Genomic DNA, 288,358 nt, shown 5'->3' with positions numbered 1-288,358 from the left:
CCCCTCTTCAGGAACCACACATTTGTCTGGCCTCTCAACAGGTACCCCTCCGTTGTGGTTGCACCTACAGTACGGCCATCTGTATCGCTGAGGCACGCAAGCCTCCCCACCAACGGCAAGGTCCATGGTTCATATATGTGTGTGTGTGTGCACTATTTGCATGAAGGCCTGCTGAAAGCAAATTGTGTACATCTAGTTACAAAATAAATAAACTTCTCTTCAGAGTACATAAAAACAAGGGCCTACTTAAGGTCCTCTTTAACAAATCAGACTGCCTGCTTGCAAAATCTTGCCCATGTCCTTGAGTTATAGCAAATATAATGTTTCAAACAAAGGAGTCGACAGCCTCCAGATCAGACTACAGGATTTTGATCTAAGTTGATGCCGTGTTAGGCTCAGTTCATAAGAAAGACATGAAGTTGTTTCTTATAGGGATTTAAACATAAACTTTCTGGCTGATTCTCCAGAGAAAAGAATGCTAATGAATTTACTTGAATCTGACAGCCTGATCTGGGTAGAATTCAGGGAAACAGCAGAACAATTGTAGACAATGTCTCCGCAGATTATTCTCTAGCTGAGGCAACAGCATGAAAAAAAATAGTAACCACTTTATTTGCTACCTCTTTCCCATTAAAGAATTGCAGGCAGATATATAGATCTAAGATGTAATCAATCAGTACACCCAATGGAATTAATATATCATGTAGAAGGAAATACGAGCTGTATCATAACATAAAGGGCAGTCAGATCCCTGTTACAGAATTTTACCGCATAGAGTGCTGTAAGCTACTGAGGAACTTCATCAAGCAAGCTAGAAAAATGCGTTACATCTAAAGAATAGAAAGTTCTCAGAACAAAATTAAAACTACACACATCAAAAAACGTTTTGCATCACCTTGGATCAGAGAGTCCGGAACCTATACAGAAAACTGGGATAGAGATCAACATAAACATCATTTCCGCCCTTTTTATTGCTCATGAAAACCACACATTGCATGTTGCACCACCACACAGCAACACCTTCAGAGGTGGTGGTTCAGACTGCTGTACACACTGGTACCTCTCATACGCAGTAGAACGTCCGCTTACATTGATGCATTCCTGTATTTGTTGTGGCATACTATCCACAAGATCATCAAGGCACTGTTGGTCCAGATTGTCCCACACCTCAATGGCGATTCGGCGTAGATCCCTCCGAGTGGTTGGTGGGTCACGTCGTCCATAAACAGTCCTTTTCAATCTAACCCAGGCATGTGCGATAGGGTTCACGTCTGGAGAACATGCTGGCCACTCTAGTCGAGCGATGTCGTTATCCTGAAGGAAGTCATTCACTAGATGTGCAAGATGGGGGCGCGAATTGTCGTCCATGAAGACGAATGCCTTGCCAATATGCTGTCGATATGGTTGCACTGTCGGTCGGAGGTTGGCATTAACGTATCGTACAGCCTTCCATGACTACCAGCGGCGTATGTCGGTCCCACATAATGCCACCCCAAAACAGCAGGGAACCCCCACCTTGCTGCACTCGCTGGACACTGTGTCTAAGGCGTTCAGCCTGGCCGGGTTGCCTCCAAACACGCTCCGACAGTTGTCTGGTTGAAGGGATATGTGACACTCATTGGTGAAGATAACGTGATGCCAATCCTGAGTGGTCCATTTGGCATGTTGTTGGGCCCACATGTACCGTGATGCGTGGTGTTGTGGTTGCAAAGATGGACCTCGCAATGGACGTCGGAAGTGAAGTTGCATATCATGCAGCCTATTGCGCACAGTTTGAGTCGTAACGCGACGTCCTGTGGCTGCACGAAAAGCATTATTCAACATGGTGGCGTTGCTGTCAGGGTTCCTCCGAGCCATAATGCGTATGTAGCTGTCACCCAATGCACTAGTAGCCCTTGGGGGCCTGGGCGAGGCATGTTATCGACGGTTCCTGTCTCTCTGTATCTCCTCCATGTCTGAACAACATCGCTTTGGTTCACTCCAAGACGCCTGGACACTTCCCCTGTTGAGATCCTGCCACAAAGTAACAACGCGGACTCGATCGAAACACGGTATTGACTGTCTAGGCATGGTTGAACTACAGACACACGAGTCGTGTACCTACTTCCTGGTGGAATGACTGGAACTGATCGGCTGTCAGACCCCCTCCGTCTAATAGGCGCTGCTCATGCATGGTTGTTTACATCATTGGGCGGGTTTAGTGACATCTCTGAACAGTCGAAGGGACTGTGTCTGTGATACAATGTCTATAAATGTTGATCGTGTTAGGACAGCAACCAGCCACAAATTTACTTTGAGTTCCTTTATTCAAAGGAAACCGTTACCGGTTTCGAATCGTTGCGATTCATCATCAGACGGTTTACACGCTTTCTTTATACATTTGGTGTGTTTTTTACAGATTAATTGTCGTGAAACGTCGGTTTCGAGTGATTGTTTCACGACAATTAATCTGTAAAAAACACACCAAATGTATAAAGAAAGCGTGTAAACCGTCTGATGATGAATCGCAACGATTCGAAACCGGTAACGGTTTCCTTTGAATAAAGGAACTCAAAGTAAATTTGTGGCTGGTTGCTGTCCTAACACGATCAACATTTGTCTTCAAAAACAGCCACGGTCTCCAACATGTCATGATATGACAAAATTACAATGTCTATAGTCAACGTCTGTCTTCAGGAGTTCTGGGAACCGGGATGATGCAAAACTTTTTTTGATATGTATATATGATGAATTGTGAGAGAGATATTTGGACAGAATGTGGGTGAGAATGAGACTAGCAGTGATCCACCAGAATTATGCAAAATGTTTAATAATCACTTCTTGTCAACAGTTAGCATGTGAAATCAGAATTTTATTGGTACAGGTATCACATGCAGCTACAGGAAACAAGCAAGGATGATACTGAATAAGTTATTACAGCGTTAAAGAGTAAAGATGCCCTTAGTTATGATGACATTTCATGTAGGATTATGAAGATTAGTGCAGCATGTGTTAGTTCTGTACTTAGTGACCTGTGCAGTGCGTATTTAAAGTGCGAGCAGTTTCGTGACAGATTTAAATACTTGTTAATGAAACCACTGTATTAAACGGATTAAAGAGTTAATGTGAACAATTATAACTAATTTCTTTGCTAGCAGGGCTTACAAACGTTTTCGAGAAAGCAATGTATAGGAGACTAATGACACATCTCAGTACACGTAATTTGCTGGCACCTCACAATTTTGTTTCAGGAAAAGCTTGTGAATCGCTACTAGATATGGAAATAACAGTTTACCTCAGACGAGATACATCAGTTTCGATGCTACATCTGGTCGTATGAATAATATTATTAATCCTCTGTCGAGATCAGTCAGCTGCTACAAAATTAAATGAAGGTATGTGCTCGACTTTAAATATCACAACGGGTCGGTTAATCAAATGGGGTCACATACATAAGAAAGAAGAGTACACCCAAAACTGAATCCTGTGATTTGTGATTAATCTTCAGTCACTAAAATTTTCTAACCTTCCAACATTGTCTGAATTATTCGACACAATCGTTTGCATTCTGTTTGTTAGCTATGTCGCTTTGAGTAAAGATATCAGTCTCAAACAGCTTGAGTTTTTCTAAGAGAGTAACATGATCTACAATCTACAGAATCAAACGCTTGGAAAGACCACGATAAATACCAACTGGTGATATTTTATTATTAAAGGCTTGTACTCCCTGAGTGAATATATGAATAGCATTCTCAGACGAGCAACCCTTCTGGAATCGAGACTGTAATATAGTAACTAAATTGTTGCCACTTAAGCGTGACACGTCTTTTGACTACATTACTTTTTCGAGTATTTTGGAAAAAGATCTCAGTAGGGATACTGAACAATAATTGTTGAAATTGCTTTGCCATCTTTCTTACTAAGAAATTTAACTGTTGCACATTTTAATCTGTCTGGAAAAATTCCCTGCCCCAGTGATGCATTGTACGTATCAATAAGGACATTACTTATTAAGCTGTAACATCTTGTCAGAACTGTAGATTCCTAATGCAATTAGAGCATTCACAGAAACTAGTAAGTGCGGAATAAGTGCTTGGAGCCTTGCAACTATATCACAAAATCCTATAACCAAAATCACAAAGTTCTACAGCTTGGAGTCTCGTTAGCATTCAACGAGAAATACAATCTTCATCTTTGTATACACAACTAAAAACCACTCAAGTTTATTCCACTAATGAAATTAAGCAGTGCAACAAATCTTTACCGACCTCCCGACTCAGCAGCATTAGTGGCAGAACAACTGAGAGATAAATTGGAATACATTTCACATAAATTTTCTCAGCATGTTATAGTCTTAGGTGGAGATTTCAATTTACCAGATATAGACTGGGACACTCAGATGTTTAGGACGGATGGTAGGGACAGAGCATCGAGTGACATTATACAGAGTGCACTATGCGAAAATTACCTCGAGCAATTAAACAGGGAACCGACTCGTGAAGATAACATCTTGGACCTACTGATAACAAAGAGACCCGAACTTTTCGACTCTGTAAGTGCAGAACAGGGAATCAGTGATCATAAGGCCGTCGCAACATCCCTGAATATGGAAGTTAATAGGAATATAAAAAAAGGGAGGAAGGTTTATCTGTTTAGCAAGAGTAATAGAAGGCAGATTTCAGACTACCTAACAGATCAAAACGAAAATTTCTGTTCCGACACTGACAATGTTGAGTGATTATGGAAAAAGTTCAAGGCAATCGTAAAATGCGTTTTAGACAGGTACGTGCCGAGTAAAACTGTGAGGGACGGGAAAAACCCACCGTGGTTCAACAACAAAATTAGGAAACTACTGCGAAAGCAAAGAGAGCTTCACTGCAAGTTTAAACGCAGCCAAAACCTCTCAGACAAACAGAAGCTAAACGATGTCAAAGTTAGCGTAAGGAGGGCTGTGCGTGAAGCGTTCAGTGAATTCGAAAGTAAAATTCTATGTACAAACTTGACAGAAAATCCTAGGACGTTCTGGTCTTACGTTAAATCAGTAAGTGGCTCGAAACAGCATATCCAGACACTCAGGAATGATGATGGCATTGAAACAGAGGATGACAAGCGTAAAGCTGAAATACTAAACACCTTTTCCCAAAGATGTTTCACAGAGGAAGACCGCACTGCAGTTCCTTTTGTAAATCCTCGCACAAACGAAAAAATGGCTGACATCGAAATAAGTGTCCAAGGAATAGAAAGGCAACTGGAATCACTCAACAGAGGAAAGTCCACTGGACCTGAAGGGGTACAAATTCGATTCTATACAGAGTACGCGAAAGAACTTGCCCCCCTTCTAACAGACGTGTACCGCAAGTCTCTAGAGGAACGGAGGGTTCCAAATGATTGGAAAAGATCACAGGTAGTCCCAGTCTTCAAGAAGGGTCGTCGAGCAGATGCGCAAAACTATAGACCTATATCTCTGACGTCGATCTGTTGTAGAATTTTAGAACATTTTTTTGCTCGAGTATCATGTCGTTTTTGGAAACCCAGAATCTACTCTGTAGGAGTCAACATGGATTTCGGAAACAGTGATCGTGTGAGACCCAACTCGCTTTATTTGTTCATGAAACCCAGAAAATATTAGATACAGGCTCCCAGGTAGATGCTATTTTCCTTGACTTCCGGAAGGCGTTCGATACAGTTCCGCACTGTCGCCTGATAAACAAAGTCAGAGCTTACGGAATATCACACCAGCTGTGTGGCTGGATTGAAGAGTTTTAAGCAAACAGAACACAGCATGTTGTTATCAATGGAGAGACGTCTACAGATGTTAAAGTAACCTCTGGCGTGCCACAGGGGAGTGTTATGGGACCATTGCTTTTCACAATATATATAAATGACCTAGTAGATAGTATCGGAAGTTCCATGCGGCTTTTCGTGGATGATGCTGTAGTATACAGAGAAGTTGCAGCATTACAAAATTGTAGCGAAATGCAGGAAGATCTGCAGCGGATAGGCACTTGGTGCAGGGAGTGGCAACTGACCCTTAACACAGACAAATGTAATGTATTGCGAATACATAGAAAGAGGATCCTTTATTGTATGATTATATGATAGCGGAACAAACACTGGTAGCACTTACTTCTGTAAAATATCTGGGAGTATGCGTGCGGAACGATTTGAAGTGGAATGATCATATAAAATTAATTGTTGGTAAGGCGGATACCAGGTTGAGATTCATTGGGAGAGTCCTTAGAAAATGTAGTCCATCAACAAAGGAGGTGACGTACAAAACACTCAGTCGACCTATACTTGAGTGTTGCTCATCAGTGTGGGAACCGTACCAGATCGGGTTGACGGAGGAGATAGAGAAGATCCAAAGAAGAGCGGCACGTTTCGTTACAGGGCTATTTGGTAACCATGATAGCGTTACGGAGATGTTTAGCAAACTCAAGTGGCAGACTCTGCAAGAGAGGTGCTCTGCATCGCGGTGTAGCTTGCTCGCCAGGTTTCGAGAGGGTGCGTTTTTGGATGAGGTATCGAATATATTGCTTCCTCCTACTTATACCTCCCGAGGAGATCACGAATGTAAAATTAGAGAGATTCGAGCGCGCACGGAGGCTTTCAGACAGTCGTTCTTCCCGCGAATCATACGCGACTGGAACAGAAATTGGAGGTAACGACAGTGGCACGTAAAGTGCCCTCCGCCACACACCGTTGGGTGGCTTGCGGAGTATTAATGTAGATGTAGATCTTCTATAGTTCACAACATCCTAATAGTATTCAAACAACAACAAATTACGCACTGTTGTAAAATATTCAGTCACTGAAACCTGCTTTGGGGCTTTAAGTCCAGCAGCATTTGAGTTCAGAAAATATTCTATTTCCTCAACTCGTGGTCACCGAAATATTCCAAGTCCGAAATAACAACTAAAGCCCAAGTGACTCTCTCGCCTCACAGTGTCTTCGAAACAGCTTAGCAGACTAATCACATACCGACAAAAGATCCTAAGCGTTGTCTTGCTTGCTTATTTAAAACCTTGGTCAGATGACCGCTGCGTTAGTCAGTACATTGTTTTCAATCTGACCAACATTCGTGAAAATTGGAAATAATGGGACATTTATTCGTTTCATAATATACGTTAAATATGCTTGGCTTATTTGCAATCTCACTTTAGAATATTTACCCTAAATTTAGCAGGAACAATTAGCTTCATTGACTGTATTCGCAACATCCGAAGCTGCAGTTACAGTAGTCAAAATAACATCTTTACACACCTCGGCGCTGCAGGTTTGGGCTAGCAAATGATGGTTTCACATACATTAAGTTATATAAATATTACCAAATAGACATGGAAATTGATGGAGCTGGGATTCCCATGCCGCGTTAATAAATTGTGTTCTTGTGAAGAAATCTTTTTTTTTTTGGCACCGTTGTTTATGTTATCTAAAATCTTTTGTAACTATTTACTCATTTGTTAAACAACAATAGTGACTTCTATATCTACATCTACACGACTACTCTGCAACTCACACTTACATGGCTGTCAGAGGGTTCTTCAAACCACATTCAGACTATTTCTCCACCCTTCCACTCTCTAACAGCACGTGGGAAAAATGAACAATTAAACCTTTCTATATGAGCTCTGATTTCTCTTATTTTATTATGATCATCATTTCTCCACACGTAGTTTGGCAACAAAAAAATATTTTCACATTCAGAGGAGAAAGTTGGTGACTGAAATTTCATGAAAAAATTTGTCACAATGAGAAACGCCTTTGTTTTAACGACTGCCATCCCAACTTGCTTATCATATCCATGATACTCTCTCCCCTGTTTAGCGATAATACAAACCGAGCTGCCCTTCTTTGAACTTTTTCGAGGCCCTCCGTCATTCCTATTTGGTAAGGATTCTGTACCGCATAGCAATAGTCTAGAGTCTAGCACAGGAAGGACAAGTGTAGTGTAGGCAGTCCCTTTAATAGACCTGTTGCATCTTCTAAGCAGTCTGTCACAAAAAAAATGCACTCTTTGGTTCGCCTTCCCCATAGCATTATCTATGTGGTCATTTCAGTTTACGTTGTTCGTAATTGTAATCCAGAGATATTTAGCTGAGTTGACAGCCTTTAGATTTGTACGACTGGTACTGTAACCGAAATGTAACGCATTCCCTTAAGTACTCAGGTGAATAATGTCACACTTTTCGTTAGTTAGGGTCAATTGCCACTTTTCGAAAGTCGTGCACTGCATCGTCTATCGATAATACCTTAAACGTATGGAAATGTTACAGTAATGATACGATACATTTCTGCAAAAGCTGGAGATAGAAATCGTTGGTTGTCTACGAAACTGATGGATGAATCTGATACGTCACAACTGCTCAACCCAGTTTTCGACTCATGAACGTTGACATCTTACTTCATTATGACCTCTTCAAAACTGGATAACTAGAACATAGACGTTAGCTTCATTATCGAAGGAGGTAGTGCCGTGGTTACCATATTGGACTCGCATTAGGGAGGATTCTATTTCAAAGCCGCGCCCGACCATCCAGACTTAGGTTTGCCTTTATTATTTTCAGCCATAATGGCTATGTTTGTGGACCGTGACTGTGTGGGATAATTATTTATTTCAAGTTTCTGCTACCAGTCACTTTTTATTTTATTTTATGCTTAATCTAACATAATGCAACGCGTTTCGAACATGTTCTGTTCATCTTCAAGCGTTAATACATACATACATACATACATAGAGAAGGTTTGCCTCGATTTCCCTAAACTGCTCCAGGCAAATACCGGAACGGTTCCTTTGAGAGAGCACGGCCAGTTTCCTGCTCCATCCTTAAAACAATCCACGGTTGTGCTCCGTCTCTAATGACCTCGATGTCGACGGGACGTTAAACCCTGATCTTATTTCTTGCTTGTTAGCTTTATCGCTCGAAAATTCTGTCACGTGCTTGAAACGATCATGTAACAGTGATAAGATCGCTAATGGAGGCAATATCGGTTGATATCTATCTGTGATGGTTATCGTTATGAAAAAGTGACGTGAGCCTGTGTTGTAGAGGCTTAAGACACCATGCCGCAGACAGCGTTGCTTCTGTTGCTCCTAGCAGCGTCCGTGCGCTGCGCCCCAGGTGAGAACTGGATCTGTTTACATATTGTTTACCTACACTCTGCGACCAACCCTTCATGTGTCTGAATGTAACTCCATCTTCTGTCTGGAGTATGAGACTATGGCTGGTCAATATCCAATAAAACAGTACCACCGCCGTTACTTAGGTTTTATTTTTGGGTTACCAGTTTCGGCGATACGTTACGTCATCTTCAGGCTTGCTTGAATCGAGTAACCTTCGTGTTACAAAACACTGCAGCTCTTTTAAGTGATCTCGTAACGATTATCACGGGCATGCGTGCTCCTTGGACAACTGTCAGAAACTGTTTGGGGGCTGTTTTGACAGTTGCTGCAAGGTTCGCAGGAGAGCTTCTGTAAAGTTTGGAAGGTAGGAGACGAGGTACTGGCAGATGTAAAGCTGTGAGGACGGGCCGTGAGTCGTGCTTGGGTAGCTCAGTTGGTAGAGCACTTGCCCGCGAAAGGCAAAGGTCCCGAGTTCGAGTCTCGGTCCGGCACACAGTTTTAATCTGCCAGGAAGTTTCAATCCTCTCTTTATTTTGCCACTAGCAGGTCGAATTCTCTGGCATAGTGTTAATAAATTGTGTATATTGACCGTCCAAGAAGTCCCGAGACTGATTTTATTCCTGGCGTGTCAGAGATGTCGGTGCAGTAAGTACGGTGGCAGATGAACTAACAGCAAATGTGCATTGGACTAGTCAGGTACGAGCAGGCAGTGTTAAGTAGTGGGCGTGCGGACGTACTGTGTCACAAACTGGAATAGGGCAACATCTCTAAATCAAGTGTTCAACACATTTTCCAGTATGTTTTGAAGACGCAAAAATATCTACAGAGTGTGTCCCGTACACCTTAACTCCAGTAGAAAAACAACAACGTGCGGGCACGTGCCACGGCAATATTGGGCAAATCTTTTCTGGAAAAAATGATCGTGGTTGACGAGGCTTGTTGTTCTAAATACTAACTTAACACAAAGTGCAGAAATTCACACGAAGGGGCAACTCTGTGGACATATCATGCATTCCAACCGTTGTGATGTGAGAGTTGAATAACGTCCCAAATGAGGACTCTGACAGCTTCACATGGTTGTATTAACGGGGTTAGGGTGAGACTATGTAGAACACTTGAAGCATTAAAACCACAATCTTAACGTTCATTTCTTTCATAAATATTAACTCGAAACTTTTTGGACTGATGAGGTACACAAACCTTCTTTGTGATGCGTCTATCTATTAGTAAAACCCTATAAAATCCCTACAGCAGTTGTTGAGATTAGCATTCATATATAGACGGAAAAACCCGGTGAGGTTTTTTAATCTGTGATATGTATAGATGTAGAGATTCTGCTCAACATTCGCTGCCGTCCGGAGTTAGTTCGTTACTTGTTCTCACGGGTAAAGGTTATGAAGTGGAAAACATAAACAGAACAAATGTATAACAATTACATACAACTAAATAAAAATAGTATTTATATGGCAGCGCGCTGGCTATTTATAGTAATTTATATCTCTACCCAAGAATTCCTCTATGGCATAAAAGAAGTTATTATGGAAAAGCCTCTGTAATCTACTTTTGAAAACGCTTCTGCAATTTTTCAGACACTTTATTTCGGTGGAAAGATTGTCAAATAATTTTACAGCTTGCTATTTCATTCCTTTCTGTGCCGAAGTTAGATTCATTAAAGGATACTGCAAATTATTTTTCGTCTAGTATTGTACTTGTGAATATATTTGTTATTCTCCAACTTACATGGATTATTGATAGCAAATTTCGATTATACTTGACTGTGTGGTTTTATCATTGTTTTATGTCCGACTTTATGTAATCGTTTTATAAAGAATGTGTAGTCTTTTAATTTTAGAGTTTCTTATATTGCCATATCGTACTAAATCGTCTATAAAAATTTGTCAGTGGATCTATTCATTGGTGTTCTGAAAATTTGTTTTCGTACTAGTGTCGGCGAGCCGTTCAGAATGTGTGTCATCGATTTGCTGAGCATGGCACCGGCATGATGATATATAGACACCTATTTGCTTCCGTTGCAAATTGTAACTCAAATATCTTCTGATAGAGATTTTTGTTTGAATTTGAAATATGTATCTTGTAAGGTTTGTTACCACATATGGGGTTAATCACTTTGCAGAAAACTGAAAGAAGAGAAAAATACGAGGGTTATTCCAAAAGTAAGGTCCGATCGGTCGCGAAATGGAAACGACTATGAAAATCCGATAAAGCTTTGCACAGATGTGTTGGGTAGTGTCTCTAGTATAACCCCAGTTAGCATCACGTCGCTCTTCTCATTTCTGAGCTCGCAGTGAGTGCGTAAAGATGTCTAGAAAATAGTGTCTGCCGCCAAGTACGAGGGCCTGGTGAGAAATTTCGCCTGAAGCTATGCAGCCAACATTACATAAGTGTCGTGCTGTTTCGTCTTCACGACAATTCTCAGCCGCATTCTGCAGGGGCAATGAAGATGCTCCTGCATCGTTTTCAAATGGAAATGTTAGATTACCCACAATACAGTCCGCAATTGTCTCCCCCTGCCTGAGTTTCATCTCTGGTCACATGAACCGCTGTCTTTGAAGACAACATTTTGACACAGACAACGAGGTGTAGGCCAGCGTGGAGAATTGGCGGAAAGCACTGGCGGCTGCCTTCTATGATGAGGCTATTGAAAAGTTGGTACAACGCTATGACAAAAGTCTAAGTCAGAACGGCGACTACGTAGAGAAGTAGCTGAAAGGTGTAGCTAATTGTTACAAGTAAAACATTTCTGATGTTCACTGTGGTTTCAATTTGGCAATCAATCGGACCTTACTTTTGGAATAACCCTCGTATATTTGAAAAAAAGTTGCTGCTAGACGATAAGTGCCCTCTGTCCTAGTCTCCGTAAAACCTCCCACACCTCTGTGTCTCACTCAGGTGAATGAAGTTCAGGTCTGCACTGCATTACAAGATGTGTTCAAATAGAATGAACAGCCATGTGGTTGTCGTAATATACACTTATGTTACTGCATAGCTTGATTGTATGTACCAATTGTCATTAGTTATCTTTGTACTGTGGCACTGTTTTGTAATGTACAAAGTACTTACTGTATGGTTTCTGATTTTTGGGATGATTTGGTAATGCTCTAAGGCTCGAAACTAGTCACCAAGTAATAAAGAAAATTATTATTGCTACTTCGATGGTTCTCTGTAATTTATTGCACAATTTGGTAAACCATAAAGTTTCTGAGATCATGCCTTCAAGAATGCTGGAAATCAGCAACATATATTAACTTACTGACTTCAGTATCCCCAACTCTGGCACTCATTAGTAGGGTAAAAGTAGCCGAACCTATACTTCGCCTGAAGATGATGGATACGCAGTCCATTGAAACGTTGCGACTAGAAGATGACGCAACTCGGCTGATAACCCGTGAAGATTTCATAGCTGAAATACGCCGAGAAAATCTGCAGTCTCATAGAACCTGTACGTTTTAGTAAGTGTACAATACAGGTCTTCCAGTCCAATCTTTTTATCAATATGCACATCTAAGAACTTACAGTTTTCTACCTCGTTTATAATATCTTGGTGACATACTACGTTAATTGGAGATGGGATATTTTTGACTGCACAAAACAGTGTGAACTGCGTTTTTTTCAAAGTTTAAGCCTAGTCCATTCAGTAACTTTCACAAAAAAAAATAAAGTTAAGTACTCGTTTGTTCCTGTCTATCTTAACTCTACTGCATTTGTCTTGTAGTCCACAACTTAACCATAACTAAAAACCACAATTGATGATAATGTCATAAAATTATGAACCAAAAGAACTGCTTATTGTAGATGTCTCCTGTTGGTAACTTTCCTACTATAGGGTGGAGCCCCTCCACGCCCACGCCGGCAAGATGACCAACACAAAAGGTCTACTGCCATCTCTGCATAAAGGGTTAGTTATCACTAAGTGAGGTCTCGCAGGGTGTGGGTACTGAGATGTTTGCGTAAGTCTGTCTCGAGTTCCTGTATAGTCGTGTGACGAACGTTTTGAATACTTCCTTGACGGTTTCAAGGCGGTATTCCTTGTGAAGATCCACGGTGCGAGTCTAACGTAGAGCGTAGCTAATGGTGTGTAGCACTTTGTTCTGTATGATCTGCAGGTGCCACAGACGTCTAGGAGCTGCAGATCCTCAGACGGGAGCTGCGTACGTCATCAGAGGTGTAATCAGTGTCGTGTATATGGACCTCGACACCCTCCTATTCAGTGTGCTTTCCCTGTTGAGCATTGGGTAGAGCTGTTTGAGCCTCGCGTGCGCTCTGTTGGCAACGTACTTGATGTGGTCCCCCCATGTAAGTTTCCGGTCCAGCCAGACACCAAGGTATCTGACTTTCTCTCGGAAACGTATTGGGCATGTATGTAGCGTTATCTGTCTACTGTGTTGATGTTTGCGCAGTAGTTTCGGTCTGCGTGTAAACAGAACTGCTTCGCACTTGACGACGTTTACTTTAATACGCCATCATTCCAGCCAAGGCTCGGAAGTTCTGAGTGCCGTCTGTATTCGTGAATTAATGTTCTAGGCGCTACAGTCTGGAGCCGAGCGACCGCTCCGGTCGCAGGTTCGAATCCTGCCTCGGCCATGGATGTCTATGATGTCCTTAAGTTAGTTAGGTTTAATTAGTTCTTAGTTCTAGGCGACTGATGACCTCAGAAGTTAAGTCGCATAGTGCTCAAAGCCATTTGAACCAATTAATGTTCGACGGTTTCCAATCTTGCGCAAGGATGGCTGTGTCATCCGCGTAGATGGCTAACGTCGTGTTTTGTGTTACTGGAAGATCATTAATGTAGAGGTTGAACACGATGAGCCCCAGAATGCTTCCCTGGGGTACTCCAGCTTGGATACCATGTTATGTCGATTGTTTGCCCTGCACGTCAGTGTTGACACATCCGTTCGTGAGGTATGAGGGTATGAGACATACGAGTCCTTCGTGGAAACCAGCATCGCTTAGTTTGTATGACTTTATGCAATAATTTTCTTGATGCAATAATTTACCAACAGCCGTATGTATTGTAGAAATTTATTTTATGAACTTCTTATGTGCTACCAGTTTCGGCATTACATTGATGCCATCTTCAGGCCCCACACGTCATAATCGTAAAATCGCTATACACGGAAGGAGCCATATAACTGGATCCGTGAATCAAATCGTTCTGCAACAGCTCTTGGTGGCCAGGCTGTTGCATAAGGATTTGATTCACGGATCCAGTTATATGGCTCCTACCGTGTATAGCGATTTTACGACTATGACGTGTGGGGCCTGAAGATGGCATCAATGTAATGCCGAAACTGGTAGCACACAAGAAGTTCATAAAATAAATTTCTACAATACATACGGCTGTTGGTAAATTATTGCATCAAGAAATACATGCCAGCCGTTGTCCCATGGTCCACAATGGATCAACGAAGATTAGTTTGTATGAGGCTGTTATGCCAGAGGCGACCGAAAGCTTTGCCGATGTCCAGGAACTCGGACCCTGTGCCTTTGTTCGTGTTGTGGACGCGTTTTATATGTTCAACTAGCGGAGGAGTTGTTGTGTTGTTGAGTGGTGATTCCTAAAGCCGAACTGCTCCGGTCTTAGGGTGTCACTGGCGATGCAGTGCCTATTGATGCGTTTTAGTATTACCTTCTCAACAATCTTTCTGAGCGAGCTCAGCAGACTGTTGGGTCGGTAATTTTGCGGGTGGGGGTGGTCTTTCCCTGGCTTCCTAAACATCAGAACTTCGGCCACCTTCCAAAAGTCAGGGAAGTGCTGGTGTTGTAAGATGGCATTCGTTATTTGTGCAAGGTATTCTACGGCTCTGTCCATGAACTCCTGGAGGACACGGTTTCGAATGCCATCGGGACCAGCGGCTTTCCTAGCATTGGTATGCTTGATAGCCCAAGTAATCTCATTTGTGCCAGAACATCTGATTTCGTCGTGCGTGGGCTGAGCTACAAGTTGTGTAACCTTCTGGTCCGTTTTAAGCGTGAATACTGGGTCTGAAGGGGCCAGATTCGACATGAAGGATGCTGCAAGTTTTGTGACCATAAGCTCTGCCTCCTCCTTCGCGGAGTACGAAGGACTGTCTGGTGTTTGTAGAGTAGGAATGTAATGGCGAAATGTCTGGCTAGCTTCCATACGCCAGCACGTGTGGGATCTAGCCCTGCGAGTTTCTGCCCCCATTTCTCGTTTCTAAATGTTTGTATTTTCTCCTGAATTAGTCCCTGGAGTCTGCAGACGTGTAGTTTATAGAACAGGCACCTGGTACGGTGCCAGTATCTCCTGAGGCAGTTCCTCATTAAGATAAGGCCTAGGACTTCCTGGGGAAGGGCCGTTGAGTGTTGTTGTGGTGTTGTATGTGGAATGGCGTCAGACATTGCATCTTGGACTGCAGTAGTGAGACCTTCCACCTCCTCATCAATTTGTTGCATGTGAGCGTCCGGAATACGACTATCAAGCGTTTCCTTGAACAGGGTCCAATTCGTGCACTTGTAGTTCAGTACCCTGCATGCTTCTGTGTCCCGTAGTGTTTCTTACATGTGAAGTATTACAGGCATGTGGTCCGAGTCCAGATAGTTTTCAACCGTAAGCTTGAGTGTGCATGTGATGCCCTTGATGAAGGCTACGTCTAACACGTCTGGCTTGAGTCAGGCCTGTGCAGGTATGTTCGTAGGGACGTTCGGCCCAAGTATAATAGATTCGCCCTAGTGCAGGTTCCTGTTGCTGGATCAATTGTAGTAATGCAAAGTAATTAGTTGTATGTTGATGAGACAGCACATGGCGCTATGTGACACGACGGTCAAGGACGCAGCCGGGGTCAGACTCGCATGGCACCCATGTGAAGACGGAATGGACAGGAAGACAGCTAGTAACACTGGCGGTGAGGTAGACACGTCAAAGGGTTGAAGCCAGGGCCCTCAGGTTGACCAGCTGCAGGCGGGCCGCAAGGCTGCAGGTTACAACGTGGCAGTAAACCCAGGGCAAGGGCTGTATGATACTAGTCAGCAGATGGGTCGCGCACCTGATCGGCAGCAAACAGCATGGCTCAGGGGCAGGCAGTACGGCAGTGAGCCTCTCAGTGGTGGTGTACCATGTCGACCGTGCACGGCTTGCCTGTACATTTGGACAATGTCGGCAATGTGTACTCAGTGCTTGGCATTGGTATCTGGGGACAAGACGCCTCCCGGTGGTGCTAGCTCACACACACATACACACACATCATTGTGTGGCTAGACTTTTGTGCCAGTCTGGCAGAGAAGCCGCAGAGTGGCTCCACGAACACTCTCCTGAGTTTAAACACTTCCGATGAGCAGCAAACTCCCCAAACATGAACATTAATCAGCATATCTGGGATGCCTTGCAATGTTTTATACTACTGCACTGTTTTATACTACTGACACATATTCAATAATAGTACGAAATTTGAATATACTGCTATGAACATATACTGTGAAAACTTCTAATATGTACTTAATGGCAATTCCTCCAAGTACTCAGAGTGATAGGGATGCTTGGCTCTACCACCGGTTCTGCTTTGTTTTCTGCTGCTGCTGAGCGCTTCACCTCCATTCAACTAGAGATAGGGCTGATGCACTAACAACAAATGTGACTGCAGATTAGAGCAGAATGAGGGAGAGTGTGTGGGGATTAGGGTTTATGTATACTCAAGCTCCACCTACTAATTCAGTGAGAACCAATAGGAAAGCTGTACTCTGGCAAAAACACAGGTCTGGAAATACATCTTTAGGAGTCCTTCCAGGAATCCCTTCATGCTTCGTTGGAGTCTTTCATGGGACCAGGTGTTCCAGGAATCACTTCATACTTTGTCAGTGTCTTCCAAGTGTGCAGGTGGTCACCATCTTTCTAGAAATCCCTTCGCCCTTTGTCAGTGTCTTTCAAGTGTATAGGTGTTCGAGGAATCACTTTGCCGTTTGTCAGTGTCTTTCGAGTGTGCAAGTGTTCCAGGAATATCTTCACACTTTGTCGGTGCCTTTCACGTGTGCAGATGTCCCAGTAATCCCTTCGCTCTTTGTCAGTGTTTCAGGCGGCACTTAAGAGGGCATTATGAGCAGCCAGACAACAAAGCAAGCTGCTGACAAAGCCAGACCTGAGGAAAAGACTTACGTTGCGCACCTACAAATTGCACCTCTTACATGAAATAAAACCTACTGATAAAATCGGAAGGTATGAGTTTGCTGATGACTCTGCACAAAACTGATGATAATGTCAATTTTTTAAAACAGATTCTCTTTTCTGATGAGGCTACATTTCATGTCAATAGAGCAGTTAATCGTCATAACTGCACCATTTTGGGGGCAGAGAATCCACATGAAGTTATTCAGTATCAACGTGACTCTCCCAGAGTTAACGTCTGGTGCGGTTTGATGGAAGATCGTGTGATTGGCCCTTCCATTTTTGTAGAAAAAACAATAAACGGGAGCGTTTACTGTGACATGTTGACGAGTACTTCTTTACCCAAATGGACGATATTGAGGCGGAAATAGGGCTTGTCTTTCTCCAATAAGATGGCGCCCCACCTCTTTACAGTACCCATGTATGTGTGGCTCTTGACACTCGCTTTCCAGGAAGGTGGATAGGCAGGGCTGGCACAATACCTTGGCCACCACGAAGTCCAGACTTAAGCCCACTGGACTTTTTCTTTTGGGCAACATAAAAAATATTCTGTACAGTGAAAAGATCAGAGACATCAATCATTTACAGGAAAGAATTGTCATGGCAGTTGGGACAGCTACACCTGAAATGTTGGTGAATACGTGGCGAGAAGTGGAATATCGTCTCGACGTGTGCAGGGTAACAAATTAATCCCACGTGGAAGTCTACTAACATTAAACAAAACTTGAAGGAATTCTCTTTCATGATATGTACTTATTAATGTAATTCTTCATTAATTTCCCCATTAAATTTATACTTAAAACTAGAGAGTTCTTTTTCAAATACCCTGTATCATACAAAACTTGTACTGCAGATGTTGACCAGCCCCAGTGCGAACGACCATTGTGTTTGCTGTGCTTGTTGTATTTCTTCTTTCCAATCTGCTGCTATGTTGGAAGTTTCCTTCTTCTTTTCATGAGCCATTTTATCCTCCAACGGCTATACTACGCATGCTTTACTCACTCGAGGAAAACCGTTTGTTGCTTTCCATTACACAGTATTTGCATCACATGTTAATCACGCCTTAAGGCTCTGTATGGTCTGGCACCCCTGGTCTAGATGTAGCGTCTTTGACTGGTCTGCTGGTTTGAACCCCATCATTGCTTAAATATTTAACAAAATTCATCAGAAATGCCAGCCAAAGACTTCTAGCATGAGACTTCACTCTCGTTCTGCCAACGATCTTGTCCAAGAGGGCGGGGGAGCGATAGATATTAAGGGCGATCTCTTGCCCTTGGGGTGGGAAACTGCCTCTAAAACGCTAAAAGATGGAGGAATCAGCAATGATCAGTGGAATGAGGATGAAAACTGTAAGGCAAACGACTGCATTAAATACACATAATGTGTATCTACATGATATGTCCATGTAATTGAAAGTAAAGGTTGTGTAATTGAAGACATATCATAATCGTATCTCCATTCGTAAAAGATTCTGGACTAGTCCCCCATTTGGATCTTTGGAAGAGGACTGCCAACAGGGAGGTTACCATGAGAAACATTAAATAACCAATGAAAGGGTGTGGAATGTCTGAAGTTTGAATGTGGTAGGGAAGCTAGAAAATCTGGAATAGGAAATGCTAAGGCTCAATCTAGATATAGTAGAGGCAGTGAAACGAAATAGAAGGAAGACAAAATTTCTGGTCAGGTGAGTATAGTTTGATATGGTATGATGGGAGTAGAATGTGTTACGAATAGGATGATTGAGCAGAGAACGAGATATTGTGACCAGTTCAGTGATAGGGTTATTCTTACCAAAATCAACAGCAAACCAGCATCGACAACAACAGTTCAAGTATGTATGCAGATGTCACAAGCGGAATATGAAAACGTTGAGAAAGTATATGGGGTACTGAATCGGTAACTCAGTACATAAGGGAGACGAAAATCTATTAGTCACAGGGGATTGGAATGCGATTGTAGAGGAAAGTGTAGAAGAATGCGTTCCGAGAGAATATGGACTTGATATTAGCTATGAGAGAGGAGAAAGACTAATTGAGTTCCACACTAAATTTCAGTTAGTAATAGCAAATACTCTATTCAAGAATCACAAGAGGAGGTATACCTGGAAAAAGGAAACGCGAGAAAATTCTGGTTAGATTATATAATATCAGGCAGAGATTATTAACTTAGATATTGGACTGTAAGGCATAACCAGAAGTAGATACAGACACAAGAAGTGAGGCAAAGTGCCTACTGGCGCAGTCTGTAGTTTATTCACGATGATGGCTCTAAGATGGCGTCAGTAGATGTGGCAACTGATTATGTCTCCGTATGATGGCATGGTTTTTCCTCCTCTCCTCCCCCTTCCTCACCCCACCCCTCCGCCTTCCCATCCCCACCCCTCCCCCTTCCTGTCCCCTTCCCTTAGTGGTGGGAAATTCAACTGCTGGCAGGAAATTCAAATTTTCATGGTAAATTCGAATTTTCCCAGTAAATTCAAATATCAGTTATATTGAAGGGATAATAATAATATATTTATTTATAAAAAATCAGTCTGCATATTTGTTGAATGAAGGATATCTCTTTATTTCATCATTTTTGGAAGGTGCATGTATTACCCTGCTTGAGGATCAACAACTACATGATACCCTAATTATATAATTACATTGTGCAGATCATCAATAATAACCCATTTAAAAAATCATAAACATCAGTATGCACGGTTCAGATACAATACAAAGTGCTAAACATATTGCAAAAAACGGTACCCTAACACAGCTATCGAACGATCGAACGTAAAAAACAGCACAAAGACACTCCTGTTTATCGCAAATGGATTCTAAAGATCACACTTAAGAATAATTGCACCTTATGTGGGAGATGGCCCTTCCATCCGCATTTGTTGCAACAGCGAGTGGCTGGATGTAGCCACAGTGTTATGCAGGGCGTGTGCATGCACTGAGCACATCACACACCTTTCTCTCTCTGCAGTAGCCACCTGAGACCTGCGTGGCAGTTGTTGGCCGCCCCACCAGCCCACTGAGAGCCATAAAAAGCTAATGGGGACTCACACTGACTATCTGCAGAGGTGCGCAGTGCATTGTTTGCTTTTACCACCCCAACTTCCTGTTGTGGGCTGCATAAACCGCAGGAGATGCGTGCTGGTGGCAATTTGCTTTGTATCCATTGGTGATCTCCAGAACTGGTGGGGAACACTGTAGTTCTTCCTGCCAAATCGTTAAGCGTTCTGTGTGTGTGATCCGGAAGATGTGAACAATAGCAAAATACCTGCCTGCAGACCTGCCCATCCCAAACTTGTCTAAGATTATAGACCTAGGTTTTCCCCAGATCTGGCTTTGTCAGGCACTCCTAATTGTAGACTATGTCTGGCCAATGACTTCTCCGCGCTCCAAACACACAAACACGGATCTGTTCGACAAAATCTTCAGAAGTTCTCAGTCTACCTGGTGATTTTGCTTTTAAAACACTACCAGTTTCCTTGAAAGACTGTACCCAATGACAGACAGTTTTTGCTGTAGGCGGTTCACCACTGTACTGACGTCTAAAATTAAATTGCATTGTTATAACTGACTCAGTTTTCACAAACCAGATAACACACTGCACTTTCTGTTGCAGAGTACACATTGTTACTGAATTGCTCTGCACTGCAGAGCACACATGCCTGGACTGAACTGAGGGAACAGAGGAAAAAAAATAGCACTGGTGCCATCTCAAGGTCAAGCAGACATGCCAATTGCATGGGACCCAAACTTGGAGTGTTTATGAATCGAACACCACAAACTAGAATAGTGTACATAACTTTGTACAGATTCTAGGACACATTAAAACTAGGGAATTCTTTTTCAAACACACTGTATAGTATCTTATTGATCCAAGAAATCAGTGTATTGTATAATTTGTACAAGTCAAGTACACATTTTTACAAATAATTTTTACAATTTATTTGTTAGAATTTTAATTTGTTAGATGAAAGTCGGTACTGAGAGATGAAGAAGTTTGCACAGGATAGAGTAGCAAGGAGAGCTGCATCAAACCAGTCTCAGGACTGAAGACCACAACAACAAACAGATGAAAGTCTGGGCAGTATTACAAGAAGGTATCAGGTTATTTGTTAGGTGAGATGTAACTTCTTTTTACAATATAATGAAATGCCATGGAACATGTTGAGGCCAAAACAGGAAGAAATACAGATCAGTATATTACATACTTTAAGGAAACATACCCAATACATAATTATCAGGCATAAGAGATCTTTTATTAAGAAATTAGTTAATGCTTACAACCTTTTCAGACTGTGTAAAAGTTTTCCTCCAAGAGTTTTTTTTTTTTAATTTACATGTGAAAGCTCGTGGCATTTCTGTTCTTTTAATTTCATCTGGTAAATTATAATGCAACCATATTCCAACATGTAGGTCTCTTTTCTGGTAACCAGTTGGTCTGGACTGAATCATATGTAGGTCAGACTGCTATCTTGTTTCATAGTTACGAATATGTTCATTTAATGTTAGTTCTTTTTACAGATGACATTAGTATTGTAATCAATGCAAACATACATAAAGAATCGGAAGAAATGGTAAACAAAGTTCTTAAATGTACCACTGACTGATTTTTAGCAAAAATACTCTCCCTGAGTTTTAAAAAGTCACAACATATTCAGATCTGCACGTCTATGACTACAACACCAATGATAAGTGTAACACATAGTGGGAAAATAATAAATATTGTGAGAACTTCAAAATTCTTAGGTGTACGTATTGATGAGAGTTTAAATTGAAAAAAGCACATTTTGTAACACCTAAAACAGCTTAGTTCAGCCACATTTGCACTTAAAATAATTGCAAATCTTGGGGAAACACAAATGATTAAGTTGAGATATTTTGCATATTTTATTCAGTAATGTCACATGGAGGAATGCTCCTAGGTAATTCTTCTTTAAAAAAGAATGTCTTCATTGTGACAAAGCTTGCTATAATAACATGTGGTGCTCATCCACGATCATCTCGTAGACATCTATTTAAGGAGTGGGATATCCTTACTACTGCTTCACTACATACTTATTCCCTTGTGAAGTTTGTTTTAAATAATCCACTACAGTTCAAAAGGAACAATGATGTACATAATTACAATATGAGCAAGGAAAATGAGATTAAGTACTCCAAATATAGATTGTCTTTAGCACACAAAAAAGTGCATAATGTTGAAAAAAAATTGTTCACTTACCTAGTGATATAAAATGTCTGACAGATAGCAACTTAAAATTTAAAAAAATCTGAGATGAATTTGCCCAGACAAATCTTTCTATTGCACAGAAGAATTTCTTTTACCATAACGTGTAAAAGGCAATGGGTGTGTTGGAATTACTAACTCACATCCACATATACTTTTTCTTTTCATAAAAAAAATTCAAAAACAGCTCTACATCAGATTTTCATAAACGCAGACAAACTACACCACTCAATTGAAGTCATCAGAACAGGTTACAGTGACCATGAAGCCCAAGTACTAATGGCGAGTTTAAATTACATAGGACAATACCCCACAATAACAAAAATGCAAAGGCAATTTAATGATGATAATATAAGGCTTTTTACTATCTGTTAAGGGCTGAAAACTGGGCAGAGGTATATAAAGAAAATAATGTAAACTACATATTTAATTCCTTCCATGAAACATTTCTCCACCACTTCAATACTGCATTTCTACTGACATCCAGGAAAATCGGAAACAAACACACAAACTCATGGGTAACAAAAGGGATAAGGATTTCCAGCCAAAAAAAGTGTGACTTAAAAAATCGCATGAAACACCATGAAGTCGATGATCGGTTTAGGTCGTATTGTAAGACCTATTTTGCAATCTACAGAAAAGTAATCCAACAAGCAAAAAAATTATACAATGATAAATTTATAAAGGAATCTAACAATAAAATGAAAGGCTTGTGGACAGTTGTAAATAATGAAACAGACAGTAAGCAGCATTTTATAAACAAAATATTAAAACTAAACCTAAATGATGAAGTCACATCAGATCCCCAAAAAATAGTAAATGGTTTTAATGACTATTTTAGCAAAATTGCAGAAAACCTGGTAAAGAAAAACTGCTACAGACCAAATACTCAACACCAAACACTAATGGACACCATACCAGTACAGGCATCAATGTTTCTTCACAAAGTCTCCAATACTGAAGTACTTACAGCTATAAAAGAACTAAAGAATAAGTACTCCAGTGGCAGTGACAACATTCCTGATTTAATTGTAAAGAAATGTGGAGAATCCATTGTAGAACCCCTAACCCTCATAATAAATGCATCCTTTACAAATGGAGTTTTCCCTGGCCTACTAAAGACTTCTAAAATTACCTCACTTCACAAAAAGGGCCCTAAAAATGATGTAGCCAATTACAGGCCCATAGCACAACTCAGCTCATTCTCAAAAATATTTGAAAAATTATTTTACACCAGACTGGAAGACTTTACTAATAACCTATCCTTATTAACAAAACACCAGCATGGTTTTAGAAAGCAAAAGACAACAACCACAGCTATTTATGAGTACCTCAACAAAACCTTAAAAGCATTGGATAATAAGGAAATCACTACTGGTATCTTTTTAGATTTATCCAAAGCCTTTGATGTAATTGACCATACCACACTCCTTAAGAAGTTAGCAAATAAAGGTATAAGAGGAATTGCAAACAAATGGTTAGAATCTTACCTGTCAAACAGATTTCAAAAAGTTGAAATTAATTTTGAAAAAAAGAATACAACCACCCATCAATCTACTGTCCACTCCTCTGACACAATGCGTATTAGACATGGTGTGCTACAAGGCTCAATCCTCGGACCCATACTATTTCTGCTATACATTGATGACATAAGCACGAAGCTTGCTACAGGACATACCACACTATTTGCCAATGACACAAGTGTACTAATAACAGGTACTGATACAGAGGACCACAACCAAAAAATTAAACTGCTTATGTCGTCACTCAGCAAATGGTTCAACGAAAACAAACTGATTATAAATATACAGAAACAACATACATCAACTTCAGACTCTCATCCCAAAATCAAGAAATGCCCGATGTGATTCTAAATAAGCAAGAGCTTATGTGTGTGGACTCTGTCAAGTTTCTTGGCATATGGCTCGAAGAAAATCTTAAGTGGGAGACTCACACAAATTATATCTCAAAAAAGCTATCAACTGTGTGTTACATTTTAAGGATACTCAAAAAATCAGTCACAAAATCTGTTCTCATACATGTATATTATGCTTACTTCCACTCTACATTACAGTATGGAATCATAACTTGTGGGAACTACCTGGAGGTAGATATATTTTCAAAATGCAAGAAAAGTCAATACACATAATATGTAACCTAAGACATAATGAATCATGCAGACAACATTTCAAAACAAATGGCATTATGACACTGCCCTCTGCTTACATTTATAATATCGTCTCATTTGTGAAGTTATACCTGTTAAACAATGACTGCACATTAAAATTCAGTGGAGATATTCATAACTATGCAACGAGGCAGCAATCTGACCTACATATGATCAGTCCAGAACAACCTGCTACCAAAAAAGTGTTTTAAATGTTGGGATACAAATGTATAATAATTTACCAAGTGAAATCAAAGCAACAAAGAAACCAAGAGCCTTTACACAGAAGTTTAAAAAAATATCTCTTGGACCATTGCTTTTATGCAGTTGATCACTTTTTGAAAGAGGTTAAAATTGTAAACAATTTTATGATAAATGTTCAATTAGGTCTGAAAATTACACTCCTGGAAATTGAAATAAGAACACCGTGAATTCATTGTCCCAGGAAGGGGAAACTTTATTGACACATTCCTGGGGTCAGATACATCACATGATCACGCTGACAGAACCACAGGCACATAGACACAGGCAACAGAGCATGCACAATGTCGGCACTAGTACAGTGTACATCCACCTTTCGCAGCAATGCAGGCTGCTATTCTCCCATGGAGACGATCGTAGAGATGCTGGATGTAGTCCTGTGGAACGGCTTGCCATGCCATTTCCACCTGGCGCCTCAGTTGGACCAGCGTTCGTGCTGGACGTGCAGACCGCGTGAGACGACGCTTCATCCAGTCCCAAACATGCTCAGTGGGGGACAGATCCGGAGATCTTGCTGGCCAGGGTAGTTGACTTACACATTCTAGAGCACGTTGGGTGGCACGGGATACATGCGGACGTGCATTGTCCTGTTGGAACAGCAAGTTCCCTTGGCGGTCTAGGAATGGTAGAACGATGGGTTCGATGACGGTTTGGATGTACCGTGCACTATTTAGTGTCCCCTCGACGATCACCAGTGGTGTACGGCCAGTGTAGGAGATCGCTCCCCACACCATGATGCCGGGTGTTGGCCCTGTGTGCCTCAGTCGTATGCAGTCCTGATTGTGGCGCTCACCTGCACGGCGCCAAACACGCATACGACCATCATTGGCACCAAGGCAGAAGCGACTCTCATCGCTGAAGACGACACGCCTCCATTCGTCCCTCCATTCACGCCTGTCGCGACACCACTGGAGGCGGGCTGCACGATGTTGGGGCGTGAGCGGAAGACGGCCTAACGGTGTGCGGGACCGTAGCCCAGCTTCATGGAGACGGTTGCGAATGGTCCTCGCCGATACCCCAGGAGCAACAGTGTCCCTAATTTGCTGGGAAGTGGCGGTGCGGTCCCCTACGGCACTGCGTAGGATCCTACGGTCTTGGCGTGCATCCGTGCGTCGCTGCGGTCCGGTCCCAGGTCGACGGGCACGTGCACCTTCCGCCGACCACTGGCGACAACATCGATGTACTGTGGAGACCTCACGCCCCACGTGTTGAGCAATTCGGCGGTACGTCCACCCGGCCTCCCGCATGCCCACTATATGCCCTCGCTCAAAGTCCGTCAACTGCACATACGGTTCACGTCCACGCTGTCGCGGCATGCTACCAGTGTTAAAGACTGCGATGGAGCTCCGTATGCCACGGGAAACTGGCTGACACTGACGGCGGCGGTGCACTAATGCTGCGCAGCTAGCGCCATTCGACGGCCAACACCGCGGTTCCTGGTGTGTCTGCTGTGCCGTGCGTGTGATCATTGCTTGTACAGCCCTCTCGCAGTGTCCGGAGCAAGTATGGTGGGTCTGACACACCGGTGTCAATGTGTTCTTTTTTCCATTTCCAGGAGTGTATATACTGTGCATATCTATGAAATATACTGGATTATTATGTACTGTGCATGTCCATGAAATATACTGGACTATTTTACTATTACAATTGTATTGGCTGTTTGTATTTTACTATACAACATTTGTATTTACTGTTTTGTTAAACATAGCTAACTTCCTGATTACAAAATAATGTAAAATCAATTTATTAAAAATTACTTGCAAATATGTTCTCTTGACCTGTTCAATATCATATGTACAACTGTACAGTTCCATGATTTGTATTAATTGTTTTGTTTAAGATAGATAATTTCCTTGCTACAAAATAATGTAAAAATCAATTTGTAATAATTACTTGTAAATAGCCTCTTGACCCGTCCAATATCATATGTACAGCTGTACAATACTATGATTGCATGGATCAATAAAAATACAACACAATACAATACAAAAGAAAAAGGAAAGAAAAGAAAAAGCTTAGAAATATTCAGAATGTTACCATGTGTACATATTAATTTGCAATGTGAATGTAAAATTATATGTTCTACATCATTACGACCTATTGTGCAGAATGATCCATGGAACATGTAACTAACTAATTAACATTTTATATAATAAGTAGGTCTTAACAAATGATATACTATAAATGTAAACACTAACCAGTTTTGTAGTGCCAAGTCTCTTGAAATGTTGTCTGCATGACTCATTGTATCTTGAACTATATATTATACATATTGCCTTTGTTGGCATTTTGAAGATATCTCTAGTGTAGTATGTATTCCCCAAAATATGATTCCAAAATGTAATATGGACTCAAAGTATGAATAAATACTTGTGTAAGAAGTAATTTGGTGACTGATTTGCTGAGTATCCTTGGAAAATAGCACAGTTGGTAGCTTATTTGAGACATAATTGACATGAGTGTTACATGTAAGATCTTCAAGTCATATACCAAGAAACTCAGCAGAGCACATACTGGATAGCACTTGCTTGTTTAGGAGTATGCTGGGTGTTTCTCGCTTATGGGATGAGAGGTTCAAACTAATGTGAATTGTTTTTTGAACATTTATAATGAGATTGTTCTCACTGAACTATTCGCTCAGTAATGGCATATGTGGTTTAATCTTTTGGTTATGGCCAGCATTGTCTGCACCTGTTACCGAAATACTTGTGCATTAGCAAATAGTGTAGTATGTAGCTCCCAAAGCTCTGCTCTTTTCACAAGATGGGGAGGGGCGGCTGTGAGAGGGGATCGCCACTGGCAGTGTTGACTGCGCAATGTACTTTTGTGTTCCTTGGAACAGACTCAGTTGGCACTCCATTTACTCTTTTGAGTTATAGATTTCTCTTTGTACTTTTGTTGTTTGACAGTTTTGGTAAGTTCATAAGTTGCATGTTGATAAAATTCATTGTAGCACCCAAAAGTGTCTTTTAGTTTGCTCACTAAGATGATCAACATGTAGGATAGCTACAAATTATTACAAATACAAGCAAAAATAAAACAATGAAATTCCAAGATTGCAATAAAGAAGTCGTGATCAGGAACTCACATTGAGTGGATATATCTCTTCTACAGGGACACAATCGGATAAAACCAGATTTAATGACTTGTCATGTCAGATGATTTTTAAGTTTTGACTTATGCTAACGCGCAATTATTTCTATTTGGTAATGCTCACTTGATCGAAATTGAAACATTGGCATTTACAAATAAATACCCTTACAGTCAAAACATTTTACATGACTGCGAACCCCAGCTATGAGAAGTTAATCTTAGTTTTTTACTCAGATTTTTGGTATATATTACTTCGCAAAGTTTCCAGGCACATTACTAGGCTACAAGATCTACCGTAAAGTATAAATAAAATATTGTCATCCAAATAGCGTATTTCCAAATAGAAATACGTATTTTCGCGCCATTTTTCTCGTATTCAGTGTTCATTGGCAGGCTACTAGGAGCGCTGCTGTTGTTCTCTGTGTTTTGTGCCGGCTGGAGTGGGCGTGCGGTTCTAGGCGCTACAGTCTGGAGCCGAGCGACGGCTATGGTCGCAGGTTCGAATCCTGCCTCGGGCATGGATATGTGTGATGTCCTTAGGTTAGTTATGTTTAATTAGTTCTAAGTTCTAGGTGACTCATGACCTCAGAATTTAAGTCGCATAGTGCTCAGAGCCATTTGAACCAGTTTTGTTTTGTAGCACGGTTCTGGCACTACTTAAGCTGGGTTTGCACTCGCAACAAAAGTGTCTCCACAGCTGGTGGTATATTGTAGTTGCAATGTAGTTGTGTGTGCGAACTCCCAGTTTTTAGTGGCCCAACTCAAGAGATGCAACATTTGTCATGCCACAAAAAGTTTATTTATTTATTTACATTTTCTTTGCGTGGAGCCATCGTAATGATGGCTTTTGCAAACGTCAGACTTAATACTATGGTTATATTTATACTTATAAAATACACTATATTCTGTACTGATATGCTAATGCCACATGTTACAATCACTATCTTAAAATTCATTGAAAAAATATAAACCTTTTTCTATTAGAAAAGATTTTAATTTTGTTTTAAAAACATTTCCCATGTATGTTCTTAGAGAGTTTGGTAGCCTGTTATACCAAATCAGACCACTGATATTTGTTGTTGTTGTTGTGGTCTTCAGTCCTGAGACTGGTTTGATGCAGCTCTCCGTGCTACTCTATCCTGTGCAAGCTTTTTCATCTCCCAGTACCTACTGCAACCTACATCCTTCTGAATCTGCTTAGTGTATTCATCTCTTGGTCTCCCTCTACGATTTTTACCCTCCACGCTGCCCTCCAATACTAAATTGGTGATCCCTTGATGCCTCAGAACATGTCCTACCAACCGATCCCTTCTTCTGGTCAAGTTGTGCCACAAACTTCTCTTCTCCCCAATCCTATTCAATACTTCCTCATTAGTTATGTGATCTACCCATCTAATCTTCAGCATTCTTCTGTAGCACCACATTTCGAAAGCTTCTATTCTCTTCTGGACCAAACTATTTATCGTCCATGTTTCACTTCCATACATGGCTACACTCCATACAAATACTTTCAGAAATGACTTCCTGACACTTAAATCAATACTGGATGTTAACAAATTTCTCTTCTTCAGAAACGCTTTCCTTGCCATTGGCAGCCTACATTTTATATCCTCTCTACTTCGACCATCATCAGTTATTTTGCTCCCCAAATAGCAAAACTCCTTTACTACTTTAAGTGCCTCATTTCCTAATCTAATTCCCTCAGCATCACCCGACTTAACTAGACTACATTCCATTATCCTTGTTTTGCTTTTGTTGATGTTCATCTTATATCCTCCTTTCAAGACACTGTCCATTCCATTCAACTGCTCTTCCAAGTCCTTTGCTGTCTCTGACAGAATTACAATGTCATCGGCGAACCTCAAAGTTTTTATTTCTTCTCCATGAATTTTAATACCTACTCCGAATTTTTCTTTTGTTTCCTTTACTGCTTGCTCAATATACAGATTGAACAACATCGGGGAGAGGCTACAACCCTGTCTTACTCCCTTCCCAAGCACTGCTTCCCTTTCATGTCCCTCGACTCTTATAACTGCCATCTGGTTTCTGTACAAATTGTAAATAGCCTTTCGCTCCCTGTATTTTGCCCCTGCCACCTTTAGAATTTGAAAGAGAGTATTCCAGTCTACATTGTCAAAAGCTTTCTCTAAGTCTACAAATGCTAGAAACGTAGGTTTGCCTTTCCTTAATCTTTCTTCTAAGATAAGTCGTAAGGTCAGTATTGCCTCACATGTTCCAGTGTTTCTACGGAATCCAAACTGATCTTCCCCGAGGTTGGCTTCTACTAGTTTTTCCATTCGTCTGTAAAGAATTCGTGTTAGTATTTTGCAGCTGTGACTTATTAAGCTGATAGTTCGGTAATTTTCACATCTGTCAACACCTGCTTTCTTTGGGATTGGAATTATTATATTCTTCTTGAAGTCTGAGGGTATTTCGCCTGTTTCATACATCTTGCTCACCAGATGGTAGAGTTTTGTCAGGACTGGCTCTCCCACGGCCGTCAGTAGTTCCAATGGAATACTGTCTACTCCGGGGGCCTTATTTTGACTCAGGTCTTTCAGTGCTCTGTCAAACTCTTCACGCAGTATCATATCTCCCATTTCATCTTCATCTACATCCTCTTCCATTTCCATAATATTGTCCTGAAGTACATCGCCTTTGTATAGACCCTCTATATACTCCTTCCACCTTTCTGCTTTCCCTTCTTTGTTTAGAACTGGGTTTCCATCTGAGCTCTTGATATTCAAACAAGTCGTTCTCTTATCTCCAAAGGTCTCTTTAATTTTCCTGTAGGCAGTATCTATCTTACCCCTAGTGAGATAGGCCTCTACATCCTTACATTTGTCCTCTAGCCATCCCTGCTTAGCCATTTTGCACTTCCTGTCGATCTCATTTTTGAGACGTTTGTATTCCTTTTTGCCTGTTTCACTTACTGCATTTTTATATTTTCTCCTTTCATCAATTAAATTCAATATTTCTTCTGTTACCCAAGTATTTCTACTAGCCCTCATCTTTTTACCTACTTGATCCTCTGCTGTCTTCACTACTTCATCCCTCAAAGCTACCCATTCTTCTTCTACTGTATTTATTTCCCCCATTCCTGTCAATTGCTCCCTTATGCTCTCCCTGAATCTCTGTACAACCTCTGGTTCTTTTAGTTTATCCAAATCCCATCTCCTTAAATTCCCACCTTTTTGCAGTTTCTTCAGTTTTAATCTACAGGTCATAACCAATAGATTGTGGTCAGAGTCCACATCTGCCCCTGGAAATGTCTTACAATTTAAAACCTGGTTCCTAAATCTCTGTCTTACCATTATATAATCTATCTGATACCTTTTAGTATCTCCAGGGTTCTTCCATGTATACAACCTTCTTTCATGATACTTAAACCAAGTGTTAGTTATGATTATGTTGTGTTCTGTGCAAAATTCTACCAGGCGGCTTCCTCTTTCATTTCTGTCCCCCAATCCATATTCACCTACTATGTTTCCTTCTCTCCCTTTTCCTACACTCGAATTCCAGTCACCCATGACTATTAAATTTTCGTCTCCCTTCACAATCTGAATAATTTCTTTTATTTCATCATACATTTCTTCAATTTCTTCGTCATCTGCAGAGCTAGTTGGCATATAAACTTGTACTACTGTAGTAGTTGTGGGCTTCGTATCTATCTTGGCCACAATAATGCGTTCACTATGCTGATATATGGACTTCTATCAGTCATTTTTAACATTGTTCTGTTACGGAAATAGTTACACTTTGTTCTAGTGTTGTGATCATGTACATCACTGTCCTTGATTGCTTCTGTTGGTTGACTTATAAAAAATACAACTATTTTGAAGATGTACAGAGAACATATTGTCAGATATTCATGCTGCACAAACACTTCACGACATGAATCTCTACGTCCCATCCCATGTATAAGTGTTATTGCTCTTTTCTGTAGTAGTAGTATTCTTTTTAAATGTACTTCAGCTGCACAACCCCATAGTTCAACTCTGTACTTGAGAAAGGGGTAAAGTGTTCCATAATATACTAATTTCAGTGCTTGGCTAGGAACTATCTTTGTGAGCTAGCTGAGGAGATATATGGCACTACTGACTTTTCCTCATACGAAATTAATGTGGTATGTCTACCACAAATTTTTATCAACATATACACCCAGGAATTTACAGTTACCATTTTCTGTCGCAGAGATATTACACACACTATTCATATTGTTGTGATGAGAACTGCCTGTTTTAAATGTCAGTAGTTGAGATTTGGTGACATTCACCTTGAGTCCATGATCATTGATGTATTTTGTTACTTCTGTTACACCACTAGTAGCAAGAGATTCTAGCTCTTTAGATTCACTCCCATAGAATAAGATTGACGTGTCATCTGCATAGCTTACAATATGGGAGTTAATGGGTTGCGCAATGTCGTTAATATATATAAGGAAGAGAAAAGGTCCAAGGATTGAGCCCTGTGGTACACCTTGTAATACAGGTTCACTGGTGGACTGGGAGTTCATGATTTTATTATCTAGTTTGTATGACAATTTAGTGCTTTGCTTACAATTCAACAGGTATGTGGTTAAAAGATTCATGGCTTGATCCCCAATACTATAAGATTTTAGCTTTTTAAGAAGTACCCTATGGTTTACCGTATCAAATGCTCTTGTCCAGTCCAAAAATATACCTGCAGTCTGCATCTTCTGGTCCAACAGACAGTAAACTTCATGGATGAACTGTGTAACTGCTGTGGTTGTACTTAGCTCTTTTCTGAAACCATGCTGCGAATCTACAAGCAGTTTATGTTTTGTGAAAAAGGCACTTAGCTGAGAAAGGATAATGCTTTCGAATATCTTGCTAAAAGTGGGAATTAATGATATTGGTCTATAGTTGGAGACTTCTTCCTTAATTCCCTTTTTATACACTGGTTTCACTACACTCATTTTTAGAACCGTTGGATACATGTTTTCTCTAATGCTGCAATCAATCAGGTGAGTAAGACGTTTCGAAATTTCTTTTAAGCATGCTTTAGTAATAGCACTGGATATGCCATCCCATCCAGATGAAAATTTTTTCTTTAGCATGTATATTGCCCTGCGAACCTCCTGCTCATTCACTTCCACAAATTCAAATTCGGTACACTGGGTGAGATGGCACCGGATCTCTATCTGTGAATCTGTAATATGCATTGATTGTTCACCGGAAATGTAGTAGTTATTAAAAATATTACATATATTATCTGGGTTTTTTATGATGTTACCATCATGTCTTATGCTGAGTGGTTCCATGTTCATCTTGTTGGTACCTTTTTGGTATTTGTCAATCAGCTTCCAAGATGCTTTGCTTATGTTGTCAGACTGTTCTATTGTTTTGCTGTTAATCTACTTCCTTAGATTGGCAATTTCAGTTTTAAAAGTTTGCTTGGCCCTATTGTATTTTTCCTTGAAAACCTGCACAGTAGTAGCTTTATAAAGCTGGTTTAGATCATGTACTTGTTGCCTGAGCCTAATCAACTTGGTTGTATTTTGTTGCACAACTTTCCTTCCACCACTGCTCCCTGGTGCCTTATTTCGAAACATGAGTATTCTGTCACAGTTATTGTGGACTGATTGATGCTGTAATCCATTCGACTTTAGTGTGTTTCCATCTTATTACTGAAAAAATTGAAAACAGTGGTCGGTAGGTACACTTTCTCAGCTTCTGGAACAACAAGGACAGCAATCTATGCTCAATCTTCTGCAGCAGCGTGTCTGTGTGTGTGTGTGTATGTGTATCTGTCTCTCTCTCTCTGAGTGAGTGTGTGTGTGTGTGTGTGTGTGTGTGTGTGTGTGTGAAAGAGAGAGAGAGAGAGAGAGAGAGAGAGAGAGAGAGAGAGAGAGAGAGAGAGAGAGAGAGAGCAACATTGCAAATCAATGACATACCCCACAATCTCAAAAGATTTATGAATAAATAAATTAATAAAGTTAATATACCTAATCAAAAAAGCGAGTCCTTTTGCGAGACCAAGCATTGTATAAATTGTGGACTGTGTGCAGGAAATAGCTCCCTAGTGTGATGTGGCAGCTGTTAAACTAAAAGTTAGGTATCGAAATGCCCATATCAATGAATACAACAACATTCTAAAATTTTGGAAGAGTGACATGTCTGCAGGCGATATCGAAATGGTAGCCATTAGTTATTGCCAATGCAGAGAACATTTCCATCTCTGAGTGTTATTTCTTTTATAAACATGTTTGTGCCCTCTGAGTTATCCCTGTGCGAAACCTATCTCCAGATCCAACATTTGGGTTTTGGCTTCCTTGGATTTAACTCGTGCACAGCTCTAATGACATAATCTGCACTCATACCCACCCATATGATATTTCAGTTGACGCCAAATTGAAAGCTGTGCAACTACTGTTTGTCCACGACAAGTTGACGATTGTCGAGGTGGCTGTAGGGAACGACCATGTCCACGCATTATGGCTGCCGTGGGGAGAGGAGTGGTGCGGGGAGGCAGCATCGGCTGCTTGCTGCAGTACTGGCACCACTACCCATGTTCTGTGCTTAACACAAAATCGAGGCGGCAATCATGGAAACTTTGCCTGCTAAAGTGGCAAATCTGTCGGATCGTAAATCACCTAATTTGCTTGACATATTCATGCTCAACGGTTTACTCATTCATCGAAAAACATGAAGAATGAAAGTAGATAAATGTACAACTTCCGAAAGCCAAAAACTGATCTTTGGAATCTGTTTGAGTATTACATTTATTAGACACATCACAGCAGTAATGTTGTGTAATTAATTGTGCCTGGAAGAACTGTCAAAATGATGTTCATTAAAGATCGTGGTCATTTGTGTCTGATTCGAAATCATCGTCATCACCTCTTGAGAGCGTGATATTGATGATAACTTCACCAATGGAAATTTCCATTATTCCGTCTCATATCCAATACTATTGCTCCAGGTGCTGAACATTCCTGAAGTAAGGTCTAGTGCCGTAACTGAAAGGAAAGCAACAGTAAGAAAATTCTGCAATTTTTCCTTCGACATGTTACCAGTAACATCGGTCTCCCTGAAATTGTGTTTTATTTTTGGCTATACCAATTCCATAGGATTTAGATCGCAGTTGTAGGGCAGTAAATGCACTACTTTGTGGCCTGTGCTCTCAGCCATTTTATCCACAACACACACTTCTACAGCTGGTTTGTTTTCCTATATTATAGTAACAGTTCAGCCTTCCTCGATCGGCCCACAGTTTTGTCAGAAAATTTGCAATCAGAGCTCACTCCGGTAAAGAGTGAAAATTTGTTCTAGTTTCTTGCATCTTGGCGACTTTGTCTTTTCGTGGAAGTTCTCAAATTTACAGAAGTTGTGCGTTCAGTACTGGTGTGAAATATCATCGTCAAAAAGGAAATGGCACAAAGACAGATGGGCCGAAACAAATGTACCGCTGGAACCCCTAAAAACACATAATTGGCACTAGCAATCAACAAACTACGAAATGAGTTTACCAACGAAATAAGTTTCACCTAAAGGGAAAGTAGAATGGTGATATAGACGTCTTTAAACTTTAGCTGATTTTTTAAATATTAGTGTAAACATAAATGCATTACATTTGTGATGAAGGTAGTAAATACTACTTGCAAAAATCGAAGAGTACTTAAAATGCAGTCTCTTGGTGAGATACTGCTACTCATTTTTGTTTCCTGTTATCGAATACTTGATTATGCAACAGACAAGAGATGTTCAGTATTTGCATACAACATCCTCAAAGTTTTTAATCTAACTGAAAGGCTTTAATTTTAGTTAACTGAATAGTATCATCGATATGCACCCTCTAACTTTTTTGCATTTCATGAGGATTTATATTCATTAACAACAATGCAGCAACAGTGGCGATTGCTTTTCTTTTACTTTATTGAGTTTCGATTCCCCCTGAAGAGGGCGGGCTGCCAGCAGCTTAGTACGCCGCTCTTCAGCCTACAGAATTTGTTTTAAACAGATGAAGATAATAAATAATAAAAGCAGGCGATAAAATCGGTGACTTAAATGGGAAAATGGCGGAAAATGGTGGAACTTAAAACATAAAACAAAGTGTTGATGATGCTAATAAAATACACAGGAAGCAGAAAGGTAAAATAATAGACAGACAATTAAAAAACATGGCGACAGTCTGGTGTCTGTTCCCAAGAGATATAAAATTTACACCCAGCGACAGCATGATTTCTGTTTGCAACACTTTGAAAAGATGCACAACACTGAACACTCACTTGAACACTGCCCTAAAAAGTTGGCACAAATATGACATACCACAGCCGAGGGCAGATGGAGGCAACCTGGACAGGTGATGGGAAATGGGGGGAGGGGAAAGGAGCCAATGGAGGACACGGAGGGGAGGGCTGGGCAGATGTGACAGGGAGTGGGGAATGACAGAGGAGGGGAATGCAAAAGGACTCGGGGGGGGGGGGAGGAAGCGAGGCAGAGAGAGGTTAGGCAGGGAAAAACAGGATGGAAGGGGGGGGGGAAGTGGGAGCCTGGAAAAAGAACAAAGAAAAGGAGGGGGAGATGAGAATCAGAGTTGATAGGAGGGATAAATGGAGGGAAAGAGGGCATCATCCGGGAGGTGGAGTTGACAGAAGCCACCTTGGGAAAGGAGATGAAGGATGTAGAGATGGAGGGTAGGGGGGACACGACAGTAAAGGTGCGGCAGAGGGTGGGGGTTGGGGAGGAGAGGAGAAACCAGGGAATGAGGGGGATCAAGGCAGCAGGAGGTGTAGAGTATGCGGTTATGTTCGAGGAATAGGAGCACATGGGGGAAAGGAATCAGGTCATAGAGGATCCGTGTGGGCGACGGGAGGTATATACGGAAGGCATGGCGGAGTGCATGGCGCTCAAGGATCTGGAGGGACTTATAGAATTTTGGGGAGGAGGCAAATATCCAGGTGGGACTGGCATAACAGAGGATGGGATGGATTAAGGATTTGTAGGTCCATGTCCAGCCAGAGAGGAGTTTGAGGAGTTGGAGGTGGTTGTGGGCTTTGGATTGGATGGAGCAGAGATGAGGAATCCAGGTGAGGTAACAGTCAATGGTGAGGCCAAGGTAGGTGAGGGTGGGGGAAAGGTGGACAGGACGGACACAGATGGTAAGGGGGAAATCCAGGAGCTGGAAGGAGCAAGTGGTATGACCTACGATGATTGCCTGGGTCTTGGAAGGATTTATTTTCAGGAGCCACTGGTTACACAACAAAGCAAAAAGGTCAATGTGATTCTAAAGAAGGTGTTGGGACCGTTGGAGGGAATGAGCGAGGGAAAGGAATGCGGAGTCATCGGCACACTGCAGGAGGTGTACTGGAGGGCGGGTTGGGGCATATCTGCCGTGTACAAGAGGTAGAGAAGAGGGAGAGGACAGAGCCCTGGGGCACACCTGCGGTGCTGGAATCGGCGTTATGGATGGTAACGTAGGAGGGGCGGTGGGAGAAGAAGGAGGCAATCAGATGGATGTAATTGACAGGAAGGTTTAGAGTTTAAACAGGAGGCCGGGGTGCCAGACATGGTCGTAGGCCTTTTCGAGGTCGAGGGAGACAAAAATGATGGAGCGACAGGAGTTAAGCTGGAGGGAGAGGAGATGAGTGAGGCGTAGGATTTGGTCATCGGCAGAGAAGGAAGGTCGAAAGCCACATTGGGTGTTGAGAAGGAGGTGGTTTCGGTGGAGTTGATGATGGATGCACTGGGTAAGGGTGGATTCCAAGAGCTTGCTGAACACTGAGGTGAGACATATAGGACGATAGGAAGAGGCATCAGATGGAGGCTTGTTGGATTTGAACATCAGGATACGGGAGGTTTCCCACACGTCGGGGTAGAAGCCGGTGGCAAGGATGATGTTGTAGAGGGTGGCAAAGACTGGAAGGAAGCAGGGAGGGCAGTGTTTGAGGTGGTGGCAGGTAATGTGGTCATGGCAGGGAGCAGTGTTGCGTTTAGTGCGGAGTGTGAGGCTGATGTCCTGTGTAGTGATGGGAGTGTCAAGTTCAGATGGTGGTGAGTGGCCAAAGTACTGGAAGATAGGAGCAAGGGGAGGAGCAGAGGTATTCGTACAGTCAATGACGTCAGGGAAGAGGGAAAAAACATCGAATAGGTGAGGGGCAAAGTGGTTGGCATTACTGAGATTGTCAGGAAAGGGATGGTCATCAAGGAGGAGGGGGTACTAGGGGGTGTGGCAGTTCCCAGTAAGGCGGTGGAAATAAGACAAATACTTGGAAGAGTTTATTGGGAGTGTGGTGTTGAGTTGTGTACATGTCTGGTGCCATGTGCGGCGTTTCTTTTCAGTAAGCAGGTTGCGGATGTGTCCTTGTAATTGCCGGTGGCAGGTAAGTGTGTCCCAGTCATGAGTGCAGAGAAAAGAGTAGTAGAGGCGGCGGGATTCTCGAAGGAGAAGGACGGCCTGTGGCGGCAGGGCTGGGTGGTGAGGGTGGATGGTTTTGGTGGGGCTATGGATGGCGACAGCGTCAGACAAGGTCTGGTGCAGGAAGGCAGCATTGTGGGAGATGTCATCAGGAGTTTGGAGGTGAAGGTCGTGGCCTTCGACCTGGGTGTGAATGGAGTCCCGGTAGGCATCCCAGTTAGCACGGGAGTAATCATGGACAAGTATAGGAGGGATGTCAGGGTGAGGAGCGGGCCGGGGATGGCAACCATTAGAGATAGTGAGGAGAACGGGAGCATGGTCACTGCCATTGAGGTCAAGGACATCTGCAGTGATGCGCCCAAGAAGGTTGGGAGAGGCAAGAATCAGCAGCGAGCACCGGGCAGCAGCTCTGGCAGACAGGCGGACGGACAGACAGGCAGACAGCAACACCAACAAGCTTCGAAGACTGAGATTCCACCCTGAGGGTAGCCCAGGCTCTGCAATCTGTCGTTTTCGAAGGAGGGGATCTAGTTTGTAAGAATAAGTACACTTCGGTAACAAGTATCTGCAGGGAGTTCCTGGAAAAAAGTTGCTCCAGTAACTCTAAGAAGTGAACACGAGTATGTTTTTGTTCTGTTGTAAACATGTCAGCAAGTTCTACAGAAGATACTTGGTAGTGGACACAAGCATTTTGTAGTACTTAGCCTCCAGCGGCAGCTTGACGTTGGCAGCACTCAGATGCAAATGAATATCCTTCAAGCAGTGCCGATTTCCTCCATTTCCGGCAGCACTATCGAAATCGTGACCAAACAGTACGTAGAATTTGTGGTGTCCTGTGTGAACGGTGCCACTACAGAAAGCAACGAGCTGTGGTGCCATATTAGTTGCGTGTGTGAACCCTATCAAAGTGTTTGACTCATTTTGCTGTCGGCAGACGCTTGTACTAGCAGGACAGGTACTAGAACTGTTGGTATTTTTAAATATATCGGAATTCGATATATCAATATTTAAAAAAAAATCATTATCGCCCATCGATATATCGAAAAAAGTATCGAAATATCGGATGCACATTGCAAATATACTGCCAGTTATAGAGCTGTATATTCAAGTATTGATTTATTATTAGATATTCTATACATAACAAGCTGACAGTCAACTCATCTCCCTTAGAGCAAGAACTTGCTGCTTATGGTAACTGCATGTAAGTGGCTCACTAAAAGGTGTCCGATGAGTCCATCATTCTGTTTCGTCATATATCATATTTGACCAGAACACTTCATGTCGGCTTCCCTGTTTCTTCATTTCAGCAAACGCTAGCGACCTATTAGTTGTAGTGTCGAAATTCCATGGTAAAGTAAAACGTTACAGTTTCTGTTTGCAGCGCGCACTAAGTCAGCATTTCCTCTCACATGTCTCCACCCAATGTAAAAACCAGTCTTGTCATTTAGATTTTTGTTCATCATTTTCAGCAAAAATGCAACTGGTATGCAATTTCTTCAAATCGGAAATCTTCTTATTCCATTCACACCCAGATGCAACTGGACTTCTATTTTGTGCCACCTATACCAAGACCACCTGCAATACATCAGACCACAACACAGAAACCAAGATGGCGGCCGTCTTAGGCCAAGTATTTCAGCGCTACCCTAATACGAATAATTTACAAACTTCATAAATGGAAAGTAGATTCTAAATTGCGGAAGAAATGTATTGTTATGTATTTTTCTATCTTCAAACTTAAACAAAAAGTTGTCACTAAAGCCACAAATTACGTAATAAGTCCTACAACGAAGTAAAATTATGAGATGCAACTCAAAATCAAATCAAAAAAACTACTACACAACACTTGTAAATGGCATATTTGGACTCTAATAATAATTTGCAAAATAGAAGATACATAACAATAATAAATGGTGTAACTAAAGCTCAAAATTGTATTAAACAATATGCAGTTAATTCTAGTCACTGTCATTACGTAATGTGTTAGAAGTGGTTTGATTTTGAGTACCTGTTGGATTTATTTGCTGCTCAGCTTGGCCACTTTGTATTTTGTTATTTTTGCTGCAATGTCTTCATGAGTTCCTCTTTTTTGTTTGACTAGTGTTCGAGCAATTTCCTTTGAAACACACTTTTCATTCAACAGCCTTGCGTAATTATGAATAAAAATATTTGAAAGCACTTTAATACTTTTCTTGATTATTGTCTTTAAAGGAATGCCACATTTGCACACATAACTGAGGTTACTAATGGCATTTTCACACAATTCAGTACCTAAGGCAAGTACTGCATCTCTCTGATTTTCAAGTTTGAGAAATTCTGGTTCATATGTGCTGCTAATCAAAACTTGAAAAAGTTTATATAGCTATATTACAACACAAGGAAATCATTATAGAAGAAGGACACTTCAATCCCCCATGATTCAGTTGGTTGAAATAGGAAAGGAGTTCTTTGGTTTCAAACTGCAACAAAATTTCATCCGGTGTCTGCAACATTTCTTCACAGCCTAAACATTTTCCACCTTTTTGCAGCTTCTCAAGCACTGTTTTGCTGGTGTAGCTAGCAATACAAACCAAGACTTTCAAGTCTTCATCCACCATGAGAATGTTTGCTAGTTCCTCTAGAGCAGATTCTAATTTATCTAAATTTTCATACGTTTGGTGTTGTATGCTGTAATTCACTTTTGCTGCAAAATCATTTATGTAAATTCACCATGTTTAATAGATCTGAGCTTTAGTAGACTTATTCCTTTCAGTTTCCTCTCAGATTCCAAGATTTGCTCAACTGAAACATTATATATGCAGCTGCTTAGCCTTCAATAAGCTCCAAAGCTTGCTTCCAAAGCATCATTGTGCAATTTGGCTGTAAGAATATAGGACCAGTTGTAAGTGTTAAAAATGTATCTGCAAAACTGAACTGTTGTTGCAAGTGTGTGAGAGAAAGCAGTATATGTTTCATTGGTTAATTTTCCATGAATAGGCAATGCATGGCAGATATCAAGAAATGTTTTCAATTTTTCAAGAAACACAAGTTTGAAGTCAGTAGGTCCAGTGATTGGGCTAGAATTATCAACTGATGTGTATTTGCCTTTCATGGGATGCTATACATTAGAAACTGTCCACCATTTAATGATTAATTTAAAAAACTGAATAGTGTGATCAGAAATCTCAATCCCCTGACTTTTCAAAATTTCTAGTGCTGCCACATTTTTAGAATCAAAAATGCTGAAAGCAAGGTTAACATTCTGTCTCTCAATAGAAGTTGGATATACTGCCTTTCTCACTAGCTTTGGGGCTAGTTTCAACAATTTATTTTTCTCAGAATGAAACAGGTTCCCTAAATCTGAAAACTTTGCTTCACTGACAGTATATTCACATGCAGCATTCCCTTCATCACTGTGTAGAAAAGTATTGATGAAAGCAAATGTATCCTCAATATTTGGCATTATGAACGATTCATTTTTTCCATTCAACCAATTATTTCTGATACATTGAAGCAAGTGCACATTGTCAAACAGAAGAGAAATTTGGATGGAGCAACTGGATTTGTAATACATGGATGTAAAGTGCACCCACACATAAGCTGATACATTTTTCTATTAGTGCTACGGTTATCTGTTACCAGGCATATAACATCATACTGAAGCTCATGCATTAACTTTAATACAGCAATTGTCATTTTCTGTAGAGTATCAGAATTAACATTTTTTACAGGAAAGAGAGCTATTACTTCTTTATAATCAGAATGTAAAGATGATGCCATGAAAACCTGCATTGTACCTGCTGTTGTGGTATCTGAGGTATTCTCAGCTACACCAAGTATCTTTCCTGCCTTATAAGAGAATTTTGAATTAACATAAACTTCATCTAGCATCACTGAAATTACCTTGTCACTTCCCTGAAGAAATTTATTTTTTTCCCTCAAAAAAGCAGCCTGTGATGGACCAATACAAGATTTATTTGGACCCATTTTGCGTAGAAACTGCCATAAATAGACAGGATGAGGTAATGTTAACACATTTGTTTTTCTCAAGTGATGGTAGGCACCAGGAAATGAAAAGCAAATGGTTGCTGCCCACGTCAAAAGCTCAGGAGAATATCTACTTTGCTTCGTTATTTCAAGTTGTAATTGCTCCAAAAGAAATTCTATTTTAGGTGCTATTTCAGCGTCAAAATCACTACCAGCTTTCAGTGCTTGTTTGAGAACATTGTCTAAAACTATAATCTTCTTAATGGTGCCAGTAGAGTTATCTGTGGAACCATTTAGGTGACTCACCAGATTATCAAATTTCGTCCACTTGTCACATTTCAAGTTCTCTTCCTCCCCAGACTGTAGTATCCATTTAAAGGTTTCTGTAGGCAAACATACATTTTTGTGAAACACTTTTACTTCCAAGGAATTTGATATCTTGAAGCACACTGAAACTAATGGCACATCACTGACTGAATCATCCTTTAATTATATGAAAGATACGTAGTCATCCTTAAGTAAAATTGTAAATGGACAAACATTCCTTTTCTGCACTTCGTTTTTAAAATGCTGAAAGTCAGGTATATCGTCATTTTCGACCACTTACTGAAACTACATTCATCGCGTTCCAGTAGCTGTTGAACACGATCTTCAGGATTCTTCCTTTCCTTAGGAACTGGTACTTTGTGATAAGAAGGTTGATTATGAAAGATGGTTGGAATTGCATCATTTGTTAGTTTTGGTATTTTTCGTGGCACACTTATTGGTTCACTATTTTCCACAGGAAAAATGCCTTCCCTAACCACAAACTTAGGTTCAAAACGCTTAATGCATACCACAGCTGTATCGTTCACTTCAAAATTATCTCTATGAATTAGTTTAATCCATTTGTTCCTCAATGCTGTTTCCTTGGGAAACGTAAATGTTGAGGTATCGTATGTTTTGCCGTAATTGGATGTACATCCTGGAACACAACAGCTACGACCCACCGCAAGAACAGTTTACACTTTAAATTATGCCGAACTTACTACAGAATCTAGAAAATAAATACTAGCGTAGCACTTGTGACGACATTCACAGCATATAGCATAAATAACAGCTAGTAATAAATGCTTTCGCTTCTCTTGAACATCACGTATACAATGTTACACACACACACACACACACACACGTGTTATGGAAACGTAGTGGTGGGCAGGAAATCGCGTATCTGTTAGAAATCACAGTGACTGAGAAGTCACAGATATCACAGTAGCAACTTTACAGAATCTAACTGCGATTTCAGTCACAGTTAGCAGTCGCAAGTAGTATTTCACATTGAAAGATGTGAGCCATTTATTGGTCGAATTTAGCACTGCTTTCTGAGATTTCAGTGACAAGTCGCAACTAAGAGTCGCAAGTAGCAACTAAAAAGCGCGGTTAACAGTGGCATCTGTTGGCCGAAGTTCGTACTACGTCCATCTCTGCGGTACGCTATGGAGTCTAACTGCGATTTCCGTGACAAGTCGCAACTAAGAGTCGCAAGTAGCAACTAGAAAGCGCGGTTAACAGTGCCATCTGTGGGTCAAAGTTCGTACTACGTCCATCTCTGCGCTACGCTATGGAGTCTAACTGCGATTTCCGTGACAAGTCGCAACTAAGAGTCGCAAGTAGCAACTAAAAAGCGCAGTTAGCACTGCCATCTGTTTAGCAAAGTTCATACTACGCTATTCGCTACCGAGTCAAACTGCGATTTCTGTGACAAATCGCAACTAAGAGTCGCAAGTAGCAACTAAAAAGCGCAGTTAACATACTTTTCCTAGTGTCATCTGTTGACCGACGTATGTACTTCGTTATGAGAGCCTTGTGCCTCACGAGATCGATGTGCTGTGTGTGCATATGAAGGGCTTATTTCAATAGTGGTACAAGTCCATTTTTGTTAATTTTGAGATATAGAGTCGTAAAGTTAAATGAATGCTGAAAAATCTGCAGTTGAGATACCAGAAATATTCAAGCATATGGCTTCTTGCTAGAGATGAACCTTTATTTATGTTTTTTTGGATCACTAATTTCAGAAGCATTATAGACAGAAAAGTGTAGGTAATGGACTTGTACCACTATTGAAATAAGCCCTTCATATTATATGACGACATGCACATTCAGCATCAGTTATGGTTGGTCAAATACTGCTGTGACTCTGAATGTATTATATTAATAAGAAGCAACATTGCCTTTTTCTCCTGAAAATATCAAGTAACGTAACAAATGTGTTTGATTCTGCTTCCAATATGACAGTTTTGGTTAATACTCCACATGCCTGCAGGACTTTGCAATGTTAACACAGCAGAACTCAGACATCTGTATAAGTGTAGAGAAATGAAAACAGTCATATGAATGCCTCACTTTTGTTCCGACACAGTTCAAGACTCGGGAGAAAAGTTTTACACCTGGTGTTCTACATGGCAACTTCACACTCAAGAACTTTTTGCCGACACTACTACCACCTACATAAGTAAGCTTTTCCTGTGTCACTTTCAAGTAATGCACTTAAGCTATTCCTGATTTAACTGGAAGATCTGTAGTTCCCACTTTCATATCAACAGCCTCAAAATGCATATTGTAGACTTCGGGATATGTTACAGGTCAGTGTCACACTAAGATTGGGGAGAAAGGGGGGGGGGGGCGGCATGTCACTCTCCAACAAGTGTTTACCAATAAATAAGTGGCGGAAAATTACGGGTATAGGATGGCTTAACATGTGGAAAATGAGATTTTTATTATTCACTCAATGTATTTAACATTCATTATTCCTTTAAAATCGCACAACAACTTCAATAAAACACTTTAATCAGTCACACACTTATTTCATAATTATTTCACTTTTAAACTGCAAATCCTCTAAGAGCTGTCTTGAATCTTCACGAGTCTCTCTCAACAGCCTTGATGTGGATAGATATGTACAGCAACCTGTAATCAGTCAGAACTGCGTCTGCAAAAACACAAGGATTATTAAACAATTTTTGCTGTCACTAATTACTAGCAATATAATTGACAGAGTAGATTGCTAATATTTGTATATATCACATTTGCTTATATTTGCTATATCACATTCGCAAGAACGATCTTACTGAAGTAATTAAGTCCATCAAAACGCTTAGAAACTAACCTGTCGTCTGACGAAAACGGTCTAAAGACTGGCAATTTCTTCAGATCTGTTGACAATGATATTTTGAATTATCACTTTACTGAGTGACTGAAATGTAGTTCAGGTACCTATGAACATAACAATATGTTAGAATTCATTTTCTAAACACGAACTATTACGGTACTGTGCGGCTACTTACATATTAATTATACTATTAATATTTTCACAGTTGTTTCTTTAATACAAAATTAAAGCCAACGGAAGAATAAACGTAAAACATACTTACCAATGACAGGTTTGTTGAGATGCAATTTTCTGTGTGGACAGATGTAACTTTTTCATACGGTGGTACGTCGCAGAAATCGCAGGAGTCACAGAAATCGCAGAAGTAGCAGAAATCGCAGAAGTAGCAGAAGTAGCAGTGGCGGAGGGATACGCGACTTAGGTTCCTTAACTGCGACTCTTAACTGCGACAAATCACAGTTAAGAATAACAGATACTGAAAAGTAGCATTCACAGAAATCACTGATATCGGAAAATCGCAGTTTAACCCATCACTACGGAAACGCAAGCACGCTGATTTGTTTCCCCACGATTGCCTCCACATTGTCAACTATCGATATCTGCCTTATGGTCTGATTTATTTTAGGTGGTCTCGCCTATACTTGGTTCACAGTGTCAAATAGAAAGACTGGGCGTGATAGAAGCTCTAAAAGTAGAATACTCTTTCACACAGTGAAAGTAAAATTATGTTCTATTACTACACAAGAGAACAGTTTCAAATATTTACTGAAAATTGCGAAAACAATATAACATGAAATAAAGATATCGGCACTCGATATTGTCGTTTCGATATCGATAGGTCGGGGACGAAAGCGTATCCTATAAGTATCGATATTTCCAGCGAAAACATCGATATTTTATCAACAGCCCTAACTTACTTATATTTGGTGTTGTATTGTTGACCACACTGATTGTTGTCAAAAGCAAGATTGTAAACAGTGTAATCAAGCGCGATGTGATATAATTCGAAAGTTGAGTGAACAAATGGAACGCTTAGGATTCGTTGCAGTCATTTTGTTGTTGCAGTTTAAATGTTTATACTGCGTAGAGGACTGTGACGTACATGCGACCATCACAAGACGAATTGAAAACGACGGCTTTCATCGGTTAGTGGAATAATGATTACCACTAATACATGATTGACAGTTGTATGCATAAGCGTCATATGTCGTATTCACATGTTTTGAAAAAATTGGGGTTGTTATTATTGTTATTATTACTAATAGTAGTATTACTGTTGTTGTTGTGTTGTTGTGGTCTTCAGTCCTGAGACTGGTTTGATGCAGCTCTCCATGCTACTCTATCCTGTGCAAGCTTTTTCATCTCCCAGTACCTACTGCAACCTACATCCTTCTGAATCTGCTTAGTGTATTCATCTCTTGGTCTCCCTCTACGATTTTTACCCTCCACGCTGCACTCCAATACAAAATCGGTGATCCCTTGATGCCTCAGAACATGTCCTACCAACCGATCCCTTCTTCTGGTCAAATTGTGCCACAAACTTCTCTTCTCCCCAATCCTATTCAATACTTCCTCATTAGTTATGTGATCTACCCATCTAATCTTCAGCATTCTTCTGTAGCACCACATTTCAAAAGCTTCTATTCTCTTCTTGTCCAAACTATTTATCGTCCATGTTTCACTTCCATACATGGCTACACTCCATACAAATACTTTCAGAAAAGACTTCCTGACACTTAAATCAATACTGGATGTTAACAAATTTCTCTTCTTCAGAAACGCTTTCCTTGCCATTGCCAGTCTACATTTTATATCCTCTCTACTTCGACCATCATCAGTTATTTTGCTCCCCAAATAGCAAAACTCCTTTACTACTTTAAGTGCCTCATTTCCTAATGTAATTCCCTCAGCATCACCCGACTTAATTAGACTACATTCCATTATCCTCGTTTTGCTTTTGTTGATGTTCATCTTATATCCTCCTTTCAAGACACTGTCCATTCCATTCAACTGCTCTTCCAAGTCCTTTGCTGTCTCTGACAGAATTACAATGTCATCGGCGAACCTCAAAGTTTTTATTTCTTCTCCATGAATTTTAATACCTACTCCGAATTTTTCTTTTGTTTCCTTTACTGCTTGCTCAATATACAGATTGAACAACATCAGGGAGAGGCTACAACCCTGTCTTACTCCCTTCCCAAGCACTGCTTCCCTTTCATGTCCCTCGACTCTTATAACTGCCATCTGGTTTCTGTACAAATTGTAAATAGCCTTTCGCTCCCTGTATTTTACCCCTGCCACCTTTAGAGTTTGAAAGAGAGTATTCCAGTCTACATTGTCAAAAGCTTTCTCTAAGTCTACAAATGCTAGAAACGTAGGTTTGCCTTTCCTTAATCTTTCTTCTAAGATAAGTCGTAAGGTCAGTATTGCCTCACGTGTTCCAGTGTTTCTACGGAATCCAAACTGATCTTCCCCGAGGTTGGCTTCTACTAGTTTTTCCATTCGTCTGTAAAGAATTCGTGTTAGTATTTTGCAGCTGTGACTTATTAAACTGATAGTTCGGTAATTTTCACATCTGTCAACACCTGCTTTCTTTGGGATTGGAATTATTATATTCTTCTTGAAGTCTGAGGGTATTTCGCCTGTTTCATACATCTTGCTCACCAGATGGTAGAGTTTTGTCAGGACTGGCTCTCCCACGGCCGTCAGTAGTTCCAATGGAATATTGTCTACTCCGGGGGCCTTGTTTCGACTCAGGTCTTTCAGTGCTCTGTCAAACTCTTCACGCAGTATCATATCTCCCATTTCATCTTCATCTACATCCTCTTCCATTTCCATAATATTGTCCTGAAGTACATCGCCTTTGTATAGACCCTCTATATACTCCTTCCACCTTTCTGCTTTCCCTTCTTTGTTTAGAACCGGGTTTCCATCTGAGCTCTTGATATTCGTACAAGTGGTTCTCTTATCTCCAAAGGTCTCTTTAATTTTCCTGTAGGCGGTATCTATCTTACCTCTAGTGAGATAGGCCTCTACATCCTTACATTTGTCCTCTAGCCATCCCTGCTTAGCCATTTTGCACTTCCTGTCGATCTCATTTTTGAGACGTTTGTATTCCTTTTTGCCTGTTTCACTTACTGCATTTTTATATTTTCTCCTTTCATCAATTAAATTCAATATTTCTTCTGTTACCCAAGGATTTCTACTAGCCCTCGTCTTTTTACCTACTTGATCCTCTGCTGCCTTCACTACTTCATCCCTCAAAGCTACCCATTCTTCTTCTACTGTATTTATTTCCCCCATTCCTGTCAATTGCTCCCTTATGCTCTCCCTGAATCTCTGTACAACCTCTGGTTCTTTTAGTTTGTCCAGGTCCCATCTCCTTAAATTCCCACCGTTTTGCAGTTTCTTCAGTTTTAATCTACAGGTCATAACCAATAGATTGTGGTCAGAGTCCACATCTGCCCCTGGAAATGTCTTACAATTTAAAACCTGGTTCCTAAATCTCTGTCTTACCATTATATAATCTATCTGATACCTTTTAGTATCTCCAGGGTTCTTCCATGTATACAACCTTCTTTCATGATTCTTAAACCAAGTGTTAGTTATGATTATGTTGTGCTCTGTGCAAAATTCTACCAGGCGGCTTCCTCTTTCATTTCTGTCCCCCAATCCATATTCACCTACTATGTTTCCTTCTCTCCCTTTTCCTACACTCGAATTCCAGTCACCCATGACTATTAAATTTTCGTCTCCCTTCACAATCTGAATAATTTCTTTTATTTCATCATACATTTCTTCAATTTCTTCGTCATCTGCAGAGCTAGTTGGCATATAAACTTGTACTACTGTAGTAAGTGTGGGCTTCGTATCCATCTTGGCCACAATAATGCGTTCACTATGCTGTTTGTAGTAGCTTACCCGCATTCCTATTTTCCTATTCATTATTAAACCTACTCCTGCATTACCCCTATTTGATTTTGTGTTTATAACCCTGTATTCACCTGACCAGAAGTCTTGTTCCTCCTGCCACCGAACTTCACTAATTCCCACTATATCTAACTTCAACCTATCCATTTCCCTTTTTAAGTTTTCTAACCTACCTGCCCGATTAAGGGATCTGACATTCCACGCTCCGATCCGTAGAACACCAGTTTTCTTTCTCCTGATAACGACATCCTCTTGAGTAGTCCCCGCCCGGAGATCCGAATGGGGGACTATTTTACCTCCGGAATATTTTACCCAAGAGGACGCCATCATCATGTAATCGTACAGTAAAGCTGCATGCCCTCGGGAAAAATTACGGCTGTAGTTTCCCCTTGCTTTCAGCCGTTCGCAGTACCAGCACAGCAAGGCCGTTTTGGTTATTGTTACAAGGCCAGATCAGTCAATCATCCAGACTGTTGCCCTTGCAACTACTGAAAAGGCTGCTGCCCCTCTTCAGGAACCACACGTTTGTCTGGCCTCTCAACAGATACCCCTCCGTTGTGGTTGCACCTACGGTACGGCTATCTGTATCGCTGAGGCACGCAAGCCTCCCCACCAACGACAAGGTCCATGGTTCATGGAGGGGGGGGGGGGGGTATTACTATTATTCTTAATTAGCGGTAAACGAGTGTACGCTTTACGGGACGTTTTTGAATGGTTGTCAGGCAGGAAGCCAATTAATCAGTTTTTCTTCCGTCAAGGGTGACGAAATAGAACGATGACGGTCTTGTAAACGTTTCGGCGGTGCATCCATAAACAAAAGCGTAGTATAGTCTCCTGACTGGATATTTGGCATATCCTGGACTCTTGTGTTACACTTAGGAAAACCGTGCAGCATTAGCTTCCAGCTCTGAGTATGAAAATTTATTATTATTATCATCATCATCATCATCTTTAATTCATCTAACGATCACCATTCAATGGTATAGGAATTGCCAAGTTACTACCATACAAATTAATACCTCAAAATAACTTCTCACAGAATATGCGAAGTGATACATGACTAAAGGACAAGTGGTCAGCCATGGCCTTGTTGGAGGAACAAGCTTGGCATTGGCCTTAGTGATTTAGGAAAACCCAAATCAGGATGGCTGGACAAAGCAACTCCATCCTCCCGAATATTCAGCCAGCTGCACTACCTCATTCATTTGGACCATATTGTACCATGTTCCTCGATTTAAACACAGTTTATTTCAGATAACTGGTAATATAAAACAAAAGTTTTGTTCTTTATCGCCAAACACACTAAAGATACCCATTGTAAACTCATGGACTTGACTCCTACTGTATAAAAATATGGCTCCTTAAAAATGTCTATTAGGGCTTATACCAAACAATTTTAGAAAGAATTAAAATTTGTAGAAGCACAAAAGTCATTGAGACTGAAACCCTCGCTCTCCTATACTTTTATTTCTTTGTTTTAATTTTTATTGAGAAGGGGAGTCTTCACTGATATAAAAAATTGGAAAGTTAGTGCTAGGGATATGTGTGCATGTGAAAACGTCACTTTTTATTTTCTGACTAAGATTATTGTGATCAAGCTGCATATTGAGCTATCATAAAATTATGACAAACCATAAATGTTATCATTTCTTAACTTTGTAACCTGGTAGGGATTATTTTAGTAGTGGTATTTGAACTACTTTTGTTTTTACAAGAAAGAATAACTGAGCATGAAGTATTCTTAAGTTGTTTTCATTACCGAGTTAGAAGGACAGAGTGGAATTGGGTAACTTTTGCAACCCCAGGAATGTAATAATGATAAAAACTATTTTAATGTTGAAAAGTGCTGCTTTGCACATTGCTCTGGTTAGAGAAGTAGTTCAGAGGGATAAACCTGTGCTTTCTTTATGCACTGCAGCTGCAATATATACTTTGTGATTTGTATTGAATGGCTGTGGGGTAAATTGGATACATGGAGGAAACTGCCTTGTTGGATTAGGAACTGCTGTGTCACTCATCGTAGTGCAAAACATGCTGGTCACAGCAGTGTTATATGGAATGCAAGTCATCAGTGCATATTGCAGTTGTACTGCTCTGCAGTGTGGTTTGGTCACTGATGTTAGCAGTGATTGGAGAAGAAACACTAGGGACACTTAACCTCCTAACTTTTGATTTCTGATTTAAGGAGAAGAAATATCAAGAAAAGCTGTCGCTATTTGTCAGAAAATGAAGTAGGCTACAGTAATCCAACCAAAAGTATCAGGTTGTCAAAATAGGAGATAGTACTGATAATGACGGATAAAAGTATTTTATTATGCAGTTGTATTATAAAATGTTGCCTTATTTTCCGGTACTGTGAACTATAAATGTGTATTTGTTGTCTTGTTTATGTTGCGTTAGAGACCTGCATTCACTTGTGGAGATAGTTGTGGATCATGCTGACCTTTGGATCAATTGCTCAGTGATACTGGAGGAGAAGATCCCAGCAGCATTGTATGTGAATCCAGACCAACTGCAGGAATTACAGCGGTTCAAACAGGTATGTTATACACTCTGCAGTTACCTCCAAAAGTTGCTGAGTGATACTGGTGGCACTTGTGTGATGGGAATGCATCTTCAGCTGGTTCCAAATACATCACCCCCTTCCCATAATTCCCAACATGTAACAGTTTGTAGAAGAAAGAAAGAAAAAAAATAGAACAGTCATAGTATCATTGCTTCACAGTATAATCTTCATAACAACAAAAATAGTTTTGTTAATGTGATATAAAAATAAAATCACAATTCATACTAGTGTGTGGGCCATGCATAGTCTCTGATCACAGGCTGTTTTTTTTTAATTACTGCTTGAACTGGTCAGTAACAATAGCATCCCCTCATGATATTAGATTTGCTGGCTTCATCAAGTCACAACCTAACCAAACCTCAACTACTATACCAATCAATCTCTTATGATAACCTTCATTACTTGGACTAGTTTTTTTTTATTATGTTGCCATATTCACTGACTTCTGCAATTAAAACCAAGTAGGCCTAGCATCTTCCAGTTTAACTCAGACCTGAGGCTGCACTACAGATCAGTCAATAAACAGAAGCTTCATCTCCAAGAAATAGTAAATAAATATGAAAGCTGACGTGGTGGCAATTTAAGGCAACCTTTCTTGACTTGATGTAACAACATGTAATATCTGATGTTTTGGTTTTGGCTCTCAAAATGTTAAAATATAGAGAAGAGACATTTGGCTTACATTGTCATTTTTTTGTGTGTGTGCAGTTGTCATCTTGTGCAGAAGTAATGGGAGCGGTGAACATCGAGTTGCCAGAAGCCATAGCAACAGAACACACCGTCATTGCTTATAGTCCATTGCAATGTACTCAGAACCTCCTTTCAGCAAAGCTTTCGTTACCTGTGCATGCACGGTACCGGGCACCAATTTCAGGTGGTGGCTATGTTGAGGGACACTTGAATTCTCCACGCCTGTTTCTCCACTGCTTAGAAGATACCTGCCTAAGAGCAAATGCGCAGGCAACTGCCAACTTCTCTTGTCAACCTTGTGTGGAGTTTACTGGCAAAAACTGTTCTTGGTTTTCTCTACCTTATGAGACAGTAAGTATATAGATGTGATTTTATTTTAGTTTAACCTCATTAACCATCTTGTTTGTCAAAGCTATAAGATGTGAAAAAGTGATGTGGGAAGTTTCTTATTTATGGTATTCTTTTCTGTGGATCGAAGGCACAAAACATGAACACAGTTTTTAAGCTGCAGAAGAGGGCCATGAGAATAATAATTAGAAATAGTAGTTGGGCTCATTGTACAGGACTGTTTAAGAAAGCGGGTATCCTTACTGCACCAAGTGAGAACATCTGTCGATTGGTGTACACATCAGGTAAAACCTAACTGAGTACTTAACTAATATTTCTATCCAGAATCGTGGAACAAGAGTCAATTTGGACATAAATTTAGCAAGAGAACAAGCAAAAAGTTCAAAACTCTATTTTCTACTAGAGATTAAAATTGTGTAATTAATTGTCCAAGGAAATGAAAAAGTTTAATATTGGGTTGGTGCACAAGTTCATAGCATTTTTACATATATTTAATAAACAAAGCAGATACACATAACAGAGACTTAAGCCATCAGTAATATATTTTCCTTTGCTATTTGCAACAGTCTGTCAATGTTGGGATAACTTTTTGACTCCACAACTGTAGAATCCCGAAAGAAAGTTCCTTGAGGATCATTTGGTAGAGAGCAGAAGAAATGAAAATCCGAGGGTGCAAGATCAAGTGAATAGGGTGAGTGTAGAATGATTTCTCAGCTATCTCCTTGAAGTTTTTTGTCAATCTGGCAGAATGCAGGTGGGCATTATTGTAGGGTGGCATCACTTCATGCAATCTTCCTGGTCATTGTTTTTGTATTGTGTCCACAAGACGTCTCAGTTGTTGACAATAAATGTCAGCAGTGATGATTACAAGTTGGGGAAGCAATTTGTAGTACACCAGACCATCAATGTTCCACCAGGCACATTACAACCATTCCTTACTTTACCTTATATTAGCACAATTTATTGTCACCAGTAGTGATGTAGGATAGGAATGGTCAGTGTTGTTCAGCGGGCCAGTTGATGACTAGTAAGCAGGGATGCACATATGGTCACCTTCTGATTTTTGTGGTATTGGCTTAGAGTTTGTGGTACGCATAGACCCGATTTTTGAAACTTCCACATTGCATGCAAATGTCACACGATGGAATGATCACAGTTCATCACATTTGCCACTGACGTAGATCGTTGTAGATTAATGTGTTAAACAATCTACATCAAACCGCAAAGGTCGTCCCAAACATGAGAAGTCCCTAATGTCAAAACTATCATCCTTAAAATGAGAAAACCATTTTCTTTCATGCACTGTCCAGTGATATTATCCCCATACAAGGCTCAAATGTTTCTGGATGCCTTCACTGCTGTCACACCTCTACTGAACACAAACAAAAGAATATGTTGGAAATGTTCCTATTTCTCCACTTTGCATTCCATTTTCTAGCATCCACAGCTCCACATACTATCTCCACATGATAGAATGACAGTATGCAAACCCATATAGCAGTGATGAAATACATAAAAAATAATTGATAAATAAACCCATAGCAACTGGAATACCAACATGTGAAACAAGAACACTACGAACTTATTCACCAACCTCATAAAATATACTTGTTTAAAAAGGCCGATAAAACATTCTTCATTAGTAATGCAAGCAACACAGTTAAAGATTGCTTAGAGGACTCAGCATATTGGTTTGTAAGGAAAGGGGTAACTGCAGTATCCTGTCGCATTATACTGCGAGATCGTGAAGACGTGCCTGGGGCATAGTTGACTGTTTTTGGGAAAGTAGATAGTGTTCCGAACAGAATGGAGAGAGTGCAAGGAAATAGTAGCATGTTCGTGGTCCAGGAGTCACCTGCAGGCATCCTTACTGTGTGTGGCAATGAAAAGTATTTATTATTGTTATTATTATTATTATTATTATTATTACAAGTTGTCTGGAGCAAACTGTGTACAAATCAAAGAACACTGTGCAATAGAGAGTAACCGAATAAGGTAGTGCATTTGTTAGGACACTGACTTCATGTTTAGGAGAACCGAGTTTGCTCTGTCCGGCCAATCTGATGTAGATTTTCCATGGTTTTTGTAAATTATTTCAGGCAAATGCCATGATGGTTGTTTTATCAAGGCCACAGTCAACCACATGCCCTATCTTCATAAAATCATGTTATATATTTTGTGTCTGTATATTTTGAGCTTTTTATTTTCATTGTATTACCTTATTCAAACACTGTTTTCCCCCAAAACTTACCAAGGTTAGAGCAAAGTCTACAAAAAAGCCATGGATTACTCGAGGAATAGGGGTATCTTGTAAAACAAAAAGAAAACTGTATCTGTCAATCTGAAACAGTTCCGATGTTGATGCTATAGCACATTACAAGAAATACTGCAAAATATTAAAGACTGTAATATGGATGTCAAAGCAAATATATTACAAGGAAAAGATAGTCATATCAGATAACAAAATAGAGACAATATGGGATATAGTGAAGGAGGAGACCGGTAGAACCAGACATGAAGAGGAACAAATAGCATTAAGAGTAAATGATACATTGGTGACAGATGTGTATAGTGTTGCAGAACTTTTTAATGAACATTTTATAACTGTCACCGAAAAGATGGGGTTGTCAGGTTCGGTAGATGCTGCTATGGAATACCTCAGATCAGAAATTTCAAGCAACTTCCATAATATGAATTTGACCCTCACTACCGCAGCAGAAATATCCATCATAAAATCTTTAAAATCAAAAACATCTAGTGGGTATGATGAAATATCAACAAAGTTAATTAAAGAATGTGATTCTGAGCTAAGTAACATATTAAGCTATCTGTGTAACCAGTCATTTATCAATGGAATATTTCCTGAATGGCTGAAATATGCTGAAGTTAAGCCACTGTTTAAGAAGGGAGATAAAGAAATAGCATCAAATTTCCTTCCAATTTCACTGTTGCCAACATTCTCAAAAATTTTCGAAAAAGTAATGTACAGTCGGCTTTATAACCATCTTATCTCAAATAACATACTGTCAAGTCACAGTTTGGATTTATAAAAGGTTCTGATATAGAGAAGGCTATCTACACTTACAGTGAATATGTGCTTAATTCATTAGACAAAAAATTGCAGGCAACTGGTATATTTTGTGATCTGTCAAAGGCATTTGACTGTGTAAATCACAATATCCTTTTAAGTAAATTAGAGTATTATAGTGTAACAGGAAATGCTGCAAAATGGTTCAAATCTTATATCTCTGGCAGGAAACAAAGGGTGTTATTAGGAAAGAGACATATATCAAGCTATCAGGCATCATCCAACTGGGAACTAATTACATGTGGGGTCACACAAGGTTCCATTTTGGGACCCTTACTTTTTCTTGTGTATATCAATGACCTTTCATCAGTAACATTACCAGATGCCAAGTTTGTTTTGTTTGCCGATGATACAAACAATGCAATAAATAGCAAATCAAGTGTAGTCTTAGAAAGATCAGCTAATAAAATATTTGTGGACATTAATCACTGGTTCCTAGCCAATTCTTTGTCACTAAACTTTGAAAAAACACACTACATGCAGTTCAGAACTTGTAAGGGGTGTTCCACGAGTATATGTCTAACATACGGTGACAAGAAGATTGAAGAAGTGGACAGTGTTAAATTATTGGGATTACAGCTTGATAATAAATTCAACTGGGAGGAGCACACCACAGAACTGCTGAAGCGTCTTAACAAATCTCTGTTTGCAGTGCGAATTTTCTCAGACATAGGGGATATAAAAATGAAAAAGCTGGCATACTATGCTTACTTTCATTCCATAATGTCATATGGGATTATTTTTTGGGGTAATTCATGAAGCCAAGCTAAAGTTTTCCGGGCACAAAAACGTCAGTAAGAGTTATATGTGGTGTGAACTCAAGAACATCCTGCAGAAGCCTGTTTAGGGAACTAGGGATACTAACTACTGCTTCCCAATATATTTATTCCTTAATAAAATTTGTCATTAAAAATATATCACTTTTTCAAACCAACAGCTCAATTCATGGAAACAATACTAGAAATAAGAATAATCTTCACAAGGATTTAAAGTCACTTAGTCTTGTACAAAAAAGTGTGCATTATTCAGGAACACACATTTTCAATAACTTGCCAGCAGCCATAAAAAGCTTAACAACCAATGAAATTCAGTTTAAGAGAAGCCTAAAGGATTTATTGGTGGCCAACTCCTTCTACTCCATTGATGAATTTCTCAGTAAAACCAACTGATTTGTGTATATATTTAAGTACAATATAACTTCTGCACAATTTCAGTGCAGTAATGTGTTCATTGTAAATGTGCGCGCGCGCGCGCGCGCGCGTGTGTGTGTGTGTGTGTGTGTGTGTGTGTGTGTGTGTGTGTAAGTACAATGTAACGTCTGCACCATTTCAGTGCAGTAATGTGTTCATTGTAAATAAGTATTATAGTAGTTGTATTACACATTTATTACCTTATAAATAAATAAAAAACTTTTTTATTTTAAATTCAGTGCATTAGTAGTTGTAAAATGACTTTCATATAGTGTTCATTAAAAAATGACGATCATTTCACTTGGGACCTGTGGAATGGTACATTAGCTTATTTGTTTTAGTTGTAAATATTTGTCATGTATTGTTGTTTTTCTGACATGTTCCACATCCTGGAGGACCTCCTCACTATGGATCAATTGGAATGAAAGTTAATCTAATCTAAAAAACCGTGACAAATCCTGTATCATTGTGAAATGATCTGTGGATGAATAAACAAAATAAAAGTGTACAGTTGTATCCCTAATGCCCATGAAGTTAATAATGTGTGATACCTGTTTTCTTTGCCGCATGCAATGAGCAGTGCAAGGCCGATGTAATAGAATGGCAAGAGTAGGTTCTTGCCTTTTGAGGTACACATTCTAAAGGAAGTGGCTGATGTTGTAGGTGTAGGCCTATACCATTTACAGTGCTACAGTTTATATGGCAGTGGTAAAATTTTTACAGCAAAATATCAATGCTTGTTCTTGTCAACCATTCCTGAAAGATGTTGTGAAACCTGGAACATTTGCATATCAAGACAACACTGAACACTCTTGCCCTTGGAGCTGCCTCGTTACAGTGTTGAGATACACCAGCAGTTGACCGTGGAGGGCCATGGATAGTTCGTTTGATCAGATGTGTTTGTTGGTATGTGAAAGACAACCGGAGTCTTACTCATTTTTTACTACAGGAAATCGTGCCCAAAGGGATTTAACTGTTATGTTCCAGTGCTGATGTAAGTAGGCCTATGTGCAAAGGATAGTTGCTACCCACCATATAGCGGAGATGCTGAGTCAGAGATAGGCACAACAAAAAGACTGTCACAAAATGAGCTTTCAGCCACAAGACCTTTGTCAAAAATAGACAAAACACACACACACACACCACACACATGATTACAGTCTCTGGCGCTGAAGCCAGACTACGAGCAGCAGCACATGATGGAGCAGTAAAATGTTGCTAGAGAGTGTGCAAGGATGAGGTGGAGAGAGGGTAGGGCAGCTAGGTGAAGTTGGGAAGCAAGACTGGGCGAGGGAGAGGGGGGGCGGGGGGTTAGCGGAAAAGGAGAGAATTGAAAAGACTGGGTGCATTGGTGGAAAAGAGGGCTGTGTAGTGCTGGAATGGGAACAGGGAAAGGGCTAGGACAGCGACATTGCAGAGAGAGTTCCCACCTGCACATTTCAGAAGCCGGCCGGGGTGGCCAAGCGGTTGAAGGCGCTACAGTCTGGAGCCGCGTGACCGCTACGGTCGCAGGTTCGAATCCTGCCTCGGGCATGGATGTGTGTGATGTCCTTAGGTTAGTTAGGTTTAAGTAGTTCTAAATTCTAGGGGACTGATGACCTTAGAAGTTAAGTCCCATAGTGCTCAGAGCCATTTGAACATTTCAGAAAAGCTGGTGTTGGGCGGAAGGATCCATATGGCACAGGCTGTGAAGCAGTCATTGAAATGAAGAACATCATTTTTGGTGGTTGTTTAGCAACAGGGCGGTCCAGTTGTATCTTGGCCACAGTTTTTCAGTGTATATTCATGTGGACAGACAGCTTTTTGGTTGTTATGCCCACGTAGAATGCAGCACAGTGGTTGCAGCTTAGCTTGCAGGTCCCTGGTTTCACAGGTAGCCCTGCCTTTGACCAAAGTTTGCTTTAGAGTCCCCTATACAGAAAGACACATGGAACTTATTAATGAACCCGTTATGATGGCCTGTGAATCATGTTTTTAATTTTGCTCTTACGTATACCCACTGCTTTGATTCCAACCAGACTGTGAACTACTGTTGCTCTTGTGCCACTATTTATTCCTGAGTTCAATTCCCAGTGCCCACTATGCCCATGTTCAGAGCCCACTTTAGTATCCTGTGAAATGCACATTCTCTTAGGCTTTCCCTGCTATGGTGGATGTGATGCTGAGCAAGCTCTTACTCAACTCTGCATCGAACCCCAAGCCTTGTTTAAAATGAATCTTTTGCCCTTGTGTAGTAGGTTTTCTGATGTTTTTATTTCAATATACACTATAAATATGCTGTTATGGAAACTTGGTAATTGTACTGCAATAATGGTCTCATCGTATTTCATTTCATGATTATATTTTGATGCAGTAATTGGCAACAGATGATTTGCTTGGTTGCTTTAGTCACGTGTATTGCTGACTTGCTGACCTACCTGTGTGTGTGTGTGTGTCGGTCTCATGGGAGGAGGGAGGAAATTAAGTAGCTTCAGTAAAGGACATTCCGTCATGTTAATGTGTCTGCTGCCTACACAGCATCTCATGTATACAGGGAGTGGTTACCTTTACCCCTGTTTGGAAGTCAATGGTTCAGTTTTGAAATGATGAATATGAATAATAAATCTTGCTAATATAGCCTAAGTCTACATTAGGGTAGAAGATGATAGCATTAGGGTTTCTGTCTATTTGACCCAGAAAATGGCTTTTTTTCCTCTGAAAATATAATTTGCCTGCTCTTAGGGCTGATGATGATGATGACGATGAGTCCCATACTCCTTGACAGAGCGTAGGGGAGTGATGCGGGAGACCCGAGCCGCCTTACTAGGCAAGGTCCTTGTGGAAGTGGTTTGCCATTGCCTTCCTCTGACCGTAATGGGGATGAATGATGATGATGATGAAGACGACACAACAACACCCAGTCATCTCGAGGCAGGAAAAAATCCCTGAACCCGCCGGGAATCGAACCCGGGACCCCGTGCTCGGGAAGCGAGAACGCTACCACGAGACCACGAGCTGTGGACGCTCTTAGGGCTACAAGTAGAAAATGATCTTATTATTGCATCATTGGCTACTCAAAACCAGCTGCTATTTTACCATCTTAATTTCTGTGATCTTCAGCAATGGATAATACCAACAAACACATTGATCACTGTATCTTTGAACAACTTCTTGTAATATTGTACCAGAGATTTTACTCTGCTCCAGTGATCTTGCCATCATTAGGACATTAAGCTATAAACCTCCTTTGTTCCACAAAACATTGAAAATATTTGGTAGCATTACTGACTTGTGACCACACAACATCTGCCCATAATTCATACATTGGCGAGAGTGAAGTCCAAGGTATGCATGCCATCTCCACATTTTTATTTATTTATATAATGGAGGGAAACATTCCACGTGGGAAAAATAAACCCACATCCTTTCGTCTTTCCCTCTCCTTCCCTCTTTCCTGATGAAGCAGCCGTTGGTTGCAAAAGCTAGAATTTCGTGTGTATGTTTGTGTGTCTATCAACCTGGCAGCGCTTTCGTTTGGTTTGCTCAACAGGATTAAGGCCAATGACTTAATTAGCAAATAATTCATTTACATCCATACTGTGCAAAACATTGTGAAGCGCATGGCAGAGGATACTTGTGATTGTACCATGAGTTAGGGTTTCTTCTCATTCCATTCATGTATGGAGCATAGGAAGAATGACAACTTAAATGACTTTTGTAAACAGTAATCAGTCTAATTTGTTTTCACAGTCCCTATACTGCGAGATTCCTCACTTAATATGTGTTCTTGAAACTTTGTGACGTAAGCTTTCACAGAGTATTGGCTTCTGTCATCAAGCATCTGCCAGTTGAGCATTTCTGAGAACTGTCCCGTGAGTCAAACAGACCTGTCATCATTCGTGTAGCGCTTCTTTGCAAATGTTCACAACCCGTTTTTATTAAAAGTTTAGGATGTTAATATTTTAGGACACCATCACTTACTAAGTATCACACAATGTATATGACACCGTGTTACATATCGTATATGACAGCTAAATTACCATACCATACTTTCCAAATAACTTTCCACATGTTCTTCATTCTTGGCTAAGCAAAACATAGTCTCATTTTTATTTATTTTTTGTTACAGAATTCAATAACAATGAATATACGCATACCAGTTGGAAACTCTGATCTGCGAGCCATTGTGGTAATTGTTACATTAACTGTTACTTGGACAGCCACTGCGTATGTCCTGTCAACGATCTTCCTCAAGCACAGTAAAGGAAAAAGCATTTCATAGGTAAAAGCATGTGAGCTCGTCTTTAAAATGTGGCATCTAGAGCACCACTGAATTTGTTGGATATTGAAAGACAGACTTTAAGAACTGTGTGATTTAACTATTGTATACATTCCCAATTGCATTTTATGATTAAATAGAAGTGTTTGAAAATTTGAATTAATGTAAGTGTGAGTGTGAGCAAGTGTGCATGAGACAGGCAAGCCAAACTTGCTACAACATTTGGAATGTCTTGTATTTAACCAAAGAACACAAGAATGATTGTAAAGTATTTATACATAAAGAGGAAAAATAGACAAAACTGCTTTTGTTGTAAAATTCAGTTTAATCCTGTTTGCTAGTCCTTCATCATATCCCCAGGGTATTCAGTGCAACATGAATTTTTATGAAACGTTTCTTATCATCTCTGATGTGCGTGGCAGAAGTTTTATTTAAATTTAATGAGATTGTATCAAGTATTGTAATGTAGATTTGTAAAAAATATAGATACTGTTTGTAATGCTGAATTGCTCTTCTGGTGCCATAAAATGGAAGATACTCATGTGATTCAGACTAAAGCCGACTTTTGAGAAGACCTTGATTCAAATAGTGAATATAGAGTAGACTGCTGTCAGCCAGCAGTCATATAGGAGTAGTCTAACAAATGATGAACTATAACCACAACTAGACATGATTGGATCTGAAAATTATTGCAGTGAGCTTCAGTGACCTTACTGCAGAAGATGCCAAAAGCACTGGAGTTCATTGGTTTTCCTCTTACATATAAACACCAAGTAAGGCTGTGCACAGGACTTTTGTTCAGAGGAGTCGGATTCTAGCTCTTGGGCACACCCTCTTGGATGCCAGGCGTGTACTAGGAAGAACATACGTGAAAGTTTCCATACACAATTCTAATAAAAGCTAATTGTGTTAATGTATTTTTTGTTACCTTTCGTCAGGTGAATAACATGTATAAGTTGTGCCCTTGCATTATCTTGTATTCCGCAAGTAAGTGCAGATTGAACTGCTGTTACAAGGATGACAGACTCACAGCTATAGGAACCTGGGGTTCATGCATCCAGAAAATGGGAGAGTGCAAAATATTAACAGAAGTAAGACTTTTATGTTGATTACACAGGAAAATCACCTGGAACCACGGTTAAGAATAATCATTGGGATGGAGTAGTGTAAAATTGAGATTGTCTTCCTTGATTTGTTTTGTTTGATTCTGAACGCTTCTTTTCTTTACCAACCATATAACAAAAGCTGCAACAATACAGCATAGTTGTACGAGAACAAATCATCATCTTCAGTGAACCTGCAATTCTCTTTACCCAGTATTAAACAATGAGAGCATTGCTCCGTATTTTGTTTACATAGGGTCGTGGATGGTTTTCTGTCTCTTCGAAAGTCCTGTTTTATTTCATTCATCTTGCCTGCAAATATGATCAAGGAGAAAAACATTCAGGGAGATGAAACAGTTAACATGTGCATTAATTAAGGGGAAGTAGGTGTTACCAGTTAAATCTTTCCTCTGTCTTAGTAACAGACTATCACAAGGGGCTAAAAAAAAGTCTTATTTCATCATTTTCAATACCATTTCTCACAGTTCTACGACATTTTTGCCAGTTTCGTTGTTATTTTCTAACAGCATTTGTTTGATTTAGTCTTTATGCTTCTCTTATTTTATTACTTTTTTGGTGTTACATCCAGTAGTTCTCCTTTCTTATTATGATTTGATCTAAATCTACAACTGTAATCTGTGAACCACTGTGAAGTGTGTGGCAGAGAGTGCATCCCATTGTACCTATTTGGTGACGGTCTCACATGCTTGAGCAATATTCCAGAATGGGTTGCATGAGTGATTTGTAAGCAGCCTCTATTGTAGACTGATTGCATTTCTCTAGCATTCTACCAACAAACTGAAGTCTGTTACCTGCTTTACCCATGACTGAGCCTACATGATCGTTCCATTTCATGTCCCTACAAAATGTTACACCTAGGTATTTAAATAAGTTTACTGATACAAGTGATGACTCATTGATATTATATTCATAAGATGCTTTGTTTTTTTCATTTTTTGAAGGGCACAGTGTTGCACTTCTGAACAATTAAAGGAAGTTGCCAATCTTTTGGACCTGAAATCTTATCAAGGTCTGTCTGATTATTTGTGTAGCTTTGTTCAGGCTGTGCTTCATTGTAGATAAGTGCATTATCTGCGAAAATTCTGAGATTAATATTAATATCATCTGAAAGATCTTTAATGTACAACATAAACAGCAAGGGACCCAACACATGTCCCTAGGGTACACCCAAAGTTACTTCTACACCTGTTGATGACTATCCATCCAAGATAGCATGCTGCATCCTCCCTACCAAGAAATCCTCAATTAAGTCATAAATTTCACCTGATACTCTGTACAGTCATACTTTTGATAATAAGCATCAAATACTTTTTGGAAACAGAAATACAGTATCTTCCTGACTAACTTAATCCATGATTTTCAGGATGCCCTGTGAGAGAGTTATGAGTTGAGTTTCACATGTTCTGTTTTCGAAATCCATATTGATTGGCATGGAAGAGGTGATTCTGTCAGAGGTACTTAATTATGTTTGAGCTCAGAACGTCTTCTAAGATTCTACAACAGATGGATGTCAAGGATATTGGATGGTAGTTTTGTGGATCACTTCTGTCAGTTCCCCATTGTTTTTAAGGAGAATGTAAAGATAGTAATAGAAATAATTGTTTAATCATTGATTCAGTTATCTCTGAAAACTGATCACGGAAGACTAATTTTCTCTGCAACCAACTACTGTTACCTAGCTGTCATGAAACACAAGTGACAAGAAGCAATAATAAGGAATGAAATAACATCTAACAACAATAAAAAGAAGTGGTGAAGTTAAGCTCCATTAAATTACATCCTAACAACAATATATACAGGGTGATTCTAAAGTCACTATACATTTTGTACGTAAACAAATTTTATTAACCAATATATAAAGGCACTGCAACTTATGTGTCAATAGGACATAATTTCAGTATATTTCTATGTGACCATCTTGCATGTCTAGGCACACCCCCCCAGTGCTCCACTGTAGACCGAAAAACCTGCCCTAGCATACCTGGTGCAATCTCAGCAGCTGTGGCTCAAATCCGCTGTGTTAAGTGTTCAGTGCTGTGGATCTTCACCTGGTATACCTTAGACTTGATAAACCCCCATGCAAAAAAGTCTAAGGGTTCAAATCAGGAGAGCAGGGTGCCCACATCTGTGGAGAGGCACAACCAACCCATCTGCCAGGAAATGGTTGATTCAGATAGTCCCGAACAACGAGGGCAAAATGGGGTGGTGCACCACCCTCTTGAAAAACAACAGTATCCATAATCCCATCAGATATCAACTGGGGCTCCAAAAACTGTTTCAACATATCTAGGTATGTGGTTCCAGTAACGGTTTGTTCTGTGAAGAAGAAGGGCCCGTACACTGTTGACCTCGTTATTCCTAACCACACATTCACTTTGGCTTTGTCCTGTTGCCACTCCTGCAGCACACTTGGTTGTTCGTCTGTCCAGATCCTACAGTTGTGTCTGTTCACATGTCCACAGGTATGAAATGTAGCTTCATCACTGAACAAGACATTTTGCATCAAATTATCATTTTCCACAGCTTGTAGTAGGTCATGACACATAGCTTGTCTGACTGCGTAGTCCTCCACTTCAAGCTTACGTATGACCTGGATATAGTACGCACTTTTGTGCAGCTTGTAACGAAGAACTCTCCATACAGTGGTTTGAGGAATACCAAGCTCCCTACTAAGTCTCCTGGTAGATGTGGAAGGGCTACGTGTGATCACATCCTGCGCACTTTGCACGGTGTCTGGCATTATGACCGGCCTCCCTGGACCTTTATCATCTGCAACACTACCAGTACGCTGGAATTTATTGACTAGGGTCTTCATAGCAAGCCTGGTGGGGCCTGTTTTCCGGAATCGACGGGTAAAGTCTGTCCGCACCTGTTCATACGTCATTCCATGAAGACGAGCAGAAACAACAGTGAGATTCGTTCTTCTTTGGTTAGCATTCTGTTGTAGTACCTGCAAGAAAAAAATATTCCATTACTATATCACTGAAATGTACAGTGACTTACTATATCACTGAAATGTATAGTGACTTTAGAATCATCCTATATAACGAAACATATGTAGTTATTGTGACTGAAAGTAAATCTAGAGTGAGCAGGAAGGTTAGGCAAGCGCTAGTATCAGTGCCCACATATGTCAAAAATGAGTTCGGATGCCACTATCAAAACTACCGGGGAAAGTGTTTGACACTGAGGGTTTGTCCGATTCGCATATGTCGAGTGTAAATTTACCTTAATGCTTCATACTGATCAAATAACTGCAAGCAGAATGCCATAACATTCCATCGTTGGTCAAATGGGTGTATTTTGTAAATGAAATCTTTTGGCCCAGAACTGACAATGCCAAACTATTTTCCATTTGCACACTCAGTGTGGTTAGGTTTAATGTTTCTTATGGTGCTTGCTCTGTACTGTCTGCAATAAATTATGAGAGACAATGATTGTTATATTACTTGAAGCATAAAGCCAATATTAGGCAACATAATCACAATGAATTTATTTACAAAATATACAAAAAATTACTTTTTTTACATTGTATTTTAATTAAATTTTCATGCCCCTGCCATATGCAATTCATGCTTAACCTGAAGCTTGGTGTACTTACACAAATGAAATTTTTCCAGTCTTTCCTCTTTATCTTGACAGACAATAAGACCCGTACATATAGAAACTGCAAAACACAGATACCATAAAATTACCAAGAGAACTTTCATTTTTATGTAACTATCACTTGGGATGTAACAGAAAGTTTGCTCTGAATGGAAGCATTAACAGTGAGGACAGAATACATAATGAAACTTTAAAGTGTGAAGTTGTGGGAGACATAAGTAAATAACTATCTGTTGTGTGTATATTCTGAATTGCTAGAGTTGATGACATGAATGTACGTTATGATTTTACAACAGTGTTTACTTACCTGTTATTGGCCCAGAGACAGTGAAGACAAGATTAATACAAAAAATCATGGATCAGTGTCATCTGAAAAGAGCAATTCATTCCCCAGCAGAAAAAATAATGCAGAATTTAGGAAAAGATGTACACAGAGTGGGGTGAGGTAATTAGACTGCCTCCACTGTCTAATTTTCATTATTGTGCCTTGATGACACATTAAGTCCCATGGTTGTTTCCTAGTAATAACACTGTTTTGTGGTGAAAAAGTCCTAGTATGGTACTCAGTACATCTGGCCTAATAAACCCAACTGCAGAACTGTTTTATTGAAGGTGTGTTGATGTCAAGTGTCTATAAGCTATATAGGGTGATTCTGTGATGGTGTTACAAACTTACATGGGTAATGGAGAAGGGTAAATTTATCAGTTTGAGGTAAGGGAGTCTGGTCCGGAAATGAGCAAGTTGAAAATTATGAGGGAAAATCCTTCTGATACCTCCGACGTAGACCTTTTCTACTGTGAGCTCTTTGCTTCCCGTATTTTGAGAGATGTTATTAAGGATCGAAACAAAAAAGTGCACACCTCAAGAGCTATGAGCATTTGTTCATCTTTGATTCTGTGAAACAGAATCCTTCTACTGAACAAGTGTTCATAGCTCATAAGATATGCATTTTAGAGCCCATGTTTACCAGGCAACTTTTTCTTTTTTTGTCTATACTACTTCCTCTTAAAATATGGAAAGCAAAGAGCTTTTCTGTTTCTGGTCCAGGGTCCCTTGATATTTTTATCTTCTCCATCAGCCCTGAAATTTTATAACATCATCACGAAATCACCCTCGACATGTACATATGCACTATGTGTCACACATCATAACATACAGAATGTACATTTGCTAATGATTATTTCCAGCGAAAAGAGGTGCTGATGGAAATGTTTACAGTTATTTTCTTCGAAATGAGCCTGAACTCAAACTAGACCATATGTTTCTAATTAACATCATATTTACCATCAACTGCACTATGTATTACAATTTATGTAATTGCAATTTCGGCAGTAGGTCTTTTCAATTGTTTACAGATGTTGAAAACACAACAGTTGTTAACATTAATAAAACAAGTAAGTACTTTTGTGTTTTTAGCACATGCAACCACTTGAAAATGACCTAAACTTGAAACTTGAATTGTGGAAATTGTAATAAACAGTACAGTGAATATGAAGTCATTTAAAAAGCACACACACACACACTTGAACATCAAAGAACCCTCAAGTGCACTGAGAGATTGTGCCGTAGAACATTGCTAGTAGTGCAAAATGTGCTGCTGTGGTTTACTTTGACACTATATTTGGTCTTCTTTAAACACAAGCACAGGCATTTTTAACACCCACTACACGATCACTGCATGTATTATTTTTTTGAATGTCCTAACAGTTTTCAAACTTCGCAAATGACAGAAGCATATGTTACATTCTGCCGCGTGGTGTGACCACGCAGTCTGAGGTGCCATGTTACGGATTGCATGGCCCCTCCCGCCGGCATGGATGTGTTGTTCTTAGCATAAGTTACTTTAAGTTTGTTTAAGTATTGTGTAAATATAGGGACCAATGACCTCAGCAGTTTGGTCCCCTAAGAATTCACACATTTGATCATATTGTTACATTCTGCTCTTGTGGACTAATTGTCACCATTTTGAATATGGAAAGTGCACTGCTGACTAAACACTGTTACAATTACCTTGTGAGCTGGACCATGCTGACCCCTTGTTCACACATAAGCAAATGGTGCCCTTATTCTTGAAGCTCAAGCACATGTTTCTTTCTCCAACTAGTCAGCCTCAGAAACAATTTGGAAGCTCTAAGAGCGTGAATGTACCTTGTAAAGACAAAAGAGGTAGAAAAGTCAAAGTCATAATTTAAGGCTGTTTCGGTACCTCACAATCCTCCTTGTAGGAGACAGTAATCAAGAAAATGAATTTAACTAAGTGCATACAACTTCCGAAGACAAAAAAGTCATATACAAGTAAAACATTTTTTGCAACAGCACTCACGAAGAAGTGCAATGGAAAATGAAGCATATTCAGACACTGTCATGGGATTTAAACACAAACAAATGCTTTTGCAAATGGATCTTAAAAAACAGAGTTGCAAATGAGGCAGCTCCACCAATCAGAATCATTCTATCAGCAGAGGTTGAACATTTGAAGTAGAAAAACTGTGAAAAAGAACACAGAAAAAAAATCTCATACAACCTAAGTCAGTGCCTTAAAATTAAAAGAGATAACTGCATGAAAGCAAATACAAAATCTTACAATTTTAAATGTGGCTGTGAGATAGCAACCATACAATAATATGAGGTGTATAATACAGCCAACCAGTTGCAACAAGATTTTACTTTAACCTGGTTTCGACACCAATTGTAGGTGTCGTCATCAGAAAATTCAAACAATAACTGCAAAGATTACAAATCAATTAACAATGAGAAAAACCAAGAATAGATGGTTATTATACCAAGCAGATTCATGAGGAGACTGTACTCACATGTAGTAACAGATTTAAGAGCAAAATGCTCTCGTCATATAAAACCACATTTGAACGATATAAAATTACAGACTTTTGGAACTGACATAAAACTGTTAAGTGTCAGTAAAATTATAACTACACGATGTAGTGCACCGTACACCACTAAGGGCTGTAAGAGGAAAGAGTCACTGGAGGTGGCATCAGACTAAGAGGCTACTAGGCCGAAGTTGCCACAATTTGGACACAACAAGTCTCGCCATCTATTAGAAACCAAAATAATCAGCTGCTTAAACTATGAAAGTATTTCAAATGGTCTGTAAGTATTCATCTCACTAATCAATAGTCAGTGTTACGCAAACTGAACTTTTTACAGGACAGTGCAATAGCAATTATTCTGTACATTTTGTATGAAATGATTATAGTGTAATAAATAAAAAGGAGGGAGGGAAATGGTTTATTAGGGTCTACTCTGAGGAAAAAGATGAATGCTATCGGCCAACAAGGCCTTTGTCAAAATAGACGAATGACACACACACACACACACACACACACACACACACACATACATGCAACTCACACCCACCTGACCACAGTCTCTGGCAGCTGAAGCCACACTAGGAGCAGGAGCAGCACAGCAGTGCAGGATGGGGGTGGCAACTGGTTAGAGGCTAGGTGGAGACTGGGCCAGGTGAGGGAGGGATAGCAAGGTAGGAGTGGCGGATGCTGGAGTGCTGCTGGGCAGTGTGCAGGGATGAGGTGGAGAGAGGAGATAGGGCAGTTAGTTGCAGTCATGACATTAGCAGGAGAGGGGCCGGAGGGTAGCAGAAAAGGAGAGAAGTAAAAAGACTGGGTGCGTTGGTGGAATAGAGGGCTGTGTAGTACTGGAACAGGAACAGGGAAGGTGCTATATGGGTGAGGACAATGACTAATAAAGGTTGAGGCCAGGAGAATTATTGGAATGTGCAGTTCAGAAAAGTTGGTGTTGGCGGGAAGGATCCATATGGCACAGGCTGTGATGCAATCATTGAAATGAAGAATGTCGTGTTTGATGGCATGCTCAGCAACAGGATGGTCAAGTTGTTTTTTGGCTGCAGTTTGTCAGTGGCCCTTCATGTGGACAGACAGCTTGTTGGTTGTCATGCCTACATAGAATGCAGCACAGTGGTTGCAGCCTAGCTCGTAGATCACATGACTGGTTTCACAGGTAGCCCTGCCTTTGCTGGGTTAGGTGATGTTTGTGACCGGACTGGAGTAGATGGTGGTGAGACGATGTATGGGACAGGTCTTGCATCTAGGTCTATTACAAGGATATGAACCAAGAGGTAAGGGGTTGGGAGCAGGGGTTGTGTAGGGATGGATGAGTATATTGTGTAGGTTTAGTGGATGGTGGAATATCACTGTGGGAGAGCTGCGAAGGATGATGGGCAGGACATTTCTCATTTCAGGGCATAATGAGAGGTGGTCGAAACTGCAGCGGAGAATGTAATTCATTTGCTCCAGTCCTGGGAGGTACTGATTTATGAGGGAATGCTCCTCTGTGACAGGATGGTAAGATTTTGGGAGGTGGTGGGTGACAGGAAAGATAAGGCATGGGAGATTTGTTTTTGTACAAGGTCGGTACAATAATTATGGTCTGTAAAGACCTCAGGGACACTTTCAGTGTATTTAGAGAGGGATTACCGTATTTACTCGAATCTAAGCCGCACTTTTTTCCGGTTTTTTGTAATCCAAAAAACCGCCTGCGGCTTAGAATCGAGTGCAAAGTAAGCGGAAGTTCTGAAAAATGTTGGTAGGTGCCGCCACAACTAACTTCTGCCGTCGAATATATGTAGTGCTACACAGGCATGCTTTGCAGGCACAAAGATAAATACTGGCGCCAAAACCTCTGCGTCAGTAAATAAATTTAAAAAAAAAGGTGGAAGACGAGCTTTTTACTCCGCCCCGAGTTTCGATCATTGCATTTTTATACATTATCCAAGGAAGTGAATACGAATTCCGTATTGTTCATCTTCGAATGTAGCAGCATTTCAATGTACTACAAAAATCCGACTGACAAGACTGTTTGGGATGTTTGTCAATATGGCCGACTCTACGTTCTGAATTTTTTCCTACCTGTGAGAAGAGATGGTTGCTAATAGGAACTTTTATGAACTGTGAATCACATGCAGTATTCTCTTCACCATAAGAATAATATGAATATAAACATTTTGCCATGTATTGTTTCATGTTTGCTGGTATCTCATTTAAATCCTGTCTGCCTAATACACTACAAAACTAGAGTGAGACAACAGCAAATGTGGAAGAATATACATTTGTCATGTTTATATTCGTATTATTCTTATGCCTAATAGTGATACAGTCAAAAATGAAGCACAGCAATTGACTAGATTTTTAAATCTAAAATGACTCTAATTTCTGTGCAGAATGTTATCTACCAAAGAGGCGTCTGCAAAGATTTTCAAACGGAGAAAATTTTTCGCTAAACTCTCGGTCAGAACTTCTGTCATACGCAGTATATTATTTGATTCTTGTTGATCATTATCAAAGAAAGCAGCAGTGTAAGTAACAACAAATAGCAGTCTCTTGCCATTGTTTAGCCAATGAGACGATTCCTCTCTCTCTTTTTTTATTTATTTTTTTCTCCCAATTGTAAGCGGCGGTAGCGAATGCATTTTCAGCTTAGAGTGACGTAAACACCTATAACAAAGAGAACGGCGCTTATCAGATCAAAGAAAAATAAACAATCAATTCAAACCAGACGCACGTGAAAAAGGAAGGGTACCCGTATAAATACGGATGGAGCGCCTGACGCATAGCAATGGCTACCTGGTAAAGCTTAACAGCTAAGCTTACGACTCGAAGCATACTACTGTAGCTGTATCGTCATTCATTCTACCTAAATTGTGTCTCATATTACAATGGACCAACTTCGTTTCGATTTGGAGGTGCGGCCTAAAACTTTTCTCTCCCCTTGAATTTCGAGTCTCAAATTTCAGGTGCGGCTTAGATTCGGGAAAATTTTTTTTCCTTGATTTCAAGTCTCATTTTTTAGGTGCGGCTTAGATTCGAGTGTGGCTTAGATTCGAGTAAATACGGTACTTGTCACTGCAGATGCAACAACCATGCGTGACTAGGGTACATGGAAGCGATTTCTTGGTATGGAACGGGTGGCAGCTGTGAAAGTGGAAGTTTGCTAGTGGTTAGTAGGTTTGATGTGGACAAATGTACTGATGTAGTCATCTTTGAGGTGGAGGTCAACATCTACAAAGGTGGCTTGTTGGTTTGAGTAGCACCAGGTGAACCGAATGGGGGAGAAGCTGTTGAAGTTCCAGAGGAATGTGGATAGGTTGTCCTCACCCTCGATTCAGATCGTAAAGATGTCATCAATGAATCTGAACCAGGTGAAGGGTTTAGGATTCAGAGTATTTAGGAAGGATTCCTCTAGATGGCCCATGAATAGGTTGGCATAGGATGGTGCCAAGCAGGTGCCCATAGCCATACCCCAGATTTGCTTGTAGGTATCACCTTCAAAGGAGAAGTAATCACGGGTGAGGATATAGTTAGTCTTGGCAACTAGGAAGGTGTTTGTTGGTTTGGAATCTGTCAGATGTCAGGAAAGGTAGTGTTAATAGCAGTAAGGCCATGGGCATTAGGGATGTTAGTGTAAAGGAAGTGGTATCAATAGTGACGAACAGGGCACTGTGTGGTAAAGGGACTGGCACTGTGGAGAGTCTGTGGAGGAAATGGTTGGTGTCTTTCATGTAGGAAGGTAGGTTCAGGGTAATAGGCTGAAAGTGTTCTGGGATGGGCCTAAGGATTTGAGGATAGACTGGAGATCCTTTTGGATTACTGGAATGGGGTCACTGTGGCGAGGTTTGTAGGTGAATGTATCTGACAGCTGGCGGAGTCCTGCCAGGTAATCTTGGTGGTTAAAAACAACAGTGGTGGAGCCTTTGTCCACAAGCACGACTATACGAGGGTGAGTCAAATGAAAACCTTAAATCTGTAATAACAAATCGAAATTTCACGCCGTTATCCTGTAAGTTTGTAAGCGTGCAGAATGGCCTGTAGGTGGCAGAATAGTGCAGATGCACACCTACTGTCGCAGTATCAGTATAAAGATGGCTGCCCCACTTGCGACTTGCACCAGGGAAGAACAGCGTTCTGTTATTCGGTTTCTGCATAGTGAAGGTGTGAAACCTATTGAAATTCATCGACGAATGAAGGTTCAGTACAGTGATGCATGTTTGTCACAGCAGCAACTGTACGAATGGACTAGGAGGTTTGCAAATGGTGTGACTTCAGTGGAAGATGCTCCTCGTCCAGGTCAGGCACAACGAGTTGCGATTCCACAGAACAGTGCAGCAGTTGAAGCCATAGTGAAGAAAAACTGCCGAGTGACGCTAAATGACATTGCAGCATGTTTACAGATTAGTCATGGGTCGGCACACCACATTGTGCATGATGTGCTCCAGTTTCACAAAGTTCTTGCAAGATGGGTGCCATGGCAGCTGACTCCTGAAATGAGAGAACAATGTGTTGATGCATGTGAAGAACTTGTTCGGCACTTTGAACGAGAAGGTGATGGCTTCCTTGCAGGAATCGTTACTGGGGACGAAACCTGGGATCACTTCCACCAACCGGAAACGAAGAGAGCGAGCAAGGAATGGCGCCATTCTTCATCACCAAAACCAAAGAAGTTTCTAACAGAACCATCAGCAAGGAAGGTTATGCTGACTCTCTTTTGGGATGAAAAATGCGTCATTTTGGAGCATTACATGCCTAGAGGGACCACTGTCACCAGTGCATCATACACAGATCTCCTAAAAAATCATCTGTGACCTGCAATCAAATCAAAGCGATGTGGATTGCTGTCAGCAAGTGTCCTTTTGCAACATGACAATGCAAGGCCCTACACTGCCTGTACAACAGTTGCAACAATCACAGACCTGTATTTTGAGTGTCTTCCTCATCCACCATACTCACCAGACCTTGCCCCAAGTGATTTCCGTGTGTTTGGACCACTCAAAGACGCAATGGAAGAAAAGAAGTTCCATTCAGATGAAGAGGTACGCCACACGGTGCATGAGTGGTTGCGCAGACTACCAAAAGAATTTTTTTCTAAAGGAATTTATGCACTTTGTAAGCACTGGAGGACTTGCGTTGAGCTTGGGGGAGATTATGTTCAAAAGTGATACAGCTTTGTACCACTTCTGCACAATAAATAATATTTAAAAAAATATTTAAGGTTTTCATTTGACTCACCCTCGTAAGTTTGGGATCAGTTTTTAGTTGATGGACTGCAGTTCTTTCAGCACATGTAAGGTTAGTTCGCATGTTCAGGAATTTGGGAAATGATGGAGAGGCATGGTTTGAGGTTAAGAAATTCTGGAAGGATAACAAGGGGTGATCTGGGGACAATGGGGGTGGATCATGGTTGAATGGAGGGGTGAACTGATTCTGGCAGGATTCAACATTGGCCTTTGGGTGAGTCCGATTGACAGGGTTGGTGGCGAAAAAGTTTTTCACTATAGGGACTGGGAGAAGGAGAGAAGGTCTTTAGCAAGTCCTGCATGATTAAATTTGGAAGTGGGGCAAATCGTGAGTCCTTTGGAAAGGAATAATATTTCTGTAGGGCTAAGGCTTTTGCAGGAGAGGTTCATGAATGTGTTTCAAGTCTGTTAAGTTATGTTCTGGATTCTGTGTTTTGGTGGGAGTGCATTTTGGAGGGTGGGGTAAATGTAGTAGGTCTGTGAGACAGGAATTGTCGGCTGTGTGGGGATGTGGGGGAATACCACTAGGGAATGCCCTTTACCACCACCTCTGCAACAACCTTCAAACCTCTCTCATGGATACATCAGTACCCCTGTCCATAACAAACCTAATAAGCACCAGCAATACCTCCATTTTGACAGCTGCCAGCCATTCCATTCCAAGAAATCCCTTCTATACAACCCAGCCACTCGTGCTGGTCACATCAGCAGTGGTGAGCAGTCCCTCTCTAAATATGCCGAGGGTCTCACTGAGGCCTTTACAGACCATAATTATCCTAACAACCTTGCACAAAAACAAATCTCCCATGCCTTATCTTTCCTGTCACCCACCACCTCCCAAAATCTAACCATCAGGCTACAGAGGAGCATTCCCCTCATAATTCAGTACCACACAGGACTGGAGCAACTGAATGACATTCTCTGCCATGGTTTCGACTACCTCTCATCGTGCCCTGAAATGAGAAATGTCCTGTCCACCATCCTTCCCAGCCTTCGCACAGTGGTATTCCACCGTCCACCAAACCTACACAATATATTCGTCCGTCCCACACAACCCCTGCTCCCAACCCCCTACCTCTTGGCTCATATCCCTGTAATAGACCTAGATGTAAGACCTGTCCCATACATCATCTCACCACCATTTACTCCAGTCTGATTGCAAACACCACCTATTCAACAAAGGCAGGGCCACTTATGAAACCAGTCTTCCGATCTACAAGCTAAGCTGCAACCACTGTGCTGCACTGTATGTGGACATGACAATTAACAATCTGTCTGTCCGCATGATTGGCCACCGACAAACTGCAGCCAAGAAACAACTGAACCACCCTGTTGCTGAGCACGCCGTCTAACACGAGATTCTTCATTTCAGTGGCTGCTTCACAGCCTGTGCCATATGGATCCTTCCCACCAACACCAACTTTTCTGAATTTCGCAGATGGCAACTCCCCTGCAATATATCCTGGGTTCCTGTAATCCTCCTGTCCTCAAACTTTGTTAGTCATTGTCCTCAACCTTCGTTAGGCATTGTCCTCACCCATCTAGTGCTTTCTCTGTTCCCATTCCAGCACTACACAGCACTCAACATGGCGGAGAGATAGGCAAGTTGCTCTAAATGTTCAGAAATGTAGAATTTTGAACTTTACAAAACGAAAAAATGTGGTATCCTATTGTTGTGGTCTACAGTCCAAAGACTGGTTTGATGCAGCTGTGCATGCTACTCAATCCTGTACAAGCCTCTTCATCTCCGAGTAACTACTGCAATCTACATCCTTCTGAATTTGCTTAGTCTATTCATCTCTTGGTCTCCTTCTACGATTTTTAACCCCCCCCCCCCACTCCCTCATGCTTCTCTCCAGTACTAAATCGGTGATCCTATGATCCTTCAAAATGTGCCCTACCAACCGATCCCTTCTAGTCAGGTTGTACCACAAATTTCTCTCCTCCCCAATTCTATTCAGTACCTCCTCATTAGTTATGTGATGTACCCATCTAATCTTCGGCATTCTTCTGTAGCACCACATTTCAAAAGCTTCTATTCTTTTCTTGTCTAAACTGATTATCGTCCATGTTCACTTCCATCCATGGCTACATTCCATACAAATACTTTCAGAAAGGACATCCTGACACTTAAATCTATACTTGATGTTAACAAGTTTCGCTTCTCCAGAAACGCTTTTCTTTCCATTGCCAGTCTACGTTTTATATTCTCCCTACGTTGACCATCATCAGTTATTTTGCTTCCCAAACAGCAAAACTCATCTACTGACTTAATTCAACTATGTTCCATTATCCTTGTTTTGTTTTTGTTGATGTTCATCTTATATTCTCTTTCCAAGATGCTGTCCATTCTGCTCAACTGCTCCTTTGCTGTCTCTGACAGAATTAAAATGTCATTGGCAAACCTCAAAGTTTTTATTTCATTCCCCCTGAACTTTAATTCCTACTACATGTTTTTGTTTGGTTTTCTTTACTGCTTGATCACTGTGCAAATTGAATAAACTGATGATAGGCTGCAACCCTGTCTCACTCTCTTCTCAACCACAGCTTCCCTTCCATGCTCTGTAGCTGCTGTCTGATTATTGTACAAGTTGTAAATAACCTTTTGCTCCCTGTATTGTACCACCACCAGCTTTAGAATTTGAAAGAGAATATTATTCCCATCTACAATGTCAAAATCTTTATCTAAATCTACAAATGCTATAAACATAGGTTTACCTTTTCTTAACCTATGTTGTGTGAGAAGTCAAAGGGTCAGTATTGCCTTGCGTGTAGCTACATTTGTCTGGAATTCAAACTGATCTTCCCTGAGGTCGGCTTCTACCAGTTTTTCCGTTCTTCTATACAGGATTCATGTTAGTATTTTGCAACCGTGACTTATTAAACTGATAGTTTGTAATATTCACACCTATCAGCACCTGCTTTATTCACATAGGATCAATGAGACACTGTTGGAATCAGCCAACTCATATAAATACCTGGGTGCAACACTGTATGGATATGAAAGGGAATGATCACTTAGGTCAGTTGTGGGTAAACCAGGTGGTAGACTTTAGTTAATTGGTAAAATGCTGGGGAAGTGCATTCAGTCTACGTAAGAGACTGCTTACATATCACTTGTGTGACCTATTCTAGAATATTGCTCAAGTATGTGGGACCCACACCAAATAGGACTGTTGTTGTTGTGGTGGTGGTCTTCAGTCCTGAGACTGGTTTGATGCAACTCTCCATGCTACTATCTCCTGTGCAAGCTTCATCATCTCCCAGTACCTACTGCAACCTACATCCTTCTGAATCTGCTTAGTGTATTCATATGTTGATCTCCCTCTACGATTTTTACCCTCCACACTGCCCTCCGATACAAAATTTGTGATCCCTTGACGCCTCAGAACATGTCCTACCAACCAGTCCCTTCTTCTAGTCAAGTTGTGCCACAAACTCCTCTTCTCCCCCATTCTGTTCAATACCTCCTCATTAGTTATGTGGTCTACCCATCTAATCTTCAGCATTCTTCTGTAGCACCACATTTCAAAAGCTTCTATTCTGTTCTTGTCCAAACTATTCATCATCCATGTTTCACGTCCATACATGGCTACTCCATACAAATACTTTCAGAAACGACTTCCTGACACTTAAATCTATACTCGATGTCAACAAATTTCTCTTCTTCAGAAACACTTTCCTTGCCATTGCCAGTCTACATTTTATATCCTCTCTACTTCAACCATCATCAGTTATTTTGCTCCCCAAATAGCAAAACTCCTTTACTACTTTAAGTGTCTCATTTCCTAATCTAATTCCCTCAGCATCACCAGACTTAATTCAACTACATTCCATTATCCTCGTTTTGCTTTTGTTGATGTTCATCTTATATCCTCCTTTCAAGACACTGTCCATGCCATTCAACTGCTCTTCCAAGTCCTTTGCCCTGTCTCTGACAGAATTACAATGTCATCTGTGAACCTCAAAGTTTTTATTTCTTCTCCATGGATTTTAATACCTACTCTGAATTTTCCTTTTGTTTCTTTTACTGCTTGCTCAATATACAGATTGAATAACATCGGGGAGAGGCTACAGCCCTGTCTCACTCCCTTCCCAATCACTGCTTCCCTTCCATGTCCCTTGACTCTTATACCTGCCATCTCATTTCTGTGCAAATTGCAAATAGCCTTTCGCTCCCTGTATTTTACCACTGCCACCTTCAGAATTTGAATGAGAGTATTCCAGTCAACATTGTCAAAAGCTTTCTCTAAGTCTACAAACCCTAGAAACGTAGGTTTGCCTTTCCTTAATCTCTCTATAAGTCGTAGGGTCAGTATTGCCTCACTTGTTCCAGTATTTCTACGGAATCCAAACTGATCTTCCCAGAGGTCAGCTTCTACCAGTTTTTCCATTTGTCTGTACAGAATTCGCGTTAATATTTTGCAGCTGTGACTTATTAGACTGATAGTTCGGTAACTTTCACATCTGTCAACACCTGCTTTCTTTGGGATTGGAATTATTATCTTCTTGAAGTCTGAGGGTATTTCGCCCGTCTCACACATTTTGCTCACCAGATGCTAGAGTTTTGTCAGGACTGGCTCTTCCAAGGCTGCCAGTAGTTGTGACGGAACGTAGTCCACTCCCGGAGCCTTGTTTCGACTTAGATCTTCCAGTGCTCTGTCAAACTCTACACACAGTATCATATTTCCCATTTCATCTTCATCTACATCATCTTCTGTTTCCATAATATTGTCCTCACGTACATCGCCCTTGTATAGACCCTCTATATACTCCTTCCACCTTTCTGCTTTCCCTTCTTTGCTTAGAGCTGGGTTTCCATATGAGCTCTTGATATTCATACAAGTGGTTCTCTTTTCTCCAAAGGTCTCTTTAATTTTCCCCTAGGCAGTATCCATCTTACCCCTAGTGAGACATGCCTCTACATCCTTACATTTGTCCTCTAGCCATCGCTGCTTAGCCATTTTTCACTTCCTGTCGATCTCATTTTTGAGACGTTTGTATTCCTTTTTGCCTGCTTCATTTACTGCATTTTTATATTTTCTCCTTTCATCAATTAAATTCAATATTTCTTCTGTTACCCAAGGATTTCTACTAGCCCTCGTCTTTTTACCTACTTGATCGTCTGCTGCCTTCACTACTTCATCCCTCAAAGCTACCCATTCTTCTTCTACTGTATTTCTTTCCCTCATTCCTGTCAATCAGTCCCTAATGCTCTCCCTGAAACTCTGTACAACCTCTGGTTTAGTTAGTTTATCCAGGTCCCATCTCCTTAAATTCCCACCTTTTTGCAGTTTCTTCAGTTTTAATCTACAGTTCATAACCAATAGATTGTGGTCAGAGTCCACATCTGCCCCTGGAAATGTCTTACAATTTAAAACCTGATTTCTAAATCTCTGTCTGAAACCTTCCAGTATCTCCGACATCTTCCATGTACACAACCTTCTTTCATGATTCTTTACCCAACTGTTAGCTATGATTAAGTTATGCTCTGTGCAGAATTCTACCAGGCAGCTTCCTCTTTCATTTCTTACCCCCCAATCCATATTCACCTACTACGTTTCCTTCTCCCACTTTTCGTACTATCTAATTCCAGTCACCCATGACTATTAAATTTTTGTCTCCCTTCACTATCTGAATAATTTCTTTTATCTCATCATACATTTCATCAATAACTTCTTCATCTGCACAGCTAGTTGGCATTTAAACTTGTACCAATGTAGTAGGCATCTATCTTGGCCACAATAATGCGTTCACTATACTGGTTGTAGTAGCTTACCCACACTCCTATTTTTTTTTTTTTTATTCATTATTAAACCTACTCCTGCTTTACCCCTATTTGATTGTGTATTTATAACCCTGTATTCACCTGACCAAAAGTCTTGTTCGTCCTGCCACTGAACTTCACAAATTCCCACCATATTTAACTTTAACCCATCCATTTCCCTTTTTAAATTTTCTAACCTACCTGCCCGATTAAGGGATCTGACATTCCACGCTCCGATCCGTAGAACACCAGTTTTCTTTCTCCCGATACCCAAGAGGACGCCTTCATCATTTAACCATACCGTAAAGCTGCATGCCATCAGAAAAAATTACACTGTAGTTTTCCCTTGCTTTCAGCCGTTCGCATTACCAGCACAGCAAGGCTGGTTAGTGTTACAAGGCCAGATCAGTCAATCATCCAGACTGTTACCCATGCAACTACTGAAAAACTGCTGCCCCCCTTCAGGAACCACACATTGGTCTGGCCTCTCAACAGATACCCCTCAGGTATGGCTAGCTGTATCACTGAGGCACATAAGTCTCCTCACCAACGGCAAGGTCTATGGTTCATGGGGGGCAAATAGGACTAACAGAGAATTTTGAATGTATTCAGAGAAGGGCAGCATGAATGGTCATAGGTTTGTTTGATCTGTGAAAGAGTGGCACAGAGATAGTAAAGGAACTGAACCGGCAGACCTCTTGAAGACTGACTTAAACTATCTCGAGAAAGTTTCAGGAACTGGCTTTAAATGATTATTCTAGGGAGTATACTATAACCCCCTATGTATCACTCACATAGGAATCGTGAGGATAAGATTAAGATAATTATTGCATGCATAGAGGCATTCAATTAATCATTCTTCCCACACTCCATACATGAATGGAACAGGAAGAAACTCTAAAATTGGTACAATGGGACGTACCCTCTGCCATGCACCTCACAATGGTGTGGGGAGTATAAATGTAGATGCAGAATAGGATGGACATGTGTCACAGCTAATTTTGTAGATGTTTGAATTTTTTTAAAGGGAAAATGCACCAGTTTCAAATTATGAGTAAGATTATTTTTTTAACCTATTGTTTGGTGGAAAATGCTGCTTTACAGTAATATTGTTTTGGAGGAGATGCTGACTCCTGTGAGATACATGTCCGAAAAATGGTACAGAATTTTTTTTTTTTTTTTTTTTTTTTTTTTTTTTTTTTTTTTTCCATGGTGGAGTATGAAAGAAATTCCTGAGAAGAATTCACCTTTCAGCCACTATTTTAGGTGTTCTTTCATCCTCCAGCTTTGTAGACAACATTTTGATTATTTACAGAGGGTCTAATAATGGCATTGATCGCCATTTCAAAACCTTTAATGAACTTCACGAAAAAATTACTTTCGCATGTGAGCTTGAAAACAAGTTCCGTCAGTTAAATTATTTGGATCTGACATTAACAATAATTTATAACAAAATTTCTTCCAACATTTTTTTGCAAAGTAGCCGTCCTGTTCAACACACCATCAGTTTCTTTTTTGCAAAGTAGCCTGTACTGATCATACTGTGCCGTCCTGTTCAACACACCATCAGTTTCACAAAAAAAGCCTCTTTTCACTCTTCCATACATAAAGCTGTTCTACTTCTTTATCTGATGAAAATCTTGATATTGAAATTAATTTGATTAAAGTCATTGCAGTGAGTAATGGATGCAAACCAACCACAATGGATAATATTTTCAAAAACAAAATCAATAATAGAATCTCCACTCTCCTAATAACGAACATCATGAAAACGAAAATTTTTAGGACCTCTATCTTACAGGATTCAACATTTCCTCCAAAACAATATTACTGTAAAGTATATTTTCTGTCTAATAATAGCTTAAAAATAATCTTATTCATAATTCGAAACCAGTGCATTTTCCCTTACAAAACTCGAGAATCTATAAAATTAGCTGTGACACATGTCCAGCCTATTATATATGACAAACAAGATGAGCAATTGCTGTTAGACATAAAGAACATCCCTTACAAGAAAAATGTACTATCCTGATTATAACCTTCAGTAGACATCTTGTTTCATTTGGACAGTTTGCATATGTTTAACTCGTATTCCTTGATAACCTTTTAACATGTTGACTGCCACGAGGCACTGGTGGACACAGCAGATGTTCATACCTGATGCCATGTCCACTGGATGCCGCACAATCCAGGATGTTCATTACAGTATATACTGCAATACTGTGCATTAATTTGTTTTTCTTAGTTGATTTGACAACAATGTACAGGAAATCGACTACAGCATCTTTCTCAACATTTTGAACTTTGTTTTTTGGAACTTAACACACCATCCAAAGTTATACTGTGCTACATCAAATGGAAAAGTCTGCCGGGGCAGCCTCGTGGCAATCAACCTGTTATGCACAAGACCCAATACATGATGGACCAGTGAGAACATGCCTTCACTGTGAAGCTCATTCAAATGATGGATGAATGGAAGTTTGCCCTCACTATGAGATCCGTGATATTAGAGCCACCAATAGCACTTCTTTGTAAACAGACCACGTGGTCTGTCTGGAATTGTGGAATGATCTCTTATGCCCAAGCAGGAGTAGTTGGACATACTTAATAAAAGTGATAGTGAGTATTTGCCCGAACTGTGTCAGGCAAAGCTTTTTGTTCCTTGTGAAGAATCTCATCAGCTCAACCTCCCCAAGTATCATGCTTGAAAATACAAGGTGTAGTATTTCTGAATAATTATCAGACTAATGAAGATCCAGGTATTGGGAGATAGGGGGGGCCTTCGTCTCTGTGAGCTGCCATTCTTGCAAGTCACAACTGTCACTGGCTGAAGATAATGGCTTGGCAAATATTTTGTGGATGAAGAACTAATCTGTCCAACTGCAGGCTGTTTTGACTTGAGAGCATGTCAGCTGGTGCCGCCGCTCCTTGGCAGCGTGCACTTGACCGTACCGGCTGTACACCAAGACTGTCCCTTGGGTTGTCCAGTGTGCCAATGATGGTACTTCTGCCATACTTGCCATCATGACACCCACCATCAGGGGTATCCTGATTTTTGGGGGCAAGCCTAAGAATAACTATGCTCAACAAGAGACCTGACACTTCAGTGAATATCCATAGTCACTCTAGGGTGTGGGGATTCACTAACTGCTGCTCCGCCCTGCACTAGGCTGCAGAACTGACTATGTGAAAAGAAGGGATTATGGCCACAGATTCCAATATGGGCACCGACACACCACTGAGTGCATTCCTGTGAAGCGAATTCAGCACGGCTGCTAACACCCTGCGCTCCTTTGATGGAATCACTGTAAACTTCTCAGCAATAAATGGATGTTAAATTAATGCTATCTCAATGAGACATTGGGCACGACATGGGACCGCACCACCACTTCTCCAGCTGACCGTCCTGAACCTTCATAGTGGTCATATCCAGTGAACCCCTACATAATTTTCTAACAACGTGTTTTCAGTGAAATAATACATACATATATTTATTGACATGATCAGTTCCGCTGATATTTCTGTTAATGTTTCTTTATTTCTAGAGTGACAATTGCTAATTAAATGATTCCTAAAATAGACCTTACAGTATCATACTGAAATATAAAATAAAACTGAATACCAGTACTACCTTATTTACTAGTGCATAAGGTGACCCTAAATGTAAGCCCCGCCCCCCCCCCCCCTTTCCTAAGAAGCTCCTTGAGAAAAATTTATTTTGTCACATATTCTGACAAATCGAAATTACAAACTTTTGTTCACGTAAGAGGTCTGCCAAAAAGTTAACATTACACCTACTCTAAATTTATGCCATTTACTGTCTAAATTTTGATAATACAAGAAGAAATAAAATTTAAAAGGAAATTGTTTACATTAATTTTTATCTTCACTGCCTTTTTTGTTTAGTTATCCTGTTGTCTGTGGTATCACTATTTTTAATCATCACTGTCATCATCCTAACAGGACAGCTGTGAATCTTATACCTCCATGTTTGGCTGTTTCTTCCAAATATGTTGTGATTTCTGAGGTGGTGGTTACTGTGGGACCCAAGAACACCACTGTTTTTTGTGTACACACAGCAGATTTCATCTGATGTGGAAATATTTACAATATTATTTGCTTACAAACATAATTTCTGCCCGCCACTCTCTCATTGGCTGTGTCGAACCAGCAGCTGAACCCCCCCTCCCCCCCCCCCCCCCCTCTCCCCAGTTGTGCCACAGACTGATTACCCTGTAGTTTGGTCCCTTTATACCACAAACTAACCAACCATCACTCACAGTGAGTGTCGACAACATTGCTGCACAAAACACGTAAATACACCACTGGCCCCCATCTAGACGTTTAGTCTCTCCTGCAAAAATGTGTGTTACTGTTGTGTATTTGTCCAATTTTGAAATAAGTTTGCTTCTGAGCACAAGTGCATTCATGCAAACTGCAGTTTGAACATGGTAGTTGTACATAGAAAGCCAAAGAACACAGAATACATTTCCACAATTGACTGCACGATGAAATTTTTGCCTGCTGAACACTCCCCTCCCCACACTCATCGTAGTTCTCAGCCACGATGGATACTGTTCCCCCTCCAACTTCCTGTATTGCTGTGCTTGAGCAACAGTGAACATGGACAGCAATATCTTCTGGGATGCAACTAATACGTAAATGAAAGATTGCAATCACTATCAGTCCAATTCTCGAACTTTTACTCATCCCGCAATCTAGTGACGTCTATTCGTACCATCTCCATAATGGGCCCTTTTGTTGTAATTTATTCTCGTGACAACAATTACAATCCATTTAATATCATTTTAGCATTTGTTAAACATTTCCTTCTGTGTTAATTTTCCTTCAGATTTCATCTGAACATCATCAGTGTGTTCTAAACCTGATTAAAAAGCTGGTAAAGATTTTCTCTGGTATTCTAATATGTGTACAGCGATTGAATTTCTCATTTGCAACCCCTTGGTATGTATACAAATGAAATGACAATTTCAGAGACTTTACTGGCTCATACATATACAATTTTATGTACATAGACAAACATTGACACAATTTGTATCAAGGCTGGGAACTGAACCCAGATCTCCTGCATACGAGGCAAATGCGTTAGCCACAAAGTCTCCTTTGCACAGTGGTTCACACAACAGCACGAATTGCCCTGGTACGTCTTCCTCCTCAATCCAAATCCGTGCAGCTGGGTGAACCACTGTGCTAAGGAGGCTTTGTGGCTAGTGCACTTGCCTAGTAAGCAGAAGACCCAGTTCAATATCCAGCCCTGGTACAAATTTTCACTCACTGCTTCAGTCTATGTACATAAAACCCTTGGAAAAACATTACTTTCTCATAATGAAATAAAATATTGACTTGGGTTCAGACTCAAATAATGGTTTTTAAAGAACAAGATTTTCGTCTCTGAATGTGACCTCTACTTAAGAAGTAGCATAAATGTTTGTGTATGGTATCCATACATGTATGAGAACTTTTATTGCAGACCTATTCAAATACAACAAACGTTTGTAAGTTGTTAGAATTTAATGTTAGTTCCTCCTGTGTTTCCAAAACTTGTCAGTTTGTAAACAGAGCATTAGATTGTTGTGGTGGCTAGTTGATAGTCTCGCGCATATCCCCTTCATTAGTGCCAGGAGTCAAGGTCGACACTGTATCGAGTGCTTCGGTCTGTATGGAAATCTCGAGCCTATTCGAATGCAACTATTGTCCTACCCTTCAGGATTGTTTGAAATAAATTTGTATGAAACCTCAACAGCCAAAGCTTCCTCTATAAATGTTAGATGCGCCCTTTATTAATCTATTAAAAAATGTAAAAACATTGATCTCAGCCTCAATAGTTTAATCTGCGAATATAAGATGACTCCATATTTTTCAAATGACAGATTTGCGGAAAAACCTTGTCTTATAATCGGGTAAATACGATAAGTGACTCAACCACTTCTCACGTAATACAGAAAAGCATGTTATTATTATTATTGTTGTTGTTGAGCATAGCTGGATATTTCTTTTCAGAAAGGAGAAATAGTAATGTGTGCTGCTCTTCTTGTGTAAAATTTATATTCTGAGGTCGCAGATGAAATGTCTTTTGATGTTGTCTAATAAATATTTTATTTTCATTGAATCAACAGTGGGTTCTTGGTGAAACATTGTAAATTAACTAAACAAACACTGTTCTTTGGCCTTGTTTCACAATATTATTATAAATGTTACTGCACAACCTAGGTTTCAGGTTATAAGCCCACTATGTACTTGTACTTGAAAATGGGCTTATAAGCCGAAACCTAAGTTTTGCAGTAAAACAGAAAAAAGTGAGTGTATGGGACACCATTTGCAGCTGTGGAATCATTTGGGCCAATCTTTTCCAACAGCACAGTTAAAAATGCCCACTACATGGATTTGTTGCAGGACAATTTTCTTCTGCAACTTTAGGCAATAGTGTTACCAACTGACACACAATGGTTCATTCAAGATGGAGCTCATCCTCAGAAAGCAAACATTCTGGATTTCCTGCATGAACATTTTGGGCACTGTGTCACGACCCATTGATATCCATAATGTTTTCAGAGTGGTTCAATGTGGTTGCCACAGAGCCGAGATCTTAATCTCCAATTATTTCTTGTGGGGATCTGTAAAGGCAGGCACAAAAACCATTAAATCTAATCCAGCTGTGAGTGGCTATCGACAGTTTTTCAGTAAATCACAGTAGACTTGGATCTAGGCTGGTTGGAAACAACAGTTTGTCTCTAAGAGATGATACGTCAACAAGGTGGACATATTGAACAAGTACTGCATGCTCACGGAGCATCAACATTCTGATGAATAATGTAAAACAAAAAATTGAGATGTTCTGTTTATTAAAAGTAATATAAACAATTTTCAATGTGTGACATTTTGAGCGACACCCCATATATTCCATGTGAAATAATATGCAATTTATTATAATCAAAAAGTATGTAATTTTTTAACTTTGCCAGTGCCAATCAAAAGCCTATATCAAAAAGGATGGGAAATGTTCTTTATTTTGTTGCATCTAGTCTCGTGTCACAAATCCGCTAGCAGAGCCTTCTCATGCAGATGATTCTACACTGCGTGAGGCCACACAGTGCTCCCATCACTGACTTTAAAGGGTCAAATCTTATTTTGCATTCATATGAATGAGGCATGTTCTTCTGGCAACCGTAAGTAGACAAAACTTTCATCTTTCATTAATAAAGATTTACTATGGCAATATGTGCTTTTAGTTGAAGCCTTGTCCCAGCATATTAATTTGCATGTTACTTAAATTAAGCAAGGAGTTGGAAAGCACACAAATGTTTGTAAATCAAAATTATCTGTACCATCACATCCAAAAATAGGTAGTACATTTTCTGTGAAATAGCCAGCATAAATTGCTAGATTAATGAAACTACCAATGCCAGCTATCAGTGACTGGCAGCAGCAGCACAAGTTTGTGCATTGCTCCTTGTTTATTATTAAGCATAATTTAGTCTTGCACTTAATTTCTCCATTTTTCCTTGAAAGAAATAAGTGATTGTGGCTGTTGTGAGATTGTGATGAAGGAGTAGGCTGCCATTTCCCAACAGCTGGAAGCTGCATTGGCCACTGTCAACCAGATTCATGTGGTTGCTAAGAATTGTGCCAGTGATGGAGTGGCAGGGTGGCCTCCTTTTCAAAAAATACCATGGTTTTTGCTTAAGTGGTCTGCAAAGGACCTTGGTCGATATGTGGCTTAATCCTCCAGTTGCACTGTTGGCATGCACTAACAAAGTTAATTTGCACACCTGGATACAGGAAATGGAAGTGCTTAAAGGAATGAAACTTCACAAGCTGTCATTTTTATGATATAACACCATAATTTCCAGTTTTGTCTTTTCTCCAGATCTTGTTTATTACATGTCATTTGGAGCATTGAAATACTGACAAAGAACACTGATAGCCAGGTAAATTTTATAGTTACAGCAAGAATTAATAATTATAAAAATAATACTGTAACAACTGTAATGCACTTCCACAAATTTGGTATAATATATTGTCCTATATTTGTCTTAAGTTCTATCAGAATATGACAGTGATCTATTCCTCAATAAAGGAACATATAGAGTGTTTCTATGAAAAAAAAGTTTTTTTTTCATCAAGGAAAATATTTTCCAATCATAATTCAGATCTAATTAAACAACTTAACAATATATACACACAAAAGTGCACAGTATTAGGTATAGCTAATCAATAAGCTACATATTTAAAGAAATATAAATAAATGTGCTTCATGATTAGTTATAACTGCTCTGCTTATTATTCCTTAAGTCCTTCCAAAGAAGAACTGATAAAATTTTAAATAAAATACATCAACAAAGGAAAAAAGAAATCTATAGTGTTTACTATCACAGGTTGCTTAAAGCCATTCTAGACATTTCACTGCCTCTCAATTACACCACCAGACAACATTAGACATTTTTATCATTCAAGGAACACAGTACAATTGTTGTCTGCTAGTACAAACATAATTAAGAGTTTACCCATGAAATTGCCACAAAATAATCAAGAACAAAGATTCCTGTTTCACTGAAGGAGAAAGACTAGGTAATAAAACATTATATTAACAGTGATACTCATGGAATGTGTTACTGTTTCTTATCAGAAACATGAAGTAAGATCAACACACTACTTCAGTTATTCCTTAGACTAAAGGAATATGCCACTATGTTGTACATCTATAATTTGCACTTTTAAGATCATAAATACTTATGAACTGCACAGGTCTTTAAACATTCATGGCATAGTATATGCTGCTCTGGGCTACATTTTTAAAATATAAAAAGGTAAACCCATTATGAACCAAGCAGATATTGATACAAAACACTATTTCCATTGCATGTAAAAAAAATATTTTATATTGAATCATATCAAACAACGAACACACGTCAGCTGCCTCATGAATAGTGTTGCCTGGTATAATTTTGTTATACAATATTTACACACACAAATCACTTAAGATAAAGGATTCTTTTTCCCTGAGGAATATGCAATATGAAAACCATAAAATTTCTTGGAAATAAGTCACAGCTGTACAGTGTCTGTTAATACCTGAGTAAACAATTTTTGGCACCAAACATTGCACCTCACAAATATAGTTTGGCTCACAAAGTCCACAGTTAAAGACCAGTGTACTGTGGAGTGTTCTCAGCTGCACGAGTTTCTGCACTTCGCCCCAAGCGTGAAAACAAGCTGCGAGAGCAAGAACTTGTGCCCTTCTTGTGAGAGTTGCTTCTGTCGTCTGGAGCCGCAAATGAATCTCTGAAAAATTACACTAATTGTGAAGACTGTTTACCAGTTATAAGACTCAAGATAGGGACAATTGAAAAAGTATCTGTAATCCATGTACATTATAATCAACTGATATAATTTATTAAAAATAATTAATAATTAACTAAAAAATAAAAATTAATAATAATAATGATAATAATAATTCATAAAAATATTTGAGCTTACTGGCTCAACTGCTTAGTCAGATTACAAATTCAAAGATTTGGGAGTTAAACCCCTAGACAATTCTCAAAGGTTTTTCAGTCACTTCTTCCAACTCGGACAATGACTTGTTAATATGAAAATGCTGAGTTGCGTAGTGGTTTGGAGTGCACGTGTAATTGTTGGTTCTGCTTTAAGTTGCTAGGTAAATGAGCTGAAAGGTCTGAAGACTGCAAAGACACACTATCCTAATATGTTCATGCCTTGTAAAGCACTGTGGTGCTCAAACCAACCACTGGATTGACATTTCATTTCATAATTTGTTCAGCTGAACTGCTGTTATGAGGTTGCAGATGTCAGAAGTGCTACAAAACTTTTTATTTTTATTTTTTTGTGCAATCTCATCTCAAGATTCATATCTTCCTGTGTATGTCTGGTAATGAGCTATGATCACAAGCTGCGATGTGGTCACAAATTGAACAGTGACCCAAAAACTGAATAAATTTCCTTTACTTCATGTCTATGGTCACAAATTCTTTTAAGTCCTTGGACTACAGATTTCAGTCAGCAACGATCTTCAGATCTGCAGCAAAATATTGGAAAAACACAAATACAACTATCAGATTGTCTACAGCTTAAAACAATAAAACAGACCATGATGAAAAGTGTTACTGACACATATGTGCATATGTGAACATTAAATATGATAAAGCGTTGTTGTTGTTGTTGTTGTTGTTGTTGTTGTTATCTTCAGTCCTGAGAATGGTTTGATGCAGCTCTCCATGCTACTCTATCCTGTGCAAGCTTCTTCATCTCCCAGTACTTACTGCAACCTACATCCTTCTGAATCTGCTTAGTGTATTCGCCTCTTGGTCTCCCTCTGCGATTTTTACCCTCCACGCTGCCCTCCAATGCTAAATTTGTGATCCCCTGACACCTCAGAACATGTCCTACCAGCCAATCCCTTCTTTTAGTCAAGTTGTGACACAAACCCCTCTTCTCCCCAGTTCTATTCAATACCTCCTCATTAGTTATGTGATCTACCCATCTAATCTTCACAATTCTTCTGTAGCATCACATTTCAAAAGCTTCTATTCTCTTCTTGTCCAAACTATTTATCGTCCATGTTTCACTTCCATACACGGCTCCACACTCCGATCCGTAGAACGTCAGTTTTCTTTCTTCTGATAACGACGTCCTCTTGAGTAGTCCCCGCCTGGAGATCCGAATGGGGGACTATTTTACCTCCAGAATATTTTACCCAAGAGGATGCCACCATGATGCATGCCCTCTGGAAAAATTACGGCTGTAGTTTCCCTTGCTTTCAGTTGTTCGCAGTACCAGCACAGCAAGGACGTTTTGGTTAGTGTTACAAGGTCAGATCAGTCGATCATCCAGACTGTCGCCCCTGCAACTACTGAAAAGGCTGCTGCCCCTCTTCAGGAACCACACGTTTGTCTGGCCTCTCAACAGATATCCCTCCTTTGTGGTTGCACCTACGGTACGGCCATCTGTATCGCTGAGGCACGCAAGCCTCCCACCAGCGGCAAGGTCCATGGTTCATGATGAGGCATACCTGTTTTATAAAAACAAGTCCTAATGTACTGCAGCCATAGAGGCATCGTCAAATGCTAAACACAAAATCAGCAACGGCATTGTCAAACGTATATAAACAATAGTATGCGGTCAAACATATATAAATAATAGTATGCGCAGCTGTCATCTTATCAGCAGCACTACTGTTCAAAACAAACTGCAGTGTACAGTAGCTACAAAATGTTTGTGTTGCATGTTCACCAGATGTTGCTACTGTAGGCGTACACACATTCTTCAGTGATAATTGTGTGATGTAAAATAAAAAGGGAGGTACAATCAGTAAAATCTGTAGTGGACTTATAAGGTGTAAAATGCATTAAAGGAATGAAATAAAACAAGACACAAGTTAATTGTTAAAAAGGAAAAAGTTAAGAGCAAATAACTGACACACTCAAGTGGCGGTATTTTAGATAATGACATAACTAATAAACAGCTTTCAGAGTACACAGAATAATATAAAAATCACAAAACAAATAGCTAAAGAAGTCCAATGAATGTAAACAGACTGCTGCTGTTGGTGCTAACGCAAGAACGCCGCATTAGCGAGAAGGGGTTAGCGGAATGTGACCACCAGAGGACCCCTCGTACCCTGTGGAACATTGTTCCAAGAAAAGAATGATTCTAGTTAATGAAAGAGAGGAGGAACAAGAAAACTCTAGAGTTATGCACACAACATAAGAAAATGAAGTAAATATGTAAAGCACTCTAAAGTAGGTGAAACTATCAGCAAGATATATAAAAGAGAGGTATTCAATGATTAAAGTAGAACACTGTCCAACAAAGTAAAGTAGGCATTGGCACAAAATCACTTTGGCAATTAAGTACTTATGCTGGCTCTTGTTTTTCCTCTTTATAAATTTCAAGCTCTTCTAACAAGTTCGTGGTCTTTTTCCACCCTGTGGAGAATATGCATACTATTCTCTGTGTTCTCCATAGAATGGCGACTTTTGGATACATGCTGTCCCAAAGCAGTTTTGTTCCATAGCTGTGAATGTTCTTTAAACCTACATTAAAAGCAGCATGTTTGATTGATATAATATTTGTCACAGTTACTACAATCAATCCAGACCCATCAAATTTGTCACATGTCCTTTCCAGTTTATGATTTACTTGCAGTTTTAGGGTGTTGTTAACCTGAAAGTTGCATCTAACATCAGATGTGTGTGCCCGCTGTTTGTTATACATTTCTTTAGCCTACTGTAAGGGCGTGTTATGTCATTTACAGAAAAGCCGTTAGCTACAACAATCTGCTTTAAAATACCGAGTTCTTCACATATTTTGCTTTTGGCCAAATGTAGATGAAGGAGCTGGTGAATCATGGAGGTGAAGAAGGCCTTTTTGTATCAGGGAGGATGACATGCACTGGCACTGAAGATACTATTTGTACAAGTCAGTTTTCTGAAAATCCAAAACTTATGTTTGTTGTCAACTTTTTTAATGTTAAGATCAAGGTAGTTAATGGAGCTTTCTTTTTCAACTTCAGTAGTAAAAGTTGTTTTTGAGTGCACGCAACTTATTGCTTGGGCAAATGCGTTGACCTAACTGGTGTCGCCTTCCATCAGTAATAAACATACTGTTTATAATAAATAGTTTGATCTTTTAGCTGAGAAAACTTGGCAAAAAATTTACAGTCTATATCATTCACAAAAATATTGCTAAAGTACCAGCTAGACTATTACGCATCCCAAGCCCATCTTTTTGATAATTTATTTTGTCACTGAAGGTGAAAAAAGTCAAGAAATTCAATTAGTTGTGTACACTTTTAAGCACTGATTTTATTATGGGATAGGAGATTACGTTGAATAATATCAATAGTTTCTTTTACTGGGACATTACTGTAGAGGTTTTTTATATCCAAGGATGCTGATGTCGCATTATTTGGTATAAGTATAACCTTGATTGCATTTGCTAGCCTAGAACTGTTTATGACCCCAATTTAATTATTGACTTTTTCTGTTGTCCGTCTTTCCCTCACTAGCTCTAAATTCCTGGAGGTATGTACTGTCTATGCAACTAAATGAAGGCAGTTTTGTTTATTGCCATATGCATTTCGCTTCTTTTATCAAATGTGTTAACTGATTTAAGTTTATTGATCTGTTCAAAATGGTTCTTTTAAAGTGGTGAATCATGAGAGCCATATTTTAAAGGGTCTAAATACCAAGTCAAAGAAGGAATCGAATCCAGGTCTCCTGCTTACTAGGCAGGCATGTCACCCACTGAGCCACCTTGGTACAGCGGTTCACGCACACACCTCCCTCCTTGATCCAAATTTTCACTGCCACCCCACTCTAAATTTTCGCTTACACACATACAGAATTGCCGAGGTCCTTCATGTTCTGGAACAGCACCTCAGCATTGAACGTAAAATAAGGGATCCAACCTGAAACCCAAAAGCAGAAACTTATACAAATGAAATAACAAAATTTCAAACTTATCTGGTCTCATACAGGTATGATTCTGTGTATATAGACTGTATGAGAAGAGTAAAGTCTCTGAAATTGTGTCATTTCATTCGTAAATATATAACTTATAATAGGAGATGAAGTCCATCTATTTGATATAACTTAGAAAGCAGAACTTCTCTGCAAGGTAGCACCTTTGTTTACAGTTTACTACATTAAATTTAGCTGGTGCAAGTATGATTAGCAATATGCTAAGTGATAGTTTATTGTTAATACATTGTAGAGATTAAATTAAGACATGTAAATTACAGAAACTTAATTATGTCTTGATTCATTCCATATCCCTGAAGGTTCTCTTCAGCAGAAAATCACCCTTAGAATTGAGAAGAGATTTTTTTTAAACTGACATCAAGATTCCCCTTCTGCACTATTATCTGATATCCGCAAACACTGCTGCTTCAATATCATGGACAGGAAGTTACATTTGCTACACTTTTACATAGTTTTCAGACAATACAAGAATTTATGCATATGGCCATATGCAGCTAGTTAGTTAGATGTTCCATGTTGTTGTTGTTGTGGTGGTCTTCAGTCCTGAGACTGGTTCGATGCAGCTCTCCATGCTACCCTATCCTGTGCAAGTTTCTTCATCTCCCAGTACGTACTGTAAGCTACATCCCTCTGAATCTGCTTAGTGTATTCATATGTTGATCTCCCTCTACGATTTTTACCCTCCACGCTGCCCTCCAATGCTAAATTTGTGATCCCTTGATGCCTCAGAACATGTCCTACCAACCAGTCCCTTCTTCTCGTCAAGTTGTGCCACAAACCCCTCTTCTCTCCAGTTCTATTCAATACCTCCTCATTAGTTATGTGATCTACCCATCTAATCTTCAGCATTCTTCTGTAGCACCACATTTCGAAAGCTTATATTCTCTTCCTGTCCAAACTATTTACCGTCCATGTTTCACTTCCATACATGGCTACACTCCATACAAATACTTTCAGAAATGACTTCCTGACACTTAAATCTATACTCAATGTTAACAAATTTCTCTTCTTCAGAAACACTTTCCTTGCCATTGCCAGTCTACATTTTATATCCTCTCTACTTCGACCATCATCAGTTATTTTGCTCCCCAGATAGCAAAATTCCTTTACTATTTTAACTGTCTCATTTCCTACTCTAATTCCCTCAGCATCACCCGACTTAATTCGACTACATTCCATTATCCTCGTTTTGCTTTTGTTGGTGTTCATCTTATATCCTCCTTTCAAGACACTGTCCATGCCATTCAACTGCTCTTCCAAGTCCTTTGCTGTCTCTGACAGAATTACAATGTCATCGGCGAACCTCAAAGTTTTTATTTCTTCTCCATGGATTTTAATACCTACTCCAAATTTTTCTTTTGTTTCCTTTACTGCTTGCTCAATATACAGATTGAATAACATTGGGGAAAGGCTACAACCCTTCTCACTCCCTTCCCAACCACTGCTTTCCTTTCGTGTTCCTCGACTCTTATAACTGCCATCCGGTTTCTGTACAAATTGTAAATAGCCTTTCGCTCCCTGTATTTTACCCCTGCCGCCTTTAGAATTTGGAAGAGAGTATTCCAGTGAACATTGTCTAAAGCTTTCTCTAAGTCTACAAATGCTAGAAACGTAGGTTTGCCTTTCCTTAATCTTTCTTCTAACATAAGTCATAAGGTCAGTATTGCCTCACGTGTTCCAATATTTCTACGGAATCCAAACTGCTCTTCCCCGATGTCGGCTTCTACCAGTTTTTCCATTCGTCTGTAAAGAATTCGTGTTAGTATTTTGCAGCTGTGACTTATTAAACTGATAGTTCGGTAATTTTCACATCTGTCAACATCTACTTTCTTTGGGATTGGAATTATTACATTCTTCTTGAAGTCTGAGGGTACTTCACCTGTCTCATACATCTTCCTCACCAGATGGTAGAGTTTTGTCAGGACTGGCTCTCCCAAGGCCGTCAGTAGTTCCATTTCTTTATTCATTATTAAACCTACTCCTGCATTACCCCTATTTGATTTTGTATTTATAACCCTGTATTCACCTGACCAGAAGTCTTGTTCCTCCTGCCACCGAACGTCATTAATTCCCACTATATCTAACTTTAACCTATCCATTTCTCTTTTTAAATTTTCTAACATACCTGCCCGATTAAGGGATCTGACATTCCACGTTCCGATCCGTTGAATGCCAGTTTTCTTTCTCCTGATAACGCATAACACTATAGTTGGCTAAACGAGATGTTTTGCAGAATCATGAAAATTACAAGTGTGTGAGAATTCTGTTATGAATAACAGCTCTGTACTCCAGGGCGGAGGCTAGTGCCTCCTCTTGGCACCTTCCATCCTCAGTCACCTATGATACTAATTTTCAATTTTCGTAAGAACCGTATATGAAGCACAAATGAATGGTGAACGAGTAAAAATAAACGGTTCCCAGAAAAGAGTGATAATCAGTGAACTAGTTCCCAAGGATGAACGAGTTTGCCCATGTCTAGTACAGATCTTTCATCGAGTGAGCACTTCTATATGATGATTAAGTACGGAGCTATTATATCTGCACACTCAAAGTGATTTAATTGGTATACTATCTGGACCAGCGGACTAGTCTTTATTGAGTGATTTAAGCCGGTTTGCTACACCAAGTATATCTAATTTTAACTTACTCATGTTGGCAGCAGTTCTGGATTCAATTTTTTTAATATTTACACTGTCTTCTTTGGTGAAGGAATTTTTGAAACCATATTTAATGACTCCACTTTAACAGCTCTGTCACTGGTAAAATTAGCATTGCTATCGTGCTGTCAAAAGCAAACCACTCAGCTCTTTGTTTACATGGCTGACAGCTGTGTTAACACAGGGCTTGTCATGGTACTGTAAAACCTCTACAAACCCCATGAGTGTGTGTGCTGTTTCTGCACCTGTCTCCTCCATGTGACCTTTAATACTGTACTCTTAAGTTTCTGGCCAGGCTGTTACTTGCTCCTCCTACTTTAACAGGGTGTATATGCCCCGGGACAACTTGGAAATCAAGGAAAAATGTAAGAATTTTTTCATCTGGGAAAAATATGAGAAAACCTAAGTTTTTTCGTATTCTGGAAGTTTTTTATTTTTTAGTTTTTAGTTACATTTTTATAATTTTGACTGAGAAGAACTGATACTCTAACACAACAAAACAAACAAGAGAATAACACCAAAATAAAACTTTAGTTGAAAAGAAAATATGCCATTTAGAACAACAAAACACAGCATTTTATTTTAGAGGTCTGTCTTGACCATACCTATTACTGGTTTTGGCTACTGACATCTTCAGATCATAAAATATTCTGTTGTAGTATCAACGTCAAAATATTTTATGATCTGAAGATGGCAGTAGCCAAAACCAGTAATAGTGAAGCGGTTAAAAAAATAAATAAATAAAAAAAAAAAAAGATCATGAACACATTTTCAGACTTTTATGTCTTCTACTGATAACGAAACACGGTGCACTCATAAGCTGTGTCAACAGCAAAATGTGTCAAAGGCCTTCAGACGAAGACTATGCAATACTTCATAACAACAAACTGCTTCTTATGAGCTTGGCATCACAACTGTTCACATTCCTAACACATCACTGGAAAATACTACAAATGATGGTTGGAGAAACATTACTTTTAAAGTAAATTTTCTTTTTCAAGGCGAATCATGTTACATGTGAGAACGTGCAATGCATTTCTTAAATTATCGATTCATTCTAAACCTAACACTTTGAGGATCACCCATTTACAAACATTTAAGGCCCAGAAGGACAGCCATTTATGCCATTATTTAAAATTTAACTGGCCAACTGTGTTGGATATATCTTAAAGAGTAACCCACTCCAAGAAAGACCAATATTATATATGAAAACTTAGCTTTTCTCATAGCTGTACTTACATATATAATTTAAACCATTACCTTTTCCTATTTATGTGTTTGCACTACTTAACAGTGATGCTGCTATGGGCGACATCATCAACATGTGTCCTATGCTTTGAATATCCACTGTGATTGGCTGGCGAGATCACATGACATGATGAATGTCCGGCTGACAAAAACGCATTGCGGTCTTGATTACAGTCCTTCGGAAACTACTGTGCTTTATTTGGTGGAATTCATATTTATACTTTTGTAATCTGAAACTGTGCAATACACATGTTGCCGTGCATCACTGACCTTTCCAAAACATGCCATTTGTTGGGTAGTTCTACGCTGGTGTATAAAAGTTTTCCCATTTACCAGGAGGAAATGTGTTTTTAACCAGGAACTCCAGGAATCTCTCTTCCTTGGCTGTGTATACAGCCTTTATAAGAACTTAATCCTCTTCCTCAAAATGTCTGCACAAAGTCCATACTTTCTGTCACCTAGGTAAGCTAGGCACTAGGTTTGCAATACTTGTGACCTGGTATTCTGCACTTATCTTTTCATGTACTATTTGGCCTACACCCCTCCCGCGACTGCTATATAGCAGCAGACCTCTCTTCTTTGTACTCGACTTTCTACTGACCTAACCTTAAAGTCATTGTAGAAAGTCTGCTGCACTTTACTTTGCAGTAGAATCCTTTTTCTGTCTACTGATTGTGTGCATCACCCCCCCACCCTCCCTCCCACACACACACACACACACACACACACACACACACACACACACACTCTCTAAATGAGTCACATCCAAAAGATTATTATCTTTTTTTAAAGTAACAAACAGGTAACTGAAATGTCTTACCCAAAGAAGGGGACAAGGGACACAAGAAGATCCTTGTCTGGAGATGTGGCCATTTCATTGTTGGTCTGCACAAGGTGATTAACCACACAACGCAGATAGTGCTGCAAACGTCTTCGTCTCTCTTCAACAAATCTGGAATCCTGCAGCAAAGCAGTGATGCAACATTCTGAATGTGAATGATTAATGACTCATGGTCTAACAAATATGTCTACTGGTTCCTTCCTGCAACTGAATTTTTTTTGTCAGTTCACGAACTTATATCCTTTGAAAATTTCAGCAGGTCTAAAAATGAATTTGTTCACAAAACCATGCCCTTTAGATGTTGCTCTCATATTACAAATGATTAGAAACTGGAAAAATTTTCATTTTTCGATAAATGTGTAATAGATGCTAATTCTGCTCAAAATAACAAAATGCAAAATTACTTAATAGATACTATTTCACAGCTAATTATCTAGATGAACTATTTTATCAGAGATAGTTTGAAACAACTTTATTTTCTGCAAATAAATACCGAAAATGTAACCAATTATCAATTACTGGTATTGTAAATCATCTGCAAACCAAATTTGGAAAGATAATTTGTGTAAGAACCTGTTTGCAAAATAAAAAGTATACAAAAGCAACGACATACACTAAGTGATCAAAAGTATCCAGACACCCCCAAAAACATACTTTTTTCATATTAGGTTCATTTTGCTGCCACCTACTGCCAGGTTCTTCATATCAGCAACCTCAGTAGTCATTAGACATTGTGGGACAGCAGAATGAGGCCCTCTGCAGAACTCAGGGACTTCGAGCATGGTCACATGATTGGGTGTCACTTGTGTCATACGTCTGTACGCGAAATTTCCACACTCCTAAACATCCCTAGTTCCACTGTTTCCGATGTGATAGTCAAGTGGAAACGTGAAGGGACACATGCAGCACAAAAGTGTACAGGCTGACCTCATCTGTTGACTACAGAGACCACCCACAGTTGAAAAGGGTCGTAATGTGTAATAGGCAGACATCTATCCAGACCATCACACAGGAATTCCAAACTGCATCCGGATCCACTGAAAGTACTATGACAGTTAGGCTGGGGGTTGGAAAACTTAGATTTCATGGTCGAGTTGCTGCTCGCAAGTCACACATCACGCCGGTAAATGCCAAACAACGTCTCGCTTGATGTAAGGACGTAAACACTGGATGACTGAACAGTGGAAAAACGTAGTGTGGAGTGACAAATCACACTATACAATGTGGTCATGTTTTTCATGGAGGGGGCTTGCACCCCTTGTTGTTTTGCGTTGCACTATCACAGCACAGGCCTACATTGATGTTTTAAGCACCTTCTTGCTTCCCACAGTTGAAGAGCAATTCAGGGATGGCGATTGCACCTTTTAACACAATTGAGCACCTGTTCATAATACATAGCCTGTGGCGAAGAGGTTACGCGACAATAACATCTCTGTAGAGACATCGATACCTCTCCTCAGTGCAGGACTCCATGAAGAATGTGCTGCCATTCCCCAAGAAACGTTCCAGCACCTGATTGAACATATGCCTGCGAGAGTGGAAGTTGTCATCAAGGCTAAGGGTGAGCAAACACCATTTTGAATTACAACATTACAGGTACAGAGCACCACAAACATTTATGTTATTTTCAGCCAGGTGTCCGGATACTTTTGATCAAATAGTGCATCAATGTGCCCAAAGATCTGGCAGTTGTGGGCAGTTGAATGGTCTATTTAAGATATATGTAGTACTCAGTCATGGTACATAGCATTTTATGACAAAGACACATGTGCAAGCTCAAAATATGGTATAAGGCAGACACTTTTAATGTAGCAAATTAGGTGGCATATGTTTTGAACTGTGGTTGCATTTTACACAGCTAGGCGTCAGGTCCGAACTATTTCGTTAACAATACTCTGCCAACCTCAAAAAGCAACTGCGCAGCAGTCCTCCCTGAATGCTTTGTGTTGTGCATTGACTGCTGTTTTGATTTCTTTTCTTATTTTGAAATAAGTGAAGTGACTAATCCTGGTTCATCACAAATATTGATTGTGACCCTTAAAACACCAGATGAGATCTGTGATCCCCATGACGATGGGTCAGTTCTGCTGTAGACTGCTGCCATGTGAAATGGAAACTGTGGGAAAGGGGGGAGAGTTTGTTTCTCACAAGGGAACCTCCCCATCGCCCCCCCCCCCCCCCCCCCCTCAGATTTAGTTATAAGTTGGCACAGTGGATAGGCCTTGAAAAACTGAACACAGATCACGCGAGAAAACAGGAAGTTGTGTGGAACTATGAAAAAAATATGCAAAATACACAAACTGAGTAGTCCATGCGCAATATATGCAACATCAAGGTCTAATGTGAGTCCAGGAGTGCCGTGGTCCGGTGGTTAGCATGAGCAGCTGCGGACGAGAGGTCCTTGGTTCAAGTCTTCCCTTGGGTGAAAAGTTTAATTTTTTATTTTCAATTATTTTGCGAAGCTGCACAGGTACACAGAGCAGTATTGTTTATGTGATTGTGAGTCAATTATCGAAGTTCAGGCACTCACACATAATCAACTTCGCTCTCCAAAATTCCAGGTCATGTTCAGATTTGCTTGGACATATGCAGGATTTGACGGTCTACACACGGAAAAATTTGAAAATATTAAAAACATATGTTTTGACAGAGCACAGGGAAAACTGTGAAACTGTTGCATTCATTTGTTATCGTTTATGTGACAAACTCTTATGTTTTCATCACTTTTTTGGGAGTGATCATCACATCCACAAGAAAACTTAAATTGGGCAAGGCAGAAGAATCTTTTTACCCATTGTTCAAGTGTACAATTTAGGTGGGTCGACGACATATTCCTGTCATGTGACGCACATGCCGTCACCAGTGTCGTGTAGAATATATCAGATGTGTTTTCCTGTGGAGGAATCAGTTGACCTATGACCTTGCGATCAAATGTTTTCGGTTCCCATTTGAGAGGCATGTCCTTTCGTCTACTAATCGCGCGGTTTTGAGGTGCCGTAGCAAAACACAGACACTAAACTTATTACAGTGAACAGAGACGTCAGTGAACGAACGGACAGATCATAGCTTTGCGAAAATAAAGAAAGTAAATTTTTCACTCTAGGGAAGACTTGAACCAAGGACCTCTCGTTCCACAGCTGCTCACACTAACCACGGGACCATGGCGCTCATGAGCTCAGACTATCCTTGATGTTGCCTATCTTGCACATGGACTACTCAGTTTGTATATTTTGCTTATTTTTTTCATAGTTCCACACAACTTCTTCCTGTTTTCTTGATTGATCGGTGTTCAGTTTTTCAAGGCCTATCCACTGTGCCAACTTATAACTAACTCTGAGGGGGGTGCGATGGGGAGGTTCCCTTGTCAGAAGCGCTTCTCTCCCCTCTGGCAGTCAAAATTCTAGTTTGTTTACGATCGTGGCCATCTGCCATTATATCCTGTAGTGCCTGCACTCTGTGCTATAGAGATTGGAAAACAAAACCTGCAACTTTTTTCGTCTGCACCGAAATTCTGCGGAGATCTGGGGTGCAAATTTCTCGATTTCCCTATTGGGTGGACAAATGTAGGGTCCCTATGAATAGGTCAGGAGTGCACTACAAGCAGAAAGTGGCTACAAGGGTAGCATAGTATGTGTGGAGTGCACATGTGGGGTTTTTAGGTTAGAGAATTCCCTCCCTAGGCTCGACAAGATGCCTCCTGAGACGCGACAAGGTAGTAGTAGGCAAAACACAACAGGGAATAACAAAATTAATGTGGTAATAGTAAACTGCAGGAGCGTCTATAGAAAGGTCCCAGAACTGCTCTCATTAATAAACTGTCACAGTGCCCATATAGTACTAGGGACAGAAAGCTGGCTGAAACCAGATGTAAACAGTAATGAAATTCTAAACTCAGATCGGAATGTATACTGCAGAGAGAGGCTGGACAGTGAAGAGGGAGGCGTGTTTATAGCGATAAAAAATGCAATAGTATCGAATCTAACTGACGGAGATCCGAAATGTGAAATTATTTTGGTGAAGGTCACGGTTAAAGCAGGCTCAGACATGGTAATTGGATGTCGCTATAGGCCCTCTTCCTCAGCAACTGTTGTGGCAGAGCAGCTGAAGGAAAATATTTTGAGTACATTTCCCGACCATGTTATAGTTCTGGGTGGAGATTTTAATTTGCCAGATACAGACTGGGAGACTCAAAAAAATTTCACTGCCACCCATTATAAACGTTTAAGTACATTATCTGAGAACTACCTTGAGCAGTTAAACAGAGAACCGACTCATGGCGATAATATATTAGACCTTCTGGTGACAAACAAACCCCAACTATTTGAAACAATTAATGCAGAACAGGGAATCAGCGATCATAAAGCAGTTACTGCATAGATGATTTCAGCCGTAAATAGAAATATTAAAAAAGGTAGGAAGATTTTTCTGTTTAGCAAAAGTGACAACAAGCAGATTTCAGAGTACTTGGCGGCTCAACACAAAAGTTTTGTCTCAAGTACAGATAGTGTTGAGGATCAGTGGACAAAGTTCAAAACCATCGTACAATATGCATTAGATGAGTATGTGCCAAGCAAGATCATAAGAGATGGAAAAGAGCCACCATGGTACAACAACTGAGTTAGAAAACTGCTGCAGAAGCCAAGGGAACTTCACAGCAAACATAAACATAGCCAAATCCTTGCAGACAAACAAAAATTACGCGAAGCGAAATGTAGTGTGAGGAGGGCTATGCGAGAGGCGTTCAATGAATTTGAAAGTAAAGCTCTATGTACTGACTTGGCAGAAAATCCTAAGAAATTTTGGTCTTATGTCACAGCAGTAGGTGGATCAAAACAAAATGTCCAGACACACTGTGACCAAAATGGTACTGAAACAGAGGATGACAGACTAAAGACCGAAATACTAAATATCTTTTTCCAAAGCTGTTTCATAGAGGAAGACCACACTGTAGTTCCTTCTCTAGATTGTCGCACAGATGACAAAATGGTAGATATCAAAATAGATGACAGAGGGATAGAAAAACAATTAAAATCGCTCAAAAGAGGAAAGGCCACTGGACCTGATGGGATACCAGTTCGATTTTACACAGAGTACGCGAAGGAACTTGCATCCCTTCTTGCAGCAGTGTACCGTAGGTCTCTGAAGAGCGTAGCGTTCCGAAGAATTGGAAAAGGGCACAGGTCATCCCCATTTTCAAGAAGGGACATCGAACAGATGTGCAGAACTATAGACCTATATCTCTAATGTTGATCAGTTGTAGAATTTTGGAACACTTATTATGTTCGAGTATAATGACTTTTCTGGAGACTAGAAATCTAGTCTGTAGGAATCAGCATGGGTTTAGAAAACAACAGTCGTGTGAAACCCAGCTCGTGCTATTCATCCACGAGACTCAGAGGGCCATAGACACGGGTTCCCAGGTAGATGCCGTGTTTCTTGACTTCCGCAAGGCATTCGATACAGTTCCCCACAGTCGTTTAATGAACAAAGTAAGAGCATATGGACTATCAGACCAATTGTGTGATTGGATTGAAGAGTTACAAGATAACAGAACACAGCACGTCATTCTCAATGGAGAGAAGTCTTCCGAAGTAACAGCGATTTCAGGTGTGCCACAGGGGAGTGTCGTAGGACTGTTGCTATTCACAATATACATAAATGACCTTGTGGATAACATCGGAAGTTCACTGAGGCTTTTTGCGGATGATGCTGTAGTATACCGAGAGGTTGTAACAATGGAAAATTATACTGAAATGCAGGAGGATCTGCAATGAATTGACGCATGGTGCAGGGAATGGCAATTGAATCTCAGCGTAGACAAGTGTAATGTGCTGCTAATACACAGAAAGAAAGATCCTTTATCATTTAGCTACAATATAGCAGGTCAGCAACTGGAAGCAGTTAATTCCATAAATTATCTGGGAGTAGGCATTAGGAGTGATTTAAAATGGAACGATCATATAAAGTTGATCGTCAGTAAAGCAGATGCCAGACAGATTCATTGGAAGAATCCTAAGGAAATGCAATCCGAAAACAAAGGAAGTATGTCACAGTACACTTGTTCGCCCACTGCTTGAATATTGCTCACCAGTGTGGGATCCGTACCAGGTGGGGTTGATAGAGGAAATAGAGAAGATCCAACGGAGAGCAGCAAGCTTCATTACAGGATCATTTAGTAATCGCGAAAGTGTTACGGAGATGATAGAGAAACTCCAGTGGAAGACTCTGCAGGAGAGAGACTCAGCAGCTTGGTACGGGCTTTTATTGAAGTTTCGAGTACGTACCTTCACCAAGGAGTCAAGCAGTATATTGCTCCCTCCTACGTATATCTCACGAAGAGACCATGAGGATAAAATCAGAGAGATTAGAGCCCACGCAGAGGCATACCGACAATCTTTCTTTTCACGAACAATACGAGACTAGAATAGAAGGGAGAACCGATTGAGGTACTCTAAGTACCCTCCGCCACACACCGTCAGGTGGCTCGCAGAGTATTGATGTAGCTGTGGATGTAGATTCTTCCCCTAACGTTTAAACAGTTACTTTATGTTCAGTTCTAATTCTATGCTAAGTGTCCTGTCAGTTCTACCCGTAGGCCTAGCTTTGTCAAGCATAGACCACATGACTGAATTCCCATGAAAGGTTGAAATTTATCATTTGCAGAATTTGTAATCATTGAACTTGGGAGAGAGAAGACAAATATGTGCAGAAACATCTTAAACCAGAGACGCATTCAGTTCACTGGTGGGAAAATACTGGCTGCTTTTCAACAGAATAATCATTTTTGAAAGCTTCAGTACAGCCAAACGGAGAAAACATAGGTTATTTAAGAAGAAAATCGTGTTGAAGTTTTTGCAAAAGCAAACATTCCAGTCAAAAAGTTCCCAGTCAGCACTTTTTTTAACAGTCAATTTCAAAGAACTGAGGCTTGCTTTGTCTTCAATCATGTAGCATTACAACCTTTTAAATTTGTACATCTACTCATTTATAATAACATACGAAAAAAATTGTGAACTTTTGACAAAAACAGACAAGAATTTTGCCAAAAACAGGTGCAAATTTTGCCAGAAGTAGATGCTACAATTTTCAGTTCCTTAAAGTGACCTATGTTAATTGCAATGCATTTTTGACAAACACAGGAGCACTAAATAATTTTGGTTGCTTAAAACTTAATCATAACAATTTCTGTGAAAATTCTTGTTAAAGGTAAAAAAAAGCTCTAAGATAATCACAACCCTGGATGTATATGAATTCATGGATTTATCAAAGTATTAACACTCTTACGGCACAAATACTTTTCTGTGTGTTCCTCTTTCTTTGACACCCACAGAAGAGAAGTTACATGACAGACAAAACAAATTTATAAATCCGTAAGTCACAAAACAAACGCTATTTCTTTATTAAACTCTCAGTTACTGCTACCACAAGAATGCCATTATAAGAAGACAGAATTATCATGATCTGAACTGTAAATTTCTAACTACATGTAATTCAGTTACGGTAGCAACTGCAAGTCACTTTGAAACAGAGCCATATTCGTAATTTGGAAAAGCGAGTAACTATCCAATGAGTTGTTACTTTTACACTTAAATTATTTCCAGAATCTTATCCCCGCACCCCCCTCCCCCTCCCCCCTGTCCTCTCTTCATAAAGAAAGATATACCAATATGGAGATATCAACCTCACCAAGGTAAATGAGGTACTGGAAGGGAGAAAAAACTTACTTTGTTTCCAAGAGTCTTCTTGGGAGGAAAATCAAAAGTAGTGAAGACAGCATCTTGTTTCTTCAACTGCTTATGGAGACTGTAGAACTGGGCATATCGCCTGTATATATTCCATTCATCATCTCTGATACGAACAAATACCTGTAACAACATACACAGTTGGAAATAGTTTTACATTGGCCTACAATAAACAGCTTCTAGTAATAAGAGACTGAAAATGTAATGCACTTTCATGGTAACACAAAGCATGAAATAATATGACAGTGTGCCAAAGTTTTTATCGTAGACCATAGATCTATTCACAGATAATGTGGTATCTCCTGCAGGCACTCTACTACTATTTTTCTAACTTCATTTTATTACATATATTATGATAGAGTTTACCTCTGAAGTAATTTCCAAAATGTGACAGAACAAAATCTTAAACAGTTGTTAGAATAGTAAGGTTGGTTAGTCAGATCTGACTACAAAGTATTTTGTGAAGACTTCAAAGCACTACGAATAAATTTTAGGAAACAGAACCCTTTAAAACATTGAGCACACCACTTCAAATATGTAGTCTTGCCTGGTATATGACGATACAAAGAAGCAAGTACTTTGAGGTAACTGCTACCATTCAGAGGTTTTGAGAATGAAGGTACGGGTCAAACCCACTGACAGAATAGTCAATGAATACCTTAATAGCTGTTTCTTCCTTGCAACATCTGTAACTGGAGACAGTCTTGCGTCAACATTCATGTCCAATACCAACTGCTCTATTAAGTGATGTAGGATCTCCAATTACAAATACAACACTAACATCTGTACATGCCTGTTGAAGTCCAAGTTTATAGATTTTTTAATTGTTATCGAAACTGGGCCAGAACAACCTGTTACCTTGACAGGCAATACATATAAGATTAAATGCCTCTACCTCCTGGGTATAATACTGAATGTAAGTGCCATCTACCATATACTGAACCAGTGCCATCTACCGTATACTGAACCAGTGTCCCAGAGTATGAGGTCCATCAAGTTCCAACACGAATAGCAACTCATTATAAATTTGACCCTTCCTGGCTACATCTGTAAGGAAAAAAGCAAGCTACAGCACAGAAGTTGGGGACTTTTCCAGTGAATGTAACTCCGAATGAGAAGACAACTGCATGAAATGTGTGTGAATATTTGTGTACTATAACTGCTACAACAACTATTTTGATTCATTTTTAGTAAGTGTGAGTGTGTGTGTGTGTGTGTGTGTGTGTGTGTGTGTAAAAATGTATTTACATGGAAAGAAATAATCATAGTCATGTGGCAAATTTTATTTCAAGAAATATTAGGCAAATGGATTAATAAGTCATAGTTTTCAAAATACCAACACAAATTACTTACAGAAGAATGGAAAAGCAGACAGTGGCCGACCTTAGTGATGATCAGTTTGGGTTCTGGACAAAATGTAGAAACTCTTGCAGCAATACTGACCCTACAGCTACAAAATAGTTTGGAGAAAGCATTGTATGTTTGAAGAACATTTTTGACAATGTTGATTGTAAAACACTTTTTGGAATTCTCAAGGCAGCAGGGATAAAATACATGAAGCAAATGATTATTTAGAACATGTACAGAAACGAGACTGTAAGGTGAGCAAGCAGTAGAAGAAACCGAAGACAAATTTGGGAGAGAGATCAAAGCTCAAAGAAGATTAACAAAAACTAACATTTATGGGTGACATTTGAATTCTGTCAGAGATAGCAGAGGATTTCAAAGAACAATTTAACAGTACAGATAGTGTCTTGAAAATATTTTACAAGATAAATATCGATAAAAATAAAACAATGATCATGAAGCATAGGTGACTTAGCCCGCCTGGTTGGCCGTGCGGTCTAACGCATGGTTCTCCTGGTGGGAAGGAGCGCCTGGTCCCCGGCACAAATCTGCCAGGCGGATTTGTGTCTAGGTCCGGTGAACCGGCCAGTCAGTGGATGGTTTTTAGGCAGTTTTCCATCTGCCTCGGCAAACGCGGGCTGGTTCCCTTTTTCTGTCTCAGTTACACCATGTTGGCAACTGCTGCATAAAGAAGTTCTCCACGTATGCATACACCACCATTACTCTACCGTGCAAACATAGGGGTTACACTCGTCTGGTGTGGGACATTCCCTGGGGGGGAGGGGGGGGGGGGGTACACCAGGGGCTGAACCGCACAATAACCCTGGGTTCGGTGTGGGGCAGCGGAGGGGTGAAGTGGACTGTGGTAGTCGTCATGGGGTTGTGGACCACTGCGGCTGCGGCGGGGACGGAGCCTCTCTGTCGTTTCTAGGTTCCCGGTTAACATACAATACAATATATACAATAGGTGACTTACATCAGGCAAAGCCAAGGAACTTCCATTCACTAGGCCATGGGACACAAAGTTGAACAAGAGTTTTGGTATTTGGGCAGCAAAATAACTTGCTATGGTTTAAGTAGAGAGGATGTAAAATGAACTCTTGGGGAAGTTTTTGAAAAAAAGAGAAACAGATTAACACTTAATATAAATTTGGGTGTTAGGAAGTGTTTTTTGAAAGTATTTAACTTTAGTGTAGCCTTGTATGGAGGTGAAAGGTAAACAGTAAGTAGTACATACAAAAATAGAATTGAAACTTTTGGGATGTGGTGCAACAGAAGAATGTTGAATATTAGATTGGATAAGAAATCAAAACTTACTGAGTTAAACTGGGGGGAAAATAAATTTATGGCACAGCTTTACCAAACGAAGAGATCGTCAATTGATACGGCAGATTCAGAAGCAAGTGAGTGAGAGTGTAATAGCATAGAGGGAGACCAAGGCAGGTTCAAATCAATGTAAATTGCAGTAGATATACAGAGAGGTTAAACAATGGAAAATCCAGCCCGTAAGCCCCTCATCAAAAATAGCCCAAGCACACACGCACGTGCGCGCGACTGCAGTCTTAGGCAACTGTAACCACACCATCTGTCATCTATTTTTGACGACGTAGTCCTTATGGGCTGAAAGCTTTATTTGTGACAGTCTTTTCGTTGTGCCTATCTGTGACTCAGCATCTCCACTATGTGGTGAGTAGCAACTTTCCTTTTTGTAATAATGTTACACAGATATTATTGCACAAACTGGACTAGCACACAGCACTGCATCGAACTACGAACCATTATTTGGGCTGACAACATTTTAAAGGCTTCTGCATCAATCAACCAGTAGATACTTTGGCACTAACCCAGTATTTGTGATATCAGAGGCAGAAAATAAGAATATCAACAGAAGTCATTGAACTGCAGACAGGCACAATGGGAAGACTGTTATACATTTGAACTTTCTTCCAAAAAGGCCTCTTTCTAAAGTAGAAAAAACACATATTCACACAAGCACAACAATTATTATTCCTAAACACATTCAATAATATGAACAAAAGGTCCTTCCTTATCTACACAAATGGTTTATAGAGAAATCTGCAAACTCACTTGTTGGACAGACACATCGCCATAACCAATTACAAACAAAAGCTTACAGACTACACTTCTTTTAAAACAAAAAAATTACAACCATCTTTGTAATACGAAGTGTGTTATTTGTATTGATGACAGCTTCACGTATCAAATGCCAATTCCTAATCTGTTGAAATTTAGGCACTATTTAAAACTGAGGTTGTATGAAATATGCCACTGACCTGATAAACATGGTGGACATCTGAAGAACCTCCGGTGAGGAATGCGGAAGGAATCCATATATTTACAAGTGCACGTGCTGCAGCACCTAATGAGCTAACATCATAGTCTGAGGTGACAGATGCTGCATCTTCATCCGATGTATGTGCATCATCTGGCAGCGGTCCTCGCAAATCCACTAACTCCTCCCTCAGACGTCGCAATGCTGCCTCCTTTGACTGCAGCTGACGATGCAGGCGATCGTTGAATTCCATCAGCTCACCATGCATCTCTGCCACCTGCAAATGTTTAGTGAAATGCTTGTTTGTCCAGTTTCTCTAACCAGTAAGTGTTTTTTAATCACAATCAAGAATGTAAGCAATTTTCATTAAAACTAGAGTGGTAGGGTTCTAGGCCTGCATATGTGACTTGTTGAAAATAAATCTTTTCTGTTCTTAGGTTAGTAGTTAAGAAGTTATGTTAATTTCTTTAAGAACTTGTAAAGTGAAATGGGACATTCTGCCCACCTGACTTTATCGCTGATTATCTCTGGCACCCCAAGTCCCTAAAGTACACTTCGAACAGCGCTGGGAAGGCAGGAAGAACCAGGCAGCGAGTCATAGCAGACATGAGGGCATTAGGAGAGTGGGTCAGTTGGTCATTAGCTCTGTTTATGTCAAGACTTGGTGTAACTGATCAAGCCAGAGCTACGACATTGAGCTCAGCATGTTGTCGTCCTGTCCGCAAGCACGGATTGGTCTGGCTTTGATATCCCATGCTGTGTGGGACTGGGAGCGAGCTGGCAACCACACTGAGTATTTCCAGGATTATCAAATATCTGTCACATCGTGTGTTCATGGTCGGTATTCCTTATACTACGACACACCCACCTCTACTGCCTGCACTTGATGGCTTGCTAAAATATTTGTTCCAGTGTCATTATCTAGGCCAAGGAGCTGTTGTTTCAGATTATTCATACTTCTGATAGTCAAATTTGGCTGTATATATAATTGTACCTGTATTTTCAGTGTTTTCATGCGCCATCATCACATTTTAGCAAAAGATCTGGCTGAGAGCCTGAGAAATTTTGGTCTCACTATGCAGGTCTAAGGCATCCAATCAGTCCCTTGCTGACCAGTCTGGTGTCGCATTTGAAGATAGCAAAACGAAAACTGAGTTTCAAATCTCACATCCAAGAATTTGTTCACACATTAGAAATATATCATCATTTGACCATGTGACAGATTACCTTATGGATGATATATAATAAGCATATCTGACATGGAGAAACAACTGAAAGACTTGAAAACAAATAAATCACCAGGTTCGGTTGGAATCACAGTTCCATTTTACAAAGAGTACTCAGTGGCACTGGTCCCTTACCTAACTTGCATTTACCATGAATCTCTTGCCCAGCACAAATCCCCAAGTGACTGGAAAAATGGGCAGGTGACTCCAGCATATAAGAATTGCACAAGAACAATATTTTCTGAATCTGTGTTGGTTATGTATCAATAAGTCACTTTCTTCAAGAGTCACTTTCTTCAAGGTGATTCATAATGTTCGAGTACAGTATATGCTCCAAAATCCTACTGCAAATTGAGGTCTGTGATAAGGGTCTGTAATTCAATGGGTTACTCCTATTTCCCTTCTTGAATACTGGTGTGACCTGTGCTACTTTCCAGTCTTTAGGAACAGACCTTTCGTCAAGTGAGCAGTTGTATACAACTGCTAAGAAAGGAGCTATTGTGTCTGCATACACCGAGAGGAACCTGATTGGTATACCATCTGGACCGGAAGACTTTTCTTTCTTAAGTGATCTGAGTTGTTTCACAACACCTAAGGTATCTACTTTTATGTCACTCATACTAACAGCTGTTCTGGTTTTGAATTCTGTAATATTTACTTCATCTTCTGTCATGAAAGAATTACAGGAAACTGTATTTAGTAACTCCGCTTTAGTGGCACCATCATCAGTGTTCTGACATGTTTTGTGTACCATGGTGGATCAGTCCCATCTCTTATTAACTGATGCGGTATGAATCTCTCTATTGCTGTCCATACTGTATCTTTAAATTTGAGCCGTATCTGGTCTACACTTACATAATTAGCTTGGAAGGAATGGAGACTCTCTCTTAGGAAGGCATCAAGCAAAATTTTATCTGCTGTTTTAAACAGATATATTTTGCGTTTATTTTTAGTGGTTTTGATTGATATCGTTTTGAGCCTCGCTACAATGACCTTGTGTTCACTACTCCCTGTATCCGTCATGATGCTCTCTATTACATCAGGGTTATTTGTGGCTTAAAGGTCAAGTGTGTTTTCACAACCATTTACAATTCGTGTGGGCTCATGAACTAATTGTTCAAAGTAATTCTCAGAGAAAGCATTTAGTACAATTTCAGAAGATGTTTTCTGTCTACCACCGGCTTTGGACATGTATTTTCGCCAACAAATCAAGGGCAGACTGAAGTCTCCACCAATTATAACTGTTTGAGTGGGTTACTTATTTTTAATGAGATTCAAGTTTTCTTTGAAGCGTTCAGCTATTGTATCATCTGAGTCAGGGGGTCAGTAGAAGGAGCATCCAATTATTATTTTGGTATGGCGGTTGAGTATAACCTCTACCCATAGTAATTTGCAGGAATTATTCATTTCAACTTAACTACAAGATAAACTACTACCAACAGACACAAACACACCACCACCTATTTTATTTAATCTATCATTTCTGAACACTGTTTGCGCCTCTGTAAAAATATCGGCAGAATTTATCTCCAGCTTTAGCCAGCTTTCTGTTCCTATAAAACTGCCCAGTCCATGCCACAAAGCCCCTGCTACCCATGTAGCCACCACCTGTGTGTAGTGGAACCCGAAGTCCCACCACCCTATGGCGCAGCCTACATGGTCGCAGAACTGTCTGAGCCTCTGATTCAGACCCTCCACTCGGCTCTGTACCAAAAGTCCACAATTGGTCCTGTCGACAATGCAGCAGATGGTGAGCTCTGCCTTCATCTCCATATGGTGGCTAGTGGAATATCTATGTAGATACAGACATTTTGCATTTAATCTTTTATTTTATATTTGTTTGCTTTAACAGAAATTTTTCTGTATTTAATGTATGTATTAAAATTGTGTTTTAGATTCACATGACTAAATACCATGAAAGGAGACACTGCTTGTAAGATCTAAAGGTACCACCTTGCAGGGGTAAGCTTGCGATTTTCCTTACGGAACTGTTTGCTTTGTGTTAAGTTCCATGCTAAGTGGTTTGCCTAAATTGCTATCAGATGTTATTCTGAGCATTTCTCAGGTTTTCCTGCATCACATTTTATTCTGCTTCGAGAGACAGTACCTTTGCAACTACTATGCTTTTTGATAGCATGAAAATTTAGTTAAGGATAAATTTTGAAATTTTGTCTACATTCCATCCCGGAGATTCCAGGTTCGATTCTGAAATTTTGTGGTGGATTAAGAGCCCTTACGCTGACCATTTCTTAAGATGGTGGCCATTAATAGTTGTTTAAATAGTTTGTTTGGTCTATGTTTTCCCTAAGTTGTGTTTGTTAACAACCCTACATAGTATTCTTAACCTTGTGGCTGGGTTTTCAGCAGTTTGTGGCCGCATTATCGGCTGCCTTTGAGGTATGACCTTGATCTGCTTATCCTGCTGATTCATATTCTTTGCTACAAGATTTTAAGCTAAGTAGTGACTGTAAAATATTCCAGAGGTAAAATAGTCCCCCATTCGGATCTCTAGGCAGGGACTACTCGAGGACGTAGTTATCAGGAGAAAGATAACTGGCGTTCTACGGATTGGAGCGTGGAATGTCAGATCCCTTAATCGGGCAGGTAGGATAGAAAATTTAAAAAGGGAAATGGATAGGTTAACGTTAAATATAGCAGGAATTAGCAAAGTTCGGTGGCAGGAGGAACAAGATGTGAATACAGGGTTATAAATACAAAATCAAATAGGGGTAATGCAGGGGTAGGTTTAGTAATGAATTAAACAATAGGAGTGTGGTTAAGCTACTACAAACAGCATAGTGAACGCATTATTGTGGCCAAGATAGACACGAAGCCCACCCCTACTACAGTAGTACAAGTTTATATGCTATCTAGCTCTACAGATGACAAAGAAATTGAAGAAATGATTGATGAGAGAAAGGAAATTATTCAGATAGTGAAGGGAGACAAAAATTTAATAGCCATGGGTGACTGGATTCGATAGTAGGTAAAGGAAGAGAAGGAAACGTAGTAGGTGAGTATGGATTGGGGGTAAGAAATGAAAGAGGAAGCCGCCTGGTATAATTTTGCACAGAGCATAACTTAATTATAGTTAATACTTGGTTCAAGAATCATGAAAGAAGGTTGTATATATGGAAGAAGCCTGGAGATACTAGAAGGTATCAGATAGATTATATAATGGTAAGTCAGAGATTTACGAACCAGGTTATAAATTTTAAGACATTTCCAGGGGCAGATGTGGACTGACCACAATCTCTTGGTTATGAACTGTAGATTAAAACTGAAGAAATTGCAAAAAGGTGGTAATTTGAGGAGATGGAACCTCTGACAGAAACAGAGGTTGTACAGAATTTCAGGGAGAGCATAAGGGAACAACTGACAAGAATGGGGGAAAGAAATACAGTAGAAGAATGGGTAGCTTTGAGTGATAAAATAGTGAAGGCAGCAAAGGGTCAGGTGGTAAAAAGACCAGGGCTAGTAGAAACCCTTGGGTAACATTAGATATATTGAATTTAATTGATGAAAGAAGAAAATATAAAAATTCAATAAATGAAGCATGCAAAAAGGAATACAAACATTCTCAAAAATGAGATCGACAGGAAGTGAAAAATGGCTAAGCAGGGATGGCTAGAGGACAAATGTAAGGATGTAGAGGCTTATCTCACTAGGGGTAAGATAAATACTGTCTACAGGAAAATTAAAGAGACCTTTGGAGAAAAGAGAACCGCTTGTATGAATATTAAGAGCTCAGATGGAAACTCAGTTCTAAGCAAAGAAGGGAAAGCAGAAAGGTGGAAGGAGTATGTAAAGGGCGATGTACTTGAGGACAATATTATGGAAACGGAAGAAGATGTAGATGAAGATGAAATGGGAGATATGATACTGTGTGTAGAGTTTGACAGAGCACTGGAAGATCTAAGTCGAAACAAGGCCCCAGGAGTAGACTACAATCCGTTACAACTACTGGCAGCCTTGGGAGAGCCAGTCCTGACAAAACTCTAGCATCTGGTGAGCAAAATGTATGAGACAGTTGAAATACCCCCAGACTTCAAGAAAAATATAATTCCAATCCCAAAGAAAGCAGGTGTTGACAGATGTGAAAATTACCAAACTATCAATTTAATAAGTCACAGCTGCAAAATACAAATTCAAATTCTTCACCGATGAATGGAAAAACTGGTAGAAGCTGACCTTGGGGAAAATTAGGTTGGATTCCGTAGAAATATAGGAACACTTGAGGCCATACTGACCCTACGACTTATCTTAGAAGCTAGATTACGAAAAGGCAAACCCACGTTTCTAGCATTTGTAGACTTAGAGAAAGCTTTTGACAATGTTCACTGGAATACTCTCTTTCAAATTCTGAAGATGGCAGGGGTAAAACACAGGGAGCAAAAGGCTATTACAATTTGTACAGAAACCAGATGGCAGTTATAAGAGTTGAGGGGCATGAAAGGGAAGCAGTGGTTGGGAAGGGAGTGAGACAGGGCTGTAGCCTATCCCGGATGTTATTCACTCTGTATATTGAGCAAGCAGTAAAGGAAACAAAAAAAAAATTTGAGTAGGAATTAAAAATCCATGGAGAAGAAATAAAAACTTTGAGGTTCGCCGATGACATTGTAATTCTGTCAGAGACAGCAAAGGACTTGGAAGAGCAGCTGAACGGAATGGACAGTGTCTTGAAACGAGGATATAAGATGAGCATCAACAAAAGCAAAATGAGGATAATGGAATGTAGTCAAATTAAATCGGGTGATGCTGAGAGTATTAGATTAGGAAATGAGACACTTAAAGTAGTAAAGGAGTTTTGCTATTTGGGGAGCAAACTAACTGATGATGGTCGAAGTAGAGAAGATATAAAATGCAGACTGACAATGGCAAGGAAAGCGTTCCTGAAGAAGAGAAATTTGTTGGGTAGATCACATAACTAATATGGAGACACTGAATAGAATTGGTGAGAAGTTAAACTTGTGGCACAACTTGACTAGAAGAAGGGATTGGTTGGTAGGACATGTTCCGAGGCATCAAGGGATCACCAATTTAGTATTGGAGGGCAGCGTGGAGGGTAAAAATCGTAGAAGGAGACCAAGAGATGAATACACTAAGCAGATTCAGAAGGATGTGGGTTGCAGTACGTACTGGGAGATGAAGCAGCTTGCACAGGATAGAGTAGCATGGAGAGCTGCATCAAACCAGCCTGAGGACTGAAGACCACAACAGTTCTAAATTCCTTCGGAATATGCTTGTTTTGTACATTATGTGACTTCCGGGTAGTTAAGATTTTCTTAAATAAGGTGCTGCCTTCATCACCATTAACAAGTTGTGTTAATGTTTCCAAATCATTTAACCATAATTAGTATTTGAGCCTAACTTAACATTAATTTGCCTCTTGGGTGGATAACCTTAATCCATTTGTGCTGTTTTGGTACTTTATAAAATTTTCAGTAGATTTTATGCTGTTCAAAAAGATTTCGGGCTTGCAGCCAGTCGCCGTAAACTTCATTGCACGATATTTCGGCTGGACAACTGCCAGACATCTTCAGGTGAGCCGAACAAGGACTGGCAAAGACGTTCTCCGCTCCAGCTTATATAGTGCGCTGATAGTACTGCCGCTCATGCGTTGCAATTGCTTAGACAGAAGGGCCACACCGCCCAGTGGCAGCGCCCTCACTGGTGGAACTGCAGTACTCAGCTGCCGTCAGTATTGTCGCTGGCTGCAGTTATCTAAGTCTTCTGGTGTCTTCGTCTCGAGCAAATTTCAGAGATGACAGGATACCATGCGTTATTCAATTGGTAAACACTGTCACTGTTCATTAGATTTCCTACAATGCATATTTCAACTGATTCTTTGATAATGGAGTCCCAAAAAGTAGTTGCAGTGGCCAAAATCGAAGTTTTGTCATACTCCATTGAATGTCCATTAGAAATACAATGTTTCGCAACTGCAGACTTACTGGGTTGCAGTAGGCGAGTGCAACGTTGATGTTCTGTACAACGCTCTTCCACTGTGCGTGTTGTCTGTCCTGTATAGGCCATACCACATTGACATGGTATTTTGTAAATTCCCACCTTCCGCAGTAACAAATCATCCTTCACCGATCCCAGCAAATCCAAAATCTTAGAACGCAGACAAAAAACCACTTTCACATTAAAATGATTAAGAATCCTTGCTATCTTGAAGGAGATATTTCCGACAAAGGGAAGAAAAGCTAGGGACTTGGCTGGCGGTCGGGTTCTTCTGAAAGCTCCTCCTCAACGCAGTAATATAACTGCTGAAGAACGGGCTGCATTACGGAACCTTAGAGAAGATCCAGAAATAGTAGTGCTTAAGGCTGATAAAAGTAACTCTACCATTTTGTTAACTCGTGGGTTGTATTTGGAGATGACGTATAGTCTACTTAGTGATACTATGTATCGGAGAATTGATCAAGATCCAACAGCACGTGTGCAACGGAAGACATGTGCACTTTTGAACTCTTCCTCGCTAGCTCCAGAGACCATGAAGCGGTTAAGACCACATGGCAGCGTACCACTGAGAATGTATGGTCTTCCTAAAGTGCATAAAGAATGTCTGCCTTTACAGCCTATAGTTAGTAATATTGACGCACCCACATATGATTTAGCCAAACATCTAGCTTCTTTGTTGAGACCATTTGTTGGCAAATGTTCACACCATATACGGAACTCTGCTGATTTTATTAACAGACTGGGGGCTCTCCACTTAAGTAGTTCCGATCTTTTAGTGAGTTTTGATGTAGTTTCCCTTTTCACAAAAGTACCTCTTGCGGATTCCTTGATTTTAATTGGTCAACAGTTTGAATCGGACATTACTGCTTTGTTTCAACATTCTCTTTCCTCAACTTATTTTATGTTTAACCAGTGATATTTTGAACAGTCTGACAGTGTCGCCATGGGCAGCCCTCTGTCTCCTCTGGTGGCTAACTTCTTTATAGAGGATTTTGAGGAGAGAGCACTTGAATCAGCTGTCTGTAAACCAACTGTTTTTTGGAGATACGTTGATGAGACTTTCATAGTGTGGCCCCACGGAGAAGAAAAGTTAATGGAGTTTTTTCATCATCTTAACTCCATCCATGAGAATATTCGATTTACTATGGAACTAGAGAAAGATGGCTGCCTTCCATTCCTGGATGTTTTGGTTAAACAGAAGAGTGACGGCACTGTGGGACATTCTGTCTATCGCAAGCCGACTCACACTGATTTGTATTTGCATTCTTCAAGTTGCCATCACCCATCACAGACCATGAGTGTGCTTAAAACCCTTGTACACAGGGTGCACACAGTGTCGGATGCAGAGAATTTGCCTAAGGAACTGGCACATTTGAGGACAGTCTTCAGAGACAATGGGTACTCGACCCGGCAAATAACAGGGCCTTCTCAACTAGAGCCAGGAACCGGGAAGTGGATAAAGAGGAGGAAGCGCCAGCCAAGTCCCCAGCTTTTCTTCCCTTTGTCAGAAATATCTCCTTCAAGATAGCAAGGATTCTTAATCATTTTAATGTGAAAGTGGTTTTTCGTCCGCCTTCTAGGATTTCGGATTTGCTGGGATCGGTGAAGAATGATTTGTTACTGCGGAAGGCGGGAATTTACAAAATACCATGTCAATGTGGCATGGCCTATATAGGACAGACAACACACACAGTGGAAGAGCGTTGTACAGAACATCAACGCTGCACTCGCCTACTGCAACCCAGTAAGTCTGCAGTTGCGGAACATTGTATTTCTAATGGACATTCAATGGAGTACGACAAAACTTCAATATTGGCCACTGCAACAACGTTTTGGGACTCCATTATCAAAGAATCAGTTGAAATACACATTGCGGGAAATCAAATGAACAGTGACAATGGTTACCAATTGAATAACGCATGGAATTCCTTCATCTCCGAAATTTGCTCGAGATGAAGATGCCAGAAGACTTAGATAGTTGCGGCCAGCGACAATACTGACGGCAGCTGAGTACTGCAGTTCTACCAGCGAGGGTGCTGTGGCCCTTCTGTCTCCGCAATTGCAACGTATGCACGGCAGTACTATCAGCACACTATATAAGGAAGCGGAGAATGTCTTCGTCAGTCGTCGTTTGGCTCACCTGAAGATGTCTGGCAGTTGTCCAGCCGAAATATCGTGCAATGAAGTTTACGACCGGCCGCAAGCCTGAAATCTTTTTGAACAGTTGATTCACCGGGAAAATTTCAAATTTTACAGATTTTATGCTGATTTATAACAGTGTATTTGCACCCCTGTGTGTTAAGGGCCTGTTTCTTAAAAAAAAAAAAAAAAATAAAATAAAAAATAAAAAAAAAGAGGTCAGTTTCCTGAAAATCCTTTGAAGGCTTCGTCACCGTTTCTTAAATTATCTTATGATTTTTTTAGCTGTTACACTTTGAGCACTTTGTTTTATAAGGAAAGAGATTAAAAAAACTTTTTTTACAGTTTAATATTTATTCTGGCATTGAGTTTTGTGGCTTGTTAAAGCATATTACTGGTGTAAGCAACTAATTAATTTTACTGTGTCACCCATCATTATTTATGGTTATTTTATCAATTTATTCATGCTGTAATGTGGTGCTTTAATAAATCTAAACAATCAAACAACAAATGACACTGCTATTCTGGGGTCACCCTTCCGTGCTTTCCTTGTTCTATGCCATGCCGTGCTTAGGGATTTCACAGTCAGTGGTTTTCTTGAAGTTTGGAATTCACATAATTCATGAACAGAGAATTCTGCTCTTAAATGTATGTCTTTAGAGCTGTCAAATTTTAACAAACTAAGCTACACCTGACGAAACATAATATGCAAGAGATAAGTGTGACTTAATTGTGAAAAAGATTACTGTCACTGCTGATCTTGATTGGCATCTTTCCTTGTTCACCAAGTTATCTCTGTAACATTTATTTTAACCAACTGCCACTGTATTTGTCACATTCTAAATTTGCTGCAAATTCTAATTACATTTCATTGAGAGATATATGGTATAACACTTGCAATAATAATGCACCTGTATAAGTTTCTTCTCATACTCCTGAGCTTCATGATGGTAGTCAGCTGGATCAACAGGCCGAGACTGCTGCCCTTCAAGACTTGCAAGTGCTTCATATGCTTGCATGCCATCCCGTTTCAGCATTTGCACTGCACCAACATATTTGCGGAGCTGGTGTTTTAGGAGTTCATTCTCCCTGAAAAAAATAGGAATTGCTCTCTCTGTACTAAAAATTTGAATACACAACATTTTGTTGGAACAGAATTTTTATGCTATGAAATTAAAATGTAAAAAACATTACTGCAATCACTATTTTGTTGAAAACTGCCATTTTGCAACCGTGGCTTTATTCAAAATGTAAAGTCAATCCTTTCATAGAAGAAGACAGAACCAGCCCCTACTGAGATTGCTATTTATTTACACAAATAGTACCACAACCAGTTTCAAACCACGCAAGTTCTTCTTCAGACAACTGTTCACGTCAAGATGCACATTTGGTGAAGTTTACATAAGGTTTTAGCTCCTTATTCCCCTTGTGGTGAAAGGTTCATCACATTCTTCGATAGTAAAGGATTAGTTCACCATGAGGATGTTCTTCCAGGTCAAACAGTGAGCCAGACTTTACCTTGAAGTCTTGAAACATCTGCGACAAGCAATTCGATGCTGGCACCCTGATTTGTGACATTTTCAGGACTTGTTCTTACTATATAATAATTCAAGACCCCATAGTGCGCTTTATCTGTTACCAAGTATCTGGCTGGACATTCTGCTATTGCCATCCCACACCTGTTATATACGCCCAACCTCCTGCCTTGCGATTTTTTCTTGTTTCTACGAGCGAAAAGGTGACTGAAAGGAAATAATCAAGCATTGCAGACATCCAACAGGTTGTGACAAATGAGCTTACAAGCATCGCAGTTGAAAATTTCCCTGCGTGCTTCCAAGATCTCCAGAAACGTTGGCAACTGTGTTAGACAGCCAAGAGGACTATTTCAGAAGGAGCTGGAATCATTATGTGGTCTATTTTTTTTTTCTTTTTTTTTAAAAAAAGAAAAACCTGTCTTAGAACTTTTCTGACAAAGGGAGTATTTACAGATAGCCACTTATTTTTTAAAGTGAACTTTAAGTATCGGTTCATTCCTTGTCATGCAAACATTTTCAAGACACTTCCGGAGAAACAGAATCACATTGAATAATTAATATTCATAATAGGGATATCAACAACTCATTGGCGCAGGGTGTGATTCATAACTGTCTTTGGGCTTTGTTCTGCCAACTCAACACTGACATTCATGAAAGGCTCAATCATGCTGTTTCTGTTCCAGCATATCGACAAGCACCGGCACGAAGATGAAGACCACAAGAGCAACGAAGGTGGTGAGAAGACATCATCTTATTTGTAGTAAAAACTATTAATGTGATTTGCTTGAATTGTTGCGAGAACGCAGTATCCTTTAGAAACCCTACAAGAGGCGAGTGGGCAAGATCCTGGTTTCTACAAGGTTTGAAGTTTTCCATCAATGTAATAAATAATAACAATAATAATATAAAATGAGATGCATACTAAAAGGTATTTTCTAATCAGACTGAATGCTGAAAGGCCCTGTCAGTCATATTATATTTATAATTTTTGAAAACAAAGATTTCATTTAAGGAGACAGTTGCTGCCCTACATCTGCTTGTGAGCTGTTAAAATACATGTGGATCACACCTGAAAGTACCATGTTCATGCGTTGTCACACTGCATATAAAACAAAAAATCGTGGAGTTATACACATGAAACTAAGTGTATGTTTCTTTCTCTACTCTTTGTGCCAGATGCATGCATCCACTATAAGACAATATTTACTTTTGAAAACCATAAAATACGAAAGGACTAACAATAATATTTCAATTGGTTATTTGTAAAATTTAAAATTTTAGTAAAAGTCGTTAAAGCAATAAAACCATATTTAGGAACAGAGTAAGGTTTTTACTATGAGTGAGACAAAGGAGCAATCCTTATAGTACACACTTTCAACAGCTGTTGGCGTTGCACTCCTGGCTTCTAGATGTTTACATCACTGCCCGTAAGTTTAGAAGAGATGACAACGGAATGGACGACAAGGGTTGCATTCTACTGTAGCTTGCTGGTGCTCTTTTTACAACTGTGAGGTGTGTTTATATTTTCTTGGCAGATGCTAGTAAGTGCTGGGATATCCTGGACAGTAAGCGGAGCACTCAGTCGCAGGGCAGCCTCAGCATCAGCTGAAGCATATATATATATATATATATATATATATATATATATATGATGCAATGACTCCCAAAACTTAATAACTGCGCTGTAAATATTAAGATATGCATCTGTTGCAAACTCATTCTGCCCATTGAGGAATTTGTCTGGTTTCTTCTGTTTTGTAATGTAAATCTTCAGTGCTTCTAAAACATCTAACCATGTATTTTTTTCCAACTCTATGTAAAATTCTTAGTTGCTCCTCAATGCTACCAATAATGTGTCCCTCCCTTCACAAATAAAAGCCTAATGCCTTCTTACTGCTAACATAAGTGTGCTCTTTACATATCAAGTCAAAGAACCTGTGTGACTAGCTGATATAGACTTTTTCACAGTCATAGCGTGGTATTTTGTAGACCCCAGATTCCCCCTATTTATTACTGTTATGTGGCAAGTTATGATGATTCACGTTTTTGTATTATTTGATGTGAATGTGATTTTAAACTCCATTTCTCCTGAATAAGTGCCAATTCTATCTGATGTTTTGCCTACGATTTCACGGGGCGTACTTGAACTTAACAGATAATGTTCGTACATGTAGTTCATTTATCTTCTTTACATTCTTTTTAATATTGTTGTGTATGGTTATATTTTCAGGTCATATTCATTTGCAATGGGGACCTGTCTTAATATTCCATGTTCTTTTTTCTCTTATGCTGCACGCAATGGAAGCCATATTATTCTATGAATCAGAGTGGATGATTGGAATGGGCATTGCTAATTATGTCTGTACATGCTAGCTTCCTAAACATCTGAAATACATGTCAACAATATTATGAAAAGGACAGATTGCTGCTCACCATAAAGCTGGCACACTGAGTTGCGATGTGTCACCTTTACCATTTCCCATAGCAATTCCATCAACTTGTGTGTAACATTTACTGTTAAACAAAAAATTGTCATTCGGCAGAACAAACTTTAATATTTCTATCAGTTCTACAACTGCTGCTTGGCCTAGGTATTTACTACATAGCAGATTTATTTTTATAATATCTAAGGCTTTGTCAATAGGAACATTTGTATAAGGTTTCTCAATATACGATGATGTGAAAGAAGCACAATCTGGTATCTCAGCGTCTTATTTCCTGGACTAAGGCCACACAGTTTTTAATATCACAGTATTGTTCATGAACAAATTTCACTTTCAATATTTTGTTGGGCTCCCTATTAATTTTATATGTAAGGCAGTCTTTGGTATTAACAACTGGCGTGATTAATCTCTCTTTTTACACAGTTTAATTTCCCTCAGGACAGATGTACAGGCAATCATAATCTTCACATAACTTATCTGAAAACAGAAAAATCAAATTATCTATCTTCTGCTTTAGCTTTTTCTGGAATCTCTTGGTCGCGTCCTTTTTTTCTTCTATAATGTAATTCTTCTTAATGAATTTGTAACCATTATTGTGAACTAACACAGCTATGTTCCCCTTGCCTGCCCTAATAACAAGAACTTTAAGATTATATTTAGTTTTGGAATAACTTTATCCTCAGTGTCTTCTTTTTGTGAAAGATTTAGCGGCCTTTCTAAGAACTTTTTGCTTTTGGCCACTGTTGTTAACTGTTCACATCTACTCAAATTTACCACCTCACCTGCCATTTTAACCTCAGCTACCATATTTTTAACTGTAAATCTGTCTTGCATTTTCCTTATATTATACTGTAAACCTTTCGTAAACATAGGCTTCAGCGGCCGTTGTCACAGTCAATGAAATTCTTAACATTTTGGTGACTATTGCAAGCTGCCTTCCTCAGGTGTATTGCTAACTAACCAATAGTAATACACCCTGAGAAAGGCATCTTGCAATAGTCGCTGATACGTCGGAATTTTATAGTTGACAATGCGGTGTCAAACCCAGAAGAATTTTATTGACTTGTAAACCTTTGTTTAAAAACGTGTCCTTTGCCACTGTTTAACATTGTAGTAGAAAAATTTTCAACATGTTTAAAATATTTGTGGACTTCATACTCTTTACTTTTTTCCTGCCTGTTCCTGTTAGAATGTAAATTTTTAAATTTATTTTTAAGTCCCCTTTTAATTAAAACTAGTCCCTGATGGATGTGATCCTAAATCATCATCCACACTGTCAGAAAACTGTGCTGGTAAAATTATACAACTTTGCGGTAGGTGCCCCCTCATTTTTTCACTTGTGTACAATCCACACGTATTTTAATAGCACTTTACTTAGCTTACAATCAAAGCTTGAAAAAATATTGTTACTTGCTCAAAGGTTTTAATATATACTTCTTTTGAAACTTCCTGGCAGATTAAAACTGTGTGCCCGACTGAGACTCGAACTCGGGACCTTTGCCATTCGCGGGCAAGCGCTCTACCAACTGAGCTACCGAAGCACGACACACACCCGGTACCCACAGCTTTACTTCTGCCAGTATCTCGTCTCCTACCTTCCAAACTGCAAGGTTCGCAGGAGAACTTCTGTAAAGTTTGGAAGGTAGGAGACGAGATACTGGCAGAAGTAAAGCTGTGGGTACCGGGCGTCAGTCGTGCTTTGGTAGCTCAGTTGGTAGAGCACTTGCCCGCGAAAGGCAAAGGTCCCGAGTTCGAGTCTCGGTCGGGCACACAGTTTTAATCTGCCAGGAAGTTTCATATCAGCGCACACTCCGCTGCAGAGTGAAAATCTCATTCTATACTTCTTTTCTTTGTAGCATTTGAAGATGGCCACTGTGGCCAAAACCAGCAATGACTATCACATAAAAACATGATTACATCAAACAATATTTTAAAAAAGCTTTATTATCTATTTGGTTATCAGTGGAATGGGCTGCTAGCCCTATATTGGGGCCATAATGTTGTAACGAAATTAAAAACATAACAGTAGGTAATAACCAGTGGGTATATCAGAAACTTCATTCAAAGGTAGTAGATGATGATGAAAATAAAACAGTGATGTGGTTTGCACGATTAAAGAATTCAGTAATGGCTGATAAGAAGTAGAGATGGACCAGAAAAGAGGATGGAGTTTATCTGGGTGGTGGCAGGTGGTGATAACTGAAGACGGGGGGAGCAGTAGAGAGAATGGGCCAGGACGTATGGATGGGTGGAGGGATGTAGTGCCTAGTAAGAAATCAGATCTAATGTTTATAGGGAAAAATGCATGTTTAAGAGTCGAATAATAAAATGACTGTACTCTCATTTGTGTGTTAGTATTGACTAAAGACGAGGGATAGTAGATATCCTTGGGTAACAGAAGTGTGATATACTTGAGGGTAATATTATGGAAATGGAAGAGGACGTAGATGAAGATTAAATGGGAGATGTGTAATGAGGGTTTTTTTTTTTTTTTTTTTTTTTTTTTTTTTTTTTTTTTTGGGGGGGGGGGGGGGGGGTACAGCTACAATGGTCATTAGCACCCAGACTAAGTTAGGAATGCACTGTGAGGCACAAGGTTAAAATAGCAACTAAAAGGGACAACACTATAAAAGACATATTAACAGGCAAGGGATTAAAAGAAAACAGCATAATCAAATGCCCTCAGACAGGTTTGTCGAGTGGATAAAACGAAGAACGCGAGCAGCTGCTCCTGGGTCATCCCCTAAAATGGCATCCAGAGTACATGGCAGGCCCAGATCAACGCGCAGTGTATTAAAATGCGGACAGGACGTTAGAATGTGGCATTCCGTCAGCAATTGCCCACATGGGCAGAACGGCGCCAGCACAGCCGTCAGCATGGCGATGGCTGAACTGGCAGTGTCCAATTTGTAACCGGGCCAAAACGACCTCCTCCCACTGAGAAGGGCGTGAAGAGGTCGTCCAAGCCGTGGGAAGAGGTTTCAAGGCCCGAAGCTTGTTGTTCGCAAGTGTAGCCCAATCGGCATGCCACAGCGATAAAATGCGCTGACAAATGACCCTGCTAAAATCAGATGAAGGCATACACCAAGAAGCTGTCCGAGGCTGGAGGACCGCAGCCTTGGCCACGGCACCTGCAGCTTCGTTCCCAGGGATACCGACATGGCCAGGAACCCACATAAAGGTAACAGGAGAACTGTCATCCACCAGCTGCTGAAGAGAGCGTTGGATCCAGTGCACGAAAGGGTGAACCGGGTACAGATCACTGAGGCTCTGGATGGCGCTCAGGGAATCAGAGCAGATGACATAAGCAGAATGTCGGTGGCGGCGGATGTAAAGAACAGCCTGGTAGAGGGCAAATAGCTCAGCTGTGGAGACTGAATGGCCATGGAGCCGGTATTTGAAACTGTGTGCCCCAACAATAAAAGAACGCCTGACACTATCATTGTTCTTAGAGCCATCTGTATAAATGAAGATCATATTAATGAACTTCGGACGAAGTTCGACAAACCGGGATCGGTATACCGAAACTGGGGTTGTAACGAGAATTATACATATAATAATTTTTTTCTTTATGAGTTTAGATAAATTAATAATAGCAATGTGTTGAATTTCTTTTTCGATTCTTTTCGTGTCATGTTAAAGAAACTTGAGCAACTTTTGAAACGAATATTATTATTTATGTTAGATTTCAAATAATGTGGTAATCAAAGGAAGATGTATTTAATGTTAAAACTATTGTAAGATGTGAAAATTGTAATTTATACACTTGGTCCATACGTAGGTAATGCATTAGGATATGTGTAGTAGAAAACCTGTGGTGAATACCCTACCTGTAGGGGAGCGGGAAAAGGTGGAGGCAGGCGAGGCGGGAAAACGCACACTGGCGCGGTTCGGCACAACGGGCTCAGTAACACAGTCGGAGGCGAGCAACAGTCGGAGGCAAGCAACAGTCGGAAGTACACGTACTGTACCGAGGAGGCTACCCAGGAAAAGTGGATTCCATTGAGCCTCGGATGAACCGATTCCGACGACTACTTGGCATGGCTATATTCTGAGGCACAAAATTGGAAAAATTACGACGCTAAGAAGATGGAAAGTGCCGATGTTGTGTGAGCTTTAGCCGTGCTTGTATGTGTGCCGTGCTGTCCGCTATCTCGCTGCCCGCCATCCGCCGCACCGACTTGCACAGGTCAAACATTTATTTCATCTTTAGAAGTGTATCTGTGTGGACCAGTGTCGAAACTGTTTCTAACGATTCAATAATAACGTGACTTTTACCAGAATTGTTTTAGCCATGACTTATCCTGATCACTGACCTAGACAGGATCCTTACCTCGTATTGTGCAATCCGAGTATCCTAAACAGAAAGTTTAATGTTTGTGTTAATGAAAATTATCAGCAGATTAATCTATGCCTTAAAGGAATCGATAGTTCTGTGTGCTGTTGCAAATGTTGATACAGAACAAAAGAGTTTTTTTTTTTAATTGAGTTAGCGATGTTATTTAATAATTTGAGACAGAAATAATGACAGTTAAATAATTCAGAAGTGAGACAAAAGAGTAGCTATCCAGAGATTGATAAATTTTGTGTGTTAATTTGCCTTCAGTACTTAACAGTTTCAGTATAACCACTATAACAGTTTCAGCCCCCCCCCCCCCCCCCCCCATTTTTTCTCTTATCCATTCGTTAAAACCTTGATGTGTACTGATCAGATTTGACCAGTAAAGCTAAATTCTATATTATACCTAAGTGTATTAGTGTTTTTCCATCTTTAATAGTGACATTGTATATGTGCTTTCAAAACTGCTAATTATAGGGTAATCTATGCCCGATTTCAGTCTGATCAATATACAAAATGTAGTTCGTAGTAATCATTGCTGTGGGGTGTTGTGTAAATTTAGTTTGTCTAAATTAGTACAAAAAGAGAAAACTTTAGTTCAGTGGATTTTTCGGGTTCCAAACTTTGTCATATAACGCATCATTACTACGTGTTACTATGCTAGTACCTGCACCCACTTGTACTAGGAAAAACTCACTAATTGCCTAAGTAGGCTGGCGACTGGATTGTTAATTATAGGTAGCACCTACTGTGAGTACTTCTTGTCCATGCGAAAGAGCAATTATACTTTACATTTGCCTGATGCATCACTGTAGTTATTGACTGAGAATAAGTCCGATCTTGCTTCTATTAGGTACACGCGGTCAACTAACGTACTAAAATCCTTGTTTATAAGGTGAAGCCCGTGAACTTATTACAGTACAGGCTTTATATAGCTAACCTACGTCCGATTAGGGCGGTAGTGTTACAAGTGGCTTCCCGGTGACAGGACATCCATCTGTTGTCGGTTACAAATTAATGTAAATACCGAACAGTGGATGTTCAGTGGCACGAATTACAATAAAGTTTAGTAAAAGAAACTGCAGTGTGAGCCAAGTATAATAGTGTGGTGTAGTTGGCATTTAGTATGGACAGAAACGTAGACGGGGTAGGTGCGCCAAGCGAAATGGAGAATGCGGCTGGCAGTAGCCGGAGTTTACGCGGCCAGATAACAGATGGCGTTAGCGAAAGACAGTTGGCGTACATACGATACCACGAACACGTCAATGAACAGATTGAAAGGTTGAGATTGCCTCGGACACAACAAGGGACAAAACAGGAAGCAGAGGGTGACTTTGTAGATGATAGTGGGTATGTGAATGAATCCACTGACATGTTTGATTCACCACAGATAAAGAAAGAACCGAAAGAAACTTTTGAAGTAGAATCGGAACACACCGATTCCGTAGAACAAAACAGTGTGAAAATTTTAAGCATAAACGATTTATTTGAACAATTAACCAAACAAATTTCAGGACAGAGTGAGCAGATCAAAACACATGTTGATCAGCAGCTCAAAACACAGGGACACCAGCTCAAAACGCAAAATGAGCAGCTTAAAACACACGTTGACGAGCAGCTCAAAACACAGGTGGATCACATTAAAGCACAGGTCGAAGGACAGGGAATTAAAATTAGTACACAAATAGAACAAGTAGAACAAAAAGTGGGTAATTTAAATTCTGTGGTAAATACTCTGAAATTTGAAATTGATGTTATTAACAAAAATATGGATACTATGCAGGAGGAAATTGGAAACATTAATAGTAGATTCGAGGTTGAAATTCTCAACATCCAAGAGAAAGTAGAACCTCTGGTTGAAAATAAGGTAGACGAAAAAGTTTTCGGTCTTAAAACTGAGATCGTAAGCGAATATCAACACGGGATATCACAATTGAAAAAGGTAGTTTTGGACACTGAAAGTGATTTAAGTAAAAAAGTATCCGGATGTGTTCAAAATTGTGAACAAAATACTACGAAAATTCAAGGCAGAATTTTCGATCTGGAGAGCAAAATTAAAGATAGGCCTGGTGTTGTCTGTAATGGCACACCAATTACGAAGCTGCTAGAAGGCGAGGAACGCTTCGAAACAGCCAAGAAACATAACGGGTGGCATCCGTTAGATTTTATCAAAAATTGCGAGAGAGTATTTCCTGAGTACTTGTCTGATCAGGAAAAGATAAACGTAGTAATTAGCGCCTTAGCGGGTGATGCTAAGCGCTGGGGAATAAATTTAAATACCGAACAAATGACGTTCGAGGAATTTAGGCAGAGATTTACGGAAGAATATTGGTCTGAACAAAAGCAGGACCGTTTATGGTGGGAGTTCATCATGGCCAAACAGCATGATAACAGGGGCAGGAACTCTTTGAAAGATTTCTGCGAGTATTGGTACCGGAAATTAACGCATTTAAGAGGTCGAAGATCAGATTCAGAAATTATCTGGGAGTTATATAAAAAACTTCCAGAAGATTCAAAGAGGTATGTAGGAAGCAATCATCGCAGCTTCCAAGCATTTCTTGAAAGAGTCGAAGACGAAGATCATTGGCGCGAAAGTCGTGCCAATTATCAAAATTTTGGTAACCATAATAACCGACGTAATGACGAACGAAATGACGGCGATGGATTTCGCGTCAATATAATACAAAGACAAAGAGGTAGAGGAAGAGGTAGAGGAAATAATTCAGGTCGCGGTAGAGGGTATACCGCGCAAAACAATAACGACGCGGGAAACTAATTTCCGCAAACGTTGCGGGCCAAACGGAAGCGGACAATACATACCGGCCCCGATTCAAGAAAAGATACCGGACCGACCATAATGTAATGAGACAGGCTAGGGACGAGCATGGAACGCCGCGACGTGTTGTGGCGAAACAAGCGTCAGGTGCGAGCCAGAATGAATCATCGCTGCCACACAGAGCGCTACATGTTAACAGGCGAGTGGAGCATCAGAGGGCAACGGCCCAGCCTAGCCGAACATCTGTTCGGAAAGAAGCCGCTAGCAATACGGCAGCAGTAGGTACAAACGTAGCAGTCAGAGCTAATGAAAATTTTACGAGTGATAATTCCGTGGCAAAGGAAACAATAAATGAGACTGTGCGTACACAGAGAGGTGCGGTTAGCAGTGTTTGCAATGAGGTAAAAGGCGATAATGAATTAGCAGAAGTTACTGATTGGCGTGTGCAGATTGACGATCTGTACAAGGGCCTAAAGCAATGTGAGTGGGAGGATTTTAAAAGGGAGTATGAGGCGCAGAAATTAGTTGGTGGAAAGAGAGATAGTAGGGACGTCCATAAAGTGACGTGGCCCAAAATTGAAGAGGGGAGAATAAATAGCGCCGCGCAAAGTACGCGTGCCGCCAATAGGATGAAGGTTAATGATAGGAAGGATTTGGAGGATGAAATCCTCAGCATTGACGAAGAAATAACTTCTGCTAACAGTCCGCCAATAGTACAAGCTGCTACCGAGAGGCACCGTGTAGAAGGGGTAGATGATTACCTGAAAGTAATTAAAGTCCACGAGGATTACACCGAATATGAAGTCACAGTGGATGTGAATAAAGCTGAGGATGAGGCCGTTTTGCCAAAAGAGGAGATTGAATTAAAATCTAAACCTGACGACAATACAGAGGAAGAACTTAGTGCCTGTCTCAGAAAAGCTTTTATGTTAGAACCTGAAAGCGATCCGGAATGGTCGGATTCCGACGATAGTTCAGATGATGAAAGATACGCAAATACAGACGAAAATGAATGTACTAACTCTCCCTATTGTGCAAAAGTAGCGTACTTAAGTGAATCTGATGTTGAGGAAGAGAGTAGTGATGAATCTAGTGAAGATGAATTTTCAGGTGTAAAGGAAAATGAATATACTTTTACTGAAAGAGGGTATCAGAAAATCAGTGAAAATAATAGGGATGCAGTTAATTGCGGTATTGTACCTAAGGATGAAGAAACTTCAAAGCAAAATCCAGACGTTGAAACAGAACAAAGAAAGAAAGAGCCACCGGACGACTCAGGGTTTATTTCGCGAAGAGTTCTGGTAATTAATGACTTTGAACTCCCGGAACCCAAGAAACCGCCAGATATATGTGAAGTGAATGTTAAAAGCATATCTTGGGACGATGTCATTGTCGACCCGGATTTGCTCAAGGAAGACCACGGTAATGAAAAACATTCGACGGTTAAACAAACTATAATACCAATTGAAATTTATAACGTGGAATTGCAAGTACTTCTTGATACTGGGTCTCAGATAAGTGCAATTTCTCAGTCATTTTTCGAACATATTTGTGATAAGCCTGGGCTAGTAATTATGTCAGTGACAGGTGTAAAAATTGTTGGTGCAACTGGTAAGGCTAGCAAGCCGGTAAAGAACCAGATTTTGGTTGAATTTAGTATAAAAGGACAAAACTTTGAACATGATTTCTTGGTTGTGCCAGACTTGAGTACTGAAATGATTTTGGGGATAGATTGGTTGGATAAAGAAAAGGTTATTATTGACTGTAGCCAGGGAGTGATCAAAATAAATAGTACATTTAGGAATTTGGAATTAAATTTTGAGGAAAGTGGGAAAGTGTTTGATTCAGAAATCGATTCTTTGTTGTTGGAGATCGGCCAAGGGAATGATGGGTTGACAAACAAGTACGAGGTGTACCATGTCCAGAGAATATTAAATGAGAGTGACGAGCAGGGGCAGGAATTTAAGGGAATGGTGGAAAATTTAGAGGGAATATCTCCCGAACAGAAAGCAGAATTACTTGAAATTTTAGATAGTAACCGCCCCGTATTTTCGGACAAACCTGGCCTAGTTAAGAATTTTGAATACCAGATTGAGACCATAGAGCATAAACCTTTCTTCGTAAGACCGTTTTCGATACCCATATCAAAGAGGCAGGCTGTTCAAGTGGAAATAGATAAAATGATAGAGTGGGGGGTAATTGAACGAAGTAGCAGCGAGTATAATAGTCCCCTTATCATAGTGAACAAAAGGGATGGGGGAGTGAGAGTAGTTATCGACGCCAGGACTTTGAACAAAATTGTAAAGAAGGAAATAGACAGACCTGAAAATCTGGACGAAATGCTCCAAAAATTTTATAACTTGAAGTATTTAACCAATCTGGATATGACAGCCAGATACTGGCAAATCCCATTAAGTAAAGAATCCCGTAAATATACCGCTTTTCTATTCGCTGGGAAATGCTATCAGTATAAAGTAGTGCCGTTTGGGCTTAGCACTTCTGTGGCAGTATTTATTAGGGCACTGGACTTTGTGTTAGGGAGAGAACTGAGTTCCTGGCTAACCATTTATGTAGACGATTTACTGATTGCTACAGAAGCATGGCAAGAGCATTGCGAGTTGTTGCGGAAAGTTTTTGTTGCTCTACAAGCAGGGGGCATGGCACTTAAGTGGAAGAAATGTGAGTTTGTGAAATCGGAAATAAAGTTTCTGGGGCACATTATTACTACAAACGGCATTGGCAAGGATCCGGAAAAGTTAAGTGCAATATCAGGATGTCCGGCTCCTAGAAATAGAAAACAGTTGAAAGCCTTTTTAGGTTTATGTGGGTTCTATAGAAAGTTCGTCAAGGGGCAAGTTTTTAATAGTCCTCATCTGAATAATTTACTTAAGAAAAATAGTGCTTTTGTGTGGACTGAAGGGTGCATGAGAGATTTTGAAGAATTGAAGAACGAACTTTTGAATGACAATATTTTGCATCACCCCATACTATCAGAACCTTTCCATATGAGTACTGACAGCAGTGCTTATGGAATTGGAATAGAAGTTTTCCAAGAAATCTGTAATGACAAAGAAATCGAACACAGGACTATCGCATTTGCAAGTAGAACTCTAACAAAATACGAGAGGAACTACACTATTTCGGAAAAGGAAGCTTTAGCCATTATATGGGGGCTAAAGAAATTTAGAAATTATCTGTGGGGCCATAAGCTCATCATATATACTGACCACAAAGCTTTAACTTTTCTTAAAGATTGCCGTTTACTTAATGGTAGGCTGACTCGTTGGGCTTTGTACCTACAACAATTTGATTACGATATTTGCTATGTTAAAGGTACTGAGAATTATGTGGCAGATGCTTTATCTCGATTGCCTAATGGTATGAGTGAAGTGCCAAATGAAAATGGTGAAGAGGGTACTTTTCAGATAAGGTATATGAAAGAGGTTTCAGGAAAGAGAAAAATTGAGCAGATATGTAAAAATATGAGATACCATCAGAATGAGGATTCAACCTGGAAATCAGTGAAGGTAAATTTTGACAGTGTACAGTATCCTCAAATTAAGAAATATTACAAAATTTATAAAGGCATTTTATATAGGAGGAAAGATTTAGCCACTGAGGAATGGAGAGTATGTTGGCCACACCAGTTTGATACCGAGGTCATAGATTATTTTCATTTAGCATTGGGGCATAGTGGGCCAAAGAAATGTTTGGATAAATTGAATAATGTAGTAGTGATTACTGGTAGTATAAGTAAGAAGGTAAAGGAACGAATTAAGTCATGTGATGTCTGTCAAAAAGCCAAAGCGCCGAACAAAACTAGTAAGGGACCAATGCAAAGTACGTTGCCTGAAGACACCCTAGACTTATTATCGGTAGATTTATATGGTCCCCTCCCAAAGACTTCGGGGAATTGTGCATATATTTTGGTGATATTGGAAGTATTTTCAAAATTTGTGAAATTATACCCCTTGAAAAAAGCAACAGCAAAAGCTGTATTTAATAGGATGGTCGAATACTTTAGGACCATCGGGAAACCCAAAGCAGTACTATCTGACAATGGACCCCAGTTCATATCCAAAATTTGGAAAGAAGGAATGGAGAGAAATGGTGTGGAGGTTAAATATATCTCAGCTTATCATCCTGCTAGCAACCCAGTTGAAAGGTACATGCGAGAAATCGGGAGATTGTGTAGAACATACTGCAGTCACAATCATAGAGCCTGGGGCAGGTTTATATCGGATTTTGAGAATGTCATGAACACATTACATCATGAAACTACAGGATTTCCACCGGAAGAAATTTTGTTAGGCAGAAGTAGTAAAAGTTTAATTGAAGAAAAACTAGAGTTTCCACCTTGTACAAGTTTGGGATTGGATCAAAAGAAAGAATTGGTGATAAAAAGGGCAAAGCAAAAAAGCTGAATCTAGATCTAAAAGACACAATAAAAGTTTAAAAGTTTCAAAATTTAAAATTGGAGATTATGTTCTTTTAAAAACCCACGAAAAGTCTAGTGAACTAAACCATGAAATTTCAAAATTTAAATATATTTATAATGGACCATATATAATACAGAATATTCCACACGACAATGCTTACTACCTGATCTACCCAAAATCCAAAAGACCTTTAGGTGTAAGAAATATTGTGGACCTGAAACTGTATGTTCCTAGGAACGAGTAAATGTGCTGTATCTTATGCTGAACCCAAGTTATTCTACATGTATCTAATCTTTGTAAATGTCTGTATACCCTTGAAAGTGTGCTAATGTAGTTATGTGAGTTTCAGATTACCAATTGTACTGTAACTGTAAAAATGTATGGAGAAAAGGACTGAAAAGAAAGGATAAATGCTATCAGCCAGATAAAAGATGGGACTGTCAAAATGAAAATGGGCAGTGAATGAACCATAATATGAAGGACTGCCAAATACCAATGAGGGCAGATAAATAATCGATGGAAAATTGTAAATGTGATCCAGGAAATGTCACAATATGAAGTGAAAAGGACTGCCCAAATCCGCATAATAGGCAGCAAATATGTGTAATTAAATTTCTGAATATATGTGTGTGTGTTTCGTTTAGTAAGTAAGAAAATGGACTGCTATGCAAAGCAAGCAGCGACAAATTATCTTATAGTGTATACAAAATATGAAATTGTTTTTGTAGTTAAATGTTTGTATTCCAGAATTTTAAATTATTTCCTTGAGAAATTTAGAAAAAGTGAGTAAATTGCTATTTCAGTGATGTTATGATGGGAAGTTGGACTGTGCAAAAGGCACTTGAGTAAATGACAAGTAGTTATTCTTGAAGTGTTTAAAAAGTGTAAACCTATATACAGTGAGTAAAAGGAAATATGTAGTGTAAATCGTTTTGGACATTTAAGTGAAAATTCAGAACCACTGTATAATTGTAAGATTTAGTGTTCCCATAAAATTTGGACTTAAGAAAATTTTATGGAAACAGGGGCATGTGTAACGAGAATTATACATATAATAATTTTTTTCTTTATGAGTTTAGATAAATTAATAATAGCAATGTGTTGAATTTCTTTTTCGATTCTTTTCGTGTCATGTTAAAGAAACTGTGAGCAACTTTTGAAACGAATATTATTATTTATGTTAGATTTCAAATAATGTGGTAATCAAAGGAAGGTGTATTTAATGTTAAAACTATTGTAAGATGTGAAAATTGTAATTTATACACTTGGTCCATACGTAGGTAATGCATTAGGATATGTGTAGTAGAAAACCTGTGGTGAATACCCTACCTGTAGGGGAGCGGGAAAAGGTGGAGGCAGGCGAGGCGGGAAAACGCACACTGGCGCGGTTCGGCACAACGGGCTCAGTAACACAGTCGGAGGCGAGCAACAGTCGGAGGCGAGCAACAGTCGGAAGTACACGTACTGTACCGAGGAGGCTACCCAGGAAAAGTGGATTCCATTGAGCCTCGGATGAACCGATTCCGACGACTACTTGGCATGGCTATATTCTGAGGCACAAAATTGGAAAAATTACGACGCTAAGAAGATGGAAAGTGCCGATGTTGTGTGAGCTTTAGCCGTGCTTGTATGTGTGCCGTGCTGTCCGCTATCTCGCTGCCCGCCATCCGCCGCACCGACTTGCACAGGTCAAACATTTATTTCATCTTTAGAAGTGTATCTGTGTGGACCAGTGTCGAAACTGTTTCTAACGATTCAATAATAACGTGACTTTTACCAGAATTGTTTTAGCCATGACTTATCCTGATCACTGACCTAGACAGGATCCTTACCTCGTATTGTGCAATCCGAGTATCCTAAACAGAAAGTTTAATGTTTGTGTTAATGAAAATTATCAGCAGATTAATCTATGCCTTAAAGGAATCGATAGTTCTGTGTGCTGTTGCAAATGTTGATACAGAACAAAAGAGTTTTTTTTTTTTAATTGAGTTGGCGATGTTATTTAATTAATTTGAGACAGAAATAATGACAGTTAAATAATTCAGAAGTGAGACAAAAGAGTAGTTATCCAGAGATTGATAAATTTTGTGTGTTAATTTGCCTTCAGTACTTAACAGTTTCAGTATAACCACTATAACAGTTTCAGCCCCCCCCCCCCCCCCCCCATTTTTTCTCTTATCCATTCGTTAAAACCTTGATGTGTACTGATCAGATTTGACCAGTAAAGCTAAATTCTATATTATACCTAAGTGTATTAGTGTTTTTCCATCTTTAATAGTGACATTGTATATGTGCTTTCAAAACTGCTAATTATAGGGTAATCTATGCCCGATTTCAGTCTGATCAATATACAAAATGTAGTTCGTAGTAATCATTGCTGTGGGGTGTTGTGTAAATTTAGTTTGTCTAAATTAGTACAAAAAGAGAAAACTTTAGTTCAGTGGATTTTTCGGGTTCCAAACTTTGTCATATAACGCATCATTACTACGTGTTACTATGCTAGTACCTGCACCCACTTGTACTAGGAAAAACTCACTAATTGCCTAAGTAGGCTGGCGACCGGATTGTTAATTATAGGTAGCACCTACTGTGAGTACTTATTGTCCATGCGAAAGAGCAATTATACTTTACATTTGCCTGATGCATCACTGTAGTTATTGACTGAGAATAAGTCCGATCTTGCTTCTATTAGGTACACGCGGTCAACTAACGTACTAAAATCCTTGTTTATAAGGTGAAGCCCGTGAACTTATTACAGTACAGGCTTTATATAGCTAACCTACGTCCGATTAGGGCGGTAGTGTTACAGGGTAACCTCCTTTGGGAGCGAGCTGAGGTCAAGGTGAACGCGAACCTGAGCGTGGAGCCAAGGTGGCATTTGGCTCTCACCCACTCAAAAGGTTGCAGGGAGTGAAAAATCAAGGTGCTGAATGAGGCGACGAAAGCGAACTCTAGGGGGTAGCAGGGGAGATACATGTAACCCGTATTGACGGTCGAGACAGTCTTCAAAAAAGGAACGATAAGACGGGTGGTCGGGCATTGACAATAGCTGACAGGCGTACCGACAAAGCAGTATATCACGCCGGTAGGTTAGTGGCAATTCACTGGCTTCAGCACGAAGACTTTCGACGGGACTAGTATAGAACGCTCCGATCGCAAGACGTAGCACCCGATGGTGTATAGAGTTGAGGCGGCGTAAGATGGACGGCCGTGCAGAGGAGTATACGAGGCTCCCATAATCCAGCTTTCAGCAAATGATCGACCGATATAGGCGAAGTAGGACGGTTCGATCCGCACCCCACAGGGTACTGCTGAGAACACGGAGGACATTTAGAGAACGGGTACAACAGGCAGCCAAATATGACACATGTGGAGACCAGCTGAGTTTCCTGTCAAATGTAAGACCTAAAAATGTTGTTGTCTCCACGAATTTGAGAGCAACGGGACCGAGATGTAAGGACGGTGGGAGAAACTCTTTGTAGCGCCAGAAGTTAATACAGACCGTCTTCTTGGCAGAAAAACTGAAGCCATTGGCGACACTCCAGGAGTAAAGACGGTCAAGACAACGCTGAAGACAGTGCTCCAGGAAACATGTATGTTGCGCGCTGCAATAGAGGCAATCCATTATTGGATTGATGGCTATGGCGAAGAGAGCAACACTCAAAACTGAGCCCTGTGACACCCCACTCTCCTGGCGAAAGGTGTTGGACAGGACAGAACCCACACGTACCCTGAACTGTCGATCCATTAAAAAGGCACGAAGAAAAAGAGGGAGGCGACCGTGAAGGCCCCAGGTATGCATGGTGTGGAGAATGCCCGCCCTCCAACAGGTGTCGTAAGCCTTCTCCAAATCAAAGAACACAGCCACGGTCGGGCGCTTCCGCAAGAAGTTATTCATAATGAAGGTCGACGGGAACCAGATGGTCAACGACAGAGCGGCGCCTACGAAATCCACATTGTACATTGGTAAGTAGACGTTGAGATTCAAGCAGCCAAACCAAATGAGAGTTAACAATTCGTTCCATCACCTTACAGACACAGCTGGTAAGGGAGATCGGTCGATAACTGGAAGGCAAGTACTTGTCCTTTCCCGGCTTAGGAATCAGGACAACAATAGATTCGCACCAGCATGTGGGAACACGATTCTCAATCCAGGTGCAGTTATAAGTACGAAGAAGAAAACCTTTACCTGCAGGAGAAAGGTTCTTCAGCATCTGAATATGAATAGAATCACGCCCTGGAGTGCAGGACCGTGACCAGGTAAGTGCATTTTCAAGTTCCCGCATGGTGAATGGGGCATTATAACTTTCACGATTCGAGGAGTGGAAGTTAGGTTGTCTTGCCTCCTCTGCCTGTTTTCGGGGGAGGAAGGCAGGGTGGTAATGAGCGGAGCTCGAAACCTCTGTGATAAAGCGGCCGAAGGCATTGGAGACATCCTCAGGGGCCACAAGGCCGTCATTCGTGACCGTCAAGCCAGAAACTGGTGAGTGGACCTTAGTGCCAGATAGCCGGCGCAGGCTACCCCAGACAACAGAAGAAGGAGTAAAACTGTTGAAGGTGCTTGTGAAAGCAGCCCAGCTGGCTTTCTTGCTTTCTTTAATAACACGACGACACTGCACACGTAATCGTTTATAATTGATACAATTCGCCATTGTAGGGTAGCGTTTAATGGTGCATAAAGCACGCCGACGAGCACGTAAAGCATCTCTACATGCTGCAGTCCACCAGGGGACCGGTACGTGACGTGGAGAAGAAGTAGTGTGAGGGATGGAATATTCAGAAGCAGTGAGAATGACTTCTGTGAGGTGTGGGACCCGACTATCGAAGCTTGCGAAGGTTTGATCCTGAAAGGTCCCTGGAAGAGAAGAGCCCCCAGTCTGCTTTGGAGATGTTCCAACTAGATGAGCATGGAGAGGTGGTATGATGCAGGAGACGGATAACACAAGGGAAGTGGTCGCTCAAATATGTATCAGAAAGTGCGTACCACTCAATCCGGTGTGCAAGTTGAGTAGTACATATAGAGAGGTGTAAATGGAAATAGGTGTGAGTTGTGTCCGAAAGAAAAGTAGGGGCGCCAGTATTGAGGCAGACAAGATTGAGGTGGTTGAAAAGGTCTGCTAACAGGGAGCCTCTCGGGCAGGATGCTGGAGAGCCCCAAAGGGGATGGTGGGCATTGAAGTCTCCAGTCAACAAAAATGGTGCAGGTAGCTGAGCAATAATTTGCATCATGTCTGCCCTGGTAATGGCAGACGACGATGGAGTGTAAACGGTACAAATGGAAAATGTAAAAGTGGGGAGAGTAATTCGGACGGCAACTGCCTGCAGGTCGGTGTGCAATGTGATGGGATCATAGTAAATATCTTCTCGGACCACCAACATAACCCCTCCATGAGCCGGAATACCTGCCACAGGGGGTAGGTCAAACCGCACAGAGGCATAGTGTGCCAAGTCAATGTGATCGCATGGGCGTAGCTTCATTTCCTGGAGAGCTACGACGAGCGGACAGTGCAAGCATAGCGGCAACTTTAAGTCCTCTCGGTTGGAGCGAATGCCGCGAATATTCCAATGAAGAAGTGCCATCGTGAGAAGAAAAAGAAAAAGGAGAAGCAAGAAGATGTCACCTCGAAGGTCGCTGAGGGCCTGGCTTCGAGTGAGCACTGCCGCCACTATCAATAGGTGGAGAGTCATCGTCCATTTGTTCAATAGGTTCGTCGGCCATCTTGTTAAGATGGCCGGGAGGGGGAGCTTCTTCCGCCAGTGAACGGCCAGATGTTCAGCTACCAGCGGTGTGGCCAGGCGAAACGGATGACGGCCTGGGGTGGCAACCGCTGGGTGGCACAGGAGAAGAAACACGCCTTGGCAGAGAAGGAGAACTTTGCTCCCTATGAGCCTTCCTGGAAGGTCTTCCTATGAGCCTTCCTGGAAGGTCATTTAGTCTAAGTACTGGTTGATGGCTGGGAGTTCGAGGTACATAGGAAGTCTTCACGAGATGGTTCCTTGTTGAAGGCCCATGCATCTGACTTCTGGGTCTTAGTCTTGGCAGAAGCTGATAAAGGTGCTTGTGTCTTAGGGGTGACGGGGGAAGAGGAGACGTTGACCGGGCGATCTTAGCATTGGCCGAACGGACGATCATAGTGCTAAAGGTCAGATCGGATGTCTGCGTCAACACCTCCCTGGCAGTCCGAGGAGAGGTGAGGACAGTACTGTATTTCCCCGTTGGGAGCAGTGTGGGCTTCCTACTAACAAATAGCTTGCGAGCAGCCGAGGTGTACACTTTCTCTTTGACCCGAATTTCCTGTATACAGCATTCATCCTTGTAGATGGGACAGTCGCGGGAGGACGCTGCATGGTCACCCTGACAGTTCACGCAACAAGGAGACGGAGGTGGACAGTCACCCTCATGGGCGTCCCTGCCACAAGTGATGCACTTAGCCGCATTAGAACAAGACTGGCGAGTGTGATTAAAATGCTGACACTGGTAGCAGTGCGTAGGTGTCGGGACATATGGGCGAACAGAAATAACCTCACATCCCGCTTTGATGCGTGACGGTAGCTGAACACTATCAAAGGTCAAGAAAAGTGTCCGGGTCGGTACAAGGTCATTGTTGACCTTTTTCATGACCCTATGGACAGCCGTCACACCTTGCTCAGCGAGGAAAGACTGAATCTCCTCGTCAGTCAATCCATCGAGGGATCTAGTATATACCACACCACACGAAGAATTCAAAGTGCGGTGAGCCTCCACCCGGAAAGGGAACGTGTACAGGAGTATGGCCCGAAGCAGTTTTTGTGCCTGAAAGGCGCTCTCAGTTTCTAACAACAAGGTACCGTTATGCATCCTGGTACAAGACTTGACAGATCCGGCTATGGCATCTACGCCCTTCTGAATAATGAAAGGGTTGACAGATGCAAAATCCTTTCTGTCCTCAGATCTAGAAACTACGAGGAACTTTGGGGCAGGCAGTAGTACTTTTGTCACTGGTGGCTGGTCAAGTTTCCATTTTTGGGCAGACGTCGAGAGAGAAGAAGAAGAAGATAAATCCATTGCGGAGGAATCCCCGATGATTGCCAGCGTCTCCGATGGCTCCTTCCTTGTGGGGACCCTCTCAGAGGGTGCTCCCGCCTTAGGTGAATGTTTACACCTCAGGTCACACTTCCCGAGAAATGGATGGAGGGACCAATTGGCATGGTCAGAAGGTGTCAACTCAGGCAATCACCCCTCCCTGAGCCTGGCCTTTACCAGGGGTATGTGCATGCCTTACTTGTCTACCCAGGGCGGGGAATTATGCGTTACCCCGTCACCGGCTATGCGTGTGAAAGCGTGGGTTGGCCTTCAGGCACGCACAGGGAGGAAAGAAGATAGAGGAAAAAAAAGGGGAGAGCGGGAGAGAAAGGACAGACAGTCTGAAATGCCGAGGCGGAGGCCAGAGGGTGAAGAAGACGGCGAGGCACGGAGGAGGAGGGAGGCACGGAGGAGGGAGGGAGGCACGGAGGAGGAGGCAAAGTAAAAAGGAAGGAAGACAGTGAGAGGGAGAAGGACAAAGAAAGGAACCAAACAAAGGAAGGAAGAAACCAGAATAAGTGAAAAACCAAAATTACCACAAATATAAGTCGTGAAACCGTCCGTCTCCGGACGCAGGCACAAACTACCCCCTTGAGGGGGAGGGACTCCGTTTAGTCACCTCTTACGACAGGCAGGAATACCTCGGGCCTATTCTAATCTCCGAACCCGCAGGGGTGGTGATGAGTTTGACTGAGTACTGAAAGACCTGAGTCAAAACAAGGCCCCGAGAATAAACAACATTCCATTAGAACTACTGATAGCTTGGGAGAGCCAGCCCTGACAAAACTCTACTATGTGGTGAACATCATATATGAAACAGGTGAAATACCCTCAGTCTTCAAGAAGAGTATAGTAATTCCAATCTCAAAGAAAGCAAGTGTTGACGGATGTGAAAATAACCGAACTATCAGTTTAGTAAGTCATGGCTGCAAAATACCAACACAAATTCTTTACAGACGAATAGAAAAACTAGTAGAAGCTGACCTCGGGGAAGATCAGTTTGGATTCCATAGAAATGTTGGAACACGTGAGGCAATACTGACCCTACAACTTACCTTAGAAGATAGATAAGGAAAGGGAAATCTCCATTTCTAGCATTTGTAGACTTTGAGAAAGCATTTGACAATGTTGACTGGAATACTCTCTTTCAAATTCTGTATGTGGCAGGGGTAAAATACAGGGAGCGAAAGGCTATTTGCAATTTGTACAGAAACCAGACTGCAGTTTTAAGAGTCAAGGGGCATGAAAGGGAAACAGTGGTTGGGAAGGGATTGAGACTGAGTTGTTAACTATCCCCGATGTTATACAATCTGTATATGGAGCAAGTAGTAAAGGAAACAAAAGAAAAATTTGGAGTAGGAATTAAAATCCATGGAGAAGAAATAAAAAGTTTGAGGTTTCCCAACAACACTGTAATTCTGTTAGATAGCAAAGGACCTGGAAGGACAGCTGAACAGAATGGACAGTGTCTTGCAAGGAGGATATAAGATGAACATCAACAAATGCAAAACAAGGATAGTGAAATTAATCAAATTAAATCAGGTGATGCTGCAGGAATTAGATTAGGAAACAAGTTTTGCTATTTGGGAAGAAATAACTGATGATGGTCGAAGCAGAGAGGATATAAAATGTAGACTGGCAATGGCAATGAAAGCATCTCTGATGAAGAGAAATTTGTGAACATTGAGTATAGATTTAAGTGTCAGGAATTTTTTTCTGAAAGTATTGGTATGGAGCATAGCCATGTATGGACGATACATAGTTTAGACAAGAAGAGAATAGAAGCTTTCAAAATGTGGTGCTACAGAAGAATGTTGAAGATTAGATGGGTTGATCACATAACTAATGAGGTGGTACTTAACAGAATTTGGGAGAAGAGGAATTTGAGGCACAACTTGACTAGAAGAAGTAATTGGTTGGTAGGACATGCTCTGAGGCATCAAGGAATCACCAATTTAGTATTGGAGGGCAGTGTGGAAGGTAAAAATTGTAGAGGGAGACAAAGAGATGAATCAACTAAGCACATTCAGAAGGATGTAGGTTGCAGTAATTACTTGGAGATGAAGAAGCCTGCACAGGATAGGGTACATGGAGAGTTGCATAAAATCAGTCTCTATACTGAAGACCACAACAACATTAACTAATTGCACGTGCTCTGTATAAGACCTGATGCAATTGCTGCATTATGATCAACAAGCTCGAGATATTATATCAAACAGCCTAAAAATTACAACTAAACCTGGAATTGAACTCTGCATCTCTGCTATTCTAACTCTAAACTGCATATGCTCTACTAACTAGACACCACTGTTATATTCAATTGATTTAAAGAATTTGTCATACATGTGACTACAATTTTACCAAATTGGTGTTTCTGATGTCCATTTTCTACCAAAAATCTTCTTTCCAGTATGTTTGGCAATAATACAGGTTTAACTACTGACGTAAGCCATTGTTTTCAGGACAAACATACACTGAAAATAAGAAAGGGATTAAATTTTATTACACGTTTTTGTATTGCTAGTAGGCAGGAAGTCATACTGTGAAGTCTGAATGCATTACTCCACCAGTATTTGAAGTTGTTCTGACTGTATTGATGATTTTGATTCAGGTACTGGCTGAGTAACACCAATGTTTCCTGGGTTTTATTGACTGGTTGGTATACAAAGTTTTAATTTTGAATTCATTCTGTGTTTCTTATGCTGCTCTCATTACAATTATTTTGGCTTAGTTCAACTGTGCAATAAAGCACTCTTTGCATTCATAGCAATTTTCTATCTGCTACTGAAGCATGATGCGTCCTCCCCAGGCCTCTCCATCTTGCTCACATATTTGTCATAAGACAGTGTAAAATATTCTTTAAGTTTTATTGGAGATTACCTTTCTATCTGCATAAAAGTAATGAACTATGAAGTACTATCAGATAACTATGATAATGTTCATTTTTAGTGACTCAATTTCATAACCACCAGTTCCTTTATATTTGGATAGTTCATCAATAATGACAGACTTATGAGGACTTTCTCTAGGGCACAGCTTTATTGACAATGTAAGGCTAACATGAAAGCTGTGTGGGTACAACGAAGAGGAGGAAATAAAGGGAACTTTGTAGGAAAGACATTTTACCAGTAATTATTACTGTTATCTTTTCTTTCTACGAAGTATTACAGGTCAAATTTTCTTGCTTTCAACAGTTCTCTTCTTAAAATGTTATGACTTATGTGGTTAAATCATAAATATTATCTGTATTTTCTCCAGTTTCTGGCTACAATATAATTTGCACAAGTGAATTTGATGTATCACTAAGATTACACACCTAGCAAGAGCTTGTATGCGAGCCTCCAGTCTCTCCGTCTTTTCAGTGTGCTGCCTTTGTTTCTCTGACATTTCAGCTTGCAGATGTGTATTTGTTTCTTGCATCTGCTCCACCAGCTTCTTCAGTGATCTCGACTCTGCCTGCAACTCTTCTTTCAAGGCTAGCACAGTGAACAGTGCCTCACGAACTTCACCTGTCACATACAAAATACAGTACAGTAAACAACGACTCAAATCAAGCTTTAAACAAATGAAGAGGAACTTCTATCCATCAGGCAATCTTACACATCCCAAAAAAGACAATTTCAGAACTAAGTACAAAAGGAACTGAGATCTCAAGTCAAGGTATATCCAATATGAAATAACATCAGCATATTATTACTTTGATGGCTTTTAGATGCATTCTTTTATTTAGCCAGAGGACACACACACATACACACACACACACACACACACACACACACACACACACCTGGTACAATGTTGCTGTACCAGTGTGTGAGTGCACTGTTCTGGGACTGCAGTTCTGGATATTGACTAGGGCAAGAGGTTGTGTAGGGTGCAGTGGGTAAGGGGAGAAAGGAGGTGGGGAGTGGAAGGGAGGGTTGAGGAAGAATGGCAGATAATTTGAGGGAGGCAGGTAGGTGCACGAAACATGAATGTGGTAGGAACTCTAGCACTGGTGAGCTGTGGATGGTACATCTACAATGATGAGAATTCCCTTGCCCAGTATGCTGCAGTTCTCAGTAAGGCCTTCACCAACTACCATTATATCCCCCCCCCCCCCCAATTAGGCATTGGCCAACTGGTGCTATTTTCCCTCCAAAATTTAGTCTATAGGCATATTTTGTACACTATTTCCTCACATCCCCATAAGTTGTCCTCAACAGGCAGTTGCAACTACAAATCATCCAGTACCATCCTGAACTGGAACAACTAAGCCAATTCCTTTGGCTTCAACTGTCTGTTGTTGTGAAGAGGAATTAGGACCATCCTACCCACAATCCCCCCTCCCTCAAATTGTAACTTGCTGCCATTCAATCCAAGCAACATACTGACCAATCCTTAAGCTATATCCATTCCCAACTCCTTGCCATATGTGTCATATCCCCTTGGAAGACTCAGGTGCAAGATCTGCTAAGATATGTTCACTCAGCACATCCTATTTCATTCCTGTTACAGACTTATCCTATCCCATCAGGGGCAGAACCACTTGTGAAAGAAGTTGAGTCTTGAAAGTAGCTCTGCTGCAATTTCTGCACAGCTTTTTATGAGAGCATGACCACCAATCAGCTGTGGATCTGAATGAAAGGCCACTACCAAACTTAGGCCAAGTGCAGATCTGACAACCCTGCACTCTCTCCATCCTCTGTTTGGACACCACCACCACCACCACCACCACCACCACCGTTTGATGTACAAACTCACCATTGCCAGTATACATGCCATATTCCTATCCCACACTTGCTGCCTTCCTCCGACTGTCAACTGCCCTGCCTCCTACTCCCCGCCTCTATTCTCCCCTCATCCACTCCATCTGACAACCACTCATAAGAATCAACTTGCAGAACTGCAGCCTGGCACAATTTATTCAGCCAGTGCTTGTCTACGATGCAACACCTCTACTATTTAGTCAGTCATTACCTTTGCTTCTAAATTATTTAGATTCTACAAACACTTTCCGTTACCATATTTACGAGGGTCATTTAATAATTAAAGAGACAAATTGGTCTGGGGAAAAAGCTGTTAGTAGGGCAAAGTTTGGTACTTTTATGGCCTTAAATTGGCAACACTGGGATGAGCCCTGATCAGCTGATGTATCAACATTATTTTGTTTATAACCTCAAAAATACATTTTTAAGACAGCGAGTCTGCTTGAAATATCCAAATTACTTGAACAACGTTCTGTTATTCTTTTTTTTTTTTTTTTTTTTTTTTTTTTTTTTTTTTTTTTTTTACTTGCTGAAGGTGAGAAACCAGTGAATATATACTGTAGAATGTCTGAAGTTTATGGTGAAGGTTGTGTGAATAGTGCAAATTTTTACAAGTGGGTAGATTCAAAAATGGTCGCAACTCAGTGACTGACGACCACCGTGCTGGCCGACCAGTTGCAGTTTCAACTATCTCACTTGAAAGTTGAACTGATGACATTATTCATGCCGACCGCCATGTGACTGTGGAAGTGATAGTTGATAAAGATCAGATTAGTACTGGTACAGTTCATAACATTATCTGTAACAAGCTGAAGTACCGTGAAACACGTGCAAGATGGGTCCCAAAGGAGTTGACGTGGCTACACAAGGAAGCCAGGTTGAGAGTGTGCACAGAGCTAAAGGAACATTACGAAAGAGAAGGTAAACACTTCAACAAAATTTTAACTTTTGATGAAACTTGGGTTCACTATTATGAAGTAGAATCAAAAAGACAAAGCCGGGAGTGGAAGCCCAACAACCCACCTGTCCAGAAAAAATTTCAAAACCAAAGCATCAGCACAAAGTCACGTTAATGGTGTTTTGGGATGCTGAAGGTCCAGTTTTGTACAATGTACCTCCAATAATACTTCGATTTGCTTTTAAACAAGGTGAAGCCAACCATGAGAGAGAAACTGTGACATTCGCCTGCTTTTTTTTTCTTTGGTGTCTATGTAATGCATTGCTATACTGGCTGAAAAATCGAGGGTGGAAGTTCCACACTGACTACTGTAAAAATGACGTAGCCAACAATTGCATAGTTATGTTTCACAGTTCTTTACTTCCACTGTTCACAATCCCCCCTCCCCAAATATTACACAGTTAATATGGCCAGTTCACTATTGGTTAACTTTTGATAAGCCTCATTAATAGTTTACACGAAAACATCACCATACTGCTACAACAGTTTACCATTGAACACCTATGAGCAATAAAACCTAACCACACAGTTCTAGCAGAATAATACAGTACATATGACACTATTGAACAGACACTGTCATTATTTTAACACACGGCCTATTTGTGTTATATTTATTTCACGGTTCTGTTGATGCATTGTTGTTGATCAAAAAAATACAGGTTTCTTGTCTGGAAATTGGCCATGGACTGACTGTCTCTGGACCAAAAGTCGAGCCTTTATATATCCTCACAATAACAGATACTGAAACTATAAATTGTTCGATGTTTAATTTACAGGAATTACAAGTAAAACATAACTCATTCAGCTAACTGAATCCACTTAAAAATTACATCTTTTAAACAGTTTCTTCTACAATAAAGGTTAGGCTGAATTATTTGTTTAAATAACAAAATTAAAAGACATATTACACAAACAATGCTTTTGACAAACCTGCTAAATATTTTGGAATTAATTAAGGGCAGGCTTTGCAAATATGTTTTCGAATAGAGCCAAATAGATACTTAAAGAATCCTAGTGGTGGTTCTTCCAAATGTTTATAACTAGTACAGAATTTATATTTGTTTGTAAGTCAACAATAGAATTTAAGTTATGAAACAATTACTTATTTCACCCTATAACAAAAGATATTAACTAGGAATAGTCAAAATAAATTAGGAAACTGATTACATACACAAACTAAGCACAAAATTAAATCTGGTGCTATATTCATTAAGACTGAGGGCCAACCTTTCTCTTTTATGAAATTACAGATTATACTCTTGTGTGTTAATGGTAATGAGTCAAAAATGAAAAGATGAATTTAAGGAGGCAGATGGCAAAACAAGAGAGGAAGTAAAGAGATCCCAGCTTGCTTCATCACAAGATGATGTGGATCTCAGAAGAGAGGTGCGATTCTCTAGCAAGACAACGCACGTCCTCATATTTCTCAACTAACCCATGAAACCATTGACAAAATGGGCTGGAAAATACTGCCTCATTCCCCTTACAGTCCTGATTTAGCACCTAGTGATTTCCATTTGTTTGGTGCACTGAAAGAGGCATTATGTAGGATAAGGTTCCAGGACAACGAGGATGCGAAAAGTTTGTGGAAAATTGATTCAAACATAAAGCTAAAGAATTCTTTGCAGTTGGAATAAAAAAGCTTGTAGCCCACTGAAACAAGTGCATAAATGTTAAAGGGGATTACGTTGAAAAGTAGAAAAAGTATTGTTTTGCTTTTTTTCTCCAGACCAATTTGTGTCTCTAATTACTGAATGACCCTCGTACATCAAATCTGCCAAATAAACTTCACACGGTCCTGTTCAAAATTCCATACCACTTGCCTCGATGTTGACCTCATCCTCACTGAAGGTCAGCAACACACTTCTGTTCACATTAAATCCACTAACAAACAGCACTAACGTTTTCACAGTTGCTGTCCTTTCCATGACAAAACTTCTCATACAGCCTTGGCATTTGTTCGGATGCAGACTACAGCAGGGATGGCAAAGGACTAAGCTTATGAGCCATGACATGGCACAAGTGCCATAGCACTCGGCCTCTCCACACATTTCCCTCACTGTCACAGCAAGATATCTTAGCACTAGGAGGGGGAAGAGAAGTAACTGCGAACGTGCCACATTTAAGTAGCCATGCAAATTATTTTTGCCATACTGAAGGCATAATTCTTATCTGGTATGTAGTGTCGGTGTATGGAAAGATACAGACAATTTCTCAGATTTTTGCACTTGGGTCGACACGAAACTGTGACTTAGTTTCACAATAAAAATGTCTTTCTTATAAAAAATCAATCAAAATTTATAGCAATTTTGCAACCTCATTATGGGGACATGAAAACTCTACTTGAGGAAAGCAATGCAGAAGTCCTGGAAAGTTTTGACATAAAAGGATTTGTCATTAAAATGGGAATTACCTCAAGTTCAATCAGTTATATCTGCATTTGCACAATGGCCCTTTCAACTGAAAAGGCAAACAATCTTTAAAACAGATGTAAGATTGACAGTGTTCTCAAAATATTTCGGAAATTATCCTTTTAATTCTTTCAAGGCCACAATGATTTCTTCAAACCTCATTTCTTTAATGGCAGTGAGCTAAGAGAACTGTACTGTGTTTGTCAGAGTTTGTCCTTTCAATAATGTAATTTTCTTTTTAAATGAAACTCTCTCAAATCAGAAAGAAGTTGTTTCTCACCTTGCAAAGTCTTATAGTGGCCAGGGTGCAGTCAAGTCCACTTAAAATGCTAGGTCTGCAGTCCATTCTGGATGTCCTGATTTTCAATCCTCCACTTCTTTTTCCTTCATAAATTTAACAATGAGTTTTAAATCAAAAAATTGTTCCATGTATGCCCCTTGGCTTAATAACATACTTTGTCTTTATATAAATTCTCCACACTCTTTGTTCCACCAAAAACTGTTGTAACTGACAGTGGAATAACAACAATATAAGGAAAAGATATATTCCCACTCACCACGAAGATGACAAGATAAGTTACACACAGGCAAAACAGATAGACTGTTACATTTTCAGCCAAAGCCTTTTTCAGAAAAGGAAACACAAACATACATTCACACAAGCTAGCTCACTTCACACACAAATGACCACCACCTCCGGTAGCTTTGAGTCCGAATCTGTCAAACCGAAGAGAGTTGTGCCAACTGAAAAATACTACACTGCAGTAGTAAATGAAGTGTTGCGCTGTACCTAGTACTCCTGGGAACAAATGTGAAAAGCTGATACAGGCGAGTCTTGCCCACATGTGGCCCTCACACTCAAGGCGTGTTCAATTTGGCATGCCATGGCTGGCCCTGCTTTACAGCAACACACCAACTTTCTCATCTCAGCCTTCACTGTATGTAACTAGCCCACCAGCATAGTAGAAAAGCAATTTTTCCTGAGTCATCACATCCAATGCTATTACTGCTGATCCCTCCACAAAACAGCTTAGGAGTACACCTCTTGTCACTCAGTACTATAGTGGTCTTCAATGCAATATCCTGGTTATAACCTATCCTCCTCCTGCACCCATTTCCTGCCCTATAGCTCCTATGCCTGTGACTGTCCCTACTGTAATACTTGCCCTATGCACTCTCCTACCACTACCTATACCAATCCTGCAACAAAGACCTAGGTGCTTGTTTCACCATGCATGCCATCTGGATTATTCTCACAGACACTAGCCTCTGAGAACTCTGCAGGTGAGAACTGGCTTTACAGCATGTCCCAATTCTCACCATCCACCTGGCCTTAATGTGTGTTAATTTTTCTTGGCCTCTGAGTTTCTTCTCGGAAACTATATCTTTCATCACTAACTTTTAGTTTTCTAGATCTTTTATAAAAAAATTTAATTTTCTGAACCAAAGGAAGGTAATTTTACTCTCATCCTTTTATGATCTCCACTCCTTGGCCCTCTGCCACTGCTGATTTTCAAATTAATTCTTAAATGGTCTAGTTTCTTCCCGTCTGTCCTCTCTTGATGAATGAGAATGTGAGGCCATGAGTCATCTCCCAGCTAGTGGATACTGTACAGGAAGCCCCCTGATTCTGAAAACTATCATTCTTGTCACTTGTGTTGCTATATCTGCCACTACTTGATAAGTGAAATGCCAATGTCTTTAAGAAATTTCTGTGCCTCATTACTTCTCTTTTAGCCACTCCCATTTTGTTATGCACATCTTGTGTTCAACAGTGAATTGTTATATATATTAGCTCAATAAAAAAATAAATGGATGATACAACTCAGAATTCACACTGTGCATTTATTGTTACTGACAATGAACACTGTAATACGAGGATAAATCAAGGTTAGAAGATGATAGTGTTCTGTGAACATACGGATCTTAAAATAAGAAATGAACTTAGTTGAACACAGAGTGACACAAAATTTACTGTGGTGTATTTAAAGGAATCGTTTTGGTATTTGCATGATCTTAGCAAGGTAACTGCTGCAAAATATAAATCCATAGGGCTGGATAAAGATTTAAACGCCGCTCTTCCCAGTGTCTTTAACAACTTTTATGACACAATAAGCAGGATTTAAGATACAATGAGTCAAACAATACCTTACCAGATGGACTCTCAATCACAAACTGTCAACCAGTAAGCTGAATTGTATCCAACACTACAAGTACAGTATTAACAGTAACTTCAAAAAATTACCTGTAGGAGGTCGTGTACTCACCATTAACTTGGTAGTGACCATGGCTGTCTTGGGTACTTCTAGAGGATGTCAGTTCATGTGGGGACATGTCCACTAGATTTGACTGCAATAGCTTCTGTGTGGCCAGAAGAGCTGCAGCAGCTCGGTCAGTGTCCTGCAAAAGATATTCTATCACTAACAGTATTATGCACTACTTTGAAGCTTTTGGATGATAATTTCAGAAAATCATGTAAAATTTCAGCTAAAATACAACTTTCCATCCAACGAGTCCTTTACTTCAAAATTCACAATCAGTGGCATCAACTCTGTCACTGATTTATTTCTCTGCAAGAACACCATGATATATTTCTTTTATTTGACTTCTCCACAATTCAATCAAATAGAATTCTTTACTACTTTTATTGTGTTCCCTAATTCATTTCATCTGTTTGTTTTCGAGCTTTGATCATGACAGAAAAAAATTCTATTTCTCCTCCAATCTGAAAAGTAACAAGTTTGATGTTTTCTGTAAGTATGCCTTCATGATACAACAATTCTATGAAGTTTATGTGTTTCATATTTTTAAGGTAAAACTCCTAGCATTAAAAGCCAGTACTGTGGAACCTCACTTTATGAGCACCTCCCAAACTCGCGAACTAGCGATGTTTTGCTTAACGGGTGACAATGATTTAGTGTTAGGTCACCAACTGTACGCGCACTGCAGGGGAAATTTTCAACAATATGAGCATCCCCATGAACCATGGACCTTGCCGTTGGTGGGAAGGCTTGCGTACCTCAGTGACACAGATAGCCGCACGGTAGGTGCAACCACAATGGAGGGATATCCGTCGAGACCAGACAAACATGTGGTTCCTGAAGAGGAGCAGCAGGCTTTTCAGTAGTTGCAGGGGCAACAGTCTGGATGACTGACTGATCTGGCCTTGTAACACTAACCAAAACGGTCTTGCTGTGTTGGTACTGTGAACGGCTGAAAGCAAGGGGAAACTACAGCCGTAATTTTTCCCAAGTGCATGCAGCTTTACTGTATGGTTAAATGATTATGGCGTCCTCTTGGGTAAAATATTCTGGAGGTAAAATAGTCCCCCATTCGGAACTCCAGGAGGGTACTACTCAGGACGACGTCGTTATCAGGAGAAAGAAATCTGGCGTTCTACGGATCAGAGTGTGGAATGTCAGATCCCTTAATCAGGCAGGTAGGTTAGAAAATTTAAAAAGGAAATAGATGGGTTAAAGTTAGATATAGTGAGAATTAGTGAAGTTCAGTGGCAGGACGAACAAGAATTTCGGTCAGGTGAATACCGAGTTATAAATACAAAATCAAATAGGGGTATTACAGGAGTAGGTTTAATAATGAACAAAAAAATAGGAGTGCGAGTAAGCTACTACAAACAGCATAGTGAACACCTTATTGTGGCCAAGATAGACACTAAGTCCATGTCCAACACAGTAATACAAGTTCACATGCCAACTAGCTCTGCAGATGAAGAGAGTGATGAAATATATGATGAGATAAAAGAAATTATTCGGGTAGTGAAGGGAGATGAAAATTTAACAGTCAGGGGTGACTGGAATTCGAAAGTAGGAAAAGGAAGAGAAAGTAGGTGAATATGGAATGGGGGTAAGAAATGAAAGTGGAAGCCGCCCAGTAGAATTTTGCACAGAGCATAACTTAATCATAGCTAACAGTTGGGTAAAGAATCATGAAAGAAGATTGTGTACATGCAAGAGGTCTGGAGATACTGGAAGGTTTCAGATAGATTATGTAATGGTAAGACAGAGATTTAAGAACCAGATTTTAAATTGAAACACATTTCCAGGGGCAGATGTGGACCCTGACCACAATCTATTGGTTATGAACTGTAGATTAAAACTGGAGAAACTGCAAAAAGGTGGGAATTTATGGAGATGGGACCTGGGTAAACTTAAAGAACCAGAGGTTGTACAGAGTTTCAGGTACAGCATTAGGGACTGATTGACAGGAATGGGGAAAAGAAATACAGTAGAAGAAGAATGGGTAGCTTTGAAGGATAAAATAGTGAAGGCAACAGAGGATCAGGTAGGTAAAAAGACAAGGGCTAGTAGAAATCATTGGATAACAGAAGAGATATTGAATTTAATTGATGAAAGGAGAAAATATAAAAATGCAGTAAATGAAGCAAATGAAGCAGGCAAAAAGGAATACTAACGTCTCAAAAATAAGATCGACAGTGCAAAATGGCTAAGCAGGGATGGCTAGAGGACAAATGTAAGGATGTAGAGGCTTATCTCACTAGGGGTAAGATTGATACTGTCTACAGGAAAATTAAAGAGACCTTTGAAGAAAAGAGAACCACTTGAACGAATATCAAGAGCTCAGGTGGAAACCCAGTTCTAAGCAAAGAAAGGAAAGCAGTAAGATGAAAGGAGTATACAGAGGGTCTGTACTAGGGTGTTGTACTTGAGGGCAATATTATTGAAATGGAAGAGGATGTAGATGAAGATGAAATGGGAGATATGATACTGTGTGTAGAGTTTGACAGCACTGAAAGATCGAAGTCGAAGCAAGGCCCAACAAGTATACAACATTCCATTAACAGCAAAGCAGCAATCTTCTGGTGCAACAAGAGGAATGCTGAAACCATAGAATAGGTTGCATCGTACATTGAAAATCATCACCCCGATAAAGCAGTGGCTACACATGCTACAAATTTATTTGACGATAATGGTGTGACGCATTTTTGCCAAGTGTTGAAGCTTCAGCAGAAACAATTGACTATAGATAGCATCCTGATAAAAAGGAATTAGTTACATATCGTAAACAATAAAGTATGTAATACTTTATGTATAATTTTCTTTGAACAAATGGCTTGAATAAGATAAAACTTTTAGTACTATTTCTGAATGGAATGTATTATCATATTTTACAGCAATTTATACGGGATAAAGTGTTTCACTTAGCGACTATTTTGCACTATGAGTAACATTCTGTAATGAATTATGCTCAGCTATTGTTAGTTCAATACTGTATTGCAGTGACCTTCCCACTTGCTTCGGCAATCTATGGACCCAGGAGGCTTGACATGCTTTGACTGTCACCAGAAGATTGCAGCAGCAGTCACAATTCAACACAATGTCATCGTCACCATGAATCCTGCAAGCTGTCAATGTGAAAGGCACTGATGCTGCTGAGAGGCTGTTGTAGGCTGCTTACACAAATAATAGAGTCATACAGGTTGGGCCCATTTGCAGCTGTCAACCAGCTCAAAGAAAAAGGAGGACACTGATACCCATTTTCTGGAGTGCCGGTCCGGCACACAGTTTTAATCTGCCAGGAATCTTCCAATCAGTGCAAACACTATCCATTTGTTGGGTAGCATAAAGCAAGAGCTGCCACAAAATATGACTATATATAAGCCAGCATGTGCACTTAATGACCTCAGTAGTCATGCTACAAATTTTAAAAAGTGCATTACAATAGCACTAAACTAGAGAAGTGTTTGTATCCTGTTTTCTCTACACACAACATATAATTAAATAACTTTTTAATTCAGTAATATGATAAATGTAGTAATGGGCAAACTATGTACAATAGCACTGTTTTGCATACACCAGTCTGCAATGGATGAAAAGTCATAAAATTGATATATTATACATCCATTTGATATTAAAAAGTTTTTCTTTCAACGTTGTATGTTTCATTTAGTAAACTAAATCTCTGGTCGTACCAGTCACAGAGAAAAGATACAAAGATCACAGTATGTTACACATTTTGAGGCCTACATAAACACTAACACTGTACTTTAAATTAAAAATCATTAGACCGTACATTCTCCTAACACTTCACTAGTAAAGCTACTTAATAGACAGGTCGTCAGAATTTAGTTTTCAGAATGCCCAAGAGTGAACAATGACCTCTGGATGTAATGTAATTGAGTGGAAGTGTCCTCATATTCAGAAGCTAACTTCGAGCTTTGATTTTAGCTAAAATCGGTGAGCTAACAGTCCAGTTGTTTCAGTCCATTGCCTCATTAAATGCATACTACAAAATTAACTCTAAACTGTTCCTCAAACCAACACAGATCATATCCATGATTAAGAAATTCAGGCAATTAAAATGGTCTGTGTGGTACTATAGGAGAGAATGCAAACTAACACAGGGTTTCAACAGATGATAATGCCAGTGTTCAGAATGTATCAGGTTTCCATTCAGTAGTGTTGCGACTTTATCGTGGCCGCACATTGTGTGTACCTGGCACGGCAACATCCAAGGGCTTTTCTGTGGTAATTTTTGGTGTGGTTCTCCTCTTGCTACCTTCAATGGTCACTCACTGCAGTACGTGAATCCAGGACCCTTTCACTTGGCTGGCATGGAGGTTCTGGCTGGAGAGAAGAGCTATCACACCTGCTTGTTCAAAGAAGCTATAGAAACATACAAACATGAGAATAGCTTCAACAAGAAACAAGAAAGCCTCAAATTGAATGGATCCTGAATTACCATGTTCCAGCGAATGATCGTTGCATGTTCCAAGAGTGGAACTGCACCAGAATTGCCCATGGGAAACGCCTTTGATGTTGGCACGACTGGTACGTATAATCAGTGGCTGTCAGCTTGACTCCAGTCCACTACAAGTGATGGAAGGTGAAGCTTTGACAACGCCAGCCACTTGTGCTGGTGAAACATCCAAAAAATTATCCAACAAGTGTCAGCCAATGAACCCGAGACAGAAGTCTTATAAAACTGAAAGACCTTCCAAATAACATTAGATCCATGCTCTACTCTTTTGTTCTTACAACAAATCAATCAACAAGGAAAAAGATGGAACACTTAAGTCACTCTGCTCATCCTTGCTGTCTGTAGGAGAAGTTTGTCACAATCATCAAGTTTCTCCTGTAGTTTTTTATGTTCCTCATGACACATTTCGAAATGGACTGGAATGGTTAAAAGGTCTTTAACATGAGTTTTTCTGCAGTATCATGTTCCTGAATGGTGAAAAGCACTACAATTGTCGTCGTAATTATGACCGGAACAAATGACATAGCGAAAAACAACAGCGCGAACTTAATAAAAGGTTTAAGAAGCACATTACCAAGTATCACATCAAAAAAAGTGTTTGTTGTCGATGTTCCATTTAGATATGATCTTACAAAACGATCCTGCGTAAATCGCGAGGTATTGGACTTAAACAAACGGCTATATCACCTGTGTTCGAAATTCAAAAATACCACAATCATTAAAGCTAGCGAGTTTGACAGGGAGTGCTATACACGACAAGGATTCCACCTCAACAACCAAGGAAGAAGACTAATCTCGAAACTGATTACCAAAACTGTGAGAAAAGAAATGGCCACCTTAACAGTAATACTGCTGGACCAGGGAAACCTGTAAAACCTGCTGGTCTGTCTGGCAAAATATTAACAGATATGCTCCAGCAGGATCAAAATAACCTTCAAATCATTCACTCTGAGTCCAGGAAACTAGATGCATCCAAACGTTGTCAAAATGGGGCCTGGCTACCAGCAGTAGACTTACAAACAACTCAAGATATCAGCTGTATAGAAGTGCCCTTAAGAAGACAATCTGAACCCTCATCTTTACTGCCCAGGGTTAGCAAAAATAGTCTTCTGCTCTTACATATTAATATACAGTCTTTAAGAAAGAAGTTGGAAGAATTGCAGTACTGGTTAGAAACTTCCAACTGTGGTATACTTAGTGTAAATGAGCACTGGCTATATTCATCAGAAATTGATCTCAATATTCCATTTGGTTACTCCTTAGCTAGTAGTTACTGCAGATCAACAATTGGACATAGGGGTGTTGCAATATATATTAAGAATAGTCTAAATCTACAATACTTTACTATTGATGTCACAGACCTGTGTATAGACACCATCTTTGAGGCTGCAGTTGTACATATACCTAAACATAATATTATTGTTGCATCTGTATATCGCACATCATCTTCTAGTGAATATGAATTTATGGTAAATTTAAAGAAACTGTTAGTCTTACTAACTAAGCCTAAATATAAATACCAAAGAATCTTAATTTTTGGTGATATTAATATGGATATCAGGGTACAGAGTCATATCATAATGGAATTCTTGGATAGCCTAAGAGCTTTTGATTGCTATTGTTTAAATGATAAGCGTACAAGATATAATGCATGCTTAGACAATATAATAAGTAATATCCATGAAAATAATGTTGAAATTGGAGTAGTGAAGTTAGGCCTAGCTGACCATGATGGCCTATGGATTACAGTTCCAGTCAGCATTCCAGATGAACAACACAAAACTGTTAGACCTATGAATGAATGCAACATAAGAGAGTTTAGAACCAGATTAAGGTCAGTTAACTGGAATGACATCTTATACAAAGATATGTGTGTGAATAACACAAGCAAATTATTTATAGAGGAAATTGCAAGAATATTTGATGAGTGTTGTCCCAGATTAGTAAAAAGACAGAATAATAACCGAGCTCATAAACCACAGAGACTAAATAATTGGTTTACGCCATACCTCAACAGCATCAGGATTATGCTTCTTATGTTTAAGGACAGATCTCATAACAGCAACGAGTACAAAGAGATGTACATTAGAATAATAAAAATTTATAGATCTGAAATAAGTTTGGCAAAACGTAGGGCGAAAGATAACTATATTCTTAATCCAGAAACAGCTGTAAAGCTGCCTGGGAAGTAATTAAAAGTGAAATAAATAGACCAACAACTCAACTAGCTATACCCATAGCCCCAGATATCAAACTCACACTTTGTTAACTTCAGTTTACAACAAGATTTGTCTCCCCTCAACGCCATGCTTGATGCTAAAACTCTTTTAGGTTCAAATAAGTATGTAGCCCATAAATTCTGCTGGGCAACAGTAACTGAAAATGATGTTAGCAAAGCAATAGGCAAACTAAGTAGTTCCAGAGCAGAGGACTTCTATGGTCTGTCAAACTTTGTCATAAAGAAGATATCAAGTGATCTTCTGCCCCCTCTAACCACTCTCATTAATCATATATTACAGCAAGGGATTTTCCCCGACTGTTTGAAAATAGCAGTAACTATTCCCATATTTAAGAAAGGAGATAAATCAAATCCAAGTAACTATCACCCTATCTCATTAATCCCAATAATATCTAAAATAATCGAAGACTGTGTTCACCAACAAATGAATCACTATTTTGAGAGGAATAATTTGTTAAGTAACTCACAGTATGGATTCAGGTCTAAACTATCCACAGTTAAAGCAGTTGAAAATATTGTTAGTGATATATATGATGGCTTTGAAAATAAATTAATCTCATGTGCTACTCTCCTAGACCTGAGTAAAGCATTTGACACTGTATCTCATAGTACACTGATCATGAAATTAAGACACTACGGCATGGAAGAGGACACCCTGAAATTATTAGAATCCTACTTAAGCAACAGAGTACAATTTGTTAGTGTAAATGGGCAGCTGTCAAACCCACAAACAATAAAAAGAGGTGTGCCAGAGGGCTCCATACTTGGGCCCTTCCTGTTTGTAGTGTATGTTAATGATATGCCACAGTATTTACCCTGTAAAACAGTCCTCTATGCAGACAATACAACTTTTATCAATTCAGGACAGACTCTTGAATCTGTACGAGAAAAAAATAATATAATATTTGAAAAATCAGTTCATTGGTTTAGTGCAAACTCCCTATTCATAAATGAAACAAAAACTGAGGAAATATTCTTTAATTTGAAGGTATCAAACAAAGAAAATAAGTCCGTTAAACTGCTAGGAATGATGATTGACCAGAAACTTAGCTGGGATAAACATATCACATACGTCTGTTCTAAACTTGCACGTGCTATGTTCCTACTTTATAAGCTTAGGAGTAATGTCAGCCAAAACTTACTGTTGCATTCATATTTTGCTTATATCCACCCCCATCTTTCTTATGGTATTCTGCTTTGGGGAAATTCTCCCAGTACAATATCGATTTTCAGATGGCAAAAAAAAAGCTCTTCAATGTGTAGTGGGTTTATCTCCCAGGGATACATGCAGGGAACATTTCAAAAAACTTAACATCATGACAGTTCCTTGTTTGTACATCTATTATTGCTTACTACACATAAAAGAAAACATAGCTCAATATCCCCTTAGGTCATCTGTCCACACCCACAATACAAGACGAAACCACACAATTGATCTGCCATACTCTAGACTGTCTAAGGTACATAATAGTTATAAATATGTAGGCCTCGAACTGTTTAATATGCTCCCTAAAACTGTACAAACAGTATCTAAAAGTAAATTTAAGACAACATTGGGTCAATGGCTCAAAGGTAAAGCATTTTACTCAGTTGATGAATTTAAAGATTGTAAGATGGAAGATTTGCTGTTTTAACATAGAGAAAAGTACCTCTGCCTGTAGTAGGACCTAAATTTGTATCAATAGCTTAGGATAATTACATAGCGTTATCAACATGTATATGATAATGACACAGTGTCATCAACATGAATACTCCCTGCTTAATATAAATCTGTATAATGCTTTCCTTTTTATTGTAAAATTAATAATATATAAAATTCCAAATGTGTGCTATTGTACTAAACTAAATTTCACATGATTTATATATACATTGTTATGAGAATATAACCATCTCTATACTGTAATTGAACTTATTGACGAAGCCCATTGTATAAGAAAATACTGAACGGCTAATAAAGATTCTTATTCTTATACAATTAACCTTGTTGTTCTCTCCGTTTCAAATGACAATAACGACATGTTATAGTAATGATTTAGGGTGCAACAGCAATCAAGATAGCAGCAGAAGAAATATCTTAGTATGCATGATTTTTTTTTTAATTTTGCAAACAAGAATGGCACGTGCGCACGCACAAGTAAATTCATATGGCATGATTGATCATGAATCCCTGAAGAACGATGTTCTGCCACCTATTTGAAAGCTTTCTCCACCCCCCCCTCTCCCCCCTTTCAATTTGACACCGCGTTGGCAACTTGTGTGCTATTAACCTATTCCAGTAATCCTGCTGGGGTAAGGAGATCTACAGTTTATAATGAAATCCAAACCATGTGTTGTTCTTGGCATGTCTTCACATCACCGAAGTGAAGGTTAGCATAAAGGTAGATTGAAAAATTTTGGCTTCTTATCAGAAATCAATCTAGTGACTTAACAGTATTCAAGCCAGACTTGTTTCTTGGTGATTCAACCAGTCTATGGAAACATTACACTCATTATCAAAAAATAATGTATGCTACTATTTATTCCATTGAATTTTTGATACTGCTGGTGTACCCTGATGTCTTATCTACTCGCCGACACTCAAACTATGTGACACGTCCTGACCACCTTCCATGTAACTCCTTCACCACAGATTTATCACATGTATGATATATGCCACAGACGGTGCCATTTATGCTAGAGAAAACCATTCACTCTATGCAGAAGATGGGAGCCACACTCTTCACTTTCGTCAACAGTTTCTTACATTCATCACTAGAACAGGATACAGAGTATGAAATACACTAGGCAAACCTCGAACACTATCAAATATTACAACTCCAGCAGCCTGAGAAAAAGCTGCTGCATAAGTTCAATGTGTAAGTGTCCCTTACAATCAGCAAGAGCCTCTTATTTGGACCATAACATTATGTAAAACTTAACTTGTACAAAGCTTCTGTTCAGCCAGCAGTAATACAAAATCATGGTAAAAACACACATATACTAACCTCAGAATAACTGGGCACAGAAAGCGAGTCATCCTCAGAATGTGGTTCTTCACTAGCAACACCTTGGGACACTGGGATGAGTTCTCCAACATTCACATTGTTCACAGGAGTCAAAGTCTGGGGGGCATGTCTCCTGGGTGGGCTACCACTCCTATGGTTGCACATAACATTTAAATAGTGTTAATATTACTGAGATGAGGTGGTGTGGTTGGAGAGATTAAATTACTACAAAATACGCAAATTATATTAATTTTTGGTCCTTAAATACAAAGACTGTTCCATCTTTATTTGACTTTTTCACTAGTTAAGTGCTAAAATTTACAGAAAAAGCCTCCACAGTTCGTATATTGCTCAAAACTACTATGGGAAGAGGATTTTAAATATCTGCCCTACTCCACTGGTCAATATCTGAGGATCAATTATGTTACCAAATTATACCTTCTTCATACATTAAGTACACAAAAAAAATAATCGTTACAGCCTCATTCATTTACATAATAAGAGCTGGAAAGTCCAACAAGTGTCACAAACAAAGCAGAAACAATCATTCACCCTGTCATTCTTGGTGCTTTACACTGAACTTTGATATCTCCAAAAACATTTGTTTGTTTTGTTTTAAGGTGCAAAAACAAATAGGGTCATAGGCACCCATGTCAAAACTGTGAAACATGAAGACAAAGAGAAGAGTTAAAAACAACTATTTGCCAACCCAAAGAAAAGCTAAAAACAGGGATGCAGAGAATGTTCTATAACATACACTCTACAGAAACGGAGGTCCAGAACTAAAAATTAAATAGTCTTTGTCATATTGCTATGATGGATAAAAGTAAAGCGCGGTCGACAGCCCGCGCTTCGTGGACAGTTCAAAGTTGGGCACAATGTGCACAAAGTGGTGGGGGAGTGTCACTTCACAAACTGTGATGGCTAAAAAGGCAGTGCCCAGTGCCTGAAGTGTCGTAGGGGTTTGAAGACATGCAGCGATACGTCGACTGAGAGCATCCCAGACATGCTGGATGGGGTTTAGGTCTGGAGAACAGGCAGGCTACTCCATTCGTCCGATATCTTCTGTTTCAAGGTACTCCTCCACGATGGCAGCTCAGTGGGGACATGCTTTATCATCCATCAGGAGGAAGGTGGGACCCACTGCACCCATGAAAAGGCAGACATAATGGTGCAAAATGACATCCCGATACAACTGACCTGTTACAGTTCCTCTGTCGAAGACATGCAGGGCTGTACATGCACCAATCATAAACCCACCCCACACCACCAAACCACAACCTCAATACAGGTCCCTTTCAAGGACATTAAGGGGTTGGTATCTGGTTTCTGGTTCACACCAGATGAAAACCTGGCAAGAATCAGACTATACCTGGACTCTTCTGTGAGCATAACCTCGGACCACTCTTCCAACGATCATGCACTGTGTTCTTGACACCAGGCTTTACCGGCTCTCCTGTGACCTGGGGTCAGTGGAATGCACCTTGCAGGTCTCTGGACGAATAAACCGTGTCTGTTCAGTCGTCTGTAGACTGTGTGTCTGGAGAAAACTGTTCCAGTGGCTGTGGTAAGGTCCTGAGCAAGGCTACCTGCAGTACTCCGTGGCCGTCTGCAGGCACTGATGGTGAGATATCTGTCTTCTTGTGGTGTTGTACACTGTGAGGTCCCGTTCTGTAGTGCCTGGACACGTATTTCCTGTCTGCTGGAATCGTTGCCACAATCTTGAGATCACATTTTGTAATACACGGAGGGTCTGTGCTATGGCCTGCATGTTTCACCAGCCTCCAGTCACCCTAGTATTCTACCCCTCATGACGTCATCAATATGTGTTCTTTTAGCCATTTTCAACACGCAGTCACCATAACGTCATCAATATGTGTTCTTTTAGCCATTTTCAACACACAGTCACCATTAGCATGTCTGGAAATGTCTGCACACTTACTCGCTGCACCGTACTCTTATATGCACCAACACACCTCTGCATATGTGGACTTCTGCCAGCGCCACCTGGCGGTGACCACAGGTCAAATGCACTGCATGGTCATACCCTGAGAAGATTTAAACCCGCAAACCGCTCACCAGAGTGTTGTTTCACCATATATCAGCATTATCCTTAATTTATGAGCATGAGTGTAGTTATAATGGCCTCCTCATGGCAGGAGGGCTGAGAGAAGGTCGCCCAAGCCACTGGGAGAGGCTTAATAACCTGGGGCTTACTCCCATGAAGGGAGAACCAGTGGCAATGCCGAAGTGACACGACCTCTTGACAGATGGCAACACAGATATCACTGGAGGGGACATAAGAACTAGTGGGCTGTGGTACAAGGACTGTAGCCTCGACAGCATTGTCAGCAGCCTCGTTTCCTTCAGACCAACATAACCAGGAACCCACATAAACAGCACAGTGGCTCCATCAAGAGTGAGGAAGTGACGTTTTCCTGGACTCGTTGCACTAAGGGATAGGCGATGTAAAGCGTACAGAGGCTTTGAAGGGCACTGAGTCTGAGCAGATGGCACAATTGAAAAGCCTGTGTCACTGGATGTCTTTGCAGCCTGATACAGGGTGAAGAGCTCTGCTGTAAATACTGAGCAGTGTGCTGGAAGCCGATACCGAAAAATGTTGGCGCCAGTAAAAAAGGTACACCTGACACCAAGATCAGTCTGAGATCCTTTAGTGTACACTAAGGTACTATCGCGAAGTTCAATGCAAAAGTTGTCAAACTGAAGGCGACAGAGCGAGGCTGGAATAGTGTTCCTACGAAGCGAATGAGGGCCATGGTGAACATGGGCCGCCGCATGAAACCAAGGTGGTGAAGGGTTCACCCACTGGGAAAGTTGCAGGTAGCATGAAGTTACGCTGCTGGAGCAAGAGCCAAAAGCAAACTCCATACTGGCAATCAAAGGAGTCATCGAAGGAGGAGGCATCAGATGAGTGGCCATGCATGGCGGACAAACAGTACTCACTCCTGCTGAGTAGAAAGTCATGGCAGTAGGACAGCAGTAGTTCAACAGCTTCTGCATGCAGACTCTCAACTGAGCTAGTGTAAAAGGTACCAGTGGCCAAGTGGATGACACAATGGTGGATAGTATTGAGACAGCATAAGAGGGACAGCAATGCAGATGCATAAACAAAGCACCCATAGTCTAGTTTCAAGTGGATAAGGCACTGGTACAAACTGAGGAGGTTTTATCTGCACCCCAGGAAGTAACATTGAGGACTTGAGGGACTGCATACAGCAGGCTGCCAGGTAAGACATGTGGTAGGACCTAGAGAGTTCTGTATTGAGCTTGAGCCCCAGGAATTTTGTAGTTTCAATGAACAGAAGAGCAACAGGCCCAAGATCTAAAGATGGTGCGAGAAACCAATTGCGCCACCAGAAATTCATACAAACGGTTTTGTCAGTGGAAAAACGAAGAGACAGGTCCATGGACAGCTGCAATAGATGGCAAAGTCACCAACAAAAAGGGAGCCAGAGGTGCCCGGCAGGAGACAGGCCATTATAGGGATAATGGCGATAGCAAAAACCATCTTCCTGGATAAAGGTGTCAGACAAGGCAGAACCCACACAGACCTTGAAAATTTGATCTTTTAAAAAGTCCTCAAGGAAATGGGGCAGGTGGCCATGGAAGTCCCAAGTGTAGAGAGTACAGGGGATACCAGTCCTCCAGCAGGTATCGTAGGCTTTCTCCAAATCGAAAACGCAGCCACGGTCAGGTATTTTCACAGAAAACATTCATGACATGGGTGGATAAAATGATTAGATGGTCAACTGCAGAACAGCGTGGCCGAAATCAACTCTGTGCAGTGGTTGGTAAATTGTGAGACTCAAGCCACCATACCAGCCAGGCATAAATCATACTTTCCATCACTCTGCAAACACAGCTGGTGAGAGAGATGGGGCAGTACCTAGAAGGAAGCTGTTTGTCCTTACTAGGCTTAGGTATGGATATGGGTATGTCAGTGGCTTCACGCCAGCATCTGGGAAACATGCCCTCTGCCAATATGATGATGTACATACTAAGCAGAAAGTGCTTGCCTGCAAAAGAAAGGTGCTGCAACATCCAATTGTGAATAGCATCTGGCCCTGGAGCAGAGGATTGAGAGGAAGTGAGAGCATGATCTAGCTCCTTCACAGTAAAGACAGCACTGTATACACACACATTTCTGAGAAGAGAAGGGTATTGCTCCAGCCTCCTCCACTCATTTCCATTGGAGGAAGGCTGGGTGATGGCGGAAAGAGCTCAAAATTTCTGCAAAACGGTGGCCTAAGGTGTTGGAGATAGCAATAGGGTCCATGATGACATCTGCTATTGTCAGGTCAGAAACTGGGGAGTAGAGCTACGTCCCAGAGAGCCTTCGGAGGCTGGCTCACAGGACAGAGGAGGGAGTGGAACTGTTAAAAGAACTAGGGAACGAAATCCAGCTAGCTTTTATGCTAACCCAAAGAACGCGACGACACAGTGCATGCATCTGTTTATAATGAATGCAGTTTGACATCTAAAGATGACTGTTAAAAATACGGAGAGCATGTCTCCTTGTGCAACTTGTGTTGCGGCACACCTCAGTCCACCAAGGGACCAGAACACAGTGTGATAAAGATGAAGTGTGAGAAATGGAGCGTTCTGCAGTGGTAAGAATAACTTTCGTAAGATATTCCAGCTGGTTATCACAACTGGTGAAATCTTGTTCACTGAAGGTCGCCATGGAGCAGTAAAACCACCAGTCGGCCTTAGTAAGCTGCCATTTGGGCATGAACGCAGGTGGGATAGGAGTTGGTAAATGGGTAGCATACGGAAAATGGTCGCTCGAGTAGGTGTCAGAAAGAATGGACCACTCAAGACGATGGGCAAGCTGGGCATTGCAGAAGGATAGGTCCAAATGGGAATAGCTATGTGAGGATCCAGAAAGGAATGTGGGTGCTCCTGTATTAAGGCAGAAGAGTTTAAGTTGATTACGAATATCAACCAAGAGGGCACCTCTGACAGGTTCTGGGAGAACCCCAAACAGGATGGTGCGCATTAAAGTCAGTCACCGAGCAGCAGAAATGGGTAAGGTAGCTGCCCAATAAGCTGGAGGAAATCTGCCCTGGTGACATTGAATGATGGAGGGATATAAATGCAACAAAGGGGAAAGGTCAAGTGAGGAAGGAAAAGGCGAACTGCAACAGCTTGATGACGGGTAGTCAGGGAGATGGGTTGACTATGAACGTTATCCCTTATGAGCAGCATGACTCCCCCACGAGTTGGAACGCCAGCCTTGGGGTGAAGGCCAGAATGGATCGGGAAGAAATGCGAGAGCTCAAAGCAGTCATGAGGACAATTTTGTTTTCTGAAGGCAGAATACAAGTGGACGCTGCAATTCTAAAAGCTGCCATAAATCCTCTTTGTTGGATCAAAGGCTGCGAACGTTCCATTGGAGGAGAGTCATGATGAGGAAACAATGAAGGCATGTCACCTCGGCTGCTGCTGAGTGCCAGCCTGCGAAGACTAGCTGCTACGGGGCACAGAAGCAGGAGGTTCCTGCTCCATGAGGTCTACAGAAGCATCAGCTTTCTTGTGCTGTTGGCCTATGGCGTACAACACAGTAAAACAGTTGGTGGTGTGCACAGACAACACAGAGGCTGGCTGGGCGAAGGCACCAAGTGGCGACACCTTCGAAGAGGATCTTACGGTCAGCAAAGGAGAAGACCGTTTGCTTTTGATGGGCTTCTTTGAGCCTTTCCAGTAAGCAGAGGAAGACTCAGGTGTTGGTTAGCTGGAAGGACGTAGGAAGTCTTCACATGAGTATTCCTTCTCTCCTTTCCAGCCTGCCATTTGTGTAGCTGGTGACTTCGCCCCATGAGGCGAGAGTTTGATGGTTTGTTACACACCCGGACAAGGGGACAGCGATGCTACCATGACACAGGGCGATTTCACAACCTCAGAGCTGAATTTGAGGTCACGTGTCTGCATGGCCATGTCCTTCATGAAGCGAGATGTAGAAAGGACAGTATTATAAGTGCCAGACAATGGAACACAGAGTTTGCGACTAGCCAATAACTTGCGAGCGACCTGGTAAGGAATTTTTTCCTTTACCCAGATCTCCTGGACAGCCCATTCATCAAGATACACGTGACAATCTCGAGACACAGCAGCATGGTCACCATTGCAGTTGATACTGGGGGGAGGAGGCAGCAGACAATTGCCCTCATGCCTATCCCTACCACAAGTTACACATTTGGCCAGATGTTAACAAGACACTCGAGTGTGGTTGAAACAATGACATGGGTAGCAGCACATCAGGTTCTGAATGTATGGTTGGACTACGATATCTTTATAGCCTGCTTTGGTCTTCAATGGAAGCACCACTCTATCAAAGGTGAGAAAAAGAGTGTGTTTGGGCATTAAGGAGGCATCTACCTTTTTCGTCACCCGATGGATGGCAATGACACCCTGATCAGACGGGTATGTTCGGATTTTGGCCTCGGTCAGACTGTCGAGCAGCCTAGTATAAATAACACCATGGGAAGAATTCAGAATCTATGGGCCTCAACACGAATAGGATAAGCGTGGAGAAGCGAAGTGGCATGCAGTAGTTGTGCTTGAGAACCAGAAGTAGTCTCCAAAAGCAATGTGCCATTCCGTAAACAAGATTAGGATTTCACAGGGCTTGTATCAACACCTTTCTGAATAATACACAAACGGATTTACTATTGTGAAGGACTGACCGTCTTCAGTACGTGAAACCATGAGGAACCATGGTGCAGCTGGAAGGGTCTTTGAATTGTTAGCCTCATTCTGTTTATGTTTTGTAGATTCTGATTGTGATGATGACTGGCTCATTGCGATTAGCTAATGAGATGCCTAAAGGACTTCGAGACTGGGACCATGGAAAGCTGGAGTTTTAAAGAAATTACTTGATCAGCTAGATAAGTACCAACTGAATTACCATTATTCAAGAGGTGATTCGGTCAAGTGAAGGAGTGAGGGAAGAATAAACAACTGATTTTTTACATCTGCCAAAAGAAAGATCATATGGATGGTACTGGCTTTACTGTAAATAAGAGGTGGGGATAGTCAACTTATGCACTTATGGTGAAATCTCAGACTTTTCAGACTCTGAATCAGAGGAGGACTCTTCAGCTATGGTCTCACATGTGCTCATGTCTAAACTTGAAGAGAAGGATGATTTCTATTATGAGTTATACGAAGTATACAATGAGTGTCTTGACACTATTTCTGAAGATGTCAATGCTAAAACAGGAAAAGAAGATGAATATTAGTCTTAATCAAGACAATAATGTCAACATGACAACTTAAATGATAATAGGATCAAATGCTTACACTTTGTTTCCTTAATGAATATGGTAGTGGGCAGTACAACTTATAACCACAAAGATGTATGTGAAATGATGTGTAAATTTCCAAATTAAAATAGTTTTAACCAAACTGACCACCTAACAGATGCAAGACGTGTATCCGACTTAATGGCTGTTAGAAGCTATAGGGGCAATCACCTTGCAATAGCAATAATCAGAAAGAAAAATATCTAATGCAAGGAAGGTATGTGGATCTTGGGCAAAAAAATTCCACACTAGTAAGCTCAAGGAACCTCAGAATGCTTAAAGATTTTCCATCCTACTCATGGAAAACCTCGCACTCTGTTCAACAGTGAAAGAATTGAGGAAAGATGGAACCCTAGAAGACATCCATCCAAAAGCTGCTGATGAAGGTCTAAAGAGAGTAGATCAAGTTGTACACAATGGCTGGTTTGATTATGAATATACACAAGTAGTAGCAGTTAAAAATGAGTCCTACACAATAATGCAACACATAAACCATTTCTGAAGATCTGTGCAGGATTACATACCGTATTTACTCGAATCTAAGCCGCACTTTTTCCGGTTTTTGTAATCCAAAAACCGCCTGCGGCTTAGAATCGAGTGCAAAGAGGAAGTTCTGAAAAATGTAGGTAGGTGCCGCCACAACTAACTTCTGTCGTCGAATATATGTAGCGCTTCGCAGGCACAAAGATAAATACTGACACCAAAACCTTTGCGTCAGTAAATAAATTTAAAACAAAGGTGGAAGACGAGCTTTTTTTCTCCGCTCTGAGTTTCAACCACTGCATTTTCATACATTATCCAACAAAGTAAATACAAATTCCGTATTGTTCATCTTCGAATGTAGCAGCATTTCAATGCACTACGAAAATCCGACTGGCAAGACTGTTCGGGATGTTTGTCAAAAGGGCCAACTCTGCGTTCTGAATTTTTTCCTACCTGTGAGAAGAGATGGTTGCTAATAGGAACGTTTATAAATTGTGAATCACATGCAGTATTCTCTTCACCATAATAATAATGAATATAAACATTTTGCCATGTATTCTTTCGTGTTTGCTGCTATCTCATTTAAATCCTGTCTGCCTAATAAACTACGAAACTAGAGTGAGACAACAGCAAACGCGGAAGGATATACATATCATCTCATGTTTATATTCTTATTATTCTTATGCCGAATAGTGATACAGTCAGAAATGAAGCACGGCAATTGATTAGATTTTTAAATATAAGATGACTGTAATTGTCTGCAAAGATTTCCAAACGGAGAAAAATTTTCACTAAACTTTCGTTCAGAACATCATCTATCTTACGCAGTCTATTATTTGGTTCTTGTTGATCATTAGTAAAGAAAGTGGCAGTGTAAGTAAAAACAAATAGCAGTCTCTTGCTATTGTTTTGCTAATGAGACGATTCCTCTCTTTTTTTAAAAAATTGTAAGCGGCAGTAGCGCGCACAAAAGCAAGCCATGCCGCGAGCGGCGACAGGTCGTAAACACGCCTTATCAGAATGCGACAAACAATGCATGACACAGTACAGTAATGCATTTTCAGCGTTGAGTGATGTTAACACCTATAACAAAGAGAACGGCACTTATCAGATCAAAGAAAAATAAGCAATCAATTCAAACCAGACGAAGCACGTGAAAAAGGAAGGGTACCCATATAAATACGGACGGAGCACCTGACGCATAGCAACGGCTACCTGGTAAAGCTTAACTGCTAAGCTTACGACTTGAATCAAACTACTATAGCTGTGTCGTCGTTCATTCGACCTAAATTGTGTCTCATATTACAATGGACCAACTTTGTTTCGATTTGGAGGTGCGGCCTAAAACTTCTCTCTCCCCTTGAATTTTGAGTCTCAGATTTCTGGTGCGGCTTAGATTCGGGAAATTTTTTTTTTTCCTCGATTTTGAATCTCATTTTTGAGGTGCGGCTTAGATTCGAGTAAATACGGTAATAGCATGAAGAGAAGTAAAGAGGCTGCACAAAATGGAAAAGAGAAAGAGCACAAAAATACAGAACTGGAAGAAATGGAACAGCTGAAGGGGATGAATGAAGGAGGACTTTTTTCTATAGTTGAATGAAAACAAAAAGGATTTCAGCCTTGAACTAATCCATATAGAAATGCAGGTGACTCAGTGTTGAGGAGTTATGCAATAGGTGACAGATGGGCTGTTGGATGAGGTTTATCTGAAGACCAACGAATCTTACCCTCTGTAACAACAAACAACTCAGATACAAGAAAACCAGCACCAGGTGCTGAGGAACTGGAGGCAATCATGAAGAAGATTCGTAGTAATGTCCTGGGAATGGGTCTAATATAAACAGAACTGTTAAAAATACAGGAACAGTGTGGGCCAAACATTTCCACAAGCTTGTAGTTAAGGTCTGGATAAATGAAAATATTCAGATGAATGAAATGTCTGTATCATCTGCCCAATACACAAAAAAGTCAATATCATAGTGTGCCTGTCTACAGGGAAAATTGCCTATTACCGACTACATATAAAATATTCTCCAACATTGTCTTTAGTAGGTTTGCACTTCATATTAAAAACACTGCTGGTATATGAAAGTGGATTTTGTCAAGGAAGATTGATTGTTGATCAGAACTACAAGCAGCAGCAGCAGCAGCAGCAAAGACTAGAAAAATGGAAATGACTTCAATTTGATACACGTCACCTTTTTGCAGACTTCGGATCAGCCTACAAAAGTATTTATGGAAGGGAGTTGTATATAGCAATGGAGAAGCTAGAGATTCCTAATAAACTGACCCTCACCATCTTCGAATGAAAGCAGCTAAGAAAAACACAGAGTCAAATTACTGTGCAGTGACCACAAGTCAGAGAGATTCATTATCCTGCCTTCTAATCTGTTCAGGTGTTGGCATTTGCATATGACACTGATATATTGTAAGAACACCAAGATCAATTAAATGAGAAAAAGCCTTTACAAGTCTTAAAAGTGCTGCTACAAAGATGATTCTACAAAAAAATGAAGAGAAAACTATGTATATGCTAATATTTAACAATGCGAACATAGCAAGTGCCATAACTCTATTTCCCAGAAACTTCACTCAGTGGAAGAAGAAGCAAAATAAGTGAACACGTGTCCCGAGTTAACTGTAGATACTCCACTGTTTCTGAGAAAGCAAAAGTCAAAGTTTTTGACATAATTTAACACATTTTTACTGCAGGACAGTCTCAGCCACAATGGGGACTCAGTGGCTAGTGTAGAGGCCTATCACTTCTGAGAGTCTTGTTTGAAACCTGGTTAATGTTTTATTATTTTTTTCCTTTACCTGCCCATGTACGTAGAAGGTTACCCCAACAAGAATGTTTATTATCTAGTTAGAGGATACATGGGCGTTAGATTAATTTTAAAATTACAAATTAGTTTCATAATAACTGTCATTTATTACATACTATATGTATATGGTATTTTCAGGGTTACAAACTTTAAATCCTCATGTTCTTGTATTAATTCTTAGATTAATTTTTATATTTTAGTCATATTTATTTTTCAGGAACGTTTAGATGAGACCAATCATAGAAACATTTGGAACAGAGAGATTCTGAACACCTCGAGCATCACATGAAGACAAGTTTACTACATTAACACTTCTTCATATGAATCTCACTGGGAAACTTCATTAACTTAGCTGAGGATTTCATGCTTTGCGAATAATTTTGTGGAAAATCTTGCATAACAGGTAGCTTTTCCGAAAACTGGCACCTGCAGTTAATTGTGAATCAAGATATACTACAGGAATTTTACTGAAAAAATTTTCAAATAATTTTCTTGTTCATTTATTTTTTAATTCATTCAAAAGACATACAATTAGTAGATAAACACAGATAACATTATTTCAGTATACACTGGAAAATATTCTTGTAGTAATCTCCTTTGGAGATGTGTAGAAAGATGAAAAACATAAATGAAATTGATAATTCAATTTCTGAACATGGAGCGCAAAAATGAGATTCCATGACACTAGCCATTGTGCCCCCATTGCTTCTGTTCAACCGTTTACTTACTACAAAGGCACATAAAGTAGCTCAGAAACTTTGACCACAGTTATCTCAGAAACAGTTGTGTATCTATGTATAAGTGAAGACAGGTGTTCATTTGTTTCGACCCCACGAGTGACATTTCTGGAGAATTGGGTTATGGCACTTGCAGTGTTCTCCTCATAAAAAAGATTATCCTAATACGCCTCCATTCATATAAACTGGTTCACACAAATTTGATGTATTAATTCCATTACTTTGGATCAGAAGTCAACTAAGAACAATGTCAGCTCTGGAATACAAAAACAAATATTGTCCACTAACAAATGCTAGTATGGTCTCAGAAAACATCTGAACTCTAAGGTACTGTTCAGGAAAACTAAAGTTACGATGTGTATAGTTTTAGTGAGGCAGACACTAATGTATGGTGCTGAAACTGGGACATAATTCAATGAAAAGTGACTTGGGATATTTGAAAGAAAAGTCTTGAGACAAATTCTTAGGCCACTCTAACAAAATGGAGAAGGTGATTATATGATGTATGTAATGAACCAGACACTGTCAGCTGCAATTGATGCTGCTAAGGGGAGCCTACTACTTCCATATTGCTGGCAACAGGTTATACACAATGCTGGTGACTTACTTTGAAGGACAGTGAAACTTTGAAACATCTATCTATTTTGCATAAGTTGTAAATAAATAGTTGCCACTATTAAAGTTCTATCCTCATAGTAATAAACAGCCAACTGCAGAGGCATTTGATTTACTCTGGTAGACACTGCGCACACTACTAACGAACAGTTTCAAACATAAAACCTCTGAAGAGATTAAAAATTGGTCAGATCACTAACACTTAAATCGTTTGGCAACAATTGTGTTTCTGCTGAGTATTCAAAATACAGTGGCATCTTCGTTCACCTTATAATCAGGCAATGACTCAAGGCCTATTTCTGAATAGACTTAGATATGCTGTAGTGTCGCCTATATAAGGGGCTCAGAAGAAAATTGAAAATCCTAGTTATATGACAATTTGGTTCAAAGATATCAATAATTCCTCAGAGTAACAACGAACCAAGTACATGGTTCAATATTCTGTCTGCAGGTGCTGTAGTTACTTGATGCTCTGAGACCATCTACATTACATCTACACTATGCAAATCACCATGAAATGCATGGCAGAGGGTATGTCCCATTGTACCACTTATTACAATTTCTTCCAGTTCCATTCATGTATGGAGTAAGGGAAGAATAATTGTTTGAATGTGTGTATACATGCCATAATTATTCTAATACAAAAGGTATCTCTAATCCCGAAAAAAATATTTGATACTGAGCTTAACTGCTACTGTCCATGAAAGTGCACATAAAAAATTAGTATGAAAACCATAGAAATTACTTCATTATTGAATCTTGGGGATTTTTCTGAACAAAACTTGTACCTTCGTGATCTCGTGCAAGTTACTGAATGCCAGACATGACAATACAGGCACACCTACATAAAATAAAAGCAAGTAATTTATCAGGATTTCTAATGAAAGTGTGCAACACATTTTTTCTGGCTACATTCCAAGTAAGTTGGGGAAGGCTATAGAGAGGTCTGACAAAAACAGACATATTTGCTGTGACAGCAATGGGATAAACATCTCTGTGAATAAAACTGATGGCAGTGATGTTATGAACACCATACGATCTTTTCCTGCTTATCAGAGTCATTACTCGCAAGAAAGAGAAAACTCTGGATGAAAATGCCCAAATCCTTATCTTAACATACATAAAATTTATTACTTGTACATAGCAAAATGCCAACATGAAAATTAGACCCAATGAAACAAGGGTTCTGTTACTGAGTTGTCAGTACAAAATTTAATTTGTCTTTCAAACCACCATATACAGATACTTGACGACCATGTGACTAATTAGAAATGAAAATTTCTAGTTAATGTAATAACATTAAAGCTTTTAAAGCTGAAAAAGACCTGCATTAAATCAGGCTGGTACAAGACACTCAATGCAATCTGATAAAGAAACTGCATGGCATGAGATGTATCAGGCTGCATCCGATTTCCAGAGGGCTTTGCCATTCCATAAACTATCTATAAGATAGTGTACTATGAAAGAAATGTGTATGTATACAATTCTGACATGCTTTCAATCAATCCATGGCCTTTATGTATACATGGGATGAAACAGGATGATGAAAAGGATCTCAAGAAACAGCCAGCTGTACCAGAATGCATTTAAAACCGTATGCATCTTTACCCTGATGCATGTTCTGGACAGAACTTAAAAATTAAGATGGCTCTCACCTGTTAAAACTACTCAATAATACAGAAATGCAGGTGGAAATAACTGACCACAAATTTATAACACTGGATCATTTACGATTACTTATTTTTACAAAATGATGTTGACTTTGGTCTAACAGAAAAAGCTGCAAGTAAGATGCAATATATCTCTGGCCCAGAGGATTGGTTCAATATTGCAAAATCCTCAAAAAGCTAAGCACAAAAATTTTGAAGTCAATGTAATGAATAGAGAAAATTTGACAAGTGCAAAATCATTAGAACAGGCAGTTACAAAGAGAAAATAAGCTATTGCTCGGTATGAGGTAAATTGGTTAAAAATTTGATGAAAGAAGTATGAAAAGAGCCTAGCTTTTACAATGAGGTTTAAAGTGGCTAACTGATTTTGTGCAATTCAATGAGGTATGTTATATGTAGAAGAAGAAGAAGAAGAAGAAGAAGAAGAAGAAGAAGAAAGGAAATAAACTAAACTCACTTCCCAGTGACAATCAGGAACAAATTTACAAGAATCAGAGGTCAGTTAAAAATTAAAAGGAGGACATGCTGTAAAAGAATTTTCTAACTGCAGAAGAGGAAGACCACAAGAGGAACAGCAAGGTTTTCATGAACACAATGATTTGTTAGATGAAATGGTGTTTGCCTCAATGTTATGTAAACTTGCTTGTAGGCCTGCAGTTTGTGTAATTAATTAGAAGAAAAAATATTTATGAGGACAGATTAAAATCTGGGAAGAAACAGGATGCAGGTTTCATTATACCTAAAGTCAGAAGTGAAAACGTTTTTGTGCATTAGTGAACCATGTCCAGTAAACTGTAAGAAAGATTTTAAATTAATGAAAATCTCTGTGTACATTGTATTCTACATTATCTCTTATTTGAGACCCGAGTTTCCCCTGGCATATACAATGTTCAAATAAATTTCAGGAATGCATCCCTGTAAGTTATCTGTAGCTTGTATTTGTTCTCTTTCACTGTAAAAAAATAATGTTTAGTTGATTTGCATTTAAACATATTACTCTAACATTATATAACTTTTTCTTCAAAGAGTAAAATGTGGACTTGGTTCACTTTTGCTTTGAACCCCTCATATATAAAAAAATGGAGATATATCATCTCATTACAAACCTGCTTCACTCCTTCCAGTATTTTCACATTAAAATTTTAAATTTTGCTATGTGGACTGCAAAATCCCTCACCCACAATGTAGAAATTTGAAAGGGTAATTAACACTGTTTGATAGGTGGTTAAAAGCCCAAAGCAATACTGACCTTATGAGATTGCCTCCTATTACACAACAGAGTACCACAGACTAAGGGTCTGCTTCAGCATAGTGTTGCTGACTCAAGACAAAGCCAAAATCTTATGATTTCTTCTACGACTTAACTACAGCGTTAAAATTTAAATCCGATTAAGGGGTAAATTGCTTTTTTAGAATTCATGTTGTGGGGGCACCGTTGGTCAAATAGAGGGGAGAGTGGGCATGATTTATAGTGACCAACTGGAGGTTTGTATTCAATTGGTGTTCAATTGCGATAATGCATTGGACACGTGAGAAGTGCTCATTTTGTGTTGAAGCATATTGCTCGAATTCCCACTATCATAGCAGTGCAGCGTGCTTTTCATTTGCGATTTGCGGAACCCCCATGCGGACATGTTCATGGATGGCAATCAATTTTAAATTGGGTAAACACATTCAGAACAACAGGGCATGTGTCTTCTGTATGAAGGCAATCTGGGAGAAGTGTTACAACATCACAAAACGTTAAACAAGTTAGAGCAGCAGCACTGCAGTTTCCGAAATGCTCAGCTTGGAAACATGCACTTGCTCTTGGCATTTCAAGACATTCTCTCAACCAGCTTCTTCATAATGAACTGAATTTTCACCTGTATAAAATGTGTTTCATTCAACAATTGTCAGTCCAGGATTATGTAGCATGAAGAGCTTCTTGTGAAGACATGCCTGCAACCGTACCCGGTGACACAAATGTGTTCTTTTCTGATGAGGAGTATTTTCACCTCAGTGGGCTATTACATAAACAGAATATTCGGTACTGGGCTGACATGATCCCCAGGCAAATCCACCAGGAACTCCTGCACTCAGACCGCATTACTGTGTGGTGTGCCATATCATGAATATGGTGTCATTGGTCCTTACTTTTTCCAGGAAAATAATCATGCTGCAACTGAATTCAGATCATTACTTAACTACGCTGCAAGAATTTTTCCAGCTGGCTTTAGAGGCAATGTAACTACAGGATACCTGCTTTCAACAAGACAGGGCCACTGCACACACACACAATGGGCATTGCCATGAATTTTTTTGAGGCATACATTTCTTGGAAGGCTTGTCTCTCAGATGGGGGATCTCAACTGGCCCGCATGGTCACCGCACTTAGACTCATGCAATTTTTTTCTTTGGAGTTACCTTAAGTCAAAGATGTATTACAACTGTCCCAACACCCTGGAAGACCTACAGAACAAAAACTGAGGCTGAAATTGCAAGAATACCTGAAGACAGCTTGAAACAGTGCATGGGAATTTCAGAACACAACTGCAGCAGTGTGTAGATCATGAAGATAAACATTTGCCAGATATACTGTTTAAACCATGTAATTAGAAACTTCCATTATTGTCCAATATGAGAAAAATAAAAAAGAAGTTTCTAAGTGTTTACTATTTTTTAATTTCATTCCCGAATCAGCAGTTTATCGTGCTCCACCCCGTACAAGAAAATGCCTGACAGGAAGACTCATGTTCTATGAACAATTGCATAAACAAATAATGTCTAATATATAAAAATATGATTATAATAGAGGGAAACATTCCACGTAGGAAAAATATATCTAAAAACAAAGATGATGTGACTTGCCAAATGAAAGTGCTGGCAGGTCGACAGACACACAAACAAACTCAAACATACACACAAAATTCAAGCTTTCGCAACAAACTGTTGCCTCATCAGGAAAGAGGGAAGGAGAGGGAAAGACTAAAGGATGTGGGTTTTAAGGGAGAGGGTAAGGAGTCATTCCAATCCCGGGAGCGGAAAGACTTACCTCAGGGGGAAAAAAGGACGGGTATACACTCGCACACACACACATATCCATCCACACATATACAGACACAAGCAGACATATGTGTGGATGGATATGTGTGTGTGTGTGCGAGTGTCATATGTCAGACACAAGCAGACATATGTCTGCTTGTGTCTGTATATGTGTGAATGGATATGTGTGTGTGTGCGAGTGTATACCCGTCCTTTTTTCCCCCTGATGTAAGTCTTTCCGCTCCCGGGATTGGAAGGACTCCTTACCCTCTCCCTTAAAACCCACATCCTTTCGTCTTTCCCTCTCCTTCCCTCTTTCCTGATGAGGCAACAGTTTGTTGCGAAAGCTTGAATTTTGTGTGTATGTTTGTGTTTGTTTGTGTGTCTGGCGACCTGCCAGCACTTTCATTTGGTAAGTCACATCAACTTTGGTTTCTAATATATATATAAAAAATGAATATTTATTTTTCTATCTTCTATACCAGTCATCTGATTATGATGAAACTGAGCTGCTGTGCTCACACCCATGAAGGTTTCTGTGGAGGCAGAGACCCACTACCACCCACCTAGGTGACGGGTAAGAAGACTGTGTAAAAATAGTCAACAACAAACAATGTCAATATCAAATCCAGATTTTCTAGGGTGGCTAGACTTACTGCTGACAAGTCATGGTGATATTTCACCCCTAGAGACGAGAGGAGTAGTGCAAAGACAGTGACATATCAGAATATTTCTGTAACATATAAAAGAATTTCTTCCGCACACATATCACTAGCTGTCTGGAAGGATTTGCTGTGGCAGCAAGACATACCAAGCATCCATATGGCTGAGTATTTGGTATGAAAAAGGCATGACAAAAGCACAACACAGGAATACCTGAAGCTACTCTAAATTTGGTATATAATGACTCATTATTTGCATAAAAATACTGTGGGAGTAAGGTACCCTCTACTACTGCTACAGGTGGGGGTTATAATGAGAGGCATCTGAAAATGACATGTTTGTATTTCTTTCCTGTAATTAATTGTCTTTGAATACTTTGAAAGTATGAAGCACAATGGGATTTGCATTGCTCAATGCATCAAATACATCATGTTTTGGGGCCAAAGATCATGCCACACAGCTCAATACCACAGATACATTTAATATCCTCTGCAGATTCACACAATGTGAAAGTAAAAATTTGTTTCACACCTTCCTATGAGATGGTCTCCACTCCTTCCAATCTGATTATGTAAGCATAGACCAGATGTCATGTCAATTAAAAGAAATTTTATCAATGGCAATTGAGAGAGACATATCAAATCAATAAGAGATGGTACTGATCCCCCAAGACACACAAAAGAGGTCAGAACATTGCTGCACAATCAATGGAAAAAAGTGGGCCAAATTATAAGAACACAAAATCCCCAAGATTGGCAATGCTTTACAGAAGCTCAGAATTTAGCATGAACTTCAATGTGAGATACTTATAATGTTTCAAAATTGTCTTGAAATCTGGCAGAGAAACCAAAGAGCTTCTGGTCATATGTGTATTACACCAGTGGCAAGACAATCAATATCTTCAGTGCACAAAAACATCAGTGATGCTAGTAATAACAGTAACACTACAGCAGAGCTACTAACATCTTTTCCAAAATTTGTTCACAAAAGAAGACAAAAGTAAATATTCCACAATTCAAATCATGAACAACTGCCAAAATGAGTAACGTAGAAGTAGATACAATCAAACAATGGAAACTCCATGTAGGAATATCAACAACATAAGAAAAGATAGATTGCTACTTACCGTAAAGAAGAGATGTCAAGTTGCAGACAGACACTATTAAAAGCTATTCACATGTTGCTTTGGGCCACAGCCTTCGTGTGCATGTGTCTCTCTTTACTGATGAAGGCTGTGGCCTAAAGCTACATGTGAATGTCTTAATTGTGCCTGTCTCCAACCTTGTGTGTCTTCTTTACAGTAAGTAGCAATCTATCTTTTCCTTCATTGTTAGAAGTATCTCAGTACAGCACAGCATCTTAAATCAATAATGGCAAGGCCTCCAGTCAAGACTGTATACCAGTGAAGTTCCTTTCAGAGTACGCTGATACAATAGCTCCATACCTAGCACTCATATGCAACTGCATATGGAAAAAAGTAATGAAGTGAAGGTTACGGGAATGTAGGATATGCTGCAGGGTGAGATCCCATCTGCACAATTAAGAAAAGCTGGTGTTTGTACGAAGGATCTAGATGGCATAAGCTGTGAAGCAGTGATTCTGGATCCTTCCTACCACCATCAGCTTTTTTGAATTGCAATGTGTCTCTCCCCCCCCCCCCCCCCCCCCCCAAGCCTCAACCTTCATTAGTCACTGTCTTTCTCCCACTATCTCCTTCCCTGCTCCCACCCCAGTACTACAAGGCATTTTACTCCACCAAACACCAACAATATTTTTACTTCTCTCCTTTTCCACTCCCCCCCCCCCCCCCCCCCCACACACACACACACACACACACACACACACACACTCTCCCGCGCATGCTTCACCCCCAATAAGCCACTCTGTCTTGTTCTCACCACATCCCTGTATGCCTCCTCAAGTAGCACTTTAGCATTCCCCACTCCTACCCTGCTGTCCTTCCCCCTTCCCGCCCAGCCTCCTCCTTGCCCCCAACACTCAGACTAATTTTCCCAAGATGTGTAGCTGCTCACAGTCCACCCTTGGCAGCTACACACAATGTTCAAGTGTGTGCAGCTGAGCTTGCGCGTGTGTGTGTGTGTGTGTGTGTGTGTGTGTGTGTGTGTGGGTGGAGAGAGAGAGAGAGAGAGAGAGAGAGAGAGAGAGAGAGAGAGAGAGGAGGAGGAGAAAGCCACGTTGTAAGATTAATAGCTTTACTAAATCTCAAGACACTTAAGCTTATAAACACTTCATTAAAAGGAAACAAAACAATTTTTTAGAAAAAAAATCAAATTTTTAAAATAAAGTCTCTGAAAGTACAAAATGAAAAAGATTAGAGAAACATCTGACAAGCTTCTGAATGATACTCGAAATTGTGAACAGCAAATGAAGAGCTGATTAAGGATTTAAATGTGCAATGTTTAACTTAGAATTTTCAGTCAGCACCTCATTTGCTGTACATGACGTCGAGCATCAGCCAAACGCTTGTAAAATGTTCATCTAGTCTACTTTATTTCTAACTTTTAGACCAATAGTTTCGCAAGACAGTTGCCTGATTCTCTCTCTCTCTCTCTCTCTCTCTCTCTCTCTCTCTCTCTCTCCCCCTCTCTCTCCCTCCCTCCCTCCCTCCCCTAAACTAAGCCTCACACTGATCAATTTGGTACCCCGTTTGTCCATTTCCCACTCTTCATTTGGCTATGAACTTCAGTACAAAAATCAATTGCATATGTCTAGGGAGTCTTGTTTTCACACTGCTCAAACACATTACCAATAAGAAGGAAGAAAATCCTAAATTAAGTATCTCATGATCATGGGCCCTTGGTTCACTGACTGTTTATGTAATACCGCAATTAATACTTCTATTTCAGAGGCATCTTGACACTGATAGTCACCATTATATTGCAACTTAAAGATCTAAAGTTTTGACAACGATATGGAAAATACATGACAACACTATGAAAGCAAGGAACAGAGGTATAAAATTAATTTATTTATTGCTACAAGAAAGTATAATTATATTACAAGAAAGTGAGTAAATGCCCACAAACAGTTCTCAATAGCAAAAGTGTTAACCTCTAAAGGAATAATATTAAAAATCTTTTGATAAAAACACATAATGAAGTTATTGGCAAGAAGGCATTATATAAATTCAAAAGAGAACTGAAAACTAGAAACAATGATATAAAATACTTAATAAAATGCAATCAGAAAGCTTGTCACATATTTCTCAACAAGGGCAAATTAAGCTTGTCACATGTACAGGGTGGTCCATTGATCATGACAGGGCCAAATATCTCATGACATAAGCATCAAACGAAAAACTACAAAGAACGAAACTTGTCCAGCTTGAAGGGGAAAACCAGATGGCGCTATAGTTGGCCCGCTACATGGTGCTGCCATAGGTCAAATGGATATCAACTGTGGTTTTTTAAATAGGAAGCCCCATTTTTTATTACATATTCGTGTAGTACATAGAGAAATATGAATGTTTTAGCTGGACCACTTTTTTCACTTTGTGACATATGTCGCTGTAATAGTCACAAACATATGGCTCACAATTTTAGACGAACAGTCGGTAACAGGTAGGTTTTTTAAAATTAAAATACAGAACGTAGGTACGTTTGAACATTTTATTTCAGTTGTTCCAATGTGATACATGTACCTTTGCGAACTTATCATTTCTGAGAACACATGCTGTTACAGCACGATTACCTGTAAATACCACATCAATGCAATAAATGCTCAAAATGATGTCCGTCAACCTCAATGCATTTGGCAATATCTGTAACGACAGTCCTCTCAACAGCGAGTAGTTCGCCTTCCGTAATGTTCGCACATGTATTGACAATGTGCTGATACATGTTGTCAGGCATTGTCAGTGGATCACGATAGCGAAAAGCTCCAGGGACGTCAGATCCGTTGAACGTGCAGGCCATGGTATGGTGCTTTGACAACCAATCCACCTGTCATGAAATATGTTATTCAATACTGCTTCAACCGCACGCGAGCTATGTGCCGGACATCCATCATGTTGGAAGGACATCGCCATTCTGTCACCCAGTGAAACATCTTGTAGTAACATCGGTAGAATGTTACGTAGGAAATCAGCATACGTTGCACCATTTAGATTGCCATCGATAAAATGGGGGCCAATTATCCTTCCTCCCACAATGCCGCACCATACATTAACCTGCCAAGGTCGCTGATGTTCCACTTGTCACGGCCATCGTGGATTTTCCATTGCCCAATAGTGCATATTATGCCAATTTAAGTTACCACTGTTGGTGAATGACGCTTCATCACTAAATAGAACGCGTGCAAAAAATCTGTCATCGTCGAGTAATTTCTCATGTGCCCAGTGGCAGAACAGTACGCAATATTCAAAGTCGTCGCCATGGAATTCCTGGTGCTTAGAAATATGCTACGGGAGTCATCGATGTTGATGTAGCATTCTCAACACCAACGTTTTTGAGATTCCCGATTCTTGCGCAACTTGTCTGCTAAAGATGTGCGGATTACCGTATTTGCTCGAATCTAAGCCGCACTTTTTTTCCGGTTTTTGTAATCCAAAAAACCGCCTGCGGCTTAGAATCGAGTGCAAAGCAAGCGGAAGTTCTGAAAAATGTTGGTAGGTGCCACCACAACTAACTTCTGCCATCGAATATATGTAGCGCTACACAAGTATGCTTTGTAGGCACAAAGGTAAAAAGAGAGAGAGAGAGAGAGAGAGAGAGAGAGAGAGAGAGCTGGAAGACGAGCTTTTTTTCTCCGCCCCGAGTTTCGACCACTGCATTTTCATACATTATCCAACGAAATAATACAAATTCCGAATTGTTCATCTTCGAATGTAGCAGAATTTCAATGTACTGTGAAAATCCGACTGACAAGACTGTTTGAGATGTTTGTCAATATGGCCAACTCTAAGTTCTGAATTTTTCCTACGTTTGAGAAGAGATGGTTGCTAATAGGAACCTGATGAAATGTGAATCACATGCAGTATTCTCTTCACCATAAGAGTAATACGAATATAAACATTTTACCATGTATTCTTTCGTGTTTCCTGCTATCTCATTTAAATCCTGTCTGCCTAATCAACTACGAAACTAGAGACAACAGCAAACGCGTAAGAGTATACGTATCGTGTCATGTTTATATATTATTCTTATGCCTAATAGTGATACAGTCAGAAATGAAGCACGACAACTGACTAGATTTTTAAATCTAAGACGACTAATTTCTGTGCAGAATTTGACATACTAAAGAAGCGGCCGCAAAGATTTTCAAACGGGGAAAAATTTTCGCCTAACTCTCGTTCAGAACATGTTCTATCATACGCAGTCTATTATTTGGTTCTTGTTGATCATTATCAAAGAAAGCAGCAGTGTAAGTAACAACAAATAGCAGTCTCTTGCCATTGTTTCGCTAATGAGACGATTCCTCTCTCTTGTTTTTAATTGTAAGCGGCGGTAGCACGCACAAAAGTAAGCCATGCCGAGAGCGGCGACAGGCCGTAAACACACACTATCAGAATGACACAGCGCAGTAATGCATTTTCAGCTTAGAGTGATGTAAACACCTATAACAAAGAAAATGGCACTTATAAGATCAAAGAAAAATAAGCAATCGATCCAAACCAGACGAAGCACGTGAAAAAGGAAGAGTACCCGTATAAATACGGACGGAGCGCCTGACGCATAGCAATGGCTACGTGGTAAAGCTTAACTGCTAAGCTTACGACTCGAACCAAACTACTGTAGCTGTATCGTCATTCATTATACCTAAATTGTGTCTCATATTAGAATGGACCAACTTTGTTTCGATTTGGAGGTGCGGCCTAAAACTTTTCTCTCCCCTTGAATTTCGAGTCTCAGATTTCAGGTGCGGCTTACGGGAAATTTTTTTTCCCTTTATTTCGAGTCTCATTTTTCAGGTGCGGCTTAGATTTGAGTGCGGCTTAGATTCGAGTAAATATGGTAGCTGTGACAGCAGCTAAAACACCTGCTTGGGCATCATCATTTGTTGCAGGTCGTGGTTGATGTTCCACATGTAGCTAAACACTTCCTGTTTCCTTAAATAACATAACTATCCAGCAAATGGTCCAGACACTTTGATGATGTGGTCCAGGATACCAAACAGCATATATTGCATACGCACGTTGGGCATTTTGATCACAATAGCCATACATCAACACGATATTGACCTTTTCTGCAATTGGTAAATGGTCCATTTTAACACGGGTAATGTATCACGAAGCAAATACCATCCGCACTGGCGGAATGTTACGTGATACCACCTACTTATACGTTTGTGACTATTACAGCGCCATCTATCACAAAGCGAAAAAAGTGGTCCAACTAAAACATTCATATTTCTTTACGTACTACACGAATATGTAATAAAAAATGGGGGTTCCTATTTAAAAAAGTGCAGTTGATATCCGTTTGACCTATGGCAGCGCTATCTAGCTGGCCAACCATAGCGCCATCTGGTTTCCCCCTTCAAGCTAGACGAGTTTCGTTCTTTGTAGTTTTTTTCGTTTGCTGCTTATTTCGTGAGATATTTGGCCCAGTCACTATCAATGGACCACCCTGTATAAGCAAAAGCAGACTTTTGCCAAGATTATTATGCAAGATGTGCACAAGGAGCATGACATATCTTACAAAATCTACAAACTTATTAGTGTACTACAATAATGGAAATTCCAGGTTGGATACAATAAAAGTGAATAATGGCAGGCACCCATTTGCAGCCGATCACAGTACTAAAACTGGAAACAGAGCAGTAGCTTGAAAGCTAGAGAAGTCTCCCTACTGTTCTGCTTGCCTTTGGACTGCACATGAATCAGCTACAAGTAAATCACTGCCTTTCTTCACTTTTGTTTATCTGACTTTATATACATTTTTAACACCAAGTTTAGTTAAAGAGAACCACATCAGCAGAACTTTGAGGACTATACGAGCCTCTTGAGCACTGTTGCTGGAGAAAAGCAGAGAGACTTACTGATGCCGTAAAACAATTCTCATTTGGTTAGAAACAAGCTTTTGGATATTTTTACCGTTTTTGGGGGAACATGTGGAAATTAATTATATGGTGATTTCCCAGAATTTGCTGTTGGGTGAAGCATGACTAATAAACCAAATACAAATATGTCATCAAAAATCTTGCGAAACATTAACAAAGGTGGTTTTTACCTTCTTTTCGTAGCTATGCTCTACCAAGCTCCGAGGGAAAAATTCAATAACTGTCATCAATACTTTTATTATAGTGTGTTCTGTGATGACATGTACACACATCAAAAAAAGTTTTGCATCACCTCAGTTCCGAGAGTTCCAGAACCTGTACAGAAAATTCGAATAGAGATCAACATAATCATCATTTCTGTCCTTTTTATTGCTCATGAAAATTACATTGCATGTTGTACCACGATACAACAAGACCTTCAGAGGTGGTGGTCCAGACTGCTGTACACACTGGTACCTCTAATACCCAGTAGCACATCCTCTTGCATTGATGCATGTCTGGATTTGTTGTAGCATACTATCAACAAGTTCATCAAGGCACTGTTGACCCACATTGTCGCACTCCTTCAGCGTAGATCGCTCAGAGCAGTTGGTGGGTCACATCATCCATAAATAGCCCTTTTCAATCTATCCCAGACATGTTTGATAGGGCTCATGTCTGGAGAACATGCTGGACACTCTAGTCAAGCGATGTCATTATCCTGAAGGAAGTCATTCAGAAAACGTACACAATAGGGGGCGCGAATTGTCGTCCTTGAAGACGAATGCCTCGCCAATATGCTTGTGATATGGTTGCACTATTGGTCGGAGGATGGCATTCACATATCGTACAGCCGTTATAGCGCCTTCCATGACCACCAGTGGCATACGTTGGCCCCACATAAAGCCACCTCCACCTTGCTGCACTCGCAGGACAGTGTGTCTAAGGTGTTCAGACAGACTGGGTTGCCTCCAAACACGTCTCTGATGATTGTTGAAGAGAACATGATGCCAATCCTGTGTGGTCCATTCAGCACATTGTTGGGTCCATCTGTACTGTGCTGCATGGTGTCGTGGTTGCAAAGATGGACCTAACCATGGACGTCGGGAGTGAAGTTTCGCATCATGCAGCCTATTGCGCACAGTTTGAGCCATAACACGATATCCTGTGGCTGCACGAAAAGCATTATTCAACATGGTGGCGTTGCTGTCAGGCCTCCTCCGAGCCATAATCAGTAGGTAGCGGTCATCCACTGCAGTAGTAGCCCCTGGGCAGCCTGAGCAAGGCATCTCATTGACAGTTCCTGTCCCTCTGTATCTCCTCCATGTCCGAACAACATCACTTTGGTTCACTCCAAGATGCCTGGACAGTTCCCTTGTTGGGAGCCCTTCCTAGACAAAGTAACAATGCGGACATGATCAAACTGTGGTATTGACTGTCTAGGCATGGTTGAACTACAGACAACACAAGCCATGTACCTCCTTCCTGGTGGAATGACTGGAACTGACTGGCTGTTGGACGCCCTCCGTCTAATAGGTGCTGTTCAAGCATGGTTGTTTACATCTTTGAGTGGGTTTAATGACATCTCTGAACATTCAGAGGGACTGTGTCTGCGATATATTATCCACAGCCAACATCCATCTTCATGAGTTATGGGAACCGAGGTGGTGCAAAACTTTTTTTGATGTGTGTGTGTGTGTGTGTGTCTATATATATATATATATATATATATATATATATATATATATATATATATATATATATTGCATCCAATGGCAATGGCAAGAATGATCACTGTTTCACGTACTACCCTGCCCAATCACACAAGACTGGAATTATCTATCTATCATCAAGATCAGGATTTACTTGGGATAACTCAGTACCTGAATATGCTGCTGACGCAGCACATGGAACAGGTAGCTATGAGATAGATTACCACAAAGACAGTGGTGTTGCTTCAGAGAACTCCAAAGGGATATATTGTCTTCAAAGGGATTGCAACTGCAGGATTATCTCTCAACTATCTACAGTAAATCCTCTGTTCACACACAATTGCGGAAGTTTGCCCATATGAGTGGTACCTTCTCCCAGCAGAGGAGGGCAGTGAGAGATCATATGGTCTGCTACACGCCGTCAGGCTGGCTGCAGCAGCATCCACGCCAACTTCCTCAGCCGCCTGCTCAACTCTAGAGAAATTCTGAAAGTAGACAAATTTATCAATCAATATTATGCTTTTCTAAGACACAGAAAGTTATCACCAGCCTCGAAACCACTTGGGTGTAACAGCCATCTCAGATATCAGCATAAGGAAAAATATTCATTAGGTTTAGTACTACATATGTAGAAGGTGTTATGCTTACTTGCTGTCTTTCTTCAGTTTCAGCAGATTCAATGGATACCTTCGGTGCAGTAGAGCATTCAGAGTCTGCTGGAGATCCAGCAGTTTCACTTTCTGACGGTTCATCATCAAAGTTTACAATCTGTGCTGGAACCCTTTTTCGTCTTCGTTGATCTTTTTTCTTTTTACTTTCAGCATCTGTAACTGTTTTTACCCAACAATGCAAAAAATGAACTTTTGTTGGGCATAAACTACTTAATAAAGATCTAATGTATTTAAGTCCTACCCATCCCCAAAAATGCAATTAGTGTTCAGCAATTTTTATGTTCAAAATGAAATTAATAATGGTTTTTAAGATGAAGGAGGGTATAATTATACCTCAGATCAAAGTTACATTCATCATAAAATATTACACACCATATATTTACAGTAAATATGCATTAACACAGTAAAAAAGCACTCACATTTTAATATAAATAAAACATTACACGAACAGTCTAAATGTTGTGTTCCACTTTGACGTCTGGTAGGTGAATGTGTTCCTACTTGTGTTAGATACAGTGAAAGCCAAACTATTATCCCTTTTGATGGTGAGAAATAGCTGTACAACTGTGTATTATTTTGTCATAAAGAGATACTGATGAGTCACAAGACAAGAACTACTGTAAAAAGAATAAAGGTGTCAGACAAGACCAAACCCATATGTACCTTGAAAACTATCTTTTAAATATTCCTGAAGGAAATGGGGCAGGCAACCTCTGAAGCCGCAAATGTACAGAGTGTGGGGGATACCAGTACTCCAGCAGGTGTCATATGCTTTCTCTAAATCAAAACACAGCTGCAGTCTGTTATTTTTGCAGAAAACCGTTCATGACATTGATTGACAAAGAGATGAGATGATCAACTGCAGAACGGCACACACAGAATCCACATTGCGCAGTGGTTAGTTAATTCCAAGACTCGAGCTACCATACCTGCCAGCCATGGATCACACATTCCATCATCTTGCAAACACAACTGATGAGAGAAATGGGGTGGTAGCTAGAAGTATGGTGTTTATCCTTACTGGGCTTCGGTATGGGTACGAAAATGGCTTCACACCACCACCTGGGAAATGTGCCATCTGTCCAAATGAGATTGTATGTATGAAGGAGGGAGTGCTTACCTGCAAGAGAAAAGTGCTGAACATTTGAATTTGAAAAATGTAACATCTTAATGTGAACAATGTCTGGCACTGGGGTGGAAAATCAGCATTAGTTGAGAGCACAGGCAGGCTCCCTCATAGTGAAGGCAGCATTGTAGCTTCTGAGAGGAGAAGTGTATCACTTAGCCTCCCTCACTCATTTCCAAGGGAGGAAAGTGGGACGATAGTGTGTGGTGCTCCAAATCAGCAGAATAGTGGCCCAAGTTATTGGAGATCATCTGCTGCAGACATACGAGAAATCAGAGAATGAACCTTAGTCCCAGAGAGCTCACAGAGGTTGTCCCCCGTGACAGAAGATGGAGTGAAATTGTTAAAAGAACTTGTAAAGGAAATATCCAACTAGCAGCAAGGTCATCGGTCTCATCGGATTAGGGAAGGATGGGGAAGGAAGTTGGCCATGCCCTTTCAAAGGAACTATCCCAACATTTGCCTGGAGCGATTTATGGAAATCACGGAAAACCTAAATCAGGATGGCCGGACGCAGGATTGAATAGTCGTCCTCCCGAGTGCACAGGAAATGGTCATTCTTAGTACGTGTCAGAGAGAATGAACCACACGGACAATGGGCAGTGCAGAACGAGAGGCCAAATGGGAGTAGGTGTGCACGGAGTCTGAAAGCAACACGAGTGTTCCAGTGTTAAGACAAGTGAGATTGAGCTGACTGAGAAGGTCAGCCAAGAGTGAACCTCTCTGACAGGATGTTTTAAAAGCCCCAAAAGGGATGGTGGGCATAAAGTCACCAAACAGCCAAAAGGGGTGAGGCAGCTGACCAATAAGCTGGAGGAAGTCTGCCCCAGCGACAGCAAATGACAGAGTGATGTAAATGTTACACAGAGAAAAGGTGAAACGAGGAAGGAAAATGTGGACTGCAAGAGCTTGCAGGTGAATGTTAAATGAGATGGCTTGGCTATGGGCACATCCTGAATGAGCAGTGCAGCTCCCCATGAAATGGAATGCCATCCTTGGGGAGGGGGTCCAAAGTGGACCAGAAGGAAATGCAAGAGGTCAACGTGCTTGCGAGGATGCAATTTCGATTCTTGGAGGCAGAAAACAACCAGACACTGTGATTCCAAGAGCAGCCATAATTCCTTCTTGTTTGATCTAATGCCATGAAAGTTCCATTGGAGAAAAGTCATAACAGGTAATGGGGAGGTGGGAACAAATGAAGGACAGTCACCTTGGCAGCTGCCAAATGCCAGCTTTTGAAGACTCACTGCTACAGGGCCCAGAGAATGGGGGATCTTGTTCCATGAAATCTACAGACACATCAGCATTCTCCCTGGGTTGGCTTGCAGGCTCTAGTTCAGAAAAATGGTAGACAGTGCGCACCGGTGAAATGGCGGTCAGCCGAGTATCATGTAGCGACACTGCTGAAGAGGATTTCCGAGTCGGGGAAGGAGAAGACCATTTGCCTTTATTCGATTTCTTAGAGCCTTTATGGTTGAAAGATGAAGAACTGGACATTTGTTGGATAAAGGGACATAAGAAGTCCTTGCAGGAGAGTTCCTTTGTCCTTTCCAGCCTGCCAGTTGTGTAGCAGGTGATTACACTGCCACAGGCGAAGATTTGGTGGCTTGTTGCGCAGCTGTAGGAGAAGTTGACTAGGATGCTACCATGATATTGGGCAATTTCGTAACTGCAGTACTGAATTGGAGGTCGCGCATCTGAGTGCCCATGTTCTTCATGGAGCAAGGCATAGCAAGAACAGTACTATAACTGCCACATGATAAAATGCAGGGCTTTCGACTAGCCAACAACTTGCAAGCAACTGGGTAGGGTACTTTTTCCTTCACCCGGATCTCTTGGACGGTCTACTCATCGAGGTACATGGGACACTCATGGGATGAGGTGGCGTGGTTGCCATTACAATTGATACAGCAGGGAGAAGGAGGCAGGTAATCGCCCTAATGAGCATCTCTACCCCAAGTAACACATTTGTCCATGTTTTGACAGGAGGTGCAAGAGTGGTCACAACATTGACACTGGTAACAATGCATTGAGTTTGTAATGTATGGTCAGACCATGGTGACTACACAGTCTGTCTTAATCTTTGCTGGAAGCAATAGTTCATCACATGTGAGAAAAACTGGAAGCAATAGTTGATCACATGTGAGAGAAAGAGTGCTTGTAGGCACTAAGTTTTTAACAACCTTTTTCATTACTCAATGAACCGTAGTGATGCCCTGATCAGAGTGTAAATGCTTGATTTCCCCCTTGCTCAGACCATCAAGTAGGTGAGTGTAAACAATACTACATGAAGGAGTCATCCTACGATGGGCCTTGACACGAAGAGGATAGCCATGGAGGAGTAGACATGTAAGCAGTTGTTGGACTTTAAAGTCACAATTGGTCTCCAGAAGCAAAGTCCCATTACATAAGTGAGAGCAGGATTTCCCAAGCCTGCAATTGCACCAAAACCTTCCTGAATAATAAACAGATTAACTGTAGCAAAAGATTGACCCCCTTTGGTATGTGACACCACGAGGAACTGAGGTGCACCTGGGAGAGTTGTTGAATCTTTAGCCTCATTTTGTTTATGTTTAGCAGGCGTAGACTGAGATGATGAAGGTTGGATCATTGCAAAAAAATCCACCATGATTGGAAGCATCTCTGGTGCACTCCTTCTGACTTCCCCCGCCCCCCTCCCTCACAGGGGGGCTCACCCACCTTAGGTGATTGTTGACACTTCCCAAACTCCAGACAGAAGGACAAATTGGGAATTGGGAAGGTAACAATTCAGGCAATTGCCGCCCCCCCCCTTTCCCCAGGGCCTGGCCTGTACCAGGGGTTAAGTGTGAACAATACCTGTCAACCCAGGGTTGTGTGTCTTCAGGAGCACACATGGAGGAAGACGAAACTAAGAGGAATCTCAAACACCGATGTCGAGGAAGGGGAAAAGGTGGAGGGAGGGGGGGGGGGGGGGTGGAGAACAGACGAGGCACTTTTCTAATACCGGGGTACCGAAACTTCAGAACGCATTCCCATCAGAAACCCAAAAAATATTCCCTACGAGCGGACAAAAAGAACAGTAGGAGGATAGACATGCAGCACAGAAAGGGAAGATGTGCTCTACAGGCTGGTAGCCAATGACAAACTCACCAAAGAGTGGTATGGGTGATTGGGGAGAGGGGAGGGTGACACACTGGGTGAGAATGGAATATACACTGAAGCGCCAAAGAAACTGGTATAGGCATGCACATTCAAACACAGAGATATGTAACCCGGCAGACTACAGCACTGTGGTCGGCAATACCTATTTTCCCATCAACCATTCCAAGAGTGTATTGTGAATATCAGGAATCCGGTAAAACATCAAATCTTCAACATCACTGCAACCGGAAAAAAATCCTGCATGAAAAGGACCAACGATGGCGTGACAGAGATGCAACCCTTCCACAAATTGCTGTGGATTTCAATGTTGGGCCATCAACAAGTGTCAGCGCGTGAATAATTCAATGAAACATCATTGATATGGGCTTTTGGACCTGAAGACCCACTCGTGTGCCCTTGACTGCACAACACAAAGCTTTACACCTCACCTGGGCCAGTGAACACCAATACTAGTGTGTTGATAACTGGAAAATTGTTACCTGGTCATATGTGTCTTGTTTCTAATTGTATTGAGTGGATGGATGTGTATGGCTATGGAGATAACCTCATGAATCCATGTACCCTGCATGTCAGCAGGGGACTGTCCCAGCTGGTTGAGGCTCTGTAAGGGGTGGGGCATTTGCAGCTGGAGTGATATGAGACCCATGATACATTTAGATAGGACTGTGACAGCTGACACATACATAAGCATCCTGTCTGACCACCTGCATCCATTTGTGTCCATGGTGCATTCCGACAGACTTGGGCAATTCCAGCAGGACAATGCAACACCCCACACATCCAGAATTGTTACAGAGTGGCTCCATGAACACTTTTCGGAGTTTAAACACTTCTGCTGGTCATCGAACTCCCCATACATGAAAATTATTGTGCATATCTGTGATGCCTTGCAATGTGCTGTTCAGAAGACATCTCCACCCCCACATACTCTTGAGAATTTATGGACAGCCCTAAAGGATTCATGGTGTCAATTACCTCCAGCAGTACTTAAGACATTAGTTGAGTCCATGCAACGTCATGTTGCGACACTTCTGTGTGCTCGCGGGGGCCCTGCACGATATGAGGCAGGTTTACTAGTTTCTTTGGCTGTTCAGTGTATTATAAACGTGGAATGTTGAAAATTCTATGAAGTTTCCAGATTTAATTAAGCGAATGATTCACTTCCTAGTTCACTTTCATGATGATAAAATCACACATAATATAAAATGGATCAAAAATAGGAAAGAGTGGCCTAAAGGTAAGATATTGGTCAAGATACCATCTGATAAATGGAACTAAAATAAATTTATCACTATGTTCATATATGGCAGAAACCAAGGAATTGGTGAACGCTGAATTAGCAGTGAGAGACGTGCAGTCTGATGGAAGTGTATATTTCAAACAAAAGTCTTAACATTAAATCAAACAGAAAATGTACCAGTATTTGACAACTTTAACTTACCACAGATAGTTACAGGTGGGATAACTGGTTCACTGCGACTCAAAGGTGTTCCTACTGACTCCGTCTCCATTGTAGCAGTACCACCATTCAGATCACTATTATCTATACTGATTGCAAATAGTATTGACCCGAGACCTGCAAAGAAAGTAAAACAAAATAGTCGAACTGTTGTTACTATGATGTGGCCAACACAAATAGAAAACTGACCCATGACTCATGTTTGCGAATTCTAGAGAATATACAAGAAGTATCAAATTTTCTGGTTTCTCCTCCTTGAGCTTACAGCAATTGAAGCATTTTTTTTTTCTCCAAAGACATTTTGCTTTTATTTATAAAGTATCTTCTGTGGTAATTCTTGACATATGGAAAATATAATGCCTCTACATTTAAATCACACAAATCTAAAAGGCTATAAAATGCAACCAAAACTACTATCGGAATATAGGAAAATAGGTTACATTTCACCACTGATTTCAGACATAGTACAACGAGTACAATATGGCTTTCCATCTTGCACAGTATTATGTCAACCATATCAAATTGTTCATGAGGAACATCATATCTTGTCAACATTCTCAATAGCAAGATAAGTCCAAACTGCTACCATGGGACAAATTGAAAGCTAAGTGGACTAAACCGCTAGGCAGTTTTGGATACATATTACACTCTGCATTTGTTTGTTTACAACAAAATTTTCATTGTTACATTGTATAAAACAATTTCATCAGTATATAAAAATGAAAACAATCTATTACTGACAAAATAATTTAACTGGATAGATTAAAAAATCTACTCACCAAGCGGTGGCAGAACACACACACAAAAGAGGGTTCTAATTGGTAAGCTTTCTCAGCCACAGGCTCATGGTGAGCAGATTTTTTTATCAATCCAGTTAAATTATATCAGTTGGCCTCATGTACCCTAACACCAATCAGCGTGCTCTTCCAATGCATTATCTTCAACCACTCAAAAGATCTGTTACATATTGTTTGTAAAGAAATACCTTTTTCTAAAACTTTGTAACGTGATTTCCTTGAACTGTTTACTGTTGAAATTGTTTTATATGACGTAACAATGAAAATGTAGTTGTACACAAACAATTACAATGTCTACCACCGACTAGCAGTTTAGTCCATATGGCTTCCAATTTGTACCTTGGTAGCAATTTGCACTTGTCTTTTTATTGCAAGTTCTGACATGATACAATATATCTAATGAACAATTTTATATTAAACAACAGAAAATCCAGGATAGATTAATAACAATATTACGAAAATAACAGATTGCTACTCACCTTACAGCAGAGGAGAGTCAGAGAAAGACACACACAGCAAAAAGAGTGTGAGTGTGTGTGTGTGTGTGTGTGTGTGTGTGTGTGTGTGTGTGTGTGTGTGTGTCCATTATGCCTGTCTGCGACTGAACAGTTTTATATGATTAACATAACACTGGTAAGCTAGAAAGCCATGTGCTACTCATTATACTATATCTCTAATCAATGGTGAAATGGAAATATTTTCATATCTTTTTCTGATACCAGTTTTGTGTTGTATTTTATATGCTTGAAAATGACAATGTCAAAACACACAAGGTGATTTTGGAAATAATAAAAAGTGTGGTCAAGACATCAGAAAAGTTATTAAAATAATAGATACGTAATAGTTGCTGAAAAAGATGTACATACAAACAAACATATACTGACCCGGGCCAAAACACTTGTGAACAGATCATAGGAAGTGCTCTCAGAAACAGCAAAGCAGAATGGGATGTTAGCAAAACGAAAATTCCGAAACCAACACACTACATGTACCTATGGATCCAGAATAACCAGAGTAAGTGAACTGAAAAATGAAATCAAACCAAAGAGTACATCTCTATTAGACCTGGTTGGTGCCAAGCCACTTGTGAGGAATGCTTTCCACTGGAATTTTGGCACTTACAAGTATGTTAACGCTGTGTCAAATGTTCTCCGACTCCAGAATTATGGACTGCTATTTATTCTGAAATTAAAGAAACTATACAGCTTATTGGTCACCCAAGTACTATCATTTTCAATAAATATTTAGAAACTGGAGCTTTCCCTAGTGGACTCCAAGTCTGTAAAATTGTAGCGATCTTCAACAAGGATATCCTATTAGCAAAACTAGAATTTTATGAAACACACAGCCCATTTTTTGCTATGATCAAGCCCTATTATGGAACACCGGGCACTTTGGCTCAGTTATAAACAGATGTTCTCCACTGAAGTTTGCACTGTTGTGCTCCAGGGCTTAGTCCCCAGTCCATTTATTTCATAACTGCATGAATGATTTAGTCTCTTATGTAGGAACTAATTTAGAAATATATTATACACAGAGGACACAACACTGCTTAATACACACCACAACACTATAGAACTGCATCAGGAACTTTGGGAAATATATAATTAGCAATGAAATGGTTTTCTTCTAATGAAGTACTTTGTGACTCTGTTAACACACAGGAACACATTCTGGGATTAACTAAAAATGCACAAAATACATCAGTAAAACTGTTAGGCTTTCATACTGAGTCAAAATTAAACTGAGAGACAAAAACTGATCATGTCTGGAAGAGAATAATTTTTAGTGTGCTTCTTCAAGTGGAAACCAACAGGTGCAGTTACTAATGAGCATCTGGAGATGATATATTTTTGTCTTTATCTATCACACAACTCTTACAGCTTACTGATATGGGGCCATTCCTGTTTTCTAAAATAAAGTTCTAAAATAAAAAAAAAGTTATCAGAATAATGAGCAAAGTGAATCTTAAGGAATACTGTGACTCTCCTTTATCAAACTGAAGATACTGATAGCTGCTGTATCATTACCTCTTATTACATGCAACTTAAATGAGTAACACCAGAGACAACTAACACTATCACAACACCAGAAGCAAACTCGAATTTGCTGTCCTGAGATACACTGGCAAAGACAAGAAACTCCCATGAAGTAACATGTTTAAATTTTCTTAAACTCCACTAAATTCTTGCCTTACAATATTTCTAAATTTAAGCTTTATGACTGGCTACTGAAACATCCGTCTACAAGATAACTGATCTATTTGAAATGAATGTTTTGGTATTAGTTTTTTTTACAATATCGATAATGTAGCACTAAATTTTAAGAATTGTTTCTGCAAAAATACCTATGCTATCAATTATATACCTAATGATTAAAACTATCAAGTGGTAAGTGGCCAATGGTTAATAAAGAATAAATATGAAAGCTCGATGCAAAGCACAATCTTTTCAATATAGTTTACATGCCTGTCGACTGCTTAACCCTCAAGTACATTATTACCTTTACTCTGACCACTATTTTTATTCCATCTAGGACTGCACAGTTCAAAAAAACTTATCCCTCAGAAAAGTGGGAAAAGTATTACTAAATCATATTTTGGGAAGATGTAAATGATATTCTCCCGAAGATTCCAAGGAGACATACTATTATACTTACAGGATATTTCAAGGCATATTTGGGTAAAGGGAATACACTGTAATGTAGTTACCAGCTATCCAACACACATGCAAAAAACTGCAATGGAAATTTTAGCTTAGTCATAAAGTCCACAGCTTCTAAGCACCTTCAGAAGAAACTGAAGATGCATCCACCATACAATCTGAACTGGGAGTATTACAAATACATCATGTGGTCATTCTAGAAAATTCTAAAAACGAAAAATGGAATATGAAAGTTGAGAAGTGCTCATTTGAATTCTGGTCAGTAGTTCTCCAAAACTAAATTTAGATTCTACCCAGACAAACAACACACAATGCCCTTAACATAATTGAGTTTGACACAGGACAACTTAAGAATAAACAAAGTCAGAACTTCAACTGTGGATAACTTATGAAACGACACCAAGGTGAACGAGGCTCCATTTTATACAGCCACTTGACTATTATCTCTCACCAACAAAGACAACACATACAGCATATTGAAGACTCACCAGAGAACAGTCCAAATGCAGTCAGGTGGCAAATGTAGAGTTTCTATAAACTGAGGAAAATTTGTTAAAATACTTGTAAGCTTACAATGAAAATATCGTAGTAGGTTTAATGATATCTCTCGTGTAAACAACTATAATCGAAGAAAGTTTTCTGAGAAACAAGTCTACAGACCTTTACAAAGAGTTCAAACAGATGCTCCTCTAAGTCACCATTTCTGAGATTCGAAACAAACACACACATTAACAATGATAGCTGTAATATTTCAGCTGAATATTTAAAAAAATCCTCAATCCTTCGTCCAAGAGTCTGATTACCAAAGAGAAATGTTAAGCCTAGAATCACTAGGGCCTCCAGTGGAAAAAGTCCTTCCAAATTGCCATAGTATTTAAGAATGAGGCAACTGAGAAGACAGTTGCTGAATTCTAGAGATGTTCTGGTAACAGCACAGTAAATGACCTTACTGAACTTTTACAGAATATCTGCATAACAGAATTTGCTATCTGACTGGATCTCCACTTTAATCCATTACATTCACAAGAAATTATGTAATTTATGTGAATAACTATTGAACAATCTGTCTTCACACAGTTATGCCAAAGATTCTATCCAAGGGTTACTGAACATGGATAGATAATTATACATTCACCTTTACCAATAACATGGATCTTTCAGGAAGAGCTGATGCAGTGCCAAACAAATTTTTAATCTCTGAACAATACAAGCCTAGTATTGAAATCACAAACTGCACTGTAATAATCACTCCTGTTGATCTCAGGAAGGTGCAGACTCAGTTTTTTGGAAGAATATTTCAGGAATTACAGTTATAGGAGAAAACACTCGAACTTATTCTACAGAGTGTGGATAACACCATTCTCCAAAGTAACATTTTAGAGAGCTCCGAAAGTTCTGAGATTAAATCAGATGTCAGGTCAGATGACGTGTTTCTGTTTTGAATACTCATCTTCAATTGCATCCTTGACAGAGGTGTATTGCAAATGGTTGCAATGCACGTCTACTGCCTGATAAGGCAAGCAGTCAAACAAAGATTTCACACTTGAAATAGTGTGGCAACTTCAAGCAAGGTAATAAAAAATAAAATAAACACTAGAACACAGCAAAGTCAATATAACACAAAAATTTAGAGCTCTCTATGAGTGGACTGAACTGAACTTGTCAGAGAATGCAGCCCTGCCTGCAATAATAATAAAATGGAACTAGCCCCCCAATGGATTAAAGAAACATAACAACAAAGGATTATATCATCATCATCATGATCATCATCATCATCATCATCATGTGAAGCTGAAACATTACACAACAGCCACCTACTCTGAAGCCTTGTATGCCATATTGCGCCCAATATTGGAAGTTCAGGAATACTGGGGATATAGAAACTCTGCTGGGAAAGCTGGATAGTTCTTTTGATCATGTGCCAAGATTACCTCTTAATTCACTCAAAAACCATACGTTCACCTACTGCCAAAGCACGACAGTCCACACCATCTGCCTGATGGAGATAAAAAAATGATATAAAGAAACTGGTTCTGACAAATAACAGGGAGACACTAAGACAGACACACACTGCAGGTGTCCACAATTTTTGGAACATTTGTATCTAAACTCGGCAAACCATTGTGGAGTGCATGGCAGTGGGTATGTCAATTCAAAACATTTATTAAAGTTCCTTCCCATTCCATTCGCAAACAGTTTATGAGACGACTGTTTAAATGCTTCTGTGTGCACTGTAATCAATCTTGTCTTTGCAATCCCCACAGGAATGAGACATAGGAGGTGTAGTGTACTCCCTTATTCCCCAATCTAAGAAAAATTTACACCCAGTCATAAAAAAGAAATGAGCAGTACAGAAAGATAAACACTGGGTGATGCACAGCAAATAACACAGCCACACTTTCCTGCCACAGAAATTGTCTAAGTGGAGGAAACATTAGTCTCCATGATAGACACACTACGAATTACTTGTCCTATGAACTTAAAAATTTTAGAACACTAACAGCGCAAACAATATTAATCATTTCTCTGAAAGAATTACAATGTCACTGGCAAACCTCAGAGTTTTTATTTCTTTCCCACTGAACTTTAATTCCTATTACAAGTTTTTGTTTGGTTTCCTTTACTGCTTGATCACTGTACAGATTGAATAACACTGATGATGGGCTACACCCCTATCTCACTCCCTTCTCAACCATGGTTTCCCTTCCATGCCTCTGTAACTGTTGCCTCGTTACTGTACAAGTTGTAAATAGCCTTCCATTCCCTGTTCTTACCACTGCTTATCTTCAGAATTTCAAAGAGAGTATTCCACTTAACGTTGCCAAAAGCTTTCTCTAAGTCTGCAAATGCCATAAACTTAGGTTTGCCTTTCCACAACCCATTTTCTAAGAGAAGTTGTAAGGTCAGTATTGGCTCATGTGTTCCTACATTTCTCTGGAATACAAACTGTTCTTCCCAAGGCTTCTACCAGTTTTTCCATTCTTCTGTAAAGAATGTGTGTTAGCATTTGTAACCATATATATGAAGACAGTAACTGTTCTCAAAAGAACAGAATACTGTTGATGACCGTGCAGCTTTTCCCTGGAATAAATGATGACTAACTGAAACCCTCAGCTGCCGACAGGTGTTGTTGATGTACCTCGATGTGGACAGCTGAAAATGTGTGCCCCGGCCGGGACTCTAACCCGGGATCTCGTGCTTACATGGCAGACGCTCTATCCATCTGAGCCACCAAGGACACAGATGAATAGTGCGACTGCAGGGACTTATCCCTTGCACACTTCCCGTGAGACTCACATTCCCAACTGTCCACAATTATACATATGTAATGCACCTTATAGACATTTGCCCATTCACTCATTACTTGTAAGCAGGAGATCCCGGGTTCGAATCCTGGTCGGGGCACACATTTTCAGCTGTCCACATCGAGGTATATCAACGACACCTGTCGGCAGCTGAGGGTTTCAGTTAGTCATCATTTGTAACCATGACTTATTAAATTAAGAGTTCATTAATATTCACACCTATCAGTGCCTACTTTGTTTGGAATTGGAATTATTACATTCCTGTTGAAGCCTGAGAGTATTTCACCTGTCTCATACATCTTGCAAGCCAGATGGAAGTGTTACCCCCCAGGGCCTTCTTTTGACTTAGGTATTCCAGTGTTCTGTCGAATTCTTCTTGCAATATCATATCTCCCATCTCATCTTCATCTATGTCCTCCTCCATTTCTATAATATTGTCTTCAAGTCCATCTCTCTTGTGTATATACCCTCTACATGCTCCTTCCACCTTTCAGATTTTCCTTCTTTGCTTAGAACTGGTTTTCCATCCGGGCCCTTTATATTCACACAGCTGCCCCTCTTTTCTCCATAAGGCCTCTTTAATTTTTCCATAGCCAGTGCCTATCTTTCCCCCAGTGACATTTGCTTCTAAATCTTTAGATCTCTCCCCCAGCCATTCCTGCTTAGCTATTTTCTACTTCCTGGCAGTCACCTTTTTTAGACGCTTGTATTCTCTTTCATCTGCTTCATTTGCTGTATTTTTATACTTTTTCCCTTTCATCAATTAAATTCAATATCTCCTGTGTTATCCAACGATTTCCAGATTTCCACTAGGCATTGCCTTTTCATCTATTTGAGCCTCTGCTGCCTTTACTATTTCCTCCCTCAAAGCTGCTTATTTGTCTTTGATTGTACTTCTTTCCCCGGTTCTAGTGAATCATTGCCTAATACACCCACTGAATCTCTCAACAACCTCTGGTTCTTTCAACTTATCCAGGTCCCATCTCCTTAATTTCCAACCTTTTTGCAATATCTTCAGTTTCAATTTATAGTTCATAACTAATAAATTGTGGTCCAAGTCCACATCTACCCCTGAAAATGTCTTGCAATTTAAAATATGGCTCCAAAATGTCTGTCTTACCAGTATGTAATCAATCTGAAACCTTCCTGAGTCTCCAGGTCTCTTTCAGTATACAACTTTCTTTGATGATTCTTAAACCTAGTGTTAAGAATGATTAAATTATGCTCTGTGCAAAATTTTACTAGGCAGCTCCCTCTTTCATTTCCCCCCCCCCCCCCCCCCCCCCCTCCCCAAGTCCAAATTCACCTACAATTTTTACTGTCAAATTCCAGTCTCCCATCGAAATTAAACTTTTGTCTTCCACAACCACTATAGTGGTAAATGTTGCTATAAAGCACAATAAGTCTCACTTTTCTTTTACTAGACCGATGAAAAATGTGTTTGTGAAAAAAGTGATTTTAAAAAGTATTAGGATAAAGAGCATCTACTGTGCCCAAATTTGTTGGAATTTATGTGCATATATGAGGAGAAAAAATGTGGGCACAATGCAGAAAGCAGTGATGTGTGTGGAATTGGAAGTGGCCAGCGAAAGGTCACTTGTTCTTTGCAGTTGTGCTTTTGGGAAGGGGTGGGGGGTTTGGACTCCAAGGAAGGAAGGAGCCTGATGACAATGGTCAAGCACTAAAGAAAAATGAATGTTGTTGTATAGACTCTATGCTATGGTATCTTGTGTAACTACAAACTTATGGTTTTAATCAACCACTGAAGCTTCATCTATGAACATTTTGTCTGAAAAGCTTTGTTAATATCTGTTGTTGTGAGCTGAGAACTTAATTTTGTAGTGAGAGGTGTGAATGTAGGAGCTCTCTTATAGCCCCCACCCCTCTGCAACTGGAAAAGAGGTCAGTGGTCAAATACGTAGCACTGCACACCAGACTACACCATCAAGAGAAAACAAGACGACGACCAGGAATTTCAGAAAACAAGGTAACTTATTATATGGAATGAGTGAAGACTTGGCACCTTGCAATGTACTGATCACTTAAAAATCAACCCATAACAAGAATAACACCTCACTACCTGAATAATTTCTTTCATCTCATCATACTTTTATTCACTCTATTCTTCATCTTCGGAGCTAGTTGGTGGGTGTTGGCTTTGTGTATCTTGGTTACAATGATGCATTCGCTATCTGTTCATAATAGCTTAAACTCATTTCTATTTTCTTATTCATTATTAAACCAACAAGTGCATACCCCTATTTGATTTTGTATTTATAACCCTGTATCTACCGGAACAGAAGCCTTTTTAATCTTGCCACCTAACTCCACTAATTCCCACTGTATCTAACTTCCACCTATCCATTTCCCCTATTATATTTTCCAACCTACCTGCTCAACTAAGGGATCTAACATTCCATGTTCCGATGTGTAGTAGAACGTCAAGTTTTGTTTCTCTGCCAATGATACCCACCCGAGTAGTCCCCTCCCCCCTCCCCTTGGAGATATGAATGGGGGACTATTTTACCTCTGAAATATTTTACCCAAGAGGACGCAATCATCATTTAACCATGCAGTACAGCTGCATGCCCCCAGGAAAATTACAGCCTGTAGTTTCCCCTTGCTTTCAATCATTTACAGTACCAGCACAGTAAGGCCATTTTGGTTGATGCTGAAAGGCCAGATCAGTCAATCCTCCAGACTGTTGCCCCTGCAACTGCTGAATAGGCTGTTGCCCCTCTTCAGGAACCATACATCTGTCTGGCCTCCCAAAAGGTAGCCCCCCCCCCCCTGTTGTGGTTGCAACAGTGGTATATCTACCCATATCACTGAGGCATGCAAGCCACCCCACCAATGGCAGGGTCCATGATTCATTATCCATTGTGGCAGATGGGGAGGAGGAGGGGGGGGGGGGGGGAAGAGCTGACAGGAGATACAAGAAGTATAACATGTGCCAATTGAAGTTTTAGGGCTATTTCAGTTGACAACTAATATATAAGATCCTTGACTTCGTTACCTGCTGCCATAGTGGGCAGAGTGCTGCTCATTTCTTGATCCAACAGTAATGCCCAGTCTTCGTAGAATGCTTGCAGCAGCTGGGGACTAGATAGCAGAATGTGTAGGTAGCGCTCCAGGGAGCGTTCATTCAAGGCTGCCCGCAGCCATGCTCGACCTCGCCCCACATCGGTAGTCACATTGTGTAGTGCTGTGTACCTCTCGTACTCGTGGCGAGTCAGGTGTTCACGTATGTAATGCCACAAAACTGAAACAATTGAGAGACCTGTGGTTCTTCTGTATTGAGCCTTAATTGTATTCTGTTATATTCTTTATTAAATGGCACAATTTGTGTAAAAATCTTGTGCAATCATCTACAAATAAGTTTTGTTTTACTTTAATTATGATAGTCAAACAAAAAAGCTTTGGAAAGGGACACAGCCAGATTGTCCATATGTACTTACCACCCTAAGGATTCAAAGGAACCATCTTAGGATAGCAGACAAATATTGTGATACCAGACGTACAGAGCTATATTGAAGGAGTGGCAAAATAGCTGACCCCTTGACCCCTCCCCCCTTCCAACACCCCGTCCCGAAGGAGCAGGCACAGAGTGGGGCAAAAAGTAACAAAACTGAAAGAATACTGCAACAAACTAACCAGGAGAGGTACATGAGCTCTCCCCTCTAGTAATCTTATTTTCTGCCTATGAAAATAATGGTTTCACATGACACGCGACTACACACAAGCTACTCTCATCTCTACAATGTCTGCAGCGTTACCTCTTCTAACTAGCCTCATAAAGAAATAAGTAATATCAATCAGATGTCTATTGATAACATAGTTTATGTGGCAATAGTGGTTCGGTCTACACAGCTCACTCATGTTCAAAAAGGGAGTTCTTGTTGATATTTCATATGGTCAAGAACGCTAGGTGGGGGGGAAAAAATCACCAGGGAGGATATGCTGTTTACTAGCCCCTCCAGCCAGTACTTTTGCAGCTCCCAAGTTTCTGCTGACACACTCCGCCCTACAAATAACAAAGAAATCAAAAATCTGCTCTACAAATAACAAAGAAATAAAAAATAAGTCTTCTGTGACTGGTTAATTACATTACGGGGGTTCTTAGTCATCACATCTATAGACAGATATACTCTGTGATATATGCTGAACCCACATGTGAATGAAAGTATGCTGTACTAACGGTCATCAGCTACATTGTTCTCATGTTGTGAATGAAAGTATGCTCTACCAATGGTCATTGGCTACATTGCTGAAGCATCTGGTATTTTGTTGTTATTCTAGTCTCAATGAAGCTTCAACAAATGCTAAAGCAAAAAGTAGTAAGTTCCTGTGTTAATTATGTGATAAACATTTAACCACTGTCGTTCTTGTATCAGATCTCACTGGACAGCCTATTTCCCTGTGACTGCCAGCTGTGCCCTAGTAATTCTACTAACGATTTAAATAATGGAAAACTGCACCACTTAGTTTCATTTTCAAGTGTATTTTTTTACATAAACACTTTTTGTGATATCTGCATGGGTGATTTTCTGTCTCTCTTGTACTGTCATTTAATGGATTTATTGGAGAGCAGGAAATTTTTTACGTCACAAAAAGCAAGCAGAAAAAAATTCCCAATGACAAACAAGATACAGAATCAGTTCAGTATTCAAATTTTTCTCCTGCTTGTGATAACTGTTGCAATTTCCATAAACAAGTACATTTATTTATAGACTAATCATCATATATACCAAAATAGAAACAATCAATAATTCAAACGTCAATAAATGTAAAATAAATTTTATAAGTGAAAACTTTATGCATATACTGCAATCTCCAATAAATGTAACAACTCTGACTCTATACAAACTATTTGTGAAATCAAACTGTCGTAATACTTCTGTAGCATGCTTTAATTATAAAAATGAACACCGAGAGTGTGTGTGTGTGTGTGTGTGTGTGTGTGTGTGTGTGTGTGTGTGTGTGTGTGTGTGTGTGTGCGCTACAGGAGGCACAAAGAGAAGAGAAACAAACACTGTCTCTAACATTAGCATATAAAAAACATTTCAAGATATATTTTGTCTGCTTTTCCAGCTGCAGTATAACCTCAAAAAGACAACTAGAGTGCAAGAGAGGCAGAAAATCATGCATGCAAACTTCACAGAAAATATTTACGTAAATAAATGCGCTTACAAATGAGAAATTCTTGAAAAACATTGTGCCAAGTATGAAAAAACAAGTAACTGATAGTTTTTGATTGTTTAAAAACTGAGTGACACGGTTGCAGGCTTTCCAAAGTGTCAATTATTATGAATGAAATTAAATTCTACTAATGTAGACTTTCAAATGGGCATAGTTCATTTATGCAATATTTTTCAATAATTCTACACCTTTGTAGCACCTACGTAAAAATTTAGAAAGGGTAAAGCATTGTTGAAAAACATTACTTAAATTAACTATACTGATGAAACCAACATACAAAATTCCCATGAAGCACGTATTTTGCTATGGTAGGAAGGCTTGTGTACCTTGATGATACAGATAACCCAGAATGGAACGTTAAATATTATGAAAAGGACAGTTCCTACTCACCATATAGTGGAGATGGTGAGTCGCAGATGGGCACAACAAAAAGACTGTCATACAACAAGCTTTCAGCCAACAATGCCTTTGTCAAAAATACACACACACACACACACACACACACACACACACACACACACACGAGACCACAGACTCTGGCAGCCGAAGCCAAACTAAGAACCCAACCAGCATCTCCGGTATATGGTGAGTAGCAACTATCCTTTGCATAATATTGTCAATGATATATGTAATTGTACAGAAGGTGCAACCACAATGGAGGGGTTGTCTGTGGAGAGAACAGACAACAATGTAGTTCCTGAAGAGGGACTGCAGCCCTTTCTGGTAGTTTTGTGTTACCTGGTTCATTAATAAATTAATCTTAAGGATGTGGAACTGTCTTCTTACATTCACATTACACACCCACCTGTAAATATGGCTACATACTCATCATTTACAATTTTTACTCTCCAGGGAGAACAGTATGGATAACTGACTGCTCTGGCCTCTTAACGTCAGTCAATATGGCCTTCGTGTTACTGGTACAGCAAATGGCTGAAAGTACAGCGATAAGGCAGCCATTATTTTTTCCAAGGACATGCAGCTTTTCTGTATGGTTAAATGATGGTGGCATCCTCTTGGGTAAGATATTTCATAGATAAAATAGTCCCCAAATCTGATCTCTGGGCATGAACTAGTCCAGAGGATCTCGTTTACAGGAAAAAAGAAACTGATATTCCATTGGTGTGAGTGTGAAATCTTAGAACCCTTGATCAGATAGGTAGGCTAGAGAATACGAAAAGGGAAAGATACACGTTGAAGATAATAATAGTGGGAATCAGTGATGTACTGTGGCAGGAAGAACAGAACTTTTGGTCAGGTGAGTGCAGGGTTATAAATAGAGACAGATTATATGTACCATAAAGACCTTAAAATATGCATGAAACATGCTTAAAAAAGGCATAAAAAGTTTCAAAATATACAAGATCAAATAATAAAAGAACATGGTACTTGCTGCGTGCTTTATATCTAAAAGTTAAACGTGTGAATATCAATTACAAGAAAGAGCACCGGCCACACAAAAACTTTTAGAACACTGATATCATTTTCCGAATACTTTCTGGTAGAGGTTAGTAGTAAGGGGGGGGGCTTCCTTAGATTATTTTCCAAAAAATCTGCAAAATGGGGACACATACCGTTTTTCAAGAATTGTTCCTTCTTTGCTATTGTTGGCGGTAACAATCAGATGCAATGCAAGTGAGTCGCAGTGAAACAATCGATATGAACAGGACCAACTTCCAGATATATCGCACACTGAGGGGCACGCTCAAAAACTCCACAATATTTTATTTAAAAAACAACATACAATCATGATTTTTTTAAACAGCATGAACTTTTAATTAATACTATTGGACCAAAGCATCATTTACAGTTTATTTTACATTTTTCTACTATTGTAAACATAAACGAACAAGTACTGTTCCAAATGTTTGGTATTAAGATTGTGTCTTCTATAACTCAAAAAAATTTTATAAGCAGAGGAGGACTGTTTTACATCAACTGAAGTAACTGGGCAGTATTTGAATTTGGGTGGTATGTTGGCACTTATTGTTTCTGGTAAATGTTCACCCATCTCATTAATAAAACTATCAACTTGGCACAAGGGTTCAAAGCCTGGATTATTGTTTAAAATGTTTCTAAACTCTTCTGTAAGTTTTCTTGGAAATACCTCCAGCAATGAGGAGTTCACTAGAATAATTTTATTTATTAACTGAATAGATTCATTCAACACCAAACCTTGAGTTTCAAGCTTTTTAATAGTTGCAGATATATGGGAAAAAGAGTGCTAATCAGAGCAATGTTTTTTTTTTTCTGGAATCATGTAAGGGTTCCTTGCACTGGCAAGCTGCCAAAGCCTATGCACTATTGAAGTCGCATACTACCTTCTAATGGCCTCAAAATGTTCTTTGTAAAACAACACAGCTTTGACCCACGTACCCAAATAATCATAAATGGTTTGGGAGGTAGAGGCACATTTGGTAGTTTTTCTCTGTAGGTCTTGATGCGAGCAGAGGCCTTTAGAAATACTTTCTTTCTGGAGAAAATCAGTTTATTTATGTTCACTAACATGGAACATACTTCTTCAGCAAGGCAATGTACTCCATTAGCAAAGCACGTTACATGAATCAAATTGGGATAAAATGCTCCGAGGGCTTTTCCTCCTTCGATCGTATAGGGAGCAGCATCTGAAGTAAAACAAAAACCCTTTCATCTGCAGAAGATTCTGGAAATATTTTTCCAATCCCTCATTCACAAATCTGGCAATTGAAGAATGATTTACTTTGCCAAGCTCTTTGCAGGCCGCTAAATAGGAAGGAGGCTCTTCTTTTAAAACACCAACAAATTTGCGATGTAACTGTCACAAGTGTCTGTAGTTTCATCAACTGAAATCCAGACAATGCTGTCCGTGAGTTCATTGCATATTTCTTCCAGAATATTTACATAAATTATTGGTATTTAAGTTTCACACAATGTTGTTTCATCTGGTATATTTTGATTTAAACAATATTTGTGCACAAAGCCTCTGAGGATAAGGTTTTCTGAGGATAGGGTTTGTAAGTTAGTGAAGAGGAATATTGCTTGCAATGAATGCTTCACATAGATCCATGTTAAACCATCTTTTTCAATTACCTTTGGACAAATCCCTGCTACTGCAACTTGCTGTTGTCAGAAGTAGTTGTTGCTGTCACCCTTTCTTCTGCATTCCTGTGATATGAGGACTTGTCTTGACGTGCTGGTCTATTTGAAACATTTTTTTGCATGAAAAGTTTTTCTTGCAAACTCGACAATATACACAGATATAAAACAATTCCGTCATGTGTAAATGTTCCAGAATAGTCAGCTATTCACGTCATGGTGTTTCTTTTTTCGGGCGGCATGGTGCACAACATGTTACACACTACACACCGTAAACGCATTCAATTGTGTACCAGTAAATAGAAAGCTAAACTGAAACAATGGATGTGTGACTAAAAGCTTAAGTAGTTTAATTTAATTGTTGCCAATGTGTATGGTATGACAACAGAGGGGATTAAATGGGGGCATGGGTGCAGGAGCATCGACTGTCTGCCTGTTCCTGATCCTCTTCTGTAATGATTTCGCTAGGCAGTGGCCTCTCGGTTAGCTATTGCACGCAGTTTTAGGTTGCAGTCATTCTGGGAGACATCAAAACTAGAGCGAGCTAGAGAAAACCCGTCAAAATTTTTAAAATATTGTAAACATAGAGGAAAAATATTCGTTGTCACTAATTTTTAGTTAAAATATGCAACAACCGGTGAAAAGGAGCCAAACATGCAACATGCAAATGCATACAAACCGGTCTATAGTTACACATATAAAATCAAATAGAGGTGACCGCAGGATAAGATTTAATAACTAATAAGAAAATAGGAATGTAGATAAGTCTCTCTGAATAGCATAGTGACCACTATCATACCCAACATAATGTAACTGGATAGATAAAAGATGTACTCACCAAGGAGTGGCAGAACACACATATAAAAAAAAGGTTTTACTTATGCGAGCTTTTGGAACTAGTGGCTCCTTCCAGCTGAAGGGTTGAAGGGGAAGGATGAGGGGTGAAGAGAAAGTAACTGGAGAGGTTTAGGAAAAGTGGTAGCATTCAGAGAAGTCACCCAGAACCCCCAAGTCAGGGGAGACTTTCCAACCCAAGACAGACATGAAGTCAGTAGCCACTACAGTAGTACGAGTTAACATGCAAGTAACTCTGCACACTAAGAGACAAAGAATGTTTGATTACATAAAAGAAATTATTCAGACAGTTAAGGGAGAGAAAAATTTAATTGTGATGGAGGACAGGAATTCTATAGTAGAAAAAGGAAGAGAAGGAAAATAATAGGAGAATATGGACTGTGGGAAGGGAGTGAAAGAGGAAGTCATCTGTCAGAATGTTGCACACAGCATAATTCAGTCATTGTTAACACTATGTTTAAGAATACTGACAGAAGGTTGTATACATGGAGAGACCTGGAGAAAAATTGAAAGTTTCAGATTGGCTACATAATGTTGGAGAGATATTTCAAAACAGGTTTTAAACTGTAAAATATTTCCAGGGGCAGAGGTGGACTCTTGGCCATAATTTACTGGTAATGAACTGCACGGTAAAACTCAAAAAATTGGAATGAAGGAGATGGGACCTCAATCAACTGAAAGAACCAGAGATTATTGAGTGTTTCAGAGGGAGAATTATGCAATGTTTTAATGAAGTAGAGGAAATAAATACAATAGGAGACAAATGGGAGCTTCAAAAGATGAAATAGTTAAGTCAGCTTAAGTTCAAATAGGTAAAAAGACAAAACCTAGCATAAATCCTTGTACAACACAGGAGATAATGAATTTAATTGATGAAAGGAGAAAAATAACAAATTCAGTGAATAAAGTGTCCAAAGAGGAGTAGAGACATCTAAAAAATGAAACTGACAGGAAGGGCAAAATGGCAAAGCAGGAATGGCAAGACATGAAATACAAGGCTGCAGAAGCATATACAGTATCTGACTGAAAGCACTCAGACCCCTATCAGTGGACATTATTGTGTCGTGTCTATACCCTTCACCTTTATGAGACCTTTGACTCTGCTGGGGACACTTCCACTGAGGTGTCTAAATGTCCGTGGAGGAATAGCAGTCCATTCTTCCTCAAGAGCTGAAAACAGAAAAGGCAGTGATTCATGTTTAACACTACGGTCTGGAGCAAAGACCACGTTCTAACTCATCTCAGAGGTGTTCTCATGGGTTCAGGTACTGACTCTGGACAAGCCAGTCCATTTCAGGAATGTTATTGCCCAGAAACAATTGCCTTGCAGATGCTGCTTAATGATGGGGTGCATTGACCCGATGGTACTAACACTCACTGTCTCTGAGCTGTTCCTCTGCTGTGTGTTGTATACAAGGTTGTAAAATGTGTCCATATCCTTCCCCATTTAGTGTTTTCTTAAGCGCACCCTAACCATGATAAACACACCCATGCTGTCACTCCACCTCCTCCTCACTTTACTGCTGGCAGTACACATGACGGCAGGTAATGTTCTCTAGTCACCAAGTTCTCCTGATCAACCCATTCTACTGTTGTCAATTTGCTACTGACAACACAATACACCCTGTTTCTTTTCTATTGGCAAGTCCACTTCTCGTGATTTCTAGTGGCCAATTCCACACTACACAGTGGTGTCCAGATACTTCGGATAAGAATGTGTATAACTAGGGAAAGGATAGATACCACCTACAGGAATATTAGAGAGACCTTTGGAGAAAAGGGAAACGGCAACAAATATCAAGAGCTCAAATGGCAAGCCAGTAACAAGCAAAGAAAGGAAAACAAAGGTGGAAAAGATATACTGAGGGGTCCAGAAAAATGTAGACACTGTTTGATAGTCAATGTTAATGGAATGAAATGACATATCATTACAATTAAACAACGGAAAATCTGGGATGTAATGCAACAATATTATTAGAAGTAAAGTTGCTACTCACCATATAGTGGAGATGTTGAGACGCAGATAGGCCCAACAAAAAAATATATTTTTTTATTCCCCCCCCCCCCCTCTCTCTCTCTCTCTCTCTCTCTCTCTCTCTCTCTCTCTCTCTCTCTCTCTCTCTCTCTCTCTCTCCCCCCCCCCTCCCTCCCTCTCTCCTTTTCTGCTACTTGCCCCCCCCCACTGCTCCCGTACCCAGCACCCAACCTGCAGCACTTCATTGTCCACCATACTATACCTCCCCCTCCCCACCCCAGCTTCCTCCTTCACCCACCTAGTCACCATTTCCACCATGCACTGGTGCTGCTGTTCGCAGTGTGGTTTCAGTTGCCTGAGACTGCAGTCGTGTGTGTGTGTGTGTGTGTGTGTGTGTGTGTGTGTGTGTGTGGTTGACAAAGGCCATTGGCCGAAAGCTTTAAGTGTGAAAATCATATGTTGTGCCCATCTGCATCTCAGTATCTCTGCTATATGGTGAGTAGCAACTTTCCTTCTCATAACATTATATCATTACAAACCTGCATATGGGGGGGGGGGGGGGGCATTAGCAGCCAAACAACGTCGATGCTGCTGAATTGTTGACCGAACTACAGCTGTCAGAGTTGCCAGTGTGGTAGTCAAAAGGGGTGTCTCAACGTCTCAATGGTTTCTTGTCCCTCAGAGGTAGGAGTCAATAGGTGTAAGGTCTGGAGCCTATGGTGAGTACACAACAGCTCACATTTGACCTATCCATCAGAGAGGTAGATTTTCATCCAAGAAGGCTCTGACAGCTCTGTGGTAGTGAGGTGGAGAGCCTTCTTGTCATAGGTAAATTCTTTCTTTCCTAAACACCTATCGGATGGCAAGATAAAATTGATGTTTGTAAAATGTAAACTTTCATGGCTGGAATTGCCACAATTAATAAAATATTCTGGGCTATTATGTTGTGATCAACGTTTGCAGTTTATGAAGATATGCCTTACTAATCACTGTACCTTCGAAGAAGAATGGGCCAATCAAACTACATAACAACAGACCACACCACACATTAACAGCCAGCAGATTAACATGTTTGTCCACATGAACATGAGGATTTTCAGGGGACCAGTACACACAGTTGTGGCAGTCTACAGTACCATTCAGTTTGAATTGCACTTTGTCAGACTAGATCATCAACCCTGCAAACCATTCATCCTTGCAACACATGCCTTCAAATCACTCTCAGTACTCCATCCTTCAATCTCAGTCATCCTTGTTCACAGCATATGGTGATCTTTGAATGCACACTTTCCACTTAGCAGCTTTCAGAATTTGTTTCATGCTTGATCGGCCTACCCCACTTTCACGCACACTCTGCTTCACAGATTTTTGGGGTGATCTAGTAAAGTGTTTCAACATAACAGTGCTAGAGGCTGGACTTCATGTTTTTGGTCAGACAGACCTTTCCTCATGCACGTCCTGAACACTACTGCCAGCTTCAAATGTATCCTGAATACAATAAACTGTACTTGTTTGTGGCCGAGTTCCATGCACGTTACGCCACTGTCATTGTACCTCCCACCATATTTTTGTACTTCCAGTACCACTTCAATATGGCCTTGCATTGCTCAAACAACAATCTCACTTCATTAATTGCTTCACTGTCATTTGCTGGAAAACGCGCACCAAGATCTGTCGGACTATGGTGCCATGCAAAATAGCAATGATATGTCTTTTTTTCCAAAGATATTAATTATCAGAGGAAGTCTACATTTTTATAGGGACTCCACAAGGCAAATGAACTTTAATACAATATTATAGAAAAGGCAGTGGAAGTAGATGAAGACAAGATTAGAGGTTTGATACTGCGAGAAGAATCAAAATTATTCCACTGCTGACCAAAATATATAGGAAAGATTAAATTCTGCCAATTTCAAGAATAATGTGCTGCTAAGGGTGAATACTACTGAACTGACAGTTTAAAATACTGGCATGAATTACTTACAGAAGAGTGAAGACACTGATAGAAGCCAATCTTGGGAAAAATCAGTCTGGTTTTCAAAGAAATGTAGAAACACAAGAGTCACTACTGACCCTATGACTTATCTTAGAAGATAAAGTGAAGAAAGGAAAAATCTAAATTTACAGCAACCATAGATTTAAAGAAAGCTTTGGAGAATACTGATTGGAGCACATTCTCTGAAATTTGAAAGATTGTAGGGATAAAATAAAGGCAGCTAAAGGTTTTACAGAGCCTGTACAGAAACCAGACTGCAGTTATAAGAATGAAAGGGCACAAAAGGAAAGTAGATATTGAGAAGAAAGAGAGAAAAGGAGAGAGAGAGAGAGAGAGAGAGAGAGAGAGAGAGAGAGAGAGAGAGAGAGAGAGAGAGAGAGAGAGAGAGAGAGAGAGAGAGAGCGCTAGCTTTGCAACCCGTCCCCAATGTTATTCAACTTGTATGTTGAGCAAGCTGTAAAGGAAACTGAGAAAAAATTTGGAAATGGAATTAAAGTTATGGGAGAAGAAATTACAACCCTTAAGAGTTTTTGATGACACTGTAATTCTGGCAGACAACAAACAACATGGAAGATGGGTTGTATGGAATGGACAGTGTCTTGAAAAGAGGTTGTGATATGAGTGTCAACAAGATTAAAACAAAGCTAATGAAATGTAATCTAATTAAATCAAGTGATGCTGAAGAAATTAAATCAGGAAACAAGACACTAAAAGAAGTAGGAGAGTTTTGCTATTTGGGCAACTGAATAACTGATGATTGCTGCAGCAGAGAGTATATAAAATGCAGACAGCTACAGCAAAGAGAAAACATCTGAAAATGGAAGAACTTGTTAACACTGAAAATAAATGTAAGTAGGAGTTAGGAAGTCTTTTCAAAAAGTCTTTGTCTTGAGTGCACTGAAGTGAAATGTGGACCATAAGCAGTTGAAATAAGAATGGAACAGAAGCTTTTGAAATGCAATGTTGTATATGGATGCTGAAAATTAGATGGGTAGAACACATAACTAATCAGGAAGTACTTAATAGAACTGAAGAGAGAAGTAGTTTATGGAACAACTTTACTAAAAGAAGGAATCATTTGACAGGACACATTCTGAGCCATCAAGGAAGCATAGAAAGAAGAGGGGGGTGAGGAGGGGAGAGGCAGGTGAAGAGCAGCTCTGACAATTCCACGGTTCCACTAAGGCACAATATCCTCTCAGTATGGCTTTGTGACTCTGCAGATATACTATTTTCAAGAATTTAGAAAGTGTAGTGTGTACAAGTCCACACCAACAACGAAGTTTAAACCAAATAGAATGTATGACAAACTTTAAACAACAAGCATAAGTGAGGAATTGAATACAAGAGTAATTCAGCAACACAGAGGATTCAGAAGCAAAGAAATTTTGTTTTACAAACAGCTGTTTAGCTTCAGAAATAGTTGTTAAGTTTCAGAATAACTTTATGACACCTACAGGAAATACAGCAAAAAGCCATGTTAGATGACAAACAACCTCTCTAAGATTTAGATTGTTCTTATTGGAATACAATCAAAGTGCACTGCAAGGAAGTGTGGTGTCAGAGTACTTTGTACACACAAAACTGGGCATTTTGTCTCCATTAATTTGCTGAAAGTGAATCAGCTGCAACGGTTCAGCAGAGACTTCATGCCCAGTACTAATTTCTGCTTAAAACTGGTAACCAGTTAAACTTTGTTTTCCTGCAGCCGCAGGAATGTAAATAAAATGACAGTGTGTTCATTAATGTTTATAGTAATTGTGTACACACATCTTGTAAACTGACTCATTCATTTCAAGAAAGAATCATTCAAATTATCTATGGAACATCATGTAACTAACTGAATAACTAAGCAAACACTCCAACAGATGAAGGAAGTCATATATTAAGTGAAATGTTAAGTGAATCTGGCTTCTTGTTTGCTGCAAGGTGATCCACCCACCTGGGAAAGTTATTTCAACCATGGTTGTCTGCAAGACTTCTCCTGTACTGAGGCAATAACAGTAACTATTTAATTTATCAACAGCTGGCATTCCAACAGATATGCTTTCCAGCATGATTCACCCTTTGGCAGCCATAGCCACATTTCACAACAAAATTTGATTTTTTTCCTTGCAGGATTATATTAAAGATAATACAAGAACATTCATGCATCCATCACCATCTCTACACCTACATCTACATTTACATTCATACTTTGCAGTTCATCTTATGGTGCATGGCAGAGGGTAGCCTGTACTACTACTACTACTACTACTACTACTACTACTACTCGTGATTTCCTTTCCTGTTCCACTCGCAAATAGAACACGGAAAAATGACTATGTGCCTCCATATGAGCCTCAATTTCTTGTATCTCATATTTGTGTTACTTTTGGACAATGTACATTGTAAACCATGGAATCTTCCTGCAGTCAGCTTCAAATGCCGGTTCACTAAATTTCCTCAAAAAGAATGTCACCTTCTCTCCAGGGATTCCCATTTGAGTTCCCAAAGCATATCCGTACCACTTGCATGTTATACGAACCTACCAATCACAAATCTAGCAGCTTGTCTCTGAATTGTTTCAATGTCTTCCTCTAACCTGACCTGGAATGGATCCCAAACTCTCAAGCAGTACTCAAGAATAGGTCACACTACTGTCCTATATGTGGTCCCCATTACAGATGAACAACACTTTCCTAGAATTCTCTCAATAAACCAAACTCTACCATTCGCCTGTCCTACTACAATCCTCAAAAGCTTGTTCCATTTCATATTGCTTTGCAACATTATGCCAGACATTTAAACAATGTGACTGTGTCAAGCAGGACACTACTAATGCTGTATCTGTACATTTCAGGTTTGTTTTTCCTACTTACCTGCATTAACTTACATTTTTCTACATTTAAAGCTAGCTGCCATTCATTACACCAATTGGAATTTTTGTCCAAGCCATCTTGTAGCCTCCTACAAGTCATTCAATGATGACACCTTACTGTACACCACAGCACCATCACCAAAAAACCACAGATCACTGCCTGCCCTGTCCACCAGATCATTTACATATATAAAGAATAACGGAGTCCTATCACACTTCCCTGAGGCACTCCTGACAATTCCTCTGATCTGATCTGATGAACATTCGTTGTTGAGGACAACAGACTGGGGCCAGTAACTTAAAGAAGTCTTCAGGCCACTCACATATCTGTGAACCTATTCCATATGCTCATACTTTCTTTAATAGCCTGCAAGGGGGCACCGTGTCAAAGGCTGAAAATCTCAAAATATGGAATCTGCTTGTCCTTCATCCATAGTTCGCATTGTGCCATGCGAGAAAAGAGCAAGCAGAGTTTCGCATGAGCAATGCTTTCTAAAACTACATTGATTCATGGACATAAGCTTCATAGTCTCAAGAAAATTTATTATATTCTAACTGGCAATACGTTCAAGGATTCTGCAGCAAACCGATGTTAAGGATATTGGTCTGTAATCATGCAGGTCTGTTTCTTTTCCCCTTCTTATGCACAGGAGTCACCTGCACTGTTTTCCAGTTGCTTGAGCCTTGGACTGGGCAAGGTATTCACAATAAATGCAAGATATGTAAAGCGCCAATGCTGTACAGTACTCGTTTAAGAACCGAACTCGGATTTCACCTAGACCTGGTTACTTATTTGTTTTCAACTCCTTCAGCTGTTTCTCTATGCCAGGAATGCTTATTACTACATTGTCCACACAGGAGTCTGTTCAATGATCAAACAACATGTTTGTGCGTGCACGCACGCACGCACGCACGCACACGACTCCAGCATCTCAGGCCAGTTAGGTTGAGGTCGGAATGATTATGGGAGCAGAGAATGTGTTGTAAGGATAACTCCCATCTGTGCTGCTCAGAAAAGCTGACGGTGAAGGGATGGATCCAGATGGCTCGGGCAGTGAAGCAGCCATTGAAATCCAGTGTGTTATGTTCAGCTCATGTTGCACCACAGGGTGATCTACTTTGCTCTTGACCACAGTTTGGCAGTGGCCATTATCCTGTCGGACAGCTGGTTGGTACTCATTTCAGTACAAAAAGTTTTGCAATGATTGCAGCAGAGCTGGTAAATGACATGACTGCTTTCACATGTGGCTCAGCCCCTGCTGGGGTAGGATAAACCTGGACAAGATTGGAACAGGAATTGCTGGTTGAGTGGATTGGGCAGGTTTTGCACTTGGAACCTTCACAGGGATATGATCCTTGTGGCAAGGGGTTGGGTTGGGAGTGGCATAGGGATGGACTCGGATGTTGTGGAGGTTGGGTGGGCAACAGAACACTGCTTTAGGAGAGATGGGAAGAATCTTGGGTAGGACATCCCTCATTTCAGGGAATGATGATAGGCAAAGACCTGGCGAAGGATGTGGTTCAGATGTTCTAGCCCAGGGTGGTATTGGGTGATGAAGGGGGCACTCCTTTGTGGCTGGTTTTTGGGGATGGTGGGAGGGTTGAGGTTGTGAGGGGGAAATGGCAGGGGAGGTCTGTTTGCTAACTAGGTCTGGGGGATAGTACCTGTCTGTGAAAGCTTTGGTAAGACACTCAGCATACTGAGTACAGGAGCTTTTTGTCACTGCACATATGCTGTCCCCACGTAGCCAGGCTGTATGGGAGGGATTTTTGGTTTGAAAGGGATGACAACTGTCAAAATGCAGGTACTGTTGGTGTTGGTGAATTTAATGTGGACAGAGGTGGGGATGGAGCCAACAGAGGCAAAGGTCATGTAGGAAAGTGGCACGATGGGTTGAGGAGGACCATGTGAAGCAGATGAGAGAGATGATACTGAGGTTGTGAAGGAACAAAGATAGGGTCCAGATCATGAAGATATCATCAGTTCACCTGAACCTCACTAAGGGTTTGGTGTTTTGGGAGGCTAGAAAGGTCTCCTCTAAATGGCATATAAAAAGGTAGGCATAGGAGGGTCCCACGTGGATGCCCATGGCTGTGCCACGGATTTGTTTATATACCTTCCCTTCAAATGAGAAGTAGTTGTGGGTTAGAATAAAGTTAGTAAGGTGTATGAGGAATGAGGCAGTGGGTTTGGTGACTGAAGGACATTGATAAAGGTAGTGTACAATCGTGGTAAGACCATGGGCATAAGGGATGTTGGTGTACAGGGAGGTGGCATCAACAGTGAAGAGTAACGATCCACGAAGTAAAGAGGTTAGTGTGGTGGAGAGTCTATGAAGGAAATGGTTGGTGTATTTGATGTGGGAGGCTAGATTATGGGCAAGGGCCAAGACACCCTAACTTCATTCCTTCAGAACCTCAACACCTTCTCTCCCATCCACTTCATATGGTCCTCCTCAGCTCAGTGTGGCACCTTCCTAGATGTTGACCACCTCCTCTCTGATGGGTCCATCTGCTCTTCTGTGCACATTAAACCCACCAGCCACCAACCGTACCTGCATTTTGACAGTTGTCATCCCTTTCACAACAAAAATCCCTCCCATATAGCCTGGATATCCAGGGGCAGCATATCTGTAGTGACAAAAACTCCCTTGCTCAGTATGCTGAGGGGCTCACCAAGGCCTTCACAGACAGGTACTATCCCCCACACCTAGTCAACAAACAGACCACCTCTGGCACTTCCCCTCACAACATCAATTCTCCTGCTGCCCCCAAGAACCGGCTACAATGGAGTGTCCACTTCATCACCCAGTGCCACCCTGGACTGGAACGACTGGACCACGTCCTTTGCCAGGGCTTTGATTACCTAGCATCGTGCCCCGAAATGAGGGACATCCTACCCGAGATATTACCCACCCCCTCCTAAAGTAGTGTTCCATTGCCCACCAAACGTCTACAACATACTAGTCCATCCCTATGCCACTTCCAACCCAATCCCTTGCCACAAGGATCATATCTCTGTGGAAGACCCAAGCGCAAAACCTGCCCAATCCACCCACCCAGCAATTCCTGTTCCAGTCCTTTTGCAGATATAGCCTACACCATCAGGGGCCGAGCCACCTGTGAAAGCCGTCATGTCATTTACTGGCTCTGCTGCAATCATTGCACAACTTTTTATATTTGTGTAACTGCCAACCAGGTGTCCACCAGGATGAACGGCCACTGCCAAACTGCGGCCAAGAGCAATGTTGATCACCCTGTGGTGCAACATGAGCTGAACGTAATGCACTGGATTTCAATGGCTGCTTCACTACCTGAGCCATCTCGAGCCTTCCCTCCACCATCAGCTTTTCTGATCAGTGCAGATGGGAGTTATCCTTATAACACATTCTTCACTCCCATAATTATCCCAGCCTCAACCTATGGTAAAATATTGTCACCACATCCCCACCCAATAGTTTCTACCCACTCTGTCCTAACATCTCCTCCCCATCCTCATTTCCACCCTGTTTATTTGCAGCCCTTTGCCAACTCCTTTTTCGTTCCTTTCTTCCCCACCTCCCTGCTCCACAACCTCATGACACTGCATCTGTTGCCAGTCTAATCCCTGCACATTCCACCAGACAGCATTCATATTCCCCACCTGTACCTACTATCCCTTCCCCTTCCCCAGCCCCTCCAGATTGTTGCTTGCATCCCAACTGGTGATGTATTCTGGCCCCAGATGCTGGATTTGGTGGTCGTGTGTGCGTGAGGTGTGGTCGTGCACGTGCATGTGTGCGTTGTGGGTGGCAGAATACTACTTTGAGGAAAGAGGGTAGGTTTTTGACTCAGGGTAGTACGAGAGGTAATCTAAGCCCTGGTGAAGCATGTGGTTGATCTTTTCAAGGTCAGGGTGGTACTGGAAAATCAGAAGAGTGCTGGTTAACAGGTTTACCAGAGTCAGACAAGCAGATGGCAAGGGAGATTTGTTTATAGATGAACTGGATGGGATACTCCAGTCAGTAAAGGCTCTGGCAAGATTGCCAGTACATTCTGACAACTTCTGCTTTCCACTGCACATGTGGCATCCTTGGGTGAATGTAAGGAAAAGACTTTGATATGGAATGGGTGACAGCTGTCAAAGTGGAGGTACCAGTGGAGATTGGTGCATTTGATATGGACATATTTATGAAGCCATCTGAAAGGTGGAGACTGACAGCTAGGAATATGGCGCGACATGTTGGGAATGACCAGGTGAAGTGGATTTTGGGAATAGATGTTGAGGTTATGTAGGAAAAATCGAAGAATGTCCTTGCCTTGAATCCAGACCATGAAAGTGTTATCAATTAATCAAACAGAAAAGGTGTTTTACGTGTTGACTGGATAAGAAGGATTCCTCCAGATGGCTCATAATAAATATGCTACATGATCAAAAGAATCTGAAGACCCTGGCTGCAAATGACTTACAAGTTCGTCCCCCCCCCCCCCCCCCCCCCAAATCAGTAATGGTGGAATTCAGTATGGTGTTGGCCCACCCTTAGCCTTGATGACAGCTTCCACTCTCGCAGGCATACGTTCAATCAGGTGCTGGAAGGTTCCTTGGGGAATGGCAGCCCATTCTATATGGAGTCCTGGGACTGAGGAGAGGTATCAATGTCAGTCGGTGAGGCCTGGCAAGAAGTTGGCATTCCAAATCATCCCAAAGGTGTTCTTTAAGATTCAGGCCAGGACTCTGTGCAGGCCAGTCCATTACAGGGATGTTATTGTTGTGTAACTACTCCGCCACAGGCAGTGCCTTACGAACAGGTGCTCGATCATGTTGAAAGATGCAATCCCCATCCCGGAATTGCTTTTCAACAGTGGGAAGCAAGAAGGTGATTAAAACATCAATGTAGGCCTGTGCCGTGACAGTGCCACGCAAAACAACAAAGGCTGCAAGCCCCCTCCATGAAAAACATGACCACACCGTAACACCACCGCCTCCGAATTATGTTGTTGACACTAAACACGCTGGCAGATGGCGTTCACTGGGCATTTGCCAAACTCACAGCCTGCCATCAGATCGCCACATTGTGTACCATGATTCATCACTCCACATGTTGTTTTTTCACTATTCAGTCGTGCAATCTTAACGCTCCTTACACCAAGCGAGGTGTCATTTGGCATTTACTGGCGCGATGTATGGCTTATGAGCGGCCACTCTACCATGAAATCCAAGTTTTCTCACCTCCCTAACTGTCATAGTTGCAGTTATATCCTGATGCAGTTTGGAATTACTGTGTGATGGTCTGGATAGATGTCTGCCTATTACACATTACAACCATCTTCAACTGTCGGCAGTCTCTGTCAATCAACAGACAAGGTCGGCCTGTATGCTTCTGTGCTGTACGTGTCCCTTCATGTTTCCACTTCACTGTCCCATTGGAAACAGCGAACCAAGGGGTGTTTAGGAGTGTGGCAATCTCGTGTACAGAAATGTGATACAAGTGACACCGAATCACCTGACCATGCTTGAAGTCCCCGAGTTGCGCGGAGCACCCCATTCTGCTCTCTCACAATGTCTAATGACTACTGAGGTCGCTGATATGGAGTACCTGGCAGTTGGTGGCAGCATAATGCACCTAATATGAAAAGTGCGGATACTTTTAATCACATAGTGTTAAGTTTACATACGATGTTAACATGTGAATACTATGACAATACAACAGATCTGTTTGTAGATTTGACCTTCAGAAGTGAAATAATTTTGTGTTAGGAATGGTTGGCTAGGAAGATTAGGGAAGCGGTGGTGGGTTTTGTATCAAGGAATGTTGGCATGGGGGATGTGAGTGTTGACAATGGGTTAGGAACTGCAGAGAGGCAGTGAAGGAAGTGAGCAGTGCCTTTAACATAGGATGAGACATTATGGACAGTAGTTTGGAGATATTGGTCAACAAAGGCCGAGGTTCGTTGTTGGAAGCACTGTACCGAGCCACAATGGGATGACCAATGGGGAGACCTGTGGGATTGGGTTTGTGGAGTTTGGGAGAGTAGTTAAAAGGTGGACTGCGAGGGGCTGCTGGTGTGAGAGGGAGACGGCCTGAGGTGTGAAATTTTGGGATGGGCCTAAGGCCTTGAGGAGTGGCTTCAGGTCATGACAGATTTCTGGTGTGGGATCATGGTTGTAAGGTTTGTATGCAAAGTGCTGGAAAGTTCGCAAAGGCCCTCAGCAACACAGTCATTACGATTCATGATAACTGCCATGGAGCCTTTGCCTGAGGGAATGATGATAAGGTGTAGGTTGTTTTCAGGTTACAGATAGCAGTGTGCTTGAAGAGTGATGTTGGACTCACCTGGGAGGGATGTAGGGAAGAAAAAGTGATACCAGATTAGAAGTGAGGAATTTCTGAATTATTATCAGGGGATGACTGGGTGGAAGGTGAGGATGATCATGGATGGCACGAGGGCAGAACTGTTTCAAACAAGGGTCTACAGGGACTTAGGGTTGGCAAAATTTTATTCCAAGAACATTACTTATTGACTCTCACGGAATTACTTTATTTCATTTATATGTGCGTTTATTGGCGACAGTATAGACCTCAAATGTCTACTCACAATTTGAAGGCTTTTCGGTCAAAATTGGTTCACAGATTTCTATACAATTGAGTTACAGTATAAGGCACCACTATGTACTATTATGATGCTAAATACAACTATTGATGGTGAAGTTGTCTTGACAATGATTCAACACCAGCTGCCTTTAGCATTACTTCAAGCAATATTATTATGTATTATAAATGCTAGCATTGCACAGTTTTTAAACTATTACGAAGAGGACACTATATTACAGTTCCAACTATGCTCTAACAAAAGTTAAGGATAATACAGAAACCACAAACATTTAAGAGGTAGTGGTATAGCATTACACTTTTAAGGCTACATGTTAAAACCCATTACCTATATTTACAGGCATTATAGTGTCACTGTGGGATGTCATCCGACCATCCATCCATGGATAAATCGTTTTCCAAGGATTACATCTTGGGAAAGCCTTCACGTAAGAGGAATGGGTCAAGGATACACAAATCATTACAACATGGAAGTTAAGATTGATTTTGCTAGCCCTGATTTTCCACAAACAATGTGGTGATACAGATATATGGGTGCTTTCCTTACTCACTCTGTAAGTTAATTCATATCATTACAATGTTCTACAGTTTTTCATTTTTTTTTTTTTTTTTTTTTAATATTTTGAGGTCCTGTAAAGGTTACAAAGATATGTTTGAAACAAAGGTGAAACTGCATTCACTTACCTAATTGGTCTTGTGCACCTCCTCTGCCTATGTGAAGGCTAGTTGATACAATCTCAGTCATGTGCCTGAAACAAAAAAAAAAAAAGAAAAAAAAAGCCATTTGAAACAACTGGTAGAAAATTTAGGATAACAATTTTATTTGAAACCATATTCTAAAAATGTGACACTGATTAATATAACGTAACTTCATCCCCTCAAACTTTTAATTTTGAAATAACTGCTTTATTTGCTTACAACTGCTGTGACAAAGATTTGCCATTTTATTATTACAGAATAAAAATAACAATGGTATATATCTCAAAAATTCTAAGTAGATATGAACAGTCACAAGGAACAAAATCTAAGAACATATAGTTTTTTATCACATGCATTTAAAATAGAAAAACAGTCTGATGACCGACATAACATACCTAAAAGCAGAGCTTGTTTTAGAAATGGCACAGGGACCGTAACCCATGAGAAAGAGCTGCTTCCATCCTGTGGCAGAGAAGAGCTACACAAGGATCAGATTCAGTGGCCAGCTCAGCACGTCCACCAAATCTCACCTGGCATCTCTTGACAGCTTCCAGCAGTTCAGACATGAGTGCCTGGCGCTCTGCTGCTTGGTGGTGTTCCAAACCACTTGCTGTTGCAGCCGCAATCATTGTGCTTGCACTATAACCTGTCAGACATCAAAATCTCCACATTACATATTTTACACCACCACCACCACCACCACCACCACCACCACCACCACCACCACCACTTAGTGATCAGGGAATAAAACAGTACTCTTATTAGCATATTTTACGATGGCAATAGATACACAAGTGAAACTAATGTTAGAAGTAAAACATTTATTCAGCAACAAAGTAAACACTATTCTACTACAGTGACCATGCTACTAATGATTAAATATTATCTGTGGAATAGGAGTTGACCAGAAGAAATGATTTCAGACTGCATTTTAAATGTGGTTTGATACCTGTCCGACATTCTGTCATTCTCTATCAAAATGTAACCCACTTTAGAATTCACTAGTGCAAACTATCAAATTACACGGAGACAGACTGGCAAGCCTGTACTTAGCTTCAGGAAGCCCAATTCTGACTACTGCTAAATGCATATAAAGAACTACAAAAAATCTAAGGGCTATTTGAACAACAATATGAAAAGAACAGACTGCTACTCACCACATAGAGGTGGTTCTGAATCGCAGACAGGCAAAATGAAAAATAACAACAGGAATACTTTCAGCTTCCAGATAAAGTCCTTCTTCACAAGTGGAACTTTTCAAACAACAACAACAACCACAACCCCACACACACACACACACACACACACACACACACACACACACACACACACACACACAAACAAACAATTACTGTCTCCAGGTGCCAAGGCCTGCCGCAGACGGTGGCCGTGAGTGTGTGAGCTGTTCTGTAAACGTGTGAGAATTCTGTTTCTGAAGAAGGTTTTTGTTTAAAAGCTGAAAATATTTCTACTGTTCACTTTTCATTGTGTCTGTCTGTGGCTCAACACCACCTCTATGTGGTGAGTAGCAGTCTATTCTTTCCACGTTTTTATTCCATCCTGCACTTTCCATTGTTTAAAAGCTATCTTAGCTTTAGGAACTATCTCTGCTTCGTTCAGGAAGAATGGCCACCCAATTCTGGTGTGATAGTTCTAGAGCCATTCAAAGAATGTCTGTGGTCAGTAGCACGTTAAATACCCAGATCATGCATTGCTAAGTGGAGGCGATTTTAACCTACCGAGTATGGACAGAGATGTCCATGGACTCATTCATGGACAGACAGACAGTCAAGCGAACTACTTTTGAATAAGTTTTCTGAAAACTACCTTGAGCAGCTAGGTCGGCAGCCCCCACGCACTCGAAACATCTTTAGACCTTGTAGCTATAAATTTCATTGGATTAGGGAAGGAGCCCTTTCACAGTAACCATCTCGGCATTCACCTGAAGCAATTTTGGGAAATCACAGAAAACCTAAATTAGGATGGCCAGTCCTGGGTTTCAACCATTGTCCTCCCAAATGCGAGTCCAATGTGCTAACCACTATGCCACCTCTTTTTTTTTTTTTGGGAGGGGGGGGGGGGGGGGGGGTTTAAGGGCGCTCAACTACTGAGGCCATTAGCGCCCAGTCACAATTGTTAGAGCACATAGAATCTAGTAAAACTCAAGGGGAGGGGGGAGGGGGGGGGGGACACCAGAAAGTCCTTACAAAGATGCAGATAAAATAAGTAAAAGAGTTAGATGTCTTTGGACAAGCCAGTCAAAGTTATAAAACGAAGAACACAAGCAGCTGCTCGAGCGTCATCAGCTAAAATATCCAGTAAAGTAGATGGCAGGGACAGGACAACACGAGATTGACTAAAGCGGGGACACGACAATAAAACATGGTGCACTGTTAATGCTTGACCACAAGGGTACTGCGGGGCTGGGTCACCGGAGAGCAGGTAGCGGTGGCTAAACCGGCAATGCCCAATCCGCAACCTGGTCAGAAGGACCTCTTCTCACCGAGATGGTTGGGAGGAGGTTGTCCAAGCAGTTGGGAACGGTTTTACTGCCCGGAGCTTGTTTCCTTCAAGTGAGGACCAAGTATCCCACCACAACGACACAAGCCTCTTACAAACAACCCCACTAACGTCAGATAACGGGACACAATGGGAGGCTGGCGGAGGCAGGAGGACTGCAGCCTTGGCTGCAGCATCAGCAGCCTCATTCCCAGGCACTCCTACATGTCTGGGAACCCACAGAAAACTGACAGGAGAGCCATCATCAGCGAAAGAATGGAGGGACTGCTGGATCCGTTGCACCAAGGGATGGACCGGATAGGGAGCTCCAAGGCTCTGAAGAGCACTGAGTGAATCAGAGCAGAGTACATACGATGAATAGCAGTGGCCGCGGGCATACTGAACAGCCTGATGGAGAGCAAAAAGCTCGGCCGTAAAGCTGGAACACTGGTCGAGGAGCCGGTATTTAAAGGTGACGGCCCCGACGACAAAGGCGCAGCCGACACCATCGTCAGTTTTGGAGCCATCGTTGTAAATAAAGGTGTGACTGGCAAGTCGAGCACGAAGTTCGACAAACCATGAGCAATACACTGCAGCCGGAGTACCCTCCTTCGGGAGCGAGCTGAGGTCGAGATAAATATGAACCAGAGCCTGGAGCCAAGTTGGTGTTGGGCTCTCACCCTCTCTGAAGGTGGTAGGGAGGGCAAAATCCAATTGTCGAAGCAGGCGATGGAAGCGGACTCCAGGGGGCAGCAGGGCAGACACATACAACCCGTACTGACGGTCGAGAGAATCGGTGAAGAAGGACTGATAAGAGGGGTGGTCGGGCATTGACAACAGCCAGCAGGCATACCGACACAGCAGTACGTCGCGCCGGTAAGTCAATGGTAACTCGGCAGCTTCAGCATAAAGACTCGACGGGACTAGTGTAGAAGGCTCCGGTCGCAAGACGTAACCCCCGATGGTGGATGGAGCTGAGATGGCATAAGAGGGATGGCCGAGCAGACGAGTAGACGAAGCTCCCATAATCCAGCTTCGATCGGACTATGGACCGATACAAGCAAAGCAGTACAGTGCGATCCGCTCCCCAAGATGAACCACTAAGAACTCTGAGGACATTAAGGGAACATGTACAACGGGCCGCCAAATAAGAGACGTGCAGAGACCAACAAAGTTTCCTGTCCAATGTGAGCCCTAGAAACTTAGTTGTTTCCACGAATGGGAGAACAACGGGACCGAGATATAAGGATGGCGTAAGGAACGCTTTATATCGCCAAAAGTTGATACAAACCGTCTTCTCTTCAGAGAACCGGAAGCCATTTGCCATGCTCCATGAGTATAGGCTGTCTAGACAACGCTGAAGGCAGCGCTCCAGGAGGCATGTTCTCTGGGCACTGCAGTAGATCGCAAAGTCATCGACAAAGAGAGAGCCTGAGACATTAGGTGGAATGCAATCCATAATTGGATTGATCGCGATGGCAAAAAGGGCTATGCTCAAGACGGAGCCCTGAGGCACTCCGTTCTCCTGGAGGAAGACGTCGGACAATACGGAACCCACACGTACCCTAAACTTTCGATCTGTTAAAAAGGAATCAATAAAAAGGGGCAGGCAACCGCGTAGACCCCACCTGTGCATAGTGCGGAGGATACCTCCTCTCCAACAGGTATCATAAGCCTTCTCCAAATCGAAGAACACGGCTACCATTTGGCACTTTCGCAAAAAGTTGTTCATGATGAATGTCGACAAGGTCACAAGAAGGTCAACAGCGGAGCGGCGGCGACGAAAGCCGCATTGGACATTGGTAAGTAGCCGTCGAGATTCAAGAATCCAGACTAACCGAGCGTTAACCATGCGCTCCATCACCTTAAAGACACAGCTTGTAAGAGAAATGGGGCAGTAACTAGAAGGAAGGTGTCTATCCTTCCCGGATTTGGGTATAGGAACAACGACTGCATCACGCCAACGCATGGGGACCTGACCTTCGGTCCAGACGCGATTGTAGGTACGAAGAAGGAAGCTTTTGCCCGCCAGAGAAAGGTGTGCCAGCATCTGAACGTGAATGGCATCTGGCCCTGGAGCAGAGGACCGGGACAGTGCAAGCGCACGTTCGAGTTCCCGCATAGTAAAGGGGGCATTATAAGTTTCCAGATTCAGCGAGTGGAAGGAAGGTCGCCGAGCCTCTTCTGCCTCTTTCCTGGGAAGGAAGGCAGGGTGGTAATGGGCGGAGCTTGGAACCTCCGCGAAAAAGCGGCCGAAGGCGGAGACAGGCACAGGATCAACAAGGACCTCATTACCTGAGGTCAGGCCAGGTACCGAGGAGTGGGCCTTAATGCCCGACAGCCGGCGCAGGCCACCCCAAATGACAGAAGAGGGAGTAAAACTGTTAAAGGAGCTGGTGAAAGAGGCCCAACAAGCTTTTTTGCTGTCTTTGATGACTCTACGGCATTGCACTCGGAGTCGTTTGTATCCAATACAATTCGCCAACGTAGGATGGCGGCGAAAGGTGCGTAAAGCACGTCGTCGAGCACGGATAGCGTCTCTACAAGCCTCGTTCCACCAGGGGACGGATATGCGACATGAAGAAGAGATAGTATGAGGAATGGAACGTTCGGCAGCATTGATAATAACAGCTGTGAGGTATTCGACCTGACTATCACAACTGAGAAAATCGTGGTCCGGAAAGGTCGCCAGGGGGGAGTAAAGTGCCCAGTCAGCTTTCAGTATGTTCCAGCTCGAAGGACATGGGGATGGGGTGTGGTGCAGGAGACGAACGACACAGGGGAAGTGGTCGCTCGAATAAGTGTCAGAAAGGACATACCACTCGAACCGACGGGCAAGAGTGGTAGAACAGATCGAAAGGTCCAAGTGGGAGTAGGTATGAGTAGAGTCCGAGAGGAAAGTAGGGGCGCCAGTATTGAGGCAGACAAGATTGAGATGGTTGAAGACATCCGCCAAGAGGGAGCCTCTTTGACAGGATGCAGGAGAGCCCCAAAGGGGATGATGGGCATTGAAGTCGCCAAACAATAAAAACGGCGGAGGAAGCTGAACAAACAGGTGCATTATGGCAGCCCGACTAAATGCGGATGACGATGGAGTGTAGACGGTACAAACTGAAAAAGTAAAGGCAGAAAGAGTAATACGGACAGCTATTGCTTGGAGTGGGGTGGTCAATGGGATGGGATGGTAATAGACATCGTCCCGAACGAGCAACATGACCCCAACATGAGGTGGAATACCGTCCACAGGGGTGAGGTCATACCGCTCCCAGGTATAGTGGGTAAAGGCAATACGGTCAGTTGGGCACAACTTGGTTTCCTGGAGACCAAGGACGAGCGGACAGTGCAGGCGGAGGAGCAGTTGTAATTCCTCCCGTAAGATCGAATACCTCTTATGTTCCAATGTAACAAGGCCATCGCTAGTAAGAAAAAAGGGGGGAACAAGACGAGGGAAGAGCTGGTCACCTCGACGGCCGCGGAGGGCCAGGTTTCGAGGGAACAACGCTACAACCGGCGGGAGGCGGATCCTGTTCCATCGAGTCGTCGCCAGCTGCGGCCGCTGTCCCGGGTTGCGTAGGAGGGGCATCATCATCTGCCGACGAGAGGCCAGCTGAGCGCCTGGCAGCAGAGCGTCCTGGCGAAACTGAGGATGGCCGGGAGCAGCGACTCACGGATGGAGCGTCAGACGAAACGCGCCGGGGTGGAGAGGGGGATAGAGACTACTTCTTGGAGGCCTTCTTGGAAGTCCGAGGAGGCACAGGGATGGTGGGCTGGACCCGAAGAAGGTCCTCACGCGCGGGGTCCGTTTTGGAACGCCGGACCTCGGAAGCCGGGGTCCGGAAAGTTTCCCTGATGGACGCCTGAGAAGAGGATCGCTTCTCAGGCGGCGGGGGGGACAGGAGGAGGAAGGGTGGCCCCTGGGGCAGAGGGGGCGGGGGCTGCGGGGGAGGAGAATTTGGAAAGGAGGGATTTGGGAGGCGGAGGCATAGACCCCGGATGGGGGGAGGAGGTGGAGGGGGGCCAGGATAGGGGTGAGGATACTGTGGAAGGAGTGGACACGACTGAGGCAAACGAAGTTGTCAACGTCACGGGACGGAGGCGGTCATACTTCTTCCTGGCATCAGAATAAGAGAGACGATCCAAAGTTTTGAGTTCTTGAATCTTCTTCTCCTTCTGATACGCGGGGCAGTCTAAAGATCTAGGCGAGTGGATGCCAGGACAATTACCGCACCGAGGTGGTGGGGTGCATGTATGTTCCTCACGAAGAGGACGTCCACAATCACCACAAAGGGGCTCAGCCTCACGCCGTGACGACATGTGCCCAAAGCGCAAACACCGAAAGCAGTGCATAGGAGGCGGGACGTAAGGTCGCACGTCGCACTGGTAGCACATCACCTGTACCTTCTCCGGGAGAATGTCCCCCTCAAAGGTGAGGATTAAGGCCCTGGTGTCGATGCGACGGTCTTTGGGGCCGCGCTGGACTCGCCGGACGAAATGCATGCCTCGGCGCTCCAGGTTGGTCCTGAGCTCCTCATCAGATTGCAGCAGTAGGTCCCGATGAAAAATAACCCCCTGCGTCCTATTCAGTGCCAGATGCGGGACAATGGACACTGGGATGTCCCCTAGTCGGTCGCATGCCTGGAGCGCCGCCGACTGTGTGGAGGAGGTGGTCTTTATAAGAACGGACCCCGAACGCATTTTACTGAGAGCCTCGATTTCCCCGAAGATGTCCTCGATGTGCTGAACAAAGAACATGGGCTTGGAGGTGGCGAACGTCCCCCCATCGGTCTGAGAACAGACCAAATAGCGGGGAAGTACTTCGCCCCAAGCCGGCGGGCCTGTCCGTCCTCCCAGGGAGTGGCCAAGGGGGAAAGGGCAGGAGAACCAGAACCAGAGACAGTACCTTTCTTTTTAAAAGACTTGGCCGCAGAGCGACCTGATACATGCTGACGTTTCATCTGCGAAACGTCCGCCCCGATACCACCCACTCCGACCAGGGGCTCTCCCCACGGGCGCCACCCAGCCTCAGCAAGGGCCACCTGGCAGGATGACCGTTGCCGGGAGTCCTGATGCCCCAAGGAGACGGGCATCTACTCCTTGGCCGACGTGGGGAGGGTGCAGCTCAGGTATCGGCAGTACGATTCCTGTGTTGTCAGGGGGCTACAACCTAGAGGGTACATGACGACCCCACCACAACGGGCTGGCTACCGTGCTGGATTTCGAGTGCCATGGAAAGTCCATCATGATCGTAGGTGCAGATGGGGACGCACTATGGGAGTAACTTGTACAACCCATCAGACGTTTGGGCCCAATTTGAAGAATAGTGGGTATGGTTACAACGCCGTTACAATGCTGAGTGCCAAGGTCTTAGTGCACGGAGGACCAGTGATACACCACGTAAGGCGTCCTTCCCCAAAAGGCTCATACTTCTGTAGAATTTTGAAAAATGGAGGTCAAACCCCAAGGGGGGACCATCACACGGAAGGCCGAAACGGTTGAAACTCCTTTTAGTCGCCTCTTACGACAGACAGGAATACCTCGGGCCTATTCTTACCCCGGACCCGCAGGGGGGATGCCACCTCGTGTGTGAGACTCTGCTGTTTTGAAGATGAGGGAGACAAAGATGAAAGGAGTTGAAAAACAAACACACACACACACACACACACACACACACACACACACAGACAGAGAGAGAGAGAGAGAGAGAGAGAGAGAGAGAGAGAGACGCAGAGAGAGAGAGAGAGAGAGAGAGAGAGAGAGAGAGAGAGAGAGAGACGCAGAGAGAGAGAGAGAGAGAGAGAGAGAGAGATTGATTTTGGTGGTGATGATGGGGAAGGGGGGGGGTTGTTAGGTAGTAAAGTAAAAAGCAATAAAGTAAATAATTGACTACCAAGTACAACAAACGAAGAATAAACTTTAAGTAAAATAAAAACTATGAGAAAAGGAAAAAGGATTGTATGTTAACAGAAGTTAAGTTTAGGAGAAAGTGGGCCATGGGAATGTACTGGAAAGCAAGTTCCATTTTCAGAGGTCATGGAAGCTAGTATAGAGTGGGAGAATCCAAATATATTGTGTGTAGTAACAGGCACTAAGGTCTTTGATTCTTGCTGTTGAGCAGACTCAGCAACTGGGTATTGGGGTCCAAGACAGACAATAGTTCAATGTCCATTCACATGGCCAGACTGTTTAGTGGTGGTCATCTCTTCATAAGTGCTGGGCAGTGACAACCCACTAATATGTAAACAAAACACATAGTTCTGCATGTTGCTCTGCCTTCGATGTTTTAGGATACACCAGTGGTAAGTGATAGTGGAAGGCTGCATGGAGCAAATTTTACAGTAGTAGCCTTGGAGTAGGGATAATGGCCTGAGAGTGTCATTGTTTGAAGGATGGTATAGAAGTTTTTTGCGGCAGAAGGAGACAGTGGGTGCCACTGGGAGGATATCAAGGATATGTGATCTCATTTCTGAGACTGACTTCAGGTGGTATTGGCATAATACTGTATTGTGGATAACAAATGGGAGATCCTGAGGTTTTTTTTTAAGTGGTACATGTATTTATCACAGAGCATGGGGAGGATCCTGCCCAAGAGTTTGATTTGTGGACAAGATCTGTGGAGTACATGTGGGAGAGGAATAGTGGTTGGTGTAGGTGTTAAGGGGTCTGATGACAAAGCAGATACATTTGGCATGGATACATAGGTTGTAAGGAAGGGAGCATTTGATGGAAGGGACGGCACTTGTAGAAGGAGTATTGTAGCTTATTGGTCAGTTTCATATGGATTAAGGTTTGGATGTTAGCTGGAAGTTTGGGGGTAAGGGATTAAACAGTGAGGTCATCTGGAGGTCATGACATGTGACATTTGCCAGTAATTTATTCTGATGAGGAAAGTTTGAAGGATTGGTAAAAGTGTGACACTGGAGGCAATGCTGATGCCAGAGCTGAAAAAATTAGCAAGTAAATTCTATGGAGGATATGCAGAGGTCCTGGCAAAGGATTGTGAGGCTGGTAGTCTGAAAGGCCAGTTGGAATCCGTGATGCTGTACTAAATCTAACAATTTAAAAGCCAAAAGCATTACTGAAGGGGAGGGAGGGGGGGGGGGGGGACACCTGGCAACCATGGACCAGAGCCTGGTAAATACAAAGGAAAGTAGCATAATCTGAGCACCAAGAGATGGACTAGGAAGCTGACAGTGTTAAGCTTTCACAAGCAGCTAATCTTTAGTTGTGGGGTAACAAATAATGTCCAATCACTGAATACCCTAGCAGAGTGTGGATCAGGATGGATTATGGCATGATGAAAAAAATGCATGACCCATACTCTTGCAGGAGAGAAATGGAAACCACTGGAAAGTGTCCAAGATGAGGCTCATTAAATGGCACAATGGAACCAACATTCAGCTAAAGCTACAGAGTGGGACTGTACCTATTATACAGATGTTGTCAACATACAATGTGGGGGTGACTGGTGGCCCAACAGAGGTCACTAGTCCACTGATGATGAGGAAGAGTGTGACACTTAGCGCGAAGCTCTGTGGGACTTTGCTGTCTTGGATTTGAGGAGAGGTGAGTGAGGTATCAACACAAACACTGAACAACTGGTGAGATAAAAACCAATAAATAAAAACTGATTGGGAGCCTCAAAAGCCCTGGTCATGGAGGGTATGTAAAAGAGATGGTGCCAATTGGTGTCATATCCCGTATCCAGGTCAAAAAAATACCGGGTGATCAAAAAGTCAGTATAAATTTGAAAACTTAATAAACCACGAAATATTGTAGATAGAGAGGTAAAAATTGACACACATGCTTGGAAGGTGCTGGACAGCAAAACGTCAGTGACTGCGCATGACAATCGTATATAAAAAGAGCTGTAATGAGAGAGAGAATCAGATGCGCCAGCAGTCGCAGCATGTTGATGTTACCTGAAAAGGCGCTTTTAGTGAAGCTGTATTATCAGAATGCGGAATGGGCTAGTTCAGCGTTACGATTCTATCACCATAGGAAGGGGATTCAAATGGGTAAACGTCCGTTGACAAATGCAGTTGTGGCGAGAATGATTTTGAAGTTCGAAGCCACGGGTTGTTTAGACAATAGACCCCATAGTGGCCGACCGAGCACAAGGTGTAATTTTGCTGAGACAGTTCAGGAAGAAATGGAGACTTTAGCGGGTTCGTCTATGCATGGGGAAGTCATTGGTCGTGCAGTTGCACGTCGCACCAGCATTCCATACACTACTGTTTGGTTGGCACTTGGGTGTACCCTCCGATGCTATCCGTACAAAATCCATTGGCATCATGAACTCTTATCTAGCGATTTAGTCAAGCGGAGGGCATTTGTGGTGTGGGCGTTTCAAAAGATGGCGGAAGATGACGATTGGTTGAGTAACTTGTTGTGGACCGATGAAGCTCATTTCACACTCCAAGGGTCTGTCAATGCACACAACTGCAGAATCTGGGCTACCGAAAATCCTAGAACTGTCGTGGAAACTCCATTGCACAACGAGAAATTCACGGTATGGGTTGGATTTACCACATCTACCGTTATCGGGCCTTTTTTCCTTCAAGGAAATGCGTGATTCTGGTTTTGTAACTGCTACTGTGATGGGGGAGAGGTACACCGATATGTTACAGAATCGCATCATCCCCAGCCTGTCTGATAAACACCTGCTGGAACGTACGATGTTTATGCAGGATGGCGCTCCATCCCATATTGCTAGACGCGTGAAAGATCTCTTGCGCGTGTCGTTTGGTGATGATCGTGTGCTCAGCCGCCACTTTCGTCATGCTTGGCCTCCCAGGTCCCCAGACCACAGTCCGTGCGATTATTGGCTTTGGGGTTACCTGAAGTCGCAAGTGTATTGTGATCGACCAACATCTCTAGGGATGCTGAAAGACAACATCTGACGCCAATGCCTTACCATAACTCCGGACATGCTTTACAGTGCTGTTCACAACATTATTCCTCGACTACAGCTGTTGTTGAGGAATGATGGTGAACACATTGAGCATTTCCTGTAAAGAATATCATCTTTGCTTTGTCTAATTTTGTTATGCTAATTATTGCTATTCTGATCAGATGAAGTGCTATCTGTCAGACATTTTTTGAACTTTTGTATTTTTTTGGTTCTAATAAAACCCCATGTCAGTCCAAGCATGTGTGTCAATTTGTACCTCTCTATCTACATTATTCCGTGATTTATTCAGTTTTGAAATTTATAGTGACTTTTTGATCACCCGGTGCTACAATGAGGTGTTGACGTTTAGAAAAACCCTGTCTGATTGCTGCTTCCAACCTAACCACATTGTTAGTTACAGATCATCCCTCCCAGAAACCACACCAACAGGGAGATAAAAGGCCCCAAGATTCGAGAATCCAGCGTAATCGGCAGGCCATCGTCCTTTCAAGCAGTTCAATCAAATAAATTATTCTTTTCTTCTTCTTCTTCTAACATTTTGGCTGTATACTGTCCAGCCATCTTCAAAGTGAGCCAAGGTGACTGACAGTCCAGCAATTGCTCTGTCCTTTTTAAACCCATGGACTGCTCCACTGCGCATGCAGCCACAGATATACAAGGTGTTAGAGACGTTGATCGGCGGCAAAGTGGTGTGACATAGGCATGGAACTAGATCTATGGCTGGGCAGTCTATCTACAAGGTGATATCGATGTATCACTGTGAGCTGCACCACAACACCTTTATGAGTTCATTACAGAAAGTGCCAGAGTCCATGATTTGACCAAGCTGAAGCTGCTGTCTCTATTAATTAAATTGTCGACAGTAGAATTTCAATTGCTTCTTCCAATACTGAGTCCCAGAAATATGAAGTTGAGGCTAAAATTTTGACTTTGTCATACACCACAGTGTGTCCAGCATCAATACAGTGCTCTGCCACCACAGATTTATTGGGTTGCTAAGAGCCAGGTGTATCTGCAGTGCTCTGTGCATCTCTCCTGGACTGTATGTGTTATCTGTCCAATGAATGAACAGCCACACTCACAGGCTTCCAAAGCACTAAATCATCTTTAATGGAATTGAAATTCAGTTGGTGATGAATTTAAGTAATAGAGATATCAGCTTCAACTTGGACATATCATGGAATCCGGCACTTTCTATAATAAATTCGCAAAGACATCACGATGGTGCAGCTCGCATTGATACATCGATATCACTGTGTGGACTGACTGCGCAGCCTTAGATTCAATTCCATGCATATGTCATACCTCTTTGCTGCCGATCAATGTCTCTGGCACCTTGTGTATATGTTGCCGCATGTGCAATGGTGCGGTCCACGGGTTAAAAGGATGGAGCAAGTTCTGTAGCACCAGCCACCTCTACTCACTCTAAAGATGACTGGACAGTATACAGATGATATGGTAGAACAAGAAGAAGAAGAAGAAGTCAAATTTATGAGGCTGCACACCCAAAATTTTATGGAACAGTCTTTGCACCGCAAAAATCTGAAGATGTACATCCTTTCAAGCAGTTTGCACAATATGTTGATGAGGCTAATCATCCGGCAACTGTTAACGGATGTTGGGTTTTTGTCCAGCTTAAGGATTGGAGTGATGACACTATCTTGCCAACACTTTGAAAGAAATACTCCATTGAGCCAAATATGATTGAAGGAGATGGAGATGCTTGAGAAGATGGGGCTGTTGAGTAAATCAGATGTTGGATCATATGACTGAATAAAATGAAGGCCCAGAGCAGTACTGTGAAAGGAGGCAAGAGCCTGAAGCAATTGTCAGTCACTGAAAGGTTGATTATTTAACTCGGCATGTCGAGGAATGAACAAATGGGAGACGTCTACAATTCGTTGCTTACATTTCCAGGAGGCAGCTGCACATGACGAGGACACTGGTGCCATCACAAAGTGGGCAGCAAGGTTTTCATCAAGAAGTGGCATGTCAGTAGAGAGACGTACTGAAGGAAGAGACCAGGTACAGTTGTGGATCTTGGCCCACACCTGGAATGAGTCACACATTCCCAGGGAGGAGACATAACATTACCAGCATTCCTTCTTACTGTGTTTAATTAGAGAACCTCAGCACAAAGTCACTTAGAAGTGATAAGGTTGATCTGCCAAGGATGTCAACTCAATTTTTGCAAGCAGGGCTCTTTAATGATCCTGAACAGCTAATGCAACGTCTTTGGTCCACCATGTCATGGGCCAGCAATGGAAAGGGCACAGCCGTTCCAGAAGTGTGGGTGATCGTGTCGGCGATGTCCCGCACAGCCTCGTCAATGCAATCTGACAGGGATGCAAAGGTAAAGGACAAGGAATACAATGGCCAGTTGGCTTTTTGAAGCAACTACCGTGGCAACTGATCTGTTTGGTAGTTTCAAGGAAGTGTTAGGATCACTGGAAAGTGGCAACTGCCATGATCATCATGATGTAATGACCAAAGTAGCAAAGTCATTGTGTACGAAGGGGAATCTACTTCCCGATGACATCTTTGCAAACCATTGTACGGACCCCTCCAGATGCCCTTTCGGGGGCCAGAATGGTTTTGGTCTATAACCACAGAGCAGTGGGTAACAGTCATCAGTGAACTGTTTTTTCCTGGACAGCAACACAAATTGCACGAGATGAAGAAATAAGGTATTGTAGTTCCACCAGGTGAGACAAATATCTGAAATAAGGTATTGTAGTTCCACCAGGTGAGACAAATATCTGTTACAATTCCACTGAATGACAGGGGCCAGGAGGACTGGTCATCCCCATGATCACATTGTCACCAATAATAACAGTACCACACCAATAAGCATTGGTCAGAATCTGATGGCATGGGGGAATCTGTCACCACAGGGGTCACTGGAGCAGCCTCATCACAATTCTTCATCTTCTCCTTCTCCACAGCCTTTAGTGGACAAGAGTCTTGTGAGAACCTACCTGTGATGAGTGTGGGGATAGAAGAAGAGCACGCAGTCCTGGAGCTCACAGGCCAGGATTCCTTCAGCCATTGACTGGCATCAGGCCTCTGATATGTATGTAGGTTTCCGGGGAGATGGGTCCCAAGAGAAAGCCCTGTCACCAGTAGACACCAGAGAAGGAGCTGCTCCTCTGGCTGGGTGGGACAAGTTGTTCCCAAAGGTGGTGCCACGGAAGTCATAAGAAGGAAAGTGGTGGAAGAACTGGTTTGGAAAAAACTGATGTAATAGAGACGATGGCTGTGACTTTTACACAATTGGTCACTGTAGCAACAGGATGAGGCATTCATATTTTTTTCCAATATGATTTTTATTCTTGTATTTTTCTTTCTTTCTTTCTTCCTTCCTTGAAGACTCACCAAACTGGCGACTGTGGAGGATGGTGTTATGTGCAATTGACACCCCAAAGTGGTCATTCACAAGGACTACCTTCATGGAGTGATTGACCAGTTACTTCATTTTGGGTTCGCCTTGCAGTGGGAAACACATGACCAAATTGTAAGTATCGGAAGTCAACATAAAGGGAGGCGGTTTGGATTTGATAAAGAGCCAGGTGAATATGAGTTGATAAAAGGAGTTAAGCTGTCAAAAGAAACAGAGTAGTAGTGTTGGTGGTGGTGGTGGTGGTGGTGGTGGTGGTGGTAGTAGTAGTAGTAGCAGTAGTAGTAGTAATTAAAAAAAAGAACACAAGCCCAGGCCACAAAGATAGATGTAATTGATAATCTATACCAAGCCATAGGGCAGCTTCTGGGTCTTTAAGAATGCCTCTTTCATGTGGACTGTGAAAAGGTTGCCATCCTTGTTCCCACAGCAAACCACCTAATTTGTTTGTAGGTCTGTCCATTTATGTGAAGTAGTTTCAGCTGCGGGTGAAGTTGGCTAGGGTGACATTTTATATTGTCTTTGAGAGATTTTCAGATGGCCATTTGGGGAGGTACTGTTCTAGGGCTTAGAGGCAGTGTTTATGCTAAATGCTTGCATGGAGTGAGGTCACACTGATAGTGACAGAGTTCCAGGTTTTTCTTTCACACTGTTACTTCCTTCTTCTTCTTCTTCTGCTTTTACAGCCTCATTGGACCACTTCAGTCAATCATTTCTGGTCCTCTTCTTTGGTATTTTCCCCTTCCGAGTGGCCCAGTATCTCTTCATTCGTTCCGATGCTTTTCATCGTTCCTTATCTGTAAATACCCTTTTCATTGTATGTCGTTTGTCAATTTTTGGTTTAAATCTTATTTCTGTGTCCCTCAACTTCTTTAAATTTGGCGTTTTGTTCTGCAAATCATCTAGAGTTATTTCCAGTTCTTCCATATCCTCTCTTATTTCCTTAAGCCATCCTCCTTGTTGTTTCAAATTCCAGAGTTTCTCAATAATTTTCCTTGATAATCTGGTTTCTGGTGTCCTCAGAATGTGACCACAAAAAGAGATCCTTTTCTTTCGTATAGTATCAGTGATGGGCTCCAGTTCTCTGTATACCACTTCATTTGGAACTATCCGCCATTGCCCAGCTTTTTGATATTTCTTATTTATGCATGTTCTAGCAATTCTTCTCTCTACTTTTAAAATTTTGTCAATTCTGTTTTTCTGGGTGACTTTGAAAAGAGTTTCACTTCCGTATGTAACCTCTGGTTGAACCACCGTCTTGTAATGTTTTAATTTTGTTTTAATTGATAGACATTTTTTATTGTACGTAGACCATGTTAGTTTTTGAGCTTTTATCATTTTATTAGTTCTTGCTCGCCATGCAGGTTTCTCGTCCGATTTATGTGTTATAATTTCACCCAGGTATTTAAATTGTTTCATTATTTTAATTTCCCTATTATTCACTGTGATGTGATCTATTACAAGTGGATCCGTTACCATTATTTCAGTCTTTTCAAATGATATCTGGAGCCCTAATTTTTGTGCTATATTTTGTAAGCTTGTTATTTGTTTCATGGCTTCCTGAATATTATTAGCTAGTAATGCTAGGTCATCAGCAAATCCCAAGCAATTTAGGTTTATTTTATCTTTCTTAGTTCCAATTTTAATATTCATAGGATTTTCGTTGTACCATTCTCTCATTACATATTCAAGAGCACAACTGAATAGCAATGGTGATAAACAATCTCCCTGTCGCAACCCTGTTTTAATCGTAAATGGTTCAGATATTTCTCCTCTAAATTTTACTTTGGATTTGGTGTTTGTTAAGGTTAACTGTATCATTTTTATTAATTTAGGATGAAGTCCAAAATTCCTTAATATTTTCATCATTGAAGATCTATGGATGCAATCATATGCCTTTTTGAAATCTACAAAGGTTATGACTAGTTGTTTTTGCCTTCTTTTGTAGACATCCATAACTAACTTCAAGGTGATTATCTGTTCTGGGCAGCTCCTCCAGGATCTAAATCCTCCTTGATATTCTCCCAGTTCCAGTTCTAGTTGATCTTTACAGCGGTTGTATAGTATTCTTGACATGATCTTATACGTGCAGTCCAAAAGGGAAATTCCTCTATAGTTGTCTGGATTTGATTTTTCTCCTTTCTTATGTAATGGATGTATTATAGCAGTAGTCCAATTTTCTGGTAATTTCTCTTCATTCCAGATTTTTACTATGCATTGGTGTAATGCTATCTTTACTGGTTCTGCTGCATATTTCCAAAGTTCAGCAAACGTTTGATCTTCTCCACTTGCTTTGTAGTTTTTGAGTTCTTTCAAAGCTCTGTAGACCTCATTAATTGTAGGTGGATTTATATTTTCTGCTGGTGTTTTAATTGGGGTTTCTGTGTTTATCTGAAGAAGTTCTGGGTGATCTTCACAATTTAGAAACTTGTTAAATGTTTCTGCTAGAATTTCTGTATTTTTACTATTGCTATGGGCTAGGTTATTATCTTTATCTTTTAACATTAATGTTGGAGGATCATATCTTTGTAATTGTCTGCCAAATATTTTGCAATAGTCTCTTGAGTTTGTTTTTTCACTATTTGTTTCCATCATTAGAAGTATATCTTTTTGGTACTGACGTTTAACTCTCCTTATTATTTTTTGTGTTGTCTTCCTTTGTTTTGTGAGTTCCAAATATGATTTTTCTGTTTTTTTATTTTGATGCCTTAACCAGGCTTGGTGTCGATCCAACACTGCTTCATCACATTCATCGTAAATCTTTATATCTTTTTTTCACTCATCTTATTATTATTCTTAATTCAACACCTGAGTAAATATACTTCCCAAGTGCACTGGCACCATAGCCAAAACAAAAGTTTTCTAATTTTCCTCCAGTCCTGCTTAACTTTTGGTCTGATTCTCGAGACCTCACATTCAAGTTCCCATCTCTGGCTGCAATCCATCTTTCTACCAAGCCCTCTTTACATTCCAGACTGATCAATCCCAACAGCTGGTGTTTTATTGGAAAACCTACACCTTTCAGCCCTTGGATTTGCAGACACACACAGCGAAAACACCCCAAACAAATTACACACTATTTTCATCAAATAGCTTTACAGTGGTGCCCATATCTCTGTCTCCGCAACAACAGTACACAACAACCTAACCAACTCCCTCCCCCCCTCCTTCTAGCCAACAAGCTCAGCCTGCTCTACTTACTCAACCAATCAATAGCAGCACATTTCTCGCCTTAGCCCAAATATACCCATTAACACACCACAATCCTTACCCCATTCAGACCTAACCTAGCAACCAGATCCCTTTCTGATTCTGAGATATTCTTTACATACATCTAACGTTCAGTCACACACCCAAATTCAATCACACTGAATTAATCAGAGCCCTACTCTCACTCACCTGTAATCTCAATTGGAAACACACCTCAGCATTAAACTCTTACTAAAATCAAAAGAATGAGCATCAAAGCTTACCTACAATAGTTTCAACCCAAACCCCAAAGGATTTTTCTCTTCTCCAAAATTACCTTATCCTGGCATTCCACAAACTCCTCACTTTCTGCGTCACCTTCCAAATGTTCTGGAAAAATATCTCCAAAACTGCAAACATTACTCAAATCTTACTCAAACTGAGTCCCAAGAAATCTGTTATCTGAGGATAGACCACTCCAGCATCCTTCCTGCAGACAAAGGCTCCATTATGGTAGTACTTTACCATGGGGAGTATATGGCAAAGGGCTTTGTCAGATACCAAGACAGAACTGTTCCTGATGATCCCACTCCATATGGGCCAAACTAGAGAAAATACCGGGTGATCAACAAGTCAGAATAAATTTGAAAACTGAATAAATCACAGAATAATGTAGATAGAGAGGTACAAATTGACACACATGCTTTGAATGACATGGGGTTTTATTAGAACCAAAAAAATACAAAAGTTCAAAAAATGACCAACAGATGGTGCTTCATCTGATCAGAATAGCAATAATTAGCATAACAAAGTAAGACAAAGCAAAGATTATGTTCTTTACAGGAAACGCTCAATACGTCTACCATCATTCCTCAAAAATAGCTGTAGTCGAGGAATAATGTTGTGAACAACACTATAAAGCATGTCCGGAGTTAGGGTGAGGCATGGGCGTCGGATGTTGCCTTTCAGCATCCCTAGAGATGTCGGTCGATCACTATACACTTGCGACTTCAGGCAACCCCAAAGCCAATAATCGCACGGACTGAGGTCTGGGGACCTGGGAGGCCAAGCATGACAAAAGTTGCGGCTGAGCTCACGGTCATCACCAAACGACACGCACAAGAGATCTTTCACACGTCTAGCAACATGGGGTGGAGCGCCATCCTGCATAAACATCGTATGTTCCAGCAGGTGTTTCTGATTCTCTCTCTCATTACAGCTCCTTTTATACACTATTGTCATGCGCAGTCACTGACGTTTTGCTGTCCAGTGCCATCTGTTGGACATTTTGTGAACTTTTTTTTTTCTAATAAAACCCCATGTCATTCCAAGCATGTGTGTCAATTCTTACCCCTCTATCTATTCTGTGGTTTATTAAGTTTTCAAGTTTATACTGTTTTTTGATCACCCGGGTACTTACCTCTATGTAAAATTCTCAAAAAAATGTTACATATACACTGAGGAGCCACGACATTATGACCACATGCCTTAATAGCTTGTTTGCCCGTCTTTGGAATGAAATAGCTCACTAATTCTGAGTATCAGGAATCTGACAGTTTGTTGGTAGCTTTGCAAAGGTATGTGGCATTAGATGTCTACACATAGGTCGTGTCATTAGTCTAAATAACTTGCCGCTGATGTGCGTATGCAGTGATGGCGTCTGATAGCGACTAAGATGGGATTTACAACAGGCAAATTTGGTCATCGGGACATCAATGTGAGTTCACTACAATGCCCCTCAAACTAATGTGGCATTATTCTGGCTCCAAGACATGGACAATTATACTGCTGACAGATGACATCACCGTTGGGGAAGACTTCAAGAATGAAGGGATACAGGTGGTTCACAGCTGTCAGCATGTCTTCAATTATTACCACAAGTCCCATGTAAGTGCAGGAGAATGTCTCCCACAGGATAATACTGCTACCACCAACCTGCATCTATGGCGCACTGCATGTTTCCAGCTACCATTCACCTCAATGATGGCATTTGTGGAGACGAACATCAATTTAGTGTAGCAAAAATGTGATTCATCCAAAGAACCAACACATTTCCATTGATCGACGGTCGAATCCCAATGGTCCTGTATCTACTGCAATTGTAATTTACCATGTCATTGGGTCAACATGTCAGCCCACGTGGGTGGTCTACTGCAGAGCTTCATGTTCAACAATGTAAGATGAAATGGTGAGCTCCAAAACTCTTGTACATGCGTCACCATTGTGCTCTTTCGGAGAGATGCCATATATCACCATCTATCCTACTTCACAGAGCAGAAAAGAAGCCGAAACTCATGTTCTGTGAAGAGTTGTGCACATACAATCATTTAGTGCCTAGTGGTAGTTTCACTGTCCTCCTACCTCTTTCCATAGATGCACATGACAGTAACACATGAACATTCAATTCAACCAGCTTCATCATTTTTGAAATTCTCATTTACAGGCTATTTGTAACAATATGCCCTTTTTCAAAGTCACTTATCTCAATGGATTTCCCCATTTGCAGCCCATACCTTCACTAAGATGATCCCTCACGGCCAAGTCTGCCCCGCTTACATGCTTTTGTTACAACATTACATGACTGCAACACCACCAGGCAGCATCCAATATCGCAGTGTGCAGTGGTCATAATGTTTTGGCTGATCTGTGTACATCTACATCCATAGGCTGCTAACCACCACGAAGTGCATGGCATAGGGTACATCCCATTCTACCAGAGGTTAGGATTTCTTCCTGTTGCATTCAAGTATGTAGTGCGGGAAGAATGATTGAATGAGTGCCTCCGTGCATGCTATAATTATTATAATCTTGCCCTCATGATCCCTATGTGAGGGATAAACAGGGGGTTGTTTTCTGTTCCAACAGTTGTCATTTGATGCCGGTTCTTGAAACTTTTTTGTAAGACTTTCTTGGGATTCTTTATGCTTAGCTTCAAGAGTCTGACTGTTCAGCATCTCTGTGACACTCTCCAATAGATCAAACACACCACTGACCATTCATGCTGCCCTTCACTGTGTATGTTCAATATCCTGTGAGTCCTATTTCGTACAGGTCCCATATACTTGAGCAATATCCTAAACTGGGTCACATAAATGATCTGTAAGGAATCTCCTTTGTAGACCGATTGCACTTCTCCAGTATTCTACCAACATACCCAAGTCTACCACCTGCTCTAGCCATGACGAAGGATTCACAACTGCTTCCATAAAACACACTATCTCTCCCAATTCACACCCACCACCCTCCTCCTAATTCCCAAAATACACCAAGGCCCTTCCATTACAGCTGGCTTCACCACCACTGAACACATCACAGCCCTAGTTCATTAGCACTTTCGATCCAACACACACAGCTTCTCATCACATGTAGAAAGCACCAGACACTTCCAAGAACACCTAAAATCTGTTCCAATCTCTTTCACCCTAACAAGTTCATTATTTGAGCACCAGATCTACAAAGAAATGGGTGGGAAAGGGTGGTGGTGAGGAGGTGGGGGGGGGGGGAGGGGGGGGGCTCCAAGTTGGCCCCATCTTATGGCAACCTTTTCTTGTATGGGGTACATAGAAGATAAAAAGCTCAAGACCTAGAAGTTGGGACACTTCACTTGGTACAAATTTACTGATGACCTTTTTGTACCCTGGATTTGGTGAAGAACAACTCCACTTCCTGCAACATCTTAACTTCTGTTCTAATTCATATTCAATGGTTTTTACCCTACTGCAAAGCCATCTATTTTTTTGACGAGCTCCATTTCACTGAAGCTCACATCCAAAACGCGACCTACTGAAAACCAGTCAATAAACAACAACACTTTCCCTTCGACGGCTGCCACCCATTCCATACCAAACTGTGGTCTCTCTCTCTCTCTCTCTCTCTCTCTCTCTCTCTCTCTCTCTGTGTGTGTGTGTGTGTGTGTGTGTGTGTGTGTGTGTGTGTGTGTGTGTGTGTTTTACACAAGTAGCACTCAGACTCTGAATTCCTTCTTTGGCTGTAGATTTTATGTTATTGGACAAAGGATCAATGGTTTTTATTACTGACTTTATGACCTACTTACTGAGTCACTATCAGCTTTAATGAAAAGTAAGATTTTTTTTCCATAGTGCAGTAGCTATGGAAGATGCGCCTGCAAGCCAGCTATGGGAGAACACCACAGATTAAAATCAGATAAAAGAAAAAAAATGATAGTGTGACAAAAAATTTTATTTTTACTTTTTAATACACACACACACACACACACACACACACACACACACAGTCTCATTTGCAAATAGATATATACATACTGAATCACACACTATTTTAAACTTAATATTACAGTTTTGGGGCAAAATATACTGTTAAATCTAACACAGAATTAAAATAAATCAGCTGGAGATAAGCAAGCATCAGCATGCATCCCTCCCGCAAGTGATCAACTTTTGATATAATATAGTGAAAATGTTACAAATGGGAATAGAATCCTGCATAAAAGTATAAAAATTTGTTCAGCTGTTCTTATGTCACTGGCCAGTATCAAAAATTAGGAATTCTTGATGTCTTTCTTTTCTTGGAGAGCTACTTGAAGTGGCATTTCTAAAAAGGTAAAATAGAGTTTAGCAGGAAAGGGACCAACGATATCTAAAAGTAATTAAAAACAGAATAAAAGATGGATGACCAGAGAACTTGGTGCAGAAGACAAGAGCCAAGGGCTCCCTGGGCCCAGGTTATGGTGGGAAGTAACCCAGCCCCAATCACCCTGCCTCATTCTGAAAGCAGATTCAAACGTTGGATATGAGAATAGAAACAATTTTCCTGGAGGAAATAAAGAACCAGTTCAGGCATCCATACATCCTCAGCCAATGCTAGGGGCAAAGGATCCAGAAGATGACAGTGTTGAGAGCCAGAATCAGGAAGCATTCCACCAGGATGTGAGCTACATCTGTAAAACTTCACAACCACTATGTGGGTGTGACTCATTAAACAAGAAAACTACAGGTTAACATGGTATGGCCTATGCGGAGATGACATATGACAGCAGGTTCCTTCCAGGAGGAATGCCATGCAGCTGTAGTCTCCTTGATGATCAAGAGACTATTAGAGTAGGCAGCAGCCCACCAGATGGTGATCCACGTCACCTGCAAATCCATGCCCAGAATCATCATAGCAAAAACTGATTGAGTAATCACTTTTTTTAGTAAATCTGTCAATTAGTTACCTGGGATACTCCCATGACTTGGGACCCAGAGAAAGAGAACTGAGCAGATAGTATGAATAAGTTCAGACAGTAGACTGTAAATAGTATAGCGTAGCAAATGTAACTTCAGTCAGCAGCCTGGGAGATTACCTATTGAGTCACTACAAATTAAAATGCAGTAGAGCAAAGTCTGTCCAATAAACTGTAAGCCTGTCTTAATGGTTATCAGTCTATCTATCTATATCCAAATCCCACTCCAGCTACTGCCGGATCTGGGTGCTGACAAGTACTCTCCATTTGGCTTGGTCCTCCCATGACTTTTCTTCCTCCACTTGCTGCCAGGTCACACCTCTCCTTTCTACAGATATTCTCACTCCCATTTTCCACCGTGTCCTTGGGCGCCCTCTAGGTCTTTTCCCATCTATCTTTAGTTCTTCCATAATTTTGGGGAGTCTCTGCCCATGCATCCTCTTAACATGCCCATACCATTTTAATCTCTTTTTTTCAATTTCTTCTCTCATACTTTGTTTAAGGTCCTTTCTGATATCTACATTCCTTACTCTGTCCATTCTTGTTTTTCCCTTAACTGCTCTGAGAAATTTCATTTCCCCTGCTTGCAGTCTGCTCCAGTCCCTTTCTGTCATTGTCCATGTTTCTCCACCATAGGTGACAATAGAGAAGTAATAATTCTTATACATAATGAGTTTTGCTTTTTCTGAAACTTCCTTATTCCAAATCAGGTGTTTTATTGTTTGGTAGAAATTGCCTCCCTTCTGTAACCTCCGATTAATTTCATTAGTTATTCTTCCATCCCTAGATATTTCACTCCCTAAATAAGTGAAACTTTCTACCACTCTGAGGGGTTCTCCATTCGAGGTAATATTTCCGTTGATCCCTTTCTCTCTTCCAAATACCATTACTTTTATCTTTATTTATTTTTAATCCATACCTGTTCATTATTTCATTCCACACATCAAGCTGAAACTGTACATCTACCTCTTTATCACCCCATATTACCATATCATCTGCTAAAATCATCTTTTTGTCTTTTTCTTTTGCTACATCTTTAACTACCCTATTCATTCCCTCCATCACAACATTAAAAAGTGCAGGAGATAGAATACTTCCTTGCGTCAGTCCATGTCTTATTTCGAAGTATTCCGAGTTCCCAAAGATGTTCCAATTCTACAATTGTGTTTTCTGTACATTGTCTTTATAACATTAATGTATCCATCTTCTATATCTATCTTCTTCATTTCCTCCCAGAGTCTTTCCCTGTCAACTGAGTCATATGCCTTTTCTATGTCTATAAAAACCATTATCACCCTTTTGTTATACTCCCAACTTTTCTCCATCAGTCGACGGATAGAAAATATCAGGTCGATCGTGCTTTTTCCTTTCCTAAACCCATGCTGTTCTTCACTCAGCTACTTTTCTATCTTTTCACTTATTCGATTTAGTAAAATTTTTCAAAAATCTTGGCTGTATGATTCATAAGGGTTATTCCTCTGTAGTTTTTACAAAGTCTTTTATTGCCTTTCTTGAAGATGGGAACGATGTCTCCTGTTCTCCAATCGTCAGGTATTGCACTCTTTCTACACACGCTTGATAGTACTCTATACAGCCACTGCATTCCCACTGGACCTGCTGCTCTTATGTCTACTGATATTTCATCAGGTGCTGGGGCTTTCCCCCCATTCATCTTCTTCACAGCTTTTTCCATTTCTTCCCATATAATTTGTCCTAATTCTGCTTCCCAACTTCTCTCAATTTCTCCATTATTTGTTGTTTCCTCATGTACCCGCTCCTCAGTGTTTAACAGCTTCTTAAAATGTTCTTTCCAGAGATCTTTTATATTCCCTGGATCTTCAATCATGGTACCATCCTCTGTTTCCATCTTTACTGGTACTTCAGAAGCCTTCCTTTTATTTTTCATCATTTTATAGAACATTTTCTTATTGCTCTTCACATCTTCAAGTTTTTTTTGTAAACTCTTCCCATGCCTTTTTCTTTGCCGTTTCCACTATTTCTTTGCACTACTACTTTTCCACTATATATCTTTTATGGTCTTGCGTCATTTTTAGTTTTCCACTACTTTCTCCATGCTCCATTTTTTCTTCTAACTGCTTGGATTGTGGTATCATCCCACCAACTTGTCTGTCTTATTTTTTCCTTTCCACATGTTCTGCCACATACTTTTTGCTGTTCCAACTAAAGTGTCTTTGAATAAACTCCATTCTTTTTCTACATCACAGATAACTTCTTCGGAAATTTTTGTGTGATTAATTCTCTCTACTTCTCAGCACATTCACTCTCCTTGAGTTTCCAATCCTGTATCCTCATCACTTTCTTCTGTTTTCTATTTTTCACACACGGATTCATTTTCCAATGTCCCATCAATAATCTATGGTCTCCATCTGCACTCACACTTGGAATTACCTTCACATTTGTTACTTTCTCTCCCAATTCCCTATCTACTAGAATATAATCAATTACACTCTTGGTTCTTCCATCCCAACTGTATCTGGTGATAACATAACTTTCTCTCTTCATAAACCAGATGTTTGCTATTTTCATTCGATTCCTCTGGCACAAATCCAGGAGTCTTTCCCCTTCTTCATTTCTGCCTCCATATCGAAAACATCCCAAAACTTGCTCAAATCCCTTTCTGTCTTTGCCTACCTCTGCATTAAAATCTTCCGTCACTATATTAGCACTCTCTATATGGTTTTCTAACACATTTTCAAAGTCCATCTTCTCTTCTTCGCTACATACTTTAAGTGCATAAATCTGTATTACTTTTAGTGTTTCTTTTTGGAATCTCAGGTTTAAAATTATGATCCTGTCTGATATATATCTTATATTTTCAATACAGATTTGTACGTTCTTATTCACCATCACTGCCACACCATTTCTTCCAGACTTGTTATTCCCACTCCAGTACAGTTTTCCTCCTACTCTCAAATTCTTCTCACTTTTTCCCTTCCACTTTGTTTCACGTAATCCCGATATATCTAACTTCCTCTCTTTTAGTACATCTGTCATTTCTTCCATTTTTCCATTTAGGGTTAATATATTAAGGGTGCCAATATTTAGATTATTTTTTAGTCCAGTTGGTTTCATCATCTTGTACTGATGAATATCATCAGGTCTCCCATCATTCGCACAAGTACTTGAAGAAGCAGTGGGGTCAAATCCTGAGTGGTTCGTTCCGAGGCTTGTCTGTGTTTTGAAAGCAATATATGAAGACTTTCCTACTGGCTTGCTAGGCCTAACGCAAGAAAGGAGTTTCTGTTGGGATTGTCTCCCTTAGCCTTTGGAGTTTCTCCTCCACCACAAGGCAGTGGTCCCCTTCTCATTTAATCCCCAGAAAGGAGGGTTGCCTCATCTGCCAGCTACACCATTCCGAAGTCTTCCTTTTCCGCTGTCGCTGCCATTAAGGTCTTCACCCATAACCTTGGGCATAGGTTCCGTGTTATACCCCACGGGATTGGGTCCCTGCCTGAACTCAGCCATCCTAGCACTCTGGCCTATTGAAGTGTAGGATGCCCACCCCCGCGAGGTGGACGCGCCAGACAGGAATTACCCCAAGCAGATACCCTTTGATGACTTCTTGAAGTTTGCATTCAACCAAGCCTACAGATACTGTCAGATCGAAACCATCCCGACAACCCTTTTGTAATGCAGAACTGACCACTAAATGTCACAAGAGGCACACCCACCAGTATAAAAGGAGGTGGAGTGTATTGTGTTGTCCATGAAGAAGCAGTAACAGCAGAGTGGGTTCATCAGGAGGGCTCAGGAACTTCAAATGTTGACTCGTCATTGGATGTTACCTGAGTAACAAATTCATCATGTACATTTCAACCCTTCTGAAGCTGCTCAAGCCTGCTGTTGGTGATGTGATTGTGAAGCAGAATTGTGAATGGAGAACCACAGCTAAACCAAGAGCAGGCAGACCTCCTGTGCTGGTGGAGTACGTCTGTAGAAAACTGCACAAAACCAGGGGAGGAAATCATCCGAGTTCCAAAATGCTACTGGCAGTTCAGCTAGTACAATGACTGTGTGCAGAGAGTTAAAAAGAATGCAGTACAATGTCTGAGCAGTTCCTCATGTCCCACACATTTCTGCAGTCAATGAAAAGCCATCCTTGAGATGGTGTAAAAATCAATGCCACTGGACAGCGGATGAAGTACGAAGTTGGTGATGGTGTTATGGCACGGAGGCGTTTTTGTAGTTAGGTTGCGATCCAATTGCTGCACTTAAAAAAGGTGCTAAATGTGGAAGAATGTGAACATGTTTTACAGCACTGCACACTGTGTACAGTAGAGGAACCGTTCAGTGATGACGAGTGTTTGTATCATTATGACAATGCACTCTGCCATAAAGCAGCGTCTGTGAGGCAATTGTTTCTGGACAATAGCTTTCCTGAAATGGACTGGCCTGCTGCCCAATGGAGCACCTTAGGGGTGAGTCAGAACATCGATTTCACTCAATAACCCAGTGTCCAACATCATTACCTTCTCTGGTTTCAGTTCTTGAGGCTGCTAGTCCCTCACAGATATATCAGTGAAAAGTGTTCTCAGCAGAATTCAAGCTGTCAAAGATTATGGGTGGACTTACTCCATATTAATCTCCACTAATGGTGTCTGGATACTTTGATTAGTTAGTGTATTGGGAGCTATGGAAAATACAAAAGTCATCAACACAACAGCACAGAGATAAGCATCATTCCAATGTAGGTCACTAGTCCACTGATGGTGATAAGGAAGAGAGTAACACTTAGCACAGACTGAGGGACGCTGTCCTCTTGACCCCATAGGCAACTGTGTGACACACTGACTAACTCAATCAATCAGAGAGAGAAAAACTGATAAATAAAAACTGGTAGGGAGCCTCAAAAGCCTCATTATAGAGGTGAATAAAATGTGATGTCAATGAGTGGCGTCGTATGCTTTATACAAGTTAAAAAGACTGCAACAAGATGTTGGCATTTAGAGAAAGCTTGTCTGATTTCTGTTTCCAAGCCAAGCAGATGCTGGTTGTGGATTATCCCTCCCAAAAACCAAACTGATGGAGAGAAAAGGGCCTGTGATCTGAGAACCAAGCATTATCGTTGGGCTACCATCCTTTGAAGTAGCTTGCAGAGCCCATTTGCTACATTTATCGGTCAGTACCTGTTGAAGAACATTGCTTTCTTGTCTAACATGAAGTTCTCTCTCCATTGCACACAGAAAAAACTGTCTAGCCAAGTACTGCTGACCACCATGAGTACATTGAGCTTGTGAGTTGGATCACCTGATTACGTTATCAATCTTATCGGGGCCTGGGGTCATATCTTGAGATGAGGGAAGAGCTTGATGTAGTTAACAGTCAATGAAACATTTATTACACAATTTAGTGTTACACAGAGTAATATACAGGAGCATGTCTTCAAGCTGTCTTACATGTCCAAAAGATAGTTGGGTAAGAAGAGAATGCTAACACAATTCCAAAGTGGGTAGTGAAGTGTTCATCAAGAACATCTGCATTTTTTGTCATCAATCTAATGAATAGTTTGAAGAGGCCCACCATTCACGACTTCCTCTTCATCACAAGTAGCACTTGCACGCTATGTCCTCAATTATTTGTTGGATTTATTCCAATCTCAAGTCTTCCTATACAGTTTTTTGCCCCCTACAGTTCTCTTCAGTACCACTTAAGTTAACACATGTCCTATCATCCTGTACCTTCTTGTCAGTGTTTTCCATAAATGCTTTTCCACAGTCCACAATTCAATTCACTACCATACAATGCTGTGCTCCAAACATACATTCACAGAAACTTCTTCCTCAAATTTAAGTCCACGTTTGATACTAACAGACTTTTTTTGGATAGGAATGACTTCTTCATTTGAGCTAGTCTGCTATTCATGCCCTCCTTGCTTCATCTGTCATGGGTTATTTTGCTTCAAAGTAACATAATTCCTTAATTTCGACTACTTTGTGATCAGCAACTTTGATGTTAAGTTTCTCATTATTCTTTTACTGCTACTTATCGTTCTTTCATTTATCTTCGATTTACTTTCAATCCATATTCTGTATTCATTAGGTTGTTCATTCCCACTCATTAGATTGTTCATTCCCTTCAACAGATCCTGTAATTTTTGTTCACTTCCACTGAGGATAGCAATGCCATCAGCAAATCTTATCATTGATATAATTTCACCCGAATTTTAATCCCACTCTTGGACCTACCTTTTATTTCGTCATTGCTTCTTTGATGTACAGATTTAACAGTAGGCCGAAAGACCTCATCCCTGTCTTACCTCCTCTTTAATCCAAGCTGTTGATTCTCGGTCTTAAAATCTTGTTGTTCCTTCTTGGTTCTTGTACATACTGGATAATACCCATCTTTCCACATAGCTTACTCTTATTTTGCCTCAGAATTTCTAACATGTTGTACCATTTTACACTGTCTAACACATTTTCCAGATCGACAAATCCTATGAATATGTGTCTACTTATCTTCAGTCTGGCTTCAGTTATAAAGTGCAATGTCAACACTGCATCTCTGTTGCCTTTACTGTTCGTAAAGCCAAACTGATCATCTAACAGATCCTCAATTTTCTTTTCCATTCTTCTGTGTATTATTCTTGTCAGCAACTTGGATGCATGGGCTGTTATGCTGATTGTATGATGGGTCTTGTACTTATCTGCACTTGCTATCTTCAAGATTTCATGAACGATATTTTCTGAAAGTCTGATGGTACATTTCCAGTCTCAGATTTCCACACAACGACTTGAATTGTTACTTGGATGCCACTTTCCCCAATTATCTTAGAAATTCCGATGAAATGTCATCAAACCCTTCTGCCTTGTTTCATACAAAGTCTTCCACAGTTCTTTTAAATTCTGGTTTTACATTGGATCTAGTGTCTCTCTCCCACATTAACTTCAACTTCTTATGACAACTCCTCCCCCTCATAGTGGCTTTCAATGTTCACTTGCCATCTATACGCTCTCTCCTTTTCATTTAAAGGATGATCTGGCTTTTTTTTTTTTTTTTTTTATTATGCTGGGCTAGTCCTTCTAACGCCGATTTATTTTTTGATTTCTTCACATTTTTTTCTGCAGCCATTTCACTGTGGCTTCCCTGCACTTTCCATTTATTTCATTTCTAGGTCATCTATATTGTTCTATTCCTTCCTTTCCCTGAACATTTTTGCACTTAATCAGTTGAAGTATTTCTTCTGTTACCAAAAGTTTCTTTGCCATTACCTTCCAAGTATCTATGTTTGTCTATACAACATCTGAGATTGCACTTCATTATGTTATGAGTGTGTAGGTGAGTTATTCATACACCTAGGGCTGGCACCCAAGGGAGGAAAATTTGCTTTTGTGGCTGAGGACTAGACGTGCAGCCCCAGGGCCAAGTGCGAGTCACATCCGGTACTGGCCAGCCAGGTGCAGAGAGTAGTAGTTACCAGAAATGGATGAATCCCAAAGCTAGGAATTCGGGTTGCACTAGCTCATATGGTCTTTGTGCAGGAGAAAATGCTCCAAAAATGAGCAGATAGTCAGACAAGCTGAAAGCTGGCTTTTTTTACAGCTCTTTGAGATTCAACAATAACTCACAGTGAAATATTAATGCAAATCTGGATACATATGCAAACTCAGAAAAATGAGGTGCATCCAGTGACATGACAATATTTTCAATATATTCTAAACTACACAAATCAATATTTCACTGTGTATAAACATTTTCACAATGAAACTCTGAATTAATGACTTTTAAATGTTACATGTGGTTTCAACATACAATATCTCAGATGATAGACTTGCACAACAACTACCATCTCTGAAAGCTATGTATCTGTATATTTTATTTATTTATTTACAACATCTTGCACATCTTTTTGATTATGCAAATGCTTGTCAGAATATAATATATTCCATATTTACACAACAAATGAATGCAGCATGAATACCTCATATTTTGTCATACTTTTGTATTTGTTTAATTAACAGTTTACTATTTTGCCAGTAACTTTATTCAAATTCGATTGCAATTGCTATTAAAAACTCTGTTAATCGAAAAGTGATCAATCACATGTTAGCTGACACCACAGTTGAAAAAGTAAAAGATACTTCCACCAAGAAGGCATATATAAATGTTAAAAAAAATTAATGACAATTCATTTGCACTTAGCATGATTACACAAGAATACTATCTTATTTATTTATGAACAAACCTCTATTTGTAATTATTGTGAATGATCTAAATGTGACCAAATATTTACAACATTTCTTTATTTATAAAGGGTGATTTTTTTATTAAAAAAAAAAAAATTTTTATCGCTGCACATAACAACCTGTAGCCATGATCCTGCAGTCAAATAGTCTATGCATTGGCTAGAATTGCAAGTAAACAAAATACACATAAATACAAAATAAAAGTTAGCTGAATAATTTAATAATCAAGACTCTGTTCTAACGCCTGCAATTGATGTAGACAATAGAGAAATATGTTGAAGAATGTTTATTCATGAAAGGACATCTCACATAAACAGGAAGTGGTGCTATGATATTCAGTTAGAAAACAGGCAGGGGAGGGGGGAGTTATCAAATGCAGTAAAGTTACGTTGAGAATGTTAGAAGAATGGTAGAAAAATTTCCAAACTAAATAATCAAGGGCACTGAAGACTAAACCCATTTTGTGCTTACAGTACATGAAATATTCACCAGCTCACTGCAGTTCAGAGTTCAACAAGAGTATTCACAAATCAGGCCTACCACACATGATACAAAGAATAGTAACTCATACTCTGTCCTCAGTTCCATAATAGAAATGGAAAAAATTAGACCTGCACTCAGGCAAATTCAGATCTCTTGTGAGTTAGAGTACTGTGAAAAGTTAATCTTATACTGGCTGTTCACCGCCCAGTACCAGTCACCTACATGACTGTTTCATATGCCTTACCATAGGCAGGTCTTGAAAAGTCCCAGTCTTCACTTAATTCCTGTCACATACTGCTACTGTCTGCTTTTCCATTGGCTGAAGGCTGTACTCACAAAAAATACATCATTCTTAAGCTATACAGACATGGACTAAACTAACAAGTTACGAGAACAAGGACTAGTAGCCACGCAAGTCCCGGGGGCTGGCTCGAAGACCATTTAGGGCTACTAAATGGCGTTGCATTTATTTAGTCAGATGCTACAAATCGCTGTCTGCTACAGTAGTTTCTTACAGATGCATGGAGACACACCTGACATCAACACTGCATTGAATCCTGCCCACTAGGTCCTCCAGCAATGTAATAGATGTTTCATACACAAGACCCTTCTGATTCCCCCACAGTTACTCGTTTGGAGATGGATCGGGTGATCATGGTGATGATGCTACTGGCTCACCACAACCAATCCAGCAGCTCGTAAAGATTGCCTGCAGATGTTCCTTCACATGTCTGCTGAAATGCACAGGGGTTCCATCATGATGAAATCGAATGCAACAGCAAATAGGCATGGGAACATCATTCTGCAGGTCTGGCAGACTCTCCTACAGAAATAAGAGATACACGCAACCATCAAGTCGGTGTGGGAGAACATAAAGCCCAATTAAACAGTCTCCGACGATGCCAGCCCATACGTTAAGGGTAAATTTGCGTTGTGAGGCGTGCATACGTATAGACATGTGGGTACTCATTCACCCACGTATGCAGGTTGTGAATGTTTATCACATCCTTCAGTGAGAATGCAGCCGTATCTGTGAAGAGGAGACACACTGTGATGCTATAGTCTGTCGCAGATTCCTTCGACACAATCACGCAAATCCCATGTGCTTGTTGTAATCCCTCAGTTGCAATGCCTGACACATTGGAAATGAAATGGATGCAGTTCTTCATTGTGTACAACATGCTAGGTGGAGGGTTGAGGGACATCAGTGGCGCAGGATACACTTCCTGTGCTTGTTGCAGCATAATCTGCACCCTTCCGAGCCTTACACCACAACTGCCCACATTTTTCTTTGGCGACCAGCACCCAGCTTATGCACATGGAATGAGCATTACAGGGTGGCAAATAAAGTATGACATGGCACCTTTCTATCAGGATATTTTGCATGACAATCTCACGGGTTCTTGTCCACTGCAGTTGCCCAGCCATAAATCAAATGCTTCTCAGCCATTTTGTTGTATGTGTAGTCAGCCATGTTATCCCAAATGCTTCCACAGCATGAATGGCAATGGTGTCTGTGCACTCCACTCGCGTTGTTTGTGGCCCCCGTTCTTATGCAATTACTGATCCTTGCTGTATCCCCAATGTGGTCTGTCAATTGGTAAGTTTTTTTTAATCACCCTATGTGTCATCGTAACTTGTTAGTTTAGTCCATGTCTGTATAGCTTAAGAATGATGTATTTTTTGTGAGCACAGCCTTCAGCCAATGGAAAAGCAGACAGTAGCAGTATGCGACAGGAATAAAGTGAAGATTGGGACTTTTCAAGACCTGCCTATGGTAAGGCATATGAAACAGTCATGTAGGTGACTGGTTCTGGGCGGTGAACAGCCTGTATAAGATTAACTTTTCACAGTACTCTAACTCACAAGAGATCTGAATCTGCCTGAGAGCAGGTCTAACTTTTTCCATATCTATTATGCAACTGAGGACAGAGTATGAGTTACTATTCTTTGTATCATGTGTGGTAGGCCTAATTTGTGAATACTCTTGTTGAACTCTGAACTGCAGTGAGCTGGTGAATATTTCATGTACCGTAAGCACAAAATGGGTTTAGTCATCAGTGCCCTTGATTATTTAGTTTGGAAATTTTTCTACCATTCTTCTAACATTCTCAACGTAACTTTACTGCATTTGATAACTCCCCCCCCCCCCTCCCCTGCCTGTTTTCTAACTGAATATCATAGCACCACTTCCTGTTTATGTGAGATGTCCTTTCTTGAATAAACATTCTTCAACATAATTCTCTATTGTCTACATCAATTGCAGACATTAGAACAGATTCTTGATTATTAAATTATTCAGCTAACTTTTATTTTGTATTTATGTGTATTTTGTTTACTTGCAATTCTAGCCAATGCATAGACTATTTGACTGCAGGATCATGGCTACAGGTTATTATTTGCAGTGAATTACCCACGAGGCATGAAAGCAGACGTGTGCGGTTCAACCCTATGATTACATTGAGCTATTTTTAAGGGGGGGGGGGGGGGGGTAGGACATCAAACGGGCCGACTTTGAGCAGGAGAGGTACCACAGAACATTTTATTTTCTACTGTCTATACTTTTACAAATAAATTCATAAAACATTGTCAGCATGACCAGGAAGGATTCAGGATTCACACTCATAGCAGTGGAAGTGCAAAAACAAAACAAAATAATTTTTTTTTTAGATATGAAAGTATATTTTTTCACTTACTGTTGGCTGCTGCATTTGTTGCTATAGGTACATTTTTCTTCACAAGTAAGAGAGATTCTTTGACAAATTTTGCACAGCATACAAACCATACTGACAGGTGTATGAAACTCTAGAATTTTCCAAATCTATTAAAAACGGTGGTAAAAATTGAGATAATTAACTACAAAATTTGATTTTTGCCAAACAAAGTTTAAAATGTAACAGCTCATTCATTTTTTCATAAATAGATTCTCGAGTTCAGACACCTGTAAGTAGGTTTGTATGCTGTGCAAAATTCATTGAACAGTCTCTCTTACTTATGACGGAAAGTGTACCTATAGCAACAAATGCAGCCAATAGTAAGTGAAAAAATGATGAAATTTCACATTTAAAAAAATTATTTTGTTATGTTTTTGAACTTCCACTGCTGCGAGTGTGAATCCTGAATCCTCCCTGGTCATGCTGACAAAGTTTTATGAATTTACTTGTAAAAGTATAGACAGTGGAAATTAAAATGTCCTGTGGTGCCTCTCCTGCTCCAAGTCGGCCCGTTTGATGCCCTACCCCCCTTAAACAGAGTCATACACAGCTAGTACCTAAAGCAATAGTAACCACAGGTAAAGACGCAACTGGCTTGCTTGTATAGGATGCTGTTTAGAAGACCAACTGAGCAGCATTAATGTCAGGTAATGTTGCAACTTTTTAGAGAAGTCCTCTCCTCTCTAACAGAACTGCCAGTTGAGGTATTCCTTATCCCAGAAGCCACATCTTTAGTGAACTTCAATCAAATATTCCTCAGTGCTTCAGTCTTTTACTTTATACCACACTGGTTCTTCCATATGATTCTTTTAAACTTCAGTCTACTGTTCTTAATTATTAAATTGTGATCTGATTCTATATTTTTCCCTGAGTCTGCATCTGCTCTGTATGCCTTAAAATCCAATATTTGCTTTTGGAATCTGCCTGACTATAATGTATTCCAGCTGGAATATTCCCATGTAGCTCCTCTTGTGATTATCAGAATATTCACTATTACTATCTCAAATTTATTGCAGAATTCAATTAGTCTTTATCCTTTCTTATTCCAGCTACCACGCTCATATTCTCCCTTAGCCTTTTGTCCTACTCCTATCCCCACCAACAACATTCCAGTGTCGACGATGACTGGATTTTCCATCTCCCTTTACATACTGAATTACCTGTTCAAAATCTTCATATGCAGGGTGCAGCAACAAATCTGATGATTTTAACTGTTATCAGGAGTGACTGATTGGCATTATTTACTTGAAATACATATGAACACACAGTAAACATAAAATCATTTATTTTTCAAACTGAAAAAACTAAAAAAGCCTATTTTCCAAAAATAACATCTTTTAGATGCACTCCATCCCTCCATATGCACTCAGCAAGTCTTCTGCTGACATTGCCCATTACTGTTGCAACATTTCCACAGGAATTTATGGGATTTCCACTGAGTTCCACATTTCAACACCTGAATTGTGTGTGGTGCTTCCGAACTAAACATTTGTGATTTAAAGTAGCCCCTGAGAGATATATATATATATACACACACACACACACACACACACACACACACACACACACACACACACACACACACACACTTATCAGGAAAGAGGGAAGGAGAGGGAAAGACGAAAGGATGTGGGTTTTAAGGGAGAGGGTAAGGAGTCAATCCAATCCCGGGAGCGGAAAGACTTGTGTCTGTATATGTGTGGATGGATATGTGTGTGTGTGCGCGAGTGTATACCCGTCCTTTTTTCCCCCTAAGGTAAATCTTTCCGCTCCCGGGATTGGAATGACTCTTTACCCTCTCCCTTAAAACCCACATCCTTTCGTCTTTCCCTCTCCTTCCCTCTTTCCTGATGAGGCAACAGTTTGTTGCGAAAGCTTGAATTTTGTGTGTATGTTTGTGTTTGTTTGGGTGTCTGTCGACCTGCCAGCACTTTCATTTGGTAAGTCACATCATCTTTGTTTTTAGCTATATTTTTCCTACATGGAAAATTAAAATCACAAACCGAAAGGTCAGGGGATGTGCCTAGCCCTGTATGGAGATAACATGACAGGGAAACAGATTTCTTAGATAGAATTTCATGTAATGTGATTGGTAGCTCCACACAAGAACATGTGTTTATTCACAGTCAGATGAGCAATTGCACTTGCTAAGAAGTCCTTCAAAATGTGAACACAGTGTTCCTGTGTCAAAGTTACAGTCGTTTCCCTCTCATCTTCAGAGTACTACATGCCAATAATTGCAAAAGATGTCGCACACCACACAGTACCTTTCAAGCTGTGGAGGGTTTCTCATGGATTTCTTGCAGGTCTGTGTTAGACCAGTAATGGAAACTTTACTTGTTAACATATCCTGACAAATGGAAATGGGCTGCTTCACTTATCAGGATGTTAACATGGTTTTGTTTTCCATTTCTCCACTGCAAAAATGTCTGGCAAAATTGAAGTCTGTTTCCATAATCCTGCTCCTGTAGTGCACGAACAATTTGAATCCTGTAGACATGGAAATGAAGGTCTTTCTGTAAGATCCATTGAATGCTGCAGTTTGAAAACATGAGTGCCAGAAAAAGAGGACACACAGAGTAGCAAGGACTCTGTTCAATGGCCTCCCTCACTGTCACTAATTCTCAGACATACACATTGTTTTTCCACTACCACTCCTCCCACCTCTCTCATTTACTGTTCAACCAGGTCTTGATGACCTATTACGAAGAACCTTGAACTCTTCAAAATTCACATTGAGCAATCAGGTATCTGTTACTGTTTTTATAAAATATCTTTACAGCATGAAGACATTGTGTTCTGGTCCACTGCTCCATTGTAACTAACAATGTTTTACGGTTTTTTACCAGGTGGTGATAGCATTGTTTTCCTCACTCCCGCAAAACCAACACAAGCAATGTTGCCAAACTGCCCAACTCACTGTCGCAGTCTGTACTTTCTTCATATCTCCTTCATCTGCTTGTAAAATTGGCGTATATACCTGAACTACTGCTATTGGTGTTGCTGGCGTTGGTTTGCTGTTGATTCTGGTGGCAACAACCTTATCACTGAAGAGCTCACAATAACTACTTCTTTGCCCTATCTTCCTATTCATTATGAATCCTACTTCTGTCATGCCATCGTCTGCTGCTTTTGATATTATCCTACGTTAATGTGACCAGAAATTGTTATCTTCTTTCCACTTCACTTTACTGGCCCCTTTGTATCTAGATTCAGCCTTAGCATTTCCCTTTTTCTAGTTTTCCTAGCACATTCAAACTTCTGACATTTGATGCACCAACTCTTAGAATGTTAGCATTTCATTGGTTATTTATTTCTCATGGTCACTTACTGTTTGATACTCCCCTCCTGGAGATCTGAACGGGTGGTTTTTATCTTTCCACTGGCAAAAGATTCTGGGTATCATGACAATTTTTTCAATTGCAGGCCACATGTCCTATGGATACACATTGTGTCTCTTTAATGCAGTGGTTTCCATTGCTTTCTACATCCCCATACTGTTAATCATTGCTGATTCTTCTGCCTTTCCCATCCCAGGGAAAGAGTGCCTTGGACCACTGTCCAGTCCTCCACCCTTTTTGAAAAGGCCATTGGCAGAATGAGGGTGTCTTCTTGCGCCTGTAGTTTTTGGCCACCATTTCCGACCATTAAGCACTGGCTAGGTCCAAAACCAAGACTAAGGATGTTTTGATTACTGTTCAAAGACACTGCAACTAGGCCAACAGCATTAAGCACTGGTAGAAATACAGGAAGATTAAGGAAAGGCAAACCTACGTTTCTAGCATTTGTAGACTTAGAGAAAGCTTTTGACAATGTTGACTGGAATACTCTCTTTCAAATTCTACAGGTGGCAGGGGTAAAATACAGGGAAAGAAAGGCTATTTACAATTTGTATAGGAACCTGATGGCAGTTATAAAAGTCGAGGGGCATGAAAGGGAAGCAGTGGTTGGGAAGGGAATGAGACAGGGTTGTAGCCTCTCCCCGATGTTATTCAATCTGTATTTTGAGCAAGCAGTAAAGGAAACAAAAGAAAAATTTGGAGTAGGTATTAACATCCAGGGAGAAAAAATAAAAACTTTGAGGTTCGCCGATGACATTGTAATTCTGTCAGAGACAGCAAAGGACTTGGAAGAGCAGTTGAACGGAATGGACAGTGTCTTGAAAAGAGGATGTAAGATGAACATCAACAAAAGCAAAACAAGGATAATGGAATGTAGTCGAATTAAGTCGGGTGATGCTGAGGGAATTAGATTAGGAAATGAGACACTTAAAGTAGTAAAGGAGTTTTGCTATTTGGGGAGCAAAGTAACTGATGATGGTCAAAGTAGAGAGGATATAAAATGTAGACTGGCAATGGCAAGGACAGCGTTTCTGAAGGAAAGAAATTTGTTAACATCGAGTATAGATTTAAGTGTCAGAAAGTCGTTTCTCAAAGTATTTGTATGGAGTGTAGCCATGTATGGAAGTGAAACATGGACAATAAATAGTTTGGACAAGAAGAGAATAGAAGCCTTCGAAATGTGGTGCTACAGAAGAATGTTGAAGATTAGGTGGGTAGATCGTGTAAACTAATGAAGAGGTATTGAATAGGATTTGGGAGAAGAGAAGTTGTGGCACAACTCGACTAGAAGAAGGGATCAGTTGGTAGGACATGTCCTGAGGCATCAAGGGATCACAAATTTAGCATTGGAGGGCAGCGTGGAGGGTAAAAATCGTAGAGGGAGACCAAGAGATGAATACACTAAGCAGATTCAGAAGGATGTAGGTTGCAGTAGGTACTGGGAGATGAAGAAGCTTGCACAGGATAGAGTAGCATGGAGAGCTGCATCAAACCAGTCTCAGGACTGAAGACCACCACCACAACAACAACAACAACAACAACAAGAAATACAATAAATGAGGGGACCAAGAACAATTTATCTTAGTGGCCCAGTACACTGTGGAGCTCGCTCCACAGCAGAAATGAAGAGGTATACATTCAGAAGGAGGAGACGTATCCCTATCAGCATTCCTTCTTACTCTGTTTAATTTCATGTGTGTCTTTGCACAGAGCCACATAAAAATGTTAGTGTGGTCTGTGAAGGCACAACTGGAGATGTTACAGGGCCCTTCGATAGTCCCAAATAGCTGTTGCATTATCTTTGTTCCACTATTGTACCAACCGTAGAAGAGGAGACAGAATGTCCAGCACTGCACGTGATCATAGCAGAAATGTGTTAAACAACCTCATCCATACAACCTGACAAAGGGGATGCAGATGAGGTTAGTGCTTTGGGGAGCCCAATGTGGAAATTGGTCCCTCAGGTGGTCATAAGGAGTGACAGATCACAAGAAAAAAGTGGTCATATCACAATTATCATTGCATAGCAACAACCACTGTAGGGAAACTATGAGATTAGTGAAAGAGATCATAAAATACAAAGGCAAAAGGTGCTGTGGGTGGCACTAAAAGCGTGTACTGTCTTTGAGAAGAGACAGATGAGTATCGGAACAAGTTGTCAACCAGACAGCCCTACAAGATGACATGGTACTTCCCCATGGGGAGGCATTTGTATGTTCAAATCCCCAAGTAGCAAACAGAGGGAGAAAAAGCAGTTGTCAGATTGAGGTACTTAATTTCCCTGTCTGCAGGTAAATAGATGCTGCAAATGGTGACTTATGGACTCACTGCTATTGCTTCCAATGTTGTATGGAGGGGAATCCACTCAGTGACGACCTCTGTGCGAACTAATATGCTGACCACTCCTGATGCTAGTTCAGTTCCAACAGATGGTGCAGTAACCTGGAAGAGTTGGAAATGGGTCATCAGTGAAATTTGTTTCTTGGAGAGCAAACACAGACTGCAGAACAGGAGGACATTTGTTGCCGCAGTTTTGGCATGTAACCGTAATATTCATTGCAGTTTCATTGAGTTATCAGGTAAAGTTCATCCTAGTTATATGTATAGGTTACCTAGTTACATGTACAGGTTACCATCTGCAACCAGAGGGGATAGAACAGCTTCAGCAAACTAAGCCTGTGGGGACATCTGGCACCTCTGGTGTCACCAGCATAGCCTTCTACTGGGATTTCTTCTTTTTCTTCTTAACTTCTTTAGAGTGCTGGTAATTTTGCAAGTTCCTATTCTCAATGAGGATAGGAACAGAAAAGGAGAAGACAGTCCTGCAACTCACAGTTCACAGCTCCTACAGCCATCTGTCGATGTCTGGTCAATAGCCTGTAGATTTCCAGAGATGCTGACACGTCGTATGTAGTTTTGTTTGAAATGTGAAACTAAAGTTTTTTTATTATGGTTTATGCTGGCACAGTGACAAAACCTGCCAAATGACTGCATTTTTCGCAATTTGCATACACAGTTCACATTTGTGATAGCTGTGCTCATTACCAACATGATAACAAGACACCTTTATTAAGGACACCGATAAATGGAGCTTCATCCACATAAATATGTGGAAGATAAGATACAATGTGCCTAGAGTTATTCACTGTGACACAAATTTCGGAGGTAGCATGAAAAGACTATTTTTATGGATGACCTTGTTTAACATATGAACCCCCACAAATCTGTTCTACTTGTTGATGATACCAGTTAGTTTCCTGTTCCATGGATCATTTGAACAATAAATCATAATGACATGGAATGAATCATTTTATATTTGCATCACAAATGCCTACATGCTGATCATTTAAAAGTAGTTCCTTTTTTTAAAAAAAAAAAATAATGATACCCACAAGCGAGTTTCTAATTCCTACCCACCACCTTTTGCACATTATTATAACAAATTCTTTTATAGAATAGAAGGAGTTGTCAAGGAGAACCTTTTTCAGTGTGTTATCAAATTTTACTTTGCTGTCTGTGAGACTGAATTAGCGATCAAAAGATTTAGTTGCAATACTGAGAGATTTAACAACAGGATACTTCAGTATCCCTGAAAAAAATGCATGGAGTTAGTGATGCATTACATGTTTCAGATAAGACAGGATGTATTATATGAGGGAAAATCTTTAGTACTCTATTGGTAACACAATCAAATGTGTTTTTATTTTTCAAACAGTATATAATTTTTTTAATTTTAGAAGCAGAAATTGGTGATACATTCATTTGATTGGATTTTAAGAGAGCTGCTTTTCCAACATACACTCTTGACTTTTCTCTGTAACTGTTTGTCTATATATTTTCTAGCCCATTTAATAAACTATTATCAAACATATCTACTACCAGTGACTGATCATTTACAGCACTTTCTTAATAGTGATGTTATCCTGTTCTGAGTCTGGTCATCCTGTCTCATTTCACTATATTCAATATTGCCATAAATCTCTCGTCAGAATCACAGATTTCTGACATTACCTGCATGTCCTCAATCTTTTATTACCTTTCCTTACCAATTTTTAGCAGTTTTTGTACAGTGAAACGAATGCAGGACATCTATTTTTTCATTCCAGATCATCTTAAGTGTTCTTAAGAAGGAGAATCAGTACAGTAAGGCACTATCTTGTTTGTTCTAACTGTCATACCAGACAGAGCACTCGTTACTAGATATACAGTTATTTTCTTGCTTTGAGATTTATTAAAAAAAAAAAAAAAAAAATCAATTAGACTCCTATTGTCTTCACCCACCAGTCTTGCAATGTTAATTACTGGGATCAAATTATGGTATCTAAATAAGGTTACCAGATCATTTTCTTTCTTATAAGAATCCTTTAGAAAATCTGCAATGAAACCACCACAGACTTAACTGCTTGCTGCTGTCAGAATAAGGAATCCAAAAGTCTTGAACAGTTCAAGATTTCCCAGTGAGTATCTATATACAGTTCCAACTACATGATAACTGTAGTATTAGTTCACAAACACATATCTCTATGTGCTGAACACTACAGAATCTACTTGTTGCAATGTTCTTACCATCTGCACACAACATAACATGTTTTCAGTTAGGCCTAACAAAAGAAAACCATGTCGAGACTTTCACGGTAATTCCACACAAATTGGCAAATGTGGAGTGGAAAGTGGGGGGGGGGGGGGGGGGGGGAATTAATTGAGATTTTTCTTTTGTCCACCACACGAGTGTCTAGATTATCACCCTACCCGAAAAGTATCTACTGCAGCATCACATTAAATACCACAGCAGAAGAAATAATATTGCTCCAGTCAGTTTTTAAGGAAAAAAGGCATTCCTCAGAAAGCACTGTTTTCATTCTGTACAAAAACTTCTAAACATCCAAAAAAAGTAATTTTTGTTCAAAAGTAGATCAAACAACCAAACTTGGAATTTAAGAATGTTTAAATATATTTCTTTTTACTACATCTGATGTTATTCTGATCTGTTCAATACGACTTCAACAACCACCACAACAATACAAAAAGACCTATACGAAAATATATGAACAGGTAATTGCAAGGGCAAAGCTGCTCAGAAATGGTAACATAATAAGAAGCTAGGCAAAAAATCAAAATTTCTGTGGGATATTGTAAATAATTAAGCAGGCTGATGAGATCAATACTGGCAAAAAATACCTACCAAATTACACAAATGATTACTTTATAAATGCTTCCTAAAAATTTTGCTTAGATCTCATCAATCAAGATAAACTTACATTTTGTGCACTAGCATATAGCATTAGGTTAGCTCCTAGCAATGAGCATTAAGTAGTAAAGGTGATTAAAAGCCTCAAATGCAAAATGTCAGCTGGTGTAGATGATGTTCCAGTGTCACTTATAATCCATTCTACTTCACAAATTGCAGAGCCCTTGGCTCACGTTGTTAATTTATCATTCACTGAGGGTGTGTTCCCCAAAAGATTAAAAATATCAAAAGTGATACCTTTCTTCAAGTGTGTTAATAGCCATAAAGGTGAAAATTACTAATCCACTTCACTCTTCTTGGTATTCTCTAAAGTAATTGAGAGATTAATGAAACAATGACTCGCCAACTACTTACACGACTACAGCTTACTGAATAACAACCAGCAAGACTTTTGAATACATGGTTTCGGATAAGAACGATAGTGTTGTCAGAGGTAATTAACATATTTCTAAAGCTTGTGCACATTCAGAGCTCGCATAGAGATAAGATTGTTCCAACAAATATCGCAAATAGGTTGTCATATGTCAAATGGGACACTGAAGTGAAATTTATCAGCGATTTCATACCGCTCTTATATTTCGTTCCATTTATGTGTCAATTATAACGTACACCATACTAATTACTGTTTAATACGCCATTTCACTAATCTGTTACGAGATTCGGTCTTCCCCGCTAGATTATATCTACAGTTAACATGATACTAGTGACCACACTGTTGTGAGATAGTACACATACATCAGACTGACAATTAAAAACTTTTTGTACAGAGTTATGATGTAATGATAAAATACACAAGAAGAACGCAAACGCACACTCACCTCACCAAACCTTTATTCAAGGGTATTTGTCAAAATATTTACGTCTCAGCATTTGCGCACTGACATATTATTTTACACAGTGGGTTTAAAGTTTCACTATACAACGCGTGACAGATAAATAAATCAAGGCTATCACATTCGTGAAATTTACCCTCCTCCCCAGTGTCATGTTCTACGAGCTGGAGCCAGGCACCACAACCCTACCAGTCAAATTCGAGTCCCACTGCCCACTCTGTCATAACAAAGGCAATTCAAGGATATTATGTATTTTTTAAAATATTTGGGTTTTGAATGTTTACAATTTAACCAGGGATATTGTGTATAGTAAGTTGAAAAACTAAGTTTCTGCTCTTTATTGTTTCTTGCACTTTAACGAGAAGGAAATTATTCTTTGAGTGTCTTTCTCAGTAAATTAATGGTTCAGGTAAAAATGTATCATCATAGACTACGGAAAATAATAGAGGCGGTGAGCGATTTTCAGGGACTTCTAGAAAATCTTTAGATTCTCGCTAATGATCTATTAGATGTTTTAATACAGAACTGTTTTGTTTTCCTCCTAGATTAAAAGTCCACCGCATTTCCTAGCACAATGTGAGAGTGGAGGTTGGTAGCACACTGTATGCGACAGTCTTTTGTTTTGATTACAAGTTTTTGTTTACGAACTTTGGAGCTAGCGTTATGTGGTGGGATGTTTGATGAAAGCAGTTAGCAGTTAATGTTTAGAAGTACTTAGACAGGCAACAATTATATTATCTGTGCAACATATACTATTCCATGAAACCTTCAGATTAAATAGTTTTAACGCTGGCAGCAAGTTAAAGCACATTTCAATGCCCTGTTGTGTATATGACAGCGTGGTTTAGTCGAGACTATAGCTTACATGGACCATGGATGTTTCAGTGGGTGACGTTGTTATTCCAGGTGACAATTTTGCAGGTCTTCCATCTCCGCCGGGTAAAACTCAATCTGTAATAGGACCAGGGCTTAGGTTAGAAACTGATAAAGTGATTGTGTCACGGTGTGGAATAATCAGGCAAAAAGGTGCCAACACATATTTTGTCGATGGTTATCATCAGAAACGCTACATACCAGCCAAGGGAGAAACAGTTGTTGGAACAATAACTAATAAGTCTGGTGACATATTCAAAGTTGACATCGGTGCCAGCGAACAAGCTTCTCTGTCCTATCTTGCCTTCGAGGGGGCGACGAAGAAGAACCGACCAAATGTTCAAGTTGGAGACATCGTATTTGCCAAATTGATATTGCCAAGTAAGGATATGGAACCAGAACTGGTTTGTGTTGATTCCCATGGAAAGAAGGGCAAGCTTGGCCCTGTACCAGAAGGTGGATTCGTATTCAGCTGTAGTTTAAATCTTATACGGAAAATACTTCGCAAAAACTGTCCATTGCTGCGTATCCTAGGGACCAGTATACCACACGAGATAGCTGTTGGAATGAATGGAAGAATATGGGTCAAAGCATCCACTGTGAAGGAAACTGTTGCCGTTGGTAACGCTATTTTAGCAGCAGAATATACGGACAACGACGAAATTAAAGATATGTGCCAAAGTATTTTTGGAAAGCTGTCTAGGGAATAGTAAATAATCTCTTGTGACTATGTCAAATGTTCAACTTCGTATCTTTACCTTGTAATTTGTTTTAAATGTGTCATTACCTTCTGTTTGTATTGCCTGTTAAAATCAGTAAAGTGATGATGGTATTTTGAAACTAGAACTCTGTTTTGCAACTTATTTTTAAGGAGTTTTCAGGAAGCCACATTCTGAAACTTGAGCCAGAAGCCTCAGTGCACTTCCCAGTGTCTGGTGATTTTTGCTACTGTAAATTCTCATACTTGACCTACATTGTTTTGGAATTATAGTGAAACAGATTTCTCTGGCTCCTGGTATTTCGAGCTGTCTGTATGGAAGGGGGTTTTACATGACTTGTTTATATATTCTTTACCAAATTCTGAAAAAAAAGAAAATCCTCCCATTTCAGGACTACCCTCCTGACTGAGTACAAAACAGATTCCATAATTCTGGAACACATTGATTTGTTACATACATTTATAGTTAAAACACACTACACTCTGACATTTCCTATTAACTGCAACAGCCTCTCTATGAGAAACTGGTGTTAGAAAAGTTTCCTGTTTGTTTCCATAATAAAGGTAGCATATAACTGCTATTTGGTCCAGTGATGGGTAGAGTGAAATAGTATCTTCCAACAAAATCATGGTTGTGGTGACAGACTGATTTGTAGCAGAGCCTGAGGTCTAGGTTACATTGGGATGTCAGTATGGTTGTGTTGGGGAAGCCAATGACTGTAAGTGTGAAATAAAGATTGTGTTAACAGTATGATCTGTAGTACAACATGTTGTCTATGTTAGAAGTCACATTTAACACACTTTGTCATATTTTAAGAATTCACAAGGTTAAGTCACAAAAACCATATTAAATAATGGTCAGGTCTATGCATTTTTGTGTGTATTTAATACATACATTGTCCATAAACTATGAAAAATATGCAAGGGTTCACTGCAGAACTTTTACTGGTAACAGCTAGTTGCTTTTCAGCACAAGATATCATCCAGACTGCTTTAATGTAGGACGAGAAGTTCTTTGCACCAATGTTAGGCTGATGTTGATAAGATCTCAAAATGGCACTAAGATATGCGACATCTACATCTACATGGATACTCTGCAAATCATATTTAAGTGCTTGGCAGAGGGTTCATCAAACCACCTTCACAATTCTCTATTATTCCAATCTTGTATAGCGAGCGGAAAGAATGAACACCTGCATCTTTCCGTACAAACTCTGATTTCCCTTATTTTATCGTGGTGGTCATTCCGCCGTATGTAGGTCAGTGTCAACAAAATATTTTCGCATTCGGAGGAGAAAGTTGGTGATTGTAATTTCGTGAGGAGATTCTGTCGCAACGAAAAACGCCTTTCTTTTAATGATTTCCAGCCCAAATCCTGTATCATTTCTGTGACACTCTCCCCCATATTTTGCGATAATACAAAACATGCTGCCTTTCTTTAAACTTTTTTTATGTACTCTGTCAGTCCTACCTGGTAAGGATCCCGCACCGTGCAGCAGTATTCTAAAAGAGGACAGACAAGCTTAGTGTAGGCAGTCTCCTTAGTAGGTCTGTTACATTTTCTAAGTGTCCTGCCAATAAAATGCAGCCTTTGGTTAGCCTTCCCCACAACATTTTCAGTATGTTCTTTCCAATTTAAGTTGTTCATAATTGTAATACCTAGACATTTAGTTGAATTTACGGCTTTTAGATTAGACTGATTTATCTTGTAACCGAAGTTTAACGAGTTCCTTTTAGTACTCATGTGGACGACCACACACTTTTTGTTATTTAGGGTCAACTGCCACTTTTTGCACCATTCAGATATTTTTTCTAAATTGTTTTGCAGTTTGTTTTGATCTTCTGATGACTTTATTAGTCGATAAACGACAGCGTCATCTGCAAACAACTGGAGACAGTTGCTCAGATTGTCTCCCAAATTGTTTATATAGATAAGGAACAGCAAAGGGCCTATAACACTACCTTGGGGAACACCTGAAATCACTACTGTTTTACTCGATGACTTTCCGTCAATTACTACCAACTGTGACCTCTCTGACCGGAAATCGTAAATCCAGTCACATAACTGAGACGATATTCCATATGCATGCAATTTTACTACGAGCCGCTTGTGTGTTACAGTGTGAAAAGCCTTCCGGGAATCCAGGAATACGGAATCGATCTGAAATCCCTTGTCAATAGCACTCAGCACTTCATGTGAATAAAGAGCTAGTTGTGTTTCACAGGAACGATGTTTTCTAAACCCATGTTGACTATGTGTCAATAGACCGTTTCCTTCGAGGTAATTCAACTTGAATTAAATGTACAGAAATTTGAAACTGAACATTTCACAAATCATATGACTTCAATTTATCAATGAGTGTCAGCCCCTATTATAGCACACAAAATCCTAAACACCACAATCCTGGAAATCCCACTATGACTGGTTGTTGTGCCCCTGCTGAAAGAATTTTGGCTGTCACTGACCGACACATCTAACCAATTACCCTAATCTATACTCCCACATTGGAGACACCAACCACTTTCTTCACTGACTCTCCACCATCTACACCCCTTTACCTCCTGGATCCCTACTCATCACTATTGATGCCACCTCCCTATATGCCAACATCCCTCATTCCCATGGTCTTATCACTACTGAACACCACCTTTCCCAGCGTCCTTCAGACTCCAAATCCATTACCTCATTCCTCATACACCTTAATAACTTTATCCTAACCCAAAACTAGTTCTACTTTGAAGAGGAGGTATACGAAAATATCTCCACATAGTTGTGGGCAACAGCGTGGTACCCTCCTATGCCTACCTGTTAATGGGCCATCTAGGGACCTTCCTACCCTTCCAAGATGCCAAACCTCTAGTGTGGTTAAGATTCATTGATGATATCTTCATGACCTGGACTCAGGGCCAAGAGACTCTTACCTTCATTCCTTCACAACCTCAACATCTCTCCCATCCACTGCCTCCGTTAGCTGAGTGGTCAACGTGATAGAATGTCAATCCTAAGGGCCCAGGTTCGATTCCTGGGGTGGTCGGAGATGTTCTCTGCTCAGGGACTGGGTGTTGTGTTGTCCTAATCATTATCATTTCATCCTCATCGACGTGCAAGTCGTGAAAGTGGTGCCAAATCGAAAGACTTGCACCCGGCGAATGGTCTACCCGAGGAGGGGGGGGGGGGGGGCCCTAATCACAAGACATTTACCTTCCTAGGCGGTGACCTCTTGCTCTCTGATGGCTCCATCCACACTTCTGTCCACTTTAAACCCACATGCCACCGACAGCACCTGCAGTTTGACAGCTGTCATCCCTTTCACACCAAAAAAATCCCTCCTGTACAGCCTGACCACCCAGGGACAGCATATCTGCAATGAGAAGAACTCCCTTCCTCAGTATGCTGAGGGTCACACCAAGGCCTTCACAGACGGACACTATCCACGAGACGTAGTCTGCAGACGGATCTCCTGTGCCATTTCCCCTTATACCCCCAATCATCCCACCACCACCCCAAGAACCAACCACAAATGAATGCCGTCTTTGTCACCCAGTACCACCCCGGACTGGAACAACTGAACCACATCCTTCACCAGGGCTTTGATTACCTATCATGATGTCCTGAAATGGGACACATCCTTCCTGAGATCCTTCCCACCCCTCCTGAAGTTGTGTTCTGTCACACACCCAACCTCCACAACACCCTAGTCCATCCCTATGCCACTCCCAATCCCAACTCCTTGCCACAAGGATCATGTCCATGTGGAAGACCCAGGTGCAAAGCTTGCCCAGTCCAACCACACAGCACTTCCTATTCCAGTCCTGTCACAGGTTTATCCTACCTCATCAGGGACACGGCCACCTATGAAAGCAGCCACATCATTTACCAGCTCTGCTGCAGTCATTGCACAGCTTCTTATATTGGTATGACCACCAACCAGCTGTCCACAAGGGTTGATGGCCACCGCCAAACTGCGGCCAAGAGCAATGTAGACTGTCTCTCGCATAACATGCAGCTGAACATAAAACATAATTGATTTCAATGACCTTCACTACGTGAGCCATCTGGGTCCTCCTTTCCACCACCAGCTTTTGTGAACTGTGCAAGTGGGAGTCATCCTTACAACAAATTCTCCTCTCCCATAATTATCCTGGTCTCAACCTACAGTAACAGTAACAGATTGTCTCCCACACCCTCCACCCAACAGTCCCCCCCCCCCCCCCCCCCCCTAATGAGGCTGTGACCGAAAGCTTTATGTAAGTATCTGCAACTTAACATCTTCTTTACAGGAAGTAGCAATCTGTCTTTTCCTACATTGTTGATATTTCTACTTGGTGTTCCCACTGTTTGGTATTTCCTTATACAATACTTTACTGAAATAGTTTTCAACCTGTTTGCTTCAGTCTGTGTAATGAGACTGATTCATTCATAATAGTCATCTTTTGTTTCATAGTAGTCATCTTTTGTGGTCTGTTGTGATCCTGATGCCTAAGCAATATGACCCTTTCCCAAGCTCTTTCAATTAAATTGCTCTTTGAGTTTGTTTCTGAAGCTTTTCTTCTGTTCCATTGTTTTGACAATGTGATTACCACGTGTTTTAGTAACAGCTTATCTTGGTTTTTGCTTAAACTATTTACGTAATGATGAAAAGTCATGATACCATCAAAACTGAGATCAGCTGCTTTGCATTCTTTTTGTCCTAAGGCTTTTGGGTTCATTGGTATGTGTAGCAGTCCTTGTTCACAGACAATAGCTGGCATTTTCTTCTTCTTGATTGATTTCTTGGATGCCTTCACTCTTGACGTGGACTTCCTGCCATCAGAGCACTTGGTTACACTACCACCATTTTCTGAATTGCTTGTAGTAACCTCTATTCTATAGTTTAACAATCTACTTTTTTTTACTGCGAACTTCTCCCTGATAAAGCAAATAGGAGTTAGATGTTGTTTGAGTGAGCCACTAATGTCTATTGTTAGGCCTGGTGGCAAGTGTTTGCCTACAGTTTCTGTCACCCCCCCCCCCCCCCCCCCCCCCAGAAAACTCTTCCACATTCTTTATTTGCCCGTGGATCATTTCTTACAACGATATTGGACACTTCATGTTTAGAGATTATGTAAGAGTAGGATGACAATAATAGAATTGTTAATAAAAATGTATATGTAACTAGAAACTTAAGTGCAAGATCTCTTGCCTGAGTGGCGGGATATGTAGTGTTTTTCGATATTTGTAAACATCCCAACACACCATTGGAAAGCTGTCGACAAGAGATGCTCATGAGTAAGTTGAACAAGCATAAATGCAGTGGGAAAGGGAAACTGTGTTTTCCTTTCTTGTATGCGGTGAATGTGGAGCAGTGGTGGAGCCGGCGAGAAGGGGACCAGAAAAAATGGAATTATAACCATTGGTCATCCAGGAATCATTTGTGCTGTGGTGCAGCAAGTGCTGAATCCGAGAGCCATGGAGTAAACGACGCAACAAGGGCGTAATGAACAATTGAAGAGTGATAGTTGTTTAGCTGTGTTTTTTCCTCTCAATGTGCAGTGGACACATTTTAGTTGGTAAACAACATATGTGGTTTTGCATTATGATCTACCTTTGATATAGTACGACTTACCAGTGGTGGACCTGGTGTAGGTGGTAATGCTTGGGAGCATAGGGCAGACTTTACAGTGGGAGCAACTGCAGAGATAATATCCTTGGGGTAGGGATAATGGTCTGGGAATGTCACATGGTTTGTAAAGGATGTATTGTTCTAGTCAGTACTTTATAAATATGAAACTCGTACTGACTTACTGACAGTTTTCACATTACCTCCAGTGCAGTTCTTCTGTAGCCTGAAGATAAATGTTTTTGATGAAAATTTGATGTTACAGATTCTGGACACCAAATAAAACCATCTTGTAATTCTCACATCTGAGACCAATTTCTTTAATCCCAATCTAAGTGTTGTCGGTTCCTGCTGTCTTGTTTTAGTTCAGAACATTCAGTGCTCAATCTCTGCCCGTATTACTGGATTACCTATTTTTTCCATATCAATCTCATACTCTGCCACCATGCTGTAGAACAGTTCTTCTACATATACTCCTACCATGTTCCTTTTGCCTGCACTTAACTGAGGCTTTTGCTTCACACATAAACCTTTCTATTTTGCCAAAATTTCCATTCATCTCCCTGTATGCAGCATTACTTTTATTTGTATGACAAGATCTACAAAATTTCTCTCCCTCTGTCATATATCCTGATTTGGTTTCAATGTAAATCTGTTTACTTCATTTGTTAGTGTCCTGTATTCTTCACTTCATATCTTATCCAATGTATTCTCATGTTCTGTTCTTTCATTACTATTTAAAGAACATTACCAGGCTTTGCTGTGTCCATAGTGGCAATTACAGCCCTAATTCTGGTTCCTCTATTATAGTCCTTATGTTTTCAACTGCACCAGCTGCAACACTTATTTACTTTAATGGCCATTGCTTCAGCTGTGGAGTCTCTATTCCCATTATTCATATGAAATGGATACAACAGGCAGCAACTCTCACCATGCCACGTATCTCAATAATAAAATCCTCCTCCTTGTAATCCTACTGGAAGTACGGATGGATCAGTCGAAATTATTATGCTCATGTCTGGCAGGATTGCTACGTATGCCATGGAAGGATACATCTGCCAATGCCATGTCATATGGCCACCTCTAAATATGTTGTGAATCACCACAGCCTCACTTGTCACAACCAGCCAATGTTTACAGAGCCACTGTGGTGTACCTGTAGATGATGACCCAGCCCTACATGGTTTTTTCCTGGACTGCTATGTGAACTTTATTGTTACCTACCATATGTCCGCCACTGGTAGCTGAATGGTCAGCATGACAGAATGTCAACCCTCAGGGCCCGGGTTCGATTCCCGGCTGGGTTGGAGATTTTCTCTGCTCAGGGACTGGGTGTTGTGTTGTCCTAATCATCATCATCATTTCATCCTCATCAACGCACAAATCACTGAAGTGGCGTCAAATCAAAAGACTTGCACCCGGCAAACAGTCTACCAGGCGGGAGGCCCTAGTCACACGACATTTATTTCTACCTACCATAGATGTTTGGCTAGTACACTTACCTGTCTGCTCAATGTGGTACTGTCTTCACTCAAAGTTCAACTGAAAGTTGTGTTTTCAGTGAACAAACTGATGACATGTGGGTGGATCATATTCAAGTGCCTCCTGGTTGAACCTACAAACAGCGTTCTCTTGCACTAATGTGTGAGTTTTTAACAAAATTTCAAAGTACAGTATTGGCTAAGAACATCCACTTACAGAAGTTTGCCATTTTGTTTATTTCCGGAAGTCAGGAACTACGACAGCTATCCACAAAGTACATTACGTTTTTGTTTGTGTCCGTTAGGGGCAGAGCTAGCGCGGCCATCTTGGTGTCATGGCATTCCGCCGCTCAGTCGGCATCCTGCTGTGCTAGTGAGAGGTTTGTGCTGTACTCCGTTGAGTTACTGTGACAGTTTGAAATGTCAGCATTAATTGAAAATACCGCGAAGTGTGAAGTGCGTGCTGTAATAAGGTTTCTCACTGCAAAAAACTGTACACCGATAGAAATCTATTGGCAGCTTTGTGAAGTGTATGGGGACAACATAATCACTGAAGATGGAGTGCGTCAATGGGTCATAAAATTTTAAAATGGCTGAACTAACGTTCACGACGAAGAGCGAAGTGGAAGACCCAGCATAGTGACTGCCGAACTTGTCGAAAAAGTCGATGCCGCGGTCCGTGAAAACCGTAATTTCACAATAACGGAACTCTCTATGAGTTTTCCACAAATTTCACGAAGTTTGTTGCATGAAATCATTTCCAAAAAGCTTGGTTACCACAAGTTTTGTGCAAGATGGATACCAAAAATCTTGACAGAGATTCACAAAAATCAGCAAATGGCTGCAGCGTTAACGTTTTTGGACGCTTACGAGAAAGATGGCGACTCATTACTTGATCGCATCGTTACTGGTTACGAAACATGGGATAAGCATGTGAACTGCGAGACAAAATTGCAGTCAATGCAGTGGGGGCGCACAGATTCCCCCCAAAAACCCAAGAAATGCATGCAGACAATGTCGGCAAGGAAGGTGATGGCGACTGTCTTTTGGGACAGAAAAGGTGTGATTTTTGTGGATTTCCTGGAAAGAGGCACTACAATAAACTCTCAAAGGTATTGCCAAACTCTGCACAACCTCAGAAGAGCAATACAAAACAAGTGCAGGGGAAAGTTGGGCTTAAAGATCTTGCTGATTCACGACAACGCCCGGGCCCACACGGAAAATGCCACTCGTGAAGTTCTCGAATCTTTTAAGTGGGAGTTGTTTTCTCATCCGCCGACAGTCCCGACCTGGCACCGGGTGACTTCCACTTATTCCCAGCAATGAAGAAGTGGTTGGCTATGCAGTGTTTTGATGACGACGCACAGCTTCAAGAAGAGGTAACCACATGGCTGAAGGCACAGGCGGCCGAATTTTACGACTAAGGAATTTCCAAGCTCGTCCATCGCTATGATAAGTGCCTTAATTTAAATGGTAACTACGTAGAAAAATAGTATTTAAGTGTAGCTTTCATCTGTATATATTAAAAAAAATTTCCAATACTTTATTTATTTTTAATTCCAAAACGTAATGTACTTTGTGGATAGCCCTCGTATTATTTTCTGTGATTTATTTATACATAATTTGTGCTTAGTAAAACCTATGTTCTCGAAGAAGCAGAATTGCATGACTTCTCATGGAGATGTCTACTTCCAGTGAAGTATGCAACTTGATTGAAAGCAAGGAGTGTTAAAGAACACCTGATTGCACATGATTTGCACAATACATTAAGAATGGCAAATGTTGTAACATAAATAACACATGGACATGGACATTGCAAAAGTAGATGTGCGGAAAGGAGAAGATGAGTGTGTCTGCAATTTATAAAACGTAATGAACTTGCTGTACTGGAGATCGAGAAGATTCTAGTTACATTACATAATGGTCAGGCAAAGATTCCAAATTCAGATATTGGATTGTAACGGGTACCCAGGGGCAGATACAGACTCCTATCACAATTTAGTAGTGATGAAGAATAGGGTGAAGTTTAACACACTAGTCAGGAAAAATCAAAGCACAACAAAGTCCGATACGTAAGTGCTAAGGAATGAAGAGATAAGCTTGAAGTTCTCTGAAGCTATAGATACTGTGATAATGAATAACTCAGTAGGCAGTCCAGTTGAAGAGGGATGGACATCTGTAAAAAGGGCAATCAAGAAGTTGGAATGAAAAACACAGATAGAAGGAACATAGCTGTGAAGAAAGAATCATTTTACAAACACTCATTTACTAAGATCGTATTAATGCACTGAATTTCATTAATGCACTGAATTTAAAATAAATTATTTATAAGGCAATAAACATATAATAGAACTACTACAATACGTATTTACAATGAACACATTACTGCACTGAAATGGTGCTAAAGTTAGATTGTACCACACACACACACACACACACACACACACACACACACACATCAATGGAGTAGGAGTTGGCTACCAATAAATCCTTTAGGCTTCTCTTAAACTGAATTTCATTGGTTGTTAAGCTTTTTGTGGCTGCTGGCAAGTTATTGAAAATGTGTGTTCCTGAATAATGCACACCTTTTTGTACAAGAGTAAGTGATTTTAAATCCTTGTGAAGATTATTCTTATTTCTAGTATTGATTCCATGAATTGAGCTGTTGGTTTGAAAAAGTGATATATTTTTAATGACAAATTTCACTACAGAATAAATATATTGGGAAGCAGTAGTTAGTATCCCTAGTTCCCTAAACAGGCTTCTGCAGGATGTTATGAGTTGCACCACATATAACTCTTATTGCACTTTTTTTTGCTCAAAAAACTTTAGCTTCGCTTGATGAATTACCCCAAAAAAATAATCCAATATGACATTATGGAATGAAAGTAAGCATAGTATACCAGCTTTTTTTTATTTTTATATCCCCTATGTCTGACACAATTCGCATTGCAAATAGAGATATGTTAAGACGTTTCAGCAGTTCTATGGTGTGCTCCTCCCAGTTGAATTTATTATCAAGCTGTAATCCCAAGAATTTAACACTGTCCACTTCTTCTACCTGCTTGTCATCGTATGTTAGGCATATACTCATGGGAAACCGCTTAAAAGTTCTGAACTGCACATAGTGTGTTTTTCCAAAGTATAGTGACATGTTTGTATCATCGGCAAACAAAACAAACTTGGCATCTGGAAATGTTACTGATGAAAGGTCATTGATATACACAAGAAGAAGTAAGAGCCCTAAGATGAGACCTTGTGGGACCCCACATGTAATTAGTTCCCAGTTGGATGATGCCTGATATCTTAATACGTCTCTTTCCTAATAACACCCTTTGTTTCCTGCCAGATATGTAAGATCTGAGCCATTTTGAAGCATTTCCCATTACACCATAATATTCTAATTCACTTAAAAGGATATTGTGATTTGCACAGTCAAATGCCTTTGACAGATCACAAAATATACCAGTTGCCTGCAATTTTCTGTCTAACGATTTAAGTACATTTTCACTGTAAGTGTAGATAGCCTTCTCAATATCAGAACCCTTCAGAAATCCGAACTGTGACTTTGACAGTATGTTATTTGTGATAAGATGGTTATAAAGCCGATTGTACATTACCTTTTCTAAATTTTTTGAGAATGCTGGCAAAAGTGAAATTGTATGTAAATTTGATGCTATTTCTTTATCTCCCTTCTTAAACAGTGGCTTAACTTCAGCATATTTCAACCATTCAAGAAACAGTTCACTGATAAACGAGTGGTTACACAGATAGCTTAATATGTTACTTAACTCAGAATCACATTCTTTAATTAACTTTGTTGATATTTCATCATACCTACTAGATGTTTTTGATTTTAAAGATTTTATGATGGACATTACTTCTGCTGGTGTAATGTGCGAGTTACTTGGAAGTTACTTCAAATTCTGGTCTGAGGTATTCCATAGCAGCATCTACGTAACCTGACATAATCTTTTCAATAACATCTATAAAATGTTTGTTAAAAAGTTCTGCAACACTATACACTTCAACAATGTATCATTTACTCTTAATGCTATTTGTCCCTCTTCATGTCTGGTTCTACCAGTCTCATCCTTCACTATATCTTGTCTTTATTTTGTTATCTGATATGACTATCTTTTCCTTGTAATATATTTGCTTTGATGTCCATATTACAGTCTTTAGTATTTTGCAGTATTTCTTGTAATGTGCTAAGCATCAACATCAGAACTAGAATGAGATTTTCACTCTGCAGCGGAGTGTGCGCTGATATGAAACTTCCTGGCAGATTAAAACTGTGTGCCCGACCGAGACTCGAACTTGGGACCTTTGCCTTTTGCGGGCAAGTGCTCTACCAACTGAGCTACCGAAGCACGAGTCACGCCCGGTACTGACAGCTTTACTTCTGCCAGTACCTCGTCTCCTACCTTCCAAACTTTACAGAAGCTCTCCTGCGAACTGTTCGGATTGATAGATACAGTTTTCTTTTTGTTGTACAAGATAGCTCTATTCCTTGACTTGTTTGTAGACTTTGCTGTAACCTTGATTAGTTTTGGGGGAAAACAGTGTTCAGATAAGGTAAGCACTTTATGGGCCAAAGTGTTATTTTTTCATTCATGTCGTGAGCATTGTAAACATCACTCCAGTGAAAGTCTCTGAGGAGTGCCCTAAAATAATCAATTTTTGGCTTATTGATTATGCTCTTGAGCTCAGATTTAACAGATTTTATATCCTTTTCAGTATTAACATTTAACAGAAGGAACTGCATGTCATGGTCTGAGAGACCATTGACTATTGGTTTTGTAATATAATTTTGTTCATTGGACTTTTCTATAAAGATATTATCAATGGCTTTTTGTGAGCAATTGGCTACCCTAGTGGGGAACTTTACAGTGGGAATTAAGTTGAATGATAATGTTACTAACTCAAATAAGTTCTCATTGGGAGAGTCTTTAAGGAAATCTACATTGAAGTCACCAACAACCACTATTTCTTTGTTTTTGGTTGGTAAATGCGCCAGTACAGCTTCAAGGTGGTTTATGAAAAGATTAAAGTTACCTGCAGGTGCTTGATATACACTTAATATTATGAAGGATTTTTTTTGTGAAATTCTACTTCTGTTGCACATGCTTCCATATGCTGTTCTAGGCAAAATTTATGAATGTCTATGTTCTTAAATTTATGACAGTTCCTGGTGAATGTGGCAACTCCTCCTTTCTCCATTTCTGCTCTACAAAAGTGAGATGCTAACCTAAATCCTGTAACACTTAAAAGTTTTATACCAGTGGTCACATGGTGTTCAGAGAGGCAGATTATGCCAGCTGTGTTTGAGGATTCTAATTCATCTAGGCAGATAATTAATTCATTAATTTTATTTCTCAGTCCTCAAATATTTTGATGCAATAAAGGTAGCTGACATTTCACATTGACTGATTTAAAATTGGGTAGAGTTGAAATTTCTGCTGATTGTTGAAAATGCTTAACCAATAGCTGTTTATGCTGATGTAATAAGCTGGAATTACATTTTTTTCCCCCCTCCCGGCCAAACTGAAGGTTTGTCTCAGTCCTAACCTCTCTTAAAACTTGGTTTCTTTCTTTCCTCCCTACCCTAAAAAAGGGTCTTTTGGTCTTTTCTGAACCCTATAACCACTGGTATTTTATCACTCATGACAGTGCCTCTCCCCTTTCCTGCTATTTTCCCAGCCAGTTTACCCCTATTTTCCCAGCCAGTTTACCCTTCCCTTTCCTGTTGAGGTGAATGCTATGCCTAGTATAATCCCATCTATTGACAGAATCAACAGAAACCACACCAATGTGTGAACCTGCACCTGACATAAACAGCCGTTCCAACTCCAAATTAACTCTCTTGACAGAAGAGTTCAAATGAGGGCCGTCATGGTGCCCGAGAACAGATACAAACTCAACACTAATATGTTTCGATGCTGATGCAATCTTTGGGGGTTGGGTTGGGTTGGGTTGTTTGGGCGATGAGACTAAACAGCAAGGTCATCGGTCCCATCGGATTAGGGAAGGAGTGAGTTAGACACAGGACTCACATTCGGAAGGACGACGGTTCAATCCCGCGTCCGACCATCCTGATTTAGGTTTTCCGTGATTTCCCTAAATTGCTCCAGGCAAATGCCGGGATGGTTCCTTTCAAAGGGCACGGCCGACTTCCTTCCCCGTCCTTCCCTAATCCGATGAGACCGATGACCTCGCTGTCTGGTCTCCTTCCCCAAACCAACCAACCAACCATCCTCCCGAATGTGAGTCCAGCATGCTAACCATTGCGCCACCTCGCTCGGTGCTATCTTTGCCAGGTCACACTCTATACTGTACCTAGGATCTCTGTCAATACTATTACCTGGCCCATCCACTATAACCATGGTGTCTTCCTTAGTGAAGTCTTTACAAAGTGATCCCATATCCTCTGTTACCTGCTCCAGGTAGCAGTAGGTTTAAAAAAATTGGTGACCTGATATTCTGATCCTAGTTCATCCTGCAAAAGTTGGCCAATACCTCTTCCATGGGAACTACCTAACAGCAACACTTTCTTTCTCTTTATTGATTTCCCTACATTATTACTTTTCAATTTGCTGCTGAAAGTTTGTTGTGCCCTGTCTATACCTGCAACTGCTTGAGGCTCACCAGCTTCTAGCTGAAGCAACAGGTCAAATCTATTTTCCACATGCACCACGAAGCTGTCAGACAAAGTTCTAGGCCCGTTCCTCCTGTTGCCTGTTGCCGCTTCCCTACTTAACCTGTCAAGATCCCCCCTTGCCTTGTCTAACTCAGCCTGAAGGGCAGCAATTTTCCCCTCCTGTTCTAGTATATTCCTATCTCTACTACATATCCTACAAAACCATTGATGAGTCTCCTTTACTTCCCCTATTCCCACGCCACTACAGTCACCCACATGGGAAAAACTACAGCACCCATCACACCAAAGTCCTGACCTAACAATTCTACGGCAAGTCAAGCACTCTTCAATGATGATAAATGTAATAGTTATTACAGATAAACATGAAAATATGATTCCACAAATTTGGCCTACATGCAACTGTATGTAAACAAAAACAACAGTTCACTCGATTGACGAAGGAAGGAAGTACAAAAATGTTAACAGAAATTCAAGAATATAGAATTACAAGTCACTTAGGAATGAAATAAATATGGAGATTACAGAAGCTGCATGAAAAATGTGAAGAAATCGAAAAAGAAATGATTGTTGGAAGGTCCGACTCAGCATACAGAAAAGTCAAAACAACCTTCAGTGAAATTTAAAGCATCATCATCATCATCATCATTATGCCTTTCAGCGTTCAGTCTGGCGCATAGCCCCCCTTATAAAATTCCTCCATGATCCCCTACTCAGTGCTAACATTGGTGCCTCTTCTGATGTTAAACCTATTACTTCAAAATCATTCTTAACCGAATCCAGGTACCTTCTCCTTGGTCTGCCCCGACTCCTCCTACCCTCTACTGCTGAACCCATGAGTCTCTTGGGTAACCTTGCTTCTCCCATGCGTGTAACATGACCCCACCATCTAAGGCTGTTCGCCCTGACTGCTACATCTATAGAGTTCATTCCCAGTTTTTCTTTGATTTCCTCATTGTGGACACCCTCCTGCCATTGTTCCCATCTACTAGTACCTGCAATCATCCTAGCTACTTTCATATCCGTAATCTCAACCTTATTGATAAGGTAACCTGAATCCACCCAGCTTTCGCTCCCATACAACAAAGTTGGTCGAAAGATTGAACGGTGCACAGATAACTTAGTCTTGGTACTGACTTCCTTCTTGCAGAAGAGAGTAGATCGTAGCTGAGCGCTCACTGCATTAGCCTTGCTACACCTCGCTTCCAGTTCTTTCACTATGTTGCCATCCTGTGAGAATATGCATCCTAAGTACTTGAAACCGTCCACCTGTTCTAACTTTGTTCCTCCTATTTGGCACTCAATCCGTTTATATTTCTTTCCCACTGACATTACTTTCGTTTTGGAGATGCTAATCTTCATACCATAGTCCTTACATTTCTGATCTAGCTCTGAAATATTACTCTGCAAACTTTCAATCGAATCTGCCATCACAACTAAGTCATCCGCATATGCAAGACTGCTTATTTTGTGTTCACATATCTTAATCTCACCCAGCCAGTCTATTGTTTTCAACATATGATCCATAAATAATATGAACAACAGTGGAGACAGGTTGCAGCCATGTCTTACCCCTGAAAGTACTCTGAACCATGAACTCAGTTTACCGTCAACTCTAACTGCTGCCTGACTATCCATGTAAAGACCTTTAATTGCTTGCAAAAGTTTGCCTCCTATTCCATAATCTCGTAGAACAGACAATAACTTCCTCCTAGGAACCCGGTCATATGCCTTTTCTAGATCTATAAAGCATAGATACAATTCCCTGTTCCACTCATAACGCTTCTCCATTATTTGTCGTAAGCTAAAGATCTGGTCCTGACAACCTCTAAGAGGCCTAAACCCACACTGATTTTCATCCAATTGCTCCTCAACTAATACTCGCACTTTCCTTTCAACAATACCTGAGAAGATTTTACCCACAACGCTGATTAAAGAGATACCTTTGTACTTGTTACAATCTTTTCTGTTTCCATGTTTAAAGATTGGTGTGATTACTGCTTTTGTCCAGTCTGATGGAACCTGTCCCGACTCCCAGGCCATTTCAATTATCCTGTGTAACCATTTAAGACCTGACATTCCACTGTATTTGATGAGTTCCGACTTAATTTCATCCACCCCAGCTGCTTTATTGCACTGCAATCTATTGACCATTTTCTCCACTTCCTCAAACGTGATCCTATTTCCATCATCATTCCTATCCCATTCTACCTCGAAATCTGAAACATTACTGATCGTATTTTCACCTACATTGAGCAACTCTTCAAAATATTCCCTCCATCTGCCCAAGGCATCCACAGGACTCACCAGCAGTTTTCCTGACCTGTCCAAAATATTTGTCATTTCCTTCTTACCTCCCTTTCGAAGACTGCTAATTACACTCCAGAATGGTTTTCCAGCAGCTTGACCCAATGTCTCCAACCTGTTTCCAAAGTCTTCCCAAGATTTCTTCTTGGATGCTGCAATTATCTGTTTGGCTTTGTTTCTTTCTTCAACATAACTTTCTCTGTCTACCTGAGTTCTAGTATGTAGCCATTTTTTATACGCCTTCTTTCTCCTTTTACAGGCTGCCTTGACTGTGTCATTCCACCAAGCTGTTTGCTTCCTCCTACTTTTACACACTACTGTTCCAAGACATTCTTTAGCCACTTCTAGTACTGTGTCCCTGTACCTTGTCCATTCCTTTTCCAATGACTGTAATTGACTACATTCAACTAACTGGTACCTTTCTGAGATCGCTGTTATGTACTTGTGCCTGATTTCCTTATCCTGAAGTTTCTCCACTCTTATCCTCCTACATATGGACCTGACCTCCTGCACTTTCGGCCTCGCAATCCCAATTTCACTGCAGATTAAATAATGATCAGTGTCATCAAAGAATCCCCTGAATACACGTGTGTCCCTCACAGCCTTCCTGAATTCCTGATCTGTTATTATATAGTCAATGACAGATCTGGTTCCCCTGCTTTCCCAAGTATACCGGTGAATGTTCTTATGTTTAAAAAAGGAGTTTGTGATTACTAAGCCCATATTGGCACAGAAATCCAAGAGTTGCTGCCCGTTCCTGTTGGCCTCCATATCCTCTCCAAATTTAACCATAACCTTTTCATACCCTTCTGTTCGATTTCCAATCCTGGCGTTAAAATCACCCATGAGCAGAACACTGTCCTTGTCCTTTACTCTAACAACTACATCACTGAGTGCCTCATAAAAACTATCCATCTTATCTTGATCAGTCCCTTCACAATGCGAATATACTGACACAATCCTAATTTTCTTGCTAGACACTGTCAAATCTATCCACACCAGTCGTTCGTTTACATACCTTATTGCAACTACGCTGGGTTCCATTTCTTTCCTGATGTAAAGCCCTACACCCCATTGTGCTATTCCTGCTTTGACTCCTGACAAGTAGACCTTGTATTCTCCCACTTCTTCTTCTTTCTCACCCTTTACCCGAATGTCACTAACAGCTAAAACGTCCAGCCCCATCTTACTTGCAGCCTCTGCCAGCTCTACCTTCTTCCAAGAGTAGCCCCCATTGATATTAATAGCTCCCCATCTCATTACCATTTGTTTTCCAAGTCGTATCTTAAGAGTCCGTGGTTTGTCAGCTAGAGGTGGGACTCCGTCACCTCCAAAGGTCCGAGGCATTTTGCTCTGATTGTTGCCAGCATCATATTTAAAGTACCAGGGAAGCAAGTTGCTAGCCTTACTTGCCCCGAGTCCCATTGGGTTTTACCCCTAACGGCTGAGGGACTAACCGGTGGATTTGGCAGTCTTTGCCGTATGAGCACAAAGGTGACCACGACTCAGAATATGTCCGAGATGCCCAACCTTATTCCAAAGTAACTGGTATCCCGACTGTCGGGACCACTTACTTGGCCACTCATACGTTGCCCGTGGTTCATGAACTAGGACATGACTACAGGAACCCACACCATGAACCACAAAATTTAAAGCAAAGGCAGTAAAATTGAGCAGTTACACGAGCATCGAGGGTCGACGGAACTCATCTAGCAGTGTCCATTTACCGCTCTGGAGTCTGAAGATGACTCTTTCATAGAGTCGAAACCGGTCACTCACTCCAATAAAAAATATTTTAACAAGACTGCAATCAAGGCAGTTTTAAATTTTAATTTTAAAATTGAGTGCAATGGGAATTTCACTGTTAAATGCAGAGAAGGTGAGTGGATAGGTGGAAAGAGTATGTTAAAGACCTCTATGAGGGGAAGAACTTCTTTGATGATGTGATGGATGAAGAAACAGGAGTCGACAGGGAAGAGACAAAGCATCCAGAATTAGAATTTGAAAGAGCTTTTGATGACTTAAGATCAAGGGAAGAGAGACACGAAGGTCATGGACTACCACAGTAGTGCAAGTTTGTATGCCAACTAGCTCTGCAGATGATGACGAGACTGAAGAAATGTATGATGAACTAAAAGAAATTATTCAGTTAGTTAAGGGAGATGAAAATTTAATAGTCATTGGGGACTGGAATTCGATAATAGGAAAAGGAAGAAACGGGAACGTAGTAGTTGAATATGGACTGGGGCAAGGAATGAAAGTGGAAGCCACTTGGTAGAATTTTGCACAGAGCATAACTTACTCATCACAAACATTTGGCTTACAAATTGTGAAAGAAAGTTGTATATGTGGAAGGGACTTGGAGACACCGGAAGGTTTCAGATTGATTATATAATGGTAAGACAGAGATTTAGGAACCAGATTTTAAATTGTAAGACATGCCCACGGCAGATGTAAA

General features: G+C 40.5%; 5 protein-coding genes across 5 annotated transcripts; 2 read left to right on the top strand and 3 right to left on the bottom strand.

Moving 5' to 3' along the window:
* The first annotated feature begins 46,381 nt into the window (after nt 1–46,381).
* On the top strand, nt 46,382–61,852 carry LOC124801173 (phosphatidylinositol-glycan biosynthesis class X protein-like). The gene is made up of 4 exons (XM_047263054.1): nt 46,382–46,626; nt 51,812–51,950; nt 52,686–53,018; nt 61,402–61,852. The coding sequence occupies exons 1-4, from the start codon at nt 46,505–46,507 to the stop codon at nt 61,552–61,554; spliced, it is 747 nt and encodes a 248-aa protein (XP_047119010.1). The 5' UTR covers nt 46,382–46,504; the 3' UTR covers nt 61,555–61,852.
* A 2,745-nt stretch (nt 61,853–64,597) lies between these two features.
* Nucleotides 64,598–66,020, bottom strand: LOC124803678. The gene is made up of 2 exons (XM_047264692.1): nt 65,904–66,020; nt 64,598–65,625 (listed from the first exon to the last, which is right to left on the bottom strand). The coding sequence occupies exon 2, from the start codon at nt 65,557–65,559 to the stop codon at nt 64,765–64,767; it is 795 nt and encodes a 264-aa protein (XP_047120648.1). The 5' UTR covers nt 65,560–65,625; nt 65,904–66,020; the 3' UTR covers nt 64,598–64,764.
* A 20,282-nt stretch (nt 66,021–86,302) lies between these two features.
* Nucleotides 86,303–268,420, bottom strand: LOC124780818 (sorting nexin-29). Its single transcript, XM_047253810.1, is given in 16 exon segments — nt 86,303–89,420; nt 98,366–98,505; nt 106,111–106,251; nt 109,770–110,045; nt 120,012–120,189; nt 145,013–145,205; nt 152,081–152,213; nt 161,775–161,925; nt 188,197–188,312; nt 188,476–188,657; nt 194,210–194,344; nt 204,009–204,254; nt 224,227–224,291; nt 224,637–224,666; nt 224,668–224,887; nt 268,400–268,420. Coding segments are annotated over 15 exon segments (2,331 nt in total). The 5' UTR covers nt 224,871–224,887; nt 268,400–268,420; the 3' UTR covers nt 86,303–89,278.
* Nucleotides 249,703–250,464, bottom strand: LOC124778468 (craniofacial development protein 2-like). Its single transcript, XM_047253646.1, has one exon. The coding sequence runs from the start codon at nt 250,462–250,464 to the stop codon at nt 249,703–249,705; it is 762 nt and encodes a 253-aa protein (XP_047109602.1).
* A 481-nt stretch (nt 268,421–268,901) lies between the features above and the next one.
* Nucleotides 268,902–269,979, top strand: LOC124801157 (exosome complex component RRP40-like). Its single transcript, XM_047263053.1, has one exon. It carries the CDS (start codon nt 269,136–269,138, stop codon nt 269,844–269,846), a length of 711 nt encoding a protein of 236 aa, XP_047119009.1. The 5' UTR covers nt 268,902–269,135; the 3' UTR covers nt 269,847–269,979.
* Nucleotides 269,980–288,358: the final 18,379 nt, after the last annotated feature.

This window comes from Schistocerca piceifrons, chromosome 1 (assembly GCF_021461385.2).
Source record: "Schistocerca piceifrons isolate TAMUIC-IGC-003096 chromosome 1, iqSchPice1.1, whole genome shotgun sequence".
In the NCBI taxonomy this organism is placed as follows: domain Eukaryota; kingdom Metazoa; phylum Arthropoda; class Insecta; order Orthoptera; family Acrididae; genus Schistocerca; species Schistocerca piceifrons.
Note: the sequence above shows the minus strand (reverse complement) of the source record. Positions and strands in the feature narration are given on the sequence as shown.

Bases quoted from the DNA above. Each gene is read 5' to 3' on its own strand.
- LOC124801173 (XM_047263054.1), top strand. From the start codon at position 46,505: ATGGAACGCTTAGGATTCGTTGCAGTCATTTTGTTGTTGCAGTTTAAA. The intron at 46,627-51,811 runs GTTAGTGGAATA...ATGTTGCGTTAG, and splicing joins GAAAACGACGGCTTTCATCG to AGACCTGCATTCACTTGTGG. The intron at 53,019-61,401 runs GTAAGTATATAG...TTTTTGTTACAG, and splicing joins TTTCTCTACCTTATGAGACA to AATTCAATAACAATGAATAT.
- LOC124803678 (XM_047264692.1), bottom strand. From the start codon at position 65,559: ATGACGTATGAACAGGTGCGGACAGACTTTACCCGTCGATTCCGGAAA.
- LOC124778468 (XM_047253646.1), bottom strand. From the start codon at position 250,464: ATGGAAGAAATGACAGATGTACTAAAAGAGAGGAAGTTAGATATATCG.
- LOC124801157 (XM_047263053.1), top strand. From the start codon at position 269,136: ATGGATGTTTCAGTGGGTGACGTTGTTATTCCAGGTGACAATTTTGCA.